Source organism: Labrus bergylta, chromosome 10 (assembly GCF_963930695.1).
Source record: "Labrus bergylta chromosome 10, fLabBer1.1, whole genome shotgun sequence".
NCBI classification, from domain to species: Eukaryota; Metazoa; Chordata; class Actinopteri; order Labriformes; family Labridae; genus Labrus; species Labrus bergylta.
The window spans coordinates 21,270,752-21,525,398 of NC_089204.1; the positions used below are offsets into that span (position 1 = coordinate 21,270,752).

The 254,647-nt window shown below is 39.7% G+C and overlaps 13 protein-coding genes, 1 non-coding gene and 1 pseudogene across 25 annotated transcripts; 6 read left to right on the forward strand and 9 right to left on the reverse strand.

The window, feature by feature from the left end:
- Positions 1–208: 208 nt before the first annotated feature.
- Positions 209–55,670, reverse strand: LOC109981953 (SH3 and PX domain-containing protein 2A). 2 transcript variants are annotated; one of them, XM_020630960.3, is made up of 14 exons: positions 55,340–55,670; positions 47,629–47,709; positions 42,410–42,485; positions 40,122–40,198; positions 39,154–39,245; positions 31,249–31,280; positions 21,465–21,593; positions 10,106–10,219; positions 7,529–7,612; positions 4,363–4,480; positions 3,935–4,266; positions 3,795–3,844; positions 3,371–3,490; positions 209–3,188 (listed from the first exon to the last, which is right to left on the reverse strand). In XM_020630960.3, exons 1-14 carry the CDS (start codon positions 55,409–55,411, stop codon positions 1,260–1,262), a joined length of 3,306 nt encoding a protein of 1,101 aa, XP_020486616.1. In that variant the 5' UTR covers positions 55,412–55,670; the 3' UTR covers positions 209–1,259. The 2 variants fall into 2 exon arrangements, with proteins under 2 accessions (XP_020486616.1, XP_020486617.1); XM_020630961.3 differs by lacking the exon at positions 7,529–7,612 and having other exon boundaries at positions 55,340–55,669.
- LOC136180392 (N-acetyllactosaminide beta-1,3-N-acetylglucosaminyltransferase 3 pseudogene) lies at positions 52,266–53,076 on the forward strand (annotated as a pseudogene).
- On the forward strand, positions 52,879–52,960 carry trnas-aga (transfer RNA serine (anticodon AGA)). Its single transcript has one exon. It is a non-coding gene; the product is annotated as a tRNA-Ser (tRNA).
- A 2,057-nt stretch (positions 55,671–57,727) lies between the features above and the next one.
- slka (STE20-like kinase a) lies at positions 57,728–78,350 on the forward strand. Of its 4 annotated transcripts, XM_065959292.1 has the most exons (20): positions 57,728–58,353; positions 61,638–61,802; positions 63,932–63,980; positions 64,553–64,702; positions 65,574–65,646; positions 65,987–66,181; positions 66,402–66,483; positions 66,572–66,703; positions 66,798–68,051; positions 68,144–68,274; positions 68,645–68,768; positions 69,121–69,300; positions 71,175–71,267; positions 73,124–73,195; positions 74,320–74,449; positions 75,122–75,246; positions 75,345–75,539; positions 75,808–75,933; positions 76,327–76,440; positions 76,539–78,350. In XM_065959292.1, the coding sequence occupies exons 1-20, from the start codon at positions 58,204–58,206 to the stop codon at positions 76,683–76,685; spliced, it is 3,687 nt and encodes a 1,228-aa protein (XP_065815364.1). In that variant the 5' UTR covers positions 57,728–58,203; the 3' UTR covers positions 76,686–78,350. The 4 variants fall into 4 exon arrangements, with proteins under 4 accessions (XP_065815364.1, XP_029132663.2, XP_020486550.2 ...); XM_029276830.2 differs by lacking the exon at positions 73,124–73,195 and having other exon boundaries at positions 57,729–58,353; XM_020630894.3 differs by lacking the exon at positions 71,175–71,267 and having other exon boundaries at positions 57,729–58,353.
- A 62-nt stretch (positions 78,351–78,412) lies between these two features.
- col17a1b (collagen, type XVII, alpha 1b) lies at positions 78,413–106,839 on the reverse strand. Of its 2 annotated transcripts, XM_065959290.1 has the most exons (56): positions 106,412–106,839; positions 105,056–105,120; positions 102,294–102,344; positions 102,030–102,137; positions 100,089–100,469; positions 99,894–99,950; positions 99,755–99,790; positions 99,568–99,618; positions 97,357–97,503; positions 96,629–97,084; positions 95,978–96,061; positions 95,800–95,862; positions 95,543–95,701; positions 93,652–93,744; positions 93,517–93,561; positions 93,288–93,431; positions 91,270–91,728; positions 91,129–91,182; positions 91,020–91,037; positions 90,556–90,582; positions 90,387–90,449; positions 90,193–90,297; positions 90,055–90,108; positions 89,513–89,548; positions 89,332–89,385; positions 89,199–89,234; positions 89,081–89,116; positions 88,914–88,976; positions 88,122–88,157; positions 87,870–87,941; positions 87,740–87,766; positions 87,608–87,643; positions 87,463–87,498; positions 87,298–87,378; positions 87,117–87,152; positions 86,932–87,024; positions 85,689–85,760; positions 85,268–85,318; positions 85,112–85,171; positions 84,965–85,024; positions 84,847–84,873; positions 84,684–84,743; positions 84,479–84,562; positions 83,805–83,843; positions 83,588–83,695; positions 83,371–83,490; positions 83,159–83,281; positions 82,927–83,061; positions 82,720–82,839; positions 82,437–82,625; positions 81,943–82,092; positions 81,556–81,783; positions 80,793–80,957; positions 80,589–80,669; positions 79,528–79,611; positions 78,413–79,428 (listed from the first exon to the last, which is right to left on the reverse strand). In XM_065959290.1, the coding sequence occupies exons 2-56, from the start codon at positions 105,108–105,110 to the stop codon at positions 79,373–79,375; spliced, it is 5,364 nt and encodes a 1,787-aa protein (XP_065815362.1). In that variant the 5' UTR covers positions 105,111–105,120; positions 106,412–106,839; the 3' UTR covers positions 78,413–79,372. The 2 variants fall into 2 exon arrangements, with proteins under 2 accessions (XP_065815362.1, XP_065815363.1); XM_065959291.1 differs by lacking the exon at positions 105,056–105,120.
- A 4,003-nt stretch (positions 106,840–110,842) lies between these two features.
- On the forward strand, positions 110,843–112,216 carry sfr1 (SWI5-dependent homologous recombination repair protein 1). The gene is made up of 3 exons (XM_020630875.3): positions 110,843–111,216; positions 111,387–111,737; positions 111,834–112,216. The coding sequence occupies exons 1-3, from the start codon at positions 111,121–111,123 to the stop codon at positions 112,020–112,022; spliced, it is 636 nt and encodes a 211-aa protein (XP_020486531.2). The 5' UTR covers positions 110,843–111,120; the 3' UTR covers positions 112,023–112,216.
- cfap43 (cilia and flagella associated protein 43) lies at positions 112,099–131,883 on the reverse strand. The gene is made up of 38 exons (XM_065959787.1): positions 131,810–131,883; positions 131,361–131,614; positions 131,084–131,180; positions 130,815–130,982; positions 130,449–130,599; positions 130,095–130,239; positions 129,883–129,965; positions 129,643–129,774; positions 129,406–129,519; positions 129,224–129,301; positions 128,930–129,078; positions 128,612–128,715; positions 127,450–127,599; positions 126,296–126,456; positions 126,026–126,190; positions 125,792–125,922; positions 124,356–124,521; positions 122,333–122,443; positions 121,593–121,670; positions 120,476–120,601; positions 120,280–120,384; positions 120,073–120,189; positions 119,345–119,536; positions 118,932–119,138; positions 118,703–118,789; positions 118,417–118,497; positions 117,392–117,520; positions 117,168–117,287; positions 116,865–116,972; positions 116,571–116,657; positions 116,396–116,484; positions 116,059–116,269; positions 115,752–115,864; positions 115,403–115,562; positions 115,047–115,211; positions 113,886–113,966; positions 113,641–113,794; positions 112,099–112,398 (listed from the first exon to the last, which is right to left on the reverse strand). The coding sequence occupies exons 1-38, from the start codon at positions 131,881–131,883 to the stop codon at positions 112,223–112,225; spliced, it is 5,019 nt and encodes a 1,672-aa protein (XP_065815859.1). The 3' UTR covers positions 112,099–112,222.
- A 317-nt stretch (positions 131,884–132,200) lies between these two features.
- On the forward strand, positions 132,201–136,532 carry LOC109981948 (glutathione S-transferase omega-1). The gene is made up of 6 exons (XM_020630956.3): positions 132,201–132,360; positions 134,352–134,460; positions 134,573–134,795; positions 134,900–135,001; positions 135,189–135,295; positions 135,517–136,532. Exons 1-6 carry the CDS (start codon positions 132,333–132,335, stop codon positions 135,665–135,667), a joined length of 720 nt encoding a protein of 239 aa, XP_020486612.1. The 5' UTR covers positions 132,201–132,332; the 3' UTR covers positions 135,668–136,532.
- Positions 136,533–136,665: 133 nt separating this feature from the next.
- Positions 136,666–142,047, reverse strand: itprip (inositol 1,4,5-trisphosphate receptor interacting protein). Of its 2 annotated transcripts, none has more exons than XM_020625633.3 (2): positions 141,206–142,047; positions 136,666–138,576 (listed from the first exon to the last, which is right to left on the reverse strand). In XM_020625633.3, the coding sequence occupies exon 2, from the start codon at positions 138,519–138,521 to the stop codon at positions 136,929–136,931; it is 1,593 nt and encodes a 530-aa protein (XP_020481289.2). In that variant the 5' UTR covers positions 138,522–138,576; positions 141,206–142,047; the 3' UTR covers positions 136,666–136,928. The 2 variants fall into 2 exon arrangements, with proteins under 2 accessions (XP_020481289.2, XP_020481290.2); XM_020625634.3 differs by lacking the exon at positions 141,206–142,047 and adding an exon at positions 139,973–140,075.
- A 321-nt stretch (positions 142,048–142,368) lies between these two features.
- Positions 142,369–151,291, reverse strand: fas (Fas cell surface death receptor). Of its 4 annotated transcripts, none has more exons than XM_065959293.1 (10): positions 151,159–151,291; positions 150,579–150,676; positions 149,166–149,297; positions 148,208–148,325; positions 147,954–148,024; positions 147,734–147,841; positions 147,519–147,562; positions 146,763–146,787; positions 146,586–146,604; positions 143,832–144,012 (listed from the first exon to the last, which is right to left on the reverse strand). In XM_065959293.1, exons 1-10 carry the CDS (start codon positions 151,221–151,223, stop codon positions 143,979–143,981), a joined length of 714 nt encoding a protein of 237 aa, XP_065815365.1. In that variant the 5' UTR covers positions 151,224–151,291; the 3' UTR covers positions 143,832–143,978. The 4 variants fall into 4 exon arrangements, with proteins under 4 accessions (XP_020481293.2, XP_020481292.2, XP_065815365.1 ...); XM_065959294.1 differs by having other exon boundaries at positions 143,874–144,012; positions 146,577–146,604; XM_020625637.3 differs by lacking the exon at positions 146,763–146,787 and having other exon boundaries at positions 142,369–144,012.
- Positions 151,292–169,553: 18,262 nt separating this feature from the next.
- On the reverse strand, positions 169,554–180,685 carry ptena (phosphatase and tensin homolog A). Of its 2 annotated transcripts, XM_020630906.3 has the most exons (10): positions 180,295–180,683; positions 176,198–176,282; positions 176,041–176,085; positions 175,894–175,937; positions 175,468–175,706; positions 174,901–175,042; positions 173,354–173,422; positions 172,621–172,787; positions 170,800–171,081; positions 169,554–170,688 (listed from the first exon to the last, which is right to left on the reverse strand). In XM_020630906.3, the coding sequence occupies exons 1-10, from the start codon at positions 180,371–180,373 to the stop codon at positions 170,503–170,505; spliced, it is 1,338 nt and encodes a 445-aa protein (XP_020486562.1). In that variant the 5' UTR covers positions 180,374–180,683; the 3' UTR covers positions 169,554–170,502. The 2 variants fall into 2 exon arrangements, with proteins under 2 accessions (XP_020486562.1, XP_020486563.1); XM_020630907.3 differs by lacking the exon at positions 173,354–173,422 and having other exon boundaries at positions 180,295–180,685.
- Positions 180,686–183,296: 2,611 nt separating this feature from the next.
- LOC109981883 (bifunctional 3'-phosphoadenosine 5'-phosphosulfate synthase 2-like) lies at positions 183,297–196,629 on the reverse strand. 2 transcript variants are annotated; one of them, XM_065959755.1, is made up of 13 exons: positions 196,364–196,629; positions 193,819–193,933; positions 193,459–193,694; positions 193,222–193,360; positions 192,975–193,093; positions 190,314–190,427; positions 188,571–188,682; positions 187,920–187,973; positions 186,894–187,099; positions 186,563–186,698; positions 185,495–185,763; positions 185,175–185,404; positions 183,297–184,218 (listed from the first exon to the last, which is right to left on the reverse strand). In XM_065959755.1, exons 1-13 carry the CDS (start codon positions 196,388–196,390, stop codon positions 184,077–184,079), a joined length of 1,899 nt encoding a protein of 632 aa, XP_065815827.1. In that variant the 5' UTR covers positions 196,391–196,629; the 3' UTR covers positions 183,297–184,076. The 2 variants fall into 2 exon arrangements, with proteins under 2 accessions (XP_065815827.1, XP_020486524.2); XM_020630868.3 differs by lacking the exon at positions 187,920–187,973 and having other exon boundaries at positions 196,364–196,624.
- A 1,311-nt stretch (positions 196,630–197,940) lies between these two features.
- Positions 197,941–207,991, reverse strand: LOC109981924 (multiple inositol polyphosphate phosphatase 1). The gene is made up of 5 exons (XM_020630917.3): positions 207,357–207,991; positions 207,077–207,271; positions 203,748–203,845; positions 202,749–202,879; positions 197,941–199,199 (listed from the first exon to the last, which is right to left on the reverse strand). Exons 1-5 carry the CDS (start codon positions 207,943–207,945, stop codon positions 198,824–198,826), a joined length of 1,389 nt encoding a protein of 462 aa, XP_020486573.2. The 5' UTR covers positions 207,946–207,991; the 3' UTR covers positions 197,941–198,823.
- Positions 207,992–209,280: 1,289 nt separating this feature from the next.
- On the reverse strand, positions 209,281–212,566 carry LOC109981925 (multiple inositol polyphosphate phosphatase 1-like). Its single transcript, XM_020630918.3, has 5 exons — positions 211,897–212,566; positions 211,627–211,821; positions 211,310–211,407; positions 210,029–210,159; positions 209,281–209,757 (listed from the first exon to the last, which is right to left on the reverse strand). The coding sequence occupies exons 1-5, from the start codon at positions 212,474–212,476 to the stop codon at positions 209,379–209,381; spliced, it is 1,383 nt and encodes a 460-aa protein (XP_020486574.3). The 5' UTR covers positions 212,477–212,566; the 3' UTR covers positions 209,281–209,378.
- Positions 212,567–215,084: 2,518 nt separating this feature from the next.
- Positions 215,085–236,595, forward strand: LOC109981926 (phosphatidylcholine:ceramide cholinephosphotransferase 1). The gene is made up of 6 exons (XM_020630919.3): positions 215,085–215,241; positions 229,956–230,848; positions 230,956–231,073; positions 232,222–232,375; positions 233,133–233,299; positions 234,060–236,595. Exons 2-6 carry the CDS (start codon positions 230,235–230,237, stop codon positions 234,234–234,236), a joined length of 1,230 nt encoding a protein of 409 aa, XP_020486575.1. The 5' UTR covers positions 215,085–215,241; positions 229,956–230,234; the 3' UTR covers positions 234,237–236,595.
- Positions 236,596–254,647: the final 18,052 nt, after the last annotated feature.

Here is a 254,647-nt window from a genome sequence, read left to right on the forward strand (position 1 = left end):
CCAGAAGCCAATTGAATTGAATGCATTTAAAGATCATGGAGTCCAGAGTAGTTTGAATTAACAAGTTTGTCTGGTCAGTCTAAAAAGTGGAGGATAACAGCTGCAGCAGCTTAAATATTTCAGTTTGAAGTTGAAATAGCCAAAATAAGTGAAACCCGATGTGTCAGCATCATTCAATATGAGTGATGAAAAGCAGAAAAAGCACCAATTGTTCAAAAGTGCATTTATTTAAGTCATTCTTTTGGCACTTGAATTATTATCACTGATCACACAGTTAACAAAAAAACACAAGTGAGCATCCCAGTAATACTGTTGATGAAAAGTTGTGTCAAATTTACTGCCCAGCAGAAATTCAAAATTGTATCTTAATCAATAGAGCAGTTCTTAGAAATGTTTAAGCGTTTGTGATTTTAAAAAATCTGTATATGTCTTACAATAATAATAAAAATAAGTAAAATGTTTTGAAGTACTGAATAAATATAGATTTCACTAGTCTCAAGGACATTTCAATATGGACCATTAGGAACTGAAATGAAATCAAGAACTTTTAAGGCTTTACGTTTCAAAGGAGATCACAAAGTATTGTTCTTACATAATCATAATCAGGGATGCTCACAAATTGTTTCATAAGGACATTATTACACAATTAAAATGATAAAATATTTCACATAAAGGTGACATACAGTATGAAGAATAAAAAAAAACATGCAAACAGACAGCACCAAGATGAGACTAGCACAAAGCAGCTTTGGCAATTTTCTTTACAAAAGTGAGGATAAAAGTTTTAATTTCAACAGCTCAAGGCATCGTCAGTATAATGAATCATTTCAAACATGCAGTAAGCTTTTAATGCTTAAAAAGTTACAAAAAATACATTATCTACTTACAGAGAAAGGTTCAAGGGATAGACGCAATATGACATCTTAGTTCAAGTTAAAGGTATCCACTGTAGAAAATCATTAAATCATTCTTCCGCCCTTTGGTGTTCTCTTTGGCTGTTTCACTAAGTCCCAAAATATTGCCCCTAATGCAACTTCTCAGGCAGTGTATTATATAGACTCATTTCACCAGATGTCTCATTTCATTTTAAAGTCACAATGTGATCTGGCTGCTCATTTTGGCAAAGGTACCGGGTAAGATTACAATCCTTACTTAATGTCTTTGGATGAGCCTTTTTCTTTTTTTTTGCAAAATAAATGTTTCTATTTGAGTAGTCTTTACATTTATAGCCAGAGTTCTGCCAACTCTACACATGAGCGCTAGGGCTTCCTCTCAAGGTAATTTGAAGGAACCCATCCTTTTCTTGGTCTGCCACTGTCCAGAATCTTACAGTACCACCATCCATTGGGGTTTCTGTCCAGGACCTCCAGACTCGTTCCCTCTGGAAATCCCATGGTCTCTTCATCGCCATGATAATCTGCAATGGAAATATACACCTCTCTGAGGTCATTGTGGATGATGTGAGGCTTTGGTTTCACCGTGGATACAGGGATTGCATTCTTCTGGGTGCTGAGGCCGAGAGATTCAGAGCTACCAGTACCAAATCTGTTCCTTTTAGGTAGTGCTATGTTGTTTGGTGCCTGGCTGCGTGGTACGGTGCCAAATGAGGCATTGCGTCTCACAGTGGGGCTGGCACGAGGATGGTCTGTGGAGTTAAGGGACTCGTTTCTCCTGAGAGAGCCAACAGGGCTTGGACCATCCCTGATTGGGGCTGATATGAAGACAGATTGAGGTCTGACAACCTGCTGCTGTTTGGTACTATTATGCTTCCGTGAACCAAACAAGCCGGTAGGTTTGGAGAGACCACCAGGAGGCTTGGATGGGATGGGTGGGGTGACTTTCTTGAAGTTTTGGTTGATGTTGTTCAACACCTGCACCCTTTGTTCATTCTTCTCAAGGCTGTTGGACTTGCTAAGACTTTCAGGTTTAGTTGGTGTGCCATCAGATTCTGTCCCTGCGATGTCATCCTGTTGCCTGATGGGCTCCAGGTAATAAGTTGGCGCCCATCCCTCTGCACCTCCCCAGCGGATGAACCACCAGCCACTCTCCTGCTTCTCCACCACCTCCACCTCAACTCCAGCAGGGAAGCTGATCTCAGACTCTTGGACTTTTTCATATGGATCTGTGGTGCGATAAAGGCTGGAGCCTTCCAGGTCTGAATCTCCTCGGCTGCCTTTTGAATAGATGGAGGAGAGATCGGATGTACTCTGAGAGGAGAAGGAGTCTTCTGAGGAGATGACTGATGCTGTCTCAGAGTCCTCACCTTTAGTTTTGGTTCCATTTTTCAGTTGCCCTGTTGGCCTCAGCTGTCTTCTCAATGTGCTGATGTCCATCTTCTCTGCACTGGATGCCTTGGCTAGTTGTGGTTTAGGCCTCACCACTGGCTTTGGTTTAGACAAAGATTTGGTGGAAGAGGATGCCCTGCTTTCCTCTTGGTCTTTCTTTGTTCTGGACAGATCTGGGGTGGACTCGGTGGACGCAGATTTAGGCGTGGGGGCCTCCTCAGCTTTGATTGGAAATGAGGACCCAATAAAATCAATTTTGAACTTGTTACCTGCAGGTTTCCATCCACTTGATGTTGGGCTTGCAGTCTTGTTGGATTCAGACAAGACACTTGTCTTGGAGGAATTTGAGTCCTTGCTGCTTTGCCTCTCTGGGGTCTCTCTGAAGGGCCTGAAGCCATCGTTCTCATAGATACATTCTTCCTCTCCCTCCATCAACCCATCTGTTTCATGGCCATTTTCAAATGACTCACCCATCTTGAAGGAGGCACTATGGAGAGACGAAGCTGGAGAATGCTTGGAAGAAAGGTGGGATCCCTTCTCAGAGGAAGTGTCCGCATTTTTTGCATCTACCAAGTAACTTTCTCCCCTCAAAAACTCAAACTCAGACTCCAGGTCCAGATCGCCAATAGCAGGAACATCATATTCTGGCTCTTCATACACTGGCCTCCCCGGAGACACAGGGGACTCTGGAGCTTCAGATCCAGGGCTGCTGGGAGGTGCAGTCTCCACTGAGTCTTGTTTTTTGACGGGAGGAGCAGGGGGGGGAACTTTCGGGCGGCATAGAGTGCTTGTTCTTCGATTCAGGTTGGGCTTTTTACGTTTGTCAATGTAGGAGCAGGGAGCCCAACCCTCCTTCTCTCCTATCTGGACATACCACCAACCACCAGAGTTCTTCTCAATGACCTTAAAACATATTTAAAAAAAGTGTAAAAGAAATGTTCATGTATTTGATTTTTATTTTATACAGTGAAGACAGAGTTACCGCACCACAATGTATGAATTGATAACACTAGGGCTGTAAGGTTGATTTCACAGTTTCTACAATATCGAGTTACTAAGGGTTTTTTGAAAAAAAAAGTGCTTACCTCGGCTTTCTGTCCTCCATTGAAAGTAATACCATCAGATATACAGGACTGGAATTCTGCAATCGTGTAATACTCTGCTTCAACTGTAGGGGGCTCTGGTGGGGACGGCAACTGGAATCCCTAAGCAAATTTGAAATTGGCACTGTTAGATGAACTGTGGCTGAAGGTAACTCAAGAGTTTCAAATTCTGTAAGTCCAGCTTTATTTGTGCTTTGAAGTGGTAGTAGAGTATTTCATATTCCTGCTATTTTATGTTTGTTTTTTTGGTCACCTAAAACACAGCACACTGCCATTTACAAATGATATCAAGGTGTGTATTAATAGCTATAACACAACTTAACAAGCTCCATAATCTTTAGCCATTAATAACATTAATGACTGGGATGTTAGAGGGATGTATAGAGAAAATAACAAACACTCTTACCAGGGTTGCATCTCTTCGAGGAGGAGGTTTTTGCCTGAGAACTGGGGAACCTGTGAAACAATCATAGAGAAAGTAGGGTCGTTAGCAATTCCCTGCAACAGAGTTACAGAAATTCAAACATTCAGAACAAAATCTCTTACCAATTTCCACCCGATGAGGTGCAATGCGGGCTATTGCTGGTGAGGCAGGTTCTGCTTTACTTTTTCCTTCCTGTGGGGTATTATTAACAGGGCTGGATTCAGAACAAGGGATTGGAGAGCTGATCTCCTTCTTGGCCACCTGGGGGCTCTCTGGGACACCTTCAGTCTGCACGTCTTTCTCACTCAAGGCTTTCTTGTTAAGGAGGTTACTGATCTCCATAATGTTTCCAATGATCTCCACTGGGCCTGTCACGTTTTTCTTACAAGGAGAGAAATCCTCCTTTAGCTTCTTCAGGTAAGAGGCTGGAGCCCAGCCTTCTTTATCCTGGTACCTGGAAAGTAATTTTGGAGATATAATCTTTCTGTGATCAAATAATAATAATAATTTTAAAAAAAGAAATGTCTGAAACAAATTAGCATAGGCTTACCTGATAAACCACCAGCCTTCTAAATTCTTCTGAATGACCTCCACAATGACTCCTTTCTCGAAAGCAATTTCATCCTTGCCCTGGCTGATGTATGGCTGCAGCGTTACATACTTCTCCTCTGCAAAAAGCCAGAGCAGAGAATGACAACAATGCTTCAGATTATTATTGAGGGCAATGAGAACAAAATCAACATTGGAAAAGAAAAAGGAGAGATGGGTGGACATACTTTAAATCTTTACACTAAACTTCCAATATTACAATAACGATGCTTTAGTAATGAGTGTTGTACTGCAATATAAAATATATTCTTCTGTGATAAATTGGCACCAAATATCAAACTGGAGGAAAGGTCTTTTATTCAATACAGATAGGAGCTAATCTGGTTTTGGCAGCAGGTCCAGCTGCCAGATGTATGATTTGATGTTCTGTGTGTTAAAATATTCTTTTGCAAATGACTTTTGTCGATCCATTTTTTTTTTAAATGAAAATGAAAAACTTAATTTTGATGTGACTGACTAACGGACACTATTCACTTTTTTACTTAGGAAAACTAACCTCCATACTACAAGAATCCCAATCATAAGAACATTTGATACAGATGCCCTTATGTATATTGACAGCACTGTTGGCCACCTGTCTATAGTTTCTGCCAAGAGATTCCCTCTGGAGAGGTCAGGTACAAAAGCAGTAGTATTTCATAGTTTGAAAGCAATTTTTTTTGTTACTATTGTTCCCCACAGCTCAGTAAGTAAACTTTGGGGAAACAAACATCTTTGGGAGATTCCCTCTTGATATAACTTTTTAAGACTGCTGTTGACTCAATGCACATTTATATGAAACAAATGATGTGGATTTTGTCCTTCAACTCTTAAACTGAAAAAACTGAGTGGGAATTTCCCTGTGGCCAGAACGATCAGAACCAATAATACTTTTGATGCACGCATTGGCATGTCAGTATTGTTTTCAGATGAACGATGAAAAAAAAAAAAATCCTTTCAAGCTTAGGACAAATTGAAGACTGGCAGAAAGACCAGTCAAACCCAACATAAATATTATTTCCACAATATGATATTGCATTATATTTGAAAAGTAGGAGTGAGCATAAAACTTATGGTTAAGTAAATACAATGTACTAAACAAACTGATGACTTTTCAGTATCCAATGGTGCTCTGATGACAAACTCAGTAAAATCCCAAACAAAAATCCAATCTTTGTGTTTTTCTTGTGCCAAACAGTGACAACAAGCAGATGTTTGCATTGTTTATATTAATATTAAAAAAAGGAGCAGATTCTGTGTGAGATTCTGGTTGACGATTTAGTTGCAATGTAGCCTTTGAACTGAAGCCAACAAAGGGCATTGAAGGGGAATTCTATCACAAAGATCCCGTGAGTGAGAGCTGTTAGCAGTCAGTGTTGTGATCAATTATCAAACATCTTATCTTAATGCAAACTACTGGCAGTGACTGAATCTAATGATTAGATCAGACTTGAACAAACAGAACTTGATCCGATAAGTTGTTATTTAAGCTACAATAATGTTCATCCCAACGGTCTTAGTTTGTGTCCCCATCTTTAAGCCCCTCCCAAAACCACACAGGAACCAAATTGAGTTGTCAACTTTTCTATCTCTCCCCTCATTTCCTGTCATCCATATACTGTGAGCTGTCTTATTTCTAGTCTGTTTCCTCAAAATGTGATTATGCGTAGTGCCATAGTCAAATCATTTTAATAACCAAATTGCCACTAAAAGGGTTTAAACCGAGGAGAATTACAACACATGGGGCCAGCTCATGTCCTCGTAGTGTCCTTGGCCTCGTGACAATGTCTTCTCCTAACTCAGCCCTTAATTGAGAGCAGAGGCTCCATGCCGATTTATGCATTCCCATGAGGCCAAGGGGCAGAGCAAAAACATAATTTCCTGTCATTATAGCAATTCCTATCTAAACACAGACAGCACAGGAAGGAGAGGTGTGTTCAGAAATTTAAAAAAAAAGCACATAAAAAGTGCTGTTCTGTTTTCTGTATAGGAATTAGGAGTCTGGTAACACATTTCTTTCCATTTTCTTGTGCTTCACACATTTCCACTTTAGTGTAGGAGCGAAGTGGGTGTGGGATGGCAATTCCCTTTGCTTGCATAAACTACAGAAGACTCCACGGTAAAGGATATTTCCGTACTCTTTATTTTCCTCTTGCCTGCTTCTTCCGGCCCCTTTGTGTCGGGGCTGGTGAAAACGTTTTCCTCTCACCAGCCTCCCTCAAACAATATCCAGCAGTGCAATGAAGGGAAACTCTGAATCAGATGTTATGTTAACCACAACATGCATCGCCTGCATCAGAGCTATAAATTATTCTTGCGGAGTCAGCAAAATATTGTTGGGTTGTTGTTTTTTTTTGTTTTTTTTTTTTACACAGAGCAGAATTTCCTAGCCTGGAAACAACTCTCTCTCTCTCTCCACTCCAGAAGGCAGCATTCACTGCCAAGAGCAAAGTTTGGGCTGAACTCAACAGCCTATCCTCCTCTGTCAGGCGTCCAAATGCATCTCCATGGCCTTTGTTAGAAGAACATGTGCACATTTGTGATTAAGAAAAATACTTCTTATATATGTGAGAGTTTAATAAGGCTCTTTGTCTATCTTAATGGTCGCTACCTGCACCACAGCGGGATATATGGCTGTTCCTGCAACACTTGGGTAGAAAACACACTCAATACAAAACTACATCCATGTTTCCCTTGCTCATAAAAAAGCAAAATATGGCTCTAACATGCTGCATGAAACATTCCTAGGACCATTACGCAACAACTTTCAGACGCATGGGTAGATTTACTTTTTGCTGTGATTGTGGGAAGATTGGTTTTGGCACACAGTGTTCAGTAATTATTTAAAAACGCTTACATGGAGCATTTTTGTCAGGGTTGCGTCAATAATTGGTGTATATAAAAGTTGCTGATTTCACCTATGCTTCCAGATTCATTTCATTTTAACCTCAGTTAGTGGTTAGTTGGGTTGTGGCGCATGATGGAAGATGACACAGGATAATAAAACGTACATGAGTAGAGGAACACGATGAGCTGTGTGATAAGAGACAATAAGTAAAGACAGGGTGAGGAGAGGGAACACAAAGAAAGGGAGAGGGGGGCGTAATGCTGCATCTGTCTAAGTTCACCTCGGCTCTGCTGCCTGCTGATCACACCCCCCAACGTCCATCTCCGGTCCAGCCTCTTCAGATGAGCCTTATGTCGCTTAGTAACTGACAGACACATGTGGTGACCAGACGATAAACACACAAACAAACAAACATGGGAGACATGAAGAGCAAGCACAAAGTGTTACACAAACAGACTGCACACAAATGACATGGATCCACGAAGAGAGCCCCATTATTAGCTACATGTAGGACATTAAAACAAGACCACAAAGCAAAAACATGTTGGACAGTTAGTGTAGATGGATGGATGGATGGAGGTTACAGAGGAAGTGTTAAAACCAAGACATCTTCTCTGTGGCTTGTAATTAGGATGTCGTTAGCATGGTTTTCCCATCCTGTTGTGTTAGAGCATCTGGGACACACATTGCTGCTGCAGGAATGCGTTCCAATTAATGGAGCAGCTGACAGTGCCTGCTGGTTGGAGCTATGAGCCTGAGGTCTAGATTTTTTGTAGTTAAAACAGTAGAAATGGAAAAGGTTTCTACAAATAGCTTGAACTTGTGGAAAGAAAAGTTGATCCCTCTTCTAAAAACTTTTAAATCTTCTTTAATGTTGGGAATATCAGACAGAATCTGACAGTTAGCTTAGCTTAGCACAAACAATGGACATGGGGAGAAACTGAAAGCCTGGTTTTCTCTAAAGGCTTGTTCTCTTTATCTATAATAAAACTGGTGAATAAGAAAAAAAAGAAAATTGTGGTTGATATGTTTATGGCAAATTCTTGCCTCCGGGTGGTTGCTAGGCAACCCAAAAAGTAATCCAGGGGTTACAAGATCCAATCTCAAGAAGAGTAATACAAAAATATGTTAATTTGTAGACTTAAAATGGGCTTCTAGGCTGATTTTGTTTATCATTTGACAGAGCTAAACTAACTAGTCTTTATGCTAAGCTAAGCTATGCTAACAAGCTGCCCACTTAGTCTCATGTAAACAGTAAAGTGGTACAGACCTACTTATCTAACTCTCTGCCAGGAAGCCATTTAGCTCATTTCCCCAAATCTCCAACTATTTCCCTAGATAATACTGTATGTCAGTTTTTGGATAACAAATGTGACCAAAACAAGACGCAGGGGCTTTTCTGAGGAGTTGTACTCCCATCCAGAGCTGTCGAAGCCTTCAACATGTTCCTCGCTTTTCTAAAGAGCTTTCATAATTTCTTTACCAAGTTTTTTTTTTTTTTTTCAAAATTATTGGCCTTTTCTGTGACAATCTGATGGCACAGACTGCTGGAGACCACAGGACTGACAAAGAGATGCTTTATGAGTTTCATGCCATTCCCATGACTGTCGAGACACATAAACACTAATTACAATGACAGATTGTCCTTTGCCCCAACTCCCTCGCAGCAAACCCCAGCTGCAGATAGCAACGTTTGGTGAGGAGGTTTGCATTTAGGTTCGTGTGTGGCCATACAGTTACAACAGTATGTTGAATTCCTTGATTTATATATATTCTATAAATCCCAATCTGGAGAAACAGGGCATAGTAACGCCTTTAAAATGTTGTGAAATAGTAACAGGGTTAAACCTCATGTACTCTCCTTCTAGCTCCATCGTTAAGTCACAAGATATACATCACCAAAGGAATCATGGCTTTCACTGTTAAAGCGTAGACCAATTCTACAGCAAAAGATGTTTTGGCCAGAATGTTGGAAAATCCTGATGTTTGTTTGGAAGTGTAACACACAGCTTAATGATTTCCGTGCCAACAGTTTGTTTTTGTTTTTTTCCTCGAACGCAATGTTGCAAAATGCTGCACCACCTGTCAAAAACATCAAAAGTCAGAGTATGACAGTTCTATTGAAAACGCTTGAAGAGTGACAACTTTAGCTGCTTTTGATAACTGTGTGTTACAGGACTATCAACAAAATTGCAGGATTGGACGCTCACCTCAACTTCACGCATGTCTGCATTTGGATTCTGGCAAACTGGACCTCGACATATGTGTGTTTCTTATCAGGGTTTTGGATCCCTCTCCGACTCTCATGAAACTTAACATCAACACTCGTCTGCTGTACTGTAACTTATCGGCAGTCCACAATGATAAGCAGACATCGCATGAAATAGCATAATTCATGTCAGAGCTTGCTTTTATTTAGGATAATCACGATTTAAAGAGCGTGACTCACGAGATATTCTCCTGTTTTATTCCTTGCTGTAGATCCAAACACATGTCTCTTTCACAAACTTCAAACACAGAGGTCATGTTACTTCATTTTGCGCTGCATCAGTGTATTACTCTACAGCACAGCAATGGCTGTGGTGTCGTCCCTCCAGGCTCTCCTCCTTGCAGACCCAGGTCTGAATCTACACTCTGTTCACGTGTGCTTATAATGGCAGGCAGACACACAGAGAGGTTTTCAGTGTAGACCGGCGCCAGCAGTAGTGAGGTAGGGAAAATTTTGTCACAGATCAAAGACTGAGAATGAAGAGCAGGGGTGGTATACGTGTGTGGGTGTGTAACAGAGTATGAGAGGTTGTGTTTGAGTTTGTGTGTACTGGTGGTCAGAGGCAGGAAAGATTTTCAAGTCACTTACCTTCCCCAGCTTTAGAGGCGCCCAGCTCCAGGTCGTCCCGTGTACCACTGTGTGTGTTGAGATAGGTGGCAGGGACCCAACCCTGCTCCTCCGCTGTGCTGACAAACCACCAACCTGTGGAAAACGCACAGAGGCTGAAAACCATGTTTAACAAAACATGTCATACGATTCGTTGCACGGCACTATACAGTAGTTTAAAGGCTTAACTCTGAGATTAAGAACAAAACAATCTACCGAGGATGAATTTTAGCCAGTGATTAGAGAAAGTAGAAAATGAACTTTTCTGATCATCATCTATTCTGGCTTTTCTCCAATTAATCATTTTATTGCGCACGGATGAGCTAAAAAAGATCACCATCATGAGAAATTCAATAGTTCTATAATTATAATCAAGGCCCAAAACATCAGAGAGAACACCGCCTGGCTTATGCATGACATGTGACGGATCGACCTGTGTTTCATCTGGATTAGTTGGGATTTTGTTGGCCAGGAATCTGCAGAAATCTATTTTCCAGCCAAAATAGCCATTTGCAATGTTCAAGCTGATTTGCATTGGTTTCTCCGGGGATGACAGCAGTTCTCTGAAAACTGCTTTCTGACAAATTCCTCAGCTGGAAAAGGTGCACGTTCAAAGAAGTGTTTCAGTTTAGAAAAATCTGAACCTAATAAATCTTGAGTGGAGAGCACGGATCCATTGTGTCTGACGCGCTGTGACAGTCCATCCGTCAAATATAGAGTGTACATATGTCTACAATGTTGTCACTCTTGCTTAGCCATTTCCATGCATAATTCACATACATCATGGCTCCTTTGCGCGACCTTTCAGCAACTCTTGACAGAAGAGTTAAGTGACAAAGCTGGCACAGAATCCCGCTTTATGGTAATGCCATATGTAGGCTGTTTGTTGTAGTAACAGGGAAACAATATGGCTGACAGCTGTGAGGACAGCCCATAAAGAGGAGAGGAGTGTTCCATCACGCTTTCACATCTGGTCCAAAACACCCCATGCACATTTTCCCTATAGAAACACAGTGATTTAGTAGTGGTATCGTTGTACATAATGAATAGAAAGAAGCAGAATGATGTAGTGTGATAGACATGAATAGAGAGAAGACGTACAACCTAATTAATGATATGGTTGAAGGATGAGGCAAAATGATAGGATGCTAATGTGCAAAAAATATTGTAGACACCAATATTAGGCAGTCATGATTCATCTGCGCCGAGTGAAATATGATGTAATTAAATCCTCAGTTTTGCAGTCATGCATCTCAATTAGACAGGCAGCAATTACAGGCTGCTGTAAATGAGGAGATTTTATAACTCGTGTTTCAGATGAATGGAAAGTACACAAGGAGACGTTTGGCATCAACACTTAAGATGTGTTTTATTTCATAATGTTGCTGCGCTTAAATTATTTTTTGAGTTTGAAAAATGACAACACACATGACTGCCCTCCAGGCAGATGACAGCATCTTGTCTCTGTCATCACCGGACAATTCTTCGACCCTTCAGCTGTTTCAGCCTTCTAGAAACATCACAGCTTTTACTGCGATTCTTTTATCTCTCCAAGGATGGATTAGGATCCGTTAGGATCAGGTCCAGCTTGACAGCAGCTGAATGAGTACTTGTGCTTATTTTTTATTGTTAAAGGGATAGTTCTGTTTTTGGAAGTGGGCTTGTAAGAAGAACTTGTCTATGGTACGTGTAACAGCCACAGGGCATAATGGTCAGCTTGGCTCCTTTATTAAGACGCTGATTGGAGTACCGGCACTGCAGCTAGGAAGACGTATGTGGTTAAAACAAAGTTGCTTGCTGAACAAAGAATAATAAGTAAATGTTTCTCTAAAAAAATTGGCTAAATTACTTGGTACAAATTTCCCCGTCTGCACAGCCATATAGCCTAGCTTTATGCTTCTTAATGGAGCGGCCAAGCTGACCGGCATGTCCTGTGGCTAATACACTTTCTGGCTAATACTGCTATATCCCTTTAAATAATAACTTAACATTACTAAATCACATCGTGTCCACACGCAAAGCTGCTGAAAACATCTTAAAAAGAGCAGTAGAGACATTCTGTTGACAGACTAAATGAACAACTTGCCAGTGAAACTCTGTCACAGCCTTTCATTACTTAAACATGTAATCACTGTGATCAATGTGAGGGCTGATTTATTTAATTTATTAATTTGCTGAGCTGCAAGACGAAAACATCATCAGCTTTACAGCGGGATATTTTTCATAGCAAGGGTGGGTCCAGTTAGGAGGAGGCTGTTATTGTTTGGCTCGGAGCAACATGCTGGTTTTGGCTCTGGTATGAAACTAACCATGTAATGTGCTAAGTCTTTGCACCAAAGCCTTAGCTTAAACAAAACCTCATGCCAATAAATTAGATAGAGCAGCAAGCTACAACAAACTAATAATTAAAGTATCTATATCATTGAGTGTTTGTGTTTCCACAGTGGATTTAAAAGCTTTTCTAAATATCTTAGTGTTGTTAAATATTAATTACATGGACATCACACTTTGAATGACTTCATCACACCAAACTTGTGCAATATTTCATAAAGCAATTGAAAACATCTGACTTCATCTGTTGTGTTGGGTTTAATGACCAGTAAAGGGCAACATCAACTACACTAATGGTGTATAGAATTAAATTGATCATTACAAAAGAAAGGTCAGCCAGGCAGGGGTAAAAAAAAAAAACCTGTGCCAACTCAAAATAGAAACAATCCTTGTGTCGGAAATTTACCGTTTTAACACTGGCACGTCGATTTTAAGGGAAAGCCGTTTCACCTCAGCAACCTGCCACTTATAGAAATGTAAGCAAATATAAAGTAAGGGGACAGGAGAGTGCTTGGCTGTAAGTCAGAATATACATACTCAGGGAAGACATACAGTCATCTTAATAGGGCCTGAGTAAATATATAGTGTTATTAATGGCCAGGGTGGCCGTGCCTGTTTCTTTAACCATCCTTGCATATGGCAGGTGCTTAGGCTGAGGTCACTGAACCTCAAAAGAAGCAATAAAAAAACCTTTAAAAACATTACACAAGTGCTGATTCCAGAGCAGTGCAGGTTGTTTATCAGATGGGTTGTAATTACATGAAATTAATGGGGGGGGGGGGGGGCGGAAAACACTTAAACAAGAAAACCTGCTTCATGTCATTCATCGCGTCCATTCAAAGAATGACCTCAAATCAGTCTCGCACTAAACCTGCTCCAAAGTGGAATTACACAGGCAACAGAGAGAATGACAAAAACCCCAACATTCAGAAACCATGTGCGGGAAATAAACTCATCCAGTCTAAAGTTTACGTTAAAGGATTCAGATTTCAATACAAAGCCATCTATAGTTTTCACATCTTGTACCTTTTGCAGAGAAAATGTTCTCTGGAATATTTCACAATACAGCCTGGGAGGGGAATGTGGTTTTAAGCTTTTGGATATTTGACAGAGTTTTCATCTTTCTTTATAATGAAACCGATATAAGTCTGAGGTCATTGCAGAAGAAAACAGCTGTTTTGTTGGTGCCAAAACAGCTGTTTTGCACAAAGTATAGCTGAGTGAATTGTGAAGAGTGACTAAAAGTATGGATTCATCTGCTGAAAGGCAAAATGACAGATAATGGAAATACAATTAGGAGACAAATGTGTTCTTACTTTTCTGATGGTAGGGATTATGTGTGCTGAAGTGGGACGTGCAAAGGTGAAGGAAGCATACCTTATGTCTGGAAATACGTGTGTGGGTGTGTCAGTATGAGTAGATGTGCATCTGTGCATTTTTCTGCTTGTTTGGTTCCCACAGCAGAGAATGCAGACATACAGAGGTACACCTGTACCTTCATCCATTCTTTTTCTCCTCTCTTACTTTTTTTAGTCAGCCTGCATCATCTGCATTGCTGTCTTACTAAACGCAGAGCTCAAAATCCCAGAAAGCTGCTGCAGAGTTTCAACCACAAAGGGGGGGAAAAAAAGAACAGCCAAATGCTGGCAATACACTTAACATCATTCAATAATACAACCATAGTTACTTAGTCAACAGCCTGAGTAAATCTTAAAGCTTTTCAAACGTTTGAGCAGAAAATAGCTTTGTAATTACCACCATTATGGAGTCAGTGGTTGCATAAGACAATAGCTAAACCCACCACAACCCTCTGGTGGAGATCTCACATAACATCATCACGCTGCAGGATCGTGACCACAGATATCAACCTCAAACGTCACAGTCTCTGACAGGGAGAAACCAAACAGTTGGTTCTTGACAACACTATTGTTGAACAAAAATTACATCGTGAAAACTGGAGTCTTTTTTTAAGGGGACACTTTGTAACTTAACTTGAGCCTATTTGAATACTGTGAGGTGCAAAACGACGGTCAAATCAGGTTCATATTTTGCATGTTCCCAAACATTTCTGTAATAAAAGAAAACCAATAACGTCAGGAAAATTTAGACAGCATGTAATAATCACAGAATTCTGATATTTTGTAAAACAAGCTTATTCTTTCCTTGCAGAGAGTAAGGTGAGAAGTCAACATGATGATATGATCATATCTGTCTAAACATACTGGAAATCTAGTTGGCTTGAATACTATAAATAGATGGAAACAGCTTTATTATCATTTTATCAGGGGCAGCAGTAGCCCAGTCTATAGGAACTGTGGTTGGGAACCGGTTCAAGTCCCGATGTGGACCATAATATGGCAGTTGGTCTGGTAGCTGGAGAGGTGCCAGGGCACTTCTCGAGTACTGCCGAGGTGCCCTCAAGCAAGGCACTGTACCCCCTGTGTAGCAGTGTAGCTGCCCCACTTTGACATCTCTCCAATAATGCAAGTCCACAGGTCCTGATTGCGTGAATTTCCCTCATCTTTGCTATCACAAAAACGAAAAAAAGTGTGGCACAAGACCCCACTTTGGTTTTGATGACAAACCTTTTGTAAATGTAGAGCCTTAGAGGTGCTGAAAGAGCAAGGCTAGCTGTTCCCCTTTGATACAATTCTCTTTTGTTAAGCTGAGCTGACCAGCTGCTGGATATAGCTTCATATTAAAAATACATATGTGATAGGTATTCACCTTGTCATAAAACTCTCTTATTTTTCCACATACAGTATGTAATACAATCCTTTACCCAGCTATGAACAATGCTTCTTCTGAAACAACTGATTGTGTAATGAAGAAACAGTTAAAGTTACTCAAGTTTTAAGTATGCAGCAATTTGACAATGCCAGATGGAAAAATGCTGCTGAGGCAGTTATTTCACATGTAAACAGATGCTTGCTGGAAACTTTCAATGGAGCTCTCCTAATAGTCTCACTTAACCTGTACTTTACCCCTGTGAGTGCAGAAACAGTGGACATACAGTATGTATGATGAGAGTGAGCAGCTCTTTGTGTCTCTTATACACTATCTGCCATCTGGAAACTCTATCAGCTTTCAGGGCTGAGCTTCATTTTTACTGTAATCAACAACAGATTCTCCGCTGCAACAAGACACTAGATTTATGCCATTTGGTTTTTTTTTTCCTTAGGTGACTGGATAACCTATAAAACTTAAATACATCAATCTGTGCATGCAATCAATCAAGTCTAATGCCTAAGCAATGTTGTACATTATATAGTGTGACGCATCAGTATTGCCTAATGTCCTACTCATGCCTATGCATTTATCATCAAGAGTAACAAAGCTTAAACTGTACTGAAGTACAAAATCAATGTTGTTTGGTTCTTTGGAGCCACTCTGTTATTCTGTTCTCTTCATCCAGCATGAATATGAGAACCACAGATTCAGCAGCACAAGGAAAGCTTTTTTTCCCCCCGTCCTGAAACGATGAGGAATGCAGTGGCTCAGCAGTCCTGCAGTTATTCGACACCACTGTTGAGTGCACCAGGAGAAAACCCCATTCATTTCCAGCTTCTGTATTCGTATAACAGTGTATCTAGTAGCACAAGGGGGCCAGGTATACAGTCCAACACACACACTTCCAGTTTTCATAAAAAGACTGGGTTTCAATTTCACGAGCGGGTCTTGTTGGATGAGGTGTGTGTGTGTGTGTGGGGGGGGGGGGTGAAAACGGCACAAGATGACTTTCAAGAGCTGATGTTGACCTAAGCAATAACCTCCTCTCCCTCCCAGCCTCTGAATGGAGCCCCTCATGGTCTGAACGAAGCCAATTCACATTTTGTGTGCTCTCTAGGCTCCCCTGATTTCAAGACACAGCAGTCCTTGAGGGTCTCTAAGCCCACCCCTTCAACTTCTGGTTGAAATCAATGGTCAATTCTTAAGAGTGAGATAGAGGGGCACCTATTTAGCTCAACAGACTGATTTCCATACACTATTTTAAGCACTATTTCCCTGCACTGCTCTGAGGCACAAGTCATAGGGCCAGCCACAAAACCTTCCATCCGAGTTTCCATATCTTAAAACACAGAATAAGGTTATTTTCTTGAGACAGTCATTTGTACTTCCTCTGGTAAGCTGAGAGAATGCAGAGGATGGGGATTACTATGAGAGGATAATGTGTCTTCCATCTGCTGTTGCACCACTTCATCTTAAAAAAGATATTTAACACTTGGAAGCTTTTCTGTATCATGTCTTTTGTGGTTCTTTGACAAGAATTATAGGGTTTTTCCTCTTTTACACAAGGAAACATGTTCTTGCTGAAACAGCACTTACCAAATTGGGAAACTGAAAAATTGAGCTCTTGCAGTGCTAGAAGCTCAACATTGACCTTGTCTAAAATCCTCCTGCATATCAGTACAACTCTTGGCCAGTAGACACAGTGCTTGGAGGAACCACTAATACTAAGTATCAAGGCAAAACATCTTTTGGAGTTATTTTCTAGGAAAAGAGGAAAGTCAGCTGTCATGATAATGAATTGTAACCTATAAAGAGGGAATTTGAAATCTGTGAGTGTGTCACAGAGTTATTGAGACATTTCAATAAAAGCCAAAAATGTCAACTTGCTAATGGCCCTACTGCACAGGTAAATGCAGAATACACTGATGTCATCAGGATAACTCATCATGTTTTGTTTATTAATGTCTGTGCCAAATTCCATTACGATCCATGAAATAGTTATTGAGACAGTTAAAGTAATGAAAGCTTGGAACAAAGTGGCTAAACATAAAGATGCATGCTGCTAACTAGGCTAAAATGTTTTTAAAAGAACTGAAAATAATCTGATTTCCAATTTAAAATTAGATGTTCTGATTGCTTTTTCATTCTTCAACTTCGACTTCAGTGTTCGCCAATACTGAATACCAATGCCAAACCAGTATGTTAAAAAGACACTGACACAATTGGTATATACGTTGATTGCTGCTAACTTTGACTAATCTTAACCCCTTTGCTAGCATTGGACTGTGTTTGTTGTTTATCATATAATAATAATCTACTAGAAACTACTAGAGTTTTTGTTGGGGCCAATAAATGATGGTATCGGATTGGTGCTCTGACTGGCTCACTCACCAATACCTAATATCTCAGTTTACGCTGTATAGTAGACCAGTACAGATACTGGTGTTGGTACTGATTCTGGTTTTGTTAACAGAAAATCTCTATGAATGACTAAACTTGAGAAGTTAACTGGATCTGTAATTTGTTTCCATTGTACAAATAAAATGATATAGACCACTTTAAGTTCAACAAGTTAAGTCTGTGCTCTTAAAATACAGTTTCTGGATAACTTAGATATCAGTTTCCCTTAATGTTAAGATCTAGCTGAGCTTAGCCCCTAAGAAAGAAAGAAAGAAAGGGAAGACATCATTTTATCTGTACAATTTTTCCATGTGAAGGTAAAGAATCCCATCCATCATGCCACGCCGGGGGGCCAGACTTGCTTAATCTGCCAGGATTCAACTCCAGCAGTCTCAACGGGCTTTAAGACAGGCAGTCAAACTTTACCTGCAGGAAACCCCTATCACTTTCTAGCATCTCTAGGCTACACTTAATATTTGTGAAACTTGAAAATATTTTTTGCTTTCAAGGGGAAAACAGGAAATTCTGAACAGATAAGATGCTGTCTCAGTAAGTGACCCTTTTGGCTCTTCCTGAAATTTCCCCCTACTCCACCCTTCATAAGGAAGCTGTTGTAGCAATAGAGATTCAATACATTCTGCACATGGGTGGTGCCAGGCGGTCTCAGGGGAGCCGGCGGGACTGACAGATGTGAGCCGGTTCTCCTTAACACAGGCATTCCTGTATTTCATTTGGTAAACTGTAATTCAAAGAGGCTGGACTTGGAATGGGGACAACTTAAACCCTCACTTGTCCACTGAGAGAGATTTTCAACACAAGACTGGGCACAACACGCCTAATGCTGCCCTTGAGGTGTAGGCAGCTACAGTGAGTACAATATTTCCAGAAGTGACTGCAAATTATTTTTCCCCTTCCGACATACTGCTGCATTAAAGGGCAAAGTTTAAACCACTGCATACAGAGCATTTGCACTGAAAGGCTGCTAGCTTAGCTTTGGTTAACGTCTGTCCAATATAGTGTAAACTGAGGAGGCATCCTGGAGGATCCATTAAGCCATTATAATGAACCAACCTCTCTGAACCACTCACTTTGGCAGGAAATGTCTTTTTCCATTTTCTCCCCGAGTTTCTCTCCCTGCACTACTCTCTCTCTCTCCTCCTGAGCCGGCATCTCCCCCTGGCAAAATCTAATAAAAAAGGCAAATAAAATAACTGCAGAGGGAGTGAGGACAACACTAATAATTAGAAGACACATTTTCATTTTTTTTCAATACTTAGTTGTAACTTCTTTAGATGTTTTATTGCACTCAATAAACAGCAACGCCTTCTTTCACTGAATGCTGCAACACAGCATCAAGGAGTCATTGATGGATTGGTTGTTGATTTACCACATCATACGCTTTCTTTAAAGCCAACAAACCAGAAACAGATATAAACTACTGTACAAACGGACACAAAGGCCACGGCACAGACTGTAACGTCAAGCTAGTGCAATGGAAAATACTCCTGTGGCTGGAGACAGCAGGCTGGAAAAGTGAAGAAAGCCGAGCTCGCTTATAGGTCTGACCTAGATTCACTGCCCTGTCAAAGGCATATATTATCTAATCCAAGGTAAGGAAAAGCTGAAGACTGCACTGGAAAGCAGTCACAGTCTTTGGTACAGTAGGTTTAACAGCGGGACTTTAGTTTTATGAGTACGCTTCATGGCAAATAAAATGCAGAGCTGTAGTTTCCATTTCTAGATCCGTCGCTCTCTCAAACAGCTTTGTCTGAAAAAAGTCAGAAACACAATGCTGATACAAAATGAGATGTCAAAATGATAGATATCTTCTACTGAGTGCATCCAAAGGATCTGCAGAGTACCTCATGCACCTTTAAATGTGTTGGGCTTTAAATGAAAATGTATCACTATAGCTGGAGGCTCAATAAAAATCCATACAACCCCTTTTATCCTAACAAATGTAAGAGACACCTTTTAGTACCTCTAACTCAGCACACTCACTACTTAGCAGCATAATACACAGATCAAACTGTCAGACACCATTAAAAGGTTTGCACTTATCCTGCAAGTGAATAAAAGCTAAATCAAATGAGCTCTGAAATCTTCTCAGCACACACCTGGTCTTGTTAGCATTGGCAAAGGCATATGGAGTGATGTCACTCTGCCAAATGGAGCAGATTTACCCCGACTTCCATTGCAGGACGAGTTAAGTTTTCAGTTCAATGCAAGCTGTGCTGCTGGAAACAGTCTCCAAAGCATGTTTTCTGTGTGTGTGTGTGTGTGTGTGTGTGTGTGTGTGTGTGTGTGTGTTTGGGAGGGGGGGATTTATTTAGTTCAGATCTCTGTGAAATTGTCCGTCAGTGTATAATAAAACTGTCAAATCGACTTAAAATGTGTTTCAAGAGGCCTGGAGTCTCCTTCGTTGCCTTTGAAGATCATGACAAATCGAACCAAAGCAGAGAAGACTGAGTGCAACTGAGAGAGGCAACAAAATATAGGCTGCATCAGAAAAAAAAAGAAGAAACAAAGCAATACTTTTTTTTTATGGAAATGTAGCTACAGCAATAAGACAGAAGCCTGGAAATCATAAACCTGAAATGAGACTATTAAAGTGCATGCGTTTTGCATTCTGCATGGATCATCAATGCACAGACTTTGCACTACGGTCAGCTGAAATACAAAGTAGAGAGGCGGTCTCTACTTAAAAGCATAGAACCGTGCATTTCAAGTTCATAGAGGAAAGCTCTCATATACGGCTCCCACGATAAAAGGACTTCAAGGTGTTGGAATATCCGCCTCACAACGGCTCCCCGTCGAGCTGAAATCCTACAGGAGCAGGCAGTGAAAACAAATACACGAACCCAAAGGCAGGACACGTGACACTTCAAAGCCAAACTGCTCCACGGACCCTCTTCCTCGAGGCCCAGTGTGGCATGGCGTTTCACTCACACCCATCATGAAACCCAAGTCCAACTGCCTTTCTGGTCAACAGCTTCCTCCTCCATCTTTCTTTTTCCCTTATCCTCCCTCTGTAGAACACATGAGTCCCATTACTGTTTCACTGTCTCAGCATGCCATTAAAGCTCAACATCAGACTCCTGTTACTGAGCCTTTACCTCTTTGGTCACTTCTTGCGCTTTGCATGACAGATTCCCTTTGATAAAAGTTTTTCAGGCAGGTGCTTTGTGTCAGTGGTAGATACAATTTTAGTTTGTTTACCCAAAACCCATGATATAATACTTCTGGTATTCTAAAACTATAGTTCAAGTATGTTTTCTGGTGTCCTATCTAGCCAGTTTTTTGTTTTTGTGCATGTCAAAACAGCCTTTTAAACAGATAATTCATGTACAGTGGTTGAAAATGTGTGTCCTCTTCCAACCACAGTAGAAGCAAATTCAGCACATTCCTAGATTTGCAGTCATTTGTGCTTCATGTTCTAATACTGCTGACTTATTAAATGCTAAATTTAATGAAATTTACTCTAGAACACATTCATGGCCCTCTCTGCTAAGTCTTCCCAGAGGTTAAACAGCTGACTAAGGACTCTCTGCAGCTGGCATTTGTAAATCCGGCATGTCTTGCGAGCTTTCTATTAAAGTGAGGTGGAATAATTAATACGAGTCTGGAAGACATTCCTCTTGCTAGAGGCAACATTCTGGCCCGTAGCCTAAACCAACAGTGGGAAAAACAGGGCTGACTGCAGGCCAAAGTGAGCCTCCAGATGGGGCTAAGTAACAGCTAGCAGGATGGGGACAAAGGAGGGGAGAAGGGTGAGTTTGGGGAAAGGGCAGCATGTTCAAGGAGCTACATGTTTGTGTTTAACATGCAGACAGTGCTTTGTGTTTAACGTCTTATTTTTGTATTTGTTTTGATTACTCACCACTCTCGCTCTTTTCAATGACGTCGACCACCTCGCCCGCTTGAAGGCTGATTTCTGCAGGCTCTTGTTTCTCGTAGCTGGCCACCACCACATACTGTTCCAGGAGCATGGGATCCGAAGCATCCAAACCTGGAGTTGATGGGAAAAAACATGCTGTCAGCCAGCTGCCAGCCATAGGTCCACGAGAACGACTGCCGGGCACTCGTTGTGCCATAGGCCACTTTGTCTGAAGAGCTCAGCCAATCACAATATTCACAGGGCTCAGTGCATCTTCCTGAGAGTCTAGCCATAGAGCTGCATCCCCCTCCAGCCCAACAACAGGGGCAATGGAGATCCTGGAAATCTTAGAGAATATTCTCCCTCCAAGAAGTGAAGGATCAGGCAGCCAAGTGTAGAAAATCCATTCTGTTTTACTGATGGGGCCTCGTTCTTTTTGTCCAACAAAACTTGGACTGGGTCAGCAGATGCAGGCAGGCACATGAACTTAGCAGAAAGAGGAGAAGCAATGAGAAAAAAGAAGGAGCTGTTGTAGTGACAGAAAAGTGAGCTAAAGCCAGCTGAGGACAGGACAGTAGAGAGGAAGAAAGAAATGGTTTCCCTTGGAAAATAAACCATCTGCTAAAAAGCCTCCTTCTCTTCAGTTGGGGCTGGAGCTAGAGGAAGAGGAAGAGTAGGGGGGTTGTGTACGCCAATCATAAGAGTCGGCACCAGAGGCCTTAAATAGAACCAGATGAAGGGGCTGGAGCTGTGTTCAGAGGGATGGCCCTCTGTCTCTATGAAATACTAGAGCTCTGGCTGCAGCGTGCAGCTCAGCCAATGGAAGTCTTTCTTTCTGAACTTCACTGAATTAACCATATAAACACCGGCAGTGACTTAGTTTGTTCACGTTTGTGCCTGCTTTCATTACTTGGTCAAGCCTACTGCTTACTACTTTACCTGTCTTTGGTTCACTCTAGCTAACTACAGAAATTATTTCTTAAAACACAAAAGGTATTCTTTCTACACAGTTAGAGCATTTATAAACTTAAACATTTACTGTACTTAGTAAGGCGACATGAATTCAGCCCGGCTGAACCCCTAATTGTGAAAAAACCTTAGAAATAGCCAAGCTGAACATTCTGAAGCAAATCTAACAAACATCAGCTGGAATCCAGACGCAACTCCAGCTGACATTCAGTACACACATTAACATGAGCTCCTGCTGACCGATGAGTTCACAGCTCCTTACAGTGGGAAGCTACTGTCTGCACGCTTCAGATTATATCTGTTTATCTTACAACAAACACACAATGTACTTATATGGTGTGTTTGAATAACAGCAAGAGATCTGCAAATGTTGTAGAGATCAGAATCGGCTCTGCTTTTACAGCCACTAGATACTGTAGAGAAAGACAAAACCAAAGAAATCCAACACACACAAAGTTGGAAAAAGGAACCCAGTTTTATCCACAGGATGGAAAATAAGAAAATTTAGCCAAAGAGATGGAAGTTTTAAGGCTTAGATAAGAATTGACTGAGACAACTTGGATTACACTGTCATTTCTCCAAAGAGCTGACCTGGCGACAGTCCTTCCGAGAAAGATTAGCATTTCTCTGTAGGGATAAAACCTTTTACATTCAACTCAGAACCAACATTGAAATTTAAAGAAGCTCATAACTTATGAAGATGAACTCAGCATCATTAGCATCTCAAATGCTCAAACTTCCAAAGATTCTGACACCAGATTATTGTGGTCGGGCTGTGGTCTGCGAAGCTCCACGTTATTTGTGCAAGACGTTTAGTCAGACCACAATGTTGGGTGCAGAAAGACTGGAAAGAACGTATTATTTAAATTCTTGGTATTGCCTTCTTGTTCTTCAAAGCATAATATGACAGCGATTGCCTTAGTAAGAGCAGTGATATTTGTTTTGACACTATTCTTAGAAACATGTGGTTGTGTGGTTTGTTTTAAGTCATAGATAAATTAACAATGATCACTTCACAATATTGGATGAACAAGGGAAAGAGATGAGTCATGCCATGCTTTGGCAACTACTGATTTATTGATGAGGGATGAAAGCGAAAACATAGTGTGTCATTTATGTAGTGCATTTGTTGAGTATATTGTTTAATTCAGTCATTTCTCTTTCATTTAACATACATATCTTTTATTAAGTATGTATGTGAAGTTTACTTATTCCCGATATCTCTCAGAAATCATAAATTGTTGAAGTTGCCCCCACAGCCCACAGTTTGTCAGAAGGCTGTGTGTCCGACATGGTGCTCTACAGGATGGGGTCCCTCAGGGAGCCATTTTGGCTCCCCACCTCTTCTGCCCCTTATTGTCGACTTCTCCGACCACGCAACAAACTGTCACCCGCTGAAAGTTCTCTGACTTTGCCATTGTCAGCCTCATCACTGATGGGGAAGAGAGTGACTACAGAGCACTGAACCTAATCTTTGTGGATTGGTGCCAGCAGAACTTATTCCAGATCAATACTGGGAAAACTGAAGAACCAGTGGTAGACCTCGCGGGCCCAAACCTAATCCTCCCACAATGATGAACATCCAGGGAATGAACATTAAGATTGTCGACTCCCATAAGTAACTGGGTGTTCACCTGAACAATGAACTGGACTGGACAAATAACATCAACTGACGTCAACTTAACATGAAAGGCCAGAGCAGACTCCATCTGCTTTCTGCATAGTACAGTAACAGCACTGGGAGCTCCTTCAGCAACAAGCTGCTTCACCCACGGAGAGATACCAAAGCCCTTCCTTCCTGCTGCAGTCAGATTTTTAAACCAAGCCTGCTCCCAGTGGGACAGTTAAGAACACATCCAAACTCCAAATAACTCACTGCTATCATGTGCAACATGTAAAACACTTTCAATTATTGCAATAATACTGCAATGCCCAATAACATGCCAAACTTTTTGTTCACTATGTGCAACTCTATATTGAAACTGTTTATCTGTGCACCACGTATTCCTGCTTTGCTGTGTTGTTTTTTTGCTGCTGATAACACTAAAAATATGTATGTATGATTTAAATTGGCTACGTTTACTTTTTCTGTAATAGTAATCTTGCTAACAAAGTTGGCATGTCGGGCTAATTTTCAAAAACAGTTTATAGTAATTCTGAGACTCATTTGATCTTTTAAATATATAATGTGGAGTAAAAAATAAAAATTATTTTTAAACTATATCTTGCAGTTTTAAAAAAAAAAAACATCAACACCAAATAGTTATTACGTCAATATGTTTCTATGGCAAGAGCTCAAGGCTGAATTAAAACCCACAATATTTGCTCTCCCATTAAATGTTTGCTGTTGTGCTGTTCTGGAATGGTCCAGGCAGAACCTATGGAGGTAGTTTAACCCAATTACATGTGTTTTTTCCTGTATAAGACAGGAAAACTCCAAAATTAAAAGACGGAAAACCTTCAAAATTCTAATTCAAGAAGCTCAAAATGACGCGACAACCTAAAAATTTGTTTTTCAAAAGAAACAAAAATGCATTTATTTTTATTATGTATTAAAAGAAAAGTCATGTTTGCATTACAGCATGGCTGTGTCGCATAATGTCTACTCTAGTAGACGCTGATGTTACTTCTTCATAATAATTATTATAAAAAATTATATAATATAATTTTCTTCCTAAAAAACAGAAGAAAAAAAAACTTGCTACATTATTTCATATATTCATGCATGGAAGGATAATTGATAGCAACATTGCAAACAAATTTGTCAACAAAATAATTGGAAGGAAGATGGACATAAAAGTAATAACTTCATAAAACCAAAATCTATGTCAAGTGTTGTAAATGGAGGTTTCCCATTGAACTGCTGCTGTGAGTGAACAGTAAATTCTGGACCTGTGGTGAGTGAGTAAAGACTTTGTCAGCAAAGTTAATAGTCCTTGCAAAACAAAAGCAAATATTTCTGCCTCATTCAGGAAATGAAATGTTTTGCAACAGCAGGAAGACAGAGTCTGAACATGGAGAACATGTGTGAGATTAAATGACGTGAAACACCCTCGGACACGATAGGACTTATTTCTAATGAAGTATGTGCAAAGAGAGCTAAGTACAAAATGCGCTATATGACTTATTATGTACAAATCAAGGTTTCAAGAAAAAACATGGTGAGTTACATTATCCAGTCACTACTTGAAAATAGCTAGCAAGTTTAGGTTCTGGCCCGGGATTCTTCTGCCATAACCATGAGGATAAGCTGAGAGTTAGTGAGGATAGCTAAACTAAGTTGACAATATATACAATAGGATTTAACCAAAATCAACTAAAGTTCATATCCAAACACAAAGACAGAAAAAAGTACAAAAGTAGTGGCTAAATTGTTGAAATAGTAAGCTAAGCTAAACGTAATGGCAAAACGGTTGAAGTAGTGGAACCCCCTTAAACTCATTGTTAAATGGCAATCATTTGCCAAAAGTTAATGCCATACGATGAAAAAAAAAGGTCAACAGCTAAATGTCAGAAATGGCAAAATGCATGGCTTCATGGTTAAATTGTAAGCACAAAGAAATTAAAGGTCTAATGGTTGAATAGTTAGCTCCAGGTAATGGCTAGACTGTTGAATACTTCACTGTTACAATGACACAAACTTTTTACAATAGTAACCATGTATATATAAAACATTTACAATAAATAGATTTTCCATATTCATATGAAACTATATAATGTTGTTGGTCAATGAATGGATACTTGAGTTCATAACGATAATAGCTAAACAGACTGCGTGTCAGTTTCCATAAGTGTGTGTATTTTAGTGTATATAGGTACAATGTAAATCTGAAGTATTTACACTTTTTTATAAAAGTATTTTCTTGTTGTCTTTTCTCAGAATGCCTTATCAACCACTTTCTGTGTTTATATCTCTTTCACTCAGATTTATACATGTGCTTCCTGCTCCCACCCTTGTATTCCCAAATGTCAAAACTATATCCAAGACACACCCCCAACCCCACTCACCCATCCGCTCCATCCAAAAATGACGACAGTTAGGAACTCTGCATAATTCATTACCAAGAAGAGGAAGACATAGAGTTCATGTCTACCAATTTAAACCACAGAATCTTTCTTCATGGTGGGTTTTTCATGATCAAGCATTTTGTTGATAGCGTATTTGGCACCGAGCGTTGTGTCCTGCAGACTAGTGCCACATTTTGAACCCTGGGGTATCTTAATGGGAGCAGAAATGGATTAAGGGGAGTAAAATTTGGCAGAGTGCGACGCCTTTGTTTGGCTCATCAGCAGCAGATGTTCAGTTGGATTAGAAAAGGACACAGGACTGCTGTTCAATGTAGTACAGATGTACTCATGTCATTGAATCAGTATGTGGCCCTTAGGGAGGAGGGGCAGACCACAAACAAATAGAGAAACTTCTCTCAAAATCCTCTTAAGACAGGCTTCACAAGGGTGTTAAAACTTCGATGTCTCCATTATTCTGCAAATTCTGTCTGTATTTGAAGTCAAGACTGTAATGGAAGTGTTTTAAAAGTTACAAGAAACACTCAATTAAATCTATGTTCGCGTGACCAGTCTTCTTCTCTCTTGCCTTTAATGCTACAAAAAACTGTTGACCAGGAAAATACAGTAACTGTTGCAGAACTGTGTAACATTTACCTTGAGTGCTAATGAATGTGTCTTTGTGCACATGCACATTTAACAAGGAGCCTCTTGCAAAAACATTGCTGTATTGTAAATCCACAGGGCACCTTTAAGTTCAGTAGTTACTGTTTAAGTGCATGTAGCTGATTGAGAGGTTTCCAAAAGCTCTGAATTCAGACCAGTAATTAAGCTTGAGGGACTTCAAAACCAATCCTCCACTTCACAAGAATTTCCAGTAACTCTGACTGCTTTAACACCCAACAACTAGTATGCATAGGTTACAAAATATATAATATACTCCATTTAAAAGCAGCCTGTTTAATGTCACTAATAAATAAACATTTCTGATCTCATATGTTACATAACATGTTTCTGGCTCTAAAATGGTGATTTGAGCATAAACGCTTCAGTTTTTCCCCCAAGGTGAAAAAAGTTTGCGTGACAAATGGTCACTTATCAGAAACAGGGCGGCTGATACTACATCTGCTCTGTGCTGGAGGAAGGGGCAGAGCTTTCATCCCGCAGGACTTTAGTGGTACCATTGAAGAAAAAAAATAAAAAACTAATATTACAGATGACATAATCGAACATGACATGGCAGAAACAGCAATATCCATGAAAATTTAACAACGTCTATTGGTGTAATCGATCGTTTGATTCAGGTTTAACTCACTAAATGAATCTCTAAGCTGCTGTGAGGATCATTATGAAAGGGTCGGGGGGGGGGGGGTAGTGGGGCTGTTCATTGAGAAAGAAGCTGCTGGAACAGTGTCCGCTTGTTTTAGTGATTAGGAAGCTCATTTGCGCTAATGATTTCCTATAACAGTTTAAAATCTTATCCATCTGCAAATACAAACAAACACAGAGCTCTTGAGCTGACCCACCCACCATCTAACTCATGAACAGATTAACCCTTTTGCTCCTGTATACCCACAACTGACACGGAAACACCCACATAGACACGACCTCATGCACACATATGCACACACCCTGCAGGCCCCCCCGAGACCCGCAGCTCAAATAAAGACAGCAAGTCTGCACACATAAACACACTCCCTCAGTACGTGTGCAACACTGAAATGGTTTCCACTTGCCACGTAAACCTCCTCTCCTCTCCAGCTGCTTTTCACATGCACTAGCACACAGTTTCTTTCTCTCCTCTACTAAACTTTTATCTGTCTTATGCTCGTCACACTTCCTTCTCAAATACAGATTATCACTAATGCTTAGAAGATGATCTAAATCGTATGAACATCCCTATACGTGAGCGTCATTTTATCCTGAAAAGTCCTTAAGATTGTTTTTCTTTTATCTTTAAAACGGTTTCACTCGTCTTTCTCTCCTGAGAGTTGATAAAGAATGATGTATTTCATCATCCTGGAAGAATCCCATCACAAATATGTTTCTTGGAGGATTTTTTCCAAGTTAGCTGACAGTGATTTATGCCGAGTCTGGAAACAGGAGTCAGTCCTGACAAATCTATTGCATGTCTGTGTAGCGCTATGATGAACAAATCACTAATAGTAAACTGCTTTGACCTAAAACTGTAGGGACCTTGAAGCGAGAAGTCACAGTAGGAGGATTAGAAAAGAGACATGGACCAAAATGCCACTGGAATCGTGTAAAGGATGAAATCCTTAAAGGGATAGTTCAGGATTATGAAGTGAGGCTGTATACTTAAAAATAGAAAGTGCAATAAATAATGTAGTTGACAGTCAGCGTGCATCCTGTTTTGGGAAGGCGACACGTTCTTAAGCCTTTAAAAAAATATTCAGTGTACATTATGATCTATATTGTCACCAGATATAACAGATAAAATAATGGATAATTATGCGCTAGGGCTGGGAAATTAATCGAAAACCGCCTAGCGTTTTCGTTGCGCGCCAAACGTACAGAGGCAATAGTCCTCATTGCAGCGGCTGTGGGTTTGAATCCGACATCAGCCCTTTGCTGAATGTCATCCCCCATTATTTTCTGTCTTTCTTCAGCTGTCCTTTCCAATTAAGGCAAAAAGACCTAAAAAAACGACTTTCTATTCGTAATTTTGAGATGTCAATGTCATCATGGCCTCCTAAGAACTCAGGTGTCTTGACATTACGAAAAGCTGATGTTTTTGTTGTTTGGTTAACGTTAATGTTAACTTCAGTTAAACAAAGAACAATTAACTGACTACAGCTATGGTAGTTAACAGCTTTGTTAACAGATAACCGGTTACCCGAGTTCAACTGATCAACTGTGCCCACCTCTGACTGTCACAGCTTCACAATGACAGAAACGATTCTTTCCTTTGGGACTATGCTCATAACCGCACAGTAACCCTTCAAGAATTACCACTTTTTCCTCCACTGGCCTCCCTCACCTTTTATCTGTCCTACAAAGAAGAAGAGAAATAAAAAAATACTATAAGAACTATATTCACAAACTTAAGTTAATGTCATTAAAGATGAGACCTTCAGTGGCAGATCCTCTGATTTCTCCTGCCTGCCAGGTAAACAGAGATCCTTGTCGAACCTCTGACCACATGCAGTTTTGTGGTGCAGGGCTACATTCTCCTTCGGGCAGGGGCTCAGTACACCCTTACTGCAGACCTGCACCATGTAATTATGGAACCCATAAGCTGCAGCTACAGCACAAATTCACCACAGAGCCCAAACACTTTATCTGCTGTCCAGCACTGAAGGAGAAAGATCAATCTTTCAGTGTGTTCACCACTAATGCCCAGCAAAGGGGGCCATGGGGAAGGTTCAGAAATCGAGCACAGGAGGAATGTACAGATTGTGCTCCGTGTAGATCATCGTTAGCACCAGTCGTAAAACGTGTGATTATTGTTTTTATTGGTGGACTTGATATTAAAAGTCTAAATGTATGAACATCTTAAATAGTTGATACTATATTTCATATCAAACCATTCGGGTTGAAATAGTTCAAAATGGCAAACAGGCAGCAGACATATCACACATTTTCCAGGCAGTGGATATGAATATAGCTGGAAACATATCTAATATCTTACACAGACTGAATTTAAGCTACTCGAAACACACGCTCAGCTAAAAAAAAAAAAGAAAAGAAAGAGACACTTTTCCATTTCGCTATGTATCTGGAATTCCCTGTTACGTAAACTCTCAATACCATGGAACGCATAATGAAATTAGTTTGGGGTCTTATTCCTTTGGTGGTAACTCGGGCACAGCTCTTCCTCAGAGTGGATTCCTCGGAGTAAATTAACTTATGGGTCATTTATCGCCCATTTGTGTCACACATAACGGTGGCAGATTGCAGGGAGGATGGCCAAAGCAGCTGATTGCAGCACTGAGGTGTCATTTAGTAATGCATGCGGGTATTCTGAGATTGCACGCACACACAAATACACAACACTTGCACAGCTGTTCACTGAACTCCTCTCATACTTTTTTCCTGCTGCCTCCTACGCCTGTATCCCCCATGCTCAGCTGAGTCACTCAGTCTTCCTGTCTTCTTTGCACTCTCTCACATACATGAATATAAATTCGGCAGCTAACCCTGGCAGAGGAAATACAGCACATAGAGGTTCAAACAGGTGGTCTGGTTTGACCTAGCACTGTTTGGTGAACTATTTTAAAATTACAGTGATAGCTCAGGCCGTGTTGGAAGAACATGTTCTCTTTAAAAAATACAACACCAATTAAGCATTGCACATTGTACAAACAAAGGGAAATTAAAACTGGTGGAAATCAATGCAGCAGAATCAGATAGAACAAACTAACATTTATATACTCTCACTATTTCTCAGAGCTCGTAGGGATCCTGTCAAATTGTTTTTGTTAAACCTATCGACCAAAAGCAGGATTTTTCAATTTACTTTGTTGTCTGGCAAAGAAAAGGAAGAAAAAAATCCATTCAAATCAGAGGCTGAAGCTTAATTTCCTTGATAAAGTTTGCTTGGAAAATCACAGAAAACAACAATCAGTTATCAAAAAAGTTGCTTTGAAATCACTTGAGAGAACATATCAAATGTCACATGGCGTCGCCACAAAAAACTTCAAACCAACTTTTTTTTTTTTTTTTTAAATGATGAATCAGACATCAAAGTTTTGGTGACATGCCACCAAAGTCATCAAAACTTTTCACAAATCAAAGCTTTCTCACATCAAACAGATTTCAGTTTTTGAGGTAAAAGACTTGCGATTCTTACCTGATTTACGTCTGCCGGAGCCGCCGCAGTCTCTGGAAAAGAAGCAACACCAAAGAAGCATGGTGAGTATGGTGAGTGTGTGTGCAAGAGAGGAGGTCAGAGTTTTAATACCATTTGATCAATCCAGACACTTGTTACAGCTGAATCTCTGCCCCTTGGCACACAAAGTACAAGCCAAACCCCTGATGAGAATGCACCCCGAACTTGACCCACTATACCAGAGAGAGGGAGGAGGGGAGGGGGAGAGACAGAGTGGGATACAACATACGGGTGAGGAAGAGTGCCAAGGACGGAAATAAAACAAATCATCACATCTTTAAAAGTGTGTGAGTATCTGTTTAAATGGTAGATATACATTCGATCCCCACAGCTGCCTCTGTTTTACAGAAAAGCATTTATTTACTTTACAACGGCATCATTTCCCCTTGGTAGATCCCATTCATGCTTGGATGTGAAAGCGTGCCTGTTCCAAATGCTGGGCTGTAACAGAACACTTAAAGGATGGGCATTTCTGTCACTGATGTCGCTCATTAGGGTCACAGAGCTGCAATGTCCGATTGTCTGTGTGTACATTAACTGTACAGTTTGTCAGTGAGCTCCTTGTTTTGGTTCGGGACTGATTATTTGCATATAAATGGATCAATTACTGTTGTTGGATCTATTCATACCAAGAAGAAACCTCCTGTGTTGAAACATGAAGACAATACGGAAGTGTAAAAAACAAATGCTGTTCAAAAGATGCAAAAGATCTGTTGGTCTAATTTACATCCCCTATTAAAATATCAAATTTGAAAGCAGAAATAAACATGTTTACAGCCTGATCTGAATAGCTTGTCTTTATCAGGAAAACCTTCCAGTGTTTGGTTTTCTTCATATCTCGTAACTCAGACATTTTGATTTGTTGTGCATCTGTGATCTGTGTAACAAATGTGCATCAAATTATATGAAGTCATTTACTCTATTCACATCCCTGCTGTTGTCCTCTGATGTCATGATCCGGTGGGAAGATCATCAACAATTATTGCTATATTGTTGGAATTAGATTTTTCCACTTTCCAAATCACATCATCCAAATCAGGGTTCCACAGACCATAATTTGAAGTTAAATAATTTGTGACATGACAACATATAACCTCCTCTTATCAAATTGATTAAATGCTAATGCTAATGCATTCAATCAAGTCTGTAAAAGGAGGTTATGTGTTGTGGACCCTGATGCAAATTTGTTGCACAGATACACATTTTAAAACAGAAACATTTCTGAATCTGTATGCATGTTGATGTATGTGTTGTAGCGTGTATCTCATTTCAGGAATTGTTGGCTGACTGCATTTCTTCATTGAGTTAACTGAGCTGTAGACAGAGAGAGAGCGAGAGAGAGAGAGAGAGAGAATGAGCATGCTGAGGAGAGGTTGAGGTTTGATACAGATGTGAACAGACACCTGGCTCTCCAGAGAGGCCAGCAGCAGGACTGGAGCCACAGCCAGTTATGGATTTAAGTACATGTTTGGAAAAAACCTTGTCCAACATTTCCCAGGTTATAGCCTGTGCATCGCCTCAACTCGTTTCGCTAATTAAAAAAGTATACATTCAACTATTGAGTAATTTGAAATACATTATTTTCAACCACAGGCAAAAAGACATTTAATAAAGACAGTCAAAATGTATAATGATAATGACTCTATAACATGAAGATTAGTCAGTGTCTGGCAGACTTCATAACTCAGTTCAAACTGCAACCAATCTTGCTTAATCAAAACAATTTTAACAATAACTGTATTCCTTTGTTACTTAGCATAAAGTCACTTTTGGCGCAGGACTTCTCCGTTTCCAGATGCTCAAACAAAAACGAGCTAAGAGACATTTCAAGTCACAGATGTCCTAACTTACAGCTCTGTTCAGCTTAATTAAAAACACAGATGATGTACTCACTAAATGTTGAAATACAACAATAAATCCAAGTGTGAATATGCTATTAAAATGGATTGTGACACAGTACAAACAATGTTTATATTGGATCTTCAACATCTCACTGTGGGAAAACAATTTCAAACCCTGATGTGAATTTCATAACTTTCTATACCATATGCAGGGCAGAAAACACAATTTTACACATTTACTGGCAGCCAACTTAAACAGGGTTGCAGTTTATTAAAGTACAGTCTAAGCAGATGGCACACAGGGTGTCACGGGAGACTACTTGAAGTACACAACTTAAAGAGAGAAAACCAAATATGTCGAGATCTAGGTTTGAGAAATCACAACCATTTGCAGATCATATACGGCGTGAAGAGTTCACAGATTTTCAGGATATAAAACAGAGCAGGGGGAGTTTTTTTTGTAGGTAATGTAGCATAAACGTACTGATAAATCACAGAATGTTCACAATAATAGTTTCAAAATGATGTCCACACACAGCCAACAGGCAGAAAGATTAAACATGAAGATTCCTCTTCAGTATTTCGTGAGAATTCTGAGTTTATTTTTTCAGAGTCAGGGTGGGGGTATGAAAAGTGAGCAAAGCACTGCAGAGAGTTTGGGGAGAAATGATGGGGATAAAATAGATGCTTGACCTGCCCTGCTAGCTTGTGACCCTGAGCACAGAGCTGGGATAATATTCTTCCCAGGAGGAGCATGAGCACACAGTGCTCTGGCTGTGTCCTCCCATCAGCACTACAATCTCATAGAGGCGAAGAGAACAACAGCAAAAGCACGTCCAGACACTGTTAAAAAGCTTTCACCTGTGTTTCAGTGGGTTAACTCTAAGTGGATGGTGAAAATTGGGAGTTAATTTTTTTTTTTTTTACAAATCCTTAACAGGTTTGGTTCCAGTTTGCAGTGAGATGCTTAATATGGACGCATGGACTGCATGGGCTGAACACGTCATTTCATCTCCAAGCCCATGAGGATAACCATCTGTTTGCACAAAGCTGCAGCTCGCTCTTTGTAGGTGGGCCTATTAGAGATGGAATGTGTGAGACATTTAGTCCTTCGCTCACATTTTTCAGCCACACCGAAAGGGCCGGAGCGTCTGCATGTATACACTGCCCAGACACTCCCGCCTGACCCGAGATTAACCCCTGCAGGAGTAACCTTCCAGATCAAGGGGTCAAAGGCTCGATGTCCAAGAACAGGAAATCATTATAATAAAGCAGAAGGCTGCATCTGCAACAAAGGACAAGGCGCAGTCGTAGGTTGTGTTTTATATTCTTACAAATTTTGTATTCAAATCCTCACAAAAGCACGTTCAACTCCAGCATGCAGGCCCCACATCTCCAGAAAAGTTTAGTCATGATTGCACAATGATGTCAGGGTGAAAGACTGTTAAGTTTGATCACAAAAAAAACCCCAAAAAAACTTATAACTTCCCTTGTGGCAAAAAAACAATGATGTGAAATTAAATTTGAAGCTGTAAAGAAAAGGCTCTAAAACAACTTTATTGTCTCCCATATAAAATAATACCTCTTATTATGTAGTCGTGTTAAAAATGATGTTTTCACACATTCCAGATGTGGATAATTACCTACCACTTTTGTGATGAAAATTAGGTTCCAAAGCTGAATTGTTCAAGTTTTATGATTAAGATTAAGACTATATCCCCGAGAAATAAAGATGTGGACGTTTAACAAAGACTCAAAGACATGTGAGTATGTTTGTTTGAATGCATTTGAAAGGAGTTCAAAGCAGATGTGCCATCATGTGTGACCATGGGGAGATATGATCTTTGCAGTATGCAGCAGTATGATTATTTGACCCATACTATGATAAATATCTACAGGTCACATTTTGGTTCCACAGCTTCGAATACCTCATTGACTTTCTTTTAAGTTTAACCAAATGAAAAGATTTACTGATTTTACGCACATATTGGATGATTAAATGTCTTATCTTGTTATTCTCATTATAAGACTTTGTTCTTATTATTTTGGAGCTGCACATCTGGATATCTGTTAGCATGTGACTTTTAAAGATGTAAACAAACATAAGGTAGCAGAGTGTTCACCCCTATAAACTTTACTAGAGTCATGCATTACAAAAAGTCATGAAAATACAACAATGTTTTTTAGATTTTGTTTTAAAAGATTTTGAATACTTAAGTGTTTCTAAAAGCAAGTACTCCTGTAATTTCTTTCTAACTTAAGTAATAATTTGAGCAACTTCCTCTTGTATTGGAGTCATATTTGACCTGGAGTATCTATACTTTGACTCAAGTAATGCAGTTGTGTGCTTTGTCCACCTCTGCCTGTCAGGGAGCACTATGGACTCAAAGAGCCTTGTGCATGAAGCACTTGGACTAACAGAGCTGCTTTCATGTGGCCTTGACGTTATCTACAGACAGAACTGTCAAAAAATCCCTAATTAGAAAGAAATACCTGATGATATGAAATATATTTAAACCAAAGAAGATGTACAGTAAAATGAATATCCTGTTCAGCAGACCATTATAAGCATCATCATGGTTTAGAGAGTTATTTATGACAAAAAGTATTCTACTTTTATCATGACTCATTTGTGAGACAGAGAAATGTTGTGCATCTAACTTTGTTCTCAATCCTTCTTTCTGTATTTCTTTCACAGTACACTACTGCTCCAATGGCATGTAATTGATAGCTTTATTAGTATTTATCATTTATTTCACGGCTCCAAACAAAAGCACTGACCTTGTATCATTGATTTTCTGAGCTCAAACACCAGAGGCTCTGCTGCTTTGTGAAATTCTCATTTACATTTAAAAAAAAAAAGCAAATGAAGCATGTGTTATGCTAATGATAATATTTCACAAATGTGCACCTTCTCATAAGCATGTGACACTTATTAACATAAAAATTAGTAATTTATGACACTTCTGTGTTGTTAAATGGGTTTAATGGAATCCGATGCACACAATCATTTTTTCTGAACATGAACATTCAGAGCTTAAAGATTGTTAGACTTGAAGAGGAACATGAAGCAACAAGTGAACTTTCAGACTAACACAGTGCAACTTGGAGCTGAAATACAAACTAAGAGATCCAAAAAGCCAAAAATATATATTTAAAAAAATGAGCTGGAATAGTTTGAGCTGCCATTTCTTTCAAAATGTCCTTTCAGGTGGACATGACGGATAGTGGAATGTGTTTACTGAAATTATTCATAATTGAGACTTTGACCTTGACTGAGTTTTCTGGCCTGAAAGCTGCAGATGCACTCCACGCACGCACGCACGCACGCACGCACGCACGCACGCACGCACGCACGCACTACACACTGTTCCCTGAGAGTAAGGAATGATCAAATGCAGAGGACACATTTCCCCACAGGGATTAATACAGTCTACCTTTTTATTACAACTTTAAAAAACAGTATGTTGCCGTGCAGAGTCACATTGCAGTATAGGGCAGTAAAATCATACTTTTCAATAAAACAGCAACAACATTGGCCCACACTGACGTTGTCTAGAAAAACACCTTCAAGCTAACTGAAGTCAAATTCACCTCACCTTGTTACAAACAACACGAACGACCAGTTCTTAATCTGCATAACTCTTAAACTAATGCTGCAGTGTTGATTGATGACTAAAACATTGGTATTTTAATTTCACACCTAGCCAGTGGCATTCATTATCATAATGGACGTCTAAACTCTTTCATTAAATATTCTCTGTGTGTACGCATTCATAAACAGTCATTTGAGGCGCCGATAAGGACCTCAAGATATGAGACGATGAGAAATATCTTTCTTTTTCATGCCGATGTAATACAATGTCTACTTTTTTCTTAATTTCTCTCAAAGTTCTCTAGAAGTTGCTGCTTAATCTTGTGAAATATTCATCAGCTTTGAAGCCTCTGAGCCTTGGAACAAACTTAAAAGGAGGATGCCATTATTCAAATTGAAGAAAGACACACTTTGGATCTGTAGCCAAGAAGCTTTTAAAACACTTCAGACTTCATATATTTAAGCTTTTCGTTTTTCAGGTCGCAAAGGAATATTTAGTTCCCTCTTTTTTTTTAATCAAATTGTATTTTTTCAGCTAATTTCAGTGTTTATCTTTCTATCTACCAAAGTTTATCTTTTTATCAAAGCTTGACCAAAAAAAAAAGGCAAGAAGAAGAAGAAGGATGACATGTTCCTTTGAACGAACAACTAATGTGCAATCTCTCCTTTCTGTGCAGCAGTACAAACACACAACCTCTATCTCATATCGCTGTACAGTGTTGTTATCTTTCAGCCTATATCATGGCTCCCTCTTGTGAGAGAGCAACGTCACATCCAGCTGCTTTTTTTAATCTAGGCAGTGACACCTGTTGTCCATGAGATGGCAGTAGCACACGAGGGCTTGACAAACATCTCCACCTTGCTGCTGATGTTTATAGAGATTACTGGCAGACAAATGGCTTTATTTGACTTTTCATAGAGGACAAAATGTCACAGGTGTGACTGGCCTCATAATTATCATCATTATAGGGACATGTTTGATTGATTGGTGAAATTTAAACAGCTTTTTTACAGTTACATACCGCAACTCATGTCAAACCTAAAAGTCAAAAATCATGCCCATTTTTCAAAAATATTATTAATTCATCATCATGGTTTATCTTATTCTCAAATTATTTACACAGAAGGTCAATAAATGGCCTTTCCATATCTTACAAAAGCATGTATTTCTATCAGGGTATGGCTTATTTCCTTAATCAGCCTTCATATATCAATTACCTGTTTTTGTGTTTTGTTTTTTCATTCGTATTGTGAAAGCATCTGAATTCCTCCTCGTCAGAATAAAAAGCCGTGCGTCATGCTCTTTTTCAGTTATAGAACTCCAGGCTGGCAGTTCTGTCAGCCACAGAGTCAAACATAGTGGACAGCAGCAGAGCAGATCGTAAGGACCACAAACTGGATAAAAATCGGTTTAGCCAACTTCACTGAGCGACATCATCACCAGAGCAGTGAGAGTCATAGCAACACACCCTTTAGTGGTCACGATGAAGAACAATGGACAGGTCACAAAAGGTCTAGTTTCCCGGTGAATAGAAGCATCACCGGGAATATATTCACAGGTCTTCTATAGAAAGGAGTGATATCATTGTCCATGGTGGTATTTCATCCTGTGCCAATTTAATAAACATCATAGCAACACAAGACTATGTGTTCTGTGATGTTTCAAGCTAGGGAGAAGAAAAATATGAAACCCTAAGAGTCACTCTGAGTCAGTCCAGATTCTAGTAAAAGGACCTGAGCACCTGGGTGGCTTTAAGACCTTAAAGATCTCAATTTAAGCTGCAGTCTTCCGTTTCTGAGACCGGAGGAGAAACTCACTTTGAAGTGGGATTAGCATGTATGGGTCAGAGGTGGAGAGACCATTTTGTAGTTGAATCCGCCACTCTTTTACTCTTGAATGGGTTTGGTACAGTAGAAAAAGTTTAAATGCATATACAGTATTATACTGTGACATACTGAACATTAACCAAAAGGAAAAAATTTGTATTCAGACAATAACGAATTGAGCAGTGAGTCAGTAATTACTCCCACTGACTTTGAACTGAGTATGACAAATCACCAGCCTCTGAGCTTCATCTGCCCAGAGACTTGAACTCAGCCGCACAGTCATGACACAACTGATCCTTTCTCATTTGTTTTGGGGATCAGGTGTCACCTCCCAGAAATCATTATTAATAAAACGTGGTGCCTCTCAACCCGCATCCATCAATCATCTCTGAGACGCAGCAAAGCCTCTGGATCAAGACAGGTCAATGCGGGTGAAAGGCGTCTGTCCCAGCTGTAGAACCACACAAACAGTATACTGCGGCAGTGTTTGTCTACAGCATACCAGAGGGGATTGTTTTGTATCTAACCGCTCATTAAACAGGAATGATGCTAATGCAAAATGATGGGTTGGATTTGTAATGCAATGCGGTGATAGTTACTCACTCTGCGGGAGGGTTGAGGTCCTCTAACTTGGTCTCAAAGAACTGCAGGACTTCATCACTTTGGGTAATATGTGAGGGAAGCTTCATCAGAGCCTGTGGGAGACAGAAGGGAGGGATGAATATGTTTTTTATGTTGTGTTAGAATGCAAAAAAAAAAAAACACATTTAAAAAGGTTTCACACAGTTTGGTTTGTATGTCAATGAGTAACCAGGTTGTAACTCTTAGTCATTGCACAGTCAGCAGGATGAGGAGACCAGGCGGAGGGTGTGGAGGGTGTGGAAGGGAAGGAAGCCTGTGAGTCCAGAGTGAGGGTTTAGACAAAGAGAATCACTAAAAGGTGATACAGCGTGACCACTCAGGCCTGTCTCAGCTGTACAGACATTGGAAACGAGAGGCTTCAGCCACTTAAATCAGAAAAGACATCTTCATAAGAGGGATATTGGAAATTAAGTCTGCTATCATTATCTTTAAGCTTCTTTCCTTTGCAGAAAGTCTCCTCTTGTTCCTCCAAATGAAAAACTGCTGCCACACTTGGCAACGCACCTGCCCTACATTCCCGTCACTGACCTAATGAATGGAACAGGGTCAGGTAGCCAGCTGCACTCACTGCTGCTCTTAAAAGTCGGCTGATTCATTTGTATTCTTTAAATTCAGCAACCCGTTTCCCTTGCTTCCTTCAAAGGCTGCCTATTTACATTGGTGACAGGAAATGACGAGGGCAGATAGAGCAGTTGCTTTCCTGTTGAGGCTGGTTGGGGGAGATAAATGTCCAGGCCTGGCTCAGAAATATTGTGCATGTCATGGATAAACTAGCCCTCAAACCCACAAATGAACCAAAAGTAAGTCGTTGACATATACAGTTGATGACAAAGAAGAGCATGTAAACACTACACAAGCTGCTACAATGGTTTTAAGAAAGGTATACAGTAGCTCTAAGGATATTATGAGACATGCAGCCTTTGTCTTACTTTGCAATAATTATCCAGGTGCTTCAGCCTTCTGACAGCTACATCTCTTATGTGACTTCGGCGAAACAAGACTTTACCTGGGGGAAAAAAAAAATAGTTAGATTAATTTATCTCCAACAATTTAAAAAAACGTTTAAAACTTGAGTTTATAAAATGTAGCTGGTTACATTCAGGTTATATTAATTGTTTTACCAAATATAGAAAATGTCTCGTTCCACATTGTTAATGAGTAGTTCACTCAGGTTGATCAAATTACAAGATTGAAGATTTGAAGTTGGTCTAAAAAAAGTCAAATTGTGGGGGCTAGTTGTTCCAAGTGGTGGGGTCCCATGCCTTTATGCTGAGGCTTTAGTCCACAAAGCAAGCGGCCCGGGTTCGACCTCACCCCTGGCCCCCTGCCAATGTCATTCCCACTCTGTCCTCCCAATTTCTTACTTCATCCATTCTCCTTTCTCTAGATCGAAGGCAGAAAAAGCCCCAAAATAGATAGAAATAGCTGTTTTATTTATGGATACCAATTCAACAAATTCACAAAATGAACAATTTTCTTCTGACTCAACAAATAAAAAGAGACGGGATAGTAAAAATCTAATGGAATATCAGCTAGCTCCTTTGTCGAGGTAAAACAGCGTTTTTGATAACCCATAAGCTAAGCTACTTTCAGATAACTGTCTCACACAAAATACTGGGGAAGGTAAAACTTTCTAGCTATGGTTATTTTGGCTATCTAACAGTAAATTAAGCTAACCTAAATGCTAGCTAGAATTTGGTTGAGTGCTAACGTAATGTAGCTTATGTAGCTAAGTCTCCCGTTAGCTACCACAGCTAAGTTATCAAATAAGTTGTTGTAGAATGAAACATGGCTGGATGACCCTCAGGAAATTCACAATCCACTTTTATTTATTTGTGTTAATTGTATTATTTTATTAACCTGTTTGCCCACTTCCCCTTGTTTTAAGTTTCCATGTTGACCTTTTATTTCTCCCTTTATATCTATGTGCATGTTTATGTACAGTGTGTGTGTGTGTGTGTGTGTGTGTGTGTGTGTGTGTGTGTGTAAAGACATTTGTTGTGATTAAATATTGAAAAATAAATACATGCAAATCAGTATTTAATACAGATTTTTGGGACCTTTATTGTGTACACTACAGAGGATTTATCTTCATTAAATAATTATATTAATTTTCAAATACATCAATCATGCCCAGCAAGCCCAGCTTCTAAAAACAGAAGTACTCCAAGGCTTCTTTAAATGCATAAATTAATAAGAGCAGCTTAAAGAGTTACTTTTCCTTCATTTTAAACCGCACATCATAACTCTGAGGAGATTGACTTCTTAATAGTGTCAAACTGCATAAAGCTCATTGAACAGTGAAATGCTGTTAGCTGTGTGTCAGGCAGGCAATACTCCCACTCTACGTTGGGCTTACAGACAGATCAAAAACAGCTATGGCCATACTCAAGCACTTCAACTTGTCTCACAAAGGATCTCTTTACTGCTCCCCTCTGCTCCTGCCCACAACCAGTTTATCAGATTAGATAAATCCCTCTCTGCAGGCCTCCTACAGCCAGCCGAAGCAGACCACAAATTGATTTGGCCTGGGCGGAGTATGGCGGTTAATGAAACAATGCTTTGTGGTAAGCCATGCTATGGAGTTAAAGGAGTACTAACAAACATTAGTTGTGCATGAAAATGTCAACGTCTTTCTTTTGCAAGCAGTTACAGAGATTTTTACTACACTGCTCTCAAGAGTATCTCTCTTAATTATTCCATATGTTGTTACATCTAGATAAAAATGAGTTTCATTGGGGTTTCATGTAATAGTCCATCATTTTGGAGTTGGGATATGAAATGTATTCAATTTTACTTACAACTATAGTATGAAAAACTTTGTGTGCTTTGCTTTTAAACTATAACGAAGGTCAGATGCAACCAATCGCTGTTCAGATCTCTTCTGCTGCTCTTGTGAATAATCAAATGAAAAAAAGCCAAAACAAATCTGTCAGAAATCCTGTTTGTAAGACTTATTGTTATCCGTTTCTGCTACTGCTAAATCTACTGACTCTAAGTAACTTATCATGTGACGATAACAAACAACAACAGTGTGTTGCTAGCAGAGATGTAAATGTTGTTTTTTGGGGTTTTTTTCACACAAGAATTGTAAGGGTACCCTTTACCAAAACTATCTAGTTAAGTGAAGTTAATGGGGTTTAAATACTAATGCAGAGAAGTTTAAATCTAATTTGGGTTGACATGGATATCAGTTATACTGCACTGTGTTTGTTACCTGGCAAAAAAGGAATAATTCTCTTTTTGGGGTCCTTCTGTCCTCCCTCAATCGGAAATTTGTCGAGGATTCGCATCTGCCAAAGTGAAAAAAAGAGTCATTAAATCATCAAAAACATGCCTTCTTTATTGCCACTGAAAAGATAAAACCATTTGATGGCTAAACCACATGAAGTGTCTTATATCTACCACAAGTTCATCAGTCAAAGTTGAAAGTGGAGGAATTTGAGATAAGAATAAAAGTGTGGGGAGGGGGGGGAAAAGGTTACACGCTCTCCTGGAACAGTCGACCTCCTTGTTACGGTACATGAGTTCAACACGGGGGTGTAATTACATTCATCTGAAAAGCGACTGTGTCATGCCACTATAAACAGTTTCCCTTTGATCCGTGGGGCAGCAGAAAAGGTGACGTCACCCACACAAGAATCTAAAAAGCAAGTTCCACTTAAGGAGCTGAAAAAGGCCATTAAAGCAGAAAATGAACACTTTGATGTCAACACTCGATATATCTAACTATTAAAGGGATCTATCTATGGAGAGATAAACTGACACTGAGCAGCCTGTGTTCAATTTATGACGACGGCAAAGAACTATATCTCAATGACAGTGGCAGTTTGTAACAGTTTTAGCACATGTCTATCCAGATACACTTATATGTGTGACTGCCACTTTATATGGACAAAGAACATGTGCTGCTTAATGCATCATGTATGAGCATGTTTGGTTGAGTGCTAAAGAAAAGCTGCAATGCAATTGTTTTCAGTCTCACAGCGAGTGTTTCTAGTTTCCGTTTTTGAATAAATCAAAACATTGATCACGCACAAGAGCATCCTACAGTAAATGCCCGCGCTCCAAATCCAGATGCAGCCCCGCCTTTTCTCATTTGGCCCTTGCCTCATTCCAGATGTTCTCTATTAAACAGCAAAGACCATGAGCGTCAAACTACAGCACACTCGATCGGGAGTGGGAGACCGGGAGACTAGTCTTGGTCAAAGCCGAGCCAAAATCAGCCAGGTGGACAAACAGAAGTGAGACTGAAGGGGAGCGTTGGGTCCACTCTGTCTGGGCCTGCGGGAGTTGTTTGTAAGACTTCTCCACTAAGAGGTGGTTTGGTTTCCTCCTCTTGTGGTTTTCTCTTTTCTGCACTCATCAGTTTCTTTGCCTTAGCTGTCTTTATTTCAGAGGAGAGGGGACAAGCCCTGCCCTGAGAGAAATTTAGCAAACGAGAAATTGTTTCTTTTGAAAGGAACAGCCTTCATTATTGTGGTGGTTGAAAAAAGGCTGAGAATAAAAACGAACTAGGGTTAACCGCACCTGCACTGAAACATGCAAAACACAAGTTTTATACTTAAAGGGAAAAACATCAAATGTGCCTATAAACTGGGTTTCCAGGTTTTCTTCAGAACACAGTCTCTAGAAATTCTCACTTTTGCAGAGCGCAATGGCAACTGCATTGCTTTTTCTGACACAGTAAGCTGCAGACCCATCATGTTATCATCCTCACAGCTGGATGCTGGCGAATTCCCCCTCTTACATGGGAGTGTTCACTCAGCACCTCAATAAAACCGCCTCAGTCGACAGAGAGGCTCCCCGTTCAGGAGTGATGATGACATCATCCTCTGGGACCTGCCTGGAGACACTCAGGACAGGTGTGAAAGCGGTTTCTATGGCAACCGCCGAACAACTCGGAACAAAACTCTGAGGAAAAAAAAAAACATTTCTCACATTTCATACACATCCATTTTTCAGGACCCGGGATGCTGTATTTACTCGACAGTGCTTTCCTAAACTCTGCACAGGAAGTGTACCAAGCTGCAGAGTCAGCTCATGTGTTTCCACGTGGGAAATCAACATGTCCATGTAGCAACAGGTGCTATGATGTAATCCAGTTCTCCAGTCTCCTTTAACACAACCCGCTAATCAGTGTCCAGAATAAATGCCAAGGGTAGACATTGCAATAAACAATCCTTCTTCAACTGTATTTTGGCTATATGACATTGTGGACCTGAATTATGGTGACAGGAGGAACCCAAACAGCTTCTGTACACTGTAATGACAATCATTGGAAGCATTTAAACTTAATTGCACTCACAGGAGTGGGCAGGGAGGAACAGACAAAGAGACACTGCACTGTGCAACAAGACAAAGACACTTTTCTGGGAGGAATCTCAGACTGGGGGAGTTTGGAGGAATGTCTGAGCGGGGAAACATTCTGATCCCATCTCTCAGTTGTGTTTTGACATTTACTTGACAAGTTGTTTACTGCAGAGAGATTGCGAGGTAAACGGCACAGATTTATCGTGCATGTTGTTAAAAAGCTGCACTGTGGACATTTTCAGAAACAAAACATATAAGCTAACATTTTTGAGCTCCTGTAGTTCAAATGATTTGCTGCATCATTGCAAAGTGTTCAAGTCTTTGGGCGGTCTGTGTAGGTTTTCAGTCATCCAGGTCATGGTTCATTTTCTTTGGCAAGCAATTGGCTCAAGTGATTATCACTGAGAAAGGTTAAGCCTTTTAAATATGATTTTAAATAAAAACCATTTGGTGGCTCTAGGGGGAGCTGCATGAAGTCTGCAAAGTTGCCTCAAGTGACAAAAGCCTGAGGCAGCATCAGTTGTGACTGGAGGCTACAAGATAAGAAAACATTAGAATCTGTTAAGTCAAAATAAAGTCTGATAACCTAATCTCTGTGAAACACTTCTAATCTGTGCCTGAGGTTATCAGCTTAAAGCGACAAAAGCCTCTACTAGCATAAAACACCTCAATCTATGACCCGCCTATCCGCAGCTGAGTTGCATTGTGGGTACAGTAGGCGATATGGTTTTGACAAGAAGACAAATGTGGGGAACAGAATCTTCAATCGTGCTGATCTGATCATGGTAAATTTACACAACATCAGCGTAGATCTCTGTTGAGTAATCTTTGATGATTACTGTCAGCAATAAGTGTTTTTCCCTTGTGTGCCTCCCATTTAGCCATACGACTTTGTTAAATTCCTATCTTGTGTCTATGTTTTGGAGGCCAGGCAAAATTTCAACAGCGCTGAATATGTTGAGTAAGGAATTTTTGTAAAAGGTTCACATCGAAAAGGAAACCAAGACAGCTTGCAAACTCCACAATCCCCATGAGGAATGCTGAGCTCTGTCCACTGTGGTTTCAGGGTGTGGAGGGAGGTGGGGGGGGGGTCACTCACTACTCCCTGACAGTAAACTTTGTTTGACACAATTCTGCTCGAATCAAACATGTGCTGCTAAAAAAAACATTCCCGTTTGACTCCAGGAACAGGGTTTGGTGGAATAAAGGCTCAGCAATTTTCTTTTAACATGAAAACAAAGATCTTTTAAAAATAACTCTACACATGCACCAAGAGCACATTTCACTTTCGGTCAGCAGAGAAGAAGTTGAGAAGGAACCTGATAAAATGCGAGTGTGGAGCTGGATAATTTATGATTGTTGCTTCCCAAAGGAGCATTTAAGAGTTATGGTGAGTGTGCTGAAAGCTTTAAAACATTAGCAGTGAGTGCACTTTTAGACATCCATTTGACAATGAAAATGGATGCTTCATCTCCAAAAAGACAAACAGCAAAGCAGCTCAGTGTTGTAGAGTGGGTTTCATACGACCGGCTGTTACAGAGCAGACTTGTTTGGACACAGTATGAATGATTGGCCGATGATTGAAAGGCGTTTCTTGTTCTGTGACCTTCCTTGGCTTTTCTGAATTCTCAATTAATAGTTTTCAGATGAGATAATGGTCGCATTCGTCAGTCCAAGGGTGTCCAATTGATTTTTTTTTTTTACTGTCAGCTTTTGGTGAGCATAAAACAAGCAATTGTGCCAAGAAGACAGAGGACTGTGCAGAGACGGAGGAAGATTGTAGGTGTCTGTTGGCAGAGACACAGACAACTCTCAGTTTGTGCTTGGAAAAAGACCAAAAATTCAAAACCAGCCGAAGAAAAGAGAGATTATATTACATAAGGATACATGCATATAAACATGTGATAAACATACATTTAAATTTTCTAGCACATTTCAAGGGATACAATGATACTTCACACCTGCAAACTGCATGACCTTCAACGATAAATAGAAAATCTTAATCAAACGCCTGAGGGGACGTATCTTCATGTTACTCTTAACATGCAAAGCTCAAAATGTGCCCAACCCCCCAACCCTTTCCTGACTGCAACTTCCTCCTCATTTCATCCAGTGCATTATGGGATGGGTCCTAGCATTACCTAAACTACATCCTCCTTCTCGGAGACCTTACTGTTCTCACCCTGGTTGCACGGTTTTTTGGGGGGGAAATGGATACTTCTTTTACTTCTACGCTTCAGGCTATAATCAGATTGTCTGTGACTACCCATATCATTGACTCTAGCTACTCATCTTTCACCTACGGTGCTACATTCTTATAAGGAAAAAAATATATCCCCACCCATGTAGTATAGACAGCTGCAGACTGTTGTTCTTCACGGATTACTGTGGCCAGACAAACACACCCAGGAAGCTTGGATCTATGGACAAGACTAATGTTTGCAGAGACAGGAGAGGAGCTCGGTTTCCATCGAGCAAGACCAGGACAGAATTTTCCTGGCTTTTACCATGAGACTAAAGAACAAAGGGTTTCCTCCACTGCCTTCAACACAGCCAGCCCACCAGAGCCACAGCGCTGTACAGAGCAGGCTCATGAAGTCGGGGTTATCAGAGAAAAGCCAGAGTCTTTAAAAAGGACAAACTACAGATAAGGTATGCAACCATTTAGGTTTTAGGAACATTATACTGTCGTTCAGGCAACATAGATGTTTCAGTCAAACAAACTTTGGCAAAGATAAGTCTTACAAACATGTAAATGTGAGTCATTTTTAGGAAATGCAAGGATTTTACTTAGAGCTTCTGAATCCTGAATAAAACATCTGAGGGATTTACTCTGACCATTGCTGTATTCTGTATACTGACTGAGGTCATGTTTTCTTCCTGCATCTGCTGACTGGATTTCCCCCATTTCCCTTTTTTTTTTTCGCAGTAGACTCCAGAAGACTTAAATGAGACCTTTCACTGAGCATACTGTCTTCTAGAAGCTGAACAGAAAGACGTGATCAAAAGGTCAAACTGACCTCACAGAGTTAATATGAGGAAGACAAATTCTCAATATTCAATTTAGAGATCGCGCATAAAGGGCTGACAGAAGATGTGGTTCATTTGCTCAGTACAACGTACCTGTAGGTCGAAGAATTTGCTGTACCTCCTGTAGATGACGTGGGAAGTGGAGTCCGAGTAAGTGACGTTGATGAGGTACACCTAGTGAGAGATCCACAAACAAAAGAGGGCCCATTAGGAACAAAGTCACTTTATCAAAGACACCACGGCACCGCTTGAGCTCCACTTGTCCCAATGACACAAAGTGCATTCCATCCTGACTTAACTTCAAGGGGTCGTAAAAGGTCAAATCAACTCATTATGTTTGTCTGTTTCCCTTTAGGGGTCAATGAGAGGGCCAGTAGATTTCAAGTATTATGTCATTAATACCATTTATGATGAAAAGCATGTGTGTTTTTCTGGGTCACAGCTTATTGAATGGGAGCGATTTCAGTGATTTGAAAAAGAAAAAAGAAATAGAAATTTTCTAATCAGCAGTCAGGCCGCTTTTTAGTACTTTATATAAGAAGCAACTTTGCATTTTACTTTTTGACATCTACCCAAGTCCACCGTCGAAGAGAAAACCTGATGCTCTCAATATGTCAACAACCTCTATCATTTCTTTTGATCACAAGGAATCAATACAGAGAACAAGTGTTTGTTCATATGTAACTGAAACAGGAATATCTTGTCCTTGGCAGTCATTTCCGAACAGAACACTGTTGACTTGAATTTTCCCCAAAATAAATTATTTACTTGCCTCAAAAACAAAAGGCCAACAAACAATCGTACATGCCCTGAGGTTTCGGTAACAGATGGCTGCAGCCAATGCATTTCCTGCATAGCACATGGCACTGTGTGTTTACAAGAGCAGCATTTTCACATATGGTGGCAATCTGCAAGGACATCAGTTACAAGTCTGAAAAGCAGTCTCCCTTCTGCATGCAGTTCATTACAGAAAGAGAGTGCAGCGAGGCAGAACCAGCTCTCCAGCAGCTCGCTAATTAGATACAGACAGCATGACAGAACACTCTGGATTCAGGCAACAGCATGGCTCAAAGTAAGGGTGTGCAAGGTCAAGACACAGCCAAAAAGAACCCTGAACCATGTTTACGTGTGAATATGAATACCCTTATTAGTGCAAATGAAAAAAATCTGCTATTAAAGCAGCATTATGAGTGTATGTATGCGTTTTTTTTTTTACAAGTAACATAATGAATTGATTGTGATGGTTGAAACCAACCATTAACATACCTTTTACGCAAATCATACCTTCATGCAAGAGCATTGGATAGTTTGCAGCAGATCATAAACAGGTAAACAACACAGTTGTATTCCCATTTAAATGTAAGCACTTCTGCTTTGAATTAACATTAGTGGTGTGGTCATAAATACCTGACTTTTGCGCAATTTTAAACTCTGTTTTAACTGCACAAACTGCAGACTTCTCATTGAATCTCGTCCCTCTGATCTCCCATCATCCCCCTCTGCTTATGTGTGTAAACAAGGATTAGTTGCCATGCACTCTCTGGCTTCGCTGCCATGAGATCCTGGAAGGAAGTCACACTTGAATAGTGCACAAAAGACAAAGGGTTGCTTCTTTCCTCTCTCCAACCGGATAAGAATTTTCAGTTGCTTAGCTCATAGATAATGAGATTTTTTTCCTTCTTCCCTCGTAGGGACTTCCCCGTCAGCCCCTCACCTCCGGCTTCAGTCCCAGGGGAAAGGCTGTGCCCTATGTTTAGTGGCCTCAGGGAGCCTCCCTCAGCAGGAGATGGATGATGCAATTGATCCCAACTCTCAGGTTAATTAATCCAATTGTACCTGATGGACTAATTGATTTTTGCAGTCCTGCTGAGACATGTCTCGTGGCTCATCGGATTTGATTAGTCAAGTCAGTGAGAGCAGACCATCCAGCCAAACAAGACTATGACTATGGTGTTTTCACACATGGACAAAACTCAGAAAACAAATGTCCCTGTAATGTTCAGGGTGAGCTCAATGTGTGAACACAAACAGCCACATTTTTCACCTTGACTTTGCCCACAATTTTTGTGACAGCACCCTAGCAAAATGTACACGCGAAGTCGGGGTGAGCAGATGTGAGAACGCAGCAGGAAATATTGAGATGAAATAACTACGAATTATAAATATATAGAAAGATAGATTCACATATTTAGACTTTTGGGCAACCAACACAATCTTCTTGCACATAAATCAAACTACTTCATACCCTTTTCTGCTTGCCAGTATGTATTTACTACTCAGTCGTTTATCCTGTGAATATGTCCAATTACATAGAACATTGATAAAAAAGCAAAAGCTGTAATCATGGCATCATGGCATCTGACCCTATTGCTTTTTGTCTTTCATTTCAGGGAAGTCCTTTTTAACTTATCATAAGAGTTGATTGATTCCTGACCTGTACAATTTGGCATGCTTATAAACAACATGGAAGATCACTTTTTGATTGAAATCTCCCTGGTTTTGCACACGACAAGAGTGTTTCAGTAGTTCAGCTCTAAATAGTATATTTGAGTCATCTGAGTCTGAATCAGGGGCTAAAGCAGAAACCAAAACATCAGATTATTTTTGCCTCTGAATTTTGAGTAACAAAATAGTGCCCTATCCGTATTAAAGTTAGCCGTTAGCATACACATTCAACATGAAGTGAAACATCTCTGTATGTTCCAATGCCATGAGTGTAAAGCTAAAGGATGGCACTGGATTGTAAATGGTAAATGGACTTGGACTAGGATAGAGTTTTTCTAGTGTACTGACCACTCAAAGTGCTTTTTACACAACGTTATACTTAGCTAGTACCGTATGAATAAGGAATTTGAATCACTTCGGCAATTGTTGACAACTATCACAACAACTAGCTACATGTCCCAGTTGCTGTTAGCAGTATATTTTTCACTCACAACACTGTCAAAAATCAAATATACTATATCAATATAATATACTATACACACAACATTTGAAAGTACTGTAGTTGTGTTTTTTTGTTTTGTAAAGGGCCCATATATAATATTTAACATGAATGTTGCCATTTGACGCATTGTACCAGAGTTAGCTTAGAGCTAGTTCACATCCACAGTCCCCCTTTTCTTTTGTAATGTAAAGACATTGTTTACCCCCATTGTCTTAGTGCCAAGTTAAGCGGTTAGTCCTCTAGCTTGTGTACATGTATGTATATGTGGATTGGACACTTTTAGAAGTGATGTTCGGGGCTTTAAGCAAGCAAGAGTTGAGCTTCATTTTGAGGTTTGTACGTAACAGGTTCTTCATCTACAAACTAAAAAGGCATCTTAAAGAACCACAAAGAATGTCTTTGTGTTTCTTTGACATTTGGGCATTTTCAAACCTGAAAACTAAAAGCGTTGATAACTATTATTTCTTTGTGCAAAATAAACAACCAAATTACTGCACAACTGGAACTGTTAACCCGATGATGTTCTCGCAAAAATAAGCACAGACATCACTGAAGCTTTTACAATGTAAAAGAGAAACATACATTTCTGTGAAATATTTCAGTATCCTTAATTCAATTTAAAAAACACTTTCAAACACCAGCCACATGAATGGTTCACAAATAATCTTTTGAAAAACTGCTAAAAAAAAGAAAAAGAAAAAAAAAAGGAATGGGAGTTCGATATTGACATCCATCTAGTCTCTTCCCACTTATAATAGAGTGTTTGTTATCTTTCACTAACTAAGTTAACCCTAACAAATGGGATACAGCCCAGTAAGGACTAAGTATAGACTCCAGTTGCTGTGGAGATGCCAGTTTACATTGTGAGCACTACTGAGGTGTGTTGAGAAAGGCAAAGAACCCTCGATTGCTCGAGACACCAGCCCCTGTGCCGCCTCCTCGAGCTGATTAACAGAGAGAAAAATTTAATTTCCACTCAGCAGTACACAAGGTCCAAAATAAACACGAGGATTTGTCTGCTCTGAGGTTGTCATATTGAATTTGCACATACAGCACCAATTAAAATCATGATAGGACATTTACTTTATAGTTTATAAAAAAGGGCTTTTGGAAAGAACAAGTGTTTGTAAACCTGTTCTGTTGGGATTTTATCAATGAAAAGGTGGATTTTTGTTCATTTATGTTGGCCATGTATAATTTTTTTCTGATTGTGTCTTTGGGGGCTCCAAGGATAAAAAAGGGTTGGCAAACCCTGCCTTAGGGGACAGTATTTGGTTTGACTTTCAATATTTTTTGGGGCAATAACCAAACAAAAGAACATAACGCTTCTAAAATCAAACACTCTTTGGTGACACAAGTATTGCAATGATATTGCGTCTTTGGGCCTCTGCCTTGTCAAACCCAGACTAAAAACGTAAGTATTAACGTAGCCTGGAAGTCCAGTGAAACATTCTAGTTGCATAATGTTTTTGTTGTAGTTTCAGATCAGACATTGTCAAGCGTCACCCTTAAGAGTCAATGTTGTGGATAAAATCATCACACAGTAGATAAGGTGTGTCAGTAGATCAACTTATGTCAGATCGGGATATGTTGATGAGAAAAAACAATTTTTTTAAATTTTTCTCTGCAGGAGGGGTAAAATCATCAGAGCAGGAACTTCTTTGCTTTTGTTTCTTCTTGTGGGAGTTTATTTTCATCATTGGATTGATATTCAAAAACATGTCAATAACAATGTCATTCAAAGAAACGCACCCATGAAAAACAGCTCTGACTACTCCCAGCAAAAATGCCAAAGAAATTGGTCTCGTCCAAAGATGAGTCAAGACTTTCTCTACTATCGTCATTGTCGCCATTTCTCCATGCTACTCGATGTTCCCGACAAATGTGGAGGACCTGAAGACATCTTCCTTCTGCTGGTCATTAAAAGCTTCCCTTTGAACCAAAAGCATTGAGAGATGCTTCGCAAATGGGCTAATGAAAGGCTTTATGAGGGTAAGTGGATTCAAAGGATCTTTATCTTAGGAACAAAGAAGGGTTTTTGTGAGAGGCAGAGAGTTAACAAACTTCTTGAAATAGAACAAAGGGAATACAACGACATTCTTCGGTCGAAGTCCCATCGAAGAAGACTTCGACGACACCTTCTTCAACCTCACCTTGAAGCAGATACTCTTCCTCCAGTGGATGGAAAGAAGCTGTGGGGAGGCTCGCTTCCTGTTTAACGGCGATGATGGCGTCTTTGCCAACACATAAAACATGGTCAAGTATCTCGAAGGGTCTTGAGGATAATGATGGACGCAAGCACCTGTTTACTGGCCATCTTTTCACAAATGGAAAGCCAGAAAGATGGAAAGGCAGCAAGTATTTTATCTCTCAGACTCACATCTGGTATATATACGGTTGTTGTGGCCGAGTGGTTAAGGCGATGGACTAGAAATCCATTGGGGTCTCCCCGCGCAGGTTCGAATCCTGCCAACAACGAAGGACAGTTTTAAATCGCTGTTAAACTACAGACACTTCAGAGTAGTGAGATATGCAGGTCCCTGCAGCCGAACAAACTGAAGACGTGTTGAAGAGAGGATAATTTTCAGGGTAGCTGTGGCTCAATTGGTAGAGTCATCGCCTCTCAAACAGAAAGTTGAGGGTTCCAACCCCAGCTGAGCAACATGTCCAATCTATCTTAACCCTGCATTGCTCCTGCTGCTTCAGTGGCAGTGTATGAATGGATTACTGTTATACTTACACTCTGATGTACGTCACTTTGGATAAAAGCATCTGCTAATTGTGTTGTATATCCCCTCTACTGTAGAGGTGCAGGCTTCCTTCTGTCTGTCTACACAGCTTTGGTCATTTACAAGATGCCTTGTAACGAGTCCATTACTATTATTCCTATTGATGATGCTTACATGGGGATGTGTCTGGCCAAAGCAAACCTGGCACCTGGTTCTCATGTGGGTGTAAAGACACAGGGATGGTACCATCCCTCCAAAACAGGATATAGATATGACCCTTGAAGATCTGCTGCTGGTGCACAGATTCTCTCCAGGTCCATTGCATGTTTTATGGGAGAAAATACATGAAACCAACCTGAAATGCAGCGCCGAATAGAAACCATTTGGAGGAAAACTTTTCAGGCGGTAAAAGGGCTTTTTAGACAATTTGCTTATCACACCCTGCAGCATCTCAGTGGGCGCCCAACCCGATTATATTTTTTCTTCTTTATTTCTAATTGGAGTGTGGGAGACTATAATATATTTACATAACTGCTCCCAGCTAGTTGGGTTGACCTGCAATGCTTTCTGACAATGAAAGTCCATCGCACACATTTTAAACAAGGCCGTGTGTCCAACTATTGATTGAACATATACTTTGAAGAGTTTTTAACAGGTAGTGAAACGGACTGAAATTCAAATGTGTGCTTCTATAAACTACAAAAGCAAACAAGATCAGTGGTAAGATTATTGACTGTATAAATTATGGAGTTTTAATGTCTGCCGGTGCTTCTACTGGTTCGAGCCTCTGTTAGCATTTGTACCTCAGTGAGTACATTAGACGGCTTAAATGAAACAGCAGAAGATCTGTCATTAAACAATACTTAACACACACACAAAGAATCTGCTTTGAACTTCTAATGCTGCAGTTTTTAAAGTATTGTTTCCTTTAAGAGTGGTTTGTTTTCCTTTAAAAATGTGTTTCTCTGGGGTCATTGACAATTTTGAGAAGGGCTATATACTTTTTAATTTTTATTAAAATCGTTATTAAATGAGACTGCCTTGTTATTCCCAAATGGGAGAAAAGTTTATTTGACATTTCTTGGTTTTGTTTGAACTAATGCAGCCAAACTAAGAAACTTTCAGTTGGAATAAGACACACTCTCTTTCCTACGTTGATGGAAAACGTGTTAACATACAACTTGTAAAATAAGGCCTTGTTCTTCAGTGATTTAAAGCTGTAACATATGTCACACTGACCAACAGCCAAACAACATGCTACACCACCAAGAGCAACACACTTTGAACAATAACTTCAATCAGCCTTCCTGCTCAAGGCATTTTTCTTGTAAACCTCAACTTGTTGAACAAGCAACAAACAGCCACAGAGGGAATGTGTAAGGCTGCTGTCAGCCAACAGGCTACATTAGCAAAGTTAGCTGGTCAACTGAATGACATCCTGTTAAAGTACCTGCTAATATCACTATAGTACATTTCCACGCTTGTGTAGTAGCCCCTACTCTTAAGCTTTACTGTACAGCCCAGGTTTGTTCACTTTTTTGTCTGTTTTCTCAGTCAGGGATCAGCTGTGTAGCTATAAAAACAATAACTCAGTTTCCCTCTGCCAAAAGGACCTTTTTCTGATATTTCTCTTAACATTAGGCTAAATGTAACAAAGATATCATTAAATATTATAAGCATTATATAGTTTATAGTTTTGAATGCGTCAAGGTTGGCTGTGTGATTACAGTTATTAGTCTTTCTATGCTGTTTGAGTCTTATTTGTTTTTTTTAAATGTATTGAAAATGTAACCAGTTAGTGGTTCTAGATAAAAAATGATGGGGTTAAGTCAGGTCCCCCTTCAAATGACCTCCATCCATACCATTTAAATCCAAAAGTGTTAACATCGTGGTGGAACAAGAGGAACATTCATTGTAAAGCAAAGTTGTAGGACTCTTGGACACAAGTTTATGAGATATTAAAGTTTGGACCAAAGTGCCGTGTGCAAACTTGAAGTGACTTGAAGAGCTGCTTGCATGGCTGAACATTTCAGATGATAACAAACATGGAGCCAACGTTAGTGACGTTAAAAGCTCCGTCAACAACGTAATGGATACAAAACACAAGAACACCGAGAAGATAACTTACATAATGTTTGGAGGGATTTCTTCTCTTCTGCACGTCCACAACATTAACGTCAAGCACCGTGCGGAGCTTCATCTTCAAAGACCAGGCAGGAATCTTTGTTTACAGAAAATACTCGAAATGCTACAAAACAAGATGTTTACCCATGGAACCAAAACAATGTGTGGGGGGGAAAAAAAAAACATGCATTAATTGTCTTGAGAGGAGGAAGAAAAGTGTGTAAGAAAAATCTCGCAGCAGCACTCAGGCTTTGGGTGCATCCATGAGATGATGTTGTCAGGCGGTCCCGAGCTTCTGAAGTCCTTGTGAAACATTACAACGCAGTAAAATTGGCGTTTTATCCGTCTTCTCCTCCCTTAACAGGGGCTGGACTCTCCGCTGTACGGCATGGACAGGAGGGGGGATGCAAATTTAAGGGGCGGTCCCATTTCAGCAGACTGGAGTGGACTCACCCAGAAGTCTGGAAGTGAGACCGTTTCTTATTTCTTGTGTGCAACATTGAAGCAAACTTCAATTCATTCAATTGTTTGTGGTGGGAAACCCGTCTAATCGTTGTAATTAAATGCACATTGCCTTGACAAAAGAGTGGATGGAAAATGAAAATAGGCTGACCTATACTCCTATTTCCCGTTATTAATAATGCAAAACCAAGTCTAACCTAACAAAAACCTTGAGGAATGTATCTTTAAAAGTGAATAGGCCTGTTCGCGATAGCAGAAATTCGTTATCATTTAAGAAGCAAGGATGTTTTATGGTCAGCACTGACCTTGTTCTTTATGTTTATCAAGTTGAAATAGCCCTCTGGATGCATGCTGTGTTGGCCTGTGTCTAACTTCCAGAAAACTGCATAAATGCGTAAAGAAGCAAATTCACATTCTCTATTTGTGTAGGCCTATCTGAAAAAAATGCGTAAAATGTTTGCACTGTCCACCTGGCCCTTATTTTAGAAGTTAGGATTTCCGACTGACCTTAAACTCAGCAAATGACAAATGACTTTGCTCCCACCTAGTGGAGGAGGCATGAAGCGAGAGAACAACAACAAGAAGAAGGTTATCCACAAGAGGGCGCTACACAGCATAGTAATGAATTAATGAGGACAAGTGCTAAATATAATGTTTGCATTTATTATTATTATTATTATTATTATTATGGGGGAAGCAAATACTGAAAGAGGCTGCACATTAAGACGACTATAACCCACATTTCTGACAGGCATTCATAAAAATGTAGGCCTCTCTGATTATACAGTGCTCCTTGTATAACTATGAGCCACAATAGCTGTAGTTTAGAGTAGCCTATTTCTGGTTAAGCCTATGTATTTTTATGGAATAACCTATACTGTAGTCACAGAGTAGCCATGGTTTAAATGTCTTTACTGGACCAGCCACAATACTAAAGTGCATCTTACTGACAGGCTACAACTAAACTGTAAAACAATTCAACAGGGAACAACACCGAAAGGGGAATTCTACACAATTACCTACTCTACCTTTTCTCTTGATAGACTACAATGTTGCTGCAGCCCTGTGATGTAAAATGAAGGCTACTTGCACATTTTTACAAGATATCCTTTAATATAACAGAGTATTTATGTAGGCCAATATGGCGACTTACAGACAAACTATTTTGTGAATTATTAAATAGGTAGCCTAAATTTAGCCTGACTGACCTAAGGCATTTTCTGGTAAAACAGTCGACTTCTCAACAGTCCCAGACTGCGGATGTTTTCATAACACTTATTTAGCTGAACTGATCAATTGCCCCTCATCATGTGACCCCCCCCTGTAACATATTGAGGGCCTGAGGGGAGTTAAACTGTAGAAGTACTTCTACTGTTTTTTTTCTTCATCATGACGACAGGAACAGAAGAAGCATGCGTAGAAGAGCCAAGGAGCTGAGCCGCTGAGCACGTCCTGTCGAGGAGATTCAGGAAACAGATACAGCTAACCACCCGCGTCAAGTTAACCAGCGCGGGAACAACTGATACCGGAAATATCTACATTTTGTCTTAAACTGCAAACGCACAGAAGGGGATGTATTATAATTTTTTTTTTTTTTTTTTTACAATATAGATATAATGCAGACATTTTTTCTTTCCATGGAAAATGTTAACAACGTTTTGAGTTGTGTAAAAATACATAGGCTAAAGCATTTACTCAGATTTCAATGCCAGCTTTCTCTTTCTCAGTGCTCTCACCAAAAAATAACATAACAACCAAATGCATTTATATATATATTAGCCTTTCCATGCAGTATAATGTTGTTTCTGTTCATATTTACTTGTTTTAACTAAAAATAAATAAATAAATAAAAAAAACACCGTAACGTCACACGTTGTATCTGCTTTTATTTTGAAGGTTTGTAACGGAAACACAAACACCACGTCAGACAACTTGACGCCAGTCCGCTAACTTCTTGTTTTGTGTGGTCATCCAACCGAAGCATGGGATCTTTTTGACTCTCCATTTTAACTCCGCTATCGTTAAATGATGAAAATGTCGTATCCAGTGTGATGATATTTGTTGTCAGCGTCTGTTTTTTTTGTTAAATAGATTTAAAAAAAACGGAAACGGCAGCAGCTCCGGCAACACGGCGAACTCCTCGCTGCATCGCGTCCTGTGAAACACCGCTAGCTGTGACATGACTATGAAAAACTACCGTCGAGGGAAGTTATAATTGACATTATCATAGCTGAATGGCTACAGCAGCAGCTTGTCTGCCCCAATTTAACGCCTACATGCTGTTATTTCGATAGCCATTTGAGCTCAGCGTCAGGGGAGAGGTTGGTGGTGGTGGTGTGGTGGGGGGACACCGTTATAATATAACAAGGAGACCGCATCAACACAGCTCTGTTCCCGTCCGAGAAGATGTCTTTCTTCAATTTTCGGAAGATATTCAAACTGGGCCCTGACAAGAAGAAGAAGCAGTATGAACATGTACACAGAGACGTGAACCCAGAGGAAATCTGGGACATCATTGGGGAACTTGGAGACGGGGCGTTTGGGAAAGTGTTCAAGGTAATGTATTTTCACACCCTCCTTTAGGGTTTTTTTTTCTAACCTATTATCTTAAAAGACACTCGCCTCCATTGTGCCATCTTGCATGTAGGACATAGGATGTGAAATGACAGCAGTGATAGCAGAGGCCCTTAATTGCATGCTGTAAACCAATAACACTGTTTCCTATAACATACTTGAACTGCCTTGATCGTGTGAGGATATGTAAAGAAACGTGACCTAAGGCTGTGTGTTTAATAACAGCTTCACTCACCTGTTAAGTGCGTCTAGGGCAGGGGTGGGCAACTGGCGGCCCGGGGGCCACAACCCTCAACGAGGCCCTCAGGTCAATTTTTACATATCAATTAATTGGAAACATGAAGAAAACATGACAAAATCTGCCATGAAATCATGAAAACCAGAAATATGTCCATAATAATATTTGATCTCTGGTATATGTTGAAGTCGGTTCTGGTGTTACATTGTAAGGATATACATGTGAGTTTGCTGTGTCATTGAACTGTCAAACTCTTGGAGGGAAGGGTCTCTTCCACAGAGTAAACATGGCCTCTCAGATGCCAAAGTTGATGGTCTCAAGAGGAAACACAGTTAAAAAAAAAAAAAAAAAAAAATCAAATGAGCAGATGCCTCTTAAGGTTAAATTAGTCACTCCCAATCTGTATGTAAATTCATGCAAATGTTTTTTTCTCACTGTTTAACAGTTTGCTCCTTCAGGGTACTGCTTTTTGTTTTGTTTTCTTCTCTTGTTTTGCATGAAACTGGACACAAAACTGCAACGACAACATAGTTTAATGCAAATGTATTGAAATAACCCCTGAAACCGTGCGTTTGGATGTTATATGGAAATTGTGATGGAGGGGGGGGGCGTTTCCTCCTTTTGTGACCCTGTTTCTAAAGCTGTTGTTTGCTGTGTTAGATTACATTATATAGCAAAGAATCAATGGTTTCATGCCCACCACCTGCAATCTCTGCTATCTGAACCATTACTCCAGTGCGCGTGTGTGTGTGTGTGTGTGTGTCTGTGTGTGTTGTGATTAGGTGAGGAACTTAAAAAAATAAGCTCTGTCATGTACCTATTCATGTTTTTTTCAGTGGCGGTTAATGGTATATTCTTTTCATTCATTTTAACCAGTTCAACCATTAAGGTTTGTAATGCAAATGAAATACAGACTGGTATGCAAAAGGAAAGGTGGGGTTGTCAAGTCCTTTAACAGAAAGCAGTTCAACAATAAGCTCTATCTCTCCACCAGTTCATGACTTTTTATAGCAGCTTTTCTCTCTTTCTCTCTGTGTGACTTACGTTTTTTCTCTTCCTGGAACTGCTGTGATCAAATAATAATGCAGCTAATGGCGCAGAAATCTGAATTTGCCACTTTCCAAGTCTCGTTAGCTGAATAACTAACCGTGATGAAAGCCGGGTGACTTTTATGGCCTTTCAGACTGAAACTAAGCCTAATATGCGGGGGGATGAGCCTGCCTCCATCAGGTCACATTACTGTCAACACAGTAGATATTACATCAGCTTTTTCACAGGCGCTTGATGAAGCCTGCCTCATTTGGGTGGGGTGAGAATAGACTGCCATCGAAGTGTGATTCAGCTGTTAAAGAGTCCTGCACTCACAGAAACATCAACAGGCGGTTTTGTTGCTCTTTATTAGTGAAGAGGTGTGTCACATTGTTTGGACCTAACAATCACTGCATACATAATTCTAGTCGCACACCCTGTCAGTTCACTAAGTTAGATTGGCAGATGTGTCATTTAAATTAATTTCAGAGACAAAAAGTCAGTCCTTAACAAACCAGTGTGCCCAAAGCACTACAAAGTCGTGTGAGATTTATCTGTATTGCAATCTACTGACATTCAGAAATTATTCACCCGTCTCTAAAGATCAATCTTACAGTATGTAGGCTCATAAGATTTGTCAATATGACATCCACAGCTCTCATTTAATCCCTCAAAACAAGCCAGAATTGTAAAATGTCATGTACGAAATGACTGAAGGCCACAGACTCCACTTGAATATTGAATAGAAGACAAATAATTGCTGCTCTCTCTTTCCATCATGAAGCAGATACTGAGTCTGTATATCTATCAGTGATTTGTAGACAGTCGTCAGACAGTACAAAGGGAAAGACAGAGACAGTGTGTCAGGTCGGCACTGTGTAAATATAGGGTGTGACACACTCTTCAGCGGTTGGTCCTCTTAACACTCCCTCCCTGTTCTTTTTCCTTAACTCCCTGAGATTGTGTCTGTATCCATAAACATGAAGTCCAGAGACGGCCTTTAAATAACTTTTTGGCTACTTGGTTCGCCCTAATGTTTGGTCATTTTTTTTATTAGTCTTGGCTGAACAGTAGCCAAACCTGGAGTGAAGGTTTTGGGGCATGTGTAAAGATTGTATATTGTGTATGAGAGATTGAATCTGGCCTCTTGGTTCCAAATTCATGAAACGCCCCTAAGCATAAAGCGTAGGGGCGTGGCTACTTGTGATTGACAAGTAGAGACTTCATAGACCTGTCAGCCAGGATAGAGATGGAGAAACAGACATTGACTCTCTCATCCAAATATTTTAACTTCTGTCTAAAAAAATGTAGTTAGGGCAAAAATGCCAAAGTCAAGGCTTTATAACATATTCTACAAGCTATTTTCTGACGACAGGGTGGCTATGTTCACTTCTTATATACAATCTCTGGTCACTATGTAGGAGAGAAGTAGTCATTATACTCATCATAAACCTTTTAAATCATCATTTAATTTGGTAAAACCTTTATATCACATCCACTGGATCACATTCAAGTGTATTTAGTGTATCAACGTGAAATGAAAGAATGAGGATAGGGGAGACAAGGAAGAGGAGGTGGTGAGCTAGTTTTTCAAGATCAGATGAAGGTGATGGGAAATATTGGAAACATTTATGACTTAATATGGTTGCTGTAGGGCGGCTTAGTAAGTTTCCTTTCCAATAGAAAAAAGTGTTATCATTAGAAAGGTCTTTATGAAATATGTTTATAAAGATTGCTTTAATAGCCATAAAGTGCTCCGGGCCTTTCTGCTTTAGATTCAAACGTCTTTTGTCTTAATTGAAATTGTTAATGTTGATGGATGATCTTCCCAAAGAGCTGTTCCGCAGAAAGCTTATTGTTCTGTAGTCCAGCCAGCAGCAATATCCAAAATGTATTGAACAGCATGCTCAATGGATTCATTGTTCTCTTTCTTTATTTGTATTTTGTGTATTGTGAGAATTTGGTCAGTTCAAGTGTTGACGTCAGTGTTGCATTTCAGGCTCAGAACAAGCAGAATGGGACCCTCGCTGCTGCCAAGGTTATTGACACAAAGACTGAGGATGAATTGGAGGACTACATGGTGGAGATTGACATTCTGGCCTCCTGCGACCACCCTCACATCGTCAAACTGCTGGATGCCTTTTATTTTGAAGGCAAACTTTGGGTAAGTCAGCTAGGTTTGTTTGCTTTTGATTTGAAGCCAAGGAGACACAGAGGCGGTGAACCAGTCATGCACAGAGACACACAAATTCATTTCAAGCCACTGTTTGTTTCTCTGTGTCTCAAAGGATTCTGATATCATATTATGAAAGGATAAAATCAGGGCATTTATTCCCTGGTTATAACATAAGAAGAGTATAACTCATTGTCAGAAGCCCCTTTCACACAGCCTGTTCAAGGTGGGACTAAAGCACCTTGCTGTCCTGTGGGGAAGGTACGACGGTTGAACCTTGGGTGGAAGCTGTTCAGAGGGGGTACTAACAGAGGAGTAACATAGGCGAAACAGAGTCAGCGAAAACTATGGAGCACACGGGACCAAACAGCGTTGTTTGTGTATGTGAAGCTTGCGTTGTTTGTTTACATATCAGTCCTCCTTTGATGGGGTGACACTGCGTAAAATCACACACTAGGGCAGCAAGTGTGGGAGTCATAACGGCCAAGCTTCATAACATTGTTGCAAAACATGCTCAGCTGCAGGATTGCCTTACCTTTCAGCAGCCACAGGTCATCATCTAGAAACGATGACCACTTTGACCTTACTCTTCCACTCCAAAGAATCATCACAAGTGCTTTTGATTAGTGACAGAATATTCAAATCCTCTTAGCCCATTCTTTGAAGACCTTTGTGCCTGCTTCTTTCCAGAGCAATGAGTCACAGTGCACTCTTCATACGTGGTCAGTAGGTCTCGTTCTGTGTGCTGTAAGAGGCCCCCACAGCTATTAAGTCCAGGCAGGCGGTGTCATGTGACTGTCCCTTGTGGACTGGCCACATCATCTATGGGATGATAATGGAGTGGTATTGGTGGCTAGAGAAAGTGCTTGTGAATAATTCAGAGCTGCATACAGGTTGCGCCCCCCCCCCCCCCACATCAAAGCAGCATGACGGACATGCAACTTCCTCTGCTTTGCATGTGTATGCTGTTAAGTTAATGTTTAACAATAATATTCCTTTTTTCTTATAAATCAAAGAAGGGGTTATGCTAAAAAGATTGATGGATGCTCATTTTAACCTGAGATTACTCTTTTAATTGTGTGTACTTTACACCTGTGAGAATCATGAGCATGTTCCTAAGAGGCGAGATTCCCACGGCACTGTTAATTATTATGAAGAACAGGAACTACCGCTTGGTTTCTCGTCTTTGTTTGAATAGTGGGTGGTGCTCGGTTGTCGCTTTGATTGATTTTTGTCTATCATGTGATACTGTGAGCTAACAGCTTACTGGAAGAGCCATTATAGATGAAGTGGTGGTCAGGTGCATTACATCAGCTATTGAGACTGAGGTCTGATCAGTTTTTATATCTCATTACCGGTAACTGTATTTATGTTATAGTGCTAAGTTTATTTAATGCACTGCAGCTTGGGCTTCACAGTGATGTGCTCTGTGAATCCCTGAATCCATAGTTCTCTTTTATAAGTTTAACTTTAGCCTGTCAGAAGCATTGCTTCATCTCACACAAATCTAAACGTGTACTGTGGATTTAATTTATTACACCAGTATTTTGACTTTTACACTGTGACTGACAAGTAAAAGTAAATTTAAGCTCTTAAGGTTAATAAGATAATAAGTGACACTTTCTGTGAAGTACAAGTGTTAGCTCAAGGCTTACAAGTATTCTGTAATGCTCACCCAAATGAGGAAGTTGTTTTTTCACCAGAATATATGATGAAATATTCCGGATGTGTGTCACATGTGGACACACTAGAAGTCTAAAAAATAAATAAAAAATCTCCAACATGACCAATAATTGCAACCTCTTTTACAGGTGCAGGAGGAATCTTTTGATTAATTGACATGTAAAGATATGACCTGAAAAGAAAAGACGTGTCCTTAAAAGAAGCTTAGTGTAGCTGATTCATGTCTGATCGATAGGTTTCTTTGACTGTCTCCATGGTGTGATCAATAACGTAGAGGTTCTGCTGTCTCGCCTATAAAAGGTCAGGTTTGTTCACCTACCATGAATAACACAAGTTCCTCCATGAAGCAAATAGTATGCAGTGTATGGAGCTGTTAGGGAGTTAAACTAGTGCCACACATAACTTATAGTTCACCTTTTTTTTTGTCACTGTTACAGATCCTCATAGAGTTTTGTGCAGGCGGTGCAGTGGATGCCATCATGCTGGGTAAGTCCCTCTTTCACTGAAGGAAACCTAAAAAAAGAGTCCTGAAGCTTTTTCTTTGCTCCATCCTCCGGTGCCAGCTCTTTTTATTCCATCCAGAAGCCTCTCTGTGGGATTTTTTTCCCTCTCGCCAGTTAAAGAGGCCACTCCAACTGTGTAATTATTGAAGCTCAGTTTTCAAGGAGTGGTTTGTCCACTTTTTGCTGTTTCTCTCTCTTGTTTTGAAGCATGTAAAAACACCTCAACACTTTTTCTTATGTGCGAATCACACTGACAAAGACAACACCAATCTCTTCCCTTTACTGTTGGATGTTGATCAATTTGGCTCTGTGGTCTGACTCAACTAGAACATTTTCCCCCCATGTTTGCCCAGTCATACATGCTGGCTAGTTTCAAGGTGGAGTTTGGTTCTCTAGTTGCTAATGGTTACCAACAGGCCATCATATTTGGTGTTATTATATCCACATGGACCAGTCTGTGTGTATCAAAGTGCTTCACTAAAACTAAAACAACAACATGTTACCTGGAGAAAAAAAATATTTCTTATGAATTCTATCTCTGTATGTTATCCACAGAACTGGAGAGACCCCTGACAGAGCCCCAGATCCGTGTGGTTTGTAGGCAGACCTTGGAGGCTTTGTGTTACCTCCACGAGAACAAGGTCATCCACCGAGACTTGAAGGCCGGAAACATTCTCCTCTCCTTGGATGGAGAAGTGAAACTAGGTGAAGAAAAAATCTGTCATCATTTTCTGCTGCATTTTGTAATATTTCACTCAATGAGAAGGATTATTCAGCTTCTTTGGCCAGGAAGACTTGACAAAACAACAGCTGATTCATAGCTGTGTCTCTCTCAGATGGTTGTCCTTGGTGGCCACTCTATACCTCCCTGCAGGGCCAACACTAATCGGCCTAAAAAGCTAATTAGCACAGTCAATTGTGGATCCTTTAGCCATCAGTGATTTGGCAGCCAACTGCGCTATGTGACTTGAGGGAGTACAGCAGATTTTACATGTGATAGCACTCACTCTTTCATCTGGCATCATGTAAAAACTGTAGAATCTGTAAACTGTAAATCTGAATTTGTTGAACACCACTTGTGTACTGGAGTGGCTGATATGTAGAATTGGTTACGTAATATTCCAGCAAAGAAGAAGTGACTGTTTTGCTGCGGTAGTACCCATAGCTGCTGGCTCCCTGATGATTCACATTCTGTAGGCAGAGGGTCATGACAAAGCCTGGCATACAATCATCAAGCTGTCACCAGGGACTTAATGATAGATCTCTCTTTCCCTCTTATGTGCACATACTATAAGGGATGCGAGAAGAGCAGCAGATTGCACAGGTAACAGAACCGATAAAAGTGACCCTACAGAGATTTGTAAAAGGAAGATGGGAGACTTTCCCTGAAGACTTCATGGGTTCACATTTAAAGCAGGTTAACTCATTAGAGAATCTTGCAACTGTAGTAGTAACGTAATGTATGCTATTATATAGCTTCTGTCCAAGTCGAATCACTGTCTTCCATAGAGGGTCTCATTTAACAGTGTAGCTTTATTCACTGATGAAAAGAATCATCATTCCTTTCTTCTTTCAGCTGACTTTGGGGTGTCTGCTAAAAATACCAAGACGTTACAGAGAAGGGACTCTTTCATCGGCACTCCGTATTGGTGAGTCACGCATCCTGCATACAAGAGGGCATTCACCCCGTTCCATCTTGATAATTGTCCTAGCGTGTCCCACAACTAAGGGTGATGATTCTTCCATACTGCAACTCAAGAGCTGGCATGAAATGTGGGATAACCAAAAAAAAAACGACTGCACTCTTAACGTATAAGACTGAAAAGCTTCCTAACTTCCAAATCCCAGACTTAAAAGATTACAGATACTAATATGTTTCCCTTTTCTCATGAACAGTAAATAGAACTTACATTAAGGAATCAGAACGATCAAACAACATGAATGAGCTGAATGCTAATTTTCAAACCCACCGACTTCTAATTTTTTCAGGATGGCCCCAGAGGTGGTGATGTGCGAAACCTCCAAGGACCGTCCGTACGACTACAAGGCCGACATCTGGTCCCTCGGGGTAACCCTGATAGAGCTGGCACAGGTTGAGCCGCCCAACCACGAGATGAACCCCATGAGGGTGCTCCTGAAAATAGCCAAGTCCGAGCCGCCCACACTCATGCATCCCTCCCGCTGGTGAGACGTTTGCTCTGGTGGTGTGACAAGAAAGGGTGGTGCTGGAGTGTTTACAGATTGTTGATAAGGATATGTTGACTGTTGATGTTTGACGGTTTGGTGAATTGTTGATGCTTAACTGAATGGTCACAAGGGAATGAATGGTATTAATTGTATTCCATTAAAGACACAGGCGCAATAACAGAGTATTGACTGGTTTTGTTTCACGTTTTCTTGAAAGGTCCCCGGAATTCAGCGACTTTCTGCGGAAATCACTTGATAAGAATGTGGACCATAGGTGGAGCCCTGTGCAGCTTTTGCAGGTGAGCTGCCCTACTCACATGTATGACCTGCTGGTATCTCAAAGTAACCGTATAAGTATAAGTCTCGTATCCCTTTCTGTGTATGCAGCATCCTTTTGTCACCAGTGTTACAGACTGCAAACCTCTCAGAGAGCTCATCGCAGAGGCCAAAGCTGAAGTCACAGAGGAGCTCGAGGATAGCAAAGAGGAGGAGGAGGAGGAAGAGGCTGAAACACCTCTGGTATGTAGCTGTGTTGAAGTATGTATATTAAAGAGCATGGGCAACATTCTGTGCCTTTTTCTTTCACTCATTGTTGTCGTATTGTTTGGCTCAGGCGGCTCCAGGGCACAAGAGAGCGCCCTCAGATGCCAGCGTGGCCAGCTCAGAGGATGACAAAGTCCCACCGACTCCCTCCACGCTGGAATCTGTTAAAGAAAAGACAGAGACAGTGCCTGCTGAGGACCAGACCAATGATAAGCTCTCTGATGAAATACTTGGAACAAGTGAGGTGGATAAGCCTAAAGAGGAGAAACTCAATGAGGTGTCTAATGCTGATAATGCAGACCTGGTATCTGGGCCAGCAGAGCCTATAATGGACTTGATCTCACAAGCTCCCACCGAGCCTAAACCAGAAGACGGTAAAAATGAAGAGATTCCTGCTGAGCCTGCGGCATCACTGCCCGAGGAAAATGGCAAAACAACCCAGGAACTTATCCCAGATGGTCAAGAAACAGAGGAAGAACAGAAGGAGATACCAGAAGAGAAACCAGAAAATGAACCTTCCCAAATAATAGAGGAAAAAGGAGAGGAGAAGGGGAGGGAAGACAGAGAAGAGAAAGAAAAAGCAGAAGGTACAGACGATTTCAAAGAATCTCAAGAGCAGGCTGAAGATAAACAAGAGGAACCAGAATCCATATCAGGAGAAGTTGAACCGCCAGAAAAAGAAAGCAGAGAACCAGAGAAGGAGATCCCTCCGAAAAAAGTGTCAGACGACAGAATAGAAGACACAGCTAATGGCCCAGATGTAAATACAGACACAGAGAATATAGGACCAAATGTAATAGACATAAACATTAATGGAGAGACAGACACAAAGTCAAGTGTGGATGACACCCCTGCTGAAGTTCTGTTAGAGAAGGAGGCCACGGAGAGTCAGCCAGAGGAAAAACCTGAGGATGAGGCTCCTGAGGGTGAAAAGCAGCCTGACCAAGACAATCACCCCTGTGAGGAGAATAAACCAGAGGAACAGACCCCAACTGAATTGACAAATGGAGTCAGCGACGTTGCCAAAGACACCTCAGAGGATTCAGAACAAGTGGTCCCATGTAAAGACGTCAACATGAAGGAAGGCGAGGAGAAAGCCACTCCTGCCGATGAGAATACTTCCCAAGATGCCGTCTCTGTCCAGGAGAGCGAAACGGACTCAGAGTGCAAGATGGAGCCCGGAAGCCCAGCTGTGATTAAGTCGGATGTAGAGAAGGACTCGGACTCTGGGAGCAGCTCCGCAGCTGACAGCAGCAGCCTCGACCTCAATCTGTCCATCTCTAGCTTCCTGTCCAAGAGCAAGGAAGGCTCCGTGTCTATGCAGGTAACATAACATGTGCCTCCCCTCCAACTGTCAATTTATCAACATTATTTCCGAAGTTTATGCTCCCAATTTATTCCTGTTTCCCCTCGTAGGAGTCAAAACGTCAGAAAAAGACGCTGAAGAAGACACGTAAGTTCATGGTGGATGGTGTGGAGGTCAGTGTGACGACATCAAAGATAGTGACGGATAACGACACCAAGAGCGAAGAGATGAGGTTCCTAAGGTACATCTGCCTCTAATCTGCTTATTATACTGTCTGTCCTAAATATGTCTCATGGCCTATTTAACATGCCGGCCTCAAATAGTTCTCATTCACTTCACAAGGTCCACAGCTTTTTTGCAAATGCCAGATGGGTTATCTCACGTGATGCATGCTGCTTTATGTTACTGTCATCTCCCATGTTGCCTTTTAAAGACACAAGACGTCCTGCTCGGAATGTTTGGATAAGTCATTATTGTCTTCTTGGGTTCATGTCCCTGTGGTAGTTATGCACAGAGTTAACATGCATCCATTAGATATTGTAATTACTCTTATATTGCATAGTTCAAATATGGCGACACCCTGACTGTGTGTTGGTGTGTGGTTTCCTCAGGCGGCAGGAGTTGAGAGAGCTGCGCCTCCTGCAGAAGGAGGAGCAGAGGGCCCAGCAGCAGCTGAGCAACAAGCTGCAGCAGCAGAGAGAGCAGCTCTACCGGCGCTTCGAACAGGAAACGACTGTGAGTCAGTAACCGCAGTGGTGTGATGTTTTGGTTTTTTTGTTTTTGGGGGCCAATTCATAGGAAACCAAACATTTCAACTCAAAACTGATCTCAATCTGACGTAGAGGCTCACATGAAGCAGGAAGTGAGACACCTGTGTGTCTCTATCACATTATCATGAGTGTGTCTAACTGTCCTACACTCAGTTTATAATGACACAACCTATTTTTTTCTCTCTCCTAAACAATGAAGAACAAAATCAACTTTTTGCACGTTAATCTGGATTAACCTAAATGTACCGAATCACACATAAACACTGGTCCGACTCTTGTAAGGCTGAAGGCATTATCTGTTCATTCTATCTGTGCAGGCTAAGAAGCGTCAATATGACCAAGAGGTGGAGAACCTTGAGAAGAAGCAGAAGCAGACCATCGAGCGGCTGGAGCAGGATCACACCAGCCGGCTCAGAGACGAGGCCAAACGCATTAAAGCGGATCAAGACAAGGAGCTCTCCAAATTCCAAAACATGCTGAAGAACCGGAAGAAAGAGGTACAAGCTTGCATGACTGTTTCTGCAGGGTAGTGCTTATAGTGGGCTGATTCGCTCTGAGTTTGGGTCGTACCTCCTTGCATGTCATAGATATGAGCTGTTTAATGGTGCACGTGTTCAACAACTTAACTGGTGGCATACTTGGCTGTCATGTATTCATAATAATCCTGTGGGAGGGGGTGTTCTCTGCTTGGTGCTGTATGTGTGCACATGATAGCCACATACACACTGTTCAATCTCTCATAGATGCTGCTAGCTCCATGTTGTTGTATCCATTATTCATCTGCCCTGAGGCTTCTGGATGCCCCCTTAGCAACACTTTGCTACAGAGTCTATTTGTTGTTTTAAGAGAACTCTTTAATAAAGGTTCAGTCTCAGGATAAGTATAATACCTTATCATGATGGTGCGCTGGGCCTTTTTTATAAATATGTTTGGTCTTTCTCTGCTTAACAGCTTTAAATGCATTCCTGCGAGAGTTTGTTGTGCTTTCAGTCTTTCTGTTTCGCTTCATGCTACTTTTTATGGCAGTAGGGCCGGTTGGCATCCACTGAGCGTTCATGTGTTCTGCTGCTGGTTGTGCTGCTTGTAATTTGCCCTCTGGGCCACTTGAAGTCATTATTTATTGTGCTGGTTGGCTAAGAAGCATTTTGTGTTTCAACTTTTTCGCGATTTCTTTGTTAAGAAAATACAAGCTTTGTTGTGATATCAATGTTTATACTATTTCTAATTTGTAATGTAATATTCCTTGTTCATAATGTTCTGTCATTGTGTATTTAATTAACCATGTTTCTTGTGTGAGTCTGTGAGGTGGCTTTGGTCATGGGATGGCTGACATTTGAAGATTTTCCGAGTGGTGTCTGGCTAATTTGGGGAAATGTTGATGATGCCTGAATACAGAGTAACTGACATGGAATCCCATTAAACATGTTTGTTCAAGGTTTTTTAAGGATTCACTCGCCGTACGCCTTGAATGCCTCTAGTTTTTCTATATCATGAAACACTGCCCCAGGCTGCTTTCCAATTAACAGTACACAGTCGCTAAGGAGTCAACCCATAAACAAATACACAAACGAGAATAGATAGAACAGGAAACAAGTGTGTTTCTGTCTAATCGTCCTGCAGACTGTTGGAAAGTCATTGTCATGACGATCAGAGCACTTTCTGAAACCAGCAAACGTGTGCATTGTCACAGCATCATTAACGTTATGAGTTTTATGTCTGAAACCTAAAACTGTGCTGCAGCCTGTCGTGGTTAGGTCACTCTTAAAGGAAAGTAGGGGCCATCTTGAGCTTTTCTCAGGTACAGTTACATTTCCAAGGTACAGGATCATTTGGATTAATTCTCAGGACAAGTCCGGATATTTTTTTTTAGAACCAGAACCATTTCATGAATATACAAAAAAGACAACATTTTGTCTTTGCATTGGTTGTTAAAAGAATTCATCGGTAGCCAGGTCATTCCAACTCAGTTACTCTTTTTATTCGTAGCTATAGGATAATAATCATCTTGTTGGCTGTGGGACTTAATTCAATGCAAAGTAACACAGCCGGAGCTGATTCTGGGACTAACATCTTCTCCCATGTACAAGTGTACATGAACATCTTTCTTCTGACAAAATCATGACTTGACTCTGACCTGTGCAGTTACAGTTGTGATGTGTTCTCAAAAATGACTAATCCAAAAACCTTCCTGATTAGTTCAAGCGAATATATGGTGATGGGCATTGTGCATGCTGACTTCAGATCAGTTGTTGGCTTGATACTGGGTCTCTCCTCTCAAAGTGGGCTGTGCATGTCTTCTCCTGATGTTGGCCAGCTTTGTTAGATTTTCAGAATATGAAAGCATCAACCAGTTTCTGCACGCACACTGTAGGCCCAACTGGAGGTTGGACAGTCCCCCAGACACATGAGAAAAGAGCTCATGAAACGCATAAAGGAGGACCTAATGCTCCTTAAGACTTTAGAGGTAAACGTCACCTGCCATCTCTCACTCTGTCAAAGAGTAACATTACTCTTTCTCACTCCTTTCTTTTCACTCTCGCCCTGTAAGCCCATACTTTTTTTATGGGTATTCACATGCACACAAAATGTTTATGAGTTGGTCATCTCTCCAAATTTGCTGTGTATTTCAACATTATGTTCAGAAAGATTCATAATTATTTGTTGTTGGCACAGCAGCTTAAATAAAGAGCACATACATTTCAAAGTTAAATTACATTAATTCTCGTCTCAACTGTATTGAATGTTGGTATTTGGCATTTTTTTCTAAGTCTTCTATGATAGTAAAATTAGTTAATTGAGAGAATACTCATCATAACTCTTATAAGTGTGAAAATAAGTGTGACTTGCATCTTGTAAAAAGCATTCGTAAAGTTGACATAATCCAGTGGTTCCCCAACTTTTTGCAGGCCCCCCTCCCTTGGCAGAGACATCATAACACCAACATGTATCAACATTTACACTCTTCGCCTACAAATTTCTATATTCTCAGAATTAATCTCCAACATTGCTGCAAAAAGTGTAGAATAGCAGTTTAGTGTGTGAAAAGAAAAACCAACTGAAACAACTGACAAGTCGTTTTTAAAGAGGAAGCCATTCAAAGTGATACTATAACATACTTCCCAGTTTCATGACACTTCCCCATCCCACGCTCCACCCACTGACCTCATGGAAGACTACGTGAACTACATGCAATTCTTGCCCTTTGCTCCTGATTTCACAAATACAAAATAACAGTAATGTCACCTGTAATTTATGACGCTACTATAAGGTACTTTAATACTTACAGTGAGTTTTTTCTCATTAAAGGTGACATATTATTTTTTTTTAACTATTCAAAAAGTTTAATTCAGTCTCAGAGCTCCCCAAAACATGTCTGTGAAGTGTGTTGTTCTAAATCCACTCTGATCCTGTACTTGATCATGTCTATAAACCCCTCTATCTCAGCCCTGCTCAGAACAGGCTGTTTCTGTGTCTGTAGCTTTAAATGAAGTGAGCAGTGTCTGACCACGCCCTTCTGGAAGAACTTGGGTGGCTTGGGCACTTGCACCATGTCCAGTTGTTTATGGTGAGAAAGCAGAATCAGGGGGCAGAACAAACACCTAGCTGTGGGAGTGTCACTAACCTGGGGGAGGGGTTACTGCCCTATGTGATGTCACAAAGGGAAAATCTCCAAACGGCCTGTTTGAGCACACATATTTTTGAAAAGTGGAGCAGGCAAAAGACAGCGAGGATGGGCTTTCCTCATAATTGGGGGGTTTGTAGACAGACTAGGGACACATATTAGTTTTCGAAAAACATAGTTGTGTTTATTTTGCATAATATGTGACCTTTAAGGTAACTTTTTTTTTTTCCAGAGATGGAACCTGTTCTGAAACCTTTTCCAGACTTTGTTTTCTTGTGCATCTTTTATGAATTAGAAATGAGTCTTGGGACACGAGTCCTTCCCGTCTTTGAAAGGTAACTTATATTATTAACACTCGTAGCGCCAGTAGCATGAAAAGTAACAAACCTTCTCTTCTGCAAGAAGGATTGAACTGAAGTGCTGAAGTTATGAGCCGCTTTCAAGCATGAGATGATTTTAATAACGAATTAACTGACCTCCTCCTAACATATATCCAGAGCTGTGCTGTGCCGCCTTAAACTCACAGATTATTCCCAAAGTAGAAAGGGTCATCCCTTGTAAAACTTGGAGAGAATCTGTGTGTGTGTGTGTGTGTGTGTGTGTGTGTGTGAGTGTGTGTGTGTGTGTGTAAAAGAGATCCTCAGCCTTGTGTGTGATGTCTGTCCCTGATCAGGGCAAGTGTGTGCTCTCCTCCGCAGGCAGTGGCCCAGGTTATGATACAGTCTTTTCAGTTGTCCTCATGTGCCCTCTTCAACGCTCAGATGCAGGATGTAAGTCCCCCCCTCCCTCCCCCGCCCTGTTTCTCTCCGTCTCTGGCCCATACTTAGATGTGAAGCAATATAAAGCGACAGGCTAGCTTGTGAAGGTTCAGTTTCTCACACACATGTAAGCATGGGCTGCCTTGTTTTTTTTTTGGAGTGTTGTCATCACTGTGTTTGTGCAGTGGTTCTCCTTTCCTTCTCCTGCACAGTATTTCCCTTCATCCATCCACAAACGTTCCACATCTTATGTGTGTATTTTTATATACCGTTTTACACACTTTGTTCAGGACTGTATTTATTGAGTCTGTGAGTAAACACGTAGAGTCTTCTCCAGAGGTGTTGTTGTTGCCTGTCTGGATGCATGTTTGTCGCTGTCAGTCCGAACTCCAAATTTAGAACGACTGCCTTACAGCATGAATGTCAAATTCACGTGTTTGGTGCAAAACTTGCAAACAATATCACATTTTAACCAGAGACTTCATCAGCCTGATCACAATGTTAGAATGGTTTTCTACTTATAAAGTCAACATGATCAATTGCACCAAATCAAGATAAAATAATTGCAGCGCCTAACCAATAATTAGCCACCTGCTAACTATTAGACATTTAGAACAGATAGACATTTACATCGTTTTGATATGAAGATCGGATTTAAATAAATAGACGATTGTGTCTCATTGCTTAGTGAGTCATGCATCATGGAGGCCATGCAGGCTCAAGACAATGTGAACATTGATGTCAATGTTGTCTCACGTAAAGTTGTGAATCTGAATCTTTACTGAATTGTTTACATTTCTCTCTCTCTCTCTCTCTCTCTCTCTCTCTCTCTCTCTCTCTCTCTCTCTCTCTCTCTCTCCACCTCCATTGTGGATCGTTGCCATCCATGACTTCTGAGTGTCTCTCCCTCTGACTCCAGTTGATGATGTGACAGCTTAAATGGCTCTGTGTTGTACTGAACTTGAAGTGCTTGATGAGATAATATATAAATTCAGGCAGATTTTATACTTTTTTTTTGTTGCTGTTATTGTGCTGTCTCTCTCTCTCTCTCTATCTCTCCTCTCAGCTGTCCCTCTTGTCTGCATAACCCCCATGACTTCCTCTGCTCACTGCTCCTCCTCTCTCTGGCACCTCAGGAGCAGGAGTTCCTCCAGAAGCAGCAGCAGGAGCTGGACGGAGCTCTGAAGAAAATCATCCAGCAGCACAAACTGGAGATCGCCACTATAGAGAGAGACTGCCTCAACCATAAGCAGCAGCTGATGAGAGGTGAGAGATGGAGGAAGAGCTACAGGGCAGATGAGATCATCTTCTCATTACTGCTCCCCACCTTCAGAGGCATCCTGTGAAATTCATTCTCTGTACTGGTGTCTATATTCATCTGTGTAATGTCCAATCTAAATAAAGGTAAAACCCTAATAATAATAATAATACATCTTAATAAAAACAACAGGTCAGCTGATTTGTTCTGTCAGTTCACATGCTGGTAAGAAATGGGCTGACACTTCTGGTCATTATTTCCAGACAACAGCAGCAAACTTCATTTATCAATCCAAGCATTGAATGTGTAACCTTAAAATTTGACACAAAAACAACAACATTGACTTAAATCATGTTTCCTGTATCAGTTCAGAGCCGATTAGAGAACTGAAGGTTTTTTTTAAAAATATGCTTTTTCTCCACTTAAGTTGAACTTGGCTGGTAAAGAGAGCGTATGTCAGTATTAACACAGAGATATTTCTGTGTGTGACATGCTGACACAGGGGAATACAGTTGTGCTGTTTGACGAGACGTGTTAAGGCTTGTCCTGCTTTCTTTGTTTCCATCACTCTACTCATCACAGCCTGACATGCATCTACATGTTTGACAACTCACACGAAAGTGACGTTGCTTGATTATTTACGTATGTGTAATATTGTGCACGTGTGGTTTTTTTTTTAGCTCGAGAGGCAGCCATGTGGGAGTTGGAGGAGCGCCACCTGCAGGAGAAGCACCAGCTGCTGAAGCAGCAGCTCAAAGACCAGTACTTCCTGCAGAGACACCAGCTGCTCAAGAGACACGAGAAAGTAAGAGCCGAGGAGAGACATGGACTCAGAGGAATGTGGGGTCTTCTCTGAATCACGCTGCTGGACTGAAAAAAACTGTGTGTGTTTGTTTTTTAAAGGAGATGGAGCAGATGCAGCGCTACAACCAGCGGCTGATCGAGGAAATGAAAAACAAACAGACTCAAGAGAGAGTCCGTCTGCCCAAGATTCAACGCAGCGAGGCCAAGACCCGCATGGCCATGTTCAAGAAGAGCCTTCGCATCACGGCCACAGCATCCGTCACCCCAGAGATGGAGAGAGAGAAGATCAAGCAGGTACAGAACCTGCAGAGTCCTGCTGCTGCGGCTGACCATTTTCTGCTCTTCACTTTTAAGACGAAGTGGCTAAAAGAACTCTGAGGTCTTTATTTAGCAGCATTATGTCACTCTGACATGAGGACACACTTCACATCTGCCCAATAAAAACAGAACTCTTAATGATCCCAGCATGTTTGGATCTCAGACCTCAGCAACTTTTCAGCAACGTTGGTGTTTTGATCATGTGTTTGAATTTTTGTTAAAGTCTTTGTATTTCTTTGTCCAGTTTGCTGTTCAGGAGGAGAAGAGGCAGAAGAATGAGAGGCTCCATCAACACCAGAAACACGAGAACCAGATGAGGGATCTGCAGCTGCAGTGTGACTCAAACATCAGGGAGCTGCAGCAGCTACAGGTGAGGACACAACATCTGTACATAACCTTCTACTTAAGTTGTTTACAAACGACAAACTCAGTAAGTTTATATTATTATTATTATTATTATTATTTATCAGCTCATTTCTCTTATTTTCCCTCGACTCATACGCATTAATCCACTGTTGAAGGGGATCGATAAGGTTTAAGTAATTTTCTGATAGCAGGAGTTTTTGAATATTTATCTTAAATCAGTGAAGTGCGAAGGTGAGGGGGAAGAAATGGAATAAGATAAGAACAAAAAATCTCGATGAATTGAAATGGATAAAAGCAAAATACAGCACAGATAAAGCAAGTTGATTATATAAGAGAGCAGGTTGTGTTATTATTTAGTCCTGAAGGCTCTGACTGTGTAAACAAACTTTCCTCACAGAATGAGAAGTGCCACCTTCTCATCGAGCATGAGACTCAGAAGCTGAAGGAGCTGGATGAGGAGCACAGCCAGGAGATAAAGGAGTGGAGAGAGAAGCTGAGACCCAGAAAGAAGGTACACATCCATGTATTCTCTGACAGACCGTCCCTTTCCTGTGTTCAGCATGAAGAGCCTGCACAGTTTCAATGTTTTGTGTCTGCTGCCCCCTGCAGGCGTTGGAGGAGGAGTTCACACGGAAGCTTCAGGAGCAGGAGGTCTTCTTCAAGATGAGCGGCGAGTCCGAATGCCTTAACCCCACCACCCAGAGTCGAGTGTCCAAATTTTACCCAATCCCAAACCTGCACAACTCTGGTTTATAGCCTCATGTCAGAAAACAGACTCATATCAAACTAAGACAGACTGTTCCAGGTGAAGCGGCGTCATTCCTCCGACCGTTAACTGATTTCCATGAAAATACCTTCACTGCTTTGACTCCACCGTTAGTGAGCATGACGTGCCTACACACTGTTCAACACTCCGTCAATTTTTTTTCTCAGCTTGTTGGGAAATGTCGGGTGGATAATATGCACTTTTTCCAGCATGTTCAAATTTTCAGAAGTCTGCAGTCGGTATCGAAGGCCAATCATGCTTAACGGAGAAGTGTTAGCACAGCCGGCTACAGTATGAATGATCTCAGTGCCTCATATGTTCCTTATGTTTCAGGAGTTAGGCCCTCCCCTGTGATTTCTTCGGTTTGCAGTAAATACAAAGCCCCCCCTGAATGTCGTGCACTTAAATAGCTAGTTATCAAAAACAAAATGATTTGAGCGATTATTAGTATTATTTCACAAAAGCTGGTCATTAAAAATCGTCTTTCGCTGCATTTAAGGTGATACTGCCTCACGGGAGAAGTGCTGATGAGTCACTGCTCTCAAAAGAAAAAGTGAAGTCGTCTAATGCTGTGCTAAAAAAAAAAAAAGCTTTGTTATGATAAAAATTAATTATTAATTAAAAGGAATGTACTGTGTTGTAAACGATGCAGCGCTGATAAAAGTTACAAGTTTGGACCTACATATCACGTTTAGTCTGAAACCAGGAGGATTTTTCAGTCTTGAGCGATGATTTAACTAAACGTTTTTGTTAAATTAGCCATACTACCAAACACACCTGTGTGTTTAAAAGACAGAGCAGAGCTGTTACTTTTTGACAGTAAAGAAATACTGTTGGTTTTTTTTAATACAAATGATCAAAATTAAATCACCTCACCTTCTTGGAGCTAGCTTGGATGCTCGGATGCTTTGTTGTGAAATGCTGAAGGAATGTAAAAGCTGTTGATTTGCACTGTTTTGCCACATGAGCTAAATGAGAGAAGAAAAGTATGCAGTACTTAACTGTCAAAGTTTCTTTTTTTTTTTTTTTTTTACAGTGAGTCCAGTTTGTCTCACACAGGCCTCTTCAAACTCCAAACTGACTGAGTTGTTTTCAACATTGTTTTATTTGTTTTACCTTTTAATCATTTTAAGATATACCCTCTAGCATTTTATGAACACGTCTTATTTCCCGAACGTATTGCAGATTAATCGACGCTGCAATCGCTGTTATTTTTCGTGACACCATTGCTGTATGAAAGGTGAAATGCTGTATCCTTTTTAATTTCAACACGCGAGGAGACGTGTCGCTGTTTTTCGGAAGAAAAAGTATTGACGGTTCTCAAAAAGAGACGCAAACAAACCTGTCTGGTTTGTTTTTGCCACTTCATATCATCAGTGCATGTTATCGATTCTTTGCTCACATGAACATTGACATAAATGCTGGATTTGTATTGCCGTTATCGCAGACTGTGTCTTGTGAATGACACCACACGCCCTCTAGATTTCAATGTTTTTTTTATTTTCAGTTGCAGCCTTTGGATGTGTCTAAGTTCTACCACCATGGATATTCTCAGTATATGCATTTTTTTGATGTCAGATCCAATGTATTTAAAGTGTCTTTATAAATGGACAATTCTTCTGTTGTTGTAAATAAAATAATGACTGTTTATTTGACATTGAAAACACCATGAGTGAATTCATTCTAGAGATCAATTGAGTCACACAAATATCAAGACTCACAAGTCCAAAAATAGATTTATTTGTGTGTCTTTCAAATATATTGATCAAATGTCAAACGGTTGAATCATGTAAAAACAAAATCTGGGAACATTTTTTATAATTTAATCTTCTCAACATTTAAAGGCATAAAGAAAATATATCCATTTCAGTGCGCTCTTATACAAAAATATACAATCCAATCAGTCATTTGTTAGCGATTGTCCGAGTCTCTGTCTTTCAACTACGTGAACTTCATTCTAGATTCTACCCACAAACCTTTTCATAGACATTTACTGTTAGCCCTCACCCTGCTGCACAGATGACCTTCACTATGACTGCTGCGTTCAGTTCATGGATTAATAACGTTACTTATTTTGTTATATATGTGGGAGTAATGGATAACTGCCAGGGGTCTTAATGCTGGACGTCTGATTGAATAATGTGAATATTTAAATCTTTTTATGACAAATCTGAAGATTTGTGTTGTAACAACATGAAACACTTATATAGTCCTTAATACAGTATAATCCTCAATGAATACAAAAAATAAACAGTACACCAGACAGTCAAGTTACACAAGCAGTAAGAAATGATGCAAAGTGCAAATAAAGAATCAGCTTTGTATTGCTTAGAAATATTATCTTTAACAAAGTTGCCCCTGGAAGAAAAAAAAAGGTTTGAATGCAAGCTCCTAACTAAGCAAAGTAAACATTATACACCCACATGTTCAAAACAACATGAAGTCTGTGTTACAAAAACACTGACCAGCAGCTGAATCCAAACCTCTACTGCCTGAAAGAGTTCATTTTTTCAAGAGACTGATGCATTTCATAGCATTTTTATTTTCTAAAATTTTCTAAAAATGTTTCAAAAATGGCAACAATAAGGAGCGATTTGACTACTCGCATAGCAAAGGTATAACACCGACAAAAAAGATGAGTAAAAATGAAATGTGATATTATCCAGTAGTTTGTTCTCTAGACGCCAGTGGCTCGACGGTGATGCCTCTTGTGCCGACCGACCGTATTCTCTTCTGCAGAGGATGAAATAAAGGTATAATATTAAATATATGCATTTAAGACTGGACGTTTTTTTTTTGGTTTTTTTTTAAGTATAATTAAACGGAGGTTACCTGCATCCCTCTTCTGTATCCTGTGTGGAATTTCAACTTTGAACGGCCCCGGTAGTCCTGGAATACCTGGCTGGCCACGGTCACCTTTAAACATGCAAAAGAATAATGATGGGGAAACGTAAGAAAATATGAATTCAGCGACGGACAAGGAGTCCAATGTGAGGAATACATGGGCGACGATGGATGATATTTACATGCACTTTGAAATCAAAATCAGTTTTTCTTTATGACAAATACTGTACATGTTCAAGTCATTTCCATGCCATACAGTTCTTCAGCAATGGAAATGTCGCTCATCCCTCCAGGAAGTAGAACAGGTCTTTGTTTCCATGGCTACCACTAACCAGTTACTTTGCACTATGTACATTTATATGTGTGTTTGAATTTATTATGCAACAAGTGAATTTATTAAGACAGAGACGGACTGCTGTCCTATAAAATGACTGTGTACAGAACACCAAGCACCTGGCTGAGGCGTAGTGATACATATTGTGAAAAGTCCCGATGACGCTGTACTCTATATCCTCGCTCATGGAATGAATTTTGTCCAATAAGATTGCTTGGTCGGAACTCACAGTATATTCAGAGAGGGTGTGTGTACTTCTTGCGGCTGAGTTAAAGCCGCTGTCTTGTGAGTTTCAGAGGATTTTAAACAAAATGACTACAAGATAAAGTTTCTCCCTGATTTGTAGTTTTCTGATTCTGATTCATGTGGCCAGCACATTCATTTTGGTCAGAAATACTCAGCACCAACAAACTACACTTATAGAGCTCAAGTGTCAAGTGGTGCTTATGCAGAATCACACACTTCTAAAAGACACAAGGAACACAGAGAGAACCATTCACTATCTCTGATGGTGAGACAATGAGTCAGCAGAGAGTGCTGCAACTCGAGGGAATATATAAACTCAACACAGCTGGACCAAATCATGGCCAATCAGTCACACACACACCTGACACTGCACTGACATGATAACCTCCCCACACTCAGTGACTGACCACTGTGATCTCCGTCACAAATACGAAAAAAGCAGTGTTTTGTAAACTCAGTTTCAATGTACCCTTTTCTCCTCTGGGTCCTGGGTATCCTTTTTCTCCCCTTGGTCCAGAGCTTCCCTGGGGACCTGGGATGGTGCCATATCCTGCAACAAGGCAAAAGCACAGATTTTATCACGACGAAGCAACATTTTCCAAGTTGGCTAACAAGAGTCTGGCATGTTTTTTCCATCACTGTAACCCAGTTTGTGGAAACACTGTTTTCTCACTTCTGAAGAAGTCCATGAGGTCAGCTGTGACGTTGCCGTAGGCTCCGATAACACGGCTCACACCCGGTGCTCCAGGAGGGCCAGGTGGACCAGCGGGACCTTGAATTGCTCTCACATTAGCCCTCCAAGGACCACTAACCAGATACTCCTGCAGCAGGCCTTCATCTAGAGGAGGGGAATTAAATCAAAGAACTGTAGAGACATTCATAATATAAACCTTTCTATAAACCTACCCGCCTAAATAAACATATTTACATTTCGTTCGTCATGTTGGCCGGAGGTGGAGGATGAAGTTCTTTTACTCAACGAAGTGGCAACAGGGCACAACATTGTTGACATTTTGGCAAACTGGCATTGTTAAAGATGTTGGATTTGCATATTGGTGCTTACTCTTTGCATTGTATACACAGATGTGCAGCCACCTATCACTGGAATACGTTGATTTTGTTGAAATCTTCAAAATGTCACATTGGACTTTTTATTGCAATGCAAAACAAATGTAAGGATTTTTTAAAATTCTGACATTAGATAAAAAGGGGCAGCTCCATTATCCACGGCTACACTACAGACAAGAACTGCTAAAAGATAAGTAGGGATACTTCTAAAGCTGCTCAGTGTAGCCTTTGCTGAAATGTTAACAAATAACGGATAAAAATAGGTTTAATGTATCCATGGGGTATCCACCAACCAAGGAACTCATGGGAACTGAAATAATAGCATATGTGCCAAGTAGAGGTAAGACAGACGGCTGTTACAAACTCACTCTTGATGTAATCTGAAACTTTTACGGCGACACTGGAGTAGTCCATCATCTCAGCAAGCCTGCTGACATCAGTCTCTGAACGTCTGGAGTTGAAGCGAGAGTCACCCTGAGCGTAGCTTTGGCTCTGTGTGTAGCTCTGACTGTAACCTGGCTCTCCACGTTCTCCTTTCGGTCCCATTGGTCCAGGAGGCCCTGGTTGTCCCATGATGGCACGACGAACATTATCACCTGAAAATTAAAAGTGAATCTGTGAAATCTACTAAGGCCTGCTCTTAAATGGAGACTGTTGTCTTAGGTTTTAGTTAGAGTTCCAGTAAAAAGTCATGTTATGTTTGACTACTACTGATCTCATTTCTTTAATCTGTGTGTGGGTGGTGAGCAGCTTACTGGTCAGATACTCCTGAATTTCAGCACGGATGCTCGCCTGTGGGAAGTTTCCACTGGTGGAAATCACACCAGAGTAACTGCCTGAAACACCCTGTGGTCCCCGTGGACCTTGAGGACCAGGAGGGCCAGGAAGACCTCTGAACCCAGAACCTGAGAAAGATTCAAAATCAAGTCTCTTTTATTCTGTGTTCACAGCGGGATGAAGAGACCTTGTGCAAACCCATTAATGATGATATCAGAGCACACCAAAGAAAGTACTGAAATTGAGATTATGTTTGTATAGTGTTACGTTCTACAGAAAGGATGTTTTGATACAGGGTGTTTGAACTGATTTGAATTAAAAAGGAACCTCACACCTGTGCCAGTCAAAGCCATAAAACAAGTGCTAGCTAAAGTTTTTCTCTTTGATGAACACACTTTTTCACAAAATGGTCCCAGATCAGCCTACCACTGTTTAAACGGCACGTCGTGTTCCTCCTCTCCACTGGACTCACCTTGCAGATAACGCTGAATCTCCTCCAAGCTGTAACTTTGTTGTCCTGTTCCATACACGGTGGCAGAGGAGTGTCCCTGTGGCCCCTGAGGACCAGGAGGGCCTTGCTGTCCTGGAAAACCCGGAGGACCCGGAGGACCAGGAAGACCGCGATGTGAGGCAGATGCTATCCATGACTGGAAATCAGGGTCTAACAGAGGAAGGAACGAGGAAGAGGATGATTGAGTGACAACAACCAAATGACTCTGAAAACAGTTAAGCCTCCTGTGAAAAATACGACTTACTTTTAACTAAGTCAGAATAATCGATGGTAAAGATCCTGGAGCCACTTCCCCCTGAACCAACAGACACTGAAGGGCCAGGTGGACCAGGAGGCCCAGGCGGACCTCGAGCGATCCCTCTGTCTGAAGATGAGAATGAAAGCAGTGATCAGTGGAGTACAGACACCTCTTTAAGGGATAGTGATTTCTCTGAATGTAACCTCCGCTTACCATTCATTATATTGAACACATATCTGGCGACCTCTTCTACATTATAACTGGCTGAAATTCCTCCAGATGTTCCTGGTATCCCAGGTGGTCCTTGTGGTCCAGGTGGTCCTGTTATATATCTCCTCACATCGTCTCCTGTACAGATCACAGCAGGGATACACGGTTTAACAACTTCAAGTGGAAAGTACAGACTCAGCAGACCTGCAGTGTGTTGATAATGTATTGTACTTACTCTGAAGCATGGCGATGAGACCATTGACAGTGAAGGATCCAGAACCGGAACCAGAGCCAGGTCCAGGTGGACCAGGTGGACCTGGAGGTCCCTGAACACCAATGCTGAAGCCTGAGCCTGAACCTGGAATAACACAGAATAGTTAATGGTGGCTCCCCAGTTTCCTATAACACGATGAATAAAGTCAATTTTGGGGCATAGCAGAGGCTTACGTTGGATGTATGCAATGACCCGTGTAGAGATGTCCTCCATAGAACCTGAGAAGCTTCCAGGGAGTCCTGGAGGCCCAGGTGGACCTGCAGGTCCTTGGAAATTGGACTGTAGGGTTCTACCTGTGTGGGGAAAAAAAAACAAAAACACGTTCATCATCTCTTCTTTCCCCCGTGACAGTCTACATGCATCTGATGTGACCTGAAAAAAACCTCTTACTTAGATAGTCACTGATGTACTGGCGCATCTCACTAGAAGAAGAGAAGGAGCCTGGAGGACCAGGAGGACCTTGAGGACCAGGGGGGCCTGAAGTGACTGAGATGGAGCCTGAAGATAAACAAGACCGTTAACAACCGGAAGATGTTACCTGGAATCTAAATCCATTTGGAAATACTGTAAAGAGTTGTTTGGGCAATGATTGTGTTTTTTTCTTTACCTCTTGAAGACCCTGGAATTCCAGGAGCACCAGTGTCCCCTGAGAAATGAAAAACCAAAGTGTTATCTTGATGTGATGCACACAAGTAGCTACAGAGTTTAAACCTCAGACTGTATAAAACATGGATGTAGTCACAGAGACGTTGGTTTCTGAAGAGGCGCTATGAAGCCTTACGATGGCAGTGGGTTGCTATATTTGCAACGCTGACTTTAACTAAACGCTGACTTTAACTAAACGCTGACTTTAACTAAACGCTGACTTTAACTAAACGCTGACTTTAACTAAACGCTGACTTTAACTAACTCCCGGCTTAGCTAGAAATAGGCAAAAATATCGAGTTGAGTCCATTGTTGAGGCATACAGCTACAACGCGTTCAGCAGTGAGTCAAATCAGCCACAACCTTATTATTGCAAAATGATGCATAACTCTTTGCCTTGAGATTTTTGGAACATGTTTATTTCTGCTGTAGAAATGTTCGTTTCATATGGGTTCTTATGGAGTTTTCTTTGGCTTTTGCAGCCAGCCTCAAGTGGACACTCGAGGAACTGCAGGTTGTCACCCCTCCAGTATTGGCTTCATTTTCCAACACTGGAGGTGGCTGCTTTAATTAAATTACAATACAAAAATAGAAAACACTGACAGCCATCACAGATTTCAACATAGGTAGGTTTACCTTTATATCCTTGTGGCCCTGGAGGTCCAGGAGGCCCTGGTAAGCCTGGGGGTCCTGGGAGCTGAGACCCAGAATATGTTGATACTGTAGGTAGAATTATATAATTACATTGAGTCATATAGTGCAAAAATCTGGATTCCCACTCACATGTGTCTGTCCTTTATAACTTTATTGTGATTTTGTGTGTCTGTGTTCGGACGCCTACCTCTGTCAGAGCTTCCTGGTCTCCCTGGGGTGCCTGGCACACCTGGCTGGCCTGTGTCACCTGAGATAGACATCAGATTTTGGTTATGCTTAAAAAGGCTCACAGCTATCGATGCTGAATGAGATTTAAAAACAAGACACAAAAATTAAATAAAGATTTATACCTTGGTATCCTCTTGGTCCAGGAGAACCTGAAATAATAAAGGAGATGTTGTAATAAAGTCATTTCATAAAATCTATGAATACAGGCTACTGTTCGAGGTCTTCACTTAATCTGATCACCTGTCGATCCTTTGGGCCCAGCAGGTCCAGGTGGTCCTGGTGGTCCAGGGTGGTATGTTCCTGTAAGAACAGTGATGTTTAAATGTTTTGTTTATTCACGTCAAACCTTCATCAAGATGGAGAACAAATTATGTATTTGTGTCATACCAGAGCTTGATACAAAGCTTGTGTCTCCCTTGTCTCCTTTAGGTCCTTGTATTCCATAACCTTTGAAGCAGAAATGAAGAATCAAGTTTGATATAATGAATGGCTCAGCTTCACGTATCACCAAACACATTTTATTTATCTTAACGTGTTATTCACCTGGCTGACCAGGAGGCCCTTGTGGTCCTGGAGGTCCTTGTCTTGAGTCACCTAATTAACATATTTTTGAAACAGTCAGTGACATAAAATAACAAGACATTAGGGTTTCAAGATTTCAAGATGCTACTAGCAGGAGCCAAGAACAGTCGTGCTTGCAGCAACTTTTTTATGGCGTTATCTGGAGATCATGAGTTAATCATATTGTTATCTTTAGATTATGACATCATTAATCGGTCGTCCTCCTAGCAGGTCGGGGAGACTAAAATCACTCTTAACACACCTCACACCACAGGAGAATCTGGCAAGGTAATCGGGCCTTTGTTGACATTGGTCAGTAGGGGGGACCAAAATCAGCCAGATTATCTTGTAGTGTGTACCCCGCTTTGCATTGTATAACAAGAGCATGCTGTGTCTTATTTACCTGGGCGTCCAGGAGGACCAGGTGGGCCAGGTGGACCCGGTTGTCCTGTATATCCACCTGAACTAAACTGACCTGTAACAGAAAAAAAAGATAAATATATTTATTTTAGTATATACATTTGAGTTTTTATGTAATTTGTTGGGCCTGCATTTATTGGATGAGACAGCTGAAGAGAGCAATTCAATTCAAATTCAAATAACTTTATTTATCCATTAGGAACTTCATTTGTGTAAAAGAGCATCAGTGCGCATACAGCTAGACACAAAAACAACAGCAGAGACACACACATACAAGTGGCTCTATTAAAAGCATGACAAATAGGTCATAAATAATTGTTATAAGCGGTTAAATGAGTGGTCTTAAAAATAAATAAGAAATACAACAAGGTAATGTTGAGAGGAGAAAGGGGGGGGGGGGTGACATGCAGCAAAGGGCCGAGGTCAGTTTCGAACCAACGGGTGCTGCGATGAGGACTATAGAATCTATACATGGGGCGCTACATAACAGCAAGGTTCCCCAAAATATTACTAAGTATTTAGCAGGAATCTGGTCTGTAACAAGGACCAAACCTGAGTCACTTTGTAAAAAAATATTAACTAGTTTTATCATTTTTAAGCTGAAGAGCTCAAGATTTAAGTAGAAGTAGGAAAGACTGTGAAGCAACAGAAAATCCAAAATGTCAGTCTTATAATTTACTAGAATTAACCACAATTATATTTAATGTACTGACTGTATTTTACTGCTAAGGAATTCTACGTTTTCTATAGGATAAGAATTGTGTTTTAAATCTCCGTCTCAACATGAATAGTCTCCCTTGAAGTGTTCTCTGCCTAGTTACAGCACAGATACAGCAGCTTATTTCTCAACTGTTAATCTCTTGAACCAAATGATCTGCATGTGAATCAAGAATCTGTAGCTAAAGGACTGGTTTTATTCCCAGTATAAATGACAAATCGTGTTTGATTTTTAGGTTTTGTATCCTTTTGTCCATCAATGCATTGTTGGAGCACAAGAGCTTTTGTTAAAAAGATGATCCTTTGATGTTATTCATCTCTATTCTCACTGCTCAATTTGCTTTCCAGTGACCAAAGCAAAGACATGAAAGCCCTGTTATATGTTAGCTAGATATCCGCACCAGAAGTACCAAAAAATTGGCCACAGATGCTAATGTTTGTCAAGCAATTTTCAATGCTCACATTCAAAAGCTTTATCATTGTAAAAACCCTTAAAAATAATGACTCACTTCCGGTGCTGCTTGTTCGCACACTTTCAGACGTTCTTACTGATATTCCCGCCTCTCCCTGGTCTCCCTTATATCCTCTGTCACCTTTAGGACCTGTGATGACAAATAAAATGCAGATTCTATGAGACTCAATGGGCTACTTCTCCTAAAAGCATCCAGTGGAACGAAGTAGCAAGATGACCTACCAGCTTGGCCAGGCAGACCAGCAGGACCAATGGGACCTGAGGAGAAAGAGCAAGAGTATTGGTGATTTTGAAGCTCCCACTACTACAGTAATAGGCTTTGTTACCAAATGGTTTTAGGTACAAAACATGCAGTTGCAAAAGGACATAATCTGGCAGCTTTCTGGGCTGCTTGAGGTCAGACCTGACAATCCTGGCTGTCCTGCAGGGCCAGGAGGACCAGCAGGCCCGGGTGGTCCTGGGATGCCAATAGAAGTGGAGCCAGCTGAAAAACATAAGTGATCAGATCAGAGGGTTTATTTTCAATGAAAAATAATATGTTGGAATGTAAATTTCATCCAGATCTTACCAGCGTTGATGATTCTTCCTGCATCACCGGTTTCACCTAAAACAGAAAGCCAGATCCTTAAGGAGATGCACAGACCGATGGTATAACACATAGTATTTCACAGAGCAGAAGGCTATGGAAGACATGAGGTTGACAAAAGATGTACCTTTGGAACCAGGTCGTCCTGGATTCCCTGCAATCCCTAAAAAACAAAGGAGACAATCAGTAGGTACATTTGAATGTTGAGAGCATGCTGAGCTGCAGAATCAACAACACAACAGAATAATAAGAGTCGTACCTGGAGGTCCTTGAAGTCCTGGTTGTCCTGCAGAGAGTGAGATGTTATGAATATACTGTATAAATTCCACATCCACTGATGACAACATTACTAAAATGTTAAGGATCAAGTGATTTCTGGCTCAGTTTACCTGCAGCTCCATTATCCCCGGGAGGCCCAGTAGGACCTCTGAGTCCAGGTGGCCCAGCAACTCCCTGATCACCTGCAGGAAAACAAACACAACGATGATTTAAGAGTTCTTTGGGTGTTCTTTTGTTTGACATATTAAATGTTAAGAAAACAAACCCTGACCCTTGTACATTTGTAAGCTGTGTATCATCCAATGTGAGATCTTAATGTCTTTTAAAATCATATTAAAATATGTTCCCCTACTAATATTTACCTCTTGATCCTTTGACACCGTCATGTCCAACCAATCCTGATGACATAAAAATACAAATTACATCAATATTACTTTCATCTATAAGCCAATCAAAAATCATTTTTTGGAAGAGTTTATTTTAATTAAATGATATTCCTCCTGACATCATACACTGGAAAGTAAGAAGGAAACCAGGAGGAAATGCATTAGCAGACTCCTCTATGCTGCCCCCTTGTGGAGTATCTGATTTATTACATGTTACTTCCTTAATGAAAATTAAAATGATTTAATCTAATTAAAAAATACAATTTCAGAAATACAAAAACGTGTCTTTATCTTAAAAACATATCCCAATTATAAATAGTAGAAATATCATGAAAAGTTGTAAATGATTAAGATAAGAATAAGATTAAAATTAAATAAAGCATATGTAGTTCCTTTTTGTGAAAGAGTAACATTTCTAAAAATAATCCTATTACGAGGAGGCTTAAACTCATCACTCTACGTATGTCATTTTTAGTCTGCAACAAAATCCGACTGTTGTCCCCACAACCACCGCTGTCCTCATTCATTTACGGCCTGCTCCGACCTCCACCTCAGCAGCAAGGACGTGTGGACAACAGGAACACGAGGAATGCAAAGAAGAAATCCTTCCAGCATATTATCCAATATGCTCTTTTTGTAAAGCGTCTTGGGATAACACTTGTTGATAATGATTGACTGATTGATTGATTTATAGTTTAAAAGAGGAATAACATGAATTTAGTTTCTGACAAATATTTTTCATCTGATAGTTGCCGTCCTCAAACTTACCCATTGATCCTTTTTGTCCTTTCTCTCCAGCCGGCCCTGTTGGTCCTTGGAAACCAGCTTCACCTGAGGAGTGGGACAAGATGATCAGGAAACTGCACTGAATCTTTACAGTTAGGACGCCTGTCTCATAGCTTCAAGTAAAGTTTGAGTCCCAAAGATGTACTGACCTTGCAGACCTCTAAGACCTTTGTCCCCAGTGTCACCTGAAAAATGTGTAGATTAAGTTAGAGTTAGAAATCTTGAAAATCACCAAAAGTCTGAATAAAAGTTAGGAGTCAAACAAACCTTTTTGTCCAGAAAGACCTGGAATACCTCTGTCACCTGTAGAGCGAATGGAAGGACATTGTGGTATGAAATAAACTCAATTAACAATGATTTTTATTGTATTAAGCAAACAGGCCATGTTCATATAACATACCTTTAAAACCAGGTAGCCCTGCCTCGCCACGGAAACCTTGTAGACCTGGTGGACCTGCACAAAACATGAAATGAAAAATAAAGGAGATTAAGTCAAAGGCATTTTTTTTTAAATAGTAGTTGCTTCTTTTACATTTGAGGAAATCTTGGACTCCATGGGTGTTTGACACGGCAACACTCACCTGCTGGCCCAGCAATTCCAGGGGATCCAGTATCACCTGGAGCAAAGATGCAAAGATTATTATTATTGTTTTTATTATAATCAGTATTTGTAGTATAACAGGAGAATAACTTAAGTAAAAGCGCTGTGTCTTTATTTTTGATACAATATTGATATTATGAAATAAATCATTTGGTTTGTAACTCTTCAGTATCATTATTCTTTTTGAACAGTCATAGGTGATAGAAGTTAGAAGTGAATTGATAAAATATAAATTATTTTGCAGTCAAAATCTAAATAAAGATTTTTGAAAAAAGTGAGTAATTTATAGATGAATAAATTAAATGTTTTCTTAATAGAGTGAAACCTAATGAACATTTACTTCAATGCATCTGTAATAATTACTAACTGTATACAAACTGTAGGGATCTAGTTTGTGTTTCACTGATGTTTAGTTTACTATGCTGCCATCTGGTGTTTGTTTTAGGTAATACACTTTTACAAACTGTACATTAGTTAAATACAAATCAGTGACGTTTTAGTCTTCAAGTCTTTCGCTCTCACCTTTAAGTCCAGCCAGGCCCACAGGTCCAGGAACTCCAGGATCTCCAGGAGCGCCTGCAAGAACCAAAGTCACGAGTTGTTATTGACACAACACACATAAACAAGTTACATTCTTACTGCTGAGAATCTGAGCCTTACCTCTGTCACCTTTCGGTCCAACCCCTGAAGGTCCAGGCTCACCTCTCGGGCCAGCTGGACCCTCCCGACCCCTGATTCCAGGTGTTCCATCCAGTCCATGATCACCTGATCAGGTATTTCACAAACAGATGATCAATCCCTGTAAATTATGAGCATTATATATCATGTAGGTTGAACAAGAGAGGGTGCTGTACCTTGGATTCCTTTTTGACCTTTAGGACCCTCAGTGCCTGCATGTCCTGGAGCACCTGGAGCACCTGAGGTCATAGGTTACAGTCAGTCAAATGACAGTATTTATAATGCTGCGTCATAGTGCGAGAATAATGTGAAGAACTTTTAAAACTGAAATAAATTGCTCCTCACCCATAAGTCCAGGTGAACCAGTATCTCCTGTGACCAGCAAAACACACATTTGATATTGATGAGTGTACGTAAGAGATGACACAAACAGTTTTAACACATGGGCAGTAGTCCTGAAAATGTTCCCCAATTTTAAGGGTGAGCTGTATGTGCCGACTTAATAGGCCCATTTTTTCACCTTGACTTTACTGGTACTATATCCTGCCAGCCCCTTTGTAAAATTTCCTCTCAAAGTTGTAGCAGGTAATATTCAGAAAAATTCACAGCTAATTCACAGGGGGCGATGACTTTATATAAAATACTGTGATAACAAGCAATTAACCCGAGCATAGCTAAAACTGTCATTTAGTGTCAGACTCTGACCATTGGTCCGCTGTCTTGACCCCCTACAACAACAAAAAGCTTCACCCTGCAGGGGACATGTGTGAATAAGATACAGGGTTAGGCTGTCTTGAAATCGTTCTTACCTCTAGGTCCTACGTCACCTTAAAAGATAAAATAAAAAATACAAATGATTAAAACAAGCAGACTCATGTTAAATTGTGCACATTTTGGGATATAAGTTGCAGTATTAACCTTTAGGTCCAGGCATGCCTCGGTGTGAATCTCCCACTGAGGATACTAGAAGAGCTGAGACAGGAAATAACACGTCAATGACATGTGTGTTTTAGGTTTGTGCGTGTGTATACTGTTGAAGGCATTACATATGTGCAGTACCTCTGAACGCCTGTGATTGCATTTCAGTTTTGAACATGTTCTGCATCATCAGTTGGAGAGAAGCAGCGTCCATGTGTCCTCCATTCACACCAAGGCCAGTGCCTCCACCGAAACCGGTCCCTGAGCTGACTCCGCTGCCACTGGAAACGGTGCCAGAGCCTCTAGCACTCGCTGTGCCCGACCCGCTGACCCTTCCAGTCCCAGCTGAACCGCCTCCAAAGCCGAGATCAAGACCATTTTCACCTGTGGAGCCGCCGCCGCCGCCGGCACCAGCCATCGCTATTCTTGTTTTGTCGCTTCCACCTGTACCTCCAGCTAAGAGTATGTCGGTACTGGATCCACCTCCAGCCATATAGATGTCATTAGTTGAGCCTCGCTGCCGACTTGTGCGAGCAGAAACGACTGAGGACTCCGCCTCCAGGGTAGCCACCCGATTCTTCAGCTTCCTCACATCCTCAGCTGAGAAAACAACATTAAAAGTTTTTAAGATGCACATACAAGGATCACAAAATCTTTATAACAGTGTTGTATTCACAAGCGCAACTCTTCTCAGGATCGTCACTTCTGATCTAAATGTCTGCACATAGACACAACATTAAGAGTGACTTTTCAATTAGCTGGATTTCCAAGCACCCAGCAAGTATAATAAAGTTTTTGAATTATACATAATACAGTCAATCTTTAAATATGAGGTAAGGGGTTAAATTGTGTTTGTAAACCATGGATTTAAAAATTTAAAAAAATTCAACACAACTGATGTAAAAGAAACAAAAATTAATCTATAAGTCACCCAACATGAAGACAAAACAAGGTTACCACTGAAGTTATTGAAAAAAATATTACAAAGATGTTACTGAAAAAAAGATTACACGACATGATTAGACTCAGATGCAGTTGAGGAGCAAAACTAAGAACTGAAACCTTCCTGACTTCATTCTCAAGTCACTTTTATTTTCAGTTTTCAGGTTCATTTCTACATTCATAAAGATGTTTGTCTAAACTGGAGCTGAAACAAATAGTCTAATGAATGAATTAGATGTTAGAAGAAAAATAATAGGTAACTGCTTTGAACAATACTTGTTCCTTCAGAATTCAGCCCATATTTGTTAAGATTTTTGCAAATTATCAGCAGTAAAAGTATTCAGAATAAGTTAAAAGCAGTTTCTGTTTGTTCGTGGATGTACAGGGAGCTATCAATGGATGAAATTCTGCAGATTCTGTTTTTTTTTGTGTGTGTTTTAACCCACATCAATCAAATTCTGATAACATTTGGTAAGGCTGTGTGGGTTGAGCAATAGCGTCATTGTATGTTTTAATATTTTCTTTGATATCTCATCTCTCATGCTGTGTTTTTACAGCTCTTGTGCATTATGGGTAATGTGCAGGTTGTGTTGTTTTGCATTGGTATGTGCCTTTCTGTTTACATGTGTGTTTCTGTTGTTTTTATTTATTGATTGATTCTCGTGGAAGCAGCTGAATGTTTTGCAGCACTTTGAGCCCAAGACAAATTTCCCCAAGTGGACAATAAAGTGTAACGTATCATGCCCAAAAATGATTACTTTTGATCTACATGTAACCTACCACAGTTCAAAGTTATGTATGAATGTTAACCAGTAGAAATATATCTCAAATCAGAGGTTACACATGTTGTTTCCTGTTTGTATTTTTATCTAAAAATCCCCAAAAACGTTTCTGCGGCTGCTTGAAAACGAGTCTCAGATGTCATCCAGCAACAATTTATGGAGCTGCTCCACTGACAATAAATGCCAGACTGACTTTATGGCAGCAGGACAGTACCCAGAGATCAAGTTTCCAAGGAAAGGGGAACATTTAGTCTCTCACAGCTCTTAGCAACACTGTGAAATAATGTTCACCAGCCTGTTAAAGCTCCAAAAAGCATTTTATTGGTTTGAGAACAGCCCCTCCCAGGGGCTTCATTGCACAATGAGGATCTCTATGGAGCCATTCTTTTTATTTCTCACTATTAAATCTCAGAATGTTGTATAAGTAGAGCTTACCCAATGCAATTAGCCCAAACAGTAGTCCCAGAAGGAGCAGAGAGAGGAGGAGAAGACCCAGCAGCCACTTCCACCAGGAGCAACAGGCATCCGAGCAGCAGCAAAATCCTCCACCTCCAAAGACGCCGCTGTCACGGTGGATCTCTGATGACGGAAAAAACTCATCATTTTCAAGCACTGAGATTTTGAATCATCACGTAAACATCAATGTACATGCAATCAGGAATACCTGCAAATGTAGCTTTGTCTTTCATCACAACTCCCGATGATCCGTCTGCAGAAAAGAACAAACAATCATGATGAACTAGTTCTTATAAACTAATGAAGTGTTGAGTTCTTAGAGCGTATTTGAATGGGCACTCACAGTAAGAGTTTCCTGTCTCTGCCTTCAGGGGCATCGTCTCAGTGTAGCTTGAAATGAGTTTCTCTTTCTTTATTGAATCTCCTGATAGCGAGCCTGTTAAGTTAGAATGACTTGTTCTTAATTCTTATTCAAATGTTTTTTTAAAGAAGAACAGAACAAAACAAAGTGGTGTGAAAGGTGGGACGACACAATATGCAAAACACATAACAGATTTATGAAATGGTATTTCTACGAAAGAGAACTCCCTTTATCAGGAGAAAGAAAATAAAAGGAATAAAAAGAAGTCAAGAATTAAGAAAACGCCTCAAATTTAAAGACATAAGAGTGAATAGTGAACTGCGATGATTCGAGGGAAGTGGAAGTGACTGTAGATGCTTCTATGGAAACCATGAACAGCCGTGCTGGTTGTTATTATTGTTTGATTTTGTTCGTTAGGAGTCATGAGGGGGAAACAAATTGGGAGAAGGGCTTTTGGGTATTCTTCACCCTCAGCCTGGACTCTGTTGCAGAATGATTTGAAACTCAAGGAGCTGCTGTCCTTAAATGTTTTTAAATCTCAAATGAAAGACTTGGATTCTACAGGAAGTCGATGCTTGACTGCTTGAACGACTGACTCCCAGATTTGACTCATAGATGGTTTCTCTTTTAATTCAAATTGAGGTCTTTTTGGAAATGTTGCTTTCTCTCCGTTTGTGTCTCTTTCTGTAACTATGTGTTTTTGCTGCTGCCAGGTCTCCTATTGGAAAAGATGTTCTTAATCTGAATGGGATCAACCTGGTTCAATAAAGATGAAATAAATAAATACAAAATAGTTGATTATTACAGGGAGACAAAGACCAAAATAATAAAATGAAAACATTACTATTTAACACATTAGAGGCTTCAATCTCTGTTCTGTTATGATTCATGATAGTAATCTTGTATGCTGAACTTTCTCACAATGAAATGAACTGGATGTTCATTTTCAAGTCCTCCAGGTTTACATTTTCATGATCTTAAAAAACAAAAATCATTATCAGTGAGAGAAGTCTTCAAGTAAGCTAATTTAGCATTTCTCCCAAGAAAACGAGCTATAAGATCTCAAGATAACGGATTATTTTTATTTCAATTTCAAAATCTTTATTTAAGCCTCTAAAACAAAGAGCACAAACAAAACACCAAAGACAGGATGATTCTCAGTGAAAAAAACAATCTCACACTGTGGTAAAGGGGTTTGAGAGAAACTTGTGATTCTGAGATTTTAAAAAAACGGACAGCTGTCATCGGGTCGTACAGATCCAAAGATGAGGAAAAAGGTAATCAAATAAAAGTACCTGTGATAGTAGATTAGCTCCTAATATAATGAAGTGTATTTATTTCTGTTTATGAAGCTTTAGGCGCCCCCCTGTGGACAAGCAGTGTATCTTCTCTCTTTTCTGATTCACAAAAAGTTTCATCTTGCTTTCTTTTAACAGTGAATTGAAATGGTGATTATCTGCTTTGGAAAAATATTTTTTTTAAACAAGCGTGTTTCCTCAGGAAGCTTTAAATCATCTCTTCTTACACCTACCCCTTAGCAACATTTACAGGCATTGAAACTGACAATATAGTCAATCATAAAGAGGAATCACTATTCATTTGAGTCTGTTTCGATAGGAGATAAAAAACTCCTCACAGGGCCCCGAAGAAAGCTTATTATAACATGTACTTTCAAAGATAACTTTGCATTTAGGCCTGTTTCTGCTGAAATGTTTGATTTATATCAAGTTGGGAAAAGAGAAATGCTTAGATCTGGCAGGGATTGAAAAGGTTCACAACTTTATGTTCTTTAAAATACCTCAAAGTCACTAGCATAAAGGTTGCATGGTAAGCTATTTCATGCAGGGGGAGGGGGGCTAAATGACTGACTCACCTCCTCCCATTTGAACGCTGCTGCTGCTGGTGAATTGCTTCCCGCTGTCTTTAGCCAAAATGAGCATTTCTGTGTCCCTTTTAGCTGGATAGTTCTCCTTGTCAGAGATGAGGAACTTGTAGTCTTTCTTATAAGCGTCATCAGTTTGGGATCTAGTGGCTGACAAACACAAATCAAAACAGTTAAGGAATCGTTGAAGCTGTGCCGTGATAACTTTGATATCAGCTCAGAGGGAGTTGAAACTGTTGTGGACATACTTGCAGAGACTCCAGTGCTGACGACACCGCCAGTATTCGACATGTTCTTCTGAACACCATAACCTGTAAATACAAACAAACACACTCATGTAAAAAAAAAAGAGATGCCCTTTTATGTAATTATTGAGCAAAACTGTGTCAAAAAGTGTCAAGATGTTGTGCAAATCTTCAGCTTTACCTCCAAGACTAGTGCTAACATTGGCTCCACTGGTGGTGAGAACACTGGCAGATGCCGGCGCCAGATTATTCTGAAAGCCATAAACTGTAAAAAAAAATATGAAACGTTTTTTATTACATGAACTAAAAACCATGAACCTTAAAAAACACAGGTCTGAATACAAACCTACAAAGGAAAAAAAAAGAAAGCCAAAACAAATCACACATGGGACAGACATATTTATAAATTAACTACACAAATCACTGTAACCCAATAATGAATCATGACACAGAATAAAACAGTCTTTTATTTGCATATTTCAATTTACCAGTGAGTCTAGAAGCTGGAGCTGCTTGTACACAGGAAGTTGGGGGAAAATAGTTGAGTAAATATGCCAAATGATTTTTTTGTTTACTCTAAAAGTAGTGCCACAAATGAATAGTTGATTGTGTTTTAACTTGCTCTAGAAGCTATTTTATGACCTAATGTGAGTCTTGAGTGTGAATGTTTGTACGTTTTCATGTTACTGAGCCTCAACAAAAGGTAATTTTCTGTCACTATGTGATAGACAGTAACTAGAAGCTCTCTATATGCCTTACTACATTACACCTACATGTTTGAGGTAGTGTCATAGACTGTAGTCAATGGGTAGTATTCAGAGGTTAGTCTCACCTGACAGTGATGAGGGGGAGGTGAGGCCGATTGGTGAAGATCCTCCCCCCATGTTGTTGTTGCCGACCTGGTAAGAGTAGCTGCTGCTGTTGCCAGCGACAGCTGTGGCGGAGGAGGCCGGCAGTGTGGATGTCGACCAAGTAAAAGATGGAAGTATAGTGTCCAGTGTGTCATATTGGCCTGTTCTCACACTGGAGTCGTACTGCCCTGATCTCAAACTGCCGTTATACTGGCCTGTTTTCAGACCAGTATCATAGTGACTTGTCTTCTGAGACACATCATACTGGCCTGATTTCACACCAGTATCATATTGGCCTGATTTTACAGTGACATCGTACTGGCTTGATTTTAAGCCAGTATCAAAGTGCCCGTTTGTCAGACTGGTATCATACAGGGTTGATGACTCGATGGTGTGGAAACCACCTGTTCTCACTCCAGAGCTCAATATAGGTGAACCTGTAGGAGAGAAAAGACAAAGACAAATGAGTGTGTGAAATGTCTCTTATTTAATGTTCACCCCAATTTGTGCCTCTCATGTTTTTATCTTTACATAACATACACAGAGTTCCAGGTCAAAGAAAAATTAAAAGCATCTGTAAACACAAAGCTGATACAGCCAAGCTACAACCAAGGCAAATTTGAACCATATCCGATGTCTTAGAGAGGGAGACAAGGTGTCTTTGCATGTAAAGAATGTGCATGAGTGCAACTCTGGGAAGTGTATATACCCGACTGAGTGGCCACTGAGATGGTCTTGGTTTCCACGGTTGCCTTTTTAGGGACAGGCAGTGTGATTGAGGCGCAGGAGGAGCGAGTTGGGCTGACGCTGCAGGAACGTCCCTTCAGAAGCTTCTTTACATCATCCAGCTCTGTCCCTGCAAAAATACACAAATGTTACTCACCAAATATAAAAGTGCATTTTTTCTAGTGATTGTTTAAGTCCTACTTATTATTATTTTATTTTTAGTCACACTGCCCTGTGTGCAGTGAGCCTTATAGCCGCCATATTGGCAGTTCAATTCAGGGGAGAAAAGTATGACTTTTCAGGCTGAAAAAAATCCAGTTCAATAGATAGAAATACGCTTTTATGTTCCAATTCTTTCAAAATCATTGCTGCCCCATAAACAAAAAAAATAAACTGATAGCCTACTGCAGTCTGCCTTTGACCAACTTCATCAGATGACCTCAAACTAAACTATGTCAGGTTTCTCTTCCTTTTTGACTGGACTTTTAAATACATACATTTATTTTGATTATTGAAGACTGTTTGGAGTTGGAATTTTACTTTGCCTACTATTGGCATATTTGACTTTCTAGGTCGGCTATCTCTCCAGTTTGTATTGATATAAAATGAATATCATGAAACCAATGTACATACTAAATCGATTGAATACATTAACAGTTTGATAAACTAACATATAAATGTATCTTAACCTCACCTATCACAGGAAATACACTAGTTAGTTAAGAAGGAAGTTGCAGAAATCTGCTTAGCTAATTAGCTTTAGCTTTTCCCCCCTCATGCGGTTTATTAACAGCCTTCAGGTTTGTGGGAAACTAACCACAAAACTGTTATTTGATCAAAGTTGATATTTGAATTAAAGGTAACAGCTCGGGAGAAAAACTGAGCTAAATTAGCTTTTGCTTTTAGCCGAGACCTGTCCTGCTAACTTTATAATGCAGCTAGCTCTTCTTTAGCTGTCTAACTGCCTTTGAGAGGCAGAGAGGACAGTGACAATAATTTATATAAAATTAAAATAAACACCAATGTAACTGTTTTCAAGATGTCTTTATTTAAGAACATCTTAACCAATGATACCTAAATATATTTGGGTGAAAAAAAAAAGTTTGAATCTTACATGGGTCTATGACTATTGAAGAATTTTAACCATTTTAATTTTTTTGGAAGAAATAGTATTCAATTTCAAGTAAAAAGTACTGAATTGATCATTGTACTTGAGGTATATTACAGAATGTATATGAATTATACTTTTGATAAATTATTATTAAAATGTCTTTATATTTAATATTTTAGAAGGGACTCCTTTTTAAGTACAGTTGGCTACTTGTACTGAGGTAGTTTTTTTTTTACCTAACAGTAACATTATACTCTATGAGCTATCCAAGATTGTACAAAGAACTGCATGCTGCAAATGTGTGTGGTTATGTTTGCATTTTCAACATACAAAGATTATTCATCAAATAAATGTAGTAGAGTTAAAAGAACTATATTGTACCTATAATCTGGTTTACTTAGGTGTAAAGCATCATAAAACAGATGGCACAAGTTCTGCAGTGATATTGGATTTTCACTGACATAATAGTACTAACTTTTCCACTACTTTTCAGAGCACATAGTATGCAACATAGCAATCTGCTGTCCAGCTGAGGTTAGGTAACATTGTGCTGGTCAAAATGTAAAGAAAATGTAGATTAAGTCATTGCAGTTAGGAACTTCAGTCAGCAGATGGAGCGCTAAACTTCCGCTAAAATTTGAATCACTTCTGTTTTCAGCAGTGACTCATTTCTGCCATTGTTGCCACCACAAATCTGTCCCTTAACTTTTTCCTCACATGAACACAATGCAAACAAACGTGATCCTCGTCGTTCAGCTCCACCCTTTACTTTTTTGCTGATGTATTATATATCCTCAATCTGTGGGAGCTGCACATGTGTTACTAATCACAATTTCATGGACATAAACATGCATGTGAGGAGAGGTGGAGGAGGAAGAATGTCCTATGTGTGCTATCTACTGAATACAGAGCAAAAGAATTTGACAGCAGCATAATATGAAAAACACACTGCCCTAAAGTAACCCCTCAGTACAAAACTCCCACTCTTCAAGTGGCTCTTTGAAGGAACACTGGAATAAAGACGCTTTATGAGGGGTTGCATAACCAACAGTAATTGGATCAATGTGTCTCAAGTGGTCTTACATCTGCAGGCTGTGGGTGAGGCACTTTGCAATCTGGCTCTGATCTCGCTCTCTGGAAAGAAATCACAACACACACATTGAACAATGGAATCCTGGTTTAATAATAAAAAAAAGTCAGGACAATTCAAAGTCAGATGGTGCAAAAATAATGAAGGAAGGAGGGAGGGGAAAAAACTTTTATTGAATACCTCTACTCTCGCTCCTCCCTCTTGTGCCACCAGAGCCTGAACACAAAAAGGGAAAAAAAAACAGAGAGGCAGAGGACATATGAGGATAAAGCTGTGAAATCAGAGTATTTAATCCCATACTGCTTTCATTCTCACTTACAATAGTTCCCATAGTCTTTGCGTGTAAACTCTGGAGAGGAATTAGCACTGGAACTTCCTAGAAGAAAACACAATGGCAGATGAAATATTAACAGCACCCTCATGTACTAGAGCTTCCTTCACTTTTATTTAGTGTCAACTTCATGCACAACATGTTGCACACTGTGCATAGTTTGATCTATTAACATAATCTCACCGTCATAACCCACTGAGCGGCTACCGATTGTCTTCCTCTCCCGGAAAGCTGGCGACAGGCCTCCTGATGAGCCAGCAGTCTGACCGCGCCTGGCACCGCCCGATGAGCTGGACCGAACCTTTGACACGGAGCTCACCATGTAACTGCTGCTGCCTCTTCCCCCTCCTCCTCCTCCTCCTCCTCCACCTCCCCCTCCTACTCCTCCACCTCCTCCTCCTCCCCCACCTACTCCTCCTCCCCTGCTTCCTCCACCTCCTATTCCACCTCCAAACAACTCTCCATCAATGTAGGTCCCCCCTCCATCTCCTTCACCCGAGGAGCATCCTCCCAGGTAAACCCCTGAGGAGGAGCTGTAGTTGCTGGTGTTCACACCTACAGAGGCTGAAGGAGAGATAAAACATTCACGTGTTATTTTGATATCCTTCAGAAGTGTCATCTCTACAATTTTTTTCACTCAAGTGCAAGTTTAAGGTACTTTTACTTTACATGAGAATTTCCAATTTATGGATATTTAAGTATTAGTTTCACAAGAGCTGTTAATATGTTTAAGATGTGTTACAAATGATGAAGTTTAGATTTCAGTTTTTTGTAAAGGGTAATTTGTGTTTCAATTACGTGTGTCATTTTAAGGAAAGATTTTCAAAGGATTTCTTTATGCAGGTACAAATGTATTGAGAATAAAAACTGATTCATGTAACCGAAAGCAAATGCTTTATATATTTCCAAATTTGTTGAATTTTAGAGTTAACTCTGGTACGTTACTATTAAATTATCTAGTAACACAGGCAGTTGTAAAATTTAAATAGCGTAATTATACATAGCAGCTTCTGTATGGACAGCGGTAGAGAAAGTATTCACAGTGTTTACTTGTGAAAGTACGGCCACCAAAAAGTCCTGCATGAAAAATACGTTAAGTAAAAGTAGATAAGTAAAAACTGGAAAATATTCTTAAGGTATTTCAAGTCAAAGCAGAAAGTCTACAGCTTATTTAATAGTAGGCTATAGTATATTACGTCAGTTACGATGAGTTGCAAATGATAATAAACTATCAGTTCTCATCACTACATATCAATCTTGAAAAAAATAAAAAGTTTGCTGTTGTTTTTTTTTAAACATTAGAAACAAGTGATAAAAGCCGTCAGGTCCTCTCAGTTAAAGCTTCACATTGCTTCTCTGGTTTAATAACTTGATAATGTGAATACTGCTAATAATAAGTTAGTTCAAAGTTTGGTCATTTGAACTTAAATCTTTTACCCTGTGCATGTAAAGGCCCAACAAGGGACACAATGTTAAAATGAGGTCTAAACTCTAAACTCTCTGTTATATCAGTTGCATGCTCTGTATTGGAACTGTGTTCAAATTGTATCCTCCCTATCTTTGTTTTGTTTTTTAAATGTAACTCAAAGTATTTTATCAATTCTTCATGAATGTTGCATAAAAACTCTACATTTGTAAAGTACCTGCAGCTATGACTGGGGGAAAATCACATTGGGTCAGGAGTATAAAGTTGCATAAAGCTTACTTCTACAGTAAAGTACAAGCACTTTGATTTTATTTTATCTTTGTTACAAAAGAGCAGTACTTTGGTAAACTCTGGATGGAGGTATTTAAAAAAAAGTTGATACAGCAGAAAACAACTGTTTCTTTCATATTATTTCATCACTAATATAAATCTCATTGTAATCATCAACACAAAGGCCCATTTCTACACAACTAGGAGCCTACTCTTCCCTGTGGATACCTTAGCTACTGTATGTTTTGTTGTCAAAACCTCAGTAAAGGATATGAACACTTCCTCTATTTCTGCCTGGAAAAAAACTGCAAGTGATGTCCAAGGTTAAATCAGGATACATATTGTCTCCACTGGGGGTTAAAAATATAACATGCCGCTTTACACAACTTCCCAATTTTTTTGAACCACGAGTGGAAATGTGCTCTCACATGAAGAGAAATACGTTCCACTGCTGTTCTGGGTTAAGACATTCTTCTCCAAGCCCAGCCCTCCAGCACTGCTGGACATATTCCTGTGATTTGATCCGCTGGTTCCCTCTAGCAACAAAAAGACACACAGCAAAACACAGAGAAGCTGTTACTCATCGGGAACTTCCTTCAGAGCCCCTCTGCTATAATTACTGCATTATGTGTTCTCTTTACTGCCATTAATTAAAGAACACGTGGCTTGTAGAAGAAGGAGGAGACACTCACTTGGTGGCAGAGAAGTCAGCCGGGTTGTGGCGGTTACAGCTTCTGTCACAACTGATGGTACATTATAGAGAAAGAAAATGATTACTCTGTATACACTGTGCAGCTCGGGAAAGTAATCCAATCTACACGTTATTTAAACTTCTGTGTGGTAATACCAGAGGGAAGGTGTTTAGTGATGTGTTGAATGATCGGCATGCTGAAGATTGTTATGCTTGAGTTAATGTGACATTGAGTGATGGATGGTGTCGATGGAGATGTTGTCACTTCCTAATACCGTGCTTATACTATAGGCTATTTAATAACTAAAGCTAACATCTATGGATAACCAATCTTTTAATAAAGCCTCATAAATCAGTTATAAGCCGTTGATAAAAACAACACTTGGGTTGTTTGGTCAGGTTGGCGTTTGTGCTCCATGGCAGGGTTGGTCTTAAGGAAAGTGTCAGATAGATCTACTTGAAACATTAAAATCATTAAAGATGTATTAATAACTAAATAAACTTGGGACCAGATCATTCTGCAAGCAAGTTTGCTCCTGTTCCCTTCGTGCCAATCACAACTGTTTATCAAAGACTAAAACTAAGACTGCAAACATTAAGGGGTTTTCTTACAATAAATGTGGACGCCCATGATGACTACTCAGAAATCCTGTCAGTCTGTTTGTGAGCAAAATCTGCAATTATGCACCAAAACCAAAGTGGTTTAGAAATGTTGTGATACTTCAATATGTTGTTGACAAGAAATACATGTTGTGTCTTGTTATTTCTTAAGTTTGCTCTGATTGCCCAACTCCAATGTGATTAACGACCTTTAAGACTGGACAGTAGCTTCTTTCTTTCTTTCTTTCTTTCTCGGTCTTTCTTTCTTTCTCTTTCTCTTTCTTTCTTTCTTACTTTCTTTATCACTGTGTGCTTTTAATAGGCTTGTTTTGTTTTGCTTACTTGGAAAAGTCGTTGCTGGTTTGATTAATTCTCGCTTTGATAATTTCTGATTATTGCACATCTGTTTTCTTACTATCCTAACACTGTGTTTTCTATTGTTAGTTTTGTTGAGCACTTGTATTGTTTTCAATTTTTCCGACTACAAACAAATTAACTGCACAATTCCTGTTGCTGGGACAAACTTATATTTGGTCATTTTTAATAGGGTACAGACTTAATGGCTCTGTATTCTTTATACGATCCGTTTTGAATAACCAGTATTTACAGATTGTTCTCATCAGTGGCTTATAACTGATTTATGAAGCTTTGGTGAATAATTATGAATCTTTTTTTATCCATCTATGAGCTCACTTAATTTGAATTAAAGAAATAACTTAGAAATCTACAAATAAAGCTTCTGCATGAAAACACAAACAAACACATCCGGTCCATCTTTTCTGGGGGTGTCACAGATTTAGACAAACACTTTTTATGACATAGAATAATTAAGTTTCCGAAGTTCATGAGATGGTTTAGCAATCATCATGATTTGTAAGTACGGAGGGAAATCTAAACCACAGTTATGAATACTTGGGAAAAAAAATGTAATTGGATCATCGTGCCGAACTTTATTTATTTATTTATAATTGGGAAAATTCATCTTTTCACAGTTTATCTCGAACAAAAGCCTTCCCATATCTGTTTCTGTCCATAGGGAGGCCCATAAACTAATTACCTAATGTAAACAAAGTGCACGACTTCCTGACATGTGACTAAAAATATCGTGTTTATAATAAACTCACAGTAGATAATTAACTGTAATATGATCTTTCTTCCACTAGGAGGCATCTTGATCTCCAGCTGCAACTTGTTGAGTTTTACTGGACTCAGATATAAAGTAAATTCCTTTTCAATTTCATGCTGCTGCCTCCTCCTTGTCATCATCACCTTCCTCCCTCCTTTTACGGAGCCGTGTCTGTTTCAGGGTCAAACACTAAAGGTGATTTATTTTTCGCTGCTGTTGCTTCTCAAACTTTGAAACAGCCTCCAACAATGACTCAAAGAAGCCAAATGAATGCAGAAAAAAAACTCCTAAAACTCCTCATGTCTTTGTTTTTTTTTTAAATTCCCCTTTAACGCTGTACTTCTTTCCAAACTACATTGTCTTGTTCTTCCCTCTCTCTCTCCTCCCCCCCCCTCTTATGTAACCACTGCTTTGAAAAATGATCTATGTATAAACTTTCTTTTGGAAGTGACTCATAAAACAAGAGCAGAACAAGCAAGGCGACAAAACGGCTGATTATATGTTTGTCTCAGTTTTGGTCACATGTATAATCAGGCGTTCGTTGACCTCGCCATCTTTAGATGGAGTCTGAGCTGTCCTTCTACATTCAGTCATGACTGCAGGAGGAAAACCCAGACGATGACTTACAGCTCTGAGCCCAGCGAAGAACAGAAACCCGAGCACAGTGAAGGCATGTTAGTGAGAGTGAGCCCCCAGAAAAGACAGACAAAAAGCATCACCAGAGAAAATCCGTATTGGGTCTTTAAACACCTACAAAGACGATCCATCATTAAGCTTTCAATGAAGGTTTGATATCCCGCAGACCTCATGCCACACTGAGGTCTGCGGGACGGAAACATCGATGACAGTTTCTGCTTGGAGGTTGTGATGCTTCGATTGTGTTTGCAAGGCAGACTTTTCATAACAAATAAAACCAGAAATATCTACGCATCTACCGATTTGATTCGTTTTGTGTGTGTGTGTGTGTGTGTGTGTGTGTGTTACTTGTGGTGTCTACTTTTTTTTCATAAATGTGTTAATAAATTCAGAAATCTCACCCCTTTCTTCTGAAAAGTCTGCTGAGTAGTCCATCAGCGCTATTAACTCCTCCATCTCATCTTATCTGGTGACATGATGATGATAAAACGTTTACCACAGCTGTGCCTTTAACTGATATAAAGTCTCTTTATTCCTTGACTTTTAACTGTGGTTAAATGGCATCCAAGCAAACATTTATTTGGGGGGGAACAAAAAAATGTCAATTCCAAGAACTTTTCGCTTAAAGAACGGGCCGCTTGTATCTGATGTTTGTTTATTGCTTTAGATCTTAAATTCCACGCCTCCAAAGAGGAAAGAATGTCCCCCCCCATGGGTCTCATGATGATACTTCTAAAAACCACAATATACAAATACAGGACACACGCTTTCCCTTCAACTATCTGCTTGTTTTGATCTTGATCTTAAAAAAACAGAAGTCCTACAGTCAGTGTGCTCAGGCAAGATCATTGAAAACTTCCCAAACACATTTAATCTCACCTGAATGGAAAAGACCACAAAATAGGCCTTCAGAAGCTATATCGCCTTGTGTTTGGATTTCATTAGATGTTCCCTTTATGTCTTTGAAGAGAAAAACTCACAAAAGAACAAAAGATGCCAGTGGATCCCTGCACAGCTCTGAAAGCCCATCCTCTCACCACACCCTGCCATCTGAGGACATTTAACATCATGTGCCTCTTACACTCCACACTTTATTACAAATCAAAAACAAAGGGAATTCTCCAAATGATGGAATCTTCCCTTCTTCCCACTAAACTTGGAATTGAAACACAATAAAAAACATTTAAAGTCCAATTTAGTTTTCCTTCATCTCAGATTTTTTTTTTTAATCAAACAATAGGGAGTCCCTAGCAGCATTTCCAGATGTACTAAGTACTTCCTTTACCAAAGTCAAGCACAAATCTCTTTTTTTACAGCCTGTAACTGATCTGGACCTCAAAAAGTCTGCTGTCACATAAAGCTGGCGCTACAGCCCGTCCAGGTCCAACAGTATATTTAGATGGATGTAAATAGCACAGCAAGAGAGCATGTAAAACTATCCTGAGATCACTAAGAGACTAAATTTAAGGATACATGGAGACAGATGATCTCCTCGGAAACCCCCCCTAGTTTGTTTTACAGACAAGGTAAGTTTATAATATATATTTATATAGCCTATAGGTTGTTACATTGGCATAGAGAAGACTTAGCACAATTCCATCCAACAAATCCAAGCTTGAAAGCCCATCACCAAATTCCCGCAGAGCGATTAGTGCAGAGATGGAACAGCAAGGTGGGGTGGAAAATCAGCATTGAAAAAAAAAAAAAAAAAAAAAAAAACTTTTAAAAGAATTGTCTTCATGTTGTTAAATCCATACCTTCAGCCAGCTTGAACGACGGTCAATCAAATCCCGGTGATCCCCCTTGCTGAGATGCGCCGACTGATCCACGAGAGCAATAATGTGTTGGTATGAAGTTGACGCGCCTGGGTGGGATGTTCTTAAAGTCCTCCTCCGTCCTTTTGTGTCTTTTCGCCCAACTTTCCCAGGCAAGTCAAAACAGAGATTTGGGAATGGGTCCCAGCCGCGCCCATCAGCGCTGCAGCTTGGCAGGCAGGTGTAGCAGACGGCACGAAAAGCTGAATTTACAAAAAAAAAAAAGAAGACGAAAACAGTGCCTTAGGCAGGCAATTAAGTTGTCAGCCTCACCTCTCGCAAAGAACGGGACGACTGGGGAAGAAGAGAAGAGATTAACCTCTCCTTCTTCTTCTTCTACTGCTGCTGCTTTTGTCACCACTTTTCGGAACTGACAAACTTCTGGGAGGAGGAATCTGGGAAAGTAGTGATCTGGGAGGTGGGATTTTAAATCCCTTTTTTTGGGGGGGTGGGGGACTACAGGAGTGCAACCATTAAAGTGTCTCCTGGTCTATTGTGTGCAGAAAATCCACATCACATTGCTGCAGCTGGAACACATCTGGAGCACACATTGGAAGCTGAAACACACACATTTAGTCTGCAGGGTTCCAACCACAGTGTTTTTACTAAAAAAAACAAACACTGCTTTACTATATTTTCCAATGCAAAAGCATGGAAGTCTTCATAAACCAAGCCAAGAGTGTTTTAAATGACCTTCAGGTTTTTTGCATTTTTCTGCAAGATTGTGCAGTTGCAAAAATATCAGTTTCATGTTTTTACAATTACTTATGGATTATAATGGATGCAGACTCTTCCCACCACAAGCACACTCCCACAAGAGCCGTTTTTAACTCATATGATCATTATAAGCATCTCTATCCATTCATTTGCATTTCTGCAAATTGGATGCTGTATTTCTCCACTGGCGGCCACAAAGCGCTGGCAAAAAATCCTCACCCACCAGCCCCACCAGAACCCACCACACCCTGCGTAGACATCCACCCACCCTGCATGACTCACAGGGAGCATGACTCCAATCTCTGCTTAAAATGAAGGAAAACAAATGAACCCCAAGGAACAGAGGAGGAGCTGCTTTTCCGCTCACGTTTATGTAGGAGCGTGGATAATGCCCTATTTAACAGAAACAGGAAAAGGGGGCTGTTTTTTTTTTTTTTTTAAAGAAAACAGACTCCACGATGGGGGGGAGCTGACTGGCTCGTGCAGACCTCATACTGGTGTTTGTGTTTAGGATAACAGCTCTGCAGATTAGGGCAATTTCTCTAGAACAAAGGGTGGCAGCAGTTTCACAAGTGCCCAAATTAGGGGTGATAAGAGTTCAGATAGAGTGTGCAACATTGCAAAGACATTATGAATTCAATCAAGTTCAAATATGGGTAAGAAAACATGGATGATTCACAGAGAAAGTTATTAGCTGTGAAGAAATCTCTGCACTTTTATCACAGTGTCTGGAAAAATCTCCTGCAGGCGCCATTTCTGTCTTGTCAGGCACATTTTTTGTTCCGTTTTAACTATAAATTATAATCCATGGTAAACTCAATGACTGGCTCCGTTTTAAGCAGGTATTTTCCAAAGAGATAAACGGGAGATTTATCACACTTTGTTCTCAGTTAATCTAGTAAACCTGTCTGTAAAAAAAACAGCAGAGGATAAATTCCTCTTTGATCTGGTCTGAAAAAATGAGAGGTTAGAATATTTTACTGGACTTCTTCTACTTTTATTGGACTTGCTACTTGTAAAAAAGATAAAAGGACATTTTGGGGGAATGAGCATGAACATATGATAATTTTGTAGGTGAGCGAGAGTAAAGAAGCACTGAAAAAGAGTTTGAAATGGAATATGTGCACATATCTTTGTTAGGCTTTATTGTTCTTAGTTTAATCCTTCACATGTTTTATACAACTAATATAGAAAACTCAACATCAGATTGGAAAATAGAGACTACAGATAATTATTTTATAATTTATAAATATAAATAACATTATTATAATCATTAAAGTCATTTCTCAAGCAAACAAAAATATCATCAATTCCAGTTTTCTTCATTGTTGGGAAAAAGCAAAATAGTCGTTGTTTTATATAATTTAGGTTCTGTGAAATGTCAACTTTTGCTATTTTTTAGACCTATTGATTGAATGTTTAATGCAGGAATAAATTAGAGCAGTGGTTTTAAACTGGTCTAAGCTCAGGACACACCACCCACTCCTTAAAAACAAATCACAACCTACATTTCTGATATTTGTCAACCAATAAGATTTGTTTAATGAAAGATTGTGCACTTTGGACCCCAGACAGAAAAAAGACACATAAGAAAACACTGAAGGTTCACTGCATGTCAGGAGGTTTATGTGATTTAGTTATTTCGTACATGAAAAGGAACTGGCAACAATGAAAATCAAATATCAAGGGCGGCACATCCTGCATTTTTAGACTCTGTGTCAAATGATTGTTGTACACCTATAGGCATGTTTTGTAAATCTGGCAGATAAGGAAGTGTGAGCAGACAAGATGTTGGCACCACATAAAAGTGATAAATCTATGCGAAACATCCTTTCAGCCGAACAAAATTAAAGTGGCATCACCGCAGTCTTCACAAGCGCAGTTCATCTGATAGGATATTCCAGAAAAACAGGGTCAAATAATGTGTTGTGTTTAAGAGCATATCTAAGGAAAGCCTTCTTTTTCGGGACAATGAACCCCTCAGTTACAGGCATGGTCTGGATGATAAGTATGTTTATTTATTTACAGTATTTACCATTTTGTCTGACGTCAAGCTCAGGGTGAGAAGCCCACATACAATAACTAATGCAGTATCTCTGGTTTACAAATCAAACAAACAGGGACTCTGACAAACTTGCAATCTAACCTCACCTATATATGTATGGCTGTTATCACTGTACGCTAGAAATGTGTACCTGCGCCATTTTATTGTATCAATGCTGAAATATCCACTGAGCCATTGTCAATAGGCTACCTCTTATCCCATTCAGGATACATCATTCTATGATGCAGAGAGTCAGTGGGGGGTGGGTGTCGCTTCGGTGTGTTCAGGAGTGAGACCGCTCTGTGGTAGAAGCTGCGTCGTCTTAAACTTGCAAATCTTAAAGCAGAAGTTGAACTTTTAAATCAGCACGTGCACATCTAAACTTTGACAACTTAATTTATCCCAGAGGGCAATTAGGTTCCAATTCTGTCCCCAAATCTGCCATGGCCACCGTTTTATGTTGAATAGTATCATTCTGCTCATCCTAATGTGCATCTTGAGAGATTAACAGCCTGCACAAACATGGAATAACGCTCTAAGTGTCCTCCTCACACACCTGCTTTTGAGGAAAGAACTGGCATCCTCACTCACTGTCTCACATAGCCTCTAGATTCTATAAACTCATACCAGCTCAGTTACTTCATGTAGCTGAGGACAAGAACAGTATTTCATGTCAACTTTTCAAAGGTTTGAAAAAAGCCAAACGGCCTCCTGACTCACACACATAATTATGATCAACCCTCAGCTTTGCAAGATTAAGCCATATAAAATGTTAAAAATCCCCATCCCCTGGGGTGTGTAGTATCAGATTGCCAACTTCTGATGTTCAAGTCTAGGCAGGAGAAGGTTTTACTTCACACCTTTTTCCTCAAGGCGATAGAAAAAAACAAGGACAAAACGTGGGATACCACAAGTTTCACTCCTTAACAATCTTAACAACCGCGATAAAAACTATGTCCGTACTAGTTTTAAATAAATCCTGTAATAGGGATTAATCGACTTTTGAGAAGAGGTGACTCACAAATGAGTCGACACTAGTAACACAGGGTATCAAGGTAACACTAAAACAATACTGAACCATTCTTCAAGCATGCATACAAAAAACGTCTTGGGCTATTCTTATTCCTCTGAGCACTTTGTGAAATATTGCAGTTGGAATTTTTAATCCTGCTATAACAATTACATCTAATACCTTTCTGATACCTTAAAATTACTAATATATATATATATGTATTTTTTTAAATTTGTGGTATCTTAAATGATTTCACTGAGACATATCTATTCTCTCAATTAGACTATGTAGGTATTATAGCAATTACAAAGTTAGGCTATATTAAAAATAACGATGACTCGTAGCTGTAAAGTTTGATGTAAATTTCATTTTGTTGCATCAAGTCCACCGACGTGAATAAATTAACTCAGAAAAGTAGAGTAGTGAACTTTTGAATTGATGTAGTCCTACTGAGTTATAACATTGACATTTCGAGGGATAAAATGGATAAAATGTGTGCTTCTTTCTGTAAACGATCAGGTCGGCAAAAACTACAGGTCCCATAATGCTCCTCGGTTACACGTCATCGAATTTTGTCCAATCGCTGACTTTGGAGGTTTTCTTGAGCTGCAAAATACGGAAAACAGAAGACTCCTTGCTTTCGCAGTTTACTACTTCTAAGTCGTCGTTTTTTAGACTTATATGTGTTAAAGACTTGTGAAGGCGACAAGCCATACAACTGGCCTTTGTGTTTGTGTCAGTTTCTGATTTTGAAAGTGTTTTCGCGTTTATGAAGGAGCTTTTTTGACAACTAGATAATACTGATCAATCTTTTTCAGTTCGCCTTTACTGTTTCCACAACACAAGTTGTGTTTAAATGGGCTAAAGTTATTTTCACCAATGGAGATCACTCCCAAAGCAACTAAAATAAAACCAGTGTATTCTTCCCCGTGTGATTCGGTGGAGTCGAGCCCCTCTGAATGTAAACAGGAAAAGGTAAGAGCAATTGTAATGTGGTACCCAGTTGAGTCGGTAATGCTTTCTTGTTTTTATGCAGCCAAAGGTGTCACGCGATGTTGCATTCTAGTTATGTCACTATTAACTGGACATTATATAATGTCTTGGATTATAAAGTATTAGTGATTCATATTTTGTCATCTCCGCAGCATCATCAGAAGCTGAGCTCCTCTCTAAAGGAGAGGCTGAAGAGAACAAGGCGCTCCTTCACCTCGCCCCTGTCTGTGGCTAAACGCCTTTGTGTGGATGAACAGGAGGAGGATGGCAGACAAGTTTCAGCAGATTCCCGAAAGACAGTTCATAACTCTCCACTGATCATTCCCCACGTTGATGTAAACAGGAATGAAGTTAGAACAGGGAGTGAAAGTTTTGGACCCAGTCCAGTACCTACTCGTCCTCCTTCACAAGACTTGGCACAACGAGACCAACTGAGGAAGGAGGTCAAAGACAAGATGGAGACTCTGCGCAGACTGAAGATGGTTCAGATGTACAGAAGCAAGGTATCCGCTTCCTTTTTAAGTGTCTTGGTTGATCTTAAAATGAACATAATGGGATTCATATGACCCCCCCCCCCCCCATCCTTTCTCTCTTTCTAGAATGATCTAACACAGCTCCAGACCCTGGTTGACAAGTGGCGGAGCTGTGCTCAGGCTGCTCTGTATGAGCTCCAGTCAGATGTCCCCATAGACGGGCGAAAGGCCAGCCTGTCAGAGCTCATTGACCTCTTTGGTCTGGACGGTGGTTTTTTGCACTTTGATCGCACAGAGGAGGACTTTACGACCTAATCATTTTTTTTGTAAACACATTATTTGATCAGTTTACCAAAAAAAACTACAGTGAAACAACCACATTTCAAATATCCAGAGTTAAATTATTGTTTAATTTGTTCCTGCTATTTTTGTATGGATTCACAGTTAAAGTTGTAAACGTGTACTTGCTAAGAGAATTATAAATAAAATCTGTTATCTGTTAAAGAGAAGGCTGCTCAGACGTGTTTTAGCTGATCAAGTGAAGGAAAGTTCTTCATCCTCAGACGAGCCACCTCTGCCCTGAGAATAGCCAGGTCCTCCGCCTGCGCTTGGGCTAAGTCCTTCAGCTTCGACCTCTGAACGATTTCCTGGTAACGCTCTTCTGTTCCGGCTGCTTGGTGTTCCTCTGAATCTAAACCCAGTAAGACAATGGAGAAAATCAGCAGGGGTGGCAAAAAATACAAGTATTGATTCCACTTTTCCACAAATGACAGGCCCTGAAGTGAAATATGCCCACAGCATAGTAAAAGTAGATCTCTGAAGGACATGTCTACTGGCTGTTTGTGAGCAAAGCTTACTGAAGTTCACTTTATATCTGTGACAATTAAACATCAATGAATTCAAACTTCGGATGAATTAAGATAACAAATCGGGAATATCGGAAATGTCTTGTAGCTCTGAATCTTCTTCAACATCTGCAGTGTTGGCTGGTTCACTTTCATCTGTCTCATCCATAGACTAAATATTAATGGAAGAAGCCTGAGTGATGTCACCCATCTGTTACTGCAGGGGGTTGCAAACTGGAAGTCCTGCCTCAGCCTTACTTTCAGTCAACCTAACGACAGGCTGAGGGCTGGAGCTGAGGCAGGTTTTAAGCCCCCTGACAAATTGTTACATTGCGCCCACCTGGCCCACCTAGCTACCCGCCTAACTATGAATTACACGTATCGTTCATTAAATCAAAACGTAAGCGTTATTAAAAAAAAAAAATGTACCCCCCATTGAGTGTGTGCCCATGATGACAATAACTAATCAGACCAATATCTGTTTGTATATGTTTTTTGTACCAGGCTGTCAACATTTCTGCTGCAAAAACAGGCATCTTTGAATGGGGTGTGTAGCCTATGTGACTTTCAGGGATCTTAGAGCCAGTCTCAAGCGGACACTCAACAAACTGCAGGATTTTGCACTTCCGCATTGGCTTAATTTTTCAACACCAGAGGTTGCAGCTTGGTTCCAGAAGTTCTCCTTGTAATTCAAGGACATCCCATTCACAGAAGATCTCTAGTTCACCGTCAAGTTTCTCTTTCTTGCTTGTTTTTGTTTGGATGCGTCTTATACGTGATTTTCCTTATGATTAGTGTCTCGTGATATTCATGGGGAAGAAAGTGTGCAATGAAGCAAAATAAAAGCAAAGATTGGATTATTGCATTAAGGCACAACTAAGTAGCCAGCCAGTATTATAGAGTGCATATGTTTGTGTTAAAACTGTTAGAAAGTGAAAGAAGTTGTCACAAATATAAATAAATAAGTCTAGATACCTTAAGACTGAGTACTGTGATTAAGTACTTTAGAGCCTGACCCTCACTATTTTTTGGTGGAAAACAACATTTCTTTGCAGTTGATTCATTGAAGCTAAAATATGTTTAGTTACCCATTTGTTCATAGATATGTCTCCTCTCTGCCACAGCCACCTGCATGTTAGGTAGCTGCTGTTCTACGACTTTGGTCTTCTTAGCTTTGATTGCTGCCTGTTTACTTAGCTGTTCAATTCTTTTTCTGCGATGCTGCACACTCTGTTGATGAGTCTGAAAAGAAATCCAAAATACATCTTGACTCAAAGAACAAAGTAAAGAGCTGATAAGTGAGATGTTGCTGCTGCTGCTGCTCTGGTGTTACCTTCTTCTGGAAAGCGATAGTTTTCTCCAGAACGAAAACCTGCTTGGACATGCGGCTGTCTTGATCTTTGCTGTCGAGGTACTGGTGGGCAAAAAAGGGAATAACTGACTTTTAGGAAGTTTGGAATGACAGAACACAACAAAGAAAAATGGTTTAGCTCTTTTGTTGAAAGATCCCACAGCAAACATAGAGGGAATGCTTCATCATAAAACGTTCAGGATGGATTTGTTTATATTCAAAGTTATCTCTCCCATGGTTTCAGGGGCCTTAACAATGACGGGAAGCTGCATGCCATGCCTCAGCAGAGCCACCTGAACCGTTTGCCAGAGGAAACTGGCTTAGAGGCTTGGAAACATGTTTGTGTGTGTCATGCCGTGCCATAAAAAAACATGATGATGGATGACTCATTTGATGTGTTTTTTCATTGCTTAACCATCACCAAACTGATTATATTTCATATCCCTTACTAACAAATGTCTTGTGCTCTGTAAAGAGTGTGAAATGAATTACCACATGGAGCAGTGTCTACTTGTCAGGTTTAGTGCTCTGTATTTAATTAAACTGCCTGAGATTGACATCTGATGCCAAATGAATCAGAGGAAGCTTTTTCTGTTGACCTGGAAGTTTGAATCATTACAGAAACATGGCTGATGTTTCAAAACAGGGATAAAGAAAGCATACATCTAGTTTTTATGTCGTCTCCACTAATTTGGAGAACATTTCAAAAAGATGCAAAAAACAAAGAAGAGTAAGTGGGTGTGGAGCCTGCGTGAATAGGGTGTGTCTGTGATAAAGGATCATCCATCTGTACTCAGGGATGGTAACAATTTTCTGTTCTGAAAAACATCTGATGCTGCCAAAACCAAAATACCTGTCTGTATATCACTGACTGAGGTTTGGCCAGGAATGCTATCAAAGCTAAAGTTTCATCCAAAAGCTGCGATTTCATGTCATTTCAAGCAGATGTTGAACTTTTGACGTCTAATTACCTCGTCTGAATTATGTTTAGCTTAACAATCTCATCACTGTAACAAAGCACTATTATTACAGACTGTTTTGACCTAATTTTCATTTTGAGGCAAAGCTTCTAACAAATAGAAAAAGTGGAACAAAAAAGGTCTGTGTATATTTGTTAACTAGTAGTATCCTGGTTACACTTACATCTTGTTGCTCCTTACTGAGCTGTAACTTCTGAATGTCCCTCTTCTTGTTGTTGAGGTCCTCTATTTGCATCGCCATCTTCTTGTGCTCCCACTGCAGCTGGATGATGCCCTTACGGAAGTTTTTGCACTCCACCATTGAGGCGATCTTCTGCCCTCCAAGGGACTGATCGTACAGATAAAAATCATTTAACAGATACAGAGGGATTCGATCAATACTTTGGCTTCCGAAATCAAGTCCTAAGTGTACCTGCAATCTCAACATTTTGTGTCATGCTCTGATTTAGATCCATTGTAAGAATTTCCTTGTTTTCAACAAAAGACTGTGAATATATGTGTCTGATGGTGCAGTCTGACCCTGATGGTTGTGTTGAGGTCCTCCACCACACTCCTGGGGTAAAGCACAGAGTCAGTGTAGTCAGCAATCATGTCTGTGAGGGACACCTCCACCTGGTCGGGTTTGAGCAGTACCTGGACCATGATGTCCATCAGAAAACGATTCCTCTCTTTGTGCAGCCTAGTAGGCAACAGAACAACAACAATCCTCAATAACCATGAACATATAATACAGAAGAAGACATATATTAGTTTAAGGACTTGTCATTGTTGACTTCTTCTCAGGACATCCATACGTTTTTTTTTTTTACCCAAGTATAGAAATAAAAACATCCAAAGCCGCTAATGGTTAGACCATTGAATGGCATACCGTTCAAGCTCATCAGAGAGATTTTTAATTTCCTGTTGGACAGCTGTATCATCATCTCTCCTCTTCTGCTGGAACGCCTGCATCTCAGCAAGAGTCAAAGCGTTTAATTTTACCTGCAAATGGCATGTTGACAAAAAACAAGCCAGTTAATGGGCTGGTCTGGGAATTACCGCAGTCGTGTTTGGCGAAAAAGATTCAAGTATTAAACAGATTATAAAATGATATACTAATTGTACATTTGTAGACTCCCATGTAGCAAAGTTTGTCTGCATTTCAAATCTTGAACATGTCCATGTCCTCATTTCACCTTTTGCTCGCTCTCTACTTTTGCCCTGCGGACCAGACAAAACTTATCCCAGATCGAGCGGTTCAAGCCTTTTGGCATATTCTCTGGAGCATCCAGGTCCTCCATGGCCTTCAGCATTTTTCCGAGTGCATCAGGAGCCAGAGAACCACACAGATGCTGCTCCTTAAAAGGGTTGGAGTTGTTGTCTGTTTGAGTCCTCATCTTTTGAACCCTGATGAATCAAAGACGTGCAAAAACATTTGAGTCGTTTAAATGATTGTTTATGAATCTAATAATGAACACAACTGCTATGTGTTTCATGAAAGTAATTGTGTAATGAGTACTACTACTAACTTACCTGGGTCTACGCTTGAATAACTTATAAAGGTGATCGACCATATTGCCTGGAACATTGAGGAACTCCTTCCTGAATTCTTTGTCAAGACCCTGGGGAGACATGGAGTGATGTTTAACTCTGTATGTGTTCAATCACTTACAGTCAAAATAATTCACTACATATCAAGCGGCCTTACTTTGTCCTCAGCTACAGTGGTGTTATAGTTCTCATGAAACAATTCTACCTCCTCTTCATGTGTCTTCAGCTGCTCACCAATTTCATCCTGACAGAGAAATACATGATTGTTGATATGACATTATTGGCAGTCCTAAAGCATAAATAAAGTGCGCTGCACAGGTTAGCTCTTGCAGAGCAAGCCTGAGCAATGGAGAAGATGTTATACAAGGATTCACTGAGGTGTCTCACAAATAACAGAATCTGGAGCTGACAGTCAAATTCCTTCAGCGTTACCGCGCACAGGTTTTCTGACCTTGTATACCACTGTTTTTTCAAGTTTGCGCTTGAGCGCCAACTCTCGATTTGTCATCTCCACTTCAACGAGGACTGAGTAGGCAAGATAGGTCATCTTGAGCTCTTCCTGGGAAAAAAACATAAAAGACAGGATTTTATTTTTCAGGTGTCAAATACTCAAAGAGATCGTCATTTTTTACAAGGAGGAGACAACAATAACGGGAGATGCTCCTTCAACTATGTAAAGAAAATGAAAGAAAATGAAAGCAATGTGAATGTTTTAGTCTGGCCGTTTGTGTGTGAGTACACTGTATAGACTCACCTGATATATAGTCATTTCACAGTTTAGTTTCTTCTCAAACAGCTGTTTCAAAGTTTCATCAAACCTTTCAGTCACATCCTTGGTGGCTGCCTGCAGTTTTTTTATTTCATTTTCCAGAGCCTGCAAAAAGATGGTACATGGATTATTAATTATGACTACTTATCAGAAGTTTAATACATTAAGATCATAGCAAAACAGAAATGGGAGTGTAATGAGTGTAATACCTTTTTGTATTTCTCTTTCTCTTCATTCAGGTCTTTGTCTTTCTTTTTGTACTCTTTGTGGATTTTCCTCTCCTCCTCAGTCCAGTGGATGACAGGTTTGGTCAAAACAAACTCAGGCGGAGGTATTTCCTGTGGAGTCGATTCAATAGAAACTATGTGCCCCTTTGTACAGATTTGTCTAATTCAACTGACACTGCTTCAGTTGTGAAAAAAAAATCTAAGTCATCATTTGTTCATGTTTTGGGAACTGTCTTATGAAACAAGTGCAAAAAAGGCAAACCTATTGTTTCACGCTCTTGTTTTCTGTTTCTCTCTCTAAGAAATTTAACTTTTCTCATTAAATAAATGTGCATTAATTAAAATCTTTAAATAACTAAATAAATCTCATGGATGCAACTAACAATTACTTTTTCTCCTCTATTTCTTTATCTATCTACCCAATTCCTATTTCCCATTTAATTAATTGATAGATTATTTTCTTTTTTTTTTATCAGAAACCGGGTAGAGAGAGAGAGAGAATCCCCATAGGTCGGATTTGAACCCAGGTCGCCCACTCCTGAGGACTTAAGCCTTTGTAAATGAGACGTGTTCACTAACCCTTAGGCTTTCGACGCTCCAAAACCTAAAACATTTTATCATACTTTTTTTCAGCAAAATCAGCAAATCTTCACATTCAGGAGCAAAACCCACAAAATATATGGATTTCTGGCTGAAAAAATGTTGAACAATTTCAGGTTTTCTTTCAGTTGTCTAAATTGACCAATCACTGATGCTTTAATTGGCATATATCCTCTTTTGAAGACAGATTCAAGCCTGCTGATTTTTTAGAAACAGTCCAAACCTATCTCATTATAGCTCTTCGATCAGCCTGGTTTCAAAGAGGCTCTGTGTTATTTCTGGTGTTAAAGAAATTTTAATTCAACTGTCAAGCAAGTCATTAGGTAATATTTAACGTTAGAGATACATTTCAGGCATTGTGCTTTTACAATACAAATGTTAAATTAATTTTGAATATTGTGACCCACCATTTTCAAGATGTTCTCTTTTTTCACTTCAAGCGCTCCATCCATCATGTTATCAAGAGCTCTCTCTCGGAAGTTATCCCCCTGCAAGAAACCAATATGGAAAAAGTCAACCGCTTTCACTATTACATACACAGAAGAATGTATTGTATGTAACATTTTTTGGGGGATGAACTATGATCAAAGACTTCACTACTATTGATTCATTCTGGGTTCATGGCAGTGAAGAATTTGTTTGGAACAACAAACCGAGTTAAAAAACAAAAACACATTTTTCACAGCAGCGTACTTTGGCAGCCAAACGTCTCTGCTCTTCCAATTTCTTCCTCTCCTCCTTCTCTTTCTGTTCTGGGGTGAGATACTTTTCTGCTTTGATCTAGAGTGGGACAAAGGCACATGTTGCACTTTTTCACTTATAAAAAAAAAAAAACAATATAACCACCAGGTTGTTCAACATGTTCATCTTTGTTTCTTGAACTTGTCAGCTCCTTAGTTTTTTCACGAGGAGATTCAGTAACCTCAGAGTCGTCCACAGTGAGGAGCCTCTCTGGCCACTCGCTGACCGTTAGGCTTGGCTCCCACAGCGTCTCGTTCATGTCCAGTTCCAGCATAATCTCCTTGATATGCTGGTTCCTGTCCCTTACACGGCTGAGCTCCAGCACCTTCTGCTTGTGCACGGCCTCAAAGTTGGCGTTGAACCCGGTCTTGATGCGATAAATCACATCCTGCGTTTAAAGTGAAATTTGACGAGATTTAATTCATGATCATTATGACAACAGCCTGTTGCTATATATTGTTTATAAGTTTCTATGTGCTCCTTACTCTATTTTTTAATTATTTTTTGTTTTTGCTTAGGTGTGTTTGCTTTTGAACACATAATGTGGAGATGTAACTTTCACACTTTTGCTGAGATTTTAGAGCAAGTTCCCACCTGTAGTAGAATCATCTGGTTGATCCTCTGTTCTGTGGTCTGCAGGCTGAACTGATCGTAAATGTAGGGATTGGAATATCCTAACTGAGCAGAGAAACTTCCTGTTACAGCGGTGCTCTCTGCCCCGTTACCGTCCTCCCCCTGCTCTTCCTCCTTCGCCCCTGTTGTGTTGGAACTTTTCTGTGGGCTGCTCTGCTTCACAAAAAGGTGGGGAGAAACACTTTGAATGAAATGGCTGGAAAAAAATGTTGGGGAGCGAATCTGTGGCTACAAGATTACTAACTTTATCCCAAGAATATTACAGTGATGAGAACTATCCTAACAACTCTCTTCTGGCCACACAGCCATAAATCTCGATCAGTTTCAACAGCGGGGGATTGGCTAAGATTCAAGCATTTAAAAAGTCACAGCAGTAAAGGGTCACGCGTAGGACTGTGATTCACAGCATCCAATTATTTTCCAGCTGTAAACCTGTTGTGACTTGAATGGTTTACCATAAAATGTATCGCCAGAGAGCAAACTCCCACGTGCGAAAGAAGCTGCATTGTCATAGCTTTAAGTAAAACTTTTAATGTGTTGTTGACTTTGCATGGTGCATCTCTGTTTCAAATTAAACACAATAACACTATCATCTGTTGCATTCTAACTCATTACTTGTGCTTTTTTTTGCAATGTTGACAGGAATCTAAACCACAGACTGTTCAGGCCTGTGGATCAGTTTTGCTTACGATGCAAGCAGCTTTTTCAAACTTCCTCATATCCTGAACCCTGCGAAGGTCCTCCAGCTCTTTCTCTGTCCGCTCCCTCAGTGGGTAGTTTTTCACCTTGTGTTCAGAGTGAAAGGCCTGTGGAACAAAACAAGGAAAGATAAAGACCTCTTCAAACTGATAGTAACATACTGTGATAATAAAGCGCTTGTTCCTGAACCACCTTACCTCAATGGCCTTCCCTTTGACCTTCATTGAATCCCAGCATTCTTTCTTTAGGACATCACGTAGGTAGCTTTTTGCTAACATCTCCCATTCGATTTCATTTCTCACCTATAACATCACTGCGTTAAAAATCACTAACATCATGACCTCAGAGCCAAATTCAAGGTTCATTGCATTGATGTCTGTGCATGTGGATTACCCTGATAACTTCCTGCTCCACCATGGCATCCAGTCTCCTCTGCTCCTCAACATCCAGGTTGAATTCGCTGAGTTCCAGACGCTCGATGTCTGGGAGGGTCTCATTTTCACGCATCATCTCCTGGATCTAAAAACAGAAGAAAAACATCTTAGTTGGCATACTGTTTGTTAGATGAACCCTTCATTAGTATTTGAAAAACTGTTGGTAGCTTCCTTTATTACAAGTATTTTGGCTCAACTGTTAAAACATGACAAACATACAGTAACTTTTTTGTTGTGGTAATTTGTCATGATGAAGTCTATCTGGCCAATGTGTCATTTTTATAGAATACAAAAATATTTTCTTGTCTACGTTTGCATAATGGCAGACTTTTTTTTCTTACTTTCACCTACAAATATATGCAATTCAAGGTAATACATATAAACAATGTGGCACATTCAAAACCATAAAAAAACATTTTTTTTATTTAAATTGTTTTTAATTTGGGGGCTTTTTGTGCATTTATTTGTATAGGACAGCGGGTAGAGTCAGAACTTAGAAAGAGAGCGAGAGAGAGTGAGGAATAACATGAGAGAAAGGAGCCACAGGTCAGATCTGAACCCGGTCCGCCTGCCTGGAGGACCACAGCCCCTTTACATAGGGCGCCTGCATTAACCACTCCACTGGCACCCCATAACAGAATTAAAAAACAGATTTTTGAAAGACATAATAGAGCTACATTAAAGGAGGGTATACGTTGACTAACATGTGTTTGTCTTCATGGTGTATGTATTTTAAATGTGAATACTAATTGTGTTTTGTATCAGTCATAAGAATGTCACAGTGTTTATCCTTTAGCTTTTGATTACTTTTAGCTCTGGGGAGCTATCATTTATTTTTCTCTGATTAACCGTGTTTAAAAATGTTCTCCTGGGTGGGGAGCTGTAGCAAATTACTTACAGGGAGGATTCTTCTTGAATTTAAAGGCTCAAGCTAAACGCACTGAATGATGCCGTATCTGGCCTGCATGTCAAGTCAGCAGGTTTTGTCTAATGTGATTTCATTTTTTTCTTGCTCAAGAACTCATGAGTATTTCATAAATGAGAAGTAAGATAAGAAAAGATGTGATTTCACTTACAGTGTCACGTAACTCTTTGAGGGTTTTCCTCATGTTTTTCTTCGTCTCAGAGTACTCCTCACTCTCTTCTTTTAAAACCTGTTTAACACAAACAAAACTGAGTAATAAATGATGCCCTATCTTAACATCACAGCACATTACAATGGAAAGTTAGTTTAATTAAAAACACAACAACAAATACCTTATTTATTATACAACAGATACAACACATATGATAAATGAGTGATGAAATGATGTGGTGTCTAGCGCTTTACTTTCAGCATGATTCAGCTTGAATCAAACAGAAGCCCTCACGGTACACGAGTCAGATCATAAAGCATGTGTAGCATACATTCAGGAGTGAAAGTGCCTCTGCCAGTTTCCCATGGGCAACTACCATCCAGGTGTTAAGCCCACATTTCAAAGACTGACACACCTTCGCTATCATATTATTGTTATCTAGAAGCTTTGTCAGGTGACAGTGTAGTAAATGTGTATCTGCTGTATATTAAAATAACTTACTAATCGGTTGATTGTTTTCACTATATAATAACAGACCATAAATCAAGGTATTTCACAAAGAAACTCGGTGCCAAAAGCAACACAGCTGCTTTTTAAAGATCACACACAGGTGCAAAGGAAACTTTCGTAATCCTCCACCTGCAGTGTAGTAAATACAGGAGAGAAAGTATCTAAACATAGTTAACATAATCAAGATGTTATGCCACCACCGCAAATATTACAGCATGGTAGTCACTGACCGCCTCTCGCCTGCTCTCCAGCCATGTGAGGTGTGAAGGTGGAGCAGACAGCAGGCTGTTATAACTGTCATCCTGCTCTGTCACATCCACACTCTCTGCTTCAGTACTCCCCTGAAGAGTACAGAAAAAAAAAGATTTAAATATGGATAAGGGGATTTCCTAAATGTAAACAGGTCAGTAATAAACAAGGCCTTTGTATCAATAATAGATAACAAATTCACTACAGAACTATGCAGTATATGGCCATGCATTCAGTATCAACACAAACATGTACTTGTTCTACAAAACAAACACTTTACACTATATTTTCACATTACAAGTCTGTAATGAAATGTGTTTGTTGACACTGTTTTTGAGAAGTGTTGCTATAATAAATATTATAATAATAATAATTAGGGCTGGGCACATTAACGTGTTATTTTCGCCTTAACTCATTAATTAATTATCGCAGACAATTATTTAATCTCGCATTAACGCAGTTTTTATTATTTATTTTGTTATTGTAAAAGTCTGTTGCTCACTGGCTTTTATTTTGTAAAATTCCATCGTGAACAAGCCTAGTATGTTGCTTACTGCTGCGCATGACTGCTGCGGCGCTCACAGGAAAGAGGAAACATCCAGAAAATAATTGGCGGATAATCAAGCATGGAGAAGGGTACGGAACTTTTACATGGCCATTTTCATTTTAAGGTTCTTCCAGATGGCGCAGTCGACAGAGCCAAAGGTATTTGTAACCACTGCGAAGTTGAATTTTCTTATCACTGGAGTACTTGATAAGTACTCCAAAATATGTTGCAACCAGAAACTCAGGCGGACGCTGAAAGGTCGTTTCACTTGTCTTCACTTTATTTAAGCGTTTAACAAAGACTCAGTACCTTCATTCACTCTGCCTACGAGTCTCTTCAGCTGCTGAATAATAACTACAGCTTTCTTGCTAACTCCGGCGCATCACAACAACAAAACTCTTCTTCGCTGAACTCCTGCAATTTTAAAATGACAAGTAAAACTAAAATTTGTTTTTGGGGTCCCCGATAACCAAACAATAAACATCAATGTTCTCAATTGACTTGTCACACTCTTCACCACTTTAAAAATGGCGTCTCAACATTTTCATTATACCTCTTAGACTAAAACCTTTCTGGGCATTTTTTTTTATACATAACAAACAGGATGCCCTTGCAGTGGCAATAAGCATTAGTTTTGTATTAATTTGCTTTAATTACATTGTTTAAGTTGAGAAGTACATTTACAATAAAAGTGCGCTATAAACTACTTTTGAATTCATTATTGGATTTTGCGTATAACAATGCAATTAATCGTGATTAATCACAGGAACTCATGCGATTAACGCGATTAAAACTTTTAATCGTTGCCCAGCCCTAATAATAATACACAAGACTTATACAGCACATTTCTGAATTCTCAAAGATACTTAACAAAGAACATCAATATACAAGAAAACAAAGAAAACAAAACAGAGATTAAATAATTTATGAGAAAGGGAACAAAGCAGGGAAGGAGGATGGGAACAGTTTGCTAGTGGTTGTAGGCGATGCTGAAGAGGTGAGTTTTTAGGAATTTCTTGAAGGTGGTAGTGAGGGTGATGATTTTGTGGGAAGTTTGCATCAGCAGACATGAGAGTGTGGGTGGAAATGTGCAACCAGTGGAGGAGCCCAGACAGGGAGGGAGGGAGGGGGGAGCTACCGGTACTTTATATAAAAAAATAATAATAAATGGAACCTGAGCTGCTGTAATCCCCCTCTTGTAGTTTGTTGTACTGTTGATCTATGTTGAGTTTCACAGAAGGGTGGCATTATTTTTTTGGCTTATTATTATTTTCTACCTGTCTTTTCTTTTGTTGTACCCTCAACATCACTGAAAATGATGACATGCCCTCAACGATTCCTCAGTATATAAATAACCGTTCAAAGAATAAACAATGGAATGAATTAGCAACAAACCCCAACACAATGATTACACTGTAAGAACATCAGAATAAAAGACAGAATAGAACATTATTTACCTCAGGGCCCGTTGGTTTTTCAGAGCCAAGTACTGTCCCTTTACCCCATGCAGGCAGGTCAATGAGGACAGAATTCTCTTTATTGAACATTTTCTTCAAGAACACTTCCATAGACTTGCTGTGCAGAGTAGCTTCAATCATCTTACCACCATCCAAACCTGTATTTCTGTATGGAGTCATAAAAACACACACGGGAATATACATTAAATAAACCTGTTTGTTTTAAGTGTTGTTTGTTATGAATGCTGATTCATAAAATTCAAATAGATACATGAATAACTATTTGTATGCTGTCTTGAAAAAAAAAAGAATTAATATGAAAACCGCCAATAAGAAATGTTTTCATAGTAGACAGAATTGTAACAGCAGTAACAGAAGTTTTTCAGTAAACAATATTTAAAAAATTGAAATATTTAAATGATCAAATTAAATTTTTCTTCCATTGAAAGTTTGTCAATTTAAAAAAAAAAAGATTTATCGGAAAACCCTGAATGCTAAGCTTCAATTGTATTTACACTCTCTCCACTAGCATTGTTGTTCGTTAACGTAACATGATTTTTTAACGGAAATACGTTTTCTTCACTGTTTTTATTTTTTTTTTTTGGGGGGGGGGGGGGGGGGGGGGGGCAATAAATAATGGTATTGCATCAGTACTGGTCAAAAATATATAGTTAAAAAAAAAAGGTAAGTTATTCCATAAACCAGCTTGGCTGTATTATTCAGGAAATGAAACTCAGCTTCAAGTAAAAGGACAATTTATATGGAACTGACTTAAAGTAAAACAAAATGCCCATGTTGATCATGACAGAGCAAGTCACTCAGTATTATGGTACAAAATGGGTGGGGGGGGGGGGTAAGCTCAAGAGCACAGAGGAATTTGTTATATAGGTCTTACCAACAAACACATTTGCTGCACTTTTTATTTCACGGTTGCTTTTGGTCTTTAGATGGAGTGTTTAACAATGAGGCTGGATATCAGCAGAGTTGTCCATTAAACTCCCATAATATCATCAACCCTTTTATCACTGTTAGATTTAAGCAGATAATGGGTTGGATTAAGTGAACCGAAACCAAATAAAAAAGGACCATTACAGGAACAATGACAAAAACTGACAAAATTATTTAAGATATTCAGAAAAAAGGAAGTGTCAGCTAATGAAAAAAAGAAATGTTTTTAATAGTAGAGGCAAGCACAAGGAAGCACACATTGTCTGATTCAGAGGGCTGACTGTTCTGTGAAGAGTTTTCTCTGTAGCTTGTGGCCATGACTCCTCTTGACCCAACACTTCAGCTGTATTTATTTATTCTGCTCATGGCCATGGCTAAGAGAGAAAGACATACTAAACTGCCTAAGTGTGACATCACGCCTGTAAGCAACAGTTCCATCTACTGGTCATATCAATTAATGATGAAAGCATGACAGTCCTGAGATTTACCTGAGATTAGTGCAAAGAAGAGAGCCATCTTTAAAGCCAGCAGTGAGGAGTGTCTGACTGTCAGCAGAGAAGGATACACTTCTCACTCCACCCAGACGGCATGAATGACACTGAAGTTCAATGTACCGCTCCTGTGTGCGCAAAAACAGCATGGTAATACACACTACAGGCAATGAGACACTGTGATTTAAAAGTTTAAAAGAATGAAATTATGCTACATAAATCAGCTCCCACCATGGAAGCAGTCTCTCGGATGCGTAATAGGCCATCTTGGCCTACAGAGGCCAGCCATAAATTATGTGGAGACAGAACGAGAGAGGCAGGGCCAAGAGGATGTCCCTTCACTTCCTGCTCTGGTGTCAGCTGAACCACCTCTTGGCTAGAGAGACTGTCTGTGTCCTGAGCAAAAGAAAAAAAGCAGGCGGGCAGGATAATAGACATATATGAAAAATACTGAAATATTCAAAACACAAAGAGTTGCAAAGAAAAGTTCTGGCAGTAAACCTGGGGAAGCTGGAACCGCAGGAGAGTTTTCCTTTTGTGGCAGTAAGCAAAGACCTCACTGACTCCAAGAACACAGGATTCAAGAGGGTGAGGCACTCCATATCTGCACACTTTGAGGATGTTATTGGACAGAACTCCGTGTCTGTCTACACAATCTGAATCTACAGAGAGACAGATAGTGATTTAAAAAAGGGTAAAACCACAAGTCATAAGAAGTATTAGGGATTTTTTCATGTAGTAGTACCCACAATCTTACAGAGCAAGCTTATCCTTTTACTATACACAACACGTAATACTTAAACCGTCTTCTTAGTTCTTTTGTTTGGAAAGTAGAAGTGCTGTATCTGCTCAAGCAGGCATATTAAATGACTCTTGTAAAAAGGCTCTATAAATATATAAAATGTATGCTTTCACCAAATATAACATTTTTTTTATCCTAACTTGATTCCTGTAAAAGTCATTGGTGTCTTTTATCATCGTGTTAGCTCCTTTACACACCCTTCAGTCATGTTTTTTCAGTGTGTGTCACAACTCTTGATGCAGCCACGCCCTGGACTTAATGTTTGCACTTTCCTCCAGAGAGCCGAATGTCTCATGTCTTTTTTTGTTCAACATAGTTTCCCAGTCTGTATAAACAAAGGGTGTGTCTTTGTAAACCCCTCAGTCGTTTTTCTCTCTTTTTTTAATAGTGTTAGTGACAACATGTCTAAACAGTAGGATAAAAAAGTCCAGTGGAGAGCAATTAATCGGTTATGCTACTGTCTCTGGCAATGGTTAACTCTTTGGAAGAAAAATTGAAGTCCACTGTCAAAGACTTCCTGTCAATGAACGATGTGATTTCCGGACTCGAAACGATAAGAACGAGAGCAAACCCAGGAATTGAGATAATTTACTGCCTACAAACGGTGTAACTGTGTCGTAAAGGAAGCTACAGGCTACATTTTTCGTGTTACTTTTTCACCAACAAGTACATCTGTCTCTTATCTGTTCTTTATTATTTTCATTTCTCTGTTCTCTGGATGTGTAATGGATAATTTTATGTTGGCTTGTTTTCTACAAGTGCTGACCAATATACAAAGTATCAAAATAAATCAAATAAATATGATTATCAAAACAGTATAACAAATATTTGAATCTAATATTTCGTGCCAAACCTGAAATATCCCTCACAGGCAGAGTTAGCACTGTGAGCATGTTACCATTTTGACTTTGGCCTTCCTGTTCTCTGCAAAGTGCAAGAACTTTCACCTCCCCAGAGTTCCTGATGCTCTGACTTGACAGCGACAGGATGGGTCCAGGAACAACTGAGAAAAAGTAAACCAAATGACAGAAGTACGTATGAGGACATGATGCTACTTTATATTTCAATAATCAAACAGTATCAAAATAATTGTCCTCTCAAGTTAAAGTGTTACTAGATATTTAGTCATTATATCTTTAAAACACGTCCAAGCCATTCACTTGTGCATTATGTGTACAGTGGTTTTGTTTAGCATAAGAGGCTCGATGTAAATTTATTCCGTAGGACATGTTCCTTGATCACATTTCAGTCCTGTATCTACACTGGGATCAACCTATCACAGTCCTATGACATCATCTGTGTGTTACACCAAGGCTTCACTAAGTTTTCCAAATTAAGTTATAATAATTGGAAAAAAATCTTGAGGAAAAACTGAACAAAACAGTTTATTTCATGATTTTAAGTCACTCTTTATATATATATATTTATATATATATATATTTATTATTATTTATTTTTGTAAACCTATCAAAAGTTGCAGCTCTATGAGGTAATTAACAGCAAATAAAGAAGAAGAAGAAAAGAAGAAGAAAGAATACTGACTAAAGCAAACCTATGGAGACCCTGAAGTCCAAAAAGTAAAAAAATATATATCTTAACTTAGCTTGTGTGGACAACATGTCTCATAAAAGTTTTCTTTTTTTTTTACCTTTTGGGACTTCAGGGGCTCCATAGTTTTGCATAGTTTTGTACAAAGCAAAGGCTCTTACATTAAATTTACTCTTTAATGTTAATGATTAAATTGCTATCCTATCGGTAGACCTTCTTGTTAGCATATTCTAGCTAGTAACCTGCAAAAGGTGCTGTTCTTCATATTCACATATAATAGATACAGTTTGATTGTTCTTACTCAAACAAAGCACAAAGAAATATGAAAGGTGATGATGTCAGAGGGTTGTGATTGGTTGAACAAACGTGGGACGCTGATCCAGGTACATGTTCTGCTTGATAAAATCACATTGTGAGCACAGCAGAACAGTAGCACGTCTGATCAGTTAAGAACGGTGTATTCCTACCTGTGAATCCCATGACTCTAAACCTTTTTGATGGCTTTGCATCTAGGACAAAGACATGTGAGTCGGAGGCACTGGTGAAGAGATAGTGTCCATCTTTTTCAAAACTGTAAAGATATAAATGCAAACAATAAGAGAGCCTGCAACAATGGAATGTGTTTTATGTTTCCTGACCAGAAGTAGAAAGGCTGTTATCATCTGTGTTTTATAGGTATAGATAACTTACCCATAAAAAAGATAACTGTTTTATGATAAGATTAATATTTAAAAGTAGAGTGTTAAAATGAAGCTCTACAGCATTTAGGGGTAGAGGATACTTGCACAAGGTGATCCACAGGAGTGTTGTACAGGTGAACCTGGTGCACCAGGCGAGGCTGTTCTTCGCTGTTCAGGTCAATGAAGAGGACATACCCTGAAGTTGTTCCTACAGCTGCATATTGTGCAACAGGACAGCAGGCCAGACTTGTCACCTAAAAAAACAAAGTACCAGTTTTCATTTTTTTCCTGTTCTGATCATTTTAATTATTTAAGCCATTTCTACATACTATCACAACAGGTGTAATAACTACCCTCTCTTATTGTTTTTACTGAGTGTTCAGATGTTGTAAATCTGACCTGTGTTTGAAGAGACAGGGATCCGAGGCAAACGCCATCTGAGGACCACAGCTGCAGTTCTCCAAACTCCCTCACTGACTGCAGCCAGCAACAACACACAAACATCACTGCTCAATTAAGTGACCCAAATTACACATGCTGTCTCCAGACACAGTCATTATTGAGTAACATAAGTGTTTTACCACACAAATATTTCTGCCAGTGTGCAACAAAGTTACTGCCACAAAGTTGCCACTAAGGACATCCAGGACCTTTCCAATCTCGTCTGATGTTGGGTTCAACATGTAGATTTGTCCCTGAAGGACAAGAAGCATGTCATGTGTCTTTAATAATACATATATTTTCCTCAAATAAAATGTTATTTTTGTATGATGGTATATTGTGGGGTTTTAGGCTACATACAGTGGTGAAGTACTTACTGTATTAGAGGACAAAAGTAATTTTTCGAAGTCTGGTGAGAGCATCACAGTTGTGACAGCGGTTTCTGTTTTCCATGTATGAGTAATGTTGATCTGGTTCCCTTTCAGTTGTAGACAGTGCACCACATTCTCCTGTAAAACATATTACAGTACTTCAGATTGAAGTTTCCCTGATTATTCTTCTTTAAATGTAGTAGGTTTCATACTCAATGAGCTGAGGAGAGTGGGATGGACTTATACCTTTCCAATAGTGATCAAACCATTCTTGTTAAGGGTTAAACTTTGAAAGTTGCTCTGTTGGAGTTCAGAGGTGGCATCAGCACCTGAAAAAAACCCCACAAATCCAATGTGTGAAATGAATTTTCTAAAAAGTCTAAAGTTAATTTTCATTATATTTTACAAAGCTGTGTGTGTGTGTGTGTGTATGTGTGTGTGTGTGTGTGTGTGTTTACTTGTGGGGTTGAACAGCACTGAGACACAGAGGCTCTCTGAATCGACAAGCAGCAGGAAGCCTTCCACACAGCCCACATAGAGTTCTGATTTGGCTGTCCAGCAGATGGCAGTAGGAGTTAGTCTGGCTTTGGTGCAGAGTTTAGCCTGTGTAAATACATGTGAAGTGGCATGAATAGAATAGAACTTTATTTGTCAAGTTTATATTTTGTCTTTGTTGGTATGCCCGATAGAAATATTGTTTTCCCATCAAATTTCATTGATCCAAAAGTGCATCAAACAAAAACAAACATATTAATTGATGACAATGTATTTGTTTTGTGGGCATTGGTGTGTATGTGACACTCGGATAATACCACTATGTTGTCTGCCTTGTCGCCCTGAAGCCCTGCGATGGCTGATGGAGGCATCTCTGGACCAAAATAGGGAACTTTTTCATGGACAATATTTAAGGTGGGCATCAAACTCTCAACAAAGGAGCCATCTGCTGTTGGTAGCTCTATCGCACTGCAACACAAAAAATATGATATGGTACAGTTTAACACAAAAGTACTCATTACTTCATGTAATTTTCAGTCCCCATTGTACAGCTGACATTTAAAATAAATGCTATTAATGTAGTTTAGTGATCAGTGATGTTGCGTGCACAACACTGAAGAACTTCATGTTCATATGTGATTTTATATTGAAATTACTTTCTTGTGTAGCCAGGTCTAATATACCTTTGTTTCAGAACATGAAAGCTGCCACTCTTCTCAATATTCCAGACAGTGAGGCCAGTAGTGCTCAAGGCACAAAGCTGGAGCCAATTCAGGGGGTTGAACAACAAAGAAACAATCCCTTGCCCAGCATTTGGTTGTGTACAAATTTGCTCAGCATTCTCCCAGTTCCTGAAACACACAGCACAGGTATGATTACAGTAACAGGGATCCACACTCCAAATTAACATGAATGAAAATATGTTGAAGTATAGTAGCTCTCAGCGGCTTACCATACTGTAATGGCGTGCTCTGGAAGAGCTGAACAACAGCCTAAATAAGTACCACCTTCACTTAACGTCAGGGATGTGTAGTCCAGTTGGGCTGCCCCTACAAAGAAGAATCAGACAGCTCTTTAGTATTTATTGATAAAGAAAATAAATACTGGTAGTTTGCAAACCCAATATATCTTGAAAGAACATTGACGTAACATAATAGATCAAATGTATCCTCATCAGATGGGATCAGATTAAGGTTGTGTTTTTATTTGGGGGGGAAATATCACCTTACCTTTTAATTCATTCTTTAAGTGAACCTCTGGAAAAATGTAAACAAATATTGATGGGCATAGCTTTTGCTCAGAGAAAGCAAAAATGCCATTATTGCCATTTGCCGTCAACGCACCAACACCTCTGCCAGGACTCTTCAGCACACTTTGAATTTGTGTCTCCAAGTTGAGGAAACAGATATGACTCCCACTCGAGTAACACACCGTTGTATTGTCGACATATGCGATACTCTTGTTTGTAAACCCTTGTGTCCAGCTGGAGGGAGTAAAAAACAGAGGACATGAGTAAACCAGCAGACAAGAGTTATACAAAACAGAACGACATAACGAAGCAAAATGGATAGGTACGTTTGTAGTGTCGAAATACCTGATTTCTAAACTTCCAATATCATCCATTTTAAGATAAGAACAAACTCAAACGTTTCACTTTTTTTCTCCGACACAAACAAACCAACGGGACTGTCGTTGCGTATCCCTGGCAACAAGAAAGCCATGCAGGTGGTAGTAACCGGCGTTTCCTGCCATTGGCTAAAGCTGTCGCTGCATTCATGTAGTATTGGGATAATCGGAAATTTGAGCTTTTCTAGTATTCGGTGGCTTGAATGTTGAAAATGTCTGATAATTAAAATATTGTGAGGGAACTTTTCGGCTGGTTAAAACAAAATATATCCTTGGTTGATGTCCAATTAGAGCAACCTAGTTTAGTCGTGACAGTAACGACATTGTTTTTAATGTTTTCATGGTGTTTCCACATTACGTTTTGAAGCGATACATTATAGCTCATGAACGCACCGCAGTCGGTCTTTCCAAATTGGGGAACTCCGAGCATCTGAGAAGCACGTGAATGCATATCTGTGTGGTAAATGGAACGCAGCATATATAAACCCGAACCCCGGATGTAAGGTTCGTTCTTGTCGGCTTTCTTCATTCGTGCCATTTTTACATTGAACTTATATACCTCTTCAAGCAAAAACATGTCTACTGAAAAGTGCTTCGCCAAAGGTAAGAGTACAGCTGTTACGAGGCTAACTGGAAAGGCATATTGCAAGCCGCTCTCTGTCGTTGTTTGCTAACAAGCTAAACAATGATAAGTAAAAGCGTTTCACCTATAATCAGAGAAAGTCTCCTTCATTTCAGGGGTTCAGGTGTATTCCATTTCTTTATCACTAAGTGCGTATCGTTAAGTGAAGTATGACTTTAAATAATTTAGGACATTTAAATTAACAAGTTGCCACTTATTATTCAGTCTTCTGCAAGATGAGAGGATGCACAGTGGTAATATTTCTGCACAGTCATCGTGGTTATGCCTTTTGTTACCTCTCTGGCGCAGGTCGTTAATCTAACAGTGTAGAGAATGTCATTTAGCCCATGTTAGATATTAAAAAAGCTCGATTACACTTGAATACAATAAATTATCCTTCATTGTGGAATTCAAACAAAACCTGCACATTATTCTGTTTAAGAAATCTTTAGTAAAAAGATTTACAGAAGGTGGCAAAATGTTGTGATTGCTTTGACTTTTACTTTGTTATTGAAACTGTTGGGTTGTAAAATAATTGTGATATCAATTATCTGTTGAGTACAACGAGTAAAAAAAAAAGAAAATAATTCATCCTGCATCTTTTCTAACATGTACTTTTTACTTTGTGTTGAATTTATAATTGAGATGGTATTATAGGTTCATTTCACAATTCTTCTATTGTTATTTTTTAGTCTATTAGTTCACTCTACTTTGCTTTACATGTTGAAATGAACACATCAGCTAATCAATAAGAAAACATGAGTTATATAACTATAAAAGACCCAGGACAATGGATTGAAAGCACATGTAAAAGATAACTATAGTATGTGAGAAGTGTTTGCAGCTTTTTGCAGTCATTATAACTCATTCATTTGAAATGTTAGTGAAGGAAACGATGGCCTCCTTTCTGTGACTGTAAAAGGCTGAAAGGTAAGAGTTCAAACAGATTGGATGATAACAAGCCAAACAAAAGGGTGAAAGACAATACAGAGTGACGATAGTGACTTTACATTTGAAGGTTGGGCCGTTTAAACAGATCACAAGATATTGCACAGAAGCCGCCTAGCCTCTATAAGAGTCTGATGATGTTACATGACTTACAGAGTGTAAAAACAGAATTTCCCCTTGCGGGATCAATAAAGTAAATCTTAATCTTAATCAAATCACTTTGGAGCAAAAAAAACAGTCTGACCAGTCTGCTGCTGTTTGTTTGTAAAGTATTGTTTTTTCAAACATGTGACAAAGAGTATATTTATTTCAGCCTTTTGTTAAGTTAAGGCTGTTCACCGTGCTTTTGGTTTGCTTAAGTATAAGTCTAAAAATTATTATTGTAAGTAAACTATTCATGTTAAGGTGTAACTATGCAGATCTGATGGACACTATTCATTTTCATGATAATATTATAGGTATTTGCACACCATTATGGCACTGGTTTGTATTTGTAGACCATTATAAAAATGGTTATGCTTACAATAATAAAGTGCTTATCTGAAGTCTACGATCATAGCAGTAATGAACTGATAATGAGTTTATGACTCCATAATCACTCGTATCATAATGGTAGTTAAAATGGTTTCCTAACCCGAGGTTGGATTTTCTTCAGGCCGGAGAGATCGTGTGTGATTAGAGTATGTTTTGTTTACTGAGTGGGTGATGACTGTTTGCATTTATTTACTGAGAAAAAGGGAAAATCTTTTATATTAAAAAAAATATATATATTACTCTCCATAGCAGTATTCAAGACATCTCTATAAATTTGGTGAAAAATACCTAACCTTACGATGATGTAATACTACTCTTCCACAGGTTAAATTAAAAAAACAACAGAGGTATTATCAGAAATAAAGTTTTCTTAATGCAGCATGCTGTCTGTTGAGTTGTGTTATACATTTAGAGTTGTTATTGATGCTCTGTGATGGATGTACATGATGAAACCGGTTAACACATCCCATCATCTTTGCTTCTTTCCCAGGCAGTGCTGCACCTGCTTCAGTGCCCGAAGACCACATCAGACTTTACAGCATGAGATTCTGCCCCTTCGCTCACCGGGCTAGACTTGTTCTGAATGCCAAAGGGATCAAGTAAATACACATTTTATAATTGTTTTAAACCGTGACATCATCTATAGTCATCACATGGTACCTGTAATCTGTTCTTTTGTTAACATTTGCAAAATCTGTTTCGTCTTTTTAGGCACGAAACGATCAATATCAACCTGAAAGACAAACCTGACTGGTTCCTTGAGAGGAACCCCCTCGGTCTTGTCCCCACACTGGAGACCCCTGCTGGTGAGGTGATCTACGAGTCCCCCATCACCTGTGACTACCTGGATGAAGTCTACCCTGAGAAGAAGCTGCTTCCTTCCTCTCCTTATGGTAAAGCTCAACAGAAGATGATGCTGGAGCATTTCTCTAAGGTAGTTTGGTTAAAAAGTTGCATCTGAATACTGGGGATTTGTTTGTACACTTTCCTACTGTTACAGTCATTAGATAATCACATCAGTGACATTGTTCTCTATAGGTAACTCCATACTTCTACAAGATCCCAACTGGGAGAAAGAATGGAGATGATGTCTCAGGGCTGGAGGCTGAACTGAAAGAGAAGTTTGCCAAATTAAATGAGGTAGGTTGCAAAATTCGATGCTCAAAATTGTTAATAGAAATGAAAGAGTATCCTGTGATTGTCTATAAAAGTTAACCTTTGAAAGTAATGAGTGAAGACTTATCCACATGTCCATCGATAATGACTGTATGTAGCTACTTCGAAATGACTGTACGTAATGCTGATGGATGCAATTTTTATTTTCTAGGACCTTGTCAACAAGAAAACCAAGTTCTTCGGCGGTGATTCCATCACAATGATCGACTACATGATGTGGCCATTCTTTGAGAGGCTTGAGATCTTCGAACTGAAACAGTAAGTTTTCATCTCTGAGGACATTCACAGAAACATTTTATTAACAAATATATTTTATTTATAGAAGGTTTTTATTACAAATATTAGGTCAAGTACAAAAGTAAGGCCTGTACATTCAAAAAAACAGACTATCCAACTGCAAAATACAAGTCATATTATCCATCTTTCCTTCACTTTAGTTCAAGTGGTGTCTGAGTGTTTTGGTTCCTTTGTCTTTTCAGCTGCCTTGACGGTACACCTGAGCTGAAGAAGTGGACCGAGTGCATGATGGAGGATCCCGCTGTCAAAGCCACCACACACAGCATGGACACCTACAAGGCCTTCTACCAGAGCTACGTGGACGGGAAACCCAACTACGACCTGGGCCTGTAGGAAAAGAAAAAAAAAGGAACCAAAAGCCTGAAGAATCATTTTTTATTTTATCTGCGTGTTTGTTCATCGTTAATCAGAGAGGTACTTGAAAGCAAATTGAATATTGCCAATAATTATATTTATTTCTGACCATATCTCATGGTGAAGGATACATGAAAATCACTTACTAACCCATTCTTAAACCACTTTTCTATTAGCTCTTTATTGCTGCAAGTTCCTCATGCAATAAAACCAGTTGAACCTCTGTAACTGAAAGCTGTTGCCTACACTTTTTTCTACAGGTCTGCACTCTGCTTTTTTTTAACAAAATCACTCATTAAGAACCATTATCACTCTCAGAAAATGTAATCAGGAATAGAATAAGAACAGCTGCGCTTTTTGAGGTGTGTGTGTGTGTGTTTCAAAATAAAAATATATTGAAGCAAATCTCACAATGAGTTTACACTGTTATTATTGGACATTAAAGACCGTGTGAGGTAAATATGACTCAAGGTTTTTTCCATTCATACGCTTTTGATGTGGATGTAATGCCACTGGAAACAATCTGAATTTTCTGTCGCTAACAGAAAGCTACATCTTGTTTACCCTGATTCATTTTGAAGCTGAAGCTCCACCAAATTAAAAAATTAAAATGGAAATGAACATTGCAACAAAACAAATATTACATCATAAAGTAGCTGCCATCATATTAGCAAACGTGTGAATATAAACGGAACACTGTTGGACTGTTTCTTACATTATTCCTGTTAGACTGCAATAATATCAGAGGTATTTGTGTGTAAATCTTTCTTCCCTGACTAACAAAAGTGCTTTTTCTTTGTCCACGTAAATGGTGAAATGCATTAAAAAGAACTTATCAAACTTCTACATAGAACTTGTTTCTGCTTATTTAGATGAAGTAGTTGTTACCAAACAAGTCATATCAGTTTTAAAGCCTCAAACAATTCTACAGAATTAATTGTACACGGGTTACAATATATCTTTGGAATATGTAGGAGTAGAAACAGGACCCAATGTCTAAATGCTGCTGCCGTATTGCTTTGAGTAAGTATAAAACACTTGTTCCCTTGTAAGAGTATAAAACAGAAACCACTATGTCTAGATAATGGGCGTATCAAAATAACTTCTGTATGTGCACCTTTTCATCTCAGTGCTTGTGCTCTGGTGCAACATTATTCTTAGTAAAACTGAAAGGCATGTGCTTGAGCTAAAATGAGAGAATATAGAAGACAAAGATGTCCAAAGCTCACAAACATTCATCTCAGCTGTGGTGTAAACCTCCATTTGGTAAGTGAGGTGTGTATTCTTGTAATAGCACGCTTGCATTTCTCAACATCTCTTGAAAATGTTTGACTGTAGCTGCATAAAGCTCCGTCTGCAACACCAGAGGTCGCAGCAGATTGATGGGCTCTGCTCTTTGAATTATTTCAGGAACCCGGACTTCTTCTGGCACTTTACTGTTCCCGATAAGAACATGATGAAGTCTTTTCTCCTGCAGACTCCTCTGCATGAAGACGAGTATGTCCCGAAGCCTGTGCTCTATGTTCTCAAAGCCCCATGAGGAGGGGCTTTTACTCAGCAGCAACAAGTGCAACAGCGCAGTCTTAAAGTGGTAGTTTGTAAATGCACTTTTTCCTGTGAGCCCTGTCTGCTTTCTGTGTAAGAAAGTCACAATCTGTAGGCAGTGTAAATGACAGGAATGTTGTGGTAGGCATTTGGTGAAATATTTGAACAAATTCCTCTCATAGATTGCAAAAGAGAGGGCCCAGTATGGGTCTGGGGCGCTCTCACAATCTGAAGGAAAGTGAGAGACAAAATAAGCATCGGTGTCCTCGAACTGAACCACAGGTATGATGTTCATCACAATGACTTTCCCAGAAGGGAATCGGATCTTTAGAGCCCCCGCTGCATCCAGGTTGCGGAAAGTGACCTCAAAGTCGTACTTGTGAGAGATGCGTCCCCACGCTTTAGTTACAGAGATCTGAAACCACTTCATGACTTGATCTTTGGACAGGAAGGATGTGTTTCTGGAGCAGAGGAGCTCATCAGGACTGCAGTCCACGTTGACGGCGTCATCTCTGCTGTGTAGCAGACAAAGCATGTCCTCTCCCAGATTAGCAGAGCCACAGATACAACCCTCCTCGTTCTCCTTGGTCACCTTGATTTTGCCGCAGCCCTGCATGTCTGGAGGCACGTCGCTGGAGGGGCAGCACCACAGGTGGAACTGAAAAGAGTGCGGATCTGGAGGGGAAAAAGGCACCAGAAGGTCGCACATTAGGGGCTTGCACACCCTCCAAGACTCAAACATGCTCCCTATTCCAACAAAGTCCCCGACTTCCATGTCTGTCCTGTCACATACGCTCCTGAGTGATTCCAGCAAGTCATCAGCAAAACCCTCGACAAACTCCCTCACCCTCCAGTTGTTATGGGCTGAGGTGTAGGTGCATTTGTCACAGAAGTTACCAAGGACATCCTTATCTAGTACCATTGTCCTGGGGGTGATGGATCCACTCTCTGGAAAGACGTCTTCATCCTCTACGGGCCTGACTTCTGTGTCAGCTAGATCAACTCTGCACATCTCAATAGTGAAGAAAATGACCAAAGACACAGCGCTCCAAAAGTACCAACTGTAGCCCTCCTCTGTGCTGGTTTCCTCCCGCTGAGACTCCAACTGTGCCAGCTCTTTCTCCAGCTTGGTTTGCTCCATTTCCAACCTCTCCTCATGCTCCCGCATGCGAACCATCATCTCTTCATCCTGTTCTTGGACTGTGGTGTTCTCTCGAGGAAACAGCAAGGGATGGTTTAATATGGCAGCTGCAACCACCATACACACTCGTGCAATGGAACCCTGCATCTTCAGTTTGTTTTCTATTTAAAAAGACCTTGCAGAAATCGGTGAAGCTCAGATTCTGAAAGAAAAACAGAAAAAGAAACGGGTACTTCATGAATATGTGGATGAAAGATTTTAAAAAGCATTGCTTTTCAGAAATAAATAAACTCAAAAGTATATATTTTTAAATGAGGCCTGAGACTTTGCGAGCTAGTTAAGGCAGTCAACTCGAGCAGAACTGATTTCACACTTGACATGCTTCTTTCTCAACAATCACCTGACAACACCTCCTTCCAATTAGCGGCCTTTTTTAAGCTGAAAGATTTCCAGTCCCTCCCTCTGCTCCATCACTGCCAGCTCTGGCCTGCACCAGTGCTGCACTCTCAATCAGCCCCACCACCCCATCATCTACCTGTAGGCTCCGACCTGGAGGTTTAAGACATCATGTCATCACTCCTCAGATTTCTGCATGTAAATTGAAACTGTTAGGAGTGATTAGATCGGAGCCATAGACGCCAAACACAAACTATGTTCTGCTGCAATAAACACTTTAAACGATACAAACATGACTTGTCTGACTGAAATCAGAATTATTTCTGTAAAGCACTCTACCCGAGGGGAAAGCACAGTTTGTACCTCTAAATATAGAGGCAGTGGGTTGAGTTACTCACTGGTCCATTATCAGACTCTGCAACTTTTGAGGAAGGAAGATCGAGCCCTTCTCTGATAACCCTTTTTGGTTACTTCATTCTGCCAGTTAACATTAACATCCTGTTCCCAAACGACAAATAAGCGCCCCCACCCCACCTTCTGGAAAATGGTCCAATTTATTTACAAGTGAAACAATGTGGAAGACACTGACATTGACATAGTTATCTGCTTTCCTGGACATCATTGGGTAACTGACATGCAATGCTATATATTGTACAAAAAGGAAATTAAACAAGTCTTTTTTCCCCCACAACTTTAGTATTTAGACAACTACACAAAGCTCTAATGGAGATAGGCTGAACTAAAGCTGTCTTCATAAAAACTATAATATCAAAGATAAAAACATGCTCACGGGGACTTTCTGCTGATAACAAGAAATATGAAGTACACATGTACAATGATGCCAGGGTAAGATCACGAGAGTATTAGCTGTTCTCTCAGAGTTGAGTTTAAATGTCAGTGCAGTTAAAGCCAAGTATGTGTGGCTGCAGAGCCAGGGAAACTTCCCATGACTTACACACTGGGATGCTTTCCAACACTTACATGGCTCAGTCCATCCAAACAAACATCAAGTCTGACTGAGAGGCCTGTGCTGTGGCTCATAAGAATGTATTTTAGACTGTCTCTTGATACACAACATTAAGATTACCGTCAACTGAAAGACTATCAACAACTAAGAAATAACTTCGTTTTCCAAAGGGGAAGACATTATACAAATCTTAATCTCAAAAAGTCATGTGTTTTAATGCTAAAGACTTGGTTACCTTAAACTGAAAACAACTAATGTGGCCCGGGTTCAAATGCAACCTGTGGCTCCTTTCCCGCATATCATTCCCCACTTTCTGACTCCGTCCACTGTCCTATTTTTAAAATATAGGCATTAAAAACTGTAAAAAAAAACAAACAAAAAAAAAAACCTTAAAAAACATTCATGTTAGCAAACCTTTGAACAGATTGTTGTAAAGTTGAATTGACATAACGTAAGGTTCCTACCTTATATTTGCCACTATTTAACAACATTGAAGTATTTATAACTATTCCATTACATTAAGCACGTCTACATCTATCAAATTAACTTGAGTGAAAAAGTACTTTTTCCCTCTAAAAAAGTGTCAGAGGTGAAGATCAGCAGCACAACACAAGTAAGCTCTAACGTGGAAAGGGAGATAGCATTGTTTGATAACTGTACATAGCCTAATAAAGTAGGTAATGAAAAGAGTAAATAAGATGTACAGTCTACAGTTTTACCCTTGAGGGGACCATGCTGCATAAAATGCACAATAGTTACAATAAATGCTACATAGTTTATTGTATATTAATTCACTCATAAAAGGTAGCCTACTTTTGTACTGAGGACTTTTGAATAAGATAAGATAAGATATACTTTATTCATCCCAGCAGGGAAATGTAGGTGTTCCAGCAGCCAGCATACATACAAACACACATATATACATACATATCCCACTCATACAAAAAGAAACATTACAATTTTGTGACAAAGTATTTCCGAACTGAGATACTTAAACGTCAGCAACAAAGACTTTTGTACATCGTGTGTGTACGACTTTAAAGTTGTATTCATGAACACAGTAAATGTAAAAAGTAGGTGAAGGTTAAAAACTCGGGGTGTCGACAAAACGCCTCATCCTATGACGTCACATGTGAAGCGATGTCGGTACCTCCTCGGTTGTCGTAGCAACAAAATAGCCGCTCATCACGGAAATGTGGTGACAAACCTTATTTCCGACAAATTACTCACTTTTTTACACAAGTACGCTATCAAACATTACTCAATGTGATGATGTCTTTAATGTTTAAAGATAGAATTACAACTGAAAACGTTTGCCTATGCAAAAAAAAAAAACACGTAGCCTCCCACAAGGCACATTTCTTTTTTTTTGGACCACTTAGTTTGCATGTTCAGCCCCTCGTCGTGATGCAAGTCCAGAAAAGTAAGAATTTAAACATCATACGGTGTAAAGCTTTAAAAACCTTACCTTTGCTATGTTCTCTAGTTGAGTTCATGGTAATAAACTCGACATGTAGCGGTCTCTCTGGTGAGAACAAACTCGTCAAACTCATGAGTGAAACGAGGGAACAGCTTCACAGCTTTCTACACATTTCCTGACTGCGTGCTCCACCCATACAACGAGACACCGCCCTACTTCCTCTGTGCAACCAAAATAGAGGATCTAAGCAGTGAGTGTTTTGGTTTATGGTGATTTTACATATTGTATCATGTGTTAACAAACAATATATTTTGCATGGTGTCATCCACTGGCATATTTTTTTTTAGAAACAAAGAGTTCAAATCAATTAGAACAATAAAATGTTAGTCTAGCCTACATAAAGAACTTTGTATTGCAATCAAGTGCACAGCTTTAATGTAGGCTGACTACAGCCTACTTATTTCATACTTTTAGTCAGTTGCTTTAAAGTTTCTTGGCAAATGACGAATCTGGAAATCCTCTTTCAAAAATGTTTGCCTATAAAGTGGCTAAATGTAGGCCTACCTCCATTAACAGTCTTGCTGTTATATGTCTGTTTTATAGGCTATAAGATAAGTTTGTGCGTACAGTCAAGGAATTATAGCCTATTTAAATAATCTAAAGAAAAATATGCCTTTGCTGACTGACATTTTATACATATTGTATACAGCATATTTTGCATTCAATACATTTTACATCTAAAAGAGTTGATTGACCTAGAGCTCACTACAAACTATTTTGTGAAAGACCCAAACAATTGGGTATGTTTGATTTTTAGATTTACCTGGTGTGTATTTTTCATCAATTGCTTTTTGGTTGTTATAAATTGAAAAAGTGGGTTAAAAATTGCCATGTAATTATTGCCAATCAAGGTAACAGTGCTTGAACATGTCGACACGTAAAATAAAACATGTATGAGACTGTACTCCTCCAAGTGGTTGGCCTGGGTCCATTCTCCTTAAAATTCTTTCCCATTAAGACTAAAAAGGTTTTCAAAGAATACAGATCTCTGACTGAGCAACCTAACTACTATTGATGAAATGGCCATCACTAAATGCTTCAAAAAATCAGTATAAGTAACAGGATTATGTTGTATAAACCCACTTTGAATTCCTGTTCAGAATAGCATCACATGGAGTAGATTGCAGGACTTTGAAACACAACCAAAGATGCACTTTTTTTTAAAATTTTTTATTTCTCTCTTCTCCTCTGTAGATTTTACTTTATATTTCATCTTACTGTGTGTGGTGGTAAAGTAATACTAATATTTATGGTTTTACTGTAACACTTAACCTTACTGGAAACTGGGTAACTATGTTGTATGGTGCCAATTAGAAATGAAACAGTCTTCAGAAGTTTGTCCAATTCAATGCTCAAGTGAAAATGACTACAACAAAAGAAACATAAACCAAAAAAAAATGCGGCTCAAATGTTTATATTTGAGGATTTTTCCCCCTTCTTCTCCGTCCGTCAATTTTCTATAAACTCTGTAAAACTCTATAAACTTCTTTGGAAAGTGGAATTATTCAGTGACACTCAAGCTATAGATATGTACAAAGCACAATAAACAAGCAGATGCAAGCTCTACATATTCCACGTCATACAGACTTTCTACTGAAGCATTATAATATCAACACAGTACAGCAGGTGCAATTCAGTGCATTTTGATGTAATCAAAATTACATGTTTGGAAGGAAATATTGACAGAAAACCTCCCACTCCATTACTTAATACACTGAAAATGAAATAATTGTGTGCACCAAGGAACATCACACTGCTAAAAACAAACCGAAGTGATCAGGGCATAGAAAATCAGCAACAAATCTCAGTATTCATAGTTCTCTTTTGTCTCGAGAATATCTCTCCACCCCGTTCGTTACATGTACGGGATGTGATCCCTTGCTTGTCAGAGTCCGTGGATATTTCTTCAAGACACACTGGCTTACCCGGTCACGCCCCCCAGCTCATCTATAAAGCACCTGTGCTGGCGTGCAATCAGTGATAGTTTGATCCGAACGTGTCTCCGAGCAGCCTAGAGGCTGGAGAGATAGTTTCTCTGCTCAGAGAACCAAGGTTCAGCTGTAAACACAACCCCTGGTAAATAACACCTTCAAAATAATGACCTGTATGCAGTAGGAGACCTGAATTTAATTTCATAACTATTCATGCAAAAATAACAGTGATTCATAACATGATCCTATTCATAAATAGTTAAAAGAACTCTTTAAACCACATGAAAACATCATGTAAGTGTTTTTTTTTTCGAAAAGAATATTTGTATATGTATCACAAATAGGACCTTCCTGTTGATCGTTTCTATCCCCCACACTCATTAATATTTCATAAAAATGATGCTCCCCTTTGGGAATAAAGTATCATACTAATAAAAACTGACAACAAGGATCTGGACAGCTTTTGTACGATTGTTCTGATAATGAAACGTCTCCATCATTCATTATCTTGAGTGATTTTATGATAATCTTTGATAAAAAAAAAAAAAATCGATGATTTGAAAGCTGCTCATAACAGACACATTTAAGCCTTGAGTAATAAATCCATCACTTTCTCTGCTTTGGCCTTTTTGTTACTCTGATTGAGCATTTCTATCAACCTGTTGGAGGCCTCCCTGCCCTCTCTTTCCACCCAGATCGACAGTAGTTTGCATGTCTGCTCTGCACTGTCACCCGGGTGGTCCAGCTGACAGTTTTCAATAGTTGGGGTCGGCACTTGGCTACGAATTGCTAATTCCTTCATATCCTTCCATCCGATTTCTGTTGCAATGTCAGGGATGAGAGGCTGGAGATCCACAACTGGAACTAAAGAGAAAGACGTTAAAAAAAATGAACTCATTTACTGTAACATTGCACAAGTTACACATGCCACTTTGAAATGTGTGAAGCAGCTTTTTTTATTCTTATGGATGACACACACAGGGTGGAAAGAGCAATGTTTCAACTGGACAGACAAGTCAAATTAAGACAGAAAGTAAGCAGGGCTGTCCCTGAATGATACTTTTGTAATGAATCAGAGTTGGCTGTTCTCTATGAAGCAATTTGTTTTTGTTTTCCCAGTTCAGTTCCACAACAATCTGTTTCCCAACTATATACTAAATATTTTACTTATTTTAATTTGATTTGACTTTGTTAAACTTTTCTCTTTATGAATGTCTATAAGCAAGTTTGTTTATTGAAAGTGAATTTTGAATGTTGGATATGAAGTAGAGGTGGGCGATATGGGAAAAATATCATATCACGATTTTTTGGGGGCAAAATCACTATCACGATTTTGTCACGATTTTTTTCATACTGTTCTTTAGACAAATTTGTAAGTTACTGACCAGTTCAACCAAACCTATTTCCCTGTATAATGTTTTTAAATGCACAAAAACTGTGCTGACAAGTTTAATCTATTTGAAAAACATCTTTGTAGGAGGTCTGGAGGTCTCTCACCTCATCTTTAGCAACAGAAATGTCTTGTCCCTCGATTTGATCAATATTTATGAACAATTTGAAGGTTTTCCTCACCACTTTGAAATGATGATTTAGTTATGTGTCCTCTTTTTATGTTTATCAGGAACATTTTCACGCAGTGATGCATTCATTTAAAAACATGTAGACTTCAAGTTCTTGTGTTTCTGTTCTATTTTAGCCCTGCAGAGTTCCTCCAGCTGGAGCTTCAAACAGGCTCTGCAGCCTTTGTTGTTTTTATGACATCATTGGACTAATTTTAGTTTGGTTTATATATAATCAAACATAATACAGAATGTGTTCATTCTGTGACACATGATCAAAGTAAGTTTTACTGACAGAAGAGTTTAATTCATAGAGAGGGCGGGACATCGTTGATTGACAGACAGACAGTCACCATGGTTACTCACGCTCACCTATTTGCTGCAAACTGCACACAATGTGTAACGTCGTTTAGGGTAACCCTATAAATTCGGTAATCACAACAGGTGAGCTTTGGGTGGAGAGGCTTGATAATAACTTTTAAAAACTAAGAGAGCAGAAAACACAGACAGCAACATTTTAAACACCGGGGTTATATCTCTCATCACTGACTGTCTGAGCTCCACTCTGTCTGACTCTGACTGTTAACGTCTCTCCGTGTCGCTATCTGAGATGTAGGCTAATCTTAACTGTGCACACTATGCAGAAAAATTAACTGTTGCTCACAGCGTGTCGGTTTGGAAAAATATCACAACAGTTGCATATAACTGGGATGGAGTTGTTTTAGCGGACTTTACTTTTTAGTTTCGTTTTCACCGCTGCGGAGCAAAAGAGAGGGAGACGCGTCTGTGTCAGAGCATAAACTGCAGCATGATAGAACAAACACATGAGCCCGGTTATATGATCTCTCTGCTTTGGCAGATCGTCAGCAAGTTAAAATCCTTCATGATCTAAGATCGTTATATCGCCCACCACTAATATGAAGTGTCATTGTGTCTTCATTATTTTAATATTAGATATTTGAAGGACATTTTGCCATATTGTATGTAGTAAATCAATTCTTAATTCTAAAACAGGACATATTATATCCCTTTTCTACCTTTTCAAATAGTCCCCCGTGGTCTAAATGAAACATCTGTGCTGTGCTTCGATTCATATAATGTGAATCAAGCACCAGAGGTTTGTGACCCTGTATAAACCAGCTCTCCCAGAGTGCTCCATTTTGGTGTGTGTCTCTTTAAATGTAATGAATGTGTGACATTATACACATATATATAACATAAATCCACTTTATCCTGTGTAAATGTCTCTTTGAGTCATGACTGTCTACAATGAGTGAGAAGCGCTAGTCCTGCCAGCTTCACTGTTGTTTACATCATGTTCACATGGACGGGCTTGTGTTTAAAGCTGTTTTAGTCAAGGTCTAGGGGAAAAAAGAATAACAGCTCTCACTGCTTAATAGGATGTCATGTTAGTGTGTTTAGATCACGGTCATTCTTTGTCAATTTAAGAGCAATACGAAGCTATGAGTTAACCAAAGTGTGCTAACATTAGCCTGCTAACACAACGATGCAGGACACAGGCAATTGCAGCTCGAGCAAAAGGACAATTTTGTCCATCGCTTGCACTTAATAGTGCTTAATTAAGGTGTATTCTAATTCATAACTCCTTCATGTTAACGCGAGTGGAGAGGGGTTTGAGGTGTGCCGCTGGAGAAAAGCGGAGGCTTCAGTATGGCGGAGGGGTCGCCAAACAGGAATTTGTTTTGGTTTCATGCTGGTGCTCAAGGGCGACATCTACTGGATCAAAAAGTCACACATTCTTCCTTTAATGATGGAAATGGCATGCAATCCAGTTTCTTTATCAATCTGTCCACTATTTTATCAGAAATAAATAAAAAAAGCCAAAAAAGCTTGAATTTAGAAATTTACCTGTCTTACCTCTTAGAGGCTGGAGCTCCTGGAAAGCAGAATATGCAAAATATGTTAATAATAGTAATTCAAGTCAAACTTACAACTACACAGGAATAAATGAAGACTGCCAACACAAGCTTTAAAAAAATATGTCACATCACAGTACTATAGACTATAGACACAGAGCAAGCACACAAAACTAACCTGCACCTCCTTTAGAAAGGCGCAGCTATGTCAAAGTTAGAGCAGAGAAAGAAAAGTGTTTATCATTTATATACAACTGGACTGATATGAGTGTGTGACACAAGAGGTCAAATAGACTTTAAAAAGAAACAGCAAAAGGGACAAACATTTCAAAACTTGTCAGAGTTATAAAATGACTGAAATAGGGCTTTCACACTTGCAGAAAACTCCTGAAAACTCCCGATATCTCCAGCAGGAGCTGCATGTGTGAACGCAAACAGCCGGATGTTTTACTCAAGAGTTTCTCCTGTCACACCCCTAGTATTCTTTCCACAGCAAGTCTGAGTGAGCCGATGTGAGAACACACCTCGAGCCAAAGGGAGTGACGCTTAAATACAGTGACTGCTGCACGGTGCATAGAGTGTCTGCATGGACTGCTACGATCTCCATGCATGTAATTAAACGGCTGCATTTTGTTTTCTGTTCGTCAGTATGTTGTTCTCCACTGTTTTGTTGGCAGTGTTATTCAGTTGACCTATATGCAGCTTTTATGTAAAGTAAAATATTCTCATTATGGCTCATAGTGGACTCTGTTGCTTCGTTCACTACTGCTGTCTCTCAGGAGACCCCCCCCCCACCTCCCCCACCTCCTGTCCCACAAGAATAGTCTCCTGCTGTGAAGTGCATAATGTGAACAGCCAGGTCAGGAGTCCTCCTGAAATGATCTAGATGTTTTCAGGAGTGCACATGTGAAAACAGCTCAATAGAACAACTTACCACATTTCCATTTGTTCCTGATGCTATGACCTCTCCTCCTGATCCTGTTGAGAAGACGTTTTCATAAATCAGATAAGATACACAATTATATCATTAAAACACAAAACCAGAATTCATTCAAAGGAGTAGCACAAGAGGACGTATTAACACACTGAGTTTTAGTGCCCTCTGCTGTTTTTTTTAACTTACAGATGTATAGTAGTGGAAATACTCACGATATTTTTTCTTCCAAATGAACACAGCAGCAGCAGCAGCAGCAGCAGCAATGATTAACACTAGAACTGCAACAACTATGCCCACTATAATTTTTTCTTGATTTCCTCCTGAAACACATTGTTATGGATGTAATGTGATATAAACCCCTCTCAAATGATGACATTTATTTTTATAAGTGACATCTATGATTACATTTTAACTACTAGATCTGAGTCACACCTTTAATTTCTTCATTGCAGACTGTGTTGCTGTTGCCCGTGCATTTCACCTTGATGCCCTTAGCATCACACCTTAAATCCCAGGGACAAAAGAAAATGAGTGACAGACAAAACTTCACATCATCAACATTTCATCAAAATTCTGAGTGAGGGCTACTTTTGACACTTCTTGTGTTTTTTTTGTTGTTGTTTTCTTTGACCAAAGCAAGTTCCACAATGTTCTCATTAACAGACATGTGACAGTGTAGAACGTACTTTGCACAAGGATGGCAGAGGCGACAGTCTTCTTTGTCACCGATGCAGTAGTGATCCGGTTTACAGCGACACTTTGCGTTCCTGGGAGGGGTACAAGGTTCAGCCTCCTCTAGATTTTCTTAAAGGATAGTAAAAAAAAAATAAAAGTCATGGAGGGACCTGAAGGATCTACCTGAAATTCAGACATAGATTTCTTTTTTAACAAAGGGGATTTGTTTGTGTGGATTGCTAAAGCATAAAGTCAAAGCATAACCTTTAATATATTTCAATCATATTATAATTGACACATTTTATTATATGAAAAAGATTTTAACACTAAGGACTGAACTCTCACAGACAGTTTGAAAACGTTTCATTTCTACATCTGAACATCTAAAGGCATATCATCATCGGCAGCAGGGCTAGGACTAACAGTAATATTCATTATCAATACTTCTGACCACATTCTGCTTCTTATCAATCATTCATTTATTAGTGACAAAATGTCAGAAAAAAGGGGAAAATGTCAAATACATTTTCTGAGGGTCTTTGTTTCTTACTAACCATCCAAATCCAAAAGTGTTTCAACTTGAATGAAACAGAAAAAGGAAGACGTGCAGATAGAAAAAGAACAATTGTATTGCTTGCATAATCATTAAACTGAACATTATTAAAAACAGTTTATCATTACTCCAATGGTAATCTTTGTGTACAGTTAAAAAAAAAGGCTTTGTCTACAATTTGCTTCTTTTTGATTCAGTTAGGAGCACAAATTAACTTCATTATGCCGAGAGGAGAGTGCCCCTTCAGGCAGACAGCAAGTCCAGATGACATCAAAGTAATGATTGGCCAATCAAATTGCCTCCGAAATCAACTACGAAACGATTACAACTGCACTCAAAACCTTCTTTTCTGGAGTTCTGACTCATTTTTTCCTTTGGGTTGCACTGGCAATACAAGAAAGTATTTGGTCTGATACCATTCTGGTGATTGCAGTATGTGCAGGGCTCACAGGTCTCTTGACTGAGATGATCTCTGAACGTCCCAGGCTCACAGGGCTCACATTGCCCATATTGTAGATTCGTAACGCAGTGTGCCTTCACCTTGTTACCTACAGTACGGAAACACAAAGTCAGTATTGCACCAACTTTATCTGTAAACACAAGTAAAGATGCAGTGATACATTTCATCAAGACATATATCTGAGAGAACACACCAGGGCTCTAAAGATAAGCAGTAGATCTGTTTCTATGATCCCCCCTTTTCCCCGCCCATGACGTCCTGTCATGTAAAAGGGCTCCATGTTTCAGCATCTGGATTATTTCCCATAAAGTTGATCTTTCATGGTGAATACATTTGATCTACTATATTGTTGTCAATCATATTGTAACCAGAAAAGCGTGGGGTCCACAGCTTCTTCAGCCCAAGAACCAACTCTGAAATAAAGTACCTGTGATACCTCTGTTAATGTGCTATTTTACTTATACCTTTTTTTTTGTTATTTCTATTATTTCCTTAAAACAGAAAATGATTTCTCATTCTATGTTCCTCTGCATAAAACTCTGTTTACAGACGAGAATGCTTCTATCACTTTAATTTTAAATTTCTGTTTTTACACTCTGTTAATCATGCATCAACACACACATAGGCTGAAATATACACATGCACAAACAGGATCCTATGGACATGCACTAATGGAGAGATGTCAGAGTGACGGAGCTGCCCACAGCGGGCGCTCCTGAGCTGATGGAGGGGAGGGGGTTTGGTGCCTTGCTCAAGGGCACCTTGGCAGTGATCAGGAAGTGATCTGGCACCTCTCCAGCTACCAGACCAACTTCCATATTTGGTCCACACCAGGACTTGAACCGGTGACCCTCCAGTTCCCAACACAAGTCACTACAGACTGAGCTACTGCCACCCACCAGGCTGTTATCAGATCTTTTATTTGTCAACATAAATGAATAGTAGCTAGTTTTGAATGTCTTGCTTGGTAGAGCTTTATGTGCACTGACTCTAGAGTCCATATACTAATACCTGGGCTGAGTTAGTTTGTATCCTACATTTTTATTTTGCTATTCAGACAGACAATACATTTTGCAGGATTTGTTTCAATGTTATGAACAAACACTTGTGTTGAAATGTACTAAAAGCAGCCAAGGCAGAAGTTACCAAAGTATGGAGAAAGCCACAACATACAAGATAATAGTTGAGTCTCCATGCTGCAAGGGAAATGGATTAAAGATGTAAAACCTAGAACAATGTGAGTCACATTTTAACCTCTGCAATAGGGAGGATGACTTGTGGCCCCTCTTCAGTGAAAGAACTTAGCTTAACTTGTAAACTCGTTTTTATTCGCCATTCAAGCTCGTGAAATAATATATTTGACACTCACCAATCCCGCATCGACAGCAGTCCCTCCCCTCGTGCTTGTAGGTGCCATGTTCACACGGACTTCCCGCATTAGTTTGGGATGAGGCGGAAGGAAAGGACCTGATGATAAAAAAAAAAAAAAAACGAAAGTGAAAGTAACTAAGCTACTCTGTGATCTCACTCTAGTTTTTGGAAATAATTCATAAATATATTGTTCATACATGTGTAATAACTTAACGTATGTCTTCGTTTACTCCAAACGATTTGGATTTGACACAGTTTAGAACTCAGGTGTAGTGACAAATAATGTTACCCTTCAATTTGTTTCCTCTCTTGAACCCCGACCCACCTAGCGCCAATACTAAACCACCACTCTTATTTCTTTTATGATACTTAAACTGTACTAAGGCTCTAACCATGCCAATAACCTCAACCCTTACATTTGGCGTTACCGTATTAACAATAATTTCGAAACGTTAACTATCAAGGTGCCAGTTTAGCTAAGGAGACAGACTTCTACGTAACATCTGCGAAGAACAGCAAGGTAACTTACAGCCCACAAACTTCCTAAATGTCATCTAGGCGACATAAATTGTACTTACACCAGTTTAAAGATTAAAACGCAGACGATGAACAAGGCAGGAACCTTGTTGGAGTCTGTTGTCATCGTGTCGCCCAACACAAGTAAACGCCTTTCGAACCAGTTTCCTTACCCGCCTGGTTAGCCTCGGCCTCCACCGCGCATGCGCATGCGCATTTTTTGTGAGGGACTTTTTCAAATTTGCATTTTTAAAGTTTGTGTAAAAAAAAAAAGTCCCCAACCTTCACGCTGTAAGAAGAGTGTTTGGGAAGGAATAAACCTGTGTTTACTTGATTTAACACAAATATGCAAATGTGTTTTGGAAACCCCCCCATCGCAATAACCAACTCATTGTCTGTGTTTAACAGTAATGACACTGACTGGAGGGATTTTTTTTTTAACATTCTAAGAACTTAGGTCCTCATAATTGCTCTCAGAAAAAAAAAGAAGCTTTCATGCTAAGGAAATATGGGATATTTTAATTGTTATTTTCTTATTAAGCCTATCTGTGCATTTGTACTGCTGCTATTTAAAGCCTTTATTCCATTGGCCTTAAAACAATTCAAATTTAGAGATATGAGCGTCCCCTCACACTAAAGCTAGAGCTCTGGTCACTGTCAAGCTCTTTGTGTTGCCTCAGCCTATTCATGGTATCTGAAAATGGATATTCTTTGGATAAACTTTGCACCATCAAACATTTTGGAGCCTATGTATTAATATATAAGTCATATTTTATACTAGGCTATATAAAGTACCATATATTTATATATGATAGCCTACTTAACTTATTAACTGAATGCTAACTAATGTTTTGTCAATTATGTTATATTTTAAAAGAACAAATAATTGTATTTCATGTAGCCTATTTAATTTGCCATACTAATAATTCGATTTTTAAAGAGCTAATAACTTTTTCATTGTTTGCCTGTAGCCTGTAAACATGTTACACTCATATAACGCCACTAGGTGGGGATATTGCACTACTCCACTGTTTTATAATTTAGCTGCAAGGAATTAGGCTGAGGAGCTGAAGAGTAGAATATAGAAAGTCAAGAGTACATTTTGTAAAAGTGTTTCCCACTTTGTAATTTTACTTTGCACTTCCCAGCCACCGTAGATGAGGGTCCTGATACAATTGTGTAATTCTTAATGGTGTCATATAGCATAAAGGTAGCCTATTAGTTTGAATACCAAAACAAATTAAATACCAGCTGTATGTTTTCAGCAAAGTAAAAATAAATAGCCACTAAATGGTGTAACTAGTCGAAAGTATTTGTCAGAATGAGGAAAAAAAGGTATTTCATTTTGGTGTTTTATTTGAATTCACAAATTCAAACTGACAGGAACTTATAACTGCAAACTATGTCACACAAAGTAGACAAAAAACACCCATCAGCATTGTTTAATTCATCAAGTATGTGTCTGACCTGAATAATGGCTATATATTAGTCTATTTTAAAGCACACTTTCCTTATAAACAACTGTAAGGCTAAGTTTACATTGGGCCTATAGGACGTTGCTAATTGTTACTTTCTGCTAACATGTCAACAACTTATTTGTTGAACGCTAACGTTAGCTGTTGCCTGATGACAGAAGTCTCACTACACCTTTTCTCTCATGTTTTAACACTTTTAAGGGTAATGTTAGCTCTCAGACACTTAACAGCGTAGGGGGGGAAATTGCTAGGAAGTGGCAGAATTCTAACATTGTTGTCTGACTGTAACTTAATTCAAAAAGCGCAAATTGTAACATACGTTTGAGCATGCTAGTGGTTAAATGTTAACATAAGCTGTGTTCTGACTTAGCTAATACGTTTTACAGAAAGTTGAATCATTTTACACCTTTCCTTTAATATCAAACAGTTAAAGGCAATGTAAGCATTCAGCTAACACTCCCTAAGTTTCTAAATATCTTATTTAGCCATTATTTGGAAAAGTTTCATGAACACATGGTGCAAAACTGATGACATTCTAGCCATCTCAATCGTATGTTTTGTTTTGCAGACATGCTTTAACCTAAGAGCATTGGTAACATTATACCTGCTAAACAAAAAGTGTGTTGACATTGTAATTGGCACAAGCATAGCATAAGCACTTAGTTAAAAGCAACACTATCGAAGCCTTACAGAACTAATAATAACTAATATGTGGTCTCTCTCTTCAACTTTTTAGACATTTTTTAAATATTCTAAAACGGTTATTTTATACTGCAAAACAAAAACTGTAAGAGCAAGTGGACAAGGCGGGCTCTGTTTCAAAATACAAAAACAACAATGACAACAAAAGTGACATTTATCAAGATGGCTCTGTATGTTAGGAAATGAAAAATAAAACAAACAACAAATGATAATAAAGGGGCAAATTCATACGTCCAAATGCAGTAAGTAAAGCTAACGCTTAGCTGCCTGCTTGAGAGAACATGTTGAACATAGTCTTCAAGGCACATATGCCCAAATTCACTGTTATGAGTGGGCTAATGCTTAATGTAATAATAACACATAAAACTGTCACTAATAGGCCACAATGAAAGCATTACTCTACCCCCATACTGCTGCGCTGCAACAAAACCAAATAGGTGCTAAACCACCACCAGAGATGTGCACCGTGCAGATTTCTACGCTTTGGAAAGACATTATCAGCGCTGGCCAAAGTGTTTTGCCTCCCATTGCCCCCAGGTCATATGCAGAAGAAGGCAGCATTATAGCTCCGCTGAGATGAAGAAAAGGGGAAAACAAAGAGTAAGACAATGTTTTTGTTGTTTAGAAGAAGGGCCTGTGTTTCAGAGCAACCCAAAAGACGCATTAAGAAAAGGGAGGAGACGAGCTGGAGAAGCAGTAGGTAACAGCTCTACTCTTTTGGTAAAAGAAGCACCAGAAAGGAGGAGAGGAGACGTCAGTGCTTGTCAGTGCTTTTATTCTGAAGTTCATTAATACTGTATTGCATTATAATGCGTTTCAGAGCTGTAGTTAACTACAGTCACACTGCACTTGCTTTTGTGGGGAAATTGGGTCACAACAAGCAAAGCAACAAGTTTTTCTTGAAATTTAATTGCATGCACATCAGTGGCAACTTTTGAACCAGCTGAAATATTCCCCCTAGAGTACACTATGCATTTTTTAACTCAAAATTTAATTCATGTTGTGGAAGAGTGCTGCATATTTCATATTCACTTCCTTGAGGTTTAGCTCTTTCTTTAACAATAGCTGCACTCCTGTCATATATCCTAAGCTTTTAGACCTACAGGTTGAAATCAGAAGATTGCTATGAGACTGAATGTGATTTGGTTTGATTTGCTCTTTTAAGAGTAGCTATACTGCTGAGACTTTTACGTTTCAATACTACAGACTGAGACTAGAGACTGATTAAACGTAAACATTTTTGTTTTGACGGTCATGGTCAGATGCTACACAACACAAAACACAAAAACACAAAAACATTGGAACACAAAAAAAAAATGGCATTCAATAAGGAGCTCTTTAAAATCCCTCTTGAGGCAATTGGTTTGGAGCAGCTTGTACATGGAAAATCAAAGGTAAAGACACAGTGATGTACAGACAACAAATTAGACAAAAGAACTTAAATATAGAATAGGAGCAGACTGTAACCAGACTGGATTTAAAAAAACAAAACAATACAATGATCATCAGTCAAATAAAAGAATAAAAACATATTGGGTGCTAAAAGAATAAAGTCAGTGAAAATATAAAAACCTCAGTAGCATTTAGTTATCTGTTCGCAGAGGGGGTGAAAGATTTAGATTGACGGTTCATTTTTCATGTAAAATAACAACGTTGTGATGGCAACAGAGGAAATTCACTTAAAAGCACATGTGCAGAAGTAGCTCAAACACTTTCAGCCTTCCCAAGGATCTGCTGGTTACAAAATGAGTTCAAATTTCACTTTTTCACGCCGATAATCTTGGAGCAGATTTCAACATATACTCTTCAGAATGTTCCTGTCCTGCACTGAGAGGCTGTGAGACCAGCAGATACAAGAAAAACAAAGAAGACAAAGGATTACAGGACTAACTGAGAATGAATTCAGTTTCTTTAAAAGGTGAATTCTCTGCACTTTTTACCTTGCACCTTGGATGCATTAGGAGTGTCAGAGGAGGTAGGCAAATAATGTCCTGCAAGGTAACCTGTGTCTAGTACTGCGACTGAAGCTAGGACTTCTGACTCCTAATGCTTCTTCACATGCAGAACAGGAAGAAGGTCATGCTGCTCTTCAACTACAGGAAATAACCTCTGTGCTGATGACGCAGGTCTCAGGGGACTGCTCAGCAAGTTTTGCAGATCTAAAGCTTGCTGTATTTCAGCGACTGCGTGAGCGGCAGGGCTTTGCAAAGCCGTGCAACATGTTGTGGCACGGACACACACACACATTGGCATGCTCGCACTCAGCCACACATCTCTTTGACTGTTGTTTTGTTACATACATTAAAAGTAGGTTTGAGTTGTCAAAACCAACCACAATATCTCCCTGCGTTTATCTCCCTCAGCCCCAGCATGCACACATCCAAACTGACTAGATGAAAAGACATAAATCTGTTAAGCTGCCACTAGACGATATGTCTGTGCAGAGAGATTTCCCTCCACAACATGTCCAGTGGTCTGCCTAATTAGAGCCAAGCGTATCTGTGGGCAAGGGAGTCTGTGTCTGCAAATGGAAGGGGGATTTGTCCAAGAGCATTCATTCACTGCAATGTCTGGTAGGGGAGACAATGGAAAGGAGTGAAGATTGGATGTCTTGTTCCAAACTGTGCCGAGTGCTTCCTCCAGCGCACAGGACTGACAAGAATAATGCTGGTTGAATATCCCATTGAGATTGATTTATTGGAACTATTGGAATTGGAAAAATCCGGTTAGGGACTTAGTCATAGCAGAGGCAGCAGGGAGAGACTAAACTGAGCCTATAGGAAAAACTGATTTCAGCCCTGCCTGTCCTACACTATACCTGTCCTCTCTGTTCTTAAAGTGGGTCCAATTCAGAATTTGTCCTTTGTCTTAAATGTACTATGAAGAGGCATCTCACCATTCTGAGAACCTACTCTCGTTTCTGAGAGCCAAATATTTGAAAATGTTATGGACCCAATATTATATATTTGGTAGCCTATTACCATCCAGAGGTACTTTGGCCCATATTACTATCGTTTTTGAAATGTCAGGGGGTACAAAGTAACACTAACGAGCAATGAGAGTTTGAAATTATTTTACTTATTGAACTGATTGAAATAGAAAAGCTAAAAGTCTGCTTACAGTAATGGGTAAGTGGCTGAAACAGAAGGCTTAAAATAATGACTGTATTGTTAGCTGAACGTAGGCCTAATGGAAGAAGCCTCCTACATATTTCCTCAAAGTTATAAACAGTTGAAATTGTCAAAAGTTAGTTTTAAGTGAGCTAAAGTAGTAAATACAGTCAAATAATAAATAATTAGCCAAAATTAACAGTCTGCTAGTTTCAAGTAAATACTACATAGCTAGCAAAATAAAAGTTACATGTGAATGATAACTGTTGGCTTAAAATAGCCTAATTAACAGCTGACAAAAAACATTTTTAATTGACTAGCATGAAGTAGACTGAATAGATGAAAGGTGGAAAGAGTTAGCTGTATAAAAAAACTACTAAATTAAGCTAATAAAAATTGCTATACCGTAAGCTTAAAGTACTCATTGACTCTAAGAAATGGAGAAATAGTTGATGAGTACGTTGTGGAACAGCTAGCTTAAAGTAATTACTAAATAGCTGGTTAAATATGAATCCTAGATAGAAGTTTCAGCCTATAGCTAAAAGTAATGATTGCAACGGTTTGCTGGTAACCTAAGAGCAAAAATAGTTAGCTCGAAGTAACGGAGAGTTAAACAAAAACTGTACTAGATCAACAAAAGCAAATGACATTGGCCTATCTCCTAATAATAACCTAATATGTTCATTATTTTTTAAAAGACTTTACAACTTTTTCAAGTATACAAACAGACATTTACAAGTCAACTAAAAACCATGTGTGACATTGTCCCCTTGGATGAAATAAACCCATTTTTTGATAAACAAGCAACAGCTTACTTGAAACCTCTCCCATTCACTTACACACAGAAAAACATGTGGTCAGATGTGCACTCGCGCACACACACACCCACACACAAACTTTACACACATGAACACACAAAGCTATCACCTCCCATCCACCAGCCTGGAAAATATTAACCTTTTCATCTCATGTCACCTTTCGGTCTAACTGCGTGCATCAGGCTTGCATGCCTGCAGAAAAATGCAACACTGCACACATGCACGTTATGAACTGGTGTAACTCAACACACATTTACACACGCCAACGTACTGAAAGTCAAACAACTGCAGATATCCCAGAGGAACTTCAGAGAATTCAGGGAGTGGAGAGTCATTTGGTAAAGAGGATCAAACTGCAGGAAATGAGAATCATTGACCCTCCCTTGTGACCGAATTTACTATCTGTGCCTGAAATCAGTTGGGGGAAGAAAGAAAACAGCGAAAGTTATCTGGAGAAGGAAACGTTTGCGGGTCTATAAATAGAAAACCCACATTTGAATGATTCTGAAATGCATGCATTCATTTATAATTCAGCTCTCATTGTTGCCTGTCTATAACTTTGAAATGTAGAAACTTGAAAAGAAAAGATATTTACTCGTGATTGGATCCACTGAGTCTGATTTAAGTGGGGGTGGGTTTAAGTGTAGCATTGAAATAATACAAACTTACACAATGAACTGCAGCATTAAAACGCAACCACATCATTGGAAACATAACCACAGCTTTAGTCGATCAACTGCATTTGCCAAAAAAGTTGCTGCAGCCATCTTATTATACATAAAAACATTGATGTGCTCAATTTGAATTCAAAGCAATCTAATGTTCTTAGATCAGCGTCTACTGTACATGCCAGCTGCTTTGTCCACTGCCTGTCCTCAGACAAAGGATGGTTAAAAAAAAATGCCTCTCAAACACTGTGTTCACCTTATTTAAGATTGTTAGCACAACCAACAATGATGGCTGGATGTTGCGTTTGAGTGTGAGCCATTAAGGAAAACAAACAGTATATTGTGAGCATAAAGAGAAGAAGGCTTTTGGCATTGACGAGGTGCATGGGGCCTCATTCATAATTCAGAGGCGTCGCAGCGATATGAGAGAGGAGGACGCATCTGTCTGCATTACGCCAGCGTTGCCTCTGCGTTGCATCACCCTCCCAGGGTGGTTCGTTTTCTAGAGTTTTATACGCTCCCCATCAGTTGAGCGCTCGCTGTGGTTAATTTCAGCCTCAAATAAGACCCCCCCTTTTTTTTTTTGTTACCCAGCTCCTTTGCCCTGTCACATAGCCTGAAAGTGCCTCCTCTGTCTGAAATCTTTCAAAGGAGTGCTGACTGGATGAGCCTCTGTTGTCTTGTTTTTACTTGTGCCTGTTTAGTGTGCAGCATCACAAGTGAGGATATTATGAACCCTCAATGCTAACTCAAAACCCATCCCCCACACACACATGTATAGCTGTCTCCCCACACAAAGAGAGGCGCATGTGCCTTATTACCCACATACACGCACACACACACACACACACACACACACACACAGCTGGCTGCTGGTCTGTCTGACCTAGTTTATTTCTGTAGGCTGCTCTAATGGAGAGAGCTAGCATGGCGTATTATCTGACTGCATCTGATTTGCATTTCTGCCCTGTCACTGGCAGATGGCACCAGAGGTCGAGAGCAGATTTTTTTGGAGGCCTTCTCATACACCACACACAAACACACACACCTGCACACACACACACACACACACACACACACACACACACACACACACACACACGCAAAGAAAACTCAGCCACATGTAAATGCTTAAATGATTTAAAAAAGTGACTACTACTAAATTCTAACTGCGCTTTACATCAAGGAAAAGTAAGTAAAAGTGTGTGTTGTTGAGAGCGCAGGATAGTGTGGGCAAACACACACTTACACAGATACGCTCACACATGTGCTGTACGTAGGTATATTTTGTGCACGCAGAGTGAGAGTCTGGTGTTCTGAGCATTGAGTACACACCCTCTGCTCTTGCACTGTTCATGCTTAATAGGAAGGAAGTGATGAATCACACTCACGTATTTGTCGTTGTGGTGATTGTTCATGTACAGCAGATAGGGCCTCTGACACTTTCTTTCTCTGTCACACACACACACACACACATGCACACACACACACACGCACGCACGCAAACACACACTCACACTGTGTCTCTGTTGAAAATCACAGAGGAATTCAACAAATACGAAACCTCACACTTCAGTCTCATGATTGAAATCATTCAGAAAGATACATGAAAACCTCTCTACAGCTGCATCAGGACATACACACATCATGACAGTTATCAGAGCCGATGTAGTGCATCCTCTCTCCCGATTAAAACGCGCTTTGTGTGTTTGCATGATAAATACACAAAGGTGTCTCTGCCTCTCTAAACAGACTGCGTTAATTTTCACGTCAGATCCAGAATCTTTATTGTAGGGGAGATTTTTTTTTACAGCAGGAACACACAAAATAACACAACGCAAAGGTTTAATAACAACAGCAGAATCAGACCCAATTATAATCAGACGTTAAAATCAAACTAACACAATATCATAATCCAAACGGCAATATCAAAAACCTCAAAAGTAAAATCAGAAAATGAAAACCCTTGGACTTTTCTATCAGGTGGTCAAGTACAAATATGTGCAATGTGTGGGTTTCGATAAAGCATATGAGTTGCACTTAGGATAATATGTTGAACATTTCACATTATTTATATATTTAAGAGTAGTGCACATAAAAACAAGTGAAGTGAAGTTTTGGGTAATATTTACAGTCTTTGGTTTAGCCATCTTTCATTGATGAATATTGAATTAAGCGTATAGCTTTAATACGTTTACAATAAGACATGCTTTATAACAAAGTTATATTTATCATAGGCCCAATGCAAAATATTTTTTAAAAACAATTCTTACATATAAATTTGTTTCAAACAACATATATTATTCAATTACACTGCAAAAAGTAGTTGAGAGCATTCTGAAAGTATTGTGAATAGATTGTAAACAATGTAAATATGTCAGCTGTATTAACATTTCCAGCGCACAAAAATGAGCAAATTGCATACCCACACTGTATTCACACACTCAAACACAACCCGCACAAACCCGGCAGCGGTCTTTATTTGGCGACAGGAAACATCAGGGTGTGCTCTTTTTCTCTTAACCCCTTTCTCTCTCAACTACACACACACACACACACACACACACACACACACACACACACACACAAACACAAAAGTAACCGTTATTTAAGGGTGTAGGGACATTTTCCATGTGGTTTGAGTGGTTAAGCTTTGCAATTGTAAAGTGTGAAAAAAAAAATCTGCCAGAACTGCGCTTCATAAAGACACTAATGGCTAAAGTGGAGTGGGGGTGAGACCTATTAGTTAGAGGCCTGTTGATGACAAACACACACACACACACACACACACACACACACACACACACACACACACACACACACACACCTTGTCACGAAAGAGTATAACTTTTCCATGAGCTCTGGTGATGCGCAGAGGCCAAATGAGAAAGCATGACATTGTGATAATTTTATTCCCCGAGTTCAAAAATAAAGTTCAAACAGAATACTTCAGTGCTTGAGAATCCCCCTTCTTCCTTCTTTTTGTCTTTTGCTTTTTCACGATTTTCTTTGACATGGCCACCTCCTCTCTGACTCATCCTTCAGGTCTCTGGTGTATTGTGGCAAACCGCTGCCAAATTCGCTCTTCTTTTATATCATTTTCTCTCTCGAGTATCTCTCATTCGCTCTCTGTCCATTTCACTTTGCTCTGTTAAGCAGAGGTGAAGTTCTAGTTCAGTGCAGATAGTGTTAAATAATCCATAATTGCAATAAAATATGGATGAGCTGGCTTTTGTAAAATATAAAACATTGTTAATTATGCAGAGTATGTCAATCTTTTAGCTGAAATACTTCAATATTTGTACAGACGTGCGGAAAAAGCCAGACAGTCTTAGGATTGAGTTCTCTCTGTGGCGTACTGTGATTTTATAAGAGATAGAGAGAACTCGCTATTAACGCAAAGGGAGCTTATGGTGTGGCTGGTGCTCAAGTTTAAAAGATACTAAGTGCATGTATGTGTGTGCTTTGTGTGTGTCTCTTTTTAACAGGAAACAGGTCAAGGAGGTCAGCAGCAGAGGAGTTTCGCTTCTGTTGAACATTTATGATGCTGAAACTCTTGACAGCATCACAGACACGTCGTCTTCACCTCACGTTGTTTGTGTGACAGTCTGAGGGAAGGCTGCATTATATGCTGTCTCTTTACACCAGCAATTGTGTCATTTTTACCTCCAAAACCTGTTAGCCACGCAACAGTTTGGGCTTCTGGTGTCTTGCTTAATAGCCTGAAATGGATGCAAGTGGAACTGACATAAGCCTCTGTGTTTATCTGTTATTGTGTGCTGCTGGGAGCATGAGCTAAGGGTGTGTTTGTATGCCTTCATGTATGTGTCGGATGCTGTGGGTGGGTACAGTGGATGTAAAATGCCATGGATGTGGATGATATGCGTGTGTGTGTGTGCTCGCTGTGTGTTCTCATTTACTCTCAGTGTTTGTTTGGGGTTAAAAGCCCCCCATCTCTGAGGGTGTTAGCGGGGGTCATCTAAACCGGATCTGCAGTCGAATCGCTTGAGAGGCAAAGGCATAATCTGTGGCTGGCTTTGTGCTCCCAGATTAAAGTGATGATGATTTAAACCTTTCTCACGGCCGCAATATGCCTTTGCTTTCCTCGCTCCTACCCGGTATGTGAGTGTGACAAGAGCTCCACACGGCCGGGTTCAGGAAAAGGACACCTTCCTCGCTATTTATGAAGCGGGGAGCTTTAGCACATTATCTAAGTCAACGCACGCATGTTCTATTCATCTATTAATTTGCCATCAGCGTGGTGTAGCTATAGCGTATCTTCTCCAGTGTTTGAGGGGAAACAGCTGCTAATCCTAATCCCCCCCGTCTCCCCCCACGGGATTCTGTCAAATCACAGGCCCTTTAAAAAGCTCTGGCTGGCTGGTTCCCGGGCTGGTTGAGTGGCTGGCTGACTGGCAGGCTCTAAATGAGAGGATGGACCAGGCTCACCCACTCCCGTGACTGACATCCACAAGGCCTCCAGAAAGTATGTCACTTGTTTGTACAAGTATGTTCATTCACACACCAGAAATTTCCATTGCAAAGTGCTGTTCCAAAGATATTGTCTAATACAGGGACAGTATGAGAACGATTGGTAAACAGAGAGTGTCTCGTTTACCAAAGTAATACAACATTTCATAATCTCATTACAAAGACAAGCTAATGTGCTGACCGGACAATTTTAGCAAACGGTTTGCCTAGTTTTAACTTCTTATTTCCGTAAAATGTTAATGCTGTTAAAAAGAACAGTTGAACAGTTGAATATGTCGTTAAAAAGCCATTCGGGTTACCTTAGCTTAGCATGAAGACTGAACACAAGGAGTAAAATCTAGTGTTACTGTCACTTCAAACTTTTTAATGTCACTTCCTCCAGCCAATTTAGCGGGCATGTTATTCCAAGCAAATCCTCAACTATCTATTTTTAACTCTCGTGTGGATTAAGGCCGATGAACCTGTTAGTGGCCTACATAGAAAAATATGAATAATTCTTGTGCAGACTAGCAAAGTGTGACCATGTTTAATCACGTAGTCATGTAATCGTTCACATCCCTACTGTCAATATTTGTTGGGTTTTTTTGCCTAACTTTTGAAGAGTTGGACATTTAAAAGTGGGGGGGTTTATGAGGAATGACTCTTTTGGAGTCGGCCTCAAGTGGAAATTAAAGGAACTGCAGTTTTAGCAGCTTCAGCCTTTTCTTTATTTTTCAGCCATGGATGTTGCAGCTTGATCGAAACACACTAGTAGGCTAACTTTAGACTACTGCAAGGCCAAAACAGCAGTGCTTCATGTTGCAGCTGGGCCTCTGGATACATAATCGGCTGAAAATGTTCTGCTGAGAGTCACTGTGTTGCTTACAGAGAAAAAGATACCCCTTTAAAACCAACAGATTTCTTTTTTTTCAAAGTCTTGTTCTGTCTATATTTTCCACAAATGCCCATTCTTTACAGCATTTTATTTTGATGCATCTCAAGAACAGCAAATCCCTGCAGCAATTGATCTTCTCTGAAACTCTAAAAAAGTCTGCAGCTCCATTTCTAACTTTCACTCTCGAGCACAAACACCAATATCTGTCTTGTCCATCAGCTGTTCTCACATCAGTCATTTCAGATAATGACTCTCAGCTGGGAGAGACAGCGGAGCAGTGGGACTCGGCGGCTGAGGAAAGAGTATCAGCCGTCACGCTTGCGTCTCCCTCTCTTGTTCTTGGTCTATGAGGATGAGACGGGGGATGAGGAGAGCGCGTGTAACTATCAGTCATCAGCATGAGGATTAGGGACTGTCATCAGCAGCCGTATGCCTCATATTACCCTCATGATGACACTAGATGGAGAGGGAGAGAGAGAGAGAGAGAGAGAGAGGGGAGCAGGAGGAAGACGAGTTGGAGGAGGCTCAGGGGAAGGATTATACTGCTCTAAGATTTCAGGGTAAAAGTCAGGTGGAGAACAGAGCCTGTCAAAGTAAAAGCTGATAAATGCACATGCTGTGGTGTGTAAACGTACATTTTCACATACACACAGCTGTACATAAAAGCCCTGCAGCAGGATCACTTTTCACTACTAAGCTCCTCTAAAAGTAACACAATTTCAAGCTGTAGAAATGCATGTGTATGCATAGAAATGTGTGTGCATGCATGCATTCATGTACAGTACGCACACAGAGCTCTATGGCACAGCTAATATGTTGACATGTTTTGTTTTTCCCTTTGGCTATGCAGGCTGACTATTATTCAGTACAACGAACACATGTGCTCTTCATTGATCACATTGAAAGAATAAGTGTGTGTGTGTGTGTATATGTAGAGGAAGGGGAGGGGTCAGTGGTGACAGTAATACAGTAAGTGTTTCCATGTGCTCCTCACACTCATGAACACACACATAAAAACACACACAGACTGTCAAGCATGCTGGCAAATCCCTGTCAACAAAAACTCACATACAGAAACCAAAGCAGAGCTCATGTGACTCATTAGGGGTGACTCAGGTCTTGACGGTAAAAAATAACATCTGAAAACATTTACCGTATATTCATTAAACAGTTGGTCCAAGTCATGACGAGAAGCACTTTAATGGATTTCCATCTGATGCACCTTGCCAGCAACACAATCTGCTGCTGCTATACGTGCGGGTTGGCTACATGTTTCCAAACACCTCCTTCTCCCCAATTCCACTTCCTCATACAACATAGTTCCTGTGTGTGTGCTAAGCCGGTTATTTTGGTGCATAAGCACAAAAAAAAAGAGTCACCACACTACATTCTCAGTGAAAAAAGAAAACACTTGTGAAACACTTTATGTTTTATAAATAGGTTCTAAGTCATTTTGATGCTGTTCTGACGCCACTTTGAAGGTAAGAATAATGTCTTTGGCAGCGGCAGTAGCCTAGTGGTGTGTGCGCTTGCCCCATGTATGTCACACACACACTTATTCTTTCAATGTAAGTCCTCAGAAAAGGACAGCATGGTTTCGAATCTGACTTGTGGCTCCTTTCCCCGCATGTCACTCCTCACTCTCTCCCTCCCCGATTTATGACTCTATCCACTGACCTGTCTCTCCAATGAAGACATAAAAAAAAAAAGCGACAAAAAATATCTCCTTCATTTTCGCAAAGTTTGGCCTAGAAAAGATTAAAAAAGATTTATTATAAAAATGAAAGGGATATTTGAAATGATTTTGTATCTTCTTTTTTTTTTATCTCTAAAACAAGCTGAGTGTGATCCCATTTAAATGTAGTTGATTAACCAAAAGTTACTGGTTACTTCTGGTGGATAGAAACCAGACTGTACACAAAGGAGTCACTTTGTGTCACTGTCACCCATTAGTTTGTGGACTGCTGATTTAAAGCATTTAAAGTGACCATATTTGGACAAGTAGGGGGAAGCTAAAGAGGAGCAAGGCGGGGTTAGGAGCACGGCTACCTAGATAGTCACCAAGCAACGTCCAGTGTGGAAAAAATGAAGCCAGTGCAGAAGTGCAAAAATCCTGCATTTTGTCGAGGGTCTGCTTGAAGCTGGAAGTCACATACACACCCATTTTAAAAAAAGCCAGTTTTTCCAGCAGATAAGCATGTTTACAGCCTGGTACAAAAAATGAAATTGGTCTGATTAGCTCATTGGCACATAAATTGGCACACACTGTACGTGGGTGATTTTTTTTTGATAACTCATCTGTTTTGATTTTATGAAGGCGATAAGACATTGGCGAGTGGGCGCGGTGTAACAGTTTATCAGAAGGTTTTATACCCTCCTCAGCTTCAGATCTTAGCCTGTTGTTAAGTTGACTGAAAGTTAGGTTGAGGCAGCATTTCCCACACGGAGGCTGCCATCGATTGGGACTCCAAAGGTGGCCACAAACTGTAAACTATACAAAAAAAAAAGGAGTTTGTTGTTACATTTTTTCTGCATCTCCTTCAAAGGCAATGTGAACGGAATTGCAGCTCTGATGTTGTGAATAAATCCAAGAAATCTGAAAGAAATTAAGTGTTCGTACATCTCTGGTTTCCATATTATGGCGCTGTTGCATCAGCTTGCACGATAACCAGAGTATCTTTCACTTCATTCGTAGTCGTTTGTGTTGTGACTATTATATGTGTCATCTCATAGCGGAAATACTACTGTACCAGCATCATAACACAGCCAATAACTCCAACACTGATTGAGCATGTTTGCCAGTTTTCCTCATCAGCGGCCGCAGCAGACCACCGTGAAGAGGGGAGGGGAGGCAGGGAGGCAGGGAGGCAGTTAGCATGTAAAAAGACCATATGTGTGAGCATGAGTGTGGGCACAGGGAAATGGTACGCCTGTGGTCCTGACGGAGCTCATGTGAGTCTGTGGGAGGCAAGCGCAGTACTGTATACTGTAGTGTATTTGTGTGTTTTTCAGAGCAAGGGTCTACACGTGTGGGTGTGTGCACTTTTTCCATGGGCTGTCACTCGTGTTGCTGCTGCTGAGTCTTTGGTAACTTCTCTCTCTCTCTCTCTCTTTCTGTGTGTGTATGTGTTTAAGCTTTTGTTTAATTTCTACTTCCTGTTTTATTCTTGGCCTAATCCAAACGCAACACAGCTGTGCAGTCAGCCAGAGAAAGAGGGCTTGGGGGATGGGTTGCCAGGTCCTGGTGAGTGCAGCCCTGCTCTACAACTGCTACCAACAGATGGAAGGGAAATGGGGTTACCAGCTTGGGCTTATCTTCTCTTTGTAGGCCAGACTGACCCCCCCATGCTCCCCCATCCCATCATTTGGTCATAATACTGTACTTAAATCTCTAAATTTTGGTGTTAGCTTTTTTTTTTTTTTCCACAGTTGTATGTTTCAGGGCCTATGGGGAAGGCCATACTGGCAGAGTAATGTGATGCATGCTCAACGCTAATGCTATAGAAGTGTCATTGTAATAAGATACCAAGTCCTAATTTTCATAAACAATTTCCGACTCAAGACTCAGCATCTTATTTGGGTTGGCTGTGGCTCATTGGTAGAGTTGGTCATCTCTCAATCTAAAGGTCATGGGTTGGATCCCCAGCTCCTGCAGTCACGTGTTGAAATGCCCTTGGGCAAGAAACTGAACCCCAAATTACTCTATACTCTACTCTACCGCTATATCAGCGGTGTGTGCATGTATTAGTTAATACTGATGGACACTTTATGAGCATCCTCTGCTGCCAGTGTGTGATCGTAGTTTGAATGTGAATTGCGGTGAAGTAGTGCTTTGAGTGGTCGAAAGACTAAAAAAGTCATTTTGATTTTTGTGTAAGAAAATAGACTTTAGCCAAAAGAAGTGAATGTAACCACTGTGTATGGCCATTTTAAAGCCTCAAGTTAGGTTTTTTCCATATGCCCCCCATCTTTTTTAGAACACAGTTATGAAGGCACGGCAGTATTTCTTTTTTTAAAGCATTTTAAATTAACAGAAGAAAGTTAATGATACTATATCTTACCGTGAGAAAAATCCTATTCTGACTTTTATTTTGGAGAAACACTTTTTTTTTTTTTTTTTACCTTGAAACGCTTCACCATCACCTGTGTCTGCTCAGTATTTTATTACTGACATCAAGGCAGGAGCCATTGAAAGTACACAACTTTGACTGAAATATTTGTCAACAGAGAACATTTCACTCCAAACCAATAGATATTTTACAATATCCTGATATGAAAAGGACAACACAACAGAAATAATACGCACTATGAGCAAATCAGTCAATCAAAGTCTGACATGGTAAATTTGACCCAAAATATGGTACGCCAGTGATTAGTGCGCAGGTTCCAAGTTTGGAGGCCATAGTCCTCCAGGCGGGCAGTCCGGGTTTGATTTTCACCTGTGGCTCCTTTCCTGCATGCAACTCCCCGCTGGCTCTCTCTCCCTTATTGTCTGATTCAATCCACTGTCTTATCTCTAAATAAAGGCATAAAAAGCCTAAAAATAAACCTTTAAAAAAAAAAAGCTTTCCCCACAATATTTTCATTGATTTAAAGCAAATCACAAGACCGCACAGATTCCATTGGAAAGAACATAATCCATGAAATTTAGATTCATGATGAATCATGAATATTTAGATTTCTGACGGGTAACATTGTTCTTTCTTCGGAGTTTAGTTTAGTTAGGGAGGTTGGCCAACAGTTTTGAAAAGTGTTGTCATTATTTTCTTGCCAAACAGTAAATCTTTTTTACGAGATGTGTAATACGCCGCCCACATGAAGACATTTTAAGACTGTTCAAAGTAAATATTCCACCAAATCTTCAGAGTGTCATCTCATGAGATATTCAAACAAAACACCTTGTAGAGGAGCTGAGCTGGTGATGGAGACGTACAAATCAAGCGGTGTTTTGATAAGATGAATATTTCAGATGGTGTCTGTGGTGTTTGTGTATGTGATGAGGAAGGGGGAGGGGGAGGGGGTGGAGGGGGGGCAATCAAAAGCAAAGATGTGGACTCTGGAGCTCCACTGAAGCTGTCCCTCTTCAGTCTCGCCTGCCTACGGAGAGCTGAGGCGTCTCTCTCTGGTCTCTCCCTACCCTGCACAGCACAGCACAGCACATTCATTATTAATCTAGCAGAGTCTCTCCCTCCTTTTCAGCTCAGCCAATTACAGCCAGGCCCCTGCGACTGCTGCCTGTCTCATTTGACGCTGCACTGCTCGGCTTTGATGTCTCTATCAACACACAAGAGCCGGAGACCAAGTCTTAATAGAGCAGAAGGGGATTACGTGACTGCCTGCCTCTGGGGGTGGAACATTTTTTTTAATGTATAAAATATATGTTTAATTCATACTTTATTTTATTATCAGGAGACTTTGGCTCAGGCTTTAGTCAGGGTCTTGCCACTCTCTGCTCTCCTATCACAGTGACATGGTCGTTAATCCTGTTACTCCTTCATATGAGGAGTCGCACAAGCCTGCAAGTGGAGCAAGCTCCTCCACCCGAGGCCTCGCACTCCTCCCTCTTGGGCTGGTAGCCTTTCCTTCCTCTGCTCATTTCATGTGGAGAACGCCTTCGTTAACAAGCCGCAGCAGCAGCAGCAGCAGCACTGATGGTTTGGTAAGATGTCAGGCTGCTTTAAGGTCAGAAAATGTGTTTTTTTAATCAGAGCCCAGGTCAATTACCTTCAAAATCAATTGAGGAAATGTAAATGTACTTTAACCTGGCAGACATATCAAAACAAAACCTCCACATCTGTACAGAAACAGAAACAAGTCCCTGTGCATGATGTTCAACAGATGCTCGCTCTGTCTCTAGCGAGCCAGTTGTGTCCACCCTGACTCATTTATGTGTTTTAAGTAGGCTTTTCGCCCTCAGTTGAACTTTTAATAATAATCCTTCCATCACTTCCCTACCTCAGGTCCCACCCGCTATTTGCAGCGCTGACCTTTAAAGCAGGAAGTGACTGTTAACACAACCCCGGCAGCTGCAACAACGGCAACCTGCTTTACAGCATCGGACTCATCAAACACGGCGGTTTGTGCAGAATTTTCCTCCCTGATCAAGTGCACATGCTCCGACTCAAAACTTTACATTGGTGCCCTTAGCGATGGTGTCGACATGAAAGATCTCACTGGACACCTTGTTTGATGACAAATGCACCGTTATACACTCAATTGTTTCCAACAGCGGAGGGAGAATATTACATAAACCTCTGATGTAATCTTCTGAACATGACTCAAAGCACTGGGGAACCCCACGCAGAAGACTCAAAGCTCGTTTCTTTAAGAAAAGACAACATTGCATACATTTATTAGGGATGGACGCCAATTCCAATACATGCAAATCACCATTGTCCTTTATATGTAGTGTTGACATTATTGCAAACACTTGTCTCCCTGCTGTTTTGTGTATTATATTTTTATTATCTTAGGATAAAAAAAAACATTAACAATTACATGGGATGCCTTGTTCTGCATAACTTAACGTATACACAGTGGGAACAGGAATGGCAATGCTTTAGACATCATCACAGCCTCTTCATAACCCCCCCCTTCCCCTCCCAACCCACCCCCAACCCACTGCCCGCATGCAGTTTGCACTGCACAAAGACCAAAAGTCACGTGAGACAGCCTGCAAAGAGCACAAGAAGCATTCACAGTAAAGGAGGAGAGGAAAGAGGATGGGATGGAAGGGGGGGAGGGGGGGGGAGGTGGAAGGGTAAAAGATGAGAGGAGAAAGGGGGAAGGAGGAGAAGAGAGGGAGTGAAACAAAGTGACTGCAGCACTGGCCTTGGTTTAGACAGGAGAAGGAGCAGCATAGTCCTAGTATTTCATTCTTACTTCTCCCACACTTCAACTCCCATCTCCTGATTGTGGTACTCATTGTCTTTGACACAAAAAAAGTTTTATATACGCATGTATATATGTATATATGTATATACATATACGTATGTATATATATAAATACATTGTTATAGCTACAGCACCTTTTCCCATGGGGCAACAGTGTCAATACCTCGCACATGGTACATGGCCGTGCCAAAGAAAAACAAAACAATATATTGGTCAGGATATTTATCTTTTTTTCCCCTGAAGTTGGCATTTGACATGATGATATTCTATTGCCGTCTGGGGAAGGGACAAAGGTTCTTCTTTTGAGTTTATATTCAAGTTTTCTCCTTTTTTTCTGGTGTATAATTTCTTCGTTTCCTGTCGTTAAAAAGAGTTCACACTTTTGTGATTTGCGTGTGCTGCTCTTCATCAAAAGGTTCATTTTCCGGATCAGAGTCAGTGGTGTCAGAGTATCGATAATGGTCTGGCTCATTGTCGCTAACGTCCGGGGTGACGGATGTCGAAGTGCTTGCTTCTGAGTTCGAAGGCTCCTCCACGGTTTTCGTAAAATACAACTTCACCTGGAAACAAAATGAAACGATGCCGACTTCAGTCCGTGCACAACAATCATGGATATAAAAAAAAATGATTCATTTGACAGACTCAAAGAGGTTATCAAATAAGATCTTTACCTTGAAGTTTGGCGAGAAGTAGCGATTAGCTTTGTCTTTGTTAGCCTTATCCAAGTCGTTCTTCGTGAGTGTCAGGATGAGGTAGTCCCTCTCCCGGTCGCTTTCCCTGCCGCCGTCCCTGCAGCTGTCCCTGCACTCGGTGCTCTGCGGCTGGCCCTGGCCCGGTGCCGGTACCCCCTGCTGGCTCTCTGCGTTGTTCACTGCCCCGTTCTCCATCTTGTCCCCGCTCTCCTCTGGTCCGGGGATGAAGAAGGTGTTGACCCAAAAGTGAAACATTTTGTCCTGGAGGGCGGAGGTGATGAGAGGAGACAAAGAAGTGTGAGAAGGAGCGTTTTAAACCAAACTCAAAGGATGACATTTATTTATGGGCTGGATCCTTCCTTTGTTGCTTTTCTTATGACATTTTAAGTCCTCCCCATTTTATTGCCAGAGTAGCTGCTAATGCTAACATTAGTCTGATCAGTCAATTATCATGCTTTGTTGTTACTGCTAATACTACACCTACTTGTTCCATTATCACTGGTGTTGTGGCTTTAAATCTCTCATTCATTGCTTTGTCTTTCTATTACACTTTTTAAGCCCAACACAGACGCAGCAGACGGCTGTTCAACATGTGTCTGGTTCTGCCTCTTAAGGGTCCCATATTATGCTTTTTCTGGTTTTATATGCCCTTTAGTGTGTTTTCCAAGTGTCCTGTGCATGTTTAGGCACATCTATGTGCAAAAATTCAAAGGCCTTGGAAACGCGGCTTCTTCTACGACCTCCTGTTAGCTGTAGCATTAGCCGCATGTAACGCTCGGTTCTAGCCCCCCTCGATAAAAATGTGTCAGTGTGAGATCACTGATCTAAGCCCATTGGCTCATTGTGGCAAGCCCAGCAGCTCATGTTGAAATTTCCGAGACGCGTGCTGAGCAACTGACCAATAACGACAGAGCAGATCGGCAGACCAATCAGAGCAGACTTGGTCCACGTGGGGTCTAACAGTGTGGGCTCAACAGAGTGTAGCTGACGGACTCAGAGCGTAGAGGGAGCAAGGAGGAGCAGTACATGAAAACAGACACTTTTTTCGGACTTTAGCTATTGTGAACGTACAAAAGTAGGTACATAGATTAAATATACGAACCCCAAAAAGGGCAGAATATGGGCTCTTTAAGGAAGTTGCCACTGCTACTTTGTTAAATATTGCTCGGTGCAGTGCTCATGGTGGATTCATGTTGGTTCTTTGTAAATAATAGTACATCTAGACCTGCTCTTTCTGTAAACTGTCTTTGAGATAACATTTGGGTTCAGCTACACAAATAAAAACCGATTGCTTATTAAACCAACAATGTGTGTCTCTATCTCTCAATACTTTCCCGCTTCTTTACCATTCTGTTTATTTTTGAGCATATTTAGCATGTTGAATGAAAATAAATCTTCTAAAAAGGCTCAGTGTCCTTCTGTCACTTTCCGCAGCTTTTACTCAAACGGGTTAACACAGCATTTGCTTGGGACTACTTTCAGCGGCGGATTAATACACAAAGCCCATACTGCACAGAAAAAGAAACTTTATCAGGCTGATGTGATAAATGAAAAGGGTACATTGTTTATGATTTCTTTTCATGGAATTTGTTGACAGTTAAAAAGTTCTGAGTCTTGCAAGCATGATCTTTTAAGAGCAAGAACTGTCAGCATCCAGCTGTAATGGATAATGTTTGTTTTTTTTCCTTCGACAAAGCAGATGTCATGAGAACAGCTGAAATATGTTACTGGTTAACGACCAACAGGAGAACCTGACAGTCACATATAAAACACACACACACACACATCAACACAACTAACCTTCTTCATCATCTTATTCTGTTTATGGAAGAACTCCACTTTGATGTCTCCACAAACGGGCAGCGGCTGGGGGAACTCGAAAAACATGTGTTTCTCTTCGCGCCTTGTGTGAGCGGGGTTCGACGTGTGAATTTTGACTTTCAGCTGGTACACCACAAACTGGGGATCTGCAAAAAGTGTCAATATTGCCCACAGAGAGAGAGAGAAGGAGAGAGGGGAGTGCGGGTAAAGATGATGAGATTTTTGAGAGGACGAGATAGAAAACACACCCCCCCCCAAAAAAAACCCCAAAGTGAGTTACGATAGGAGCAAGAGAGCAAGAAAGGATACGTATAAGTGTTATTACATGAGTTTGTTAGAAGAAGCACAGCACACCGTCATCTCCACCAGACAAGAAGTGCAAAAATATTATATTCAGATTAAGGGGGAGGCGAGGAAAGTTAGCAGATCACAAAACCTAACGTCCAAAGAGACCCAGAACCAGAGACACAGGACCCTATTCTGACAGACTGTCCAAACCGAACAGTGACTGAGGTAACACGTTGCATTTTAGAGAGATGTAACCCATCCCTCTGTCTGTCAGGGTGGATTTGGAGATGACATCATATGCCTGTAAGGTAGTCCTGGCCTGCTAGGAAATATGTCTACCCTCCTGCCTGGTGGATCTCTGGGGCCATATAAAAGCAGATCAGCGAAATCATCACAACAATAATGGATTAAAAGGCTCATTTACCCCAATGCCAATTCCCTTTCTTGAAGCCCTGAGGGATCGGCTCGCTCCTGTTTTTAACGGTACTGTCCCCTTAGAGAGAGAGAAGGAGATTATCACAAACAGGGCAACCTGGCCAGCCAATCAGGGGCACGACAGTACAGTAGGCAAACAAACACAAGAGCTCTACAGAGATGTATATAAATTTGTATACACAGATTTGCATCTAAGTAGCATGTTCCTAAAAACAAACAGTAATTGAACTTGGTGTGTGCATCTTAAACATTTGACACGGGACATGTGTGTTGTACATAAAGCGTGAAGGGGAAACTTGGTAATTACTGACCATCACAAAACATCAAGAGATATGTATGATGTTGAGCTATCATTAGCTAGCATCTCCTCAAGAAGCTTGATGAATGTGTGTGTGTGTGTATTGAGATGTCAAACTCAGAATAGGTCCTTTTTTTAAATGAATAAAAAAAGAGTTAGGAGGAAAGAGATAGATCAATACAGTCGAGGTGTTGTGAAAAAGGCACAGACATGAAGAGAATGTGCTTTTTCTGACTGACATAAAAAAACACGAACAAATTCAGACACAAGCAAGGCAACGCATTGTGTAACTCATATTTGCGCAGAAAAACACAGCATTATTTTCTCTTCTTAGAGCAGAGAGAGAACTAGAGTAGTTTTAAGACAAAGCGTTGACATTTAAAAAAAAAAAAAAAAGTATTGACCATAAAAATGCATTCATGCTTCATTATTAGCACAGAAACTTTACCCTGGGTCTCACCAGCACTTTCCAAGTTTGAGGACATGCAAAGCTCAGTTTAGAGTTTGGTTTCAGCCCGTTTTTCTGCTTTTTAGTAAAATCAAGCAAAACTGCCATGTGCCTCAGTCGCTGAATACAGGGGACAACAAGTGGCACTGTTTCACAAAAGTTTACAACACAGTCATTGCAATCGAGCCTTAAGCAAACACTGATATGTATAACTTAAGTTACTTATCTACACGGAAGAATAGTGACAATAAATCACTGTCCATGTTCTTTCATTCCTTCACTACTGACCGTCTGCTGTGCATAAGCTTTCCCTGTTATAGTCTGAGTAAAGAAAACCTGTGGTGAATGATGTATTTAAATATGCATAGAGTAGTATCATCAGCAGGTAAACAATTTAACACACACAGAGTCTGACTGTTATAAAAGCAATCCTCCTGAGGATGCTCAAATTAAAAAAAAAAAATAGCTGCTTAAATGACTCCTTACTTAACTTTCTAAGAGTCTGGAGGGGATAAATCTGTTTAAATGTGACAGATAATAATAAGTAAGAGCCTGCACTTGTTGGGTCCAAAAAAGATAAAATAAAACAAATACTGCAGCAAAAGTCAGCCACACTTGAAAACCCGGCACAGGACTCTAGCTCAGATGACCCTCTCTGATTCTGTGGTGCTAAAGCGGAGCGTGGGTGAGCCCTACAGTGCACACAGCACATCCAAGGCTCTTGCTCCGTTTGAACAGCGGTGTGCATTGCCTACGCCCTAGTTTGGAGTTGAACATGAGCGTGACTCACTGCAGGTGCCCCCGCTGAACATGGGGAGAGTCTCGAACACCATTTTGTGGAAGAGGAGAGCCACCGGCTTGTACTCGAGCTGGTTCTTCAGCAGGTAGCTGTAGTAGCACACGTAGCGGCGCTGGCTCGGGATCGTTACTCCCTACAAAGACAGGATGGGTGTTAACAGATTTGTTTGTTTTTTAAGTGTGCGCACGTGTTCTGTTTTTAATGTATTCTGACATGACTGTGAATTAGGTAATGTCCATAATGATTCCTCAAGGTTTGAATAAAGGTGGAAGGAATGAATGACGGAAAAAATTGGTTCTCTTACAAGTTTAAAATCAAAGCCACAATTAAAGATGTCAGAATGTCATATATTTTCTACAGTTAGCTCCAAAGATGAATATTTCTGCTTTTTTTTATCCTTGTCAAATGACTATCAGTAAACAAGTCCCTCAGAGAATTATCTGCATTTTTAACTAACTTGAAAACTTCAAATCGTCTAATTAAGGACATAATTTGTACAAAAAGAAAACAATGCAGTATTTAGCTGCATCACTTTGTGTTCAGCACTTTTCATCTCACCTTCTTGTCCCTTGTCCTGACTTCTCCATAAAAGTCGAGCGCTTCCTGGGCCTCCTGGAATTTACCCCGATGGAGGAGATAGGCGCAGATCATAACTCCGGTGCGGCCCTTCCCAGCCTTACAGTGGATGGCCGCCACATGATTGTCATCCTCGCTGAGCCAATGGTCCAGGTCTTCACAAAACGGCTTAATTAGCTCCAGCTGAGGAGGGTTGTGGTCTTCGAAGGGATACTGTGCAACTGATGCGTGACGGGGTGCAGGCCCACGCAAAGTTGTAACCAGAGAGGAGAGAAGAAAAAAAAAAAAAGGAAAGAAAGGAAAGACACATGGACAGGTCAGAGGAGAGGGAGGAGTAGATTTTAATCGATTCTTTGTGTCATCACTTTCAAGAGGGAAGGCATCTATGGAGTATGTGAAGCCGCCTACCTCTGCAGTTAAATTTGGCAGCATCGTAGTGTCTTTCTGCACAGCTGAAACGGGAAGAACGAAAATCCAGTTAGCCACCACAGAGAGAGGAAGTTATTGAAGAAACAAAAGAGCAATTCAGGTAACGACAAAATGTGGAACACTTACAGGTTGTAGATTTTGTAATGGTTTTTATGCTTTGAATCCAAAAACCTGTTTGCAGGAGAGAAAATCATGTTATTGTAAAATATGTATGTTTTCTCTAAGACGTTTATTCTGTCACACCGTTACCGTTTAATATGACCACAACGCTGATAAAACTCACCGTACTACATCGTCTATATTGTTTCTGTAAACGCCTTCGAGTCGCTCTGCTGGAAAGCCCATAGCAATGATGTTTGGGTAGATATCTGGTCAGGCAGGGGGTCAAGGAAATGTGCATTGTGCATGACTGTGGAAGGAACCAGAGGTCTAGCTATGCTTTCAGCAGCTATGAAACAAGACTCAATGAAATGCATTTGTTTATATAAAATAGTCTTTTCTTAGAGGAACAACTACGAGGATGCAGAGATCAGCAGCAGAGCTTGAACAAAAAAAAAGAAAATTCCAGGCAATGTCAATATGAGTGTGTCAGTGTGGTCATGGATAGATGGGAGCACAGATCAGTGTGTGTGTGTGTGTGTGTTGTGACAGATGGCCTTGACGGTGAGAAGCACGCAGTGAGGACGGGCGTTAACAGCGCTCCTGCATGAGCCAGGCCCACATGTGGGTGCACGAGGAGACTCTCCGCTCCATGACCTGCATTTATTTTTAGAGCACAAAGTTATATCGGGCCGATAGCAAATGTTCGGCTTAACTCTCTTCCGAGCTCCGCCGGACCAATTTGAATTTCTACCAGAGCAGCCAATGTGAAGAGTCTCAAAAAAAAAAAAAAAACTTTAAAACAGGCAATCCTGTGTGTCTAGCACACGCAGCAGGAGTCAGGTGTTCATTTCTGACATTCAGTGACGAGCAAGGGGAAACACCCTAAATGAACCACACACACCAGGATTCCAGCAAAAAAAAAAAGTTAAAAGTTGTGATTACACCACCTCCCTCCTGCTAAACCTGGCTGCCTTGAGGGTCGCCGTACATCACAGAACCGGGCTGTGTGTGTCAGCGAGGGATAGTGATGGAAAATGTCTTGGCCAATTACATGGTGACATACATACAATCTTAAAGGCATACATCAGCGTCACGTTGCAGTGAAAAGAATAAATTGAGGTGGCATGCGTGTCTTTGAGACTCGCCTGCAACGCCTACCTGTAACTGAAGTGTGCCCGTCGCCACAAGCGGTGGGATTTCACACTTTAACCACTGACTAAAGGGCAACCTTTTCTTACACTTCCTGTGCCACGGTATCAAAAATAGAAAAGCTGAATAATTCTAATAGGATGTGTCTGTTTCGTTTGAGCAGACCTTATTTCACTGAGAGTCAAATCACTTTTTAACTGGTCAGAATAATTAGACACACACATCTGACAACTCTGGCAAAAAAAAAAAAAAAAAAGATGGCTCTCTGCACAACTTTGCTGCTGTGCACACTTGCCGGTTATATATAACATATCACATGTATTTTCGGTTTATTCAAAACCTGATCATTCCTTGAAGAGTAGGAAAAAGCAAAATCTTGAATGTGTCCCAAATTTTCTATTTGGACATCAATTTAAATATGACAAATATCATCCTCCGTACAAAAGTACCTGCCCATGCAAACAAACAACAACAGCCCTTTCATCGTAAACACACACACACACACACACACACACATCATTGATCAGTCAGCAAACCCTCTCAGACAGAAACATTCAGGGATCCAGTGCAGCTAGATGCACATACAAGGTAAAAGCTATTTCAAATAATTTAGCAGGGAAATAAATAACAGGCAGGAGTCTTCAATTGTCTAGTAATAGTTTTTTTTTCCAACAAAAGCCCTAATTCAACAAAGGTCAATTTAACCCAGGCATGAATTCAACAAGCCCAACAGTAAATCTATGGTCTAATGTGTAGCTACTGCCCCATAAACTCGTCCATTAATGCCTCAAAGACCTCATTAGGCGCCAAATGACAGTTTTCTTTGCTACTTGATGGGCTACTCTAACCATGGGACCTAAAAAAGATCCAAGTCTGACTATTATAAGTGTTTTTTAAAAGCTGCACAGCTCCCAAGAGAGCCTCAGCCCAGGGCATGGGGGGCTTGGTCTCTGCAGCTGGGAGGAAATGCACATACAAGACCCCCTGACGGAAGCTCCAAGGAGGAGGGAGAAAAAAAATTAGAGAGAAAAATCAGCCGTTTCAGGCACGCCTTTTCTTTAAAGCCAGCCCTGCCTCAGCTCCATGCATATACACAGAATCCACAACTGAAAGCAGGAGAGAGGGTGGGGGGGAAAGGGAGAGTGGGAACCGGCGAGCTCTGAGCAAGGAGGGGGTGGGGAGGACAGGAAAGGAGGAGAGCAGAGGAAAGGGGGCAAGCAGAGGGAGGGAGAATTAGAGTGGGAGTAGTAAAGAAAAAGAGCAAAGGAGAGGTGGTGGGTTGAGAGGGTAAGAGAGGGAGAGAGCACTCAGACAGCAAAGCTGATACAAGATCACTGGCAACTCTATTTTAAGGGCAATTCCCAGAACTGTGATACTGCATTACATAACTGCAGAGAGCCCATATTGTTTTTAGACACCGTGCCAAAAATGATAAAAGGGATGGTTTGAAAGGGCCCACATCTGAACAAGAGGAGACTGTACGTCCAAAGAAAGATGTCACCTTTGAATGGTGCGCCGTCTTCACACCTGCAAAAAGCACCAAAGCCCCAGAAAGACATGAGACGAGCCTCACCAAATTGTAACACCAGGTGAGAAACGCTGTGAAGCACAAGTTGAAGCATCAGCAGTCGCACATACATCCCAGCTAACATTTTGGTCTGCTATCAGTTCTACATGCCACATATAGAGGCAGAAATGGAGAAAACGTGACTAGAAATCAGCTCTACATTTGCTTTTTTAACAAAAGGAACACCTCTACCCAGCAGTTATCAACTTAATGCAACAATACTGATAATAATCAGAGACCTGTACATTTTTTCACATGCTGCACAGATCAAGACAGGGCTGGAGCTTATCATGTAACATTTTGTTAAACTGCCCAATACTTTTGTCAACAAGTCTATTAATCTTCCTCGCAAGTTATTGAAGCCCAAGTTGTAATCTTGAATTTTTTGGATATGACCAGTGGTCAAAACACATAAATGTAATTTTATGTCATAATGAAATGAAAAGCAAAAAAAAAAGCTTTGTTAAATGCCACAAGAGAAAAATCTGGGATTTTTTTGAGTGCATAAAACAACTTGAAATAAAATCTACTGATCCAAAGTTTGGATGTCAAGATGTTAACTGTCATGAATTGACTACTTCTTCAACCTCTTACTCCACAAATCGAAGGAGCTCGACTGTAATGAGCTGAAAGTGGTTACAAGTCTTCATACTAAAATCATGTGCATACATCCACAACAACAACAACAACAACAACAACAACAACAACAACCATTACCATGCACCAACTCTCTGCACTGTCACATATTAGATTGTGCAGCGAGTTGGCCATATATAGTTTATCACCAGCCAAATAAGTCAAGACACTAACTTTAGTAAGTAGACACAGTGCACTGAGGAACCAGGTCAACTATTATCAGTGGCAATGGATGAGGAACAAGTACTGCAGAAGGGACAGAAATAGCAATACTCCAACCTGGAAATTATTTTATCTCTATAGATAAAGGGGACCAGGAAACATTAATTAGATTTTCCACATTTGTTGCAATCCATCAATAAATACTCACCCATAGAGGACACATGTGAGGTGATCTTGCATTTTAAAACAGAATCCTACCATATACTGCATTAATAACACACACACACCTACACCTTAAACAGAACTATGTATATTCTAAATCTAACTACCTGCAAACCCCAACCTTAGAAAAAAGAAGACCTAATGCTTCTAACAACCTCCAGCTAGGTCCACCAAAGGGGGAATGGTATGCGAGTCGAAATGCCTGTCGTTATTCTTTAAACACACAGTTATGTCCAGTTGAACGGGCTATACCAGTTTAATTTGACTCCCGACATTTATGCTCACTGGTTTGACAGATCCACCATCTTTCAAACATGCTGGTGGTGACAGCAGAGCTTTCGCTGTCTGACCAACTAGCCAGCTAGCCAGGTAGCACACAAGCTACCTACATCACGTTACTGACACTTCCAGCTCTCTCTCTCTCTACACCAAATGAAATAACAATAATAATAACACATTTAGTGCAATAACAACAACACATTTAAGTGGTCAAAGTGCAGGGTGGTGAGAAAATAGGGATCACATTAAAAAAAAAAGGATACAAGTTAAGTCCAAGTCGAACCCATCTTCTTGGTATCTCCTTTTGTTCCGGCTGACCATTTCTTTTATAAACATAGCCATTGTAGCAGCTGACAGGAGTCTATATGGGGGGAAATGGTGAAAACAGGTTTTTTTCTTTAAAAAATCTGGTCCTGTGTGTCGCAGACAGTTGGGAGGAGGGGGGGAGGTCTGCTCTCCTTGAATTTGTGCTGGTCCTCACAGAGCCTTGCTAGCCAGCAGAGCTAGCAGTGCACTGTCGGTAGGATTAGAAAGGCTTCCTCTGGATCATAAAGACGGGCCTTTGCTCTGCTCCTCCGTTGCAGGCCCGACTTTTCTCTCTCTCTCTCTCTCTCGCTCTCTCTCTCTCTCTCTCTCTCCCCCCCCCCCACCCCCCCCAATCCCCCCAATCCTGCGATTCGTCTTTTGCAAAACAACCCCCCCCCTCGTAATAAAATACATGCAGAAAAAAAAAACCCCTTTTGGATGCCAGACAAAAGGTCCCAAGTTTGACGGCTCAATCGCAAAGCCGGCGCAATTGACACAGCGAGAGGATAAGAGAACTCACCGGGTTCCCCCCCCCAAAAAAAAAAAAAAAAAAAAAAAAAAAAAACCCGTATCCAGTCACTCACACGGAGCTAGCTCGCTAAGCTAACTAGCCAGCGCAGCTAGCTAGCAACAATAGCTTGTGCTGCCTCCTTCTTCGATCCAAAAGCCTCCTAACGATTCAACATTGTCGTCGACTGATTGCCGAGAACACATCTGAAAAGAAAAAGAGTGACAGGCTCCACCTTGAATGTATATAGACTATACAAAAAAAATCAGAAATCTGCACAGATTGATTTGACAGTTCCGTCCCGAGGAATCATCTTTCTTTTCTGGTTCCTCTCGCTCCAGCTGAACTCTCAGGCTCCCATCATGGCCTCCACCGAAGGGAAAAAAAGAAGGTAGAGCAGGCTGGGATTTTAGAGCAGATATCCCTCCGCCTTCACGACATAGTTCCGCGTTTTAACAATTTTGGGTATTTACTGTGTTTATTTGTAATTCGTCAACAGTTAATACAAGATGGTGAAGAACAAACGCGGACAAATGTTATCACACATCAGACCCCCTCCCCCCCCCACAAAAAATAGAGCAATAAAGCGGTTATTTCGTGCTTCTGGCGGAAGGATAAAACGAGCCCCGCATGCGACGCTCCCTTCTGTCAAAGTGGTCACGTGTGGCTGTAATTAGGGAAGTTTCTAACATAATCGTCACTTTTCGCAGTTTAAACTGTCATTTCAAGGCTGCGTGAAATGTATTTTTTGTAACACATTAAATCCTGTTGCAGTTACAACAATATAACAATGGAAGTAGATTTATTTTATGCATCGTCAAAACGTTCTTTGTTCAATATCCTCACATTAAGGCAAACTTGTATGTTAATTGCTTGGGTCATATAACAATAAAGAATACACTGTGAAACTAAATTTACAAATTAACATTTTTTATTAATAAAAATGTGTATTCTTATTAAAACTTTTGTAACAAAAGTTATAAAAAATGTTGAAGATAAGGATATCCAACCTATATGTATCTGATGTGGAGTTTGGATATAAAGACCTACAGGGTTTCTGTAAGATTTGAATTCTTTAGACTACTCAATTACGCCACATGGTAACAGAAAATTGTATGACAGGCATTTAAAAAAATCAATTAACAGTTTAGTTGCCAAATTTTGCTGGTTCAAACTGCTCAAACTTACCTATTAACTGATAATATTATCACTTTGTTAGTTTTGGACTACTTCAGAGCCGTGGAAATGTCACCTCAAACTATTTAAATCTTAAATTATAAAGAGCAATCTAAAAATCACATATTAAAAAATTAATTGTCATGTTAATGGATGGAAGAAAACATTACAAGTTGTATCCCAATGGTCCCATCTATTATTGTTTTATGAGAGGGTTTCACATTTATAATGCAACATGATCCTTGACACAATCTATCCTCTTGAACTTTAACATCAGCCTACATTAAGAGCTTCCTCACACATCCAACATGACAGCCTTGCAAGTAACCAATTCAATCTGTTAGCTTGCGTTTACATAGTAAGATTAGCCTTGCTCATTACTTTCATATTTTTGTTGAACATTTAAGGAGAAATTTGACTTTTTTCTTTACGCCTATTTGAAGAACACATATGAGGTGTTGAATTGAGGTTCTTCAGAAACATCAGCCCAGATGAACAGTATAAGGAACTTCTGGGGCATCTCTCAGTGACATGGCATGATGAATGCACATTAGTTGGGAGATTTTATTTAAGTACTGAATGTCCAGTTCAGTATAGTTAAATGGGGTTACCTGGAACATCGCAGACGATTTGATCCGATGTGAGGCGAATTAAGAATCTGCTTCTTACAGGGAAGATTAGTTCTCCTCATAAAAGAACGCTCATCTCAAGCAAATTTAGCTCTTACAGATTAATGACTGGTAAAATGAATCAGTCATTTGAGTTCAATGAACCAGTTCTTAAGAGTAGTTTGAAAAAAATATCATGATCTCCTTTATCTGTTAGGAAGGATCTGACAGGTAAAGCCAATGTGAAGCTGAACTCAGTGTTTTTCAGTTCAGAGTATGTAAACAGTATTTTAAAGAATATCTCCACTATTGGTTGTCTTTGCTGTTGGTTATTTATCAGACACAAAGAAGCGTATGTATGTCAAGTACTTCTTTGTTTTGTTTTTCAACCAGCAGATGGCAGCGTTGCACTTTTAGTTTTGCAGCCAAAGAATGCATCAATGCCCAGTCGACTTCAACCTTATGTCGATAAGTGTGCACCTTGTACACACAATAGTTAATGCCAGGTATGTTGCATAACCAACTGCACACAGATGGATTCAGGACAAACGCATCCCTGAAAATAAACATTATAATCTATTACATGAGGACAAAGGGGTTATATCTTATCTAACTGGCAAATGATCTCAGTATGAAAGAGTCAGCAATGATTTAACAAACAAATCTGTTACTTTATTACTGAATTGGACAACCTTTGTCCTTCAGGTCTTTATTATTATATGAATGCACATGCCCTCTCATACAATCACACAGTTGTCAGAGACATTATAGACAACACCAGTCAGAGATTCGTGCAGTTTCTGATTTACAATGTTGACATTTTCAGAGTAAGGCACTTTCACATTTTGACACATTTATATCTAGGTTGTATTTCCCAACAATATGAAACATGATGAATTAATCAACATCCATACATGTAAAGAGGCGCTTTAGGTAGTGAAAAAAACTGACACCGACTCTCATTCAGCTCGTATACTAATAACATGACCATTTCCATAAAATGCTATAAAAAAAGTGAAATCTATACGTTTCTTTTATGTATCACATCCTTCAGATAATTACATGCAAATATCAAAAATGTCTTCTGTTTTGGAATGTGCTCCAAAAAAACCCAACTAAAAATAAAAAAAGAATCTCAAGTTAATTTTAATTTATTAAAATACATAGCTTAAGTTAATTTGCATATAAACATACAATGGATTTATAAATCACATTGTTTTATAGGAAGGTAAAAATTCTATTTCTTAACTGCTGTAAGAAGATTCATTTTGGTTTGGTGAAGACTTATATAAAACACCCACAACTCATTATTTGTAGCAAATACATAATTCTTAATGTGCATATTTTATAAGTGATTTTACAAAAATCTATCTAAAATACCCTCTTAAGAACCTCTTGTATCCTTTTACAGTACGCTGTTGTCTGGCCAGCTGGATGACTATGTCTACTACTTGTCCTTCTGCAGCGAGGTGTAGTACTCCACCAGCACCTTCCAGGCCTTTGGGGCCATGAAACCTTCCGGAGGGTTCTCTCCGCTTCGAGCCATGTTCCTCATCTTGGTTCCAGAGATGAATTCAAAGTCAGCATGTCTAAGATGGGCGAGACAGCAGGATAGTTCGTTAGATGTGAAAAAAAAAAAATCTAACAAGGGAGTTGTCTTGTTTATGCTATAACCATTTACAGTGCCGACAGGAGAAAACATGGGGTAAAAGATGGTTCACATTCTTATGAAATTCAGCTTTGGCGTAAAAGGATGCAATGCAACACTGTATTATTATTTCACAGCAAGTCTGAAAAATGTAGTGACACATACATCTGCAATGATTACTCAGTGAATCAAATATTCAATTGAAAAACAAAATCACCAGCTATGCTAATGGTTTTTATTTATTTATTTATAAATTTATCCTGGCAGACATGTCAAATATATGTTGTTCAAACTTTCTATTTAGCTCCAGTGAGGAAGTAAGGCTGACATTAATAAGAATGGCTCTTTATGAACCACCAAAGCCAGCAGGATTGACTGTTTTTATATGGTTATTTTGAATACCTATTACACTACCACTGGGTAGCTAAATATTTCTTTCTAACAAATAACTGCAGAAACAGCCATTTTCTACATGTATGAAGACAAAGATTTACAGTAAGTGATACGTGGGGCAGCTAAGAGAAAGCAAGAGGAGATTTTGTCATTAAACATTGGGCGCTGATGGGTTAGTGGTTAGGTCGCACCCCATGTACATAGGCTGTAGACCTCAAAAGAAAAACATTAGTACAGATGTAAAGGACAGGATCTGTAAACAACAGGTACTGTTTTTTCTACAGGTGTCCCTAAATTTGACACAAAGTGAAAGTACCTTTGTAGACCTCTTTTTGCACAAGGGTTAAGAGATAATTTGTTTCATTTAGACTAATCATTAAAAAAAAGAATAAACAGCAGACAACGGGACAATCTGAAGGTTGGTAAAGCTCTAAGGTTCTCAGGCTGCTGTAATATTCATTCCAGATTATGATAAAAAATAACTGCAGACTTCTTCTCTCTTACCTGGCTTTGTCGTAGAAGTCCATAGCCTTCTTAGTCTTGTTGTATGCAGCCACCCTAAAGGGGATGATCTCCACAGAGGTGAGACCTGGTGCCATGGTGAGGACCTTGCCCCCGTGAGTGGGTTCATAGAGGTCTTGTTTAGTTTCTGGGTGAGGCATGCCAGCAGGGTCCCGGCCAACAATGTAAAAGTTTGCTCCAGCGATCATTCTAGCTCTACAGTGCCACTGAACCTGATGAGATCGGGGTAGTTATGAAGGTTAATATTCAATCATGCTTAAATGCTTGAGCTAAACTGATCTCATACACAAAGTACTCCCCACCTCTGTGGGCCCAGCATACATCATAGGTGAGGGGAAGATGGCCACAATGGTGTTGGCCGGGTCCAGGACGCCCTCCTCCAAGACAGCAGCATGCTGCTTCATCCGCCAGTCCAGAGGCACGTCGTCGTCTTTGGTCCAGCCTCCGAGTGGGTGCAGCAGGAGGACTGGATTCTTGTAGCCACGATCCAGAAGGCGCCGCTTGGTGTCCTGCATCAGCAGGGCATGACCGTTGTGTACGGGGTTACGAAGTTGGAAAGCAAAAATGGCATCTGTGGAGGACAACATGAAGGAGAACATAAAACATTTTATAAAGCTGTAGTGCCTGTAGTAAAAGATGTGGTATAACACTCTAGTCACAGCAGTGCCAGTCAACAAATCCCATTAAAAATGTGTGAGGGAAGGAAAGAAGTATTATTTTGTGCTATAGTATTCCCCCTTTAGACTCACTAACATCAAATGTGAAGCACAGAGCAGTACCAAACAAATGAACTATTGGTTTTAAACTGACACAATAAAGCATTAAGCTCTTTCCAACTTTAAAAATATATTTCTGCTTGGGTTTAGGAGCACAGACGGGCTGAAAGTTTGTTAATCTTTTCATGGGGTTTGTTCACTTTAAGGTTACACAAAGTCTTTACAGGCTTAATCCATTCAGTGCACATCACAACATGCTTTCACCAGTATATAAACTAAGGATGGGACCACTGGGCAGCAAAGAATACTTACTGTAAAGGGAAAATATGCCTTAATTCATACTATACTGTTTTGCGGTGAAGACAATTAAATGACACAATCTTCAACACAACATTCATGTCAAAGTGAAAGTTAAACCATGTGATCACACGCCAAACATTAGCATGCTCATTCAAATTTACCATTTTTTGTTTTTCATTTGGTCCTTTTCTCAAGTTCTTCTGAAAGACAGATGGGGCAAAGGAGCTAAACAAATTGCTACTGTGTTACTTTTTTTTTAACCAGCATCCATGTTTATTGGATCGCTGGAGATGTAATTCAAAGTCTCAACATCTACTTACAACCAAAATGCAGAGTTTGTTTTGGTATTCTTACCTGCTTTCATGTCTTTGAACTTTTGCTTGAGCTGCTGTGGAGTGAGGCGGTACTGGTCAAGTCCATCGTTCCATTTGATTCGCTCCAGAACCTCCAGGTCACCACCGACCAGCCAATCACCTCCCTCCATAACCATCTGCACAAGGTGATGAAAAGAGAATACCACACCTGTGACTGCAATTAGTATTCATATCCGGGTCAAATAACTGCCTGAGGTGAGCTGGATGGAAAGCAAACAATGATGGCTACTGATGGATCTAAGAGGGTAAATATGCTGTTGACACAGAAATGCTAACTTTGTGTTGAAAACATTTAGTGAATGCTTTATTACCTTAATGTAAGGGTGCTGTGGACATGTGGTGCCCCACTGCCTGGCACAGCGTTCCTCCTTACGATGTTCATAAAACTCGGGGTTCCTAAGGACAGCCACACGTGAACCCTGGTACTCCAGAGCAATGGCCGCACAGCCGTCCAGCTGCTGTTTGGTCTCAGCGCTGACAGGCAGGACGATGGGAACAGTCAGGTTGATAGCCCCGCCTGAGAGAGAAGAGCAGGCAGTGATAGCAACCATGGCAGGTATCTTTTCTGAAATCTTATTACCAATAAACAGAACCATTAAGATGATTTGCGAGTTGCAATTAATTCAAATATTTTAGCTTGTTGCTATTGGGCGTGAACTTGTGAGCAAGCAAGAAAAAGTTTGTAAAGAAAAAAAGAACTGAATTATTAGCTCCGTTATTTAGCTAAATGATTTGAACAGTTCGCTTTACAGTAATGGATTGATGGTTTGAAAAGTCAGCTCATCCTTATGAACAGTTTGCTAAAAGTAAGGGGGTCAGAAGTCAGAGGCAAAACAATAAATTAGCTTTAAATAATGGATAAATGGCTGCAATTTCTAATTTCTGCCATTCAACGTAGTGGGTGCAAAAAAGCAAACTACCTGACTACCTGATTTAAATATTGACATTTTAGTATGAAAAAATCCAATATCCACTTTTCTATTGGAATTAACATTTTTGAAATCATTCAGAAGACAAACGGTTGGGAACTCACCTTGAGTATATAAAGTCATATAAACATATCTTAATGAAAATGTGAGTTTATTAAAAAGAAAATGAACATCTGTGATGTCTAGTGGGGCTGTGTAGTCAAACTATGATGGGCACACTGAGTTTTAAAAGGCAGGCATTGGAATCACACGTTTTGAAGGTGTGATTTTACATTTTGATCCGTTAAACAGATTTTGTTTTTTTAAATTTTGATTATTATAAAATTTAGTGGCTAAAATCATTAAAAGAAATTGAAGAAGATATAGTTAAATCAAAGGTCTCTGACCAACTCCTTCATGGTGTCTTACCATTATGTTTGGATGCAGGGGGTTTCGCTGGTTTGGTGGAACTTGGTCGGATTTCTGAGGTATGTTAGTTTAATGTGACAAAAGAAGAAAATCCTTTTGTCTTTTATTGTCCTTAATAAAGAGAGTCTAAGACAGAAGCTTCTCAGGATGCACTACATCAGTGAAATAACTGGAGAATCATAAATGATTCAAACTGTCACAAAGGGAAGAACGTCATTTATCATTTGTCCTGAATGATGGTAAAACAAGTAAGTTTCCTTCATAAATGTCAAGTCAGAATATTATTATTGAAACCACTTTACCGATATGTTTTTGTATGTGGCTGTTGTACCCCTGTCTCAGATTGTGTCCTTGATTCTTTATTTGTTTTCCATTTTCTTCTTTATTTCTAAGAAGACCACTCTGTGTGTGTGTGTGACTGTGATTAGGGCTAGGACTTAGACTCTGGTTTCATTGGTTTCTTTTGTCCCCAACACTTTACTGTTGTTCTCCCCCTTAAAGAGTCCTAGAAGAATCACACGTACACCTTCCATCTGTTGCTGATGTTGTCACTTTGAAAGGGAACAAGCGGCTTTTATGGTTGATGCTGTGCTGCTGTTTTGTGTCCTGGCAGATTATAAGAAGAGTAAATATGCTGCAGCCGTCTCTTACCGTCCAACAGGTTGCCAAAGTGCAAGACCTGCAAGAACTCTCTCTCTCTCATGAAGCCTTTCAGAGGGCTCGCCCAGCCCTCTGCCAAAACCTGCACCCACTGCAGATCCAACTGAGGACAAAAAAAAAAAATTACTCATTATAAACTGCAGGAACTACTGAAGACATGTTTCTACTTCTGGCAGACTAAGATTTACCTACACTGATGGAATTCATTGGTTGATGCAAATCTTGATACGCTTATCAACATTTCTGTAGTTGCTTTTTGAATAAAAAAAACTTCATAAACAATGTTTTCTTTGAAACCTCAATTTAGCTTTAACTGTTTGCCTGTTTCCCATGATTTTAAGACCTTCAGTGTCAAACCATATAAAGTCTCATTGTGCTGTGTTTGAATGAGACAAACAGAGCTTCTTATGAACAGGCTTTAACCACATTTATATCAAGCAACAACTCACTTGGCTAAAAGACTTAGAGCATTATAAGGGCTGGATAACTGTAATCAAGAGGACTGCTTTACTCTATTATTATATATACACGCTATTTTTTTACAGTTTTAAAGGCCACGCTTGAACAAAACGTGTCCCCTGATTGATTACTATCTTCATTAGGGTGGTTGCCTAAGTTTTGGCACACTTCTCCTCCCACAGCTTTTGCGCCACACACATAAATAAGGTATCAAAACGAGTGGCTCTGGGGCGCTGGTGGTGTAGTGGCTGGTGCATACCAGGTGTGTTTAAAACGGAGCAATAATGTGTGTCAAGCTCGTAAAGCGGTCGTTTTAGTGCTGCAACTCCTGGACAAGCCTAAACTATCCCACATTTGCTTGACAGTCACGCAACTGATTTTGAGGATTTTACTGTTTTGACTCATGTTTTCTGCCACTGAAGTCACAGTCTGAATGGTAGATTTAAATAATTATCTCCAAGTCCAAACAGATCAGTGATACTAGTTTTAGTTGTCAAGCTGTTTGAGGTTTAGTGGGCAGTGGTTAGCCCATAGGAATACATTGACGGAATGTTTAGTTCTGCCGTCGGGATTTGAATGTCAATTGATCAGTGTGCAGCTGCAGCTAATAAACAGTGGGTGATGCAATGAACTACAGGGGGCTAACCCTTTCAATACCACAACACAAAGTTGTGCAGTTTCACCAGTTAACCCAGTCCAATGTGCATTGAGAGCAACCACCCTTCACAATTTTCTGCAGGAATTGTCTAGTTTCATTTTTATTATCCTTATTACTTTGTTTGGCCATTTTGCCTTTATTTGATAGTATGGGCTGAAGAGAGACAAGGAAATGTGTGGGGAGAGAGAGAGAGAGGGAGATGAAATGCACCAAACAGTCTTGGGTGATAATTGAACCAGCGATCAGTTTGTTGAGGACTGTTGCCTCTTTACATGGGGTACCTGCTCTACCAAGATAACCAGCGCCCCACGTCTCTAAAATTCTATTAAGATATAATTCACTTTCATATAGACTATTAGAGTGCTCACTTTCACTTATTCTGTAGATATGTGTGCTAGAAATCTTCATTCAGCTTCAGGGATCCGAGCTCAGCGGTCAGTAGGTTTTTATGTCTTTATTAGTACCCAGGGAAGTCAGAGTAGACCATTAGCACAAGCGGAGCAGTGGGGAATGTTTATGGGCTCATCATAAGCGGCACTCTGCCACCTCTAGTGCGGAACCCCTCGCCCCTCTGCTGGGTGATAAAATAAAGCCTATATACCAGAGATGTGGGTTACCTTGGTGATGCTGATGGTGGGGAGCGTGTTTGCGTCAGCCACAGCGAGATTCAGCTTGTTCTCCGGGACAAAGAGCTCCTTCAACTCCTCCATGATCTCGCTGGGTACAATATCCTACATACGAAGAGAAAAAGGGTCTTATCAATACTTTATTGTTGGATAAGGTGAGTTATGCAGGACTTACACTAAAGATTATTTTCATTTTTAATTCATCAGGCAAATTCTTTTTTGAATGACCATTTCACTTGAGGGTCCATTACTTTACATTTTGTTATTTTTGAAACAAAAAGAAAGCAGCAAATCTTCCCATTTGAGAAGATCAAACCGACGAATGTTTCACATGAATGCTTAAAAAAATGATCGAAATGATTCATCAATCATCAAAAAAAACTGTAAAATGTTCCTCTTGCCATCAACCAAACAATTAACTCTCAAGGTCTATGCTTTTGTATGGCCTTATAACGTCTCTGGGTAATTGGTTGTTAATTGTAGATGATACATTTTTAGTTGTAAATATTTTTGTCTCCATTTTAAATAATAAGTCAAATTGTTCAGAAAATAGTGAGTTAATTCATTTAAAACTACAGGTAATTGAGAGGTCTATTTCAAAAATATTTCAGGTCAGTGATATCGCTTACCTTTAGCTTTTCAGCTTTCTAAAATAAGTTGATCGTATATAAAGGCACTTACAATACATTCTGCTTATATTTAACGGCATGGTGTCATGATTGGTTCTTGTGTGGTTTCATATTTTGTTAAATTCAGTGTTTAGATTAATTTTCCTGTTTCATTTTCGTCATTTTTTATCCTTGTGTTTCTCTATGTCCTGTGTGTATTGTCACTGTTACATGCATGTGTTCTCTGTGTGTCTTTAGTGTTTCCTGTTTTATTTTGAAATTCTTGTCGCCAGTGTTTGATTGTCCTGATTGTCTTCACCTGTGTCATTAGTCTCACTGTGTGTGATAACTACTGTGTCTATTTAGTCTCTCAGTGTTCCTTCCCTCTTCTTGTCAGTTCGTCAAAAGCTAACCTTCCTTGTGTCCCTGAGCCTGTACTGCGGATTCCTGTGAACTTTTTCCGTGTTTGGATATTGATGGACTTTGTGTGGAAGTAAGCTTTGTTTTGTGCATTTTTGTCAAAAATAACTTGTAGTTCTGTAATTGGGTCCCACTCCTTGTTTTTCCCCAAACATGACACAAGGATACAACCAAAACACTCAAAGAATCTTCAACTTCATCAAATATATAATTAGCTGCTTCAAGCACTACAATCAGAAGACTCCTCCCATTCTTTCCTTAAAAAGTTGTATTCATGATCATAGGTCTAGGATGTCGTTGTTCCTTTTAGTACACCAGTTATCTTCGGTGGATGTGCCTGTTGTTCTACATCTGAATACGATCATGAATGGAGTTAGAATCCCTTCAACTCAAAATAATGAACCTGCTACCAAACGCCCACAAAACAAACTTTTCTGTTCAACTAATTTTCAAAATACTTACCAACTAATACCCTACTTTTACAACACATTGGAGACACAAGTCCAGCACAGAGAGTATGAATAAATACTGTTTTTGGCTGATAGTTTGATTTGTGAACATGAACATTACTTAGTTTAGTTCTGTCAGTCTTATTGGAGAACATCGTTGATTACTGAAAATGATTCTGAAGTGGTGATGATGTGTCATTTTACTCTCACTTCTTCTTCTCAAAAGAATCTGCACGATCATAGTGAACCAGGCAGATATTTGTGCCGTTGATATAAAGAATGACGCAGCTTGTCTTGGGGCGTCTATTTGGCAACATATTCATTGGAAGAGAAGGCAAACTATAGGCAGCTTATGTTGTTGACACAGGGTTACTATAGGATTATTAGTAGTAGTAGTATTTACCAATGCCTCATTGACAGGCCTGTAAACAAAACTTTGTTGAGTCGACATATATTAACTTCATCAGCAAACTGTCGTCACTACAGCCAGGACCTTGGCAGCAAAAGCATTGTTACATCCTGGGTTTGTATCCTTGTCTGGATCTGTTATACCTTATCATATTTACAAATCATTACATTAATGTTGCATGGCTGCAACACTTTACCACTTCCTTTCTCAGCTGTGAAAAGTAACTCAAGAATTACTACAGCGAACAAATGTTTTTTTTAAACCCCCAACTATTTGGAGACCTAAGAACCTTTGAACATATATTGTTCGGATAGCATTTTGTAGTATTTTCCTTTCATCTCATTCATCACTTTTGACCCACTCCCCCCACAGTGATCAAGCACGGCTCTTCCTTACTAACCCATCCCCTGGCTTGTGAAAGTCTTCATAGCTTGCCTGGATCATCCAGGACAAACAAAGAACAGTGATCTGCTTAATTCAACATTTAAAATGAATGTTTGTTTTTTGGTAGCCAGTGAGTATAGCCCATCCTGGACTATATTGAATTTCTTTCAGGATTTGAGCTGCTTGTTTGAATAGAGTTTCTGAATATGAATAGGTATTAGCATTTGACACATATGATGGATGATGGAGGCCTACAGTATGTGAGATGCAGCGTGAACAGAACAATGGCGTCGTTCTGTCATGGAAGTCTGGAAAAGTTGTCCAGGGTTTGTTTGACAATCTTATGCAAGGAAAACATATGATCCTGGTGTCTTTCACCCACCTGGTCCCTGAGCAGCTCCAACACTTGATGGAGGCATTCGTTCACCGTGAGCTCACCGGTTTTAAGCACAAGATCGGGAATCTCAGGGCGTTCATAATCTGAGTCAATCCCAGTGAAACCTGGCAACAAATGTAAAAAACCATAACTAGAGTCAACCACAGGTTTGAAGAAAGGGCTTGGCAGTACTTAGTATGATTTGTAGAGTGGCAGCACAAAAAAAAACTGAGTTGAACATTGCCAAACAGACCTTTGATCTCTCCAGCACGAGCCTTCTTGTAAAGTCCTTTTACATCCCGGCTCTCGCACACCTCAAGAGGAGCATGGATGAACACCTCGAAAAATGGCAACCCGTTACTTGCGTGAATCTTCCTGGCTTCCTCACGATCCTGTGGGGGGAAAAAAATGGTACATATGATACAGTCCAAAGTATAGAGACGTGTCCCAGATATTCAGCCAAAAAATAAATAAATAAATATGCTCTGACCTTGGAGAAAGGAGAGATGAAACTTGTGACGCACACCAGCCCGGCGTCTGCAAACAGTCGGGCCACCTCAGCAATACGACGGATGTTCTCCTCTCGATCGCCTGCTGAGAAGCCAAGATTCTTGTTCAGGCCGTGGCGAATGTTGTCTCCATCCAGTGAGTAGCAGGGGATAGCATGAGACACCAGGAACTCTTCCAGTGCAAAACTGATGGTGGTCTTTCCGGCCCCAGACAAACCTTGTGGAGGAATGGGATAAGCGTGACACCGGGTTGAACGAGATTCTGCTTTAACACTAGTCCATATTAGATGAAGTCTACTTGCAGCCATGGTCTAATTTCATTGAATCCTTAAGAGATTTACCGGTGAGCCAAATGGTACAGCCTCTGAAGCCTCCCCTGGTTCCCACAACCTGCCCCCTCTTGCTTCGGCTTACATGGTGGGCCTGGTAAACCACATTAGTCGATCTGTTGAGATCCTAAAACACAAGAAATGTCCTTGGATTGAGGCAAAATAAATACAGTTAGTGTGATGAAATCATCCAACAGGACCTTGTTACATAATTAGATTGGCATTTCATTACACTTTACACAGTAATTAAAAGTAACTGCATAACTGGTTTTCCATGCCCTTTTCAAAGTGACTATGTGGACCAGGCTGTGAATAAATGGGGTTGTATTGACTCTTAGAGGGGAGGGGTAAAGGGGGAGGATGGCATGGAGGGAGGGAGAGGACTGACTGGACAATGTGTCCAGTGTGCTGCCTGCAGCCCAGCGATGATGTGGCAGTGATCATGCCCACACGTTCGCCCTCTGCATCCACTCTTCCCTCTTCCCCACACCCATCCCATGTCACCACTTTGCGCATACTCGCCCCTCCTCGCCCTGTCTGACTGAATTCTGGGGGTCCCTCACACAGCCGTGACTGAAATAAAAGATGTCCTTGACACATCACATAGTTTTTAGTTTGTTTCACTTGTTTCATTAAAAGATTTGAGAAGAGCAGTCAATATTTTTTTTTTCCTGTTGGAGGGTATACAAGTATGCTAGGTTTATAATAATAATAATATGAATGATAATAAAAAAAAAGTAACCTAAGTATCACACTAAGTAATCTACTACTTAGTAATCACACTAAGTAACCTAAAATATTTGACAAAAAGTAATGGTTATATTATATAACTGTCCTTTTATCTAAAGGTCAGCATGTGAGGAGAAAGGTTTGAGACTCACGGTGTGCATGGCTTGTTACAGTTGTTCCACTGTGTACTTGTATATCCTTGTGATCTATCTCATGAGGTTATAAAATAAGGAAAGTTATATTTGGGTTGTGTTCTCTCAGATGAATTAGTTATTTCAACTTGCCCGTGTGATTTTCTAAGAGAACTAAACAACTGGTGGCTGACCTTGAAAAGGGCGGTCTGAACGATACAAAGGTGTGACATTCAGAATGTGAAACTATCGTCACTTGTATCAGACGCCATTGTTTCACCACAAGCAGTGTTTTCCAAGTGACCTGAGGCGCCGACTCACAAAAAACTAGAACAAATGAATGTCACACGCTCTCATAATGACCATAATGCTCCTCATATGACATGTAGCCTCAACTTTGTGCTCGTAAAACCCCACACACACAGAAATGTGGGACAATCAACACTACAGTATTCTGTCAGACATCAGAGACACCTTCTCTCCTTCCATCACAGACTCTTAAAGCCAGCACATCACTCCTTATCCTCTCTTCCTCCCTTTACTTCTGATGAGGTGTCATTTTTTTGTCTGTGCACTTTCATCATGGTCACATCATTTCATAACTGCAGAAATATGTAAGAGATAAAAACTACGCTTTACATATTTTTCACATTTTCCTTTCTCGTACATTTAACAGTTCCATTGAAAAGCATTTTTTTAAGCATTTCTCAATTTTGAAAAACCTTACGCAACTCCTCTTGCTTTCACTTCAGTTGTCATGTGTGTCAGGAAATAGTTATCTGATAAAACTGATACACGAGTATTGTGAAAATCTTCAACTGAGGGCAAATGTCTTGCGCCACAGTTTGTATAAAAACTAGTTTGCGAATAGTGATCACTGTCATCATCAAATGTTAGTCCAGAATGTTAAATATTTGTATTAGTTTGTACATTTTCACAACGTATTAAATGTATTGATATGGCGTTGACATCTACTGTCTGCAGAAGTGCACCTTTTGTTGTTGTAGCAACAAAGGACAGCTTTATGGGACAGAAAACACATGACAAGTTCGTGCATGAGACATACTGTATGAGCCTACAGTTCATGGTATATTCCCCCTGATTTCTCGCTTTTCTCAATCTTTGGGCAACTCCGCATATGGTCTCCAAGTCAGCAGCATTCCTGTGCAGCATCAGTTTGCTGTTTCACAGTGGCTCCTTTCTCTCTCCCCCCCCCCCCCCCCCTCCCCTCTCTCTCTTTAAGACACCCTCCGTTATGAATGGACCAAATTGACATGGAAAACGTTGCTACAACAACCGGCCTATTCAGAGCCAAGGCTGTAACCATCACACCTGGAAGAAACTCCAAAGCTGCAAACAAGTGAGCAGTGATTTAAATACAAAGACCAAAAAAAAAGATCTCTAAAACTACAGCCAGTGGAGAGAGAACTTTACCGTCTATACTCTCGCTGCTTTTCTGTGCGATGACTGCGATCGTACTGTAAGAGTACACTCAAAAAGAAAAACCATAGCGGAGATTCATGTTATTATCGCGTATTAACACATTTTGACACCGACTTGGGAGGAGTTCGTCTCGGACGCCGTCGGCTTACACACACTCCACTGCACTTTACACAAACATTGAAGGCTCAAATCTGATGACAGCTCTAAGTTCAGCTGTTCCTCTATCCATCCCGGTTATCTCAATATCTACTCACCGTGCAAAGCTTTTTCACTCCAGACATTTTTCCCCCACAAAGTGTATTACACGCCGACGGACTGCTGAACACGGGGCTGGTCTGCTGCACACACACACACACGGGCCTGCGAGGATGAGCCGCTCGTTTGAGTTGTAAATCTCAAAACTTTTGGCTGCGGTACTCGAAGAAGACGGATGGGGTTTTTACTTTTTTTTTTTTTTTTAAAAGGGACTTCCAAGACACGTAGCATTCCGCTGGCCCAGCCTCCAGCCCTCCTCCTTCGACGTCCAGAAAATCTGCATAATTCGCCGTTTACCAGCCAATACTCAAGCATAACGACACGACGGGGCTGAGCACTGAAACTGGCAGCTCTCGTCTTGGTCGGAGGTTGGATATCATGTTCATCCCAGTTCTGTTGAATCACAGCAGTACTCCCCCCCCCCACCCCCCACCCCCAAGGCATATCTGGACATCTTGCTTTTCTGTCTGTGTTTTCACATTCATAAAAAGAAAAATCCTAATCCTACATCAGGTCGCCTGAGTTAACTCGCTGCCTTGTTGCGTAGTAACGGTAACTTTTCTCACTCAAGCTGGTTACATTTTTTCATCCTCAGTTTAGTTAAGTTAATGTTTACCGCTACATCTTCGCAGATATTTCAATTACATGGACATTATTGCGTCGAATTGGCAGATTTTTTTTAATGAAGTGTCACAGCTTAAAAGTAAAACGAGTTCATAGTTACGAGAGCCAAGCAATTTAATAAATCCACGACTTTTCAGACGGAATCGGGGTCAGCCTGTCTGCTCTGTGAGAGGGGGGGAACTGGTAAAGAAAAAAAAAAAAAAAAAAAAAAAGTCCGTATTGGGCATCAAATATGGGCTTTTTAATAGGACACGAAACAGTTTGACAGACAATGTATTCGCTTCTTTATGTTAGAAGTAACATATTATGCAATACAATTGGCAGTCACTCCAGGGGTGTAGGCTATGGGGGTTGTTGGGAGAAAAAGCCTACAAAAGTTCCCACTTGATTTTGATCATCCTTCCAGTGGAGGAAACATGAAGGTCTCTCCTGTTCCCTTCAGAGAAAGAGGGATACACGCCCTCCACATGACGAAGGACCCTCCAGAGTTCCTCTCCATTGGGGAAAACGTGATGAAGGGCCCTTCAGCAAAATATTCCAGTTGAAAAAATGTAATGAAGTGTCCACCAGGTTTTTGCACTCAAAAAAAAGTGAAGAGAGGTACTGGGATGCTATTTCCAATGAAAATAGTGCATTGCAATGAAAAGGCTGCACTGCCCCACCACATCAAGCAGGTTCCCTTCTTTGTTTTGTCTACTGAGATGAGATAATCCTTTTTTAAATCCCCCAACAGGATATTTGCATTGTAATCAATACAAGGTACTGAAGCAAGTATACAGTTTTAAATGTCCTAAATAGCATTTTAAATGATTCATTTAACAGCAATAAAGCCAACACCTGCAACATATTCATAATGTTAGAGTGCCTTTTCAGATTGTGGCCCTCAACAAACAAAAAAATAAAAGAATACATCAAAGGGGATCTAAGAAATTGTTTTCCAAATGCAGAGGTATCCAGCTTATATTTTATTCAAATATGTATTATAGTAGGTATTAAAGTAAAGAACAAGCTGAAATCATATTGGAAAAATACAGAATTTCCATACTGTAAAACACTGATAATAACTTACCATGTCTAGAATGTGAGGGGCCATCAGAGACACATCTTTCATATTTAAAACTAGTAAAATTGCATAGCAGTGACCAGAGTAACTGTACAAAAAAAAAAGATTGATAACGTAACACAAATGTTGAAATATTATCAATCTCAGAAAAGTAAGTAGATATTTGGACGAGAGCACCAAAATGACCAGATGAATGACCAGATTTGCCAATTCTATGTTACTAGAAAGATTAAATGACCTGTAATGAATTTATAAAGTAAAAAACACCACTGTATGAAGTTTCTGTTACAGTGGTAACACAATCTTTGGCTTTCTATTAAACAAGGGATGACATATTTAGGTGATGTGATGACATACCACTTCCAAATGTCAGCAAACTTCAAGAAATGTCTCAGTGCTTCCTCATAATCAGGAAAAAGCAAAGTGATGCATCTACAACTTCCTATGAACAATATATAAAATGTGTACACAGCAAAAATACAATCTTTTGTTCCTGCTCTAACTTGTGCAATCATCAAAAGAAGCCTTGTTAAAAAAAATACTGCAGAAGTAATGTACTAGTCAGGGCTACCTTGAAATCAAAGTCTCTGTTAAGATTACTTTTTTTCAGACAATCCCAAAATATTAAATGCTTCAAAGGCAAAGTCAAATACTGATATGTTCATGTTTGAATAGTAGAGGCATTCTGGCTAAAGTGATCCCAATATGTTCATTTTCCATTCACTCCATTTTTCAGATTAAACTAAATTAAGCCACTATCATGCCTTCGATGTCAGACTTCCAGATTCTTGAACAGCTGACACTCAGTCTCAAAGTCACAGCCTTGCAGCAGTTCCCTGTAGCGCTCTTTGACTTGCTGATAGAGCGGTATGGAGGCCTCAGTCAAACCAGGGAAAGTGACAGGCTTCTCGTTGAGCAGAGGCTGCAGTCTCAAGTCACCGTCACCACAGTCGTACAGCACCAGGAGTAAGTTAGCGGCGTATGGTAACATGTGGCTGGTGCGGAAGGAGCGTTGGGTCTGTGTGGCGTAATTTAAGGAAGTCAGGGTCTCGTTGTCTTTAAAGAAGCCCAGGAGGGTGAGGAGGGGCAGGAGGGTCTCTGCATGGCCCACCTGGACCGTCACAGCTTCTGTCACCTGCTGGCCTGACCTGACAGGACAAAAGGCAACTTTTAGTTTGGGAGTGTTGGTCAGACACTCGGCATATGAAGAATTGTAAGTCATCTTTGTTGAACATCTGATATACTGAACCATAAATAATTAAATGAATAACTAAAAGACCTCCTATGGATTTTTGGTTTTATACTTCGCCTGCTGCCTGTCATTGTTTTCATTATAATTTTGATATATTCTTTGTATTTATTTTAAATGTATTTAACCAGAAAAACCTCATTGAGATTAAGAATCTCATTTATAATAATCATAATTATATTTAGCATTATTAAGTTTTAGGTGTAACCTAAAGGATGAGGCATGGGAATGAAGGCAGTGAGACGATGTTCCACTTTAAGGGTTTTTTATTATCACAGGTTTCACCGCAATTTGTCAAGCGTTTTCTCCTGTTTCAGAGACAAAGTATGACAATTGATTATTTGCCTTGTTAACAAAATAATGTTCAATAACTCTAAACAGGATCAAGTGTATCCTTAAACAGAACATGTATTAATATTAAACAACAAATCAAGCCTGTCTAAGCATCACAGACAAACGTAATCACTAAACTCATTAACAATAACTCACATGTGGACGCACTCGGCTAAGAAAGATGAAACAGGTCTTGTAATTTAGAGCGTAAACTGAACAACAGGCTCTCCTTCCCTTTTTATGGGAGACCTGATCTGGGTAATTCCATTCACCTGTGGCTGATTGCTGCAGCCAGCACAGGTGTGTGGTGGAATTTCTGTAGTTATTTAGATTATAATGTACAGACATCATTAGGTTTATTCACTGTTCTCTAATGTCAGTCAGACCTGACAGAGTTCAGCTGTGACTACAACACCAAGGACAGCTTTGAGAGTGTCAACTGTTCTTCCTGATATCTGCAAGGATGTTTGGTAGACTTGATGTCTGCTCCAGTGTTATTGACGTCACAGTTTAGTCTAGGTGGGTCAATGTGACAACGACCCTGATAATGGTAATGTCTTTTGGGATATATGCGATGCCTTTCGAAGAGTTCTGCAGATGTGATTGAGCAAGACACGAGTACAGAAGTGTGATGTTGATCCATGTCTCCTCATGAGTATTCATCTTATGTATAAACTTTCATCAACGTAAGCCATCTGATGTCAACTGAGTCTTATTGTGTGAAGTCAAGTCTTAGTAATTTCTTCAACAAGGTGTTTATTGTTGTTCCTCCTTGAGCTCAGGGAATCAAGGCAGACATGACATCTCAACAAATACCAAATTCTTTGCCTTACAATTTTAGCACTGCAATTGTTGGACATTCTAATCACATGTCTTCATGTGCTGACAAGACTAACTGCTACCTTGGCAGTGACTAATAGAGATCCAAAGTGAAGTAATGATGTCTGAGTAGAGGCTTGAACTTTACTTTCTCTTACCAACAAATATTAAATGTGTCTGTAATTATGGGGAAGCTTGATGTGGACTAATTTCTCCAGGGCTGGAAGTAAATAGCTGTAGACAGAAAACGAGCAGGAGACTGTGACTCATCTGTTTCGCCACACCTCCTTGAACTACATTTTCCTAGAAAATAATGATTTATTTGTTTTTGGAGTAAGGACACTATGTTTATTTTAAGCTTTGCACATAGGCCCTTTTATTAGTTTAATAAGTTGTGACGTGTGCTCAAACAGGCCGTTTGGAGTATTTTCAGTAACCCCTCCCCCAGGGTGCTGGACACTCCCACAGAGAGGTGTTTGTTCTGACCTCTGAGTCCGCCTTCTCAAAATTGGGCAAGTTACATGTTTAGGGGAGCTCAGAGAATTATTTAAACTGGTTGAAAATGATCATTATATGTGACCTTTATTCACACATTTTAGATTTGAGATATGAACTAGTATTTGAGCAGAGTCCACTGGGAGCCTTAACTTCTAGCTAACCTGTTGCAATTAAGGTCTTTTTTTTTACATTGGAAAATACATAAACAGAGAAAACCTAGCCTCACTGTTACATAATTAACATGTTATTTCATTACAGATATAGTATAGTAGTAGGGAAAGTATTTTTTTTTATTTTAAAATTAAAATCATATTTAAAACTACACCTGCGTAATATAGCTGTTGATTTTGTCAGAACAGTAACGTAGTAATTAACGCAAACTAAAGCTTCCAGTGTGTTTCATTAGTTTGCTTCTCTTCTACGGAAACACAAAAAGAACATCATAGACGATACGTCACACAGTGCTGACCAAGAAGGGTTAGCTGTTTAAGTTAGCTAATGTAGCTCGTGCCTATTTCATTATTATCACATTATTATAACGTGACTGAAACTATCGCACCATAACACGGTGATGAGCATGTATTCATGGTGAATTAATGCCCAAATAGTGATGAGTTAATGTATGACACATGGAGAACTAACCCATGCATTAATCTGCAAGTATGATTCAAATGGTGAATAATGTCTGCATTGATTGATTTCTTCACTAATGACTTATGTTATTCATTGACAATGTTAATTAACACAGTAACCCAAAGCTATGGATTTCAACCTGGGATGTACTTCTTAATGAGTTAATGATTGTGCCCCACCAAGTAAAGTCACTTCATGATTATATATTTGTTAATCAATAATGTCCCTCTTAGGCTGCTGTAGGTTGATCAGTGACAAACCTACAGCAGCCTGAGAGTGACAAACTTCCTAAATGATTAAAACACAGCCACAACTGCTTAAAAAAAGACGGCTAGTCAGTGTGGCACGTTTGAGCAGCAGAGCTAAAACCAGACTAGCACAACAAGTCAGCTGATTTAAGTTAGTTTCCTCAGACAATATTACATATATAACTGTAAGTATGAGTGCTTATGAAGTTGTTTAGAAAGTTAAATCGTTTTTTTTTAAGTCTTAATGACAAAGATTGAAATGAGAGACAGCATACTTCATTAGTAAATTAATCTACAGTATGATGCGGACATTGCTCATAGCAAATCCTGTAATACTCACTATGTTAATCATATGGTTGCAGATTAATGCATGGCTTCGTTCTTCATGTATCAATAATTAACTTGTGATTATCTGATCGTTTATTCACCATGAATACATGCTTTTCAGCAGAACAGTATTGTAAAGTGTTCCCCCTTATTTATTAACACTTTTTCCCCAAGTTGTCACATCAGCTAAATAAAAACAAAGAATTTGGCTGTCAAAGAAGAAAGACTACAACTCCCATGATCCTCCACTTCCTAATGAAATCATCCAACTTGGGCTTTGTTATTGAATTCATTGAGGGACCCCTGGCAGTAGGAATACGTACCATGCTCTAAGATTGACATGGGAAATGTAGTATTATTTGTGTTGGATGTCACAAATGAGGTGCGGCTTTAAATTATTTAAGCATGATCAAATGTGTATTAATCCGCAGCTGAAAATAGTCCCTTAGTAGGAACAAAAAATCAAGTATTGAGTATTGGGAGATGGAGCATAGTTTGTCTTTTCATGCTATTTGTTCACAATAAAAATAAATAATAAGAAAGTAAAACCCTCCCTCTGTTTCTATATAAAACATTTGAATTTCACTCACTTGTTCTCGTTGGCCGCTCTGTCCAGTCGACTGAAAACATCGTGGAAGAGGATGCAGCTCGACTTACTGTTTATATCATAACCATAGCCTCGTTTCCAGAATTGTTTCAGGTCATTTGCATACTCCATCACCTGTTGAAGCAGAAAGACTCATTCACTGCTAGTCTGGATGCTGCACAGGCTTTATGTAAACACTTTAAATATGATGCATTACACTGCCACACACACTTTAACCAAACATTCATACTTAACTCAATTGTATACCCAACCTAATCATAAAATCACTGCTCCTGGACTTTCACCATTTCTCGTTTAAATGTAATGTCTGTACTATTGTATAGTGTCTTAATCATTTATAATCTGCTGTTTCTTATTTTTTGTTAGTTTTTGCTTTTGTTGTAGTTTCTTCTATGTGCACATATTTTTTTTTGTTCACTTTATCACCAAACACTCTTCATCTTCTTATCTGTATATCTCTTTTTAAAGGTGAGCTAGTATTTCAGGCTACCTAAGCACGAGGTCAGTTTGTAATATGAGGCACAAAACCCTCTTTGTGACACGCAGAAAGCCTGAAAACAGTTTCTGTGCTGAGTTTAGAGAAATCATTGCTACTTCTTGATTGTTACTTTGAACTCAGTTGGTTTACTTTATCTTGTTATGTTTCCCCCTGTAGATCTTGTTATTTTCCATTTGTGATCCCATCTTAATGTCTGTTTCTTACAACCTTTCTAGTTACACATTAAAGCAAAGTTTAACCAATTCTACTTACGCAGAACAACTGTGCACCCTGCACACAGTTAGAACTTTGCCAAGTTTAAAACAGTGTGAAGGACAGCATACGTCAACATTGGTACTAAAAATGAACTCGCCTTATAACAAGATCCTCAGCTTACTGAACACCCTTATGGTGTAATCTTATCTGCACGATTCCTCGGACTATTCAGCATAGGATAATTTTGGCATACTGGAATTAAAATAATTTAACAGCGGAGGCTCGTACCTGTGCGTCAACCTCGTCAAAAAGCCGACACCAGGGGGAGTTCACAGTCTTGATAGCAAACTCATAGGCACACAGGTAAAAAGCAGCTTCGGCCATATCTGGAGGAGAAAGTTGGAATCAAATGTTAAAAAGTAGTGAATGAGGAAAGGCCATGCTGAAGCCATTACAGTGAGCACAGGGCAGTAATATTACAGTTCAATGAGTAATTAGTTAGACAGCCTCTGAGCCTATGTCAAGGTCACAAATAAAGTCAATATTGGGTCCAACTCACTCTGGTGGAGAATTATTCATTTAAATGAGAAAACAGCTCCCTCTACTGTGCACAAAGTAAAACTGTGAAATATGACCAAGGGACAGACTGAAAAGCTTCAACATTTTATTTTAGAGGGCTTAATGTTTATCATATAAGTGATGTGTTTCTAAAGATTCTTTACAGATGTGTTTTGTAAATAACACATTCATAGAACACACTGCTGAGTTAGTTAAGAATATGGAGACAATCTTCAATAGATATAATAATTTTCAATTAACAGCAAATAAATTATTTCAACTAAAGTATATTAAGTAAAGTCTAAAGTTTAAGTCTATTAAAGTCGATTCAGGGCAGGTGAGAAATGTGAAATTTGTGAACAGGCAATCCTGTAGTTCAACATTTATGTAAAATAAAAGCTTTTAATCACACACACAAAAAAAAGGATTTTAATTTGGTGAGCTTTTCGGGAAAAACTACAACTATATTACAGTTTAGTTCACTTCACTGTTTATATTCCTCTTGTCTACCTCCTTTTTTATTCTATTTCTATTTATCTCACATATTCTGTTTTGATTTTTATTTGGTATTACCTACTTCTCTGTCTTGCTGCTGCAACGCCCAATTTTCCCTTCTGGGGAGCAATAAAGTATTATCTTATCTTATTTTATCTTAACTACAATCAAATACATTGATTCCATTTCTCCATCTCTTTTTACTAAAACACAAAAATATATATATTAGGAAGTTTTTCCCCCAGAAAATTTCAAAGCAAATTTTGAGTAAAATGAAAAGTCAGCATTATCTGTACTGAGTGTATGGATCAAATACTAAACAGCTCTTCCTGAAAGTAGCTTTGTATTTCTAAGTACCAGACCTGTAGGAAACATATTCACACGTATTCATCCATTAAAGAGTTAGAAATTGCTGAGTGAGCCCAAATCTGTATTTAGAAATAATGGTATAATACTTAATACTTCTCCAGGTAATTAAACGCATCAAAGCTGTTTTTCTTTTTTTATAGAAGCAACATATATGAAATGTTTAAAACAAATAACCATACATGTGCACAGCTAAGGAACCCAAGGCTCTACAGCGAGTTAGCAAACCTGCCAAGAACATCATTGGAATCAAACTACAAAGCTTTAGTGACATTGAAGAAATGACTGTGGGTCGTTATGTGTCTATATGCAGCAGTTTACTCCAGATCCAGATGTTTACAGTGCAGTATCTTATGATACATTTAGTTTGTAACAGCTTCAAAACCTCAGATAAGTATAGTTTATTTATGCAAGACTGAGATTGTAGCCTCTACTCCTCTGCACTCAAAACAAAACAAGGGAACAATTTACTTTTAAACCCTTTAGAAGCCATGTACTTTACACCTTCGGCCTTTAGGGCAACACAAAGTGACCTGCATTGTGGTTTCTCCAGTGGGAACACCAGAGTGCACTTTTGCTTTTCCAAGACTGGATGCGAATTCGATGCCATGCTATACAATGCACTTCACTTTTCCTGATTGTGGAATCTGTCATGAGCCATTTGGACACTCTTGAAAATGAACAAGAACATTTCAGACAACCTGCCCCAGAAATCTTCCCGAGTCGCTTGTTCACAAATGTTCCACACAGCGGGATGTTTTTTTTCTTCCTATGACTATGGGGAATCACAGGAAGCAAGCCATGACGTAAAAAAAAGTCCAATATGGCGGTTGAGCAACACAGTCGGATGTTATGATGACAGTTTTTGCCTGCCAATGCAACATTTAATGGGACATATTGACAGTATACAAATGAAAGAGCGTAGAAGAACACAGTGTGGAGCAGAAAACAATGAGCTTTTTCAATATGTGTGCTGGTTGCAGGATATAAAGGTCATCACCCCCTCTCACTTGCTCACAGTGGATTTAACTGAATATAACCCACTGTGTTCTCTCATCAGCTCATCGGGCCTCTTGTTGAAACTTACAAGTGGGCTACCAGGATTTAAAAAAATAAAGTCAGGATACAAAATGTGACTGTTTGTGTTCACACATGAACAAAGCTCCTGAAAATTTCAGAATTTGATGCATGTGTGAATTGGGTTTCGTACTCCACTGCATTCATTTAGCTGGCTCCACAGTAGTACCAACAAAACAAAGAACATTTAACAATCCACATGCAACCAGAGAAACACATACCACGATCTGATCAAGTGAGCATCATGTGCATGAAAGAACAACAACAAAACACTTTGGTCTTTGCTCTGCTTTTCCTTGAGTTTAAATAAGAGTTTGAAACGTATTGTTCTGGGTTGGCATAGATAGGCTATTTGTTGTCTCTGGTTGTGTGGCTGTATTGTGTGAAATTCTCTGGAACAACAATGAAGACAGCTCATGGCAGTGAAATAAAACACTCAATTCAGAGGAAGCAGAGAACATTCCTGCAGTCGGAGGGAACACATCACACTCCCTCATTACATCTGTAGCATTGTGGTATGTGAAAAAACCTGCAAAAGGCCTTTTATCATGACCATCACAAGGCAAACCTGTTTTATAATCCTGCTGTTTAATCAGCATCCTGACATGACACACGTGTTAGGTTGATGGATGTTCTTTGCAGAGCAGAAGTACCCGCACAGATATACACAAAGATTTGAGCATCAAGTTTCACAGAAATAACCCACAGAACAAATGTTGCTTATTTTATTTCAACTAATGGGAAATCAGTGCAAAATTAGCTCTTTTAAGTTTTTATTTTCAATGTAGACTTTATTTTTTTATTTTTTTAGGTTACAAAACAACATTTCATCCTTGGATATATACTTTTTTTTTTCCTTTTTTTGATTTATTGAATCCCAATTTGAGAAGATCTGCTCTTCTGTATTGCCCTATTTTATTGTTTAATATCTTCTAATTCTATTTTTGTTTGATAATGATTATATTTTCCTTGTGTGTTTAGCATAAGTCATGCTCCAGATGCTTTTCGTTGTGTAATCCTGTATTGAACAGTGCAAATAAACCTGAACTTTTGACCTTTACAATTATTGATATTTTTTTTCCGCTCAACTAAAAGGTCTGAATACTTCCTTCACTACTGACCGTCTGATATGGTGTTGTAAGGCACCCTGAGACGGTCTGCGATCTTCTCCTGGACCCTCCTCATCTCTGGCCCCTGCTTGAACTTGTCCACCTCTGATAGAGCTGAAGGGTTTTTATCAACTTCCTCCACAAACCTGGTGCACTGGTCAAAAAACCTCATGAGGGCATCGTTCACTGCATGGTCAAACTCCTTATCTAGGTAGAAAGAAAGGTGCAGATTATAAAGAAATGCATGTAAGCACTGAGTTACAATAGTAACAGTAAATCCTAATGGTCGTACCTGTAATGGCCCAAAGCTCTGTCAGTCCTGCCTTAAAGGACAGTGTGCTGTTGACACACCTGTGCTTTGAGCTGGTTATGAATTTGATCAGACCACCTCTGAGCTTCTCCTCTGTGATCAATGATGGAAACAGCTTTGACAGCCTGACTGCCAGATGCTTGTGATCGTTCACTCCTTTCTGGACGAGTCTGCCGTCCATGTCCTCAGTGTACCACATCGTCCACTGGTTCTGGATCTCACGCAGCCAGCTCTCTTTACCTGAGGCGCTGCTCTTGACCAGGTCGTACAACGTTTGCATTTTCTTCACATTTTTCACCGTGGGGTACCTTGTCCCGTGTCTTATCATCGCAGTCACGTGGATTTCGCGACATTGCGACGACGGAGGCTGCAAAATAGATCTGTTTACAGCCAGTATGTCCTCTATGAGATACGGGTTCACTTCCTCGTACCTCCCTTTCGTGGTGAAATATTTGGCGATTGCTGGTATGTTTGGATTCTCCCCTGGGTTCACATCTTTACGGAAACAGCAGCACAATCCGATTATGGTGGTAAAATGAACAACAAATAATTTCCTAAAAGTGATCGCCATGATGCAGCCTAGTAGATTGAATGGACTCTAGCACCCCCTCACCCCCCCAACTTCCCACAACTGAATGACGTCTTTCATGGGGCCTTTCTATGGAAGGCCAGTGATGCCAAAATTCGCCTCAAAGTTTAGGCGATCTAGATTAAAAAATTTTAAAAAAAAAAACAGGACCCAAAGTGGGAATATTGTCATAAATAACTCTATTAGGACCATCACTTTGAGTAATATTTAATTCAGACAATGCCAAGATAGCATGATTATTCGTATGGGAATCAAAATAATTCCATTTATAAAATCATTTATAGCCACAATCAAAGACTGTGGACCTGCAAAAAACTATAGGTGCAAGCTTATGAAGCAATTATTTTTAGCTGTCATGACTATTAGGAAACTTATGAAATACAAATAATTGTTTGAAATATAAAATGTCCAAGTGTAGAGCCTATAAGGTATGTGGTCACTTATATGTATGTATATCCTTATCCTGTGGTGTCAGAGGAATAGGGGGATAGGGTGACTGACTACTGTAATCTTAGTATATTTAGAAGGGCTGGGACAATATTCCTTTGTCCAGATTTGAATTTAACGCAATTCATTTTGCAGATACAATTTATATTGTGTTTCTAAATTATCGCGGTACAACAGTCTTTTTTACATTTAATATTTAGGATGTGATACAACACAGCAGTTTATCAATATTTGCTCCAAAGCAAGTAGGAGATGAGACGTATTTTCACAAGACAGCAAAAAACATACTTTTAAGCAATTGGTGTGAAATTATATTCTAATAGAGGCATTTTTAGCTTTCGATAACAAACCAACAAACATGGACTCTCTCAGCAGCAAAATAATCATGTCATGATAGTTGCACTTTGGTTACATAAATGGACATTGACCACTTCATATCATGATGGTGCTTGTGCTTATCTTCATATGACTTGTAACAAGGATTTCCACTTATTCTACTCTTATGAAAACTTTACTTATTTTAAGTTTAAAGTTGGTCTTTTTTGTGCTAAATATGACTTTATTTCTCTTTATATTCTACCTTTGGTGTATTTGACTGAAAAAGTAACTGTCTTATATTATATTGTAGAGTGATCCAACTCATGGGTAAGGTTTCAGTGACAACGGAATCTATTTTAGAGGTCGAGTGCATTTGGGGATTCATAGCACTACTGTGATTGCATTTTTGGAAGAAGTACTAAGATCATTTACCTCAATATAAAAGATTCAATAGCAAGTAAAAGTCTTAAAGGCGTGTAAAGTCCTATACTTAAATGAGAGTACAGTTCATTGGCATCAAAGGGATGAACAGAAACTAAAGAAAAATTCCTGTTCAACCAATTATGTTTTAATATTAGGATCACAGGAGCACATTAACTGTGTGGCACCAAAAGGAACTCTAACTTCATTATCATCTCCAGCTTGTCTGTCTAAACTTTAGCAGGACTCTTAAGCAGTTGGCACTCAGTCTCAAAGTCACAGCCTTGCAGCAGTTCCCTGTAGCACTCTTTGACTTGCTGATAGAGCGGTATGGAGGCCTCATTCAAACCAGGGAAAGTGACAGGCTTCTCGTTGAGCAGAGGCTGCAGTCTCAAGTCACCGTCACCACAGTCGTACAGCACCAGGAGTAAGTTAGCGGCGTATGGTAACATGTGGCTGGTGCGGAAGGAGCGTTGGGTCTGTGTGGCGTAATTTAAGGAAGTCAGGGTCTCGTTGTCTTTAAAGAAGCCCAGGAGGGTGAGGAGGGGCAGGAGGGTGTCTGCATGGCCCACCTGGACCGTCACAGCTTCTGTCACCTGCTGGCCTGACCTGACAGGACAAATGGGTCTCAGAATTTACCATAATGTATACAGTCGCACTAAAAACATATATATTTCATTTCAGATTAGTTGAAATAAAACAAGTGCAAGACAACAGAATATGCAAATATAACAAGAAAAGACGGGGTTGCTGACAAGTGTTTATACTGCTGTTATTTTTCAGTATATGTGTGTAAGATCATTTAAATTACGTGTTTGAGGGGCAGGCAGAAAAAAAAGCGTCTTTGTATGAACAGCAGGTCAGTATACATTTCACATACTTGTTCTCGCTTGCTGCTTTGTCAAGTCGACTGAACACATCATGGAAGAGGATGCAACTTGACTTGCTGTTAATGTCATGGCCGTAGCCTCTTTTCCAGAATTCCCTCAGGTCACTTGCATACTCCATCACCTGTGGTAGCAGATGTAGTTCAAAGATAGCCTGTATGTGGGTGTGCGTTACACAAAGACTTTGAATAAGAACATCCCAAGAGAGTGAGTTCAGCCTTCTGTAAGATGGCATTTCAGGTCAGAGTGTCAGGTCAGCTCATAACACAAACACTCTTTCTTTATTCACATAATGCCTTGGGGTTTCTGAATGAAGAGAGGCAAACAGAGAAGGAAACAGGTTGTCTTTTTTTTTTGCTATCATAAGTAACTATTAATAGCCCTCCTCCCGTTCTTAGAATCAATCAATGAGATATCCGAAGAATTAGTCTGATGTTGGCGCTCAGTACCTCGGGCCTACATTTAATTGGGTGTTTTGTTTTGCTTTGTCCTGTTTGCGTTGGATTCAATAGCTGTAGTATGGTTCTGTACATTTGACCCTGATTGACCCAAGTGCATCTCTGCTTTCCCACGAGATCCCCATATGGTCAGCTGAAGTTCCTCTCAGCATGTTTGTTGTGACCTTATTGCAAAATAAACAGAAAATATAACCCTCTGCTCTATACTCTAAGAATCAAGACTAGCTTGTGATAAAGTGAGTAATATATGCTTATGTCCAAGAACATCTTATATTATAATAATAATCATCATCATAATCATAACAGTGGAAGGTACTTTTATAAAACTAATATCCCCTATGAGACAAGTCTTTATGATTCTTTAGTTAGATTTGTCAATGAAAAATTCTACTGATATTAATGATTAACTTAATGTAATTCAGCCACACCTGTCTTGCCATAAAAAATGGAAATAGTTTGGGGTGGTTATGTAAAGAGGCTGTAGTCGTCATCGCAGCGGCAGTTAGTTCAAATCCGACCTCGGCCCTTTGCTGCATGTCATCCCCCTCTCTCTCCTCCCAACGTTTCCTGTCTCTCTTTGGCTGTCCTAAATAATTCTCATAAGCTCTCAATTCAATATTTTCTTCTTACAACCCTTATTGTGTATCATCTCACCTGACATTAAAACCTTTGTGTTTTTTAAACACTGCATTAACACATTTCTAGCCCAGATCCCGTTGAAGAGTAGTCAGTCCCACTTTTACCTCCATTATGACACCTACGCTGCTGTGACATTAAAAAAAAATCCCCCTTCAGTTGGCCATTTATGGCTCCTACCTTTGCATCTTCGTCATCGAACAGCTGACACCAGGGGGAGTTTATTGCCTTGATAGCAAATTCATAAGCACACAAGTAAAATGCAGCCTCAACCAAATCTGCAGGAGAGAGGTTAGGATTGACTTTTTAGTTTGAGTGGAAACATTTCAAAAATCTTACTTACAAAACATTTGATGTCTTTTTAAAAGAAACTGTGAATCATAAAGAGGAAGGTCACTCCAAGTACAAGAAGAAAAAAACCGATTTCACCATCTAGAGATGCAACAGTTCCTTTTAGATTGTAATACTAAGGTAGTATTGAATACTGTGGGAATTACCATGTGTGATTAGACTATAGGCTATTCTGAGACGGTCTGCGATCTTCTCCTGGACCCTCCTCATCTCTGGTCCCTGCTTAAACCTTTCCACCTCGGCCACAGCTGAAGGGTTTTTATCAACTTCCTCCACAAACCTGGTGCACTGGTCAAAAAACCTCATGAGGGCATCATTCACTGCATGGTCAAACTCCTTATCTAGATAGAAAGATTATAAAGAAATGCATGTAAGCACTGAGTTACAATAGTAACAGTAAATCCTAATGGTCGTACCTGTAATGGCCCAAAGCTCTGTCAGTCCTGCCTTAAAGGACAGTGTGCTGTTGACACACCTGTGCTTTGAGCTGGTTATGAATTTGATCAGACCACCTCTGAGCTTCTCCTCTGTGATCAATGATGGAAACAGCTTTGACAGCCTGACTGCCAGATGCTTGTGATCGTTCACTCCTTTCTGGACGAGTCTGCCGTCCATGTCTTCTGTGTACCACATCGTCCACTGGTTCTGGATCTCATGCAGCCAGCTCTCTTTACCTGATGCATTTTGCAGGACGATGTTGTGAAGCTGCTGCATGTCCTTGACGTTTCTGGTCGTAGGGTACCTTGTCCCGTGTCTTATTATCGCAGTCACATGGATTTCTTGACATTGTGCAGACGGAGGCTGTAAAACTGATCTGTTTACAGCCAGTATGTCCTCTCTAAGATGTGGATTTACTTCTTCGTATCTCCCTTTTGTGTTGAAATATTTGGCGATTGCTGGTATGTTTGGATTGTCCTCTGTGTTCACATAATCACAGAAACAGCAGGAGTAGATAAGAACAGGAAAGATGATGAATTTCCAAAGAAAGTTCTGCATGATGCACCCTGAAAGAGGCTTGAAAAACAGCTGTCACCAAAATGTCCCAAACTAACAACATCTATTTCACGGCATCAAAATCGGGACAGAGCAGAGTCCAGTATAGTTTGTTTAACCAAATGACCTCGCAACAGCACAGTAAAGTTAACAGTGTGTGCTTGCACAGTGGCTGACTTAAAAATACACTATTTATTTTATAAAGATAGGAAAAAGAACATAGTTACAGTTGTCTTGTGAGATCAACAAGTTATCCTATGATCCATTTCCTTCCTGTTTCAATGATGTGTCATTGTGTTACTATGCAATGCAGTTTTAATATCTTACATTGTTGCTGTGGAGTTGTCTTAAACGGAGAGCAAGTTATGATCTCAAATGTGTCATGTTATTAGACAAGCCTGGCCTGTTAGAAAACATAGGAACTCATCCAGATGTGTATAATAGCCTACATCTTTCAATATATATTTTTTTCAAGATTTATTTCTGGGTTTTGGACAGTGGATAGAGTCAGAAACCAGTGAGAGAGAGTGAGGAACGACATGCAGGAAAGGAGCCACAGGTTAGATTTGAACCCGGGCAGCCCGCCTGGAGAACCACAGCCTCCATACATGGGGTTTGCACTCCAACCACCAGGTCATGACGCCCCATCTATCAGTATATTATCATAAATTATTATTATTATAAATAATGTATAGTATAGCAGATATGTCCTAATGCAGAACACTGTGAAATGTGTTTTTTGGTTCCAGGACCCGTTTTGACATTTTTACTCCCCCGTCAAATTCTATTATTGATGAGTAAATGCTTATACATACATTTAATTTGTCTACAAGTTATATTTCAGTCAGATGCTGTTTAGAAGGGATTTTGTCTCATTAGTGCATTGAATGTTTTGTTTTCAGTTGTTGCTTTATAGTGTTACTCTCTATTTTACTCACATTATTGTACCCTGTGGTAAAAAAAAAAAAACAACTCAAATATAATACATTGTTTGAATATTAAGACCCTTGTGTATCGACATGCATTTATTTTTTTAAATTTAAGATTGTATGAAGGAGATCCACAGGTGTAGGAGCCAATCTGCAGATTTGAATGTAATGTGTGATTAAATTTAAGATGGACTGAAAACAAAAAAGACTTCTTTGAATTTCAAATTGATCTATTTCACCTTCAATAAACCGTAAAACTTGGAATACATACAGATATTAACACATGTAGCTCATATCAAAGGTGAGATAAATGTATTTCTTTCTGTTAAAATTACAGCTTCACCAAAAACCACTGGGTTAGAATTGGCCCAGGGTTTGTTATTATAGCAACAACACAGCAGTGGGTTAACATGAGCAACGGACTGTCTTAATACACCGCTAATGTTATGTTCAAAACAACTACTCTGTTGTTAGGTTTTCACCCACACAGTTTAACACCCACACAGGGTCAAAACAGCAACATATCTCAGCCAATTGTATTTATTGAAGACTTTACTTCAATCTATATTCACTCCATTTTCAATTGAGCACAAGAACAACTCACAAATACAGTGCAGACTCCCGGAGTGGATCCTACACTGGCATTTCCATTATAAATCTAAAAAAAAAAACACACAAAAAAACCCAGACATATAAATGGGTAAAGGGGAGCCTGAGTATTTTAGGTTTTCTGTTATTTGGAGACCTCTGTAGGTCTTAAAGGGGGTATTGCCGATTTAACAGATAACACTCAAAGAGATGAATAAAACAGACTGATTGTTGATCCATGATTAAGTCACATAATCATTTAGGCAGATAAGGAAGTTAATGTAGGCTTTGAAAAAGTGAAGTATCTTTAAGACTATGTGGAATATAATGTACTTGTTTGGTATTTGAGATATGCCACCTTAAAAGGCCTATCTTAGCAGTTTAAACTGATCAGGGATATCAAAGTAGCTCAGAAAATCACCCCTCTCCAGTTTAAACATACTGATTTCATTAACAGAAGAGCTGATTTTTCTTATAAGAAATATTTTAGCTTTACATTATTAAGTGTTTCTCCATAAACTATTAGGCTGATATCAGTGGAATAAAGAACATGACATTAAAATACATTTATTGGGCCTAGGCTAGCCCTACATGATTTCTTTTCTTTTAAAATTGTGGTATGAATTTCAACTCTTTTACTGCTTTTCCTTTTCGTGGTCCGATTCGATGACTCCTTCTTACTCATTTTTGCTGTGATGTCATTATTGTAATATAAGAGCAATATTTTCCTTTTTTTATTTTTTTTTTATTTTCACCAATAGGTGGCTTCAGACAGACGAGGCGGGGGGGGGGGGGGGGGGCTCGTGCTACTCCAACTCCAACTCGCTGCATTTTCAGTGTTAGTCGTCACAGTTGCTGCATTCAAATGCTCCTTTTGTGCTCCAAAATCAGAGCGTCTAATTATGTTACTATGTGTTTTTCGCGAACTTTTTTTTTTTTTTCCCACACACGGAAATCACGATAATATATGTTGCGAGGCGTGGAAAATTAATCTCGAGGTGTGTTGTCTGTTAAAAAAAAATAAAATACGAGGATTATTATGTCCTGTCAATGGGCGCTAAAAAAAAAAAAGAAATCCTAAAAAAACTTTTTCTGATTGTACCTGAAGGCACCACGGGTGACGGCACTAAAGGAACTCCCCGCTTCTCCAGTCACAAAACACCGGACAGACCCACAGAGGGATTCTTGCCACATTGCGGTGATAACCATTCCAGATCGAAGAGAAAGTCTTTGAACAGTCGACGGCTGAAGGTAAATTTAAAAACCCCACTTAATACTCTTATTTTTTTTCTTCTAAAGCAGGTCAACTTAAGGCCCCGTCAGCCCCTTTTTTGTTTGGTTGGTTTATTAAACACTGTCTCTGGATCCAAGTCGAACAAATGTTGGCTTTTTGCTTTTAACATTATCTCAAACTATGACGCGTAGTATTGTAATATAACGGTACAGTCAGTATGCTCTGTATACCACATATCCCCGTTATATTTAACAGGCTTGCTAACCATTGCTGTCTTGTGGCCTTACGTTGAAACAATTTATCATTTTGACGACTAAACATCGTTCATCCTGATCCAACGTGAAGCTACACTCAGTCCGCTGCTGCTGCTGCTGCTGCTGCTGCTTGTGTTCATTTCCGACCCGAGCAACAACAAATGTGAGCTGGATAATGTTCGAGGTGGTTAAAAACAGAACACTTTACAGTTTTTGTTATACAATGATCATGTAGCTAACAGATACACCAACACGACCCCCAGTTTAGGCTAGCGAGCTAGCTAGCTGAAATACTGAAGACGCCAGCTTTATCTATTTTTAGGTGGTCAGACTGTAAGCTCTTAAGCCATACTTTACAGTGACTATCGTAGGCCGTGATTTGGATGAAATAACAGGTTTTATTTTTTATTTTTTTAGCATTGTTAAACCACCTGTGTCAGCCATGCTTTTGTCCATGTAACGCTATTTCCCCAGGTGTGTCCTACTAACGATGCAATGGCAGTAAATAATCCTCATCTGAACTTCCTCTCTCCTCTGTAAATATTAACCCAGATCATTAACCGAGAGTCAAACGTGTGTGTGTGTGTGTGTGTGTGTGTGTGTGTGTGTGTGTGTGTGTGTGTGTGTGTGTGTGTGTGTGTGTGTGTGTGTGTGTGTGTGTGTGTGTGTGTGTGTGTGTGTGTCTGTGTGTGTGTGTGTGTGTGTGTGTGTGTGTGTGTGTGTGTCTGTGTGTGTCCTGGTTGTTGGCAGTGTTACATTTGAGATCTATTTTTCCTCGTTTATTGAGAAGAGGAGAGGGGCGGCACGGGTGACTTGTTGTAGCCTTGTTTTTTTCCCCCTCAGACACGTCTCTCTCTCCCCCCCCCCCTCTTTTTTGGGGGGGGGAAAGAGGGGACAAAACTTGATCACAGATGTGTGTCGTTGGAAAAAAGACACGTCTATCCTGTTGGCAGGAGTAGAATTCCGCTAACAAAGCTGGAAAACTAGCACACAAGTCCACCAACATGTGAATCTCACTTGGAACATTTCAGACACAAAATGCTGATTGACTATGACTCGTAAATGCACATTATAAAAAAAAAAAGTCAATTTCCCATACCACTGCTTATGCCTCGCACACAAAGCCCACAGCACAACTCCTAATACTGACAGATTAGCCAAGAGACACAGTGATTGAACCAAACAGGAACATCTCTGTGCAGAAGAACTGGTGAGAAAGCAACTTTTCACAGACATAAACAGTGTGACTGCAGGGCGAGTCAAAAGGGGGCAAAATGTTGGAAGTGAGTCAATGGGGTTTATTGTTGGCACGGCTTGCAGCCCAGTTGCAGAGCAAGCCTCATTGCTTAAGCAAAGCATGTCAGAGTGTCAACAAGTGGAAACAATGAGTTTTCTGTAGGGCGACACAGCCATGGTTCAGCTTGGAAATCTGTCTCAGCCAAAAAAAAAAACGAATCTATTGACTTACAGCAGCTTATATCATCAACTTCCTCTTTCTTGAAAACAGCACAATTTTGTTTTGTTGTCCTCAAAAAATATTAGCAAAGCTTTCTAATTGAATAGAGTTATTGGTTATTTATTAAGTTTAACTTATGCTTATTTAGAGAGGCTTTTTGATACTTCAACGAGCTGCAGATTACTTAATGACATTTTCATGAATAAAACCAGCTTAGCTTTACTGGATATGATTCAGTTAGAACTTCGGCAATAACGCGCCTTAGATTACTGATGCTAACATTTCCCTTAGTAATAACTTGATAAGGGAGCACTGGGAATTTGGGATTAGTGCACATATCAACAGGACAAGACAAGGGCAACAGATACGATTTTTACATAAGCAGACGAGTCCAGGGATACAACGACAGTTCAGACCAAATGGAGACAGGAAATGTGAATAGAGACAGGAAATGTGAACATTACAGATTTTTTGCCTGTGAAAAGACGGGGTTAAAGAGTTATTAAGTCTGTCTTCAGGCTGTGGCTCCTTGTATAGAAATAAGAGCCCCTGTGTATTGTGAAGTTTCTATTTGACATCATCATAAGTCAGTTGGGTAGTCTAGCATTGCCCCACCCTACTGCCAGGTCAAAGCATGTTTGTGTATTGACTACATGACTTTTTTTTCCCATGACAAAGCTTGAAGAAAATCTATTTTGGATCTTAATGAAGCTCAATTAATACCCTGCTATTAATTTAGTTGCAGCAAAATAACTTAAACATTTGTTTGGTTGTACTGAAATAGGGGGCCTAATTGGAAAACACATTATAGGTCCTCTGACATTTAGAAAATGACAAACAGTTGACCTTTTAAACTTAATTTGGGCTTTTTAAAAAAAAAAAAAAACAATCACACATTTACAAATGTGCAAACCTGATTCTACAAATCGGAACCTCTAAGGCAGCTAACATAATGCCATTACCTGATGGCCTTGGCCCGTTTGTTACTCTAGCGTGTAGGAGTACAATGATGGTGCCAGCCAGTAGCCATTGATCATTTGATTTCCATCATAGGTTTTGCCTCCAGAGCCACAATATGTCATGGATTTAATCTTGTTTGTGCCATAATTAGAAACACATGAAGTTTAACTGCTACTCACATGATGTCCCAGTTTCCTGTGGCCTTTACTGCTTTTTTTGTTTTACAAATCTAGGCTAGTAGCACTATGTAGCCTATTTTGTATTTTACAGGAAAGTAATGATGTCACAATAAGACATTTTAATCATCAATGTGGGTCAGAAAGGGACTGTTTAAGCAATCTAATGTCGTCTGACTAGGATGGGCTGTGTATGAATACAATACAATAAAAAGACTACTACAACTGTTGAATACATTTTGCTCAGTTTGACAGTCATAAAGTCTGCGCTTTGGAAGGGCTAATATTAAACCAGTTGATGAAGGAAAATGACAAATGTGGTTACAAATGCATGTGGACAAGGGTGGGGAGTAGGGAGTAATTGTAAGGAATTTTAAGTAGTTCAAGATGTCCCTTTTGCATAGGACGGCTTGTTGTTACTTTTGTCCTATTGTCGTGCATGCTTATAGTACACCTGAGATGAGTAACCTTTTGTCCTGACTTGTTGGGTGAAAAACGTTGTCTCTCCTGCATTCCACATGTCTATCAAGTTTCTTAAATAAGGGCGTTTGGTGTTCGGGCATTTAATGAAACACAGGGGCTAAATCTCAGCACACCCTTGCCCCACCACCCCTCCCTTTTGATTTGCATAGGGTAGGGTGTCCTGTTTCTTCAAGGTATCTAGGCCAAGTGGTCATGTAGCCCGCCAGCATGTTGTAGTGGACATAAGCAGTGTCCCTTTTTCTCGTTTCCATAGCAACCCCTTGAAGCTCTGTTGAGTGAGCCTAAACCCAGACTAGACTAGAGCACTCCCAAACAAGAGGGTAAGGTGGGATTTAAGATTTGACCTATATGGCGTACTTACTATACTTTCTTTTCAGAATATTGTTGGCCTATATGAGATGCTATATTGGGGTTGAGAGGTGATATCTGGCCACACCAATTAGAATTTTTTACCCAATGTTCTTTGAAAGAAAAAAACACAAGATTAAGACCTAATCATGTATGAACAAGATCTGAACTTGAACACAACTTGTATAACAAGAACACATGGTTTCTTTAGCTCCTCTTTTTTTTGTTGGCCCAAAAACATGTTATACCTCAGTCTGTTCAGTTAAATGTAGTTCAGCAGTTCAATGTGCGTCTCAATTGAAGAAAAACATCAATGTGCAGCTTAAATGTTTGGTTTCTGATATGGTAGGGGCAGGAAAGGTAAACGAAATAAAAACATGACAATTTAGGAAACTCATGGAAGGCAGTAATAGTCAGTGAAAAAACACAATTTTATATGTAACAGACAAAACATTTACAAATGAAAGTCACCAATTTTTTTGTTTTAAAACAAATAGTTTATTTTATTTTATTTACAATCTGAAATGTATCTTGCAAATATTAAATTAAATATCAGAGAATATCCAAGTGCTTTTCTTGTCATTTCCCGCTTTAATCTGGAACTTTTTCTTTGATTTTCTCCCTCAGCCTCTTTTTACTGTTATTACTTTTAGCTGCCCAACGTGATATGCCGTGCATGTTTATTTTTTTCCTTTTCTAATGACAACGGCAACCATTCAAGAAGGTGTATGGTTATGAAACCTGTCTGTTAATCTCCTTATTGAGTTAGCGGTTCTGGTTCTAATCTTGAGGTGAGGATAAAAGATGATGTATAGTTTAACTGGCGAAAGAGTTTGTTGATCATCAAATTGGGTCTTTAAAGTGGTACAATGGGTGGCATCTTTAAGATAATTGCAAAGGTTAGTAAAACAAAGAAGGGAGGTCCGGACCGTGATGTGCTCAAAAATTCAACATGTAGGTCTCAGAAATGTCATCACACAGGCCAGGACAAAATCTTAATGTTCTGGGGGGTTTCTGTTCTGGGGGGTTTCCAGAACATAAAGAGTTGCGGGTTTCCTTTAAATAAATAGGCCAAGTAAGACCTGCATTTTCTTATCTGATTAGTTGGGTGAGAGAAACCACAACAATTGTGTAAGTCCTGTTTCTATTTACCATACTTATTTCTTGACTTTATGCAAATTAAAAAAAAAAACAAAAAAAAAAACGCTCAACTGATTTCACAGCGTATTAAGGATGCAGACTATTCAAGAGTCAACAATAAAATCGCAGTTATAAAATTGCGTTTTCTTCCTTACATGCAATGTCGATACAGATCTGTCAGTCTGTTGCAGTTCAGATATTTGATGAAGGAAAAGATGGGCTGAAGCCTTTGCTGCATTCCAATTTACTGCCTGTTGACAAAAATTGTCCCCCACGTGTTATCTTGGATATCATTTCTGATGTGCCTGCAGCCACATACTTGGAACAGAGATGCTGGTTCCTCTGGGGCTGTGAGGGCTCAGATAAGTGACTTATAAAACCACAGGTGGTTTCCTCATTAGTACACAGCAGCTGCCATACAGTGGTTGTTGTGTCATTCAGTTCACCTCCTTTGAGACTTCTGTAAGAGCAATCTACGTTTTATGGTCCGTCTCATTTTTACCCTCTGCCAAACGCCTAGCTCTGTTAATTAACAGACTGACTGGACACAATATTGTTTTGTGTTGGCAGTGTTGCTAAGGTCTCCATGATGAAAATGGTGCATCAAAATATTCCAGTTTTTCATTGATTTAAGGGGGGAAATTATTGAATTAAGGTATTTCATCTGAAATTAAAAGATGACAAATGAAATTACAAACAACATTTTGTTCCACTGAAAATTAAGTATTTTAAAATCCAGTACCGGGTTGCATCAGCTATGCAAAAGTTCAAATCTAGCTTATTCTGATTTACGACAGAGTTAACCATATGACGATTAAATCCTACACGTAGCTCTTAGTAGGTGTGAAGTCCTCCGTAAAATCTGTTTGTCATAGTGGACCTTTTTGAAAGTAAGTTGTGATAACTTGGAGTTAATGAGGACGGGTTTTTACTGACTAACATCTGTAGTACATTTTCTGTTATAGATCCTTCATAAATGATGACTTTCATTTGTAATCATGCTGATGTTTTCCATTAGCGGAGATAATTTAATTCATCCAACAATAGAGTATGCTACCATTAATTTAGCCTACCTTATAGTTTTCACCAATCAATATCACATCATGATATGGTGAGAACAACAGCTACACCTTTAAACTACACTTCTTGTAGTTTAAAGGTGTAGCTGTTATCACCATATCATGATGCTTTGTCACATTTGAAAGTCATTTTCGTCCCTGTTGTAGGTTAATGGCAGTTAACAGAAGTTAGTTTCAGCAGTTACTTCCCTTGAGGAAACACTGAAACAAACACTGCATTCAAATATGCTTTCTACAAATTGGCCAGAGGAAGTGAAAATGTCATCTGTAACTATCGATCTTAAATATTCTGAATATGATTTTATTAAAAATGGCAAACATATTCTCAGTTTGACAACTGAAAGCCTTGTAATCCCTTGTTTTAAAGTGTGTGCCCTGCAATGTTAAATTAATTGGTACGACTACATTTGAATGTCGTACATTTTGTGAATAAGACGCACACAGGCAATGCAAAGAAAACCACAAACAGTCAATGATGGGGTTATTATGGTGAAACTTTCAATGGGCCACACTTGAAAAAACACTCTCTGATTTAGAATAGGGACATTTCAATCTCTTCACAATTGTAGTGTAGTGATCTGACAAAGCTGAAGAGCAGTTTTCAGGCAGTAGTAGGAGGATGTTATGTAATGCAGCACGTGTTGGAGCTTCTGTCATGGCTGCCAGATTGATTATTCCCTGATAAAAATAAGTATCAGACCTTACTTCCTGTGGACAGCAAGTGTACTCACTCAAGGCCATCTTTCTCATGTATTTTTCTTACCTTGACTAGTTTGTGTGACTTTAACATGTTTCCAATAGCTTTCCCCTTGTGAGATTGTTTATCTGGCAAGGCAATTGTTTTCTAATTTTAAAGAGACTTTACTGTTGTGAGTCTATGTGTTTGCTATCGATTATCGACATCGTCCTGGGAATTACATGTTAAAGCAACTTGACACTTAAATTGGCAAAAGCCTTTTAAATGTGTAGTTGAAAGTTTTATGTACAAGAGTCAAGAAAGCATCTAAGAGTAATAGAAATCAGCTTTAACCTAAAATACTGTCATTAATTTACAGTCAAAAAGAATTGTATTGCGTTGGTTGTACTCAGATATTCATAGTGAAATTGATTTGAATTGATAGGAAAAGTCACACAGCAGCTTTTCACCTGTTTGTTTCACTCTATCTCTCTCTTTCTCCCACCCCCATATCTTAGTTTGTCCTACCATCCAGTTTCAGCAGATGGCTGTCCAGCAGTGAGTCTAGTTATGCTTGAGGTTCTAGTCGTTATTCCTTGTTTCTGTTGCCAATGTGCTTGCTCATGGCAGATTAATACATGTTCCATTTACTTAATATAACGAAGGGTACGCTGTTGATCTGCTCTTGAGATAATTTTTGACTGTCCCTGAGGATGTCGCCCGCAGTTGTCTTTGTTGAGCTAAGGGAGTTTAATGTGGGCTACAAATGTATTTTAGGAGGCCGGCAGGGTTTGAGTATCGGCAGAGGGCTTCAAGTCCCTTGCTCAGATTTCTGTGGATACTTAATGATGCTAACAAATGTTAAATCATACATGAATTAATATGTATTGCAAGCTAAAGAGTGGCATGTGGAAGCTGGCAGATACTGTAAAATATTTCACAGAAAGACTGAAACCATCTGTGTGTTTTTTTTTTGTGAGGTAGGTGAGCTGATTCTTGAATCTCCAAAACGCTGCACATTCCAAGCATATTACTCATCCCCTATGTGTCCACCGAGGCAAAACTGTGTAGAAACACTTGCTCTGACCCTCCCAAATAGTTGAACCAAGACAGACTTTGCTCTGCTGGCCGATGAGCATCTTAGAAGTTAACAGCGCATTACAAATGTTGCCCACAGATGTTTGAGCCAAGGTTTTACCGCTAATGACCTTATACAGTTTCTAGGAACACGCTGGATAAGTCATACTTCATAAAGCCATGGTTGAAGTATATTAACCCATTTTAATGATAAGACTGAACTACTGTGTAATCAAGAGCTGCGCCACACATAGTAAATTTGTAACCACATATCTGTCACTTTAACCAGGCTGGCCCCTCTTGTGTAAATATTGGTCCCTTGTATTGTCTTCCCGTCGGGGGGTTGTAAACACGGTGTAAAGGGATACAGGTGAGAGTATGTTGTTCACCCATTGTTAGTTTGTCTATCAAGATTAAAAAAAAGTTCCTGTAAAGGGATACTGCTTTTTCCAAAAACTGTGTAGAACGGCCAGGACAACACCCTTAGGACCCGATACAGGAAAATGGCAAACAAAGCATTCCTTTTACAAGCGTTATTTGAGGGGGAATATCATGTTTGTTTGACTTCTACGTGGCTGACCTAACCTGAGGTAAGCATACGATGCACTGTGATGGTTGACAGCCAAGCTCCTATCATGTCAATGTAAATTTTGATTTAAAACTGTTTTTCATGCTTCCCTACTTCTATCTATTCAACTATAAAAGTACAATTTCAATTGATTTTTTTTTTTTAAGGTTTATTTTTGGCCTTTTTCATTTATTGTAGAGACAGGACAGTGGATAGAGTTGGAAATGAGGGATAGAGAGATTGGGGAATGACAGGCGGGAAAGGCGCCACAGCCTCTGCAAATGGGGCACGCGTCCTAACCACTCGGCCACCAGCGCCCCAAATTTGAATTTCTCTTATGGATCAATCTACAGTGCATGATTGTGTTTCAATAATTGCTGACTTACATTTTCCGTGTGCACACACCTTCATTGTTTCTACTTGCCTGCAAATGAGGTTTGTTTTCCAAGGTGATTACTTTTTTTTCAGCTATTATAGTCCTTGGTGGAAACCCTGGAATAAATTGAGATTTGTCTGAGCACCTCGCTCAAGCACAGGCATGTTGTTGTTTTGAAAAGCCCTTTATTTGACGGCTTCAGGAGGACCCAAGTGTTCTCTGATTCCTGTCCTTACCTTGCATAAAGGGCGTATTTGTTTGAAATAAGCTATCAACTCCGGATGACAAGGTATACCGTGAAGGCCAAATGTAACAGGTCTCATTTTGACATACAGTCTGCATGCCTGTCTGCGTGCTTGTCTTGTGTGTAGCCTCCAGGCTGTTTGTATCTGTGCTAACATCTCATCAGTATTCATGTATCTGTACTCTTGACAGTTTCACAAAGGTCATTCTTTTCACCGGCACATTTCAATCTCACAGGTTGCATGTGTTATAAAGACCTAAAAACAATCATGAAAGACAACATGGAAAGAAATGAACTGCAGGAAACAAATGTGCAGGAATAGAGATAGTTGGAGAATGTAGTCAAAAGGTGCTGGCAGGGAGATGAATGAAGGAAGAAGTGGAAACTAAGAGGACAGAAGGTGAGGACAGGTCAGATAAAACAGTTTTCCTCCTTTTTTGAGGTCAGTGGTTGAGTCGATAAAAGGAGGAGGTGGAATTTAGACAAAGCAACAGGTGCCTTTTTTAGTATAAAGCCCCAATTCCCATCAGGCAATGATTTTAGTCTTGGAAGGCTTTACAAAAAAAAAGAAAACCTGTAAAGTAGCTTAGTTATAATCATGAGTTCATCTGTGCTACTATGTTAAATGGAATGTATCAAGGAAACTTCCTCAAAGTTTGCTTTTAAAGCTGGTGGTGCTCTCATTGGAAGTCGTCTTAGGTATTTGTAAATGAGTCAGTCGGTGCCATTCTGGGCTGCCTAAAGATGGGCTGCGGATGATGTGTTTATGTTTGTGTCAACTTGACATATAACACTCTTGGGTGGGATCTTTCTCTGGTGATGTCACATGTATTGCTTCATACATATCCCCTCCCGCCGGCCCACCAAACTTTAACTGTATTTACATTTGAGCTTAATTATGTTTGAAGGCAGAAATACAACTAAGAAGGATTGCATGGACAACAAAGGTCAGACCTATGCCCTTGAGGTTTGTACTATGTTCTATCTTTAAAGCTGTGTCAGCTGCAGGATGCCTTTTTGGAGGTCTGTTCATCTCTGATAGTCTTGTTTCTCTTATCATTTTTGTCTGTTTCCTCCAGACCATGCCGTTGCCTTTAGAGCTGTTAAACAAACAAGATAACCCTCTTCAAATTAAAAAAAATCAAACATTACGGGAGGAGCTTAATTAAATGTACTGCCAAAGTGACAATTTTCAGACTATAAACCCTGATTTTGGAGTAACAAGTCAGTGGCCCAATCTCGATGTCCACCCTCACACACTCACTGACTTTGGTGTGCGTTCCCGGTAAGTCTGTGAGGGCTTGGTGTCCCATTGTCAAATCATAAAGTGTGTGAGGGATCTCTCGCTGACTTTACGGGTCCTTTATGCACCCTGTCCGTAAGTGGGCATATCTGCAGACTTAACAGAAGGAATTACCCATAGTTCATAGCATTGTGACGTGAAATATATGATTTGATATAGGTATGATTAAACCTATGCTTTTCCCCGTTTCCCAAATGAGTAAAAAAAAGAGTACACTTCCAAATTGCATGTAGAATGTTCCTGTTTTTTCCAACATGGACTATTGGTCATTGAGCCGATCATTGGGAGCTTAGCAGGAGTAAACTAAAACCTGTCTATAAACTTGTACTGAATACATTTCTCCCAAGCCTCCTTTGTACATTTCCCAGTATTTGATAGCATTTGTAACCATGTCTCCTTATTTATAACACACGCTATATGCCTTTGCGAAATGATCCTCAGATTTTTACAAACATGTTTTTCTGGTTCATTAAAGTCAACTTTAATTGGATATTTTTCTTAAACTTTTTTACTCCAGGAATTGAAATGAGCACAGTCTTATTGGCATTAAGAATAAATATAATATTGGTTGGCTTGCCCTAAATTATATTATAAATTGGTCTTTGAGCTTTTTATGAATAATCCTAATAATAAATCCTTGATCATTTGTTAAATGTATCGATTCATAATGATGTATTTTTAAACTCCTAGGTTTGTCATGAAGTGGTTTGTATGATGTGTTGTCCAACCGAATTATTCTAATGGTTCAAAAAGTAATTGGAAGTCGAAAAGCTGAGTGCAAAAAGGGAGATGAAAATATAAAAAAAAAATACTGCTTTTATTTGAGCTATGCATTAGCATAACTGCAGCTTAAAGTGTCCCTGTGGAGTTTTTGACCTTTAGTAGTGCCACAGAGCTGTTTGTCTATGTGTGGATCCACATTATAGCCATCCTTAGAGGTTAATGCTGCCTCTTATTCATACAAGAAATTGACACTTTTAACGGTCTAACGTAAGGTTACCAGCAAAGATGGAGAAGACAAATGTAAGTAAACAAATGTAAAAATGCTGGATTAAAAAGTTGTCTTTGTTTTGAGAAGAAGGACATGCAATCAACACATTTGTTACACCTCAAGGATAAAGTCAATAAGAGGACCCACAAGGCATTTTTAAGAAGAGCTTGCTCCACTTCTCTTCAACGCCGAGGTTGCCTTGACAGAGCCTTGTAAAGTAATACTCAAACCACAACACTCACTTTGATTCCTCAGACAATCGTGTTTAAGTAAGAGGGTTTTTTTTAAAACCACAGATGGTACATGAGGGGAAGTGAAGTGAAAGTAAAGTGAAAAAATACATTCAACATTGGTATTTGATACTAACCAATGAACCTGACCCAGTACATTTTCATGTTTAACAGTCCACAAATGACCCCAGCCTCTGTTTTGTGACAGAACAAACTTCAAAGTTTTACAGCCACCTCCCAGGAAGAAGTGTTGTATGCTAAAAGTTCTGGGTGTGGTATCACTTTGAACTGAACTACTCACGTGCAGACTAACGCTAAAGCTGTGTGATTGTTGAGCGAAGAGATGCTGAGTGAAACCAATCTTAGTAAATATTGATTTAAAGATAAGCACAGTTAGGTGTTGTTTCAGTGATAATTATTCTGAACTTTGTTTCTTTGGACACACAAATACACTTCTGAAAGAGCAATTTAGTCCTCTGTGACTGGCTCTCACAAACCAGCATTTTGTTGATGAACCCAACGTAGCCCATTGTAATGCAACGGTTTTGTGCACTGCCTGGATCTGAATTGAACATTTCAATAACTGCAAAGAAAGCACCAAGGTTTGTGGTAGATTTTGAGGTGAGAAATGGGCTATAGGTTACGTCACAGACATACACTCAGGTGAGGGCTTTGTTTTAAGCTACACAGGATTGCATGATTAAGGCAAAGTAAAAGGAGTTGTCTTTGCACTTAAGTGCAGTGTTGAGGATGAAACAAAGCAAGCCTTGTTGAATGTGCCTCCAGTGTCTGTGCATCCTGCATAGAGTCCATCTCCCGTCATCCATGGTGACACATGGATGAGCTGATTTATCACTTAATAAGTGTAAACTCTGATCCTGGTTTAGAAGCAGATTCGAAGTTCAGCTGGTAAAGTGTATGTGAAAACCCCTCAAAGACCCCTGCAATGGTAACTTCAGTGTGCGTGCAAGGCTGAATATGCCTCATGTTTCTTGTTGCATTGTTTAAAAAAAGGGCCATTTCCTTGAACACTTCAGACATCCTCAAGCCAATTATGTCAGTTCTGTACGTACAAGCCGGCCTACGAAGTGTAAACATACAACAATAGAAGACGTCCAAGAACACACTTCAGCACTGTAGTTACAATCCTCCCCTTCTGTGTTGTCGTCCTTGTTGTTGTGAATTTTGTGTGAATCTGAAGGGAAACAAGAAGCGGCCAAGGTCAGAATCTGTTGTTTGGACAGTTGCTTCAATGTTTTTTTTTAATCTTGACTTTCCAAAATTTCCAACGCAAGGCTGAAGCATTTCTGGACTTCCCTCTGTCTCTGTTGTTCTCTGCAATCGAACTGTATTTTGCTCAAGTGTCTTTTGTGGGATTTCCATCTGTTTAGCTCCTGGCAGAAACTTTTTTTTTTAACAAACTCTCAGCCACTTGTTCATCACCAGGCGTTTGTTAACCTCGATACACAAAGATTTGCTTGGGTGGGATTTTCCACAGCCTCATACTAATGCAGATTGTGTGTTACAACAAGGTCAAGTAACAACCAGTGAAAAATATTCAGCTAATACAGTGTGTGCTACAGACATTGTATTTTGTCCATGTCTAGCTAAGAATAATAGCAACATTCGAAAATACATGTTCATTCCCATACAGCTTTAGAAAATAACGAATAAATGACAACTTAAAAACAGATGCTTTTTGAAGTAAACTGCAGCCACATAATTAAACAGTTAAATAAAGATCAGTTTAAAGTTTCAGGATTAGTTTGTTTTTCCCTTTGCCAGTTAAATTGAGTGAGATTATTTCCTCAGCGAGCTCGCTGTAAGCTGATTCATAGACCAAAGGTCCCCAGCACAAAGCTGACTCAGTGACGGCTAATCTCTGATGCGTCTGAATTGTACATCGTTAACCCTCTGAAGCAATAACTGTGTTTTTGCCTTTTTGCTCAGCTCAACACTGCTCTCCTTTGCCCCTCTTCACAGTATGTAAAAGTTAACAGCAGGTCATCCGAGGAGTATTTTTCCTATAGCTCTTTTTGTTTGTTTGTTACATTCGAAACAGAGGGTTATGAGGTCAAATTGTTCTCCAGAGCTTGGCAGGAATACATCTGATGCCAGGTGTTTGTTGAAGTTGTAGTCGACCTAGCTTGTAACCTATTTATTTGGCCCTATTTTTCTGGCCTAAATGAACAGGCCTCTGAGCTCAGCTGAGGGAAGAAGAGATGAGGTACTGATGTGCAGTTTGTTGTCCTGCCAACCAGCCTTTTGGCCTGCTAGCTGAGGCTTGGCTGGCCGTGTTGGGGCCTGCCTGCTGGCTGATTGCCCTCTTCACAGGGGTGGGGCTGTCTCAGTGCTGACCTTCACTCTGATTTATGATTTCCTCCTTGCAGTCCTTGCCCCTCCAGTCCTCCCTCTTTCCTCGTATGCACACACCAGATCAGGACATGCCCTCAGATGTACCTCACACTCCCCCCAGTACACAAACAGAGCCACCCTGTATCCACCACCCACCTCGGGTTGTGTAAACACACATCATACAAATGCATGATATGTAGCAGATGTGAGTTCCTCTCCTTGATAATGCTTGGCTCTGCTTTTGCATGAAGTCTGAAGAGAAACACAGACTGTAGAAACTAATTTCACAACTTTAAAAGCTGGTTTGATAGTATTTCTTTCTGCTGCACTTACTGTGTTGAAGCACCCATCATATCGTTTCTTCGTTTTGGGTCATAAATTGTTCAAGTAACTGAAATGCCGTGGTCAGCAGAATTGACTAACTCCTCCATCAAAGTGCTGAAATGAAGATTTATTTGTTTGACCCTGCCTGTTCATCATACTAACTGAAGGATTGATGACTGCCTTGCTATACATGTTCCCATTTCTCTTCCCATCCATTAGTTGTCGACCTGTCACGGCTGTTATATATTGTTATTGTGGTTGGTTAAAAAATACCACTTGTGTAGTACTTGTTGGAAAAGAAGGCCATGCATAAAACGTCAGGCGGTGTTAAATCAACTTGAGATGTTGTCACTGATTTTAAAAATGTTTCCCTGCTGTGAAGATCAAAGTGTTGAAATCTGTTAATTGACTGAGTCTTCATCTGTTACTAATGTTATTGTAAAAGCTTTTGAATGATCTGAATAATTTGTTTAATGTTTCATGGCTGTGAAGTGCAGCTTAAGTTGTTTGCTTCTCAATTTCCAGTAACTGAGAGTTGGCCAAATGATGTGACTCATTTCACTGGATGCTCTTCTAGTTTCCTGGTCTGACCAATCATCCGGTCCATGACCACACCCAGTAGATTTTAGGAAGTGAAAATGGTCATTCCTGCATTCTGATTCCTGACCTATTATGTTTCCTTTGAACACAGGGGGGGCATTGTGCAGGCAAGAGCTGATGAGGTGAAGAAAGCCAAAGGAGGAGGCCACTGTTGTTCACCTGGTTTTCTATCAGCCCTTACCCTGATCAACCCTGACGCCTTCTGTCTCCCACATCACTTCAAGAGGAGGCGTGGCTCCCTCTGGGTGCAGGAAACACCATGTGCCAAAACTGGAGAGGACTCTCCGCTGCAACATAAACTGCATAACCTCTTGCAAACTTCCGCTAGTACGGGGACTCTCCAAATCCTCTGCGTTGCTCACCAGCCAAAATGAAGAAGGTGGCACAATGGTCAGCGGACGACGTCTCTGACTGGCTGAGCAAAGAGGGGATGCCGGAGTACATGGATGCTTTACGTGAGACAGGAGGTCTGGCTCTGCTCAGGCTCACAGAGGCCGATTTCCAGACGCCCCCCCTCTCCCTGGTGTCTTCTGATGGTGGGCAGCAATTGTTGGAGCGACTGGAGACGCTAAGGATAGAGACTCACATTGAGGCTCATAAAAATGGGCATGCAAACGGGCACGCTGGTGGGCTACCGAATGGAACTACCAAGCCTCAAAGGAATGGCACATTGGGGATAAAGGACTTCAGGATGGAGATGGTCCACATCCCCATCCCGACAATTGAGGCCTCTCGCTCCTCATTCCCTGTAGAATGGGGGAAGACAGGCATAGCGTTTGTTTACGCGGTGGTGTGCTTTGTTACAACCACTGTGGTAATTTCAGTAGTCCATGAAAGAGTACCGCCAAAGGAGCATACCCCACCGCTGCCTGATAAATTCTTCGACCTGTTCAATAGGGTGGAGTGGGCCTTCTCCATCTGTGAGATTAACGGCATGATGCTGGTGGCACTGTGGCTGATACAGTGGATGCTCCTCAAACACAGGTACGGTCTAGTTTGTTCAGCCAAGATGTTTGTTTCAAGTTAGAATCTGAATTCAATCGCAATAGAAGATTATTTTTATTTATTTCTTGTCTCTTTTTTTTTCCCAGGTCAATAATTGGCAGGCGGTTCTTTTTCATTGTGGGCACACTCTATCTGTACCGGTGTATTACAATGTACATCACAACTCTGCCTGTTCCTGGGATGCACTTCAAATGCTCTCCAAAGGTAAAAAAAAAAAAAAAATAGTCCACTTTTATTTCACTCTCTACTGGCTGAGCATCAATGAGTTTTCTTTTTACGCTTGAATGTTTTTTGAACAAACATTCTGAACGGCTTCAAATGAAAAGATAAAACCTTGTTTTTCAGTCCATTTTTTTCATTTTTTGCCATTATTTCTTGTAGATATCAGTGTTGTGTGTATGTATAGTGTATATATACACACACACTGATATAACAATATGTTGCACTGCCACTGTGCAGCGCAGCATTAATGTTGGGTAGAAGGTATCTTTGACAAAACATGAGGACTTATTTCAGAGACAAATTAGACTCTCCTCGTGAAAATCAGTGATAACATAGATGAAGGTCTGTGTTTTCCATGAATCTAACCTCCTAGTGGGGTTTTTATGCATGTCCTGACAGAATGCAATGTTTTTATTATTAAAACCAACCTGAAATATTTGAGAACACCAGTTGTACCACCAGCTGTAAACACTATCGTTAAGTTTGAGTTCAATAACCAAAATCTGCTTTTAAAGAATAAAACCATTATAGTTTATAAGGTTTGGGAATGTGAGTCTTAAGGTCATTGGCATGGTTATTAAAACAGTAAAACAAAAAACAAGGAGCGTGGGAGACATGTAAGGACCCACAGGATGTTTAAGTTGAAGAAACCCAAATCGCTCTACTCCTGCACTGTATTGGAAATACATACCGTACAATGTTTCCTATTATTTTTGCAAAAGTGTTGGCACGTAATGCTTATAAATTAATCAGATGGTTGGTTTTTTTTTGGTTTTTTTTACCAAAAAAGATTCTTAAAAAAATACATTTTACACATTACAAGGCCTTTTGGTACTGAATGCCTCCAAACTGTTGGAAGGGGCCATCCTTCATACCAAACCCTCACAATACTGTCATTGCAGGAGTTTAGCTTGTAATCATTTTAATATTTTCTATATTCGCTTTCTCTTAACTGGAACTCTCCTGAGATCAGAATCTGAAGAAGAGACGTTTTAAAATGAACGAGGTCATTTAGAGTAAAAGAAGTATCAAATGAATTTAGAGGTGAGACGAGGCTCCAGACCCTTGTTAGAAGTCAATTTACTTTCATTTATGTTCCCATAATGATTTAATGGCTGTGTGTCTTTCAGCTTCTTGGGAACTGGGAGGCACAGATGAGGAGAATAATGAAGATGATTGCGGGTGGGGGCCTCTCCATCACAGGTTCCCACACCATGTGTGGAGATTATCTGTACAGCGGCCACACCGTCATGTTAACACTTACATACCTCTTCATCAAGGAGTGTAAGTTGGACTTTGTTTTTTTTACCTCTAAGCTATTGCGTTCTGTGATCACCATGTTTCTATATTTATATGTTCAGAGGATCATTTCAACACCACATGTTCATACTTTCATATTTATGACAACATGTGCTCGGTTTCACAACTACCTCTCACTTTTCAGTTCCTTCTGTGTCTATGATTAAGTGCCACGCTGCTTTGCTTTCACAACACATCTCTGAATAATCCCAGCAAATGTAGACACAGAAAATGCACAGGAAACGTTTTTTTGCTGCTCACTCACGTGTTGGTTAACACGCATTGGTGTCAGCGTGTAAAGACTTGACACTGTTACACAATCACATTATAAGTGCCTCAGCGAACATTTCCATTATCTCACTTACTTCATACGTGAAGCCACTTTCTGCCTCACTGAGCACAAAGGTCACAAGTTACTGCATTTGATCTGCTTGGTCAAGTGGTCAATGTGGTTACATTTCTACGGCTACATTTGAGCTAGAGTTCTTCCTCTGCTACATTGCATGGTACTTAATGGATTTCCCACCTGTAACAGTAGTGACATCTAGTGTTGAAAAACAGAACTGCATGATTTTCATTTATGCTCTTTCAACTGTTAAGCCAAATGAGATGATTTTCCACCAACTTGCTGATGTCCGTCAGGCCTGAATGCATTTTTAACCTTTTACTTAAACAGCATATAGTTTTATGCAGTCTGGATCTTTTGAAGTGTCAATCATGCTATTCTCATTTTCATTGGCAGATTCTCCTAAACGTTTCTGGTGGTATCAGTGGTTCTGCTGGAGCTTGAGCGCAGTGGGGATTTTCTGCATCCTTTTGGCCCATGACCACTACACCGTGGATGTGGTGGTTGCATACTTTATCACAACGCGTCTCTTTTGGTGGTACCACACAATGGCCAACCAGCAAGTAAGTGCAACTTATGTAACACAGTTCAATTCTGAATTAGAATTAAGGGAATGTTTCCACTAGTCTTTATAGTAAATATCTATGTTACATAGAGTATGTACAATGAGGATGCAGAGGCCTAGCAAAGACATTTGATGTCCTTTATTGTTAATCCCTCTTCTTGCACATTTGTCAGTCAAACACTGCAGTACATTTCTTGAGCGGTTTACAATCTTGAGTAAATAATTGTTAAAATTATGTGTTTAAAGATGTACAACCTTTCTGCATACACACTGATAGTGAAGTTTAAATAAAACGTGTATGTAGTTTCAGCAAAATTATAAGAAAATAAACTGTGGTAAGATAAAGGAAGAAAAGGCAATTTTAGAGGAAAAACTAATCATAAACTTTGTTGCCAATAGATATTAAAGATTGGTACAACTCGTATGTAAGAACTTAGAGCCAACAGCAAATTAGCTTGGGGGGGGGGGGATATACAGTATAATCCGTGTTGTTTATACACGTTGCCCATAGAGTTAGACCATTTAAAGAAGAAATGCTAGTTTGAGCTTTATAGATATTGAAAGGTTGATCTTTTGGCGTGCTGTGCGTTGATTTAAAGGAGTCAATGTGAAACACTTCAGCATCAGATATGTTGCATCATGGGAAGTGAAAGTAGTCCCTGAAATATTAGCTGAAAACAAAATCAATTAGTGAGAAACGTGCTTAACTGTAACTATTAGTGATCCCCGCTTACAGTTCTTGTGTTGTTTGTTTTCAGTCGCTGAAGGAGACATCACAAAGTAACCCTTTCTCGCGGGTGTGGTGGTACAGACTCTTCCAATACTTTGAGGAAAATGTAAACGGCACGGTCCCTCGAAACTATCAGCTGCCGCTGTCATGGCGAGGGTTGCAGTGGAACCGTGGTGTGAAGTACAGCCGACTGGACATCCAGTGACCACTCATCATGTCAGCTGGCAGGCGAGGACTTTGACTTCCTTAAGTGCTGTTTTTAGCCGGGTGAAGATGGCACTGTTAAATGTAGCGCTGTCCTTTCAACTCTAGTAACAGACACATCCCTGTCCACATGGGTAGCACTGTGACCCACCTAGTATTTTTCTTTCTCCATTTATGTACATAAATATATATATTATTTTTGTTTTTTTCTCTTGTCCTTTCTCTCCTCCGGTAGCTTTGTAAACACAGAGCACTAATTTATATTTGTTTTTCTTTTCCTCTTAAATGGCCACACGGCCGTTTCTGCTTTTTGTCAGCAGAGCTTTAAAGCATTTCAATAACTCCTAAATCGCTCAAAGTTTTTGGCCAAAAACGGCCTCCTTTTTTTTTTTTTCTCTCTCTCTGCACAAACCATAGTTAATGTCTTCATCTTTTTCAAGACTTTTAGTGCAAAAAGTGTCAATCGAATACTTTTATCAAATACTTATTTGATAACCAAAATGCCATAAGCATTTTTTCTTTTCGTTTCTTTTTTTATAGCTAATTACTTTTTTGTAAACCACCCTTGCTAAAATGAGTCAAAGGTGCAAAAAAAAAAGATTTTTTTTAAGTATGTCAGACTTTATTTTTCAAAAAGCAAATGATGTCCAAGAAAAGATTTTTAGATTTTTACCTTTTTCAAGATGGATAAGTGAGAGCATGAGAATTTAACGTGGTGAAACATGAATCCAGTGCCTTCCTTAGCTTGATTGTAAAACAGTTCAAGTACTATGTGTCTTGTGTCTCTGTGCTGCGGTTGTAAACACGCCGTGGTACGAGGTGGTACTTAGTCAACACTTTTGTTCCCATGAATGTAAAAACAACTAAGCCAGCCTTACTAGAGAATCGGTTTCTCCCCAAATTTAGGTGCAGTGAGTGAAATGTCCAGTTTATTTATTTTGATGCTTTATGATGTCAGTTTGGGTGTAACTGGTTAATACTGTTCTAACAGATATAAAGGACTGTTAATTGTAATTTTTTATGTCCATAACATTTCATCTGACCAATCAGTCGTAGACTAACACCAGCCATGTTCAAAGCCCAATCATTGAAGCTGAGTCTCCCCCCATGTCTGCTAGTTTGACTTTACATCATGACATTATAGATGCTGATTGGATAATACATTTCTCTGTGGCTGAGTTATACTGGACCTTACACTCTTGTGCATCATTGCTGCATCTCTCACTCAGGAGATAATGAGCCCCTCCGCTCTTGTTCCCCACATTTTGAACTCCTCATTATCCTAAATACTCTCTTGTGTTGTATCTGTGTTTTGGTGGAGAGATCTAGAGGGGAATGTGACACTTCCTTTGAGTAAAGGGAATGTCAAAGTAATGAAAACAGAAGCGTCGGTCACACTCTCTGAGCATGTCTGTCATGAATCCGCGCGTGCTTTGTGTGGCTTTTTATTTTTTTCTTGTATTAAATCAAGCTGCTACTTCTACAGTTTGAGGAGAACATATCCTCTCCATTTCCTCCTTAAACGGAAACGCCACAATGATCCTCTTTCTAGAAGTAGCAAACGCTTAGCATGGAGCCTGTTAAAGGGGAACAAGTGGAAGCATGATGCACAGAGCTGGTGATATATTCGGATACCATTGATTTCCATGAATGTGAAAATATGTTTGTATTATTAATTTTGGCTTTTTTTTTTTCTTTTGTGTAACTATGACTGAAAGTTGAAAAAATAAGTATTGCACAAGTTCATCTATAGGGAAAGATTTAACTGACAATGTGAAATGTTGATTGCAATATAAAGAAATAAGGATTGAATTAAAACTGCACTAAGTTTCAGATTATACATATTCCAAATGAATAGTTATAATGATGATGATGTAATTAATTTCTTTAAACATTGTCTAAAGATGAAGGTGAGAAAATGACATAACTTTCATGTAAGCTTATCGATCTAAAACCTTGTAATGCCAACATGAGTCTTAATGTTTAAGATGAATAACAGCACAGGTTTACCTTCTTTCCTTTAGCATAGTCCAATCATTTCACCTCTACAGAGAACAAGTTTTAAGAGCACAGCAGCAGGTTCCTTAAATACAGCCAAATCTCGACATGTGACGGTGTTTGGAGCGATGGTTTCTCTTATAATGTACGAGGGGTTTGAATGAAAGTTGGAGTCGATGTTAGTCCACTAGTTTGCCAATCAAGTTTTTTTTGTCTATAAGAAACGTTTGTTATCCTGTATGTTTCTATTAAAACTCCTCGCCCTCTTTGTCCCCTGTTTGTGCGTATACCAGATGTTTGTAAGATATCATAAAGGATTCTACTTGGGACGCTTTTGAATAAAAACATTTTACTATAATGTATTTAATTTACTGTCTGTCTCTTTCTTTTAAACTGTCTGTTTTTTGGCACAATGAGACGGTCTCATTGTGTCGACTCATTGTGCCAAAAGATGATGTCATTGCAGACCCAGAAGCAGCCAGAAGAAGGCCCCATTGAGTCATAAACAAATCCCATAAAGTGAAGGGGGGGGGACTGCTTCATAAATGTGTTATATTTCCCTCTGCACGTTTTTTTCTGAAGCAGTTATTTAATACATTTTGAGCACAGTGGGATTCTCTTTAACTTTGTTTAAGTATTTTTAACCAGGATGCAAACCTAAGTCTTAATCTCAATGTCATAAATTAGCTGAGCATGACATTTTTGAACAAGCACCGGCCCAAGGTTATAGCTTAGGGGTAAAATAGTGATGCTCATTTTTATTTATATTTGCATTATAAACTTCAAACTGCCTCATAATAAAAAAAGGCTCTACAGTGGGTATTAAAAGTATTTAAGCAAAACTAAACTTAAGAAAACGTTGGTGTTTAAGAACTCAACAACTCTCACCAAGAAGCTGATAAAGAAGAATGGATTTTCCTGACATTTGAGGAATCGATGTTGTTGACCTTATTTTACTCAAGGAATGCAATTGTGAATGTGTAAAGGGAATTTTCCCAAATATTTTCCTGAAAATGTGTAGCATAAATCAAGGGGCTGCCACCACAGCCGACAGATTTCTGAGCGGTCTAAAAAAAAAAAAAAAAATTAGATCACGACCTCAGCTGCTTATAAGTTCAGGCTCAGGGCTCTGAGGCACCATAAGGCTTTTTCTCCACAGATGACCCCTAAGAGAGCAAAAGGTCCTCACCATATCTGGGATGAAAAGCTGCACATTTATATATTTATCTGGAGCTGGCTCCTCGTCCAGCTGGAGAACTCGCTGGCACCCTGGAGAGACTTTGCTGCCCGGCCAAGCTCAACTCCCACACACTACTACTGTACAGAGTCAAATGAGGGAAAGGAGAGGGAGGGGAGGCCGCGCTTTAAGCATCTTCTACTTTCAGCTGACTTCATTAAATAGGCCAGAGTGATGCTCTCAAGATAGTTCTCAGCTTAATGTGGCTAAAATATTTTAATTATGTAGGTGTACAGACCGTACCGTAGATAGAAAACAGACTGTGCTTAATTACTGTCTCCTTGTACCTGTTTTGACAGCTTGGGAAGGTAAAATGCTCAGTGTTCAGTTCCAGATTTAGTTCAAGGATCTATCAAATCATTTTCTCTAAATTATTTTACTCCATGAATTATGTGTTAGCATGTGGAAACTCACCCTTTTGCTCTGGCACACACATTGCAGCAGCATGTTTCCAATCTGGTCCCCCTCTCTGTTCTGCTGTCCTTCAATCATTTACCACAAGACCAAAAATGATTACAGATTTTGCCTCGAGAAATCTTTTTTGTTTTTTCATTTTTTTTACAGTTAACAGAGCAACCTTTCCTCCCTAAAGTCCTCTAGGCCAAGAACAATAAAATAGCCCGACTCATGGGTTCACAGGCGAGTTCTAGTCTATTCTCAGCAGTGCTTTGGCCTACTGGAATACCATACTTAGTCAGTGGAGATAAAGTCGTCTGAGAGCAAATGGTGTTTTGACTATTAATGGATAATTCGGGAAAGTGGGTGGTATGAGAAAGAGGGATTCGGGTAATTAAACTGTCAGAGTGTAAACAATCATGTTCAGGACTGTAGTGCTTATCTCTTATGTGATTGTGCTGGTGATAGTTAATGGACTATCATCTACATTTACTGGCATACAGTCCACTTAATGTTTGATTTTTTTTTTTTGTGAAGACAAAGTTTTGAGTTCGAACAAGAATTCTGAGCACGTCTTTCCGGGGTTTTAACCTTTCTCTAGTGCTCTTGAGTGTTTCTGTGGTGCAAGTGAAGGAGAATGCATATTTCATTGGTTGATATTAAAAACATTTTAGTTTTCTAGTTCAACGAGTTCAGACATTTGTGTTCTAACATGTATGAGGTAATTTTGGTACAGCGTTATTAGTGCAGTGCATGTGTGAAATTGACTTTTAAAGGGAGATTTTCTTAAGTCAATTCAGACTGAACTCTAAACTACAAAAACTTTTGGACCACTAGATGGCATCAGGAACAACACAAAGCTGATGATCACATTTAGGTTGTAAGGCTACAGCTGTTTACATACACATTAAGCGTCCATTAACTTATACGACTTTATATGTGTTTCCGTCTATGTGGAGAAGCCAAATTTTAATTCTCTTTTTAGCTCTGTTTTTGGTTTCCTCCACCTTGTGGAAAAACACGTCTGGTTCTATTACATCTCCACTGAGCTAACCAGTGACCTTCTTTCAGTGTCTGTCTGCTGTTTGTTGTCTTTCAGGTTGCTAAAGGCCCTACGAGGCACTCTCACTTTGCATCAATTCTGGCGCGTGTGGGCAAAGCTGTATTACCTTTTGCCTCTTTGCTGATCTTTTCCTGCATGTGTGAAAGAAGATTTTTCTGATAAAAAAGAAATCATATCCTGTTTTCTGTAAACTTGTTAAATGTATCACTCACTGTGATTGTTTGCTGTCAAAAATGTAAATAAAAGATGCTATTTTGGCAGCGTGCTGTAACTCACCTACCCAGCAACTCTGGTTCCAAGCATTTCAAATAACTACATAGAAATAATCAATAATGATGCTGATGATCTCGTTTGCTTTTGTAGGTCATACATATGCATCAGCATTACATTAAGTCTGTTTCATAACCAGCTTTAACAGTGGTTCTATAGCTTTAATGTTAAATAAGCTGCCTGTAGCTGAAAACAAGAAGATAGCTGTGAGAGGGAATCTCAAGATAAAAAGTATTCACAGGTCAGCTCAATAATAAGCTAAAACTACCAAATTCTGTTCAAGCAAGCAAGACTGCAGATTAAGTGATACATGTCTGTAGGTTAATTTGATTGATTACAGCTGGTTTGAGCGTAGAGCGGTTATCATACTCTGTGCTGTGTAAGTTTTCTCTGCTGCAAGCACAGATCGAAATAAGTAAAAAGAAAAGGCTCAAATAGCAGCATTCAAAAACATCAGATATGATTTGTTTTTATCTCTTCAGATATAGTGACAGAGATTACAACACTAGTCTGGAGGACTCGCACACAGACGTTTCATTTTAAGTTAACCCTCAGCCTCAGGAGACTTAAAATCATTGAAGTACTCTCAGGCCCAGAACAAATGTGACCTCTCGTTGGTGCTGATGACGTTGGTAGCTGTAATGATTACAGTTATTTTCATCACACACCCCATTATCAGGGCTAGAGAGATGTAATGCTGGCCCTACACTCGTCTCAAGATGCCATGAAATGACCAGGGCGAGAAGAGGCGAGCATGTCATCTGCGCCGCCCTGCTAACCACTGGAGTTTACACTCGCTTCACAGCTTCCTCATCATGCCACGCTCTGTCAGCTGGGCCAACACTCCCTACTTCTTCTGACCGCTTGAAATTGCAGTTTTTTGTCCATCCACCACTGGAGATATGACTCAGTAAGTGGCTGTCATCACAGCCAATATGACAAGGTGCTGATTTTCAGTGGTGGAGCTAATCCCCGGGCCATGTCGCACACTAAAAAGTCAAACTCTAGCGCTGACTTTACTTTTAAGGGCGATATGGTTCATGATTCTGCTTCCTCCAGCTTCTACAGTCATACACATATCGGTCCCAGTCCACAGTCCAACTCATCGCCTCAGAGTACGACATACTGTGTGATGTATCGAGTCAAAAGTCATCTCGCGCCAATCGAGGGGACACTCTCGTGGTTGATGGAAACAGTTTCTGTGCCATCTGTCCGCAGTCCTCGCCACCAGTACTGGCACTAGGGGAGCTCATAAATAGAGAGATATCGTCAGACATCTCATCACTCTACCTGGCACCACGATTTTCATGCATCATCCTTGAACAGACACTCAGATTTCTGGCTGCTGAGTAGTTTATTTTTGTGGATGGATTTTTTGGAAATGGACCATTTTTGGGGGAGCAGATGGCAGACTAATTCCTGTCAGATACTGGATTTAAAAATGTCATTTAGATAGAGACTGCTGAACAGTGGCTTCTGGCATCTATTGAGCACAGACATGATTATTTAGTTTGTTGTCATATTTTTATGACCCTGCTGATAAATGCCCTCACTTTTATGAGAATCTTCACATCAATTTAAAAAGCAGAGCATGACTCATATCTTCAACCTCACATCACCTCTGTCTACATTCATTAATAGGTGTGGTTGGGTCTGGCTAAGTGTGCCTTGTTAGACTTTTAACCACACTCAACAAGGAGGAGAACATTTTTTATTCACTTCATCAACGACACCATCAAATAAACTGGAAACTAGAAACAGGTATATTTTCAGCGGATGTTATGTTTCTCCCTTAAATTATTTGAACACACCAATCAAGAAGCTGTTGTGGTGATATAGTGATATCCAAGCAAACAACTACTCTATGTAGATTTGCACATCCAGTAGATGTGGAGAAACATTATTTACAAGTCAAGCTTCTAGCCACCTGACAAGTACATCTTATAATCAATACTCTTTAAGCTGGTTTGGTCATTTCAAATCTCTATTTACAGATTCTGGCTAAAAATAGAGAATCTGTCAGGCAAGTTTTTAGGGGTTTAAAGGCCTATGTTTCAACAGTAGTATGGTCCATTGATGTTTATGCATTAGCAAAAGTTTGTGTGAAGAGCAGATGAGGTGGAGAGCATATGTCATAGTCCAATTCAAAAACCCATCAACAATCCTAGACAATTTAACAGATTATACATGCCCATAAACAGGCGTCTGCATTAAATGCAATTATCAATTTGGTGATAGAAGCCCTTGGAAGTTGGCCTGTCAACAATGACTTAATAGAAGGTCTAGGACCCAGATACCTAGATAAATATCATCGCTTATCTGAGTCACTGCTGGTTATTATTGGCTATCGGTCAAAAAGGCTATATTTTTGTTCGACAGATGTGCCCTGGGAGTCAAGAAGTGTGGTTTACGACTGATTGGAGTTAAACAAAACAGCAATATAAAGGGCTGATAATTCAAAACAATGAGCTAAAAGATGATTAAAAACACGTTCAAACAAAGAGGAGGTGCAAATATGGGGCCAATTCCTCCAAATGGCTACAAATGGCTCCAAATGGTCATTCAAATAATATTCATCAGAGCAGCTTTAATAAACCAAAAGTACGCTGGGTCTTGAATTTAAGTCAAATGAGGCCATGACTATTTATTACTCAATCCTAAACCGTTAATGTTCCACCAAAGAACCTCATGGCCTGGTAGTCTCCCATAGCTGCTTGTGTGTTATCACTTGAACAAACACAAGAAAATGTCATTCGTTGTGTGACTTTGTACCTTTAGCTCAAAGCAAAATTGGAAACCATGATTAGCCTTCTTGGATGACTCGCTGGTCAATAGACAAATTCCCAACGTCCCATGTGAGCCCATAATAAAAAAGTTCATGAAACTGTTCCTTTTTCCATCAGTATATGATGAGTCAGAATCCTGACCTGAACGTGCTTTGAAAGGCCTGCCAGCCGGGGAACCAATCAATACAGAGTGATTTTGAAATATGACTGCAACGTTGACTGAAAGCAAGCCCGCCTCCTCCTTTGATGATCCTCAGGGGGGGTTTATGAGCAGCTCTGACGATGATCCTTGGCTATCACTATTTTCTCATCCTTTCTATCCAGCCCTGCTATCTGTCTGTCTGAGCGCGTTCATCATTTTCAAACCCCAACAGCCTCAAAAAGCCAGACATAGGGCTGCCTTTGATCCCAGATGTCATTGAGATTTCTTTTTAGCTTTTGGATGGCATTTAGAGGCTATGAAAGAGGAACAAAGCTTTGGTCAGCAGATGGGGATATCGGGGAAAATGTCAGCGATAAGCACAGACTCTACAAAGTCTTATGTAACACTGTATGTTACTGTCACTGGGGACAAAATTATGACCATATATAGAGAATGCTGAGGCGGTTAAAGCCAAAAGGCATACACCCTGCATGAATTGTCCTTGAGTAAATACAAGAGCCTCACTGTAACCATGGTATACTCCTCTTTAGTTCACTGGAGCTCCAAAGCACATGGCGGACGAGATCTCAACCAATAGTCGTCAAAATCTGCAATCTTTAATATCTTTCTGACCTCCTCACTCATCCCGCAGATCCTATGGTTAGGGTCTACTGTCAGGTGACCGTGATTTCTCTTACTTTGTTTCTGTTTCTGGAACAAACTCAGCTGACCTGAGATCTGCTGAAACTTTATATACTTTGGGAACAGTCTTAAAACTTTGATTTTCTCTTATGCCTTTGCTAGTTCTATATTTATTTTTGTGTGTCTGGGATTTCTCCAAGCGACAACTGGTGTTGAAAAATGTAACCAATCGGAGGTGCATAAAGCTTAATTACAAAGGGTCTACTTAAAGCTGGCTGCAAAAGCCAATGACTCCTCCATGTGCCCAAAATGCCCATTTTTACTGCAGAAATAAACATGTTTACAGCCTGGTACAAAAACGATTTTAGTCTCTATAGCTCATTTTTTTTATTGGTACACACTCAAAGGGGAGACTTTTTGTTTTATTAATGAGAGAGTTTTGCATAACTTAAGATTGCATTAACTCCACCTCTTTGCCTGTTTCTTGACTGATCAAAATTAGAGAGGGAAATCATTTCCAATATGGCGACAGCCAGCGTTGGGCTTCATAATGCCTCTACAGAAACCAGTGGGTGACGCCAAAAATACTACGCCCATATTTTATACAATCGAGGTATCATGCCAAGCCTGTGGTATTGTATTTCAAATATGAATGTATATGTTTTATGGCTTGGTGCAATAATGTGTTTTTCGAATTTAAATATTTTCCCCAACTTATCATTTGTTATATTTTTTGTTGTTCTTTGTAGTCCGTCTTGTACTGTAAAGCATATTGAGTGACCTCGGTATAGAAACCAAATTGAATTGAAAAGAGATTCAAAGATACAGCCTGTAAAAGCAGTTCTAGTCGCTCTCATCTTCATTGTAATTTAAAAGGCTGATTTATGTGCCAGATCCTTTTAAGTCCTCTGTGTTAAGTAATCAGGCGGTGGAAACATGACCTTTTCTGTGCAAATAAAAGTAGAAAGTTCATATAACAAATACGGAAGATCCGATAGAAGAAAAACTACGGAAACGATGTAGATCTATACGGGATGATGAGTGTGTACAAAGAGCGATGCAGTTTGTCTTGTTGAACATGAACAAGGTCGAATGGTTTCCATAATGGGAGACCTGCATGGTTGATTTACTGCAGTGCACACAAATGAAGAGTGATCATGCCTGCAACATGAAGACTTGGAGTGTTTCCTGGCAGCCATGCCTGATATCTTCAAGCGCCCCTCAAGCTGAGTCATCCACCAGCTCTTTTGAGCAAAGATCTGCTCTCAAGCAGGAAAGAGGTCAGTTTTTTATTCTTTTTAAAGTCGCAACAGTCCCTCTCTTGAATAAATGCAGAGAGAGTATTTAATGTTATGTACATGCACAGATTCTTCCATGTCCATCTGTTTGTGCTGATATATCTCACACAAACACTCAGGCCACTCAGCCCGTACATATTATATTAGAGGAGGTGCCTCTGGAGGCTGGTCCAGTTATTCTTAGTGAGCTCCTCTGGCGCCAACTGATGTCGATTGGAAATGAAGAGAGCATCACTGGCTACTAGGCAACTGCAACTCTGCGCAAACTAGCAACAGCGCATGAGGATCAGCACATAAGATCTCAATCGCTCCTAATATCAATCAGTCTTGTGTTTGTTATGCAAATATGGAGATTGAATTTGCAAGTAATGAAGAGAGAGGCAGCTCCTTCCTACTGAAGGATGTGTTTCTTGAATCAGACATCAAAGCTGAGCGGCGCTTTCGGCTTCCAAAGAAAATTAATGATGCTTTATTTATCACAGTCACTCAATCTTTTTGACAGGATGACTAGGGAAAACACTCAAAAACTCTTTTGGGCCACACACTGACTCACATCAATCCAAACGAGGAAACAATAAGAGCGATACAAAGCGATGCAGAAAACAAAAGATGTTCTGATGTGGTTTTTATTTTAGAAGGGCTGGAAGGGGTGGGGGTGGGGGGGTGGGGAATCTTAGCCTGTGGATGTGGCAGAGAGGCACTGTGTGGGCATTTTTTTTAATCACATTTTCACACCACAGGCAATTCAAGTGACAGCTGAGGAAAGACACTAATGTTTCTCCTTCCCCAACTGTTCACACGCACAGCCAAGGGGCAAATGTCAGTCAAAGACGTCATCCTTTAGTCGGAGCATCATCTGTGTCCTCTGCATGGTCCTTTTATTGTTTATTAAGTATACCTTCTGTATGGTTTGTAGGGCATTATATCATATAATTAATATTCTTTCCTTTATTCTGCCGGTTTATTATTTTAATAACTCCTCTCTTTTCCACAACTATTTTTCTTTATCCTAGTTGTTTCAGGACAGCGTTCACTAGCAGGCCCTGTAAGTGCTTTCACACACTATTTTTTTACACCACCTTCCAGTTAGGGGTGTCAGTAAATGGTTTTGCAGTAATGGGGGGGGGGGGGGGGGGGGGGGGGGGGTGGAGGAGCGTTGTTAACCTTGTGTAGTATTTTGACATGCTGCAGGTGGTGGCCTGTTGAATGTCCAGCTGAGCCAGGAATGTGGAGGCCCTATGGGTGCAGAGCCGGGGAGGGCTTTTCCTAAAGAGCAAATGCTGCTAATATGTGCATATTGAAAGTATGACTAAGCTTTTAGATATTGTTTAGAACATTAAAGCGCCATAAAAGGCTTCAGGGCTTTCAACTGCATGGTAAAAATACTACACAGCAGGTCTTCAGGTCATCATGAGCTGGGTTTAGTTTAGTGACAGCCTGAGGATTAGCATAATGGCAGCAAGTGAAGCTACACTATCTGAGCACCCTTTCTCTTTGGGCCCTGGGGGTCTCCCTCCTCCCTCCCCTCCCCTCTGATTTATTGCTGTCCCCCTTGCTGCCTGTGTCTATCTTTAGCTGTGCAGACTTTTATGAGATGCTTGAAGTGAAGGCCTGCTGTGGCACTGTTGTCAGCCCTCACTACAGACGCTGTGGCCGACCTCCAGTCTGACTCGTGCTTCCACAGGTTGTGCAAAGCTTGTTCAGTCTGCGGGGACCCCTGCAGAGATTGGCATGCGTCAGAGGAATTTAGGGGGTCCGGTAGCTGTGTTTTTAGACTTCTGACTGCTACTGTCTTCTCGCTACTTATCGGGGGAATTTAGATTTACTCAACTGCTAAACTTAAGGACAAGTTCCCCAAAAATAATAAAAGGGTTTCTGCACTTTCAACTCCACTACATTTCTATTTTTTTTTCAACAGTTAAATCCAGTCAATGTAACTACACATGTTTTTCAGGCAAAATATGTGAAAATAAAATCTGATGTGTTATTATGCCCTCAACTTTCTCAAAGTATATCAAATTAGATCTGAAATTATCTTCGTATTTGCAGAAAAGTAAAAAGCAACTATCATTCTCACTGACTTTTATCTTTTAATTCCTTACTTAAAACGCCACCAGAATATTTTGATGGTCACATTAAATGGGGATTTGCAGCTTTTTCATGTCTGATTTGATGGTAAACTGAAAAATGTGTGGTTTAAAGAAAACAACAGTCAGAGCATTACTTTTGGCTCTGGGTAATTATGATCAATGATCCCTGCTTGATTCTACAGACACTGACAAATGTGAAAAAATAAAAATCAGAAATCAAACATACGTTAGCTGCAGCCCTTTAACCCTTACCATAATCCTAATAGTTAGAAAATAGCTCCCTCTTATACAACCAACTCAGAAAATTCTGCATGCATAAATGCATCATTGATAACAGACCTGAGATGTGGACACGAGCACAAGACTCACAGGAGCTGTTTCCTATTTTTTACATTCAGAACGCACTTTGAGTTCGTGTTCAGACAGGGCCATAATTTACTTAAGTAAAAGATTTACATTTCCGTTTGACTCTACAGTCTCTATCTCTAGATTCACCTTCTTATTATGCTAATCAAACATAATGCAGGAGGTGGTTAGCAGCTAATGATGAAGTCCTCTTGTAACAAGACTTTTTAAGCTCCGGTTAGGTCACTGCTGGATTAATAAATATTCTGAAAATACTCCCTGACAGCTTTGAAGTGATTTAGGGAACCTTTTTTTAGAGCATGTGGCGCTTTAGGAGCAGACGAAACCTTTTATCTCACTGAAGAGGCGCTACATTTGCTTTCAGACGCTGCTATTGGTCAGAATCTCGGCATGCCTCCTGTTCACACATTTATGATACACACAGATGTCAAGCGTGATGGTGGATAAATTTCACCTATGTGTGTTCAAGTGTGTGGTTTGACTTTAATATTCTGGTGTCCATCTTGAACTTTTTAGTTATGGTGTCAGTGTGGAAATGGTTTTTAAAATATTAAGATCATCGTTGACCCTGTTTTGCAGATAATGAGGCTGAACATATTTAAATGCAGCTCAAAAGTATTCAGTCTAGAGAGCCCAAAGCGCTTTAAGTTCTAAGTAAATCCCCAGAAGAATTTCAAACAGCAATTTAATAAAACGTAGACAATTCATGTATTCATGAGTCCCCCGTTGTCGTTTGTTTTTGTGTTAATATCTGTTCTTGCTGTTGTAATATTCATTTTTGTGCTCATTGTTATTCCATACTCCTGCTGTCTGTATGATAGATAGATCAACTTTATTGCCTGTTCCAACTGTGACAGAAAATTCTCCTTTGTCAAGGCTCAAACATAACATTAAAAAACACAAAGTACAGACGTTAAGAGGACTGAAAACAACAGCTGATAAAAAGTGTTTTATTTTGTTCAGGGTGGTTGTTGCAGAGGGAATGAAGGATTTTTTGTAGATGTTTTTTTTTTCCGGACCAGAGGGCCTCTGTAACATCTGCCTGATGGCAGTAACAGTGTGGAGGGGTGGAGGAGGTGAGAGAGGTCCTCTGTGATCAGGGTGACTCTCCTGATCACAGAGTGGTCATAAAGTTCAGAGAGGGTAGGTTGGGATGAACTGATTCTTTATGCTGGTCTGATTAACTATGCAGGAGAGTTTTGTTCATTATTCTAATTTTATTTCCATGCAAAATTTAATTCTGAAGTTTTAAATGAAGCTTACAAAAGTCTACTAGTCATTTTCTGGAAATAAAAAAAGTCCAATAGCCAACCGGCTAACAGTTTTGTATCTGGAGAACATTTGTATTATTTTCCCATCTGTTTATTTTCTTGTTTATTTACTTAAGAAACATGTTGAATGATTCATCGGACTTCATCCAAACAACATATCATCATAACTCTCCGGCTCGTCACCGTCATCCGTGGTGTTGTTAAAGCTTTACAAGAAGCTCTTTTTGGATAGGAACATCGAATGCAACAACATTTATTTCTCCGTTTTGTTTAGGTACACATTAAACAATTACATTTTCTTTAAACTGACCACAGATATATTTAAGATTAGCCTGCACACGCCTGTCTGGCAGAGTTGCCATGCTGCTAGTCATCAAGTTTTTCCAATATCCATAACTGTTATTTTCCACCATGCTCAACGTGGATGATCCAATCAGAGTCGATGGTTAATTAAGTCAATTCAATTCCTAAATGTACGCTCACGCTATTCTGACCAAAAAAGATTGGTCCTACTTGGAGAACACAGTACCTCATACTTTAGTTAGTACCAGGATGTATTGCCTTCAGGAAGCTTTAGCCGCAGCTGGAATCGTCTGTATTTCTCTGGCTGTGTAGTGTTGCGTGATTAAATAGGAGTGAATTTCCAGATATAGGCTAAGCCATATGCGTAGACCATATGTCTCTCTTACATCCTCCACACTCTGACCCTCTGGACGGAGACTTAGATCACCAAAGGCAAAGACTAACTTAATGAGAAATCACTCAGACCTTTGAACTGCTTAATGATTCTGATTCTGATGCTGATGATTCTGTAGTTTGAATTTATTACTTTTTATGTTTCTCATTTTCATAAAGTTTCTAGGATTCTTGTTGACAGTTTATACGTTCATGCATTCAGCTCTTTGGATTTTTTTAAGCACATAAAGTGTTTTTGTCACTCTGGGACAATAAAATTGAAGTTGACTTGTACTTTTGGATGTCTCTTTTTTTGCTTGTAGCGTAGTTGTGTATAACTTCTTAGAAATACAACTCCAAGTTGAAATGAAGCTGTGTGTAAACAGGAAGAATGTTTCATATTCATTCATATCGCTCCCTACTCTCTCACTCTCTGTCTCTTACTGCTCTGGTGATCATCTGATTATTGGCCTTAACTCTTACTGTAACTCAGTTTGTCATTTATGTTAGATCCAGTTAGCTGATGTAGTTGTAGTTTAATGATAACATATTTAAAGTTTTAACTATTTTGATTAATAAAATGTACGTTGATATTTTGTTACTGCATCAGAGCACTGTGAATATCAAGGCAAATTTCCCACTAGGACAATAAAGTTCATCTTATCTTATCAAATATACAAATTGATGACCCTGGTGTCGGTAGAATAACTGGTCTATCTGACTCAGACAGATTGATGAAATAATAATAATTAGCAAATAATCCCTTTGAATTAGCTGTTTTTACTGATGCTAACAATATTTCCCTTATCATCTATCTGATTAATGTCTACATTGTGAAGCAAATTAAAAACGAAAAGATTGATCATATCATTAGTTTTTTTTTAACACGGTGACATTATTCAGTTATAAAATGTTTCCTCTCAGTTAGTCTGCATGCTATAGGCCAATCTAGAGAGGGACATTGAGAATTCACTTAGGCTATAAATACTGCAGTGAGTTGCATTGGTCCACATGCTTTATACTTATCCCTAGTAGAGCTGTGCAATTCATCTTGAAATGAGCATTTGCAATAAACACATGACAAAAGTCTGAATTTATTGCTCTAAATTAGAACATCGGTTTCATTTTCTCACTCAGCATGTGCACACGTTTAGGATGGAGGCCTGGTGGTAATAGTTGCTCAAGCTAGCTATCAGCTGCCCTCAGATAAATAGGTGCCAATTTAGTGGTGAATAAAAGAAAACTTCTTTATGGGTTTATTTTGGAAGATGTATCTTAGTTGTGTTTAATTATTGCACTTCATAATGTATGGCATTATTGGACAATGTTTTCACACATTGCATATTTTTCTCATATCACGCAGGCCTAGTCCTGAGACGAATAAACATTAAATATATAGGAAAAGAGGACTTTAAAGTGTGGCCGAACAAACTCAACCAAAATGTAATTGCACAACTCCTTTTTCAACTATATCACAACTCAAAACATGCTTTTTACCTAACATCCGAGAACTTAAAGGGCCAAATACACATCTGAAATCTGAGTCAACAAGAATCATGTTGCAGTAGGCCTACCTGAAAGCTCTGTGCTCACTCCTAGATTTATCTCCTGCAAAGGAAAGTCTGGCACCTAGCCTCCATATGGTGAGCTTTACTCTGGGGGAGGAACGTGCTCTCTAAAAACTAGCTTCCATTAAATGCATTCCTCCCAAACAGCCTGATAACGGCATGCTAGTAGGTCCCAGCTCCCCAGTAAGGTGACTCATCACTCAGGTGTGTTTACAGTTTATTATGCAAGGAGAGAGAGAGAAAGAGGCTTCTCGGGAGACAGATTACCTCGCTTTGTAGCACATGTTTGGAGCTCGAGAAAGTCAGACCAACTCGTCCTCTCAGGCAGTCATTCAGCGCAAATGTGACGCGGGTGACGACCTTTTCAAAACACGACTTTTTTTTACGAACACAAACATGAGTGAAGAGCTGCGGAGAGGGAGCGAAGAAGACGGAGTTCATGTATACGTGAGGCTGAGAGGTGGGGTCATTTCATTCCGCACAGTACCATCAATTACATCCCACCTCGAGCACTATGCGAGTTTGTTGCTTTAGTGCAGCTGGGGAGGAAGGACGGCTATTTGTTGTCTCACCGGCTGAGAGATGAGAGGGATTCTCCACAGCTTACATAACCTGTCTCTCTCCTTACAAAGCAGGAAGGCCTTTGTCCATTACTCTAGATGGATATCAGTCCTTATTTATCTATTTGCCATAGCCCCTAGACTTGATGCAACACATTAAAAACAACCTGTGAGGACCCATAAAACCACTACAAACAACAAACACCCACATTAACACCCTTAATTAGGCCACATTTATTTTGTTGTAAATAAAGCCTGATTTCTATGCTCCTATACACAATGCTAAGGTCAACTCCTCACATAGACACACCATCACATTCCCCTAGCACCATTAAAATAAACACATGCAGGAAACAAAACCAGTAAATGCTTGTGGGATGACAACATTACAGCTGTTTAGTTCCTGCACCTTGATGGCACAGTGTTAGGCAGCTGTGATCAGCTTAGGCGTGAAGAGAGACACCTCTATTATTCTAAGAGTTAGTGCAGAACAGCACAGCCTTCACTTTCTATACAGAATCCTCTGAAATAGGTGACATTTGGTGGAATAACAGACAGAGGAATGAGAGGATATCTATCTGTTTTCACGTTGTAACATGTGTCCACTCTTACACAGCAAACACCTTCAGAGCCATTTACTTATCATGGCCAGGAACTAACTTAAGGTAGAGACTGTGACAACAGTGCAAAACAAATATGTTTCTTGTTTCCCCTTTCAGCTACTGGAGCGTCACTTTAATTCATATCTTTAAAAAACGAACCCAAGGAGTCATGTGATTGTTGTCACTGAGATGAGATGGACAAAATCCAGAACTCATCTAAAGCCATTTTCAAAAATAAGAAAAACACAACATCGAAGAGCTTTTTCCCAATTACGGATTTGTTATTGTTATTTTTAGTTCACATTTTGTTGACAAAAGATACAACTCTGAGACAAGGCTTCATGTGCCCATCGGGGAGTAAGCGAGCAGGAAAGAACAAGACCATTTAGGCTAACTATGTGTATTTATCCTGGTTCCTGAATTTGGAGGCTTGAAAAAAAGCAAACACCAGTAAATACATCAGCCTGTATCACGCACATGTTTGGTTGTCTCGTCCGCGTTTGCAGTGTGTGTCTTCACGCTGCATCTGTTGTCAAATCGTTCAATTTGTCACTGTTGTATTTCTGTGCAGCTGGCACAACAGATACAACTCAAGAAAACAAATGGAGAAATACGACAAAATGAAAGAGTACATCTTCAGTTTAACAACAAAATGCAGTGCAATGGCTGAATAAAACGAGCAAATGGAGGAGCAGAACTGAAATACAATTCTGGATAGTTTGTCGGTGTTTGACTTTTGAATGCTAATAATTCTAGCACATATCTGACACAGGGAATCAGATGGTTTTTTTTGGACTTTAATCCTTCCTCATCGCCTGGAACTACACAGAAGGTTTTGTTTTTCAAATTCCCACTGCTTTCTTGCTGTGATTTGAGCTCTAAGGGCCACCGTACACGGGACTGTGGTCATTAAGTATGTTTCTCACAGTGCACACCTGGTAGATGACGGGAATGCAGCATTCCAGCCAGTGACCCCTGACCTCCTGTTCACCTCACAGACACATTTCTTCTGTGTTTAAGAGCAGACACTGTCAGGAGCTTTTCTCCCTCACACTCACTGTCAGCTCATCTTTGGATCACAGTGCAGTGTTTTAACTCAGACGTTGCTGTTCAAGCGGCGATTCATGCCAAAACAAATGACTTGTGACAAGAGTAACATCATTTGATCAACACATCAAATGAGATAGTTCACTAAAATCATTTATCAGGCAAAAAAAAAAAAAAAAGAGTCAAATGTTGGCTGATCCCACCGTGTCCACAGAGAGAGATTAAAGAGTTTGTCAAATAGAGCATTTATGTGTTTTGACTGTTCATCACACAAAACCGTCTCAAAGCTAATTTATACATTTTTCTTGGGTTACAAGATTAAAAAGTTAACTGATAGCTTGATGAACTTACATTTATCAAATGCTTAAACAACGCTACATCAAACATTTGGAGGATTTTGTTTTTTGGATGAATAGCTGACTTTTGTTGGACGCAGGGTTGGAAACATTTAACCCAAACTGCTATCACAGCACTTACATGATCTCTTAAAAGCATATAAGGTGAGCTTCTTTAGCCATCTTTCCTATAACTTCACATCATATAGATGGAGCACCTGTTGGGGGAAAAAAGGACGGAAATAGTGAGGAGAATAAGCAAGCAGGCCTTAAAAACAAACAAAGCTATGGCTGAAAGTGAAGAATCATCTGAACTGAAAAGGACACATGAAGTAAACAAAAGTACAGAAGGGGATGCTGAATAGAATAAGTCAACAATGTTTGACAGTTGGGAGGTGGAAAACATCAATGGCTGCTCTGGTTTTTGCAGTGCTGTTAATCCTGTCTCGTTTCATCATCATCAGTTGATATGTTCAGTGTGAGTCATCACAGGTGAGTAGACAGATTTGAAAGAGGCATCATATCAGAAACAGAAATACTTTATTAATCCGGGGGGGAATTTGGAAGTGACAGTAGCTCTCAGTACACAATATAGAAGTCGGAAATATAGATAATGTTGTAGTGCAGGGTATACAGAGTATATCCACTTATTTTTCAGTCTCCATAGGGTATACCCACTTCTAAATCTTCTCTGATTTATACCATTGATTTATTGACAATATTAAGTAGTATGCTGCAATTTTTGTCCCTGATGGTGACTCTCCCTACTTCTTCTCTAATTGGCTAGTATGCACTCACTAAATATGTTGGAGTAGTCTTACATGACACTGTTTATAACAGAGGCTGTTTATCCTGTGATGGACGGGCCACTGAAAAATTAAGAGTATACCCACTGAATATAGACAGAAAACATATAGAGTAAAATAGAATAAGCAGAAATAAGTAACAAAGTGCAGATTATCTGAAAAAATAATGCGCTATAAACAAGCATGGTGAATTGAAAATATGAACACTATTTAAAATTATATAAACATGCAGTGTTGAACTGTGTGGATATTGCAGAGTACAGAGTATTTCACAAAGAGCTCAGTGAAGACAGTCTCATCCAACTTATTAGTATTGTGCACATGGGTGATTGAGAAAAATGGTTTACTGGTTTACAGATATACAGTATTGCATAGTTGTGTTACATTATACAAAATGTGGGACCTGCATCATGCTGTCAGGCTACATATTGTTGTCCTGTTTCTGTTGACCTGATGAATTCAAGTTTCATTATGCACTTCACTTGTTATGCTAACATCACGCTCATACATCATAAAATCGCTCACTTTGTCGCCTGCTGGTGGGTGGTGGTAGGATTATCCAAAAGCTGTAAAAAAATAAACATTGTACACTCATTAGCCTGCAGTAGCACATGTACTTGAAATGTTGCTGCAGTGTCTTGGTAGTAACAGGGGGTTATGTTTAAGCGAAAAAAGCTTCCAGATGCAACCTGAACCGACGCTGATGATAAAAACGAAAGTGGACGAATAGTAAAGTTGTTACCAAAGAAATGTTAAAAGATGCTCAAACTGATTCACATAAATAAGGGGAATGGCAGATTTTAGTAGATTATAATTGTATTAGTTGGTTTTTCACAACCAGTGACCTCTCTCTTACACAAGTACTTATATGATTGGCTATTTAAAAGTACTGATTACAGCCACTCAAAGATGATGAGTCTCTTTTTTTCATAATCTAACAGAGTCTTTGACTGAGAATCTAAACAGAAACATTCAATAATAGATCAATCAGTCATTAATTATTTTTCATTTGAAGCCCTAGCATTGTTACAGAAAAAGTTGAAATACACCCTATCCTTAGCATCTGAGTTTTACAGACTAATGTGGGAAGGAAGGAAGTATCATTAATGTTTTTGCTAAGTCAATTTCCTGAGCTCTGCTTCTATCCATCTCCAGTGTGAGCCGAGTGATGAATCTGCAGCTCTGGATATGATATCATATTACAATGTGAGACTGCGTCGATGTGATGTGAAGTCGGCGTATTGATATTGCTGCTAAAGT

Coding starts and splice junctions, on each gene's coding strand:
- itprip (XM_020625633.3), bottom strand. CDS start 138,521: ATGCAGGGTTCCATTGCACGAGTGTGTATGGTGGTTGCAGCTGCCATA.
- fas (XM_020625636.3), bottom strand. CDS start 151,223: ATGACAACAGACTCCAACAAGGTTCCTGCCTTGTTCATCGTCTGCGTT. Junction 149,298..150,578: donor CTGCTGTCGATGCGGGATTG/GTGAGTGTCAAA, acceptor TCCGTACTGTAG/GTAACAAGGTGAAGGCACAC. Junction 147,842..147,953: donor CTGCAATGAAGAAATTAAAG/GTGTGACTCAGA, acceptor AATGTGTTTCAG/GAGGAAATCAAGAAAAAATT.
- cfap43 (XM_065959787.1), bottom strand. CDS start 131,883: ATGGCAGGAAACGCCGGTTACTACCACCTGCATGGCTTTCTTGTTGCC. Junction 129,302..129,405: donor CTGGCAGAAATATTTGTGTG/GTAAAACACTTA, acceptor TGCTGGCTGCAG/TCAGTGAGGGAGTTTGGAGA. Junction 120,190..120,279: donor TCAAAGGGAAGGCCATTGAG/GTAAGGTGGTTC, acceptor TTTGTTCCACAG/GCCTTTCACTCTGAACACAA.
- LOC109981948 (XM_020630956.3), top strand. CDS start 132,333: ATGTCTACTGAAAAGTGCTTCGCCAAAG. Junction 135,002..135,188: donor AGTTTGCCAAATTAAATGAG/GTAGGTTGCAAA, acceptor TTTATTTTCTAG/GACCTTGTCAACAAGAAAAC. Junction 135,296..135,516: donor GAGATCTTCGAACTGAAACA/GTAAGTTTTCAT, acceptor TTGTCTTTTCAG/CTGCCTTGACGGTACACCTG.
- sfr1 (XM_020630875.3), top strand. CDS start 111,121: ATGGAGATCACTCCCAAAGCAACTAAAATAAAACCAGTGTATTCTTCC. Junction 111,217..111,386: donor CTGAATGTAAACAGGAAAAG/GTAAGAGCAATT, acceptor TCATCTCCGCAG/CATCATCAGAAGCTGAGCTC. Junction 111,738..111,833: donor TTCAGATGTACAGAAGCAAG/GTATCCGCTTCC, acceptor CTCTCTTTCTAG/AATGATCTAACACAGCTCCA.
- LOC109981953 (XM_020630960.3), bottom strand. CDS start 55,411: ATGAAGCTCCGCACGGTGCTTGACGTTAATGTTGTGGACGTGCAGAAG. Junction 40,199..42,409: donor AATTATTCCTTTTTTGCCAG/GTAACAAACACA, acceptor TTTTTCCCCCAG/GTAAAGTCTTGTTTCGCCGA. Junction 39,246..40,121: donor ACCTGGATAATTATTGCAAA/GTAAGACAAAGG, acceptor TGTCTCCCACAG/GCTCTGATGAAGCTTCCCTC.
- LOC109981925 (XM_020630918.3), bottom strand. CDS start 212,476: ATGCAGAACTTTCTTTGGAAATTCATCATCTTTCCTGTTCTTATCTAC. Junction 211,822..211,896: donor AGAGCTTTGGGCCATTACAG/GTACGACCATTA, acceptor CTTTCTATCTAG/ATAAGGAGTTTGACCATGCA. Junction 210,160..211,309: donor TCGATGACGAAGATGCAAAG/GTAGGAGCCATA, acceptor CTGCTACCACAG/GTGATGGAGTATGCAAGTGA.
- LOC109981926 (XM_020630919.3), top strand. CDS start 230,235: ATGAAGAAGGTGGCACAATGGTCAGCGGACGACGTCTCTGACTGGCTG. Junction 230,849..230,955: donor TGGATGCTCCTCAAACACAG/GTACGGTCTAGT, acceptor TTTTTTTCCCAG/GTCAATAATTGGCAGGCGGT. Junction 233,300..234,059: donor ACACAATGGCCAACCAGCAA/GTAAGTGCAACT, acceptor GTTTGTTTTCAG/TCGCTGAAGGAGACATCACA.
- col17a1b (XM_065959290.1), bottom strand. CDS start 105,110: ATGGAGGAGTTAATAGCGCTGATGGACTACTCAGCAGACTTTTCAGAA. Junction 89,386..89,512: donor TGGAATTGCTGGGCCAGCAG/GTGAGTGTTGCC, acceptor TGTTTTGTGCAG/GTCCACCAGGTCTACAAGGT. Junction 82,093..82,436: donor GATTCAGCGTTATCTGCAAG/GTGAGTCCAGTG, acceptor AATCTTTCTCAG/GTTCTGGGTTCAGAGGTCTT.
- LOC109981883 (XM_065959755.1), bottom strand. CDS start 196,390: ATGTCTGGAGTGAAAAAGCTTTGCACG. Junction 193,361..193,458: donor TCATCTCTCCTTTCTCCAAG/GTCAGAGCATAT, acceptor TTCCCCCCACAG/GATCGTGAGGAAGCCAGGAA. Junction 185,764..186,562: donor GTTCAAAGACATGAAAGCAG/GTAAGAATACCA, acceptor TGTCCTCCACAG/ATGCCATTTTTGCTTTCCAA.
- ptena (XM_020630906.3), bottom strand. CDS start 180,373: ATGGCTATGTTTATAAAAGAAATGGTCAGCCGGAACAAAAGGAGATAC. Junction 176,283..180,294: donor GTTCGACTTGGACTTAACTT/GTATCCTTTTTT, acceptor CTGCCTGACCAG/ATATCTACCCAAACATCATT. Junction 175,938..176,040: donor CATTACAAAATCTACAACCT/GTAAGTGTTCCA, acceptor TTCCCGTTTCAG/CTGTGCAGAAAGACACTACG.
- LOC109981924 (XM_020630917.3), bottom strand. CDS start 207,945: ATGGCGATCACTTTTAGGAAATTATTTGTTGTTCATTTTACCACCATA. Junction 207,272..207,356: donor AGAGCTTTGGGCCATTACAG/GTACGACCATTA, acceptor CTTTCTACCTAG/ATAAGGAGTTTGACCATGCA. Junction 202,880..203,747: donor TTGACGAGGTTGACGCACAG/GTACGAGCCTCC, acceptor CTGCTTCAACAG/GTGATGGAGTATGCAAATGA.
- slka (XM_065959292.1), top strand. CDS start 58,204: ATGTCTTTCTTCAATTTTCGGAAGATATTCAAACTGGGCCCTGACAAG. Junction 66,704..66,797: donor AAGAGGCTGAAACACCTCTG/GTATGTAGCTGT, acceptor TGTTTGGCTCAG/GCGGCTCCAGGGCACAAGAG. Junction 68,769..69,120: donor GCTTCGAACAGGAAACGACT/GTGAGTCAGTAA, acceptor CTATCTGTGCAG/GCTAAGAAGCGTCAATATGA.